Source organism: Hyla sarda, chromosome 2 (assembly GCF_029499605.1).
Source record: "Hyla sarda isolate aHylSar1 chromosome 2, aHylSar1.hap1, whole genome shotgun sequence".
Classification (NCBI taxonomy): Eukaryota; Metazoa; Chordata; class Amphibia; order Anura; family Hylidae; genus Hyla; species Hyla sarda.
In genome coordinates this window covers 451900472-452188829 of record NC_079190.1, presented here as the reverse complement: position 1 = coordinate 452188829, position 288358 = coordinate 451900472, and positions in this window count along the sequence as shown.

Sequence of the window (288358 nt, the reverse complement as noted above, 5' to 3'; positions counted from 1 at the left end):
AAAAATCACAAACTTTTTAACCAAATTAGTACGTTTATAATCCCTTTATTTTGATGACCTTTAACTTTTTTATTTTTCCGTATAAGCGGCGGTATGAGGGCTCATTTTTTGTGCCATGATCTTTAATTTTTTTTGATACCACATTTGCATATAAAAAATTTTTAATACATTTTTTATAATTTTTTTAAATAAAATGTATAAAAAAAGTAGCAATTTTGGACTTTTTTTTTTTCGTTCACGCCGTTCACCATACGGGATCATTAACATTTTATTTTAATAGTTCGGACATTTACGCATGCGACGATACCAAATATGTCTATTAAATTTATTTTTTACGCTTTTTGGGGGTAAAATAGGAAAAAACTCACGTTTTACTTTTTTATTGAGGGAGGGGATTTTTCACTTTTTTTTTACTTTTACTTTTACATTTTTTTACATTTTTTTTACACTTGAATAGTCTCCATAGGGGACTATTCATAGCAATACCATGATTGCTAATACTGATCTGTTCTATGTATAGGACAAAGAACAGATCAGTGTTATCGGTCATCTTCTGCTCTGGTCTGCTCGATCTCAGACCAGAGCAGAAGACGTCGGGAGCCGGAAGGAGAAAGGTGAGGGGACCTCTGTGCGGCGTTCTGAATGATCGGATCCCCACAGCAGTGCTGCGTGCGATCCGATCATTCATTGAAATCGCGTACTGCCACAGATGCCGGGATCTGTATTGATCCCGGCACCTGAGGGGTTAATGGCGGACGCCCGCGAGATTGTGGGCATCGGCCATTGCCGGCGGGTCCCTGGCAGCGATCAGCCGTGCATGACACGGGCATCGCTCCGCTTCCCACGGTTATGCACAGGACGTAAATGTACGTCCTGGTGCGTTAAGTACCACCGCACCAGGACGTACATTTACGTCCTGCGTCCTTAAGGGGTTAAAGCATTGAACAAATTCCGTCTACCTATGACTATGTCAACATCCATTTCCCGAACATATATTTTTTGTGCAAAACCGCTCATTTGATGTCTGTATAATGAAGGTATACTTTTTGGAACTGAACTGACAGTCACTAATAGTCTACAGTGAAGGCAACTATCACAAACTAAAAGGATAGGAAGATTAGTCATAGAGCACAAGAAAAGGACATCACAGAAGTATTGAGGAAATGGCTCTATTAAAATGTAGTGTTTAATTAGTATACATAGATCAGAATACGACAGCTGCTGTCTGATGGAGGGGAGACGACATATCAAAGGCTTCTTTCCTCTGTCTGGTGCATCAATGGCGACTGTTGCCTGGATCTGAGTGAGTGGTCCTCACTAGATCAGAATATCTTCACTATTGGAGTATTGCTATTACCTTGCATATCTATCCATCCTGCAATTGTAGGTCCCATGATGAAACCCAATATTATACACAATCATACAAGGGGTAAACTGGTTGGGACATATGGGACAAACTTAATTTGATCATTTGTGTTTTATAAGCAGGAATGGTGATTATACGTGGGCAATGTTGTATGGGCATATCTTCTTTGGCCCGTTTTTCTTGGCCTTGTACCCTGACCTCTACTGACATTTTAAACTGACCTAAGTATATTTTCTTCATTTTTGTTTTGTATTGACTCTATGTTTGCATATACTTCTGCAGGAGGATGACTTATTTTATTCTATGTATACTAATTAAATGCTATGTTTTATGCAGGCATTTCCTCAATGCTTCTCTGATGTCTATTTAGTGAAGGAGCCCTACATGAGTTTGTTATGGTATATGTTGGCATATGTTTCACTGGTATCCTTACTTATATTAGTGATGGATGGAAAAAACAAAATGTGACCTTCAATAAATGTAAAATTGGACTTTTAATAACAGTGATGGCCATAGACCCATGGCAACAGGGTACCCACAGACCTCCCCTACCCAAGCGTACATAATACCTTGAGTACATAGGAGTAACTCAGCTGAGTAAACTGAGCTGAATCTCATTTCCTTCCTGGGGTTTGGCATACTGGGTAACTACTTCTGTCATCCATGGCAAAGTCCGAAGAAATTAGAAACAACTTAAATCCTGCTACATTTTCGCATAGACTATAAAATCATATTAATGTGTATAATATACTGTATGTATGTATATATATATATATATATATATATATATATATATATATATATATATATATCACCAAGCTATCAGTTCATTAAAAAGGCTAAAAATTACTCCAAGCATGATCTCTTTAAATCATTTACTCTCTGGTGACCCCAAAAATTTCATGTCACCATCTGTAAGACCTTTTGTAACTGTCAACATTCCATGATGATTTGAAGGCTTTAAAAGATAGAAAAAAAATGTGGAATGTGCATCTTTAGCTCTTAGCAACTGAGGTAGCAACAGCTTTAGAAGCTGCATAGAATTGCTAAACGCTATGCTATTTGCACTTACACCTGGTATGTGAATTACCCAACATTTATCACGCCATATTCGCCGTAAAATTTTCAGGGACTTGTTCTTAATTAATCACAGATCCATTTCTATTGTTAGTTGTGTTACTTCCTTTCTTATCGAGTGTGTAGTGCCGGGAAAACCAAGCCAATGATGGAGGAACATACGTTGCTGTTGGTCGGATCTGAAACTAGGATCTTATTGATATATAAAAATATAAGTGTTAAATTGCTGAGCAACCATGCTGTCCCTGCCATCAAAACTGGTAATAATGTCATTAGAGATTAGAGAACATTTGAAAATGTTTGGTTCCTTGGGAACCGGCAATTAAATAATCTTCAAAACACACCTATGACACTGGCTAGACATTTTATCCCCTATACATAGAATAGGGGATAAGATGCCTGATCACGGGGGTCCTACCACCAGGAACCCTGTGATCTCTGCACAGCACCCGGTGTTCTAAACGAACGCTGGGTTCTAGCAGCAGTGGTTGTGATGTCATGCTACACCCCCTCGTGACATCACACCACATTCCCTCAATGCGTGTCCAGCAGTGGGACCCCCCAAGATCAGACATCTGATCCCCTATCCTTTAAATAACACTGCTATGGTCACATAGGCTAAGTGACATGTAGTAACCCATTGTCACTAACGGTTTTCTTTAGAAACACACAACACTAGCAGATACTTGTATACTTTAGCATGAAAATAAATCTGCATAATGTATCCTTTTTTGGGGGGCAGATGCCTGCATGTGTTAAAATGGACACAAAGGTATCAGAAGGCATAATGGCTTTTTTCAATGATTCCAAGAATTATCCATTTTTGGGAATAGCAACAGGTTTGGAATTTGACAAACAAAGATGTCATGGATTTTCCAAGCATTCCAAAAGGGTGGTGGACTGGGGTGGGATTAATAGTATTCAACAGACAGCAGGCAGTGGCAGACTGGTGGAAGGTGTAGTTGCCAGCATACAGCAGGAGGGGGCGGAATGGTGGGAGTTGTAGTTGGCAGTGGACAGGACAGCGTGCCGTGATTGTGCAAAGCAAACTAGTGGCACTAGCTGCATTCACTTTCAGTGCTTTAAATGCATTGTTATGTCAAAACTAGATAAGTATACAACACTTTTAATACATTTGGGTAAAATACAGGACAGCCCACTGCTCACTTTTCTAGGTATTTGTATAAATATGATAGCTTTTGTGGGTTTAATGCTAACTGGGATTTATAGTGCACTAACTGTATTGCTGGTGACAGGAGATCTCTGCTCACTGAACAATGCTTTGCTCTGTAATGGGATAACTTTAATGGGCTGGTTTTATGTTGTCTGGGATTTGTAGTGCACCAAATGTATACAGAACTGCATGTGACGGGAGGTCAGCCCACTGATAAATGCTTTGTTTATCTTGCTTTGGAATTGTTTAGGATTTATGAAGGCTTTCTGGAATTAGTAGTCCTTGCTATCTCTCCAAATTTCTTGCCATTATGCAAAGCATGGCACTTTATTAGCCTCTTAAACCCACCCCAGTGCTTTGCCCTATTGGCCTGGGAGCTGTATGACACATCAATAAAAGCAAATGAATAGATAGCCTTGGGTCATGTGATAGCTGCAGTGTATCCTGGGCACTGTTTCCAGTACTTCCTCTTTTCATTTAGGTGCCAAAATACTATGGGGGAAATGTATCAAAACCTGTCGAGAGGAAAAGTTACTGAGTTGCCCATAGCATCCAATCAGATAGCTTCTTTCATTTTTAAGAAGTCTTTTAAAAAATGAAAGAAGAGATCTGATTGTTTGCTATGGGCAACTCAGCAACTTTTCCTCTGGACAGGTTTTGATAAATCTCCCCTGTTGCGGTTCTAGAGTGATAATCCTGTCTGCAGTTCCACTTATTGTGGCAAATCCTGCCGACTACACCAATTGTGGTTTTTAGGATAAGAGTACAACAAAACATGCCCCTCACCCGACCATGTGCTTTCTTTGTTAGAGTCCCCAAAATGGCTACCAACTATATGAAACGGAAGCAGGAAGTACAGGCTAAGTTTATAGGGCCTAAATATGTTTGTAAACACCCAGAAACACTGATTAAGTTTTGTACAACTATGAAATAATTAAAGTATTTTGGCAGAAATGTCTTGTACCAGCAGTGTATCCCACCAAAACAACAATCACTCGGTAACCAGCAAAGTTGATAACATTTAATAAAACATTAATTAGCTAAACCAAATAATACATACATACAAGCATTAATACAATAGTGCATACTCTATGTTTAGCAAACTAGCATGAATCTACCCAAGTAATACATGAATATTTAGTGTAGAAATGATACAATCAATATACTTATCCATCCCAGGCTAAGGAGCAGAAGATGCTCCCCTCTTCAACGAAGACCCAAAGGAAAAGAGACAGAGGCCCATAGGTTTTCCAGTAAAATCCTCAACTGCCCCACCCCTTTGGCTTAGTGTCCGCCTGCTCTCTGCACATAACATGGAAATACAGGTTCTTTAGCCCCGCCTACTGTGGCTGTGTTAGACCGTGGGGGTAGGGAAATGTATATACTACATGGGATATAATGGATGTAAAAACACATAATTTCAATATCCATAACATCCCCTATGTGTTTATTATCCCTATTGCTATTATTGCAGACATTTCTAGGTTTGTGCAAAGTCACTAACTGTCATATAAAGTACTGCTAAACAGCCAATATTAGCCCAAAGGTTACCACTCCTACTGTACTCAAGTACAATATCACCTGTGTATACAATAAACAGAGGTCCAGAGACTTGAATCTGTTCAAATATTAATTTCTTTATGTAGGGATAACCAAACCAATGTGTCAATAACAGTGGGGTATAATGATGCCTATCCACTGAAGTCAAAGTTGTCAAAACCCACAAAATTAATTCAGAATTGCTAACTATCTTATATGTATTTGATTAGAAAAAATACATTACTTTTATTAAATTTAAACACCTTTTCATTTTTCTCTCATAGGAGATATGGAGAGGTTTCTTGCATTACCCTATCCCCATTAAAAAAAACAGATACACTGTCAACCAAATTGAGTGTGTACATAGAGATGATGAGGGGAATAGAGCTGAGCCAAGTGAGCATGTGTATAGGGAGGACAGGAGGAATAACTGTCTACCCAACTGAGTGTGCATTTGTATGGGGAGGATGGGAGGAATAACTGTCTACCCAACTGAATGTGCATGAGTATGGGGAGGATGGGAGGAATAACTGTCTACCCAACTGAATGTGCATGAGTATGGGGAGGATGGGAGGAATAACTGTCTACCAAGGTGAGAGTGCATGTATATGGGGAGGATGGGAGGACTAACTGTCTACCCAATGGAGTGTACACGTGTATGGAGAGGATGGGAGGATTAACTATCTACCTAACTGAGTGTGTATGAGGAGGACGGGAGGAATAACTGTCTACCCAGGTGAGTGTAATCGTGTACGGGGAGGACGGGAGGAATAACTGTCTACCCAACTGAGTGTGCATGTGTATGGGGAGGATGGAAGGAATAACTGTCTACCCAGGTGGGTGTGCATGTTTACGGGAAGAAAGGGAGCAATAACTGTCTACCCAACTGAGTGTGCATGTGTATGGGGATGATGAGAGGAATAACTCTCTACCTAACGGAGTGTGCATGTGTATGGGGAGGACAGAATAGCTGCCACACAAACCAAGAGGGACATTTACGAAGACTGGTGTGAGTTTTGAACTTGTTTAAAGTACAAATGTCGCAGAGGAAGGGGAAGACGTTTGCTAAATTTATCAAAAGTCGCACGGCCTGGCCCTGTGCAACTTTTTTGCAACATTTCACAAAAAGTTGCATGTGATAAATCAGTGACCACTGCACAAAGTGCTCTAAATAAGATCACTTCCTGGTCAGGAAATGTAATTGTTCTAGATTAAATGTTGCAGAAAAAGTCGCACGGGACCAGCCTGTGACTTTTCCTGCAACAAATTCAGCTGAAAAAAATAAGTCTAAACAGATTGTGTATGTGTATGAGGAGAGTGGAAGGAGTTGCTATCAGCCAACCATAGCATGTTTGTATATGGGAAGAATGGGAGGAATAGCTGTCGACCAATCGAATGTTGGGGGGAATGCTTTTGAAGGTACGGGACCACCTTAAATGGTTACTCCGCTGCGGGACCCCAGTCATCCGGTACACGGAGTGAACTCCGCTCCATGCCGAAAAACTGGTGATCACAGGTGCCATGCCCCCTCCATTCATGTCTATAGGAGGAGGCGTTGCGGTTGTATACTAGCCGTCACGCAATGGCAAGTACACATCCTCCCATGGACATGAATGCAGAGGGCGTGACGCAATGATCATGGAAGCCCCAGGCTTCCGTGACCATAATGCCGCAGCGCCAGCTCAGAGTTCCAAGTGGCCGGGCCCCCCCACGATCAGACATGTTATCCTTTGGATAGGGGATAAAATGTCTACGAGCAGAGTGCCCCTTTAAGACATTATTAAGAAATAATTTTACCAGCACAATATTCTGACTTTAGACAGACTTACCAGAATCATTTGTGTGGTGCCATTTTCCATAATAACACAAAGGTCTATTGAAAGTATTTCTGAGATGTTGAAGGATTTACTGAGGCAGTGTTGCCATTTATCATCAAATCTGCCTCAAGGCAAGAGAGACACAAGCAGGCAAAATGCATATGCCCAGAGGTGTAAAGTTAAAACAGGAGTTAATTTATGGTAGAACAGTCCCTAGAGGTCTTAGTAGACACACAAGTGAGTGTAAAGTCATATGAGCCATTATGTGGAAGCTGGCAAATTGATCTTACAAAGCCGAAAAATTTAAGGAGCGAGAGTGTAATTATAAGGCTTTCATGTCTTATTCCACAAATACATAAGACAGATTACTTTCATAAGCCATATTCATCAAATTATATTACCTTTCACTTCATAAACATCCTCTTATCTCTCTCTTCAAATATATATTATGATTTTGGACAAAATAATTGTACGCGTTTTACTAAAATCACTGCACTAATGGTCCTAATACTTAATAAGTGGATGTGGGTTATTAGCAACTTAGGATACGGCCGTCCTGTGTGCAGCTTCACAATTTCATCAAAGGAGTGATAGAAGAGATGAGGGATAAGATCAAGTTCTAGAAAACATCTCTTAGTCATATGAAATTAAGATAATTTTGTTTCAAGGCTTTAAAATCCTTTCTTGTAAAGTACACAATAAATATTGAGCGGATGTTTTCTAAATGATTTGTTCATAGTTTGTCTGTGAAGGTTATTGTTCCAGACAACGCCATATTATTATTTATTTTAAAGTATCATTAACCCCCTAAAGACCCCTTAAAGGATCTATTTTCGGCTTTCAAGGGAATGTATCACCTAGATAACATTTTTTTTTTTATGAATTAGGGTCATGTTGCATGAGCAGTGTTTTTTATTTTTTGTTTATTTTTTTTTTTAAATCTCATATTTTATCTCATTTAAAAATTTTAATCAACCAACACAAGTGATTTACATAAGTTGTGCAATGTCCAAATGCAATGTGTACAGAGACACATTTAACAAGACGGCACGTAGACTGAAATCATTGGACAACTCAGATACAAGTAGTTTAGACTAGTGATGAGCGGCATTGGCCATATTTGAATTTGAGATATTTTGCGAATATATAGACGAATATTCGTCCTATATTCGTGAATTTTGCGTATTCGTTATATTTGCACATTTGCATATTCAAGGAAGAAAACAGTGAGGGGGTGGGAAACTTTACTATTGGTTGCTAGGGATGTTGTTGATAAACTCTGACAAGTGTATTTGCCTCATTCTAATTGGCCCACAAAAGAAAAGAAGGAATATGGGAATATGCACATATGCGGAAAAAGTAAATATTCGTAATTTTGAATATATAGTGAATATATTTGCAATATTCGCAGATTTGAGAATTTGCGATATTCGCGATAAAAATTTGAAATGCAAATATTCGTGCCCAACACTAGTGGAGACCAATTACAGAGGTATAGGAAGGCTTAAAGTCTTGCACTCATATATAACAGAATGGGAAGGAGTGGGGAAGGAAATGTTTGATTTGGAAAGGGAGTGGGGGGCATCAGGGGTAAACGTAAGTAAACATGGATGTGAAAAGGGGGGTGATGAACCCACCTATATACAAACCACGTGTGGTCTTTTTTGCTTATCTATAAAGTAAGTGTGTGTGTGGGGGGGGGGGGGGTGTTTGCTGAACGCCAATTAGCTGGTATTAAAAGTTTGGCAGCTATCAATAATGCAGTGGCTAGATCTGCTTTTTGGCGTGGAAAATGGGAATATTTGCCCAGAGCAATATGAAGCAGAAAGGGGGGATCTTCACTTTGATGATAAGTTCAATGGTCGATAAGACCTCTTCCCAGAAAGGTTTCATATTAGTGCAGCACCAATAGAGGTTATTGCTTATTAAATGAAAGCCATTCAGGCATGCGGTACCACCGAGTAAGAAGCTTTAGGGAGTTTTAATGGATCCAAACACATCTGGAAGAACCATGTGTGCGAGTCAATATGTGCTTGAATTCTTCATTTGAGAAGGAAGTGTATAATTCAGAACCCCATGCAAGCAAGAAACTAGGCGTTTGAGGTGAAGAGTTAGAAAAATGTTCTTCATAGAGTTGTGAACTGATGCCATATGGGAGCTGAGGAAGCGTGGAATATTTATCGAGCCAAGAAAGAGGGGGGATGGAGGGCAAATTAACTTTCAGCTTCTGAACCACTTGTGTTGAGTGCAACTTGGCTAGAAAATGTAAAATGTAATGTAAAATAGGTGGTGAAGAGGGGGGGGGGGCAGTGTGTGTGAGTCATCAGTCCCATCTAAGAAGAGATCCTTTATAGTGAGACTACTGAACCCTGTCCATTCCTCCTGGAGTTGTTTCTCCAGGCCTAGGTATAGATGGAGATCTTCCAATGGGGCAATTGGAGATATCCAGTGGTCTCCACCTAGAGAGTCTAGGTGCTGTCTGTATACTTCACTGGCCCCACCACCCCACTAGACCACCAGGATCCATTCAGATGTCCCTTTAGAGGCTGTTGTCAGCTACAGGTATCAGCCGAGGTCCACCTGGTATGGTGCGGGCTCGAGTCAGGAGCCCATACAATACACTATTAACAACACATTGGCGTGTATACACATAAATGGTCATTAAGAAGTTACTCTAAAAATAGTCACCTATATTTGTAAAACAAATGTTATTTTCTATGGGACTATTTGACAGTGTAGGTCGCCAAGTACAATGACATGAATCATTATTTCAAGGTCAAAGTATTATCTTGTAATATTGCGTATATTTCGAGATTTTTTTTAATGAAATGTTTTCTTCATCAATAGATGAACATAGATAGATAGATGTATTACACAATTAATATGCTTTTTGTAAAATCCTAATGCAACAATTTTAATAAAATGCTCAAATATGTAGATCACTTCTTCTATAGGAAGTGAATGGCATAGGATCAAGCTATATCCTACCAAAACACAATTTCCAGTAATTATCTTTTATTACGAACATAGTTACTGCTGGTAAAAATTTCTGACCAGGGCATTATGCTCCCACGCAAGATTATTTACAGATGATTTGATGTATTCAGAATATTGCTGGAAGTGTAAAACAGCCCCAGGCTGTGAAATAAAAAACTTGCATTTATTACAGAAGTACAGGAGGTCACAACAATGCCGAGAAACCTTTACACATAGGAAAAATGATTATCTCAAAAATATCACTGGTGCATTCATAATTCAACACATCTTGTGGCCTTAAAAACAATCTGGCACAAATACACCTGTTATATACGAGAAGGAGACCAACTAGTGATAATTGAAGAAAGCACTAAGGCACTACCCTGTCTTTAACCAAGGCCATCAAGCACCCCTACGGCAATGTTATCTGCTTCATTGCTCAAGTTCTTCTGCTGCACTTCTTCCACTTTCTTTTATAACCACAATACATATACAGAATATGGTTAAGCTATTGATAAATCTAGTTAGCTCTATATTTATTTGTATCATTGTTAAAAGGCTTTAGTTATAATTGGAACCTAATTAAAGTTTTTGCTCACATGAAGCAACACCGATATCTATATATATAAAGCTCAATGTGTGTGTTTGTGTATGTGTGTGTGTGTATGTGTGTATGTTCCAGCATCACGTCCAAACGGCTAAAGATATTAACATGAAACTTGGCACACGTTACTTATATGTCAACAACAAACATAGGATAGGTGATTTAACCCTTACTCACCCCCATTTGCCAGGGTCGGGTTTTTTGTTTAAAGTCCCATTCAAGTCTATGGGAAATATATGTTACTGCATAACTTCCAAACGGCTGGAGATATTTCAATAATACTTGGTCACATGTTGCTTATATGTCCACTTAAAATATGGGATAGTTAATGTAACCCTTTACTACTTCCATATGGCTGGAGATATTTCAATAATACCTGGTACACAAATTACTTATATGTCAAATAAAAAGATATGATAGTTAAATTAACCCTTACCTACACCCTTATATAAAAGATGGGTTTTTGTTTCAAGTCCCATGCAAGTATATGGGACTTCCAGTACCTTACTCCACAAGCTCCGCTATGCATCTCCTGGTGAATGTGTCGGTCCAGCTTGCAAGCCACACCCCATCTCACAAAGACACACGCACATTTTAAGCCCCACCCCTTTTATTATCTACCTTTTTGTGCATCGGTCTGACTTACAAATCACGCCCAGTCCCACAGAGCCATGTCCCCTTCTATTTTCAGCTTACAATATCTTCATCACAAATCAGTCCCATCTGAGGACAGGATATGAGGATGGGACATAAGGACGGTATATGAGGTCGGGATTTGAGGACAGGATATGAGGACGGGATATGAGGATGGGATATGAGGGCGAGCTATGAGATTGAGATAGGATGGGATTGGAGGTCATGATATGTGGATGGGATAGGAGGTCAGGATATGAGGACGGGATATGAGGATGGCATATAAGGACTTTATATGAGGTCGGGATATGAAGACGGAATGTGAGGACGGGATATGAGGACAAGATATGAGGTCGGGAAAGGAGGATGGGAAATTAGGTTGAGATAGGAGGTCAGGATATGAGGACGGGATATGAGGACAGGATGTGAGGATGGGATATGAGGACGGAATATGATGACGAAATATGAGGTCGGGATAGGAGGTCGGAATAGGAGGTCGGAATAGGAGGTCGGGATATGAGGACGGGATATGAAGTCAGGATATGAGGACAGGATTAGTGTTGAGCAGCACAGGCCATATTCGAATTCGCGAATATTCGCGAATATATGGACGAATATTCGTCATATATTCGCGAATATTCGCATATTCATAATATTCTCGTTTTATTTTCGCATATGTGAAAATTCACGAATGCGAAAATTAACATATGCGAAAATGAGCATAAGGGAAAATTTGCACACCAGTCTCACACAGTAGTATTACAGCCTTCTTTACACCACACAAGCTGGAAGCAGAGAGGGATGATCACTGTGATGTGTACTGTGAAAAAAATAATAAAAAAAACGAATATTCGTAATTATGAATATATAGTGCTATATTCACGAATATTCGCGAATTCGCGAATATGCGATATTCGCGAATAAAATTCACATTGCGAATATTCGTGAGCAACACTAGACAGGATATGAGGTTGAGATAGGACAGGATAGGAGGTAAGGATATGAGGACGGGATATGAGGTCGGGATATGAGGTCAGGATATGAGGATGGGATATGAGGACAGGATATGAGGTTGAGATAGGAGGACCAGATAGGAGGTCGGGATATGAGGACGGGATAGGAGGATGGGATATGAGCTTGAGATATGAGGAAGGGATAGGAGGTCAGGATATGAGGTCGAGATATGATGACGGGATATGAGGTTGAGATATGAGGATAGGATATGGGGTTGGGATATGACAACATTACATGAGGACAGGACATGAAGTCAAAAGCTTCGTCCGTTGTTGACTTTCCTCCCCAACAAGGATTAGGAAGGAAAAACTGGGCAACGCCAAGTACTCAGCTAATATATATATATATATATATATATATATATATATATATATATATATATAACTCAATGGGGGAGATTTCTCAAAACCTGTGCAAAGGAAAAGTTGCCCATTTGCCCAAAGCAACCAATCAGATCCCTTGTTTCATTTAGCAAAGGCCTGGTAAAAAAAAATGAAAGCAGCAATCTGATTGGTTGCTATGGGCAACTGGGCAACTTATTCTCTCGACAGGTTTTGAGAAATCTCCCCCAATGTGTGTGTGTGTATGTATGTGTGTATGTTCCATCATCACTTCCAAATGGCTGAAAATATTAACATGAAACTTGGCACACATGTTACTTATATGTCAACAACAAAAATAGGATAGGAAATGTAACCCTTACTCACCCCTATTTGCAAGAGTCTGCATTTTTGTATAAATTCCCATGCAAGTCTATGGGTAATATATGTTACAGCACAACTTCCAAACACCAGGAGATATTTTCATAATACTTGGTCACATGTTACTTATATGTCCACTAAAAATATAGGATAAATAATTTAACTCTAACCTACCCCCCCATTTGCTAGGGTCAGGGTTTTTGTTTAAAGTCCAATGCCAATCTATGGAAAGTGTATGTTCCAGCATAACTTCCGTACAGCTGGATATATTTCTCTAATACTTGGTCACATGTTACTTATACGTCAAATAAAAATACATAATATTTAAATTAGCCCTAACCTACCCCCAGGGCCGGCATTAGTGGTAGGCAATCAGGGCAACTGCCCAGGGCCTCCATCCTCCAGGGGGCCCCCTGCGCCTGTTAAAATGTTTGTGGCTTGGAGAAAGGAGGATAGCACTGCAGCCAGCAGCATGTAGGATTGAGCCTTGTTGCAGAGTTCATTCATAGTGTGCTGGCCACGCTGGCTCCTTTAACACCCCACCACCACCACAACCACCTGTCTCCTCCATCCTCCTCCTGTTTCTGCTGTTAGATTTCGCACAATTTAGCTGCCTTGGGGACGTTAGTCGGCAGGGACCAGGAGGGATGAACATCTAGCAGTTGCTGAAGTTTTTACTGCACCCAGCCAGCTTCCAATAAGTATATGTGGTGTGTATTTGTAATGTATATACATATGTAATATAAAAAACTGGATGTCCAGCGCCAAGGTTCATGCAAAACAGGTACTTTAATGCTTAAAATGCCATAGCAGGGGTTATGTTGTAACGCGTTTCAGGTGCGTTAGCACCCTTAATCGTACATAAAATAAAACCACATTTGTCTGAGTATATATAGAGGAAATGACATGGTTCTCCCAGGTGGAAGGAAATAGTGATTAATCACATGATCAACCTCTTGGAGTCCAGGCATTACCCTTACAACCACAAACTAAAATATGCATAATATAAAATACAAAAGTTATGGTTAAGACAAAGGTACACAATTAAGGGCATACGTATGTTGCAGGGAGTAAAAAACTTGTTTAATGTAGAAAAATAGTTCAATTCCCAAATATGCATTCATATGTATGCAACCTAAAGGCCCTCATTTACTATTCTAAACCCGACTTCTTTTGTCAGGTTTTTTTGTCGCATCTTTGTCTGCGCCATGTCGCAGACATGGTGCGCCAGTCTGCGACATGATGCAACATTTTTTCCCGACGGACCCGATGTGGATTCTCCCAAACCCGAAAAAGGGGCGTAACCCGACATTTCTGAGCTTTCCCACGTATTTGTAAAGGTTTCCAACCCGAATTTGTTGAATTGTTTCGGATTTTTTCCCGACAGCTCAGAGGAGTTGGAAACCAAAACCAACAAAACGCACGTGCGACAAACAGGATGTGACATAATAATAAATAACAGGGGAAAAAAGCAGTCGGGTAAGAAAGCAAGATAGACTTACAACCCGATTTTCTAAGTAAATGAGGGCCAAAGTGTGTAAAAATGCACACATGTCAAGAAAAACTGTGTGAATGAAACACAATCACTTCAAGAAGGATTTTGAGGAAAGATATGCATGGTCTGTTATATAAAAGTATTAAATAGAATTTTTGATAAATTAACAAAATCTATATGTGGAAAAGATATTTATTACAATACAAAAATTACAAAAATTAACACATATGCATCTCCCACTGTTATTTGAGCCCGGTATTTGAACTCCAATATGCTGCTCTATTAAACATAGTGTGTCTAAAATATATGTAAGAAATTATTTTATAAATTTAGCAAAAATTAGCAACAATGGAGATTTTTCCTCTATCAGTTTATCTGCCATTGAAAAAGTTTTCTTGGCCAAACGCGGCGGTAAGCACAGACAAAAATTGCTGAACCGTGAGGTGTACTGGATCATCAAATTGGGGACCAGGGCGCCTCAGGGCTTAAACAAAAGACAAGATGTTATCTTATATTATTGAATATTTTTCAAAAAATTTTTTGGGAGTTTTCTCTAGTTTTTTGTATTTATGATCTTGCAAGTAGCATATATTATATCTGCACATATATATCTATATATAGTTTGGTTATCTACTTGCTAATTTTTGCTAAATTTATAAAATAATTTCTTACATATATTGTAGACACACTATGTTTAATATAGCAGCATATTGGAGTGCAAATACTGGGCTCAAATAACAGTGGGAGATGCATATGTGTTAATTTTTGTAATTTTTGTATTGTAATAAATATCTTTTCCACATATAGATTTTGTTAATTTATCAAAAATTCTATTTAATACATTTATATAACAGACCATGCATATATTTCCTCAAAATCCTTCTTGAAGTGATTGTGTTTCATTCACACAGTTTTTCTTGACATGTGTGCGTTTTTACACACTTTAGGTTGCATACATATGAATGCATATTTGGGAATTGAACTATTTTTCTACATTAAACAAGTTTTTTACTCCCTGCAACCTATGTATGCCCTTAATTGTGTACCTTTGTCTTAACCATAACTTTTGTATTTTATATTATGCATATTTTAGTTTGTGGTTGTAAGGGTTAATGCCTGGACTCCAGGAGGTTGGTCATGTGATTAATCACTATTTCCTTCCACCTGTGAGAACCATGTCATTTCCTGTATATATACTCAGACAAATGTGGTTTTATTTTATGTACGATTAAGGGTGCTAACGCACCTGAAACGCGTTACAACACAACCCCTTGTTACGCCGAGTGCCCCGGGTCCCTGCTCCTCCCCTGAGCGCTCGCGGCGTCTCTCTCTCTCTGCAGCGCCCCGGTCAGACCCGCTGACCGGGAGCGCTGCACTGACACTGCCGGCGGGGATGCGATTCGCATAGCGGGACGCGCCCGCTCGCGAATCGCATCCCAAGTCACTCACCTGTCCCGGCCCCCGGCTGTCATGTCCTGGCGCGCGCGGCTCCGCTCCTTAGGGTGCGCGCGCGACAGCTCTCTAAAATTTAAAGGGCCAGTGCACCAATGATTGGTGCCTGGCACAATTAGCCTAATTAGCTTCCACCTGCTCCCTGTCCATATTACCTCACTTCCCCTGCACTTCCTTGCCGGATCTTGTTGCCTTGTGCCAGTGAAAGCGTTTAGTGTTGTCCAAAGCCTGTGTTCCAGATCTCCTGCTATCCTCTTTGACTACGAACCTTGCCGCCTGCCCCGACCTTCTGCTACGTCTGATCTTGCCTCTGCCTAGTCCTTCTGTCCCACGCCTTCTCAGCAGTCAGCGAGGTTGAGCCGTTGCCGGTGGATACGACCTGGTTGCTACCGCCGCAGCAAGATCATCGCGCTTTGCGGCGGGCTCTGGTGAAAACCAGTAGCAACTTAAAACCGGTCCACCAACACGGTCCACACCAATCCCTCGCTGACACAGAGGATCCACATCCAGCTAGCCGAATCCTAACAGTAGATCCGGCCATGGATCCCGCTGAGGTGCCGCTGCCAAGTCTCGCTGACCTATCCACGGTGGTCGCCCAGCAATCGCAGCAAATTGCCCAACAAGGACAGCAGCTGTCATAGTTGACCGCCACGTTACAGCAACTTCTGCCACTGCTACAGCAGCAACCATCTCCTCCGCCAGCTCCTGCACCTCCTCCGCAGCGAGTGGCCGCTCCTAGCCTCCGCTTGTCCCTGCCGGACAAATTTGATGGGGACTCTCGACTCTGCCGTGGCTTCTTGTCTCAATGTTCCCTACATATGGAGATGTTGTCGGACAAATTTCCTACAGAACGGTCTAAGGTGGCTTTCGTAGTGAGTCTTCTATCTGGAAAGGCTTTGTCTTGGGCCACACCGCTCTGGGACCGCAATGATCCTGCCACAGCCACTGTCCAGTCCTTCTTCAGTGAAGTCCGTAGTGTCTTCAAGGAACCAGCCCGAGCTTCTTCTGCCGAGACTGCCCTGCTGAACCTGGTCCAGGGTAATTCTTCAGTAGGCAAGTACGCCATCCAATTTCGTACTCTCGCTTCCGAATTATCTTGGAATAACGAGGCTCTCTGCGCGACCTTTAAAAAAGGCCTATCCAGTAACATCAAGGATGTGCTGGCCGCACGAGAGATTCCTGCCAACCTGCAAGAACTTATCCATTTGGCCACCCGCATTGTCATGCGTTTTTCTGAGAGACACCAGGAGCTCCGCCAGGAAAAAGACCTTGATCTCTGGGCACCTCTCTCACAGTATCCTTTGCAATCTACCCCTGTGCCTCCCGCCGAGGAGGCTATGCAAGTGGATCGGTCTCGCCTGACCCATGAAGAGAGGACTCGCCGTAGGGATAACAATTTATGTCTGTACTGCGCCAGTACCGAACATTTCTTGATGGATTGTCCTATTCGTCCTCCTCGTCTGGGAAACGCACCAACGCACCCAGCTCACGTGGGTGTGGCGTCTCTTGGTACAAAGTCTGCTTCTCCACGTCTCACTGTGCCCGTGCGGATTTCTCCTTCTGCCAACTCCTCCTTCTCAGCCGTGGCCTGCTTGGACTCTGGTGCTTCTGGAAATTTTATTCTGGACTCTTTGGTGAACAAGTTCTGCATCACGGTGACCCGTCTCGTCAAGCCGCTCAACATTTCTTCGGTCAACGGAGTGAAGTTGGACTGTACTGTGCGTTACTGCATAGAACCCCTCTTAATGTGCATAGGACCCCATCACGAAAAGATTGAATTGTTCGTCCTTCCCAACTGCACCTCTGAAGTCCTCCTCGGTCTGCCATGGCTCCAGCATCATTCTCCCACCCTTGACTGGACCACCGGGGAGATCAAGAATTGGGGCCCTGCTTGCCGCAAGAAATGCCTTACGTCTGCTCCCAGTCCCGTCAGGCAAGCCTCAGTGCCTTCTCCTACACCTGGTCTCCCCAAGGCCTATCAGGACTATGCTTTGCCTCCTCATAGCCCCCGTCCTGGTAACACTCTGCCCCGTGCCAAGCTTCACCCTCTGCCCTCCCTCCCCATTCCCACTCCTTCTGAACTGCCTGCCTTTGATGAGGAAACCCTACAATCACTCCCAGTGTCCTCGTCCCACGTGAAGCAATTACTGGACAAAAAAAGGGGGAGACCTAAGGGGGGGGGGGTACTGTTACGCCGAGCGCTCCGGGTCCCTGCTCCTCCCCGGAGCGCTCGCGGCGTCTCTCTCTCTGCAGTGCCCCGGTCAGACCCGCTGACCAGGAGCGCTGCACTGACACTGCCGGCGGGGATGCGATTTGCATAGCGGGACGCGCCCGCTCGCGAATCGCATCCCAAGTCACTCACCTGTCCCGGCCCCCGGCTGTCATGTCCTGGCGCGCGCGGCTCCGCTCCTTAGGGCGCGCGCGCGACAGCTCTCTAAAATTTAAAGGGCCAGTGCACCAATGATTGGTGCCTGGCCCAATTAGCCTAATTAGCTTCCACCTGCTCCCTGTCCATATTATCTCACTTCCCCTGCACTTCCTTGCCAGATCTTGTTGCCTTGTGCCAGTGAAAGCGTTTAGTGTTGTCCAAAGCCTGTGTTCCAGATCTCCTGCTATCCTCTTTGACTACGAACCTTGCTGCCTGCCCCGACCTTCTGCTACGTCTGACCTTGCCTCTGCCTAGTCCTTCTGTCCCACGCCTTCTTAGCAGTCAGCGAGGTTGAGCCGTTGCCGGTGGATACGACCTGGTTGCTACCGCCGCAGCAAGACCATCCCGCTTTGCGGCGGGCTCTGGTGAAAACCAGTAGCAACTTAGAACCGGTCCACCGACACGGTCCACGCCAATCCCTCGCTGACACAGAGGATCCACATCCAGCTAGCCGAATCCTAACACCCCTGCTATGGCATTTTAAGCATTAAAGTATCTGTTTTGCAAGAACCTTGGCGCTGGACATCCAGTTTTTTATTTTGCAAAGTGGTGCTGCCTCACACAGTCTGTGCGCCTGGGGCCCTGGAGGGTGAGCTGAGAATTCCATTACATCTTCTATACATATGTAAAGAAATCAGTTTGTTGCAGGCATTTATATATAGTGTGTTGTATATGTGTGTGTGTGTGTATATGTGTGATTTTTGACACCGTGATCTGTATTTTTTATCTATACCACGTTGGCATATAATAAACTTTTGAACCACTTTTTAGGGGGAATAAAATGTTACTAAAAAGAAGCAATTTTGGACTTTTTTTTTTCACGTTCACTCTGTTAACCATATGGAATCATTAGCATTATATTTTGATAGTTCGAACATTTATGCACGCAACGATAGCAAATATGTTTATTAATTTGTTTTACACTTTTTGGGGGTAAAATTGGAAAAAGGGACAATTTACATTTTTATTGGGGGAGGGGATTTTTCTATTTTTTTTATTTTTTACTTTTTTACACTTTTTATGTCCCCATAGGGGACTACCTATAGCAATCATTTTATTGATAATACTACATAGTAACATAGTAACATAGTTGACAAGGTTAAAAAAAAGACCAGAGTCAATCAAGTTCACTCCAACTATGGCAGTCAGAATAAATCCCTGGATCACCTGTCCCTATAATTCTAGTGTACATAACCAGCAATGTTCTTACTCTATAAAAATGCATCCAGACCCTTTTTGAACTCTTCTACAGAGTTCCCCATGACCACCTCCTCTGGCAGACAGTTCTATAGTCTCACTGCTCTTACAGTAAAGAACCCCCGTCTGTGCAGGTGTGGAAACCTTCTTTCCTCAAGACGTAGAGGATGCCCCCTTGTTATAGATAAAGTCCTGGGTATAAATAGAGAAAAAATGAAAAAGGGGGGCTCAGCTAAAATGATGGTGAATGAGGGTGCTTAACCTGCATAAAACTAACCACAGGCAAAAAAGAAAAAGAACTGCATATGGAAGCACACCTGAAACAATCAATTATTCCAAAAATGACAATCTTTATTGGAGCACAAATAATACAAGGCAAATAAGGAAATATAAAGACACACACAGATTAAAAACACTTAAAAAGGCCCAACCTGGGCCACACCACACAGATGAGACATGGTGTACGTCTCATACAAAATCCGGGCTAATAAATGTAGCGTTCTACCCTCAAAGAAAATAACAATAAATATATGTGTGCGAGCACATGGAATCTCTGCCCGGTCAAAAAATCTGCAATATATCAATATGCTATAAAGAATCTCTAATAGTGAATGCAGACAATGGTCTCACAGTGGAAATCTCAGAAAAAGTCATACATAGTTCATATAATAAATAAATAGATAAAGAGTCAGCTGTGCAAATAATCCTGTAGAGATAACTGCCAAATATGGAGACCAGATGTAAGAGAGGCAAGGCTCGCAAGAGGGTTAGAGCAAAATATCACCCATCCGCCCGGATCCAAGAACCTCCACGTGTTCCGTCACTAAGTGACTTCCTCAGGAAGATGCATTTCTTTTTCTTTTTTGCCTGGGTATAAATAGGTCATGGGAGAGATCTCTGTACTGCCCCTGATATATTTATACATAGTTATTAGGTCGCCCTAAGCCTTCTATTTTCTAAACTAAATAACCCCAATTCTGATAATCTTTCTGGTTACTGTAGTCCTTCCATTCCCCATATTACCCTGGTTGCCCATCTTTGAACTCTCTCCAGCTCCACTATATCTTTCTTGTATACTGGTTCCCAGTACTGTACACAGTATTCTATATGTGGTCTGACTAGTGATTTGTACAGCGGTAGAATTATTTCCTTGTCGTGGGCATCTATGCCCCTATTGATGCACCCCATGATTTTATTTGCCTTAGCCGCAGCTGCCCGACACTGGTCGCTACAGCTAAATTTACTATTAACTAAGACTCCTAAGTCATTCTCCCCGTTGGTCGTCCCAAGTGTGCTCCCATTTAATACATAATCCCAGCCCGGATTATTCTTCCCCATGTGCATAACTTTACATTTATCTGTGTTGAACCTATTTTGCCACTTCTCAGCCCAAACCTCCAAACCATCCAGATCCATTTGTGACAGTGCACTGTCCTCTATTGTGTTTACCACTTTACAGAGTTTAGTATCATCTGCAAAGATTGCTACTTCCCTATTTAACCCCTCTACAAGGTCATTAATGAATATATTAAATAGAACAGGACCCAAGACTGACCCCCTGTGGTACCCCACTAGTAACAGTCACCCAATCAGAATAAGTACCATTAAAAACCACCCTCTATTTCCTATCACTGAGCCAGTTACTTACCCACTTACACACATTCTCCCACAGCCCCTTCTTCCTTCTCATTTTATGCACCAATCTTTTATGTGGCATTGTATTAAATGCTTTGGAAAAATCCAGATATACGACATCCATCGATCCATATGCATAGAACTGATCAGTTTTACTGGGGATCTTCTGCTCTGGTCTGCTCGATCTCAGACCAGAGCAGAAGACCCCTGGAGACGGCCAGACGCTGGTGAGGGGACCTCCGGCTGCCATTTTAGAAGATCGGATTCCTGCGGCACGGCTGCGGACAATCCGATCATGCATTTATACAGGCATATTGCCGCAGATGCCGTGATCTGTACTGACGACATCTGAGGGGTTAATGGCAGACATCAGCGCGATCGCTAATGTCCGCCATTACCGGCGGATCCCCAGCTGCTGATAGCAGCCAGGACCTGCGGTGCTCACAGTCATGTACATGACATAAATGTACATCCTGTTGCGCTAAGTACCTCCACACCAGGACGTACATTTACGTCCGTTGTCATTAAGGGGATAAAGCTCTGGATCACCTTTTAATACACAATTGTCTTCTTAAGATAGTTCTCACTTTATCTGCTTGGTTATCGAAGGTCTCTCTAATACAGTAATTTACCACTGTCAATAGACTTCTCCTATCAGATTTAGGGGCTCTTTTATAGCCCCCTTTGAGTACTTAAGTCTGGTAAATCATATAAAGGAATCTTTCTTTTAGGTCTCTTGCTTGTTGGTTGAAGGTCCACAGCAACAAACCGCTCTCGTGAACCCTTAGGTATTGATCTGTAGGTATACCTCTCTTAAAAGCTTGTGAAGTGAAAATGAACAAAAAGAGGTGCGCTCCTAGTGAAATATTGCGGGGTAATAGGTACGATGAATGTGAAATATTGCACCTTACCATATACATCACACACCTTGGGCCTACAATGTATAAGAAGTTATCTAGACAGTGATGCCAAAATCCCTGAGGTGCAAAAAAACTTTTTGATGAAAGGTTTGGAATTTATTTTATATAACAATTTTTTTATGTATGATACCAAAATATACCAACAATGTAGAGGGACTGCAATGGGATCTAAAGTCGCACCGGCGTATGCTAATTTATTTATGGGCGCCTTTGAATCTCAGTTCATCTTAAATAATAGAGATCTTACCCCTTATATTTTGATATACAAAAGACATATCGACGATCTATTCTTTATAGTTGATGGCCCAGAAGATGTAACTGATGCACTTCTAAATATTTTGAATGCCAATGATTGGGGCCTTCAATTTACCGTGGAAACCAGTGAAGAAAAAATTCACTTTCTAGATCTATGCATCTCCCATGACAACACCAACTTTATCACATCAACCTTCTTTAAAGCTGTTGATGTTAACAGTTATTTAGAATTTAATAGTGGACATTATAAACAGTGGCTTAGAAATTTTCCCGTCAGTCAATTCCAGAGGATCCGTAAAAATTGTACGGAAAATGCTATCTTTAACAAGGAGGCAAGGATTTTGGAGACCAGATTCAAAGAAAAAAAGTATCCGAAGGGGATCATTAAACATGCTCGCCAACAGGCACAGAGAAAAACGCAAAAGGAATGCCTGCACTCTACAACAACAGAGGATAAGGCTTTTGATGAGATAAAAATACAGAGGCAAAAAACTAATTTTATAACAACCTACAGTAGCTCTTCATTTAGAATACGGGAAGTCCTGAAGAAAAATTGGCATATTCTGTCCAATGATGTACACCTCAAAGGGAAGATACCAGATCGCCCGCAAATTACGTTTAGAAGAGCCCCGACCCTCAAAAACCTATTAGCTCCAAGCCAGGTTCGGCAACACAAGAAGAAATGTAATAGTTTAACAGAAGATTTACCTCCGGGCAGTTACAAATGTGGAGCAAGACGGTGTATGTGCTGTAAAGAAATCAGACATAGAACTAATTCCATTATATCCTACCACACAAAAGAGACATTTCAGATCAAGTACAGACTCACCTGCCAGTCCTCGTATGTTGTGTATCTCATTGATTGTGTATGTGGTCTCCAGTACGTAGGGAGAATGATCCAACCCTTACACAATAGGATTAATAAGCACCGTCAGAATATAAAAAAGCACTTTCTTCTGCATGGGCTATCGCGACACTGTACTATACGTCATCCTGATGAGAGTAACCCCATCAAAGTGACCCCTATTGATTTTATCAGTGAGCACAATTCAAATCGCTTTGAGCTACTTAAGAAACGCGAAGTGTATTGGATATTTAAACTCAACACCATCTCTCCTCGGGGTCTTAATCAGATTAAATAAACCATCATTTAATACCCCTGTTATTTAACAGTCTCTTTTTTCTTCCCTTCCCCCCCCTTTCTCCCCCCCTTCCCCCCCCCCTTTTTTTCCCATCCCCCCCTCTCCCTCTTTTTTATCCCCTTTCCCCCCCCCACTGTTTCAATCATTTTATATGTATATATAAAAAAAAAATTTATACAAAATACCCCTAACTATCATGATTTTTTGCATGGCCCGATCTATGAAGCAGATGGGCATCAAGTGATTTTTCTGAGCTTTTTTCCCCTTTTTAACATCAAATGTTCCAAATGAAATTCAGTCTATCTATGGAACCATCACTCCGGAGATGAGACATGATCCCGCATCAGAAACAATAGCAACGGAGACTGCTCCCTTTAAGTTGATAGATCAAACAAAATGGAATTCTCGCACCTGGGATTGGTGTTTCCGCAGCGCTGCAAAATAAGCAGGGACTACTGTGGATTAATTCATCTTACCTCCCCTCAGTCGGCAGAAACTGATATTATTATAAACTTAAACTAGGCACTCTCATGCCAGCTACATTGTAACAAACAAATCTCTCATCACACTGTAGCAAATCGTTGCAATTATTTGTACCTTGCGGGTCCCGCAGAGATACATATATATATAACATAAACCACTTGTATCCCGCTAGCTCAGCGTGGGATTCCAGCTGGTATAACCAGACATCCCTGTTATTACCCACACCTATATCCAATTTACCGCACTCAATGCGCATCAGCCTGCTAGGAAGGCTTTTTCCATTATGTCTAGGCTTAGCGGAGGGCTCCATTCTGAGTGTCTCCAGCGCTTCAAACAGGAGATTTTATGCATAGCCCCAAAACCTTGTCCAGTTCATGTTGCCATACCGGCCTTAACTCATGAGCAGGGATTTTATGCTGGTTGGCTTAAATTTTAGAATGTCAGTTTTCTTGGAAGTACGGATATTAGCATATTAGTTTTTTCTGTTCATAGATCACATGTTAGACATCCAATTCAATTCAATTTTGCTATATGGTCTGCATATTGTTTATTGTGTATTGTACGGTTCTTTTATCTTCCTTCCCCTTTTACCCTCTGACCCGGTGGCAGTTTCATCATCTGAACATTTAAAAACTGGCGCCTTTTTTCTTGTAACTCATACTGTCTGACGAAGAATCCGGTCCGGATTCGAAACTTTTAAGTTGCACCATTTTAAGAAATAAAAATTTGCCTTTTTAACGCTCTGGCAAGTTTTTTTCATTTTCCAAGGAAGGCGCCGTCCGGAGGTTCCATATCTTTTATCCTTTCCTCTCTTAAAAGCTTGGGGAGGATGACTATCCCAACTCAGAAAACTGTTTGTTGCTGTGGACTTTCTAAATGTATTTGTTTCCAGGTAACCTGATTCTCTCCTTATCGACACTTCCAGGAAAGATATTGCCTCTTGATGGAATTCGACTGTGAAGTGTATACCCAAATTATTCTGGTTCAGACCCCTAGTAAATTATTTGTTGGTTCTAGCTGCTCTCCTCTTCAAACACAATGGTATTCTCCCATTAGCACAGAAGCAAATTAGTGTATGAGGGAGCCACAGGGCTCCCCATCGCTGTGCACCTGAGCTGGTGGTAGTACTTGGAGTTAAAGATGATTATTATGAATTTGAGCAGTTGCAGGATATACTCGTTGTGAGTCTGGAACTGAGTACCTCTAGTTTTGAGGAAAAAATTTACAGATTTAAGACCATCCCTTTGTCTACTCGAACTATAGAGTGCCCTAACATCTATAGAGGCCACGGACATGGTGTCTTCAAGTTATATACTATCTATCTTTTGAAGAACATCACTGGTATCCCTGATATATGACAGGAGGGATGAAACATATGTCCTGAATTTTATATTAGTAGATTAGGGATGAGCGAATCGAATCTGCCGAATCTGAATTTGTTACGAATTTCAGGAAAAATTTGATTTGCAACGAATGTGAATATCACCGTGATTCGATTGCACAAACAGCTTCATTAAACTTCATTTAGTGCAGTCCAGGCTCCAGGGGCCAGGCATCTAAAATGGCGGATCCACATGTGAGGACATGGGACAAGGAATCCTAGGAAGGCAGGAACAAGAGTCAGCGGGATGACCTTGAATCACAGGCAACATGCAACATCAGCAGCAAGCCGCCCCGTGATGTCACAGCTCTATATAATTGGAAGCCATCTTGCGGCCAGTCACATCAGCATTCTATTACAGAGAGAGAGGGGCAGACAGCAGTGTGTGTTGCACAGAAAATAATTTTTATAGCAGCAATTCACCTCCCAGTCACATCAGTGTTCTATTGCAGAGAGAGAGGGACAGAGAGCAGTGTGTTGCACAGAAAAGCTTTTTTGACAAATCCAGCCTAGAAGCACTGATAGGGAAGGGAGTAAGATTGAGAGAGAAAGTGCAATTTTGGTTGTAGTACACAGCGACTGTGTGCTGCCGCCCTAATGTGTAAAATAACTGAAAAGCTAATGGTAGCCAGCCAGTTAGGGTGAGCAGAGCACTAAAAGCATATTGTCCTCTATTGAGTGTAACCTGTGCGTACATCTAGGTGGTTTATCATTTTGTTCCTGTTAAAGTCTTGTCTTAAGGGCCTAGATACTGTGAAAGGCAAGGCAAAAGTACATACCTGCTGGTGTTGTAGACAAATACTGTTTTTATGCGTACTGGAGCGCATTGTCCTCCCCTCGTAAGTGCATACCACATACGTACATCTAAGTGGTGTACCATTTTGTTCTTGTTACTGTCTTAAGGACCTAGATACTGTGAAAGGCCAGCCAAAAGTACACACCTGCTGGTGTTGTAGACAAGTACTGTTTAAGCGTAGTGGAGTGCATTGTCCTCCCCCTCATAAGTGCATACCACATTCGTACATCTAAGTGGTGTACCACTTTGTTCCTGTCAAAGTCTTAAAGGCCTAGTTACTGCGAAAGGCCAGCCAAAAGAACACACCTGCTGGTGTGGTAGACAAATACTGTTTTAAGCCTAGTGGAGCATATTGTACTCCCCTCATATACACAATAAGTATGTCATGCAGAAAGTGCCAGGATGTGCAAAGAGGAGCGGCAGAGGCTAAAATTAATCAGGCAGAGGTCTCAGCAGACTAGGGGCGAGTGGCAGCAGGAGTCCCAGCAAGAGAGCTGAGCTCCAGGTATTAGCTATCGGTCGTGTCTCGACCAGTAACCCATCTGCCATGATCGATTGGTTAACACGGTTATTGACTTCATCAAAAGTGATATCTGACACCCACAGTCAACAGTCGGTGGGTTCCTCAGATACAACCCTTAGTTGGCATGGACTGGGAGTAGTCCCTGTCCTCCCATTGCCTTTGTCCTACCCTGTTTCCTCCCCCACAGAAGTATCTTATGCTGTGGGCTCAGCTCCACTATTTAGTGAGGACAATCTACTAGAGGACAGTCAGCAGTTACTGCCCAGCCAAGAAGTGGAGGAGACATCGGACGGGGTGAGGCAAGCATTCATGCTCCTGAAGCTGACACTGTTGAGGAACCTGAGGAGGACATCAGTGACATGCAGACACAACTCGATGATGATTTAGCCGATTGCACTAGGGAGCCAGGTGCAGAAGGGGATATAGGTTGCCCATGAGGAAGCAGCTGAGCCAGCAAGGTAGCATGGTTGGCAGTCAGCATAGTAGCAGAAGTGGAAAGTCTGGAGCCAAATGTGCCCGGGGTAGATCACCTGCTTTCCAGCAGCCTACCTTCCTGGGAGAAAGTGGAACAGGGATTCCTGGAGTCGGCAGCAGTAGCAGTCAATCAGTGCGGACTGTTCGTGGGAAAATCAGCTACTCGTGGTGTGGTGGTTTTTCATCAAGCATCCGGAGGATATTAACCTGGCAACATGCAAGATGTGTCAGCAGAAGGTGAAGCGTGGCCAGGGTCCCAATGTTGGCACCACGGCCCTGTGTCAACATATGTAGCATCACCATAAAGCGGCCTGGGAGAACCTTGGCTCCGATGTGGTGGCACAGCCTCATGCATTACCCAGTGGCATGCCGCTCCCTCTTTCAGCCAGCCAAGGCTCCCCCACCTCAGCTGAAGGGAGCTGTGTGTCATACCCTCCTTCTGTGGGTATGCTCCTGCTCCTCCTACTTTGAGTCAGTCATTTGGCCAGCAATCCATCGGCAAAGCCATGTCCAAGAAACAACAGTATGCGCCCACCCATCCAAAGGCGCAGAAGCTGAATGTGCTCCTGTCCAAGTTGCTGGTTCTGCAGTCCCTCCCTTTTCAAGTGGTGGACTCTACACCTTTCAGAGAACTGATGGCTTGTGCCGAGCTGAAGTGGAGAGTCCAAAGTCGTCATTTATTTGCGAAGAAGGCTGTACCAGCCCTGCACAACTTTGCGGAACAGAAGGTGGGCCAGTCCTTGAGACTGTTGGTGTGTACCAAAGTGCAAGGCTGTGCCAACATGTGGAGCTGTAACTACGGTCAGGGACAATACATGTTCTTTACGGCCCACTGGGTGAATGTGGTTCCTGCTCAGTCACAACAGCAACTTGGACAGGTCACGCTGCTTCAACCTCCACACTCTCAGGCCGTTGATCATGTGACAGTGTGTGACTCCACCTCCTCATCCTCCACCGTGTCCTCAGCCTCCACTGCATGGACAGGTCTCAGTGCCCCTCCAGAATACCATGTGTTCTTTACATTGTTTGCCTTGGTGAATGTAGTCACATAGGGGAGGAACTTCTAAAAGTCATTCTTCAAGAAATCGAATCATGGCTTACTCCATGAAAACTGGAAATGCGAACCATGGTGACCGATAACGGGAAGAACATATTGTCTGTGCTGCGACAAGTAAGCCTGAGATATGCGTCCTGCATGGCACACATGTTCAATCTGGTTGTGAAGTGGTTCCTGAAGTTTTCCCACCATCTTCAAGACATCCTAACAATGGGAAGAAAACGTTGCATGCACTTCAGCCACTCGTACACCGCAAAGCACACCCTCCTTAAGCTGCAGCATCAGACCGTTATCCACCAACATAGTCTAATTTGTGACGTTTCCAGACATTGGAATTCCACCCTCCAAATGTTGGACTGGCTATATGAACAGAGAAAATCCATTACCGATTTCTTGATGATCCAAGCGGATAGGAGGACTCCCCTGTTTAACTTTAATGTGAACTAGTGGCGGCTTATGACATCTGCCATTTGCTCAGAAACTTTGAGGAAACCATCTGATTAGTCAGTAGCCAGGATTATGGGATGAACAACGTCATTTCCCTGTTTTATTTACTACAACACGTGTTGGAAACTATTGTTGGTCAGGGCACTGGAGACGTGGCACCTACATCTCACGGCCACATGAGCCCTGTGGGGGCTTAACTGGAGGAGGAGGAGGGGGAGGGGTACAGTACAGCACAGTTTAGATTTTGGGAGATGAACGTTTTTTCTAGTCATCTGACAGTAGAGGAGGAGCAGGTAGAGGAGCTAGAGGGTTATGAAGAAAGCACACTGTGGCACTATGCAGTGGAGATGCAGTGAAGATGGAGGCAGAGAGTCCCTCCAAGTCACTTGCACAAATGGCACAAGGCATGCTCAATTGATTGCGTAGTGACCAGCCGAATTGTGAACATTCGGCAGTGGGATGACTTCTGGCTCTTCCCCTTATTGGACCCTCGCTACAAAATGGGGGGCCTTTTTTGCACCCACTTAGAGGGAGGACAAACAAATCTACTACAGAGACGTCCTATGTAGTCAGTTGGCCGATGCCTATCTGCGCCATTGTCCATCCTCTCGCAGGTCTGACTCGGGGGGCCCTCTGCACTCACCTTCCAATGCTATGTCTGCTGGGGAGGGGTGAGAGAGCATGGAGGTGTTGGCAGCATGAAGAGACCATATAGTTGCAGAATGACACAGAATGGAGCTGGCAGCAGCATGAGTAGACACTAGGGCTTCACAATCCCTAAGATTAAAAGAAGAATTTAGAAATTTAAATTGAAGATTTATGATAGCTAGTGCAACCATAAAAACTTTTAGGCCCAGGCTCAGGAATATCACTAAACCATATATTGGTTGAATGAAACAGCCTGGAGGTGGCTGAATCATGATTAGACCCTATAGTGGCTGAATGGCACAGCCTAGAGGTGGTTGAAGCATGAGGGGACTATATAGTGGCTAAATGGCACAGCCTGGAGGTGGCTGAAGCATGAGGAGACCATATAGTATCTGAATGGCACAGCCTGGAGTTGGCAGAAGCATGAGGAGACCATTGAAATTTAAGATTTTGAAATTGAAATTGAGGATTTTGAAATTGAAATGTTAACTCCCAAGTTTTAGTGTACCGGCTCCGGCGTGTGGGTACAAAGGACAAAATCTAACAAGGAGTGGAGCCTGGAGGTGGCATCAGTATGAGGAGACCACATAGTGGTTGAATGACTGCCTGGAGTTTATGGCATCATGGGGAGACCATATAGTGTCTGAATGGCACAGCCTGGTGTTGGCTGAAGCATGAGGAGACCATATAGTGTTTGAACGGCATAGCCTGGAGTTGGCTGAAGCATGAAGAGACACCATATAGTGTCTGAATGGCACAGTCTGGAGTTGGCTGAAGCATGAAGAGAGACCATATAGTGGCTGAATGACACAGCTTGGAGTTGGCTGAAGCATGAGGAGACCATATAGTGTCTGAATGGCACAGCCTGTAGTTGGCTGAGGTATAAAGAGAGACCATATGGTGTGTGAATGGCACAGCCTGAAGTTGGCTGAAGCATGAGAAGACCACATAGTGTTTGAATGGCACAGCCTGGAGTTGGCTGAAGCATGAAGAGAGACCATATAGTGTCTGAATGGCACAGCCTGGAGTTGGCTGAAGCATGGAGAGAGACCATATAGTGTCTGAATGGCACAGCCTGTAGTTGGCTGAGGCATAAAGAGAGACAATATAGTGGCTGAATGGCACAGCCTGGAGTTGGCTGAAGCATGAGGATACCATATAGTGTCTGAATGGCACAGCTGGCAGGTGGCTGAGGCAAGAGGAGACCATATAGTGGCTGAATGAGACAGCCTGGAGGTTGCAGCAGCAGCATCAGGAGTCCTGAAAGTGACCCTGTGACAGAGTGGTGCGGTGGGTGGCAATACCAGTACCCGATGATGAAGGTGGGTGAAAAAAGGTCTGATGCGGAGGAATTTTTGTAACTGGGGAGCAGCGCCTTAAATCGGTTTGGCACTATCCATATTTGTGAAGTGTTGGTGTGGCACCATGGTCAATCTACTCTGATGCATCAGGCATTGGTGTCTGGAAATCCTGGCTGATCCATGCCTGATTCATCTTTACAAAGGTCAGTCTCTCCACATTTTTTGTGGACAGACAAGTTCTCCTTGGGGGGACTATGGCCCCCGCCGCACGAAACACCCGCTCTGATGGCACACTACTGGCCGGGCAGAACATCTTTTTTAGGGCAAACTCTGCTAGTTGCGCCACAAGTTTGGCTGCCCAGAAGACCAACGGATCTTCAAGGTGTGTTGGCATGAGCATGTCAAGGTATGCCAACACCTGCTGGTTAAGGTCCTGCTTCAGGTTTACCTGCTGCTGATGAGTTGCTTCACTATGCGGGTGAAGAAAGCTACTCATCAGCGACTGTAGACTCAGGCTGCTGCTGATGGAGCTGGTATGGCTCCTGCCACCCCTCCCCTCCCCAGCAACCATGGCAGTGAAAGGTGAGCGCAGGGGGCCCCCTGATTCAGACCTGCGAGAGGATGGACGATGATGCTGATAGGCATCGCGCAAACTGACTACATAGGATCTCTCTGTAGTAGGTCACTTTGTCCTCCCTCTCAGTGCGTGTAAAAAAGGACCCTATTTTGTAGCGGTAGCGAGGGTCCAATAAGGTTGAGATCCGGAAGTCACCCTGCTGCCCAATGGTGACAATTCAGCTGTCACTACGCAAGCATGTGAGCATGCATCGTGCAATTTGTGCAAGTGATTTGGAGGGACTTCCCTCCTCCATCTTCACTGCATACTGCCACGGTGTATCTGGGTCCTCAGTCTCGCCTTGCTCATAACCCTCTAGCTCCTCTGGCTGTTACTGCTCCTCCTCTGCTGTCAGATTACTAGAAAAAAACGCCCATTTGGTGAAACCTAAACTGTGCTCCACTGTACCCCTCCCTCTCCTCCTCCTCCTCCAGTTCAGCCCACACAGGGCTCATGTGGCCATGAGATGTCGTTGCCACGTCTCCAGTGCCCTGACCAGCCATTGTTTTCAACACGTGTTGTAAGAAATGAAGCCGTGAAATGACGTTGTTCATCCCGTAATCCTGGCGACTGACTAATAATGTGGCTTACTCAAAGGGCCTAAGCAAATGGCAGGTGTCACGTATGAGCTGCCACTGGTTCACATTGAAGTTACACAGGGGAGTACCCCTATCCATTTGGATCATCAAGAAATCAGTGATGGCTTTTCTCTGTTCATACAGTCGGTCCAACATATGAATGGTGGAATTCCAACGTGTGGCAACGTCACAAATTAGACAATGTTGGGGGATACAATTCTGAAACTGCAGCTCAAGGAGGGTGTGCTTTGCGGTGTACGTGTGGCTGAAGTCCATGCAAAGTTTCCTTCCCATTGTTATAATGTCTTGCAAATGGGAGGAACACTTCAGGAACCACTTCACAACCGGATTGAACACGTGTGCCATGCAGAGCGAGTAGCTCAGCCTTCCCAGTCACAGCGCATGCAAGATTTTCTTCCCGTTGTTAGTCACCATGGTTCCCATTTCCAGTTTTTGTGTAGTAAGCCATGATTACATTTTTTTTCACAAATGACTTTTAGCAGTTCCTCCCCTGTGTGATTCCATTCACCAAGGCAAACCATGGGAAAAACAGCGTGACACCGCCATGCCCTGCACCCATGGTATGCTGGTGGGGCACTGAGACTTGTCTGGGCAGTGGAGGCTGAGGACACAGTGGAGGATGAGGAGGCGCTGTCACACACTGTCACAGGACCAACGGCCTGAGAGCGTGGAGGAGGAAACGGCGTTACCTGTCCAAGTTGGTGTTGTGGCTGAGCAGGAACCATATTCCTCCACTGAGCCATGAAGGTAAATGTATTGTCCCTGACCATAGCTACAGCTCCAGACGTCGGCGCAGCCATGCACTTTGGTACACACCGACAGGCTCAAGGACTGGCCCACCTGATCTTCCACAAAATTGTTCAGGGCTGGTACTGCCTTCTTTGCAAAGAAATGACGGCTTGGCACTCTACACCTCGGCTCGGCATAAGCCATGAGTTTTCTGAAATGTGCAGAGTCCACCACTTGAAAAGTGAGGGACTGCAGCACCAGCAACTTAGACAGGAGCACATTCAGCTTCTGCGCCTATGAATGAGTTGGTGCATACTGTTGTCTCTTGGACATGGCTTCATGATGGATTGTTGGCGGAGGACCAGGAGCATCTGGAGCGACAGAAGGAGGGTATGACACACAGCTCTGTTCAGCAGGTGGTGGAGCCTTGGCTGGCTGAAAGATGCTGTGGCATGCCACTGGGTGATGCAGCAGGCTGAACCACTACATCGGAGCCATGGTTCTCCCTGGCCGCTTTATGGTGGCGAAGCATATGTTGATGAACGGCCGTGGGGCCAACATTGGTACCCTGGCCACGCTTCACCTTCTGCCGACATTTCTTGCATGTAGCTATGTGAACCTCCTCCAGATGCTTGATGAAAAACTGCCACACCACCGAGTAGCTGATTTTCCCACCAACAGTCCGCACTAATTGACAGCTACTGCTGTCTCCAGGCACACCTTTTCCACTACCTTCCGGGAAGATAGGCTGCCACAAAGCAGGTGGTCTCCACCGGGGATGTTTGGCTCCAGAATTTCTACTTCTGCCACCATGCTAACTGCCAAATATGCTATTACCTTGCTGGCTCAGCTGCTGCCTCACAGGCAGCCTGCAACTCTCTTCTCCTGATGATGATGATGAAGCCCCTTCTACATCCGGCTCCCAATTGTGATCGGCTTCATCATCATCAACAAGTTTCTGCACGTCACAGATGCCCTCCTCAGGTTCCTCAACAGTGTCTGCTTCAGGTCCCTGAACGCTGGCAACACCGCCTCCAACGTCACTCTCCTCATCACTACTTGCCCGCCTAGCGGGGGAAGCGGCAGATGTCTCCTCCACTTCTTGGCTGGGCAGTAGCTTCTGACTGTCCTCTATTAGATCATCCTTACTGAATAGTGGAGCTGAACCCACAGCATAAGATACTTTTTTCAGGGGAGGGAACAGCATAGGACAGAGACAATGGGAGGACAGGGACTGCTCCTGGGCCATGCCAACTGAGGGTTGTGTCTGAGGAACCCACCGAATGTTGACTGGGGGTATTAGATGTCACTTGTGATGAAGTGGATGACCATGTTAACCAAACGCAGATGGGTTGCTGGTGAAGACACAACTGTTGGCTGATACCTGAAGCTCAGTCCTCTCGCTGCGACTCCTGCTGCCATTTGCCCCTAGCCTGCTGCGACCTCTGCCTGATGAATTTAGGCCTCTGCCACTCCTCTGTGCACGTCCTTGAACTTCTCTGCCTGACATACTTGAGGTGTATATGAGGGGAGTACAATACACTTCACTACGCTTAAAACAGAATTTGTCTAGTACACCAGCTGGTGAGTACTTTTGCCTGGACTTTCACAGTATCTAGGCCTTCGACAGATTACCTGTACAAAATAGTACACTACTTAGATGTAAGTATGTGGTATGCACTTATGGGGGCCGAAAAATGCACTACAGTACACTCAAAAAAGTATCTGAGGAAAAACACCAGTCTGTGAGTACTTTTGGCTGTCCTTTCACAGTATGTAGGCCCTTGAAAGATTATTAGGTACAAAATAGTGCACCACTTAGTTGTAGGTATGTGGTATGCACTTATGAGGACAGAAAAATACGCATCAGTACACATAAAAAAGTATCTTAGTACAACACCAGCCAGTGAGTACTTTTACCTGGACTTTCACAGTATCTAGGCCTTTGACAGATTAACAGGTTTAAAATAGTGCACTACTTAGATGTAAGTATGTGGTATGAACTTATGATGGCAGAAAAATGCGCTACAGTACACATAAAAAAGTATCTTAGTACAACACCAGCCAGTGAGTATTTGCCTGGACTTTCACAGTATCTAGGCCCTTAACAGATTAACAGGTACAAAATAATACACTACTTAGATGTACGTATGTGGTATGCTCTTATGATGGTAGAAAAATGCTCTTACGGTTCAAAAATTATTTGAGTAAAACACCAGCCGTTGATTTCTTTTGGATGCCTTTCACAGTATGTAGGCCCTTGACAGATTAACAGGTACAAAATAGTAGACCACTTAGATGTAGGTATGTGGTATGCACTTATGAGGGCAAAAAAAAATGCGCTACTGTACGCTTCAAAAATTATTTAAGTAAAACACCAGCCGGTAGTTACTTTTGGCTGTCCTTTCAAAGTATGTAGGCCCTTGAGAGATTAACAGGAACAAAATAGTACACCACTTAGATGTAAGTAAGTGGTATGCACTTATAAGGGCAGAAAAATGCGCTACAGTACGCTAAAAAAAAAATTGCCCACAACACCAACAGTACACAACAATGCTGCAGCACACAGTCACTGTGTACTAAACCCAAAATTGCAAAAAGACTCTCTCTCAAATACTATTAGGAATGAACTGCTGGGTATGGATTATACCGTCTAAAGACTAGTATAACCCGCAGACCAGTTGTTGTGGAACAAAGACACAGATTTGCCCGAAAAAATGATTTCTCCCTCCTCTGAAAACGTTTCTGCAGCTGAGGCAACACACAGCTCTCTGCCCCTCTCTGTAACATAATGCTGTTCATAGTGACTGAGGGGTTAATCGCTGCAGTAAGAATTAATTTCTGTGCAAAAATGCTGTGCTCTGTGTCCTACAGAAGGCATAGGTGACTAAGAGGTTAAACACTGCTGCAAAAAGCTTTTCTGTGTAACACACACGCAGGGATGTCCGTCCTATCTCTCTTTAGTGTAATGAATGAAATGATGAGCAGGAAAATGGCTGCTGAATATATAGGGCTGTGACATCACAGGGGTGACTGGCTGCTGATATGCTTCATCCTGCATGTGATTCAGGGTCATCCCGCCTACCTTCCTTCCCGCCTTCCCAGCATTCCTTGCCCCATGTACTGACATGTGGATCCACAATTTCAGATGCCCTGGAGCCTGGACCGCAGTAAATGGAGTTTAATGAAGCAATTTGCGCGATTCAAATCTTTCATGAAATTCGTAAAGAATTTGGGTTTGTCAGCTTCGATTCGCTCATCTCTAGTGCTGCTCCCCAGTTACAGACGTTCCTCCGCATTAGACCACAAGTAAGTATTTAGGATATGCATTAGCTAAAACTTAACTTTTCTTAGGATAAAATATGTGTACCCAAATTTTTTTGGAAATCAAACAAAAGGAAAGGTGTGCAAAAAACACCATGTGCCACCTACACCACCAAGCATTCATGTGATGCAAAGATGTCTAAAAGATGGAAGGGAACAACATATGGTCCATTGTAACTGGTGGGGGTAAAAACCTCCCCTGTAAGGCCTTACTCTTGCATTATTAGTTCCCTTCTTGGCAAGTGTTACTCGCCCTAAAAAGGGCAGCCCCACACAGGAACTTCTCCCTATTTCCACCTACAAACACTGCCATTTCAAAGGGTTTTTAGGTGGAAATAGGGAGAGTTTCCTGTGTGGGGCCGCTTTTTTTTAGAGCGAGTAACTTTTGCCAAGAAGTGAATTAATGGGGTGAGAGTAGGGCCTTACAGGGGAGTTTTTTTTACCCCCACCTGCTACAATGGACAATATGTTGTTCCCTTCCCCCTTTTCAACGAAAGTGTTACTCATCTTAAAAAGGGTGGCCCCACAGAGGAATCTCTCCCTATTTCCACCTAAAAACCCTGGGAAAAGGCAGTGTTTGCAGGTGGAATTAGGGAGAGGTTCCTATGTGGGGCTGCCCTTGTTTAGGGCAAGTAACACTTGCCAAGAAGGGAATTAACAATGCAAGAGCAGGGCCTTACAGGGGTAGTTTGTACCCCTTACCGGTTACAATGAATGGTTGTTCCCTTCCACCTTTTAGAGGTCTTTGCATCACATCAATACTTGGGGGTGAAGGTGGCACATTGTGTTTTTTGCACACCTTTCCTTTTGTTTGATTTAAAAAAAATCTTGGGTACATATATTTTATCCTAAGAATATTATTAAAAGTTAAGTTTTACATAATGCATATCCTCAATACTTGTGCACACTAACACTTTTACAAAAGATACCGCTTTCTGCTGCCTACCTGCCTCAGCTACTATTATGATCCTGCCACCCGACTGATGCCCCACATCTGATGCCAAGTTCTCCTTTTTTCACCCACCTTTGTCACTGGGTACTGGTATTGCCATCCACCACCCCACTATGTCACTGGGTCATTTTCAAGACTCCTGATGCTGCTGATGCCACCTTCAGGCTGTCTGATTCTCCCACCATATGTTCTCTTCAAGCTCATGGCAGCTCCAGGCTGTCTCATATTGCCACAATATCTACTCCTCATGCTGATGCCAGCTCCAGGCTGTTTGATATTGCCACAATATGTACTCCTCATGCTGATTGCAGCTCCAGGCTGTCTCATATTGCCACAATATGTACTCCTCATGCTGCTGCAATCTCCAGGCTGTCTCATTCTGCAACTGTATGGTCTCCTCATGCTTTTACCACCTCCGGGCTGTGTCATTCAGCCACTATATGGTCTCCTCATGCTTCCGCCAACTCCCAACTGTGTTATTCAGCCATTATATGGTCTTCTCATGCTGCTGACAACTCCAGGCTGTGTCATTCAGCCACTATATGGTCTCCTCATACTGATGCCACCTCTAAGCTGTGTTGTTAGGCCACTATATGGTCTCCTCATACTGATGCCACCTCCAGGCTGTGTCATTCAGCCACTATATGGTCTGCTCTTGCTGCCGCCACCTCCACACTGTGTCATTCAGCCACTATATGTTCTCATCATGCTGCCGCCACCTCCACGCTGTGTCATTCGGCTACTATATGGTCTCCTCATACTGATGCCACCTCCAGGATCTGTCATTGTGCCACTCTGCAACATTGATTCTAATAGTGATGCCTGTAATCTGCATGTCATACTGAATAAGAGTATTTTATCACTAACCCAGCACACACCCTGTGCGTGTTACAGCAAGGTAAAGTTTTCTGCACCCCTATTGAGGCTCTCTGTAGGCCAGAAATTGCCGTTTTTAATACAGATTTGCCGCAAATAAATTCAGACCAAACCAAATTTTTCTACTCAAATTTCTTGAGTAGATTCACACATTCTGCGCAATTGAATCTTTCCTCCATACCATGGGGCATCCATTTAACAGGGGCAGCTCCTTGTGTATCTTAGGAAAAGCATAAATAGTGGGAACCTGGGGATTAAATGGACACATGAATTTTCATTCATGATAAGATACGCTTTCTAGTCTTGTTTTTAAAGGTATCTTTCCATTATTTTCTAAGATGCCCTAAGGATGACCAGAACCATTCTTTTGATGTTTTCTAGTGTCCAGGATCACCAGGTTCCCACCTTTTTAGAAGGTTTGATAGTAATCCCTTCCTCTTTCTAAATGGTCCTCAGGCCAGTCATTGCACTATCCCAGAGGTTGGTCTCAGACTGGTGTAATCTAGGTGACACCACAGTTTGTGTGTCACTACATCCAAAAATACGTCTATCTGTGGTGTCTCATTGTTGCACGTCACTTCGCAAATTGACAGTGTCTATACAGTGTGCTAGCACCAGATGTAGCTTCTTTAAGGCTGCCAGCACTGGAGCCGTTATGCGACAGAGATGTGTTTAAATTTTTTTATAAATACATAAATCATCTGAAAGCATGTGCAACAAAGTGAAGTATCTTCAAAAATGGAAAAAAAAACCTTCATTAATAATAACTTTGGTGCACAGCTAGTTCACACAAAGTAGGCACAAACACAATAAGAAATTTGCCCTTGTAAAAACATTTCTGGTTTTTACACTGATTTTACAGTCGGTGTTTTGCTTTAAATTTTACGTGTATTCCCAGAAATACACGTGAAGTTGCTTTATTCAGGTATAACTCATCTGTCAGACTTAAACATATAAGAATCAAGAGTGATTGCAACATCATCACTGTATGTGATAAAATGCTGCGTATGTTTCCACAAAACCCTCTTTACTTCCAGATGGATAATATGTGGTTTGACACAATGTACCAAATTAGCATTCTGTACTCTACATATGAAAGAGAGACATTCTAGGGGGGAGTGCATGCCAAACATTACAATTTTATCTGTTGTAGCATAAAGGAATGTGTAAAATGCTTTATCTATCAGCATTGCAGCTGGGAAAGCAAAAAAAAAAAAGAGGGATTAAAAGAAAAATAAATACAAAAAAAAACTTTTAGTCAATGATTACATTGTTTTAGCCAGAGAATTCTTATCCTTGGTGATAGCTTTTCTCTCAGCTGGCCCTAGTCATTCTGGTAACCCTTAATAACTTAGCAAAGATCACAGGCACCCCTTGGGTTTACAGATCCTATCCAGACGGCTCATTCCCATGTTATTAGGGAGTTAAAAAATAAAATAAATAAATGAACTCACAATTTAAAGGAAATACATGGCTTGTAACATGTTAAATAACATGGTGCCACAGTATATATTTGCAGAACAGATGCAGGATGGGATGTTTATGTCTGCCAGGCTGGGAATAGGCTCAAACGCATCAGGATCACTAACTACTGTTAAGATAGAATTGTTTCCGGCAAGCATCTGATTTGGCAGAACAGATGTGAGGAATGCAAACAAAAAATATATAAACCTTTTGTTTTCTGCAGAAAGATAATAAAGGGTGAATGCGCTCGGTGAGTCACATTTGAGAGCGCCTTTTATTGATCACATTAGACCAGTGTTTTCTGTCAGCGTGCCTTCCAATATCTTGACAGATAATATACATTGGAAACCTTAGCCCAGCAATCTAATAGTCATTTTTTCAATAAATACGGGCCACATTTATCATTGTAGTGTAAGTGAAGCAATTTTTAACACTTTTTTTTCTGTGTGCTGGTAATGTGTAGGAGCACCAAATGTATTAAATGGTCAAAGAGCATTTGATAAATTTTGTGCAGGTCACATTTTCTGAAATTTCACTCTTCACCAAAAAGCTAAGCTTAAGTCTGGGCTGGTGTAGTTCTAAAGACTTTTCAGTGGCTTTGCGCCTTTTTTGCTCCTTTTCACAAAAAGGCGCAGTTGATAAAACCCTTCCATATCATGTCTATTGCCAAAATCAGTGGATTGCACCTCAAAATCAGCAGAAATGTATAAACAAAAAGGGGCAAAAAAAGGCGGAAAAAAAACCCTGCTTGCTCCTTTTTTGCCCATTTTTTTAGACAAAAAAAAAACAGTCTAAAGACAATGGTAAATGTGGGCCTATGTGTTATGTGGGTTTGCAAGACGATTGCTGAAGAAAGGTTGTGTATGTGGTTAGTGTATGTACAGCGAAAGAAACAAGATTTGTAAATGTATATAAAAAATGCAAAAAAATTCCGAAGGAGGATTTGGTATAGAAGAATATAAACTATAACTACTCAACAAAGAATACCCAACCTAATCTCATCAAACATGCATCGGGGGCAAATATATAAATACTGGCCTATGTTTTTTAATAAATTTGGTATATTTTGGACTGTCTTTGAAGCAGGCCTGTGGCCTCTTTAACAATAACTCATACCTTCATAATCAATTTGGGGCACTGTTTCAACTCTTCCCTGGCTGTTGGTGCAGGTAGTTTTGGATTTTATATGCTATTTAGGGTCCAGATAGCCAAGGGGGCAGTTACCACTGCTCAGTTTTCAACAAGAAGGACAGTGAGGACCACCCTCTGTCTGGGCCCTAAATAGCATATTGTCCGCTGAAACTAACAGTCCTAATAGATAAGGAATGGGAGGGCCGAATAATCCAACTTTACACGACTCAAGATGTTTTTTGAAGAGGCTACCGATCCTCACTAAGCCAAAAAATGAAACCAATGCCGAAGATGTGAATTTGTGCTGCATTTTACATCATTTGTTTTACTTACAGCAGACCTGTCATCAAGTTCTTAGGGTATAAAGTACATACCTCTCATTAGTTAATTGATCCTGAAACAGCGGGATATAAAAGTGTAAAAAGATATGCAAAGTAGTGTTCAGAGCCCACTGGCCTTTCCCCTTGGTTGCTAGAGCCCAAAAAAATGTGGCCTTTTCATCAGTTAGTCACTTCCCTGTCAAGTGTGGTAGAGGAGGGTAGCAGTGCAAAGAGAGAAGTGACTAACTGGTGAAGGGGCTGAACTGTGCTGGACTCTAGAAACCGAGAGAAATGCTCAGTGGACTTCAAAGCCTAATCTACATATGTTTTTAAACTCTGATATCTCGTTGCTAGAGGGATTGAGGGAGATCTGCAGCCATAGACACATAGACCCCCGTGATCTCCTGTACAGGGCCTCAGCTCTGCCGTGGCTCTCCTGTTCAGGAGGCGAGTCAGCAGCAGCATGACGCTGTGGCCGACACACCCCCTTCATGTATCTCAGCGTTTGTTTCCTCTCCTATAGAGCTGTATGGAGGTGGCGTGTCGTCGACCTCAGTGATGTCAACCACGCAGAGCCGCGGCAATGCCGGGTCCCCTTACGGGAGATTGCAGGGGTCCCAGCAGACGAATCCCCCATGATCAGACACTTATCCCCTATCCTAAGAATAGGGGATAAGTGTCTAACACTGCAGTACGGGATCATTAACATTATATATTTATAGCTTGGACATTTACGCACACGGCAATACCAAATATGTTTATTATTTATAATTGTTCACGCTTTTTTGTATTAATATGGGGAAAAGGGGTGATTTAAAACTTTATTGGGGGAGGTTATTTTTCAAATTTTTTTCACTTTTTTTAAAAACTTTTTTTTACATTTATTTTACACTTTCTTTGTCCCATAGGGGACTATTTAAAGCAATCATTAGATTGCTAATACTGTTCAGTGCTATGCATAGGGCATAGCTCTGATCAGTATTATCGGCGATCTTCTATTCTGGTCTGCTGAAAAGATCAGTGCAGAAGACCTGGGAGACGGACGGAGGCAAGTTAGGGGACTTCCGTCCACCATTTTGGCTGATCTGATCCCCGCGGCCGTGTTGCGGGCGATCAGATCAGCTATTATAAATGCTGCACTGCTGCAGATGCCGTGATCTGTATTGATCTGACAGCCACCGGAAACCGCCATGAATGAAGAGAGCGCATCTCCTGTGCTCACATCATAGCCACGCCGTAATTGTACGGCGCTGAGCACTAAGTGGCACTATGCAGCGCAGTACATTTACGGCACGTGACATTAAGGAGTTAATACAATTTAAACAATACCCAATTTATAAAGCTTTTCTATTATTGTATTACTAAAAAAAATTTCAAACTTGCAGAAAGATTTGCACTACACTTTGGAAAATACTATGTGTGAACAGTTTATGAGGAAACGTGTCCCACTAGTTTCACAAAATTTCCCATTATATTTTATGTGGTGTTTTGAAAAGTTACAGCATTTGTTTGTTTTATAAGGGTGTTTAACCCCTTCAGGACGGAGCCCATTTTGGCCTTAAGGACCGTAGCGTTTTTTGCACATCTGACCACTGTCACTTTAAACATTAATAACTCTGGAATGCTTTTAGTTATCATTCTGATTCTGAGATTGTTTTTTCGTGACATATTCTACTTTAACATAGTGGTAAATTTTTGTCGATACTTGCATCCTTTCTTGGTGAAAAATCCGTAAATTTGATGAAAAATTTGAAAATTTTGCATTTTTCTAACTTTGAAGCTCTCTGCTTGTAAGGAAAATGGATATTACGAATACATTTTTGGTTCACATATACAATATGTCTACTTTATGTTTGCATCATAAAATTGACGTGTTTTTACTTTTGGAAGACACCAGAGGGCTTCAACGGTCAGCAGCAATTTTCCGATTTTTCACAAAATTTTCAAACTCAGTATTTTTCAGGGACCAGTTCAGGTTTGAAGTGGATTTGAAGGGTCTTCATATTAGAAATACCCCATAAATGACCCCATTATAAAAACTACACCCCCCAAAGTATTCAAAATTACATTCAGTCAGCGTTTTAACCCTTTAGGTGTTTCACACGAATAGCAGCAAAGTGAAGGAGAAAATTCACAATCGTCATTTTTTACACTCACATGTTCTTGTAGACCCAATTTTTTAATTTTTACAAGGGGTAAAAGGACAAAATGTTTACTTGTATTTGTAGCCCAATTTCTCTCGAGTAAGGACATACCTCATATGTCTATGTAAAGTGTTCGGCGGGCGCAGTAGAGGGCTCAGAAGGGAAGGAGCGACAAAGGGATTTTGGAGAGTACGTTTTTCTGAAATGGTTTTTGGGGGGCATGTTACCTTTAGGAAGCCCTTATGGTGCCAAAACAGCAAAAAAAAACCACATGGCATACCATTTTGGAAACTAGACCCCTCGGGGAATGTAACATGGGATAAAGTGAACCTTAATACCCCACAGGTGTTTCACGACTTTTGCAAATGTAAAAAAAAAAAAAAAAAAAAAAATTACCTAAAATGCTTGTTTTCCCAAATTTTTTTTTTATTTTTAAAAAGGGTAATAGCAGAAAATACCCCTAAAAATTTGAAGCCCAATTTCTCCCGATTCAGAAAACACCCCATATGGGGGTGAAAAGTGCTCTGCTGGCGCACTACAGGTCTCGGAAGAGAAGGAGTCACATTTGGCTTTTTGAACGCAAATTTTTCTCTGGGGGCATGCCGCATTTAGGAAGCCCCTATGGTGCCAGGATAGCAAAAAAAAACCCACATGGCATACCATTTTGGAAACTAGACCCCTCGTGGAACGTAACAAGGGGTTAAGTGAACCCTTATACCCCACAGGTGTTTCACGACTTTTGCATATGTAAAAAAAAAATTTTTTTTTTACCTAAAATGCTTGTTTTCCCAAAAATTTTACATTTTTAAAAAGGGTAAAAGCAGAAAATACCCCCCAAAATTTGTAACACAATTTCTCCCGAGTACGGCGATACCCCATATGTGGCCCTAAACTGTTGCCTTGAAATACGACAGGGCTCCAAAGTGAGAGCGCCATGCGCATTTGAGGCCTAAATTAGGGATTGCATAGGGGTGGACATGGGGGTATTCTACGCCAGTGATTCCCAAACAGGGTGCCTCCAGCTGTTGCAAAACTCCCAGCATGCCTGGACAGTCAACGGCTGTCCGTCAATACTGGGAGTTGTTTTGCTACAGCTGGAGGCTCCGTTCTGGAAACAGTGGCGTACCAGACGTTTTTCATTTTTATTGGGGAGGGGAGGGGGGCTGTGTAGGGGTATGTGTATATGTAGTGTTTTTTACTTTTTATTTTATTTTTTGTGGTAGTGTAGTGTAGTGTTTTTAGGGTACAGTCACACGGGCGGGGGGTTCACAGTAGTTTCTCGCTGGCAATTTGAGCTGCAACAGAAAGTTTGCAGCAGCTCAAATTTGCAGCCAGATACTTACTGTAATCCTCCGCCCATGTGAGTGTACCCTGTACGTTCACATTGGGGGGGACATCCAGCTGTTGCATAACTACAACTCCCAGCATGCCCGTTGGCTGTCGGTGACTGCTGAGAGTTGCAGTTTTGCAACAACTGTAGGCACACTGGTTATGTATCACTGAGTTTGTGACCTAACTCAGTGTTTCACAACCAGTGTGCCTTCAGCTGTTGCAAAACTACAACTCTCAGCAGTCACCGACAGCCAACGGGCATGCTGGGAGTTGTAGTTATGCAACCAGCAGATGCACCACTACAACTCCCAGCATGCACTTTAGCTGTTTGTGCAAGCTGGGAGTTGTAGTTAGACAACAGCTGAAGGTACACTTTTCCATAGAAAGAATGTGCCTCCAGCTGTTGCAAAACCATAAGTCCCAGCATGCCCATAAGGGAATGCTGGGAGTTGTGGTGGTCTGCCTCCTGCTGTTGCATAACTACAGCTCCCAGCATGCCCTTTTTGCATGCTGGGAGCTGTTGCTAAGCAACAGCAGGAGGATGTCACTCACCTCCAACGATCCAGACGCTGCAGGTCAGTCCCGCCGCCGCAGCTGCTCCTGGGGCCCCGATCCCAACAGGGGCGCCGGGGATTGGGGTCCCCAGCACCCGGGGTGCACGTCCCGCACCCGCTCACGTTCTCCAGAAGAGGGGCGGAGCGGGTGCGGGAGTGACACCCGCAGCAGGCGCCCTGATTGGTCGGCTGGTAATCCGGCCGACGAATCAGGGCGATCGTGAGGTGGCACCAGTGCCACCTCACCCCTGCAGGCTCTGGCTGTTCGGGGCCGTCAGAGACGGCCCCGAACAGCCAGTAATTCCGGGTCACCGGGTCACTGGAGACCCGATTGACCCGGAATCGCCGCAGATCGCTGGACTGAATTGTCCAGCGATCTGCGGCGATCGCTGACATGGGGGGGGCATAATGACCCCCCTGGGCGATATGCCGGGATGCCTGCTGAACGATTTCAGCATGCATCCGGCTCCGGTCCCCAACCGGCTAGCGGTGGGGGCCGGAATTCCCACGGGCGTATGGATACGCCCTCGGTCCTTAAGGACTCGGGATTCAGGGCGTATCCATACGCCCTATGTCCTGAAGAGGTTAAATGGGCACTGTCACTTTAAAAAAAAAATGTTTGGCATGGCCAAGAGACATGAGAAAAGTTTTGATTTGTTAGGGTTAGAGTATATTCAGGCCACGACCGATAAAAAAAAAAAAAATTCTATGGGGCTGTCGCAGTTGCACTTTTTTAATTGCTTGTTCTAACAATTGGTTGAGTTCTGAACACTCAGACCTCAACCCATCAGAATGTTTTGTCTCTTAAACACGCCAAAAGTTTTTTAAAGTGACAGGTACTCTTTAAAAAGCTTTTTCCTTATCCTATGTATGACCAATTCACAGAATAGGTGTTAAAACTTAGATTGCTGAGGGCTTCACTGCAGTGATCCCCACTAATCACTAGCATGCTGACCCCAAGTCACCCACTGCTCATTACTATCACGATCATGGTTAGGAGTTGGTGTTCACTCATGCCAATCATTACCACTTCTTGCCTTCCTCTCAGCACAAGAAAAGGTCTGTCCAGTTAGTGGGTTCTACCTTCTGTCAAAAGGTGAGCAGGAAATGGTAAACAGCAAGAAATTTGCACCATCTTTAACCCAGGCTGGCCACTTAAAAAAAAAAAAAAAAATGTCCCCTATAGTTGTTTTTTTTAAATATCCTGCATGTTAATATTATTGTAATATTTTACTGTAAAGTAAGGTATATCATGTTGTAAGTAGTTACATATATATATATATATATATATATATATATATATATATATATATATACTGGACCTCTAAATATGAATGCTAATACTCAACAATAAGCAACATCAAGTAGAAAATAAACATTGGTTATTTATAAAAAATAAGCAAATAATGCTCAAATATGGAGTTATTCAGTGAACTAGAACAACTACAATGGTGAAGGACATATTGGTGGAATACAAAAATATTTTGGTCCATGAAAGAATAAACATATATAAAAGACAATTCAGCAACACTTTTTTTTTCAGTGGAGCATTACTTGAAAGCTTTCTACTTTTCCGCTGATTCTTACTATAACGGATCAAAGACATAACAAAATGGCCAGTGCCACTTATTAATTTAGAATTCTCTGTTAAAGGGATTGTTTAGGTTTATGTAAATATATCTTATGTGAATATATCAATGAAAAGTTCTGCAACTTTCTAATATACTTTGTGTATCAATTCTTCACAATTATACTGCCGAATTTCTGCCTATGATAACCATAACCGGAGGGCTCACTCAAGATGCCGTCACATGTGGCACTTGTTACTTTCACTACAATTTATAAAAAATGATGTACACCATTTACTTTTAGAAATGGTACACAAGCCTGATACTTACCTGATACAGCTTTCTCTACTCTGTCCTGAGACTGGAGCTCACTAATTATTAGTGTTTCTCTGTTTTATTACTTCTTATTATTACATTAAATTGATAAGTGCCGTGTCAATCCCGCTAAGCCCCTATTTTCTTTAATTAAAATTGGTTCAGTCATAGAATAAATTATATCACATCAACTCGATTCTGGCTAATGTACAATATTCCAGGATTTCTCTTCTGTACTAGGAGAGGTTAATAAGGCCAAAGAAAGACCATTATGTTCATCAAGCTTCCTCTAACCTTAATACATGCTGCGGTCAAGAAGGGACTCGTGATCAGCAACGTCCGAAAGAAAAATAAAACCATATCATAATAAATCAGTGTAAAAAAACAGACCAGTGCAGTTAGTATGGAAGGTTTGTGTGATATATAGATTTACCATATATAGATTTACATTGCTTATACAGTAATTATAGACAGACTCTGCATTAAGAATTTTGTGTGCAGTGTATATGTAATTGTAACAATATAATTGTAGCTCCCTCTTTTCAAACAAAGCTGTGCGGCCACCAAAGGTAGGCGGGAAGCCAAAACCAGCCGGACAAGCAGTTTGCGTAACACCCATTGCCTATAATGGAAGTTCCTTAAACTGCATAGGACTGCAAGCTATGCTGTTTACTTCCAGACTTTAAAGATAAACTATTTTCCCATTTATCCTAAATTAATAATAATTATTTATATATATATATATATATATATATATATATATATATATGTATATATATATATATATATATATATATATATATATATATACATATATATATATATATATATATATATATATATATATATATATATATATATATATATGAAAGAAGGAGGCAGCACAACCAGGTAAGCAGTGTTAGGTGCAGGCAGGTCTATGGGGCTCCGGTCCCAGGGTCCAACAGCATATCCAAAAACAAAGATGACTGCAGCACACTGGCATATCCAATATCCAAATAAACGTTGTTTATTCCATGAACAAAGAGTGCAAGTGCAACGTTTTGGTATTCTCACAACACCATTCTCAAGCAAATTAATAGTGACCACAACAAGGTATTTTATAGGGAGTGCCATGTACAGTATCAATTCATCAAACAATCTCAAATTATCAAACAATTTAAATCAATTCATAATAGCTACAATAAAGTTCATGTACAAACATACAGTATAGTGCTGGATAAGGGACATTATAGAACGTCCAGAAGCAGTGTCCGTGAGGTTAAAAACATTTTACATATGTAAATATTATGAGAATGGATAGTAATACACATATATCAAATCAATCAACAAATTAACAAATATGTTTACAGTAAGTCATGGTTGGGAGGTGGCTAGACTCACCCTATACATGTGTAAGTAGTCATGGTGCCGGCTGGCGTGGGGGAAACTACACTGCGATTGCGCAGCAAGTGCAATGATGCAGTCAGGTGTGCTGGCCAATCACGCTTGTCCTGTTCCCGATCACGTGACCAGAAGAAGCTGGGTCACCTGTTTGGAGCAGGGCTCTCTGTCATGCGCATTGTCATACTTTTTGTAGGCCCCAAAAATGAATCACTATGTTTAATACCATTATGTCGGCCATTTTGTGCATAATCTAAGTAGGCCACAATTCTGAAGTTTAATCTCTAGAAAAAAAGTGCCAACCTGAGAGAGTGCTTTTTGTCTTCTTAGATATTTATGGCTATTTGGATAAGGGGGGGCAGTTACATTCTCTAGACATTCACACATCAGTGTTAGAGAATCATCTATTGTATTATTATCTTTCCAATAAATTTGGATGTCTAGTTGGTGACTCTATGTCTGAGAGAATCCAGTTTTTGATTACTTATATGTGTCACACCTATTAAATTATGGCTCCATTCATCCAAGTGTGGAATGTGGGTTTAAAACCAGTTATTGACAGTTAATCCTTAATGGTAATGATGCTAATTGCTTAGGCAATAGCACTCCCTAGTGTATGGGTAGTTGCCATTACACCGACAAGAAAGGCATTATGGGTCATATGCTCAATGCATTCTGGGTATTATAGTGATGTCATAGTCATTACCATATGTACACGCCCAACCTATATTCAGTGGGGAATTCCAAGTTAGGTGGGTGTGTCTAACTAATTAAAAAGTCTGGTAAACCAGATGTTAGGAACTGTAGTACAGAAAGCCATGTGAGATCCCAGCAAGACGGACTGATCAAACGGTACCAGACCAATGGCTATCCATGATGAGATGGACCATTCAGTGTTCCTAAGAGCCAAAGAGAGGTTCTTACATAGACTTGGTAAGAGACACAAAAATGGTATCCCATTTAGTTAAGACCAATTTGGATAATGAAGTTGGAGTTATACCATTTAGATTGGCAAATAAATAAATAAAATAATTAATTATCTCCATATTGAGATTATAGTTTTAGGATATTGTGAGACTTCATTTTACCTGCAGAAGAATCAAGACTCATAATCTATCAAAGCATGAAATAATTTTTTATACTTATTGAAAATATTCCTACTCGCCAAACTAAGTGTTATAGGTATATCTCCCACACAGGAAACTTGTTTCAAGTTTTTCCTCCTAAAATATAGTCTAGCAAGATCATAAAACTCTGCTATTTGTCTTAATGTCTTACCAAGATCATGTATAGAAAATAGTCCAGAATGGGGTGGAAGTATATCATAGTTCTTCCATGTTTATATATCCTTAGATGGATTTGCTTATTCTTGGAATCAAGTGATTTGTAGTGGTTAGAAGGGGTCGGGGAGTGTATTTAGCATTCCATATTGATATGTCTATGATTAGATATTGCCCATCTTGATATCATGAGGTTCCTCTGGTTAGAGTCATATGTAACCTTTTTCTTGTATGACATTCCTAACCTAGTAGCTTTTGTTTTATTGTAACAAGTTACTCCCTACTAACATGTATTGTCTACTATATGTAGTAAATTAATAAGCTTGTAATGTTTACTAATATATCTAATTGATATTCATTTGCATACATCGTGTTTATTACTCATTTATGTTTATAACCTTATAACCAATAAATCTGCATACTTTTATAATACCTGTGTATTATTGTATATTGCAAAACTAGATCCTTAAGTGTTAATGTCATCCCTTCATAAAAATAACTTGTTGATATCTGATATCATAGAAAGAACTTGTTGATATCTGAGTCGGACTCAGATGGGAATTGTATTGATTGGCTTTGTCTACAATTCACCAGGTCATAATTTTGATATTTTTCTTAAATTTCATAATTTTTCATAATTAACTCCTTCAGGACAAAAGGTGTACCTGTACGCCCCTTGCCCGGTCCCGGTGATTAAAATGGGGTTACACCATGACCCCGAATCACACCGGGTTGGTCCCGGCTGCTAACAATAGCCAGGACCCTGGGCTAATAGCCTGCAGCACCGATCGTTGTGCCGTGCGCTATTAACCCTTTAGACGCAGCCATCAAAGTTGATCATCGCGTCCAAAAAGGAAACTAAACGCTTCCCGGCAGCTCAGTAGGGCTGATCGGGACATCACGATAAAATTGCGATGTCACGATCAGCTAGGACGCGAGCGGAGACCCCCTTACCTTGCTCCGTCATGTCCGATCGGCGTTTGATTGCTCCAAGCCTGAGCTACAGGCTTGAGCAATCACGCCCCTATCTCGCTGATCCATGCAAAGCTATGGCTTTGCAGGGATCAGGGTAAGAGATTAGTGTGTGCAGTGTTATAGCCCCCTATGGGAGCTATAACACTGCAAAAAAAAGTGAAAAAAAAGTGAAAAAGGTAATTTAACTAATAAAATAATCACTAATAAAAGTTTGAATCACCCCCTTTTCCCATAAAAAAAACTGTGTAAATAAAAATACAAATAAACATATGTGGTATCGCCATGTGCGGAAATGTCCGAAGTATAAAAATATATGGTTAATTAAACCGCACGGTCAATGGCGTACGCGCAAAAAAATTCCAAAGTCCAAAATAGCGTATTTTTGGTCACTTTTTATATCACGAAAAAATGAATAAAAAGCGATCAAAAAATCCGATCAATACAAAAATGGTATCGATAAAAACTTCAGAATACGGCGCAAAAAATGAGCCCCCATACCGTCCCGTATGCAGAAAGATAAAAAAGTTATAGGGGTTAGTATATGAGAATTTTTAACGTATACATTTTCCTGCATGTAGTTATGATTTTTTTCCGAAGTACGACAATATCCAACCTATATAAATAGGGTATCATATTAACCGTATGGACCTACAGAATAAAGATTAGGTGTTATTTTTACCGAAAAATGCACTGCGTAGAAACGGAAACACCATTTTTTTGCTTCAATTTTGTCGCACAATAAAAATATTTCCGTTTTGCTGTGGATTTTTTTGTAAAATGACTAATGTCACTGCAAAGTAGAATTGGTGGCGCAAAAAATAAGCCATCATATGGAATTTTATGTGCAAAATTGAAAGCAAACAGATTAGATTGAAGTCAGCTCATTCCCTCATTCTGAACACACCTGTGCTGCGGACCCGCCGGCACCGCCCCGGCTTCACTGATACAATCCAGGTAAAAATGCAATGTCCGGCACCAGGAGTTCAGATGAAAAACTTGCATTTATTAAAGACAAGACATACAGTCGCAATAGTCACTCTGACGCGTTTCGCGCTGTGCAGCGCTTTGTCAAAGAGTGAAGACCAACACATGACAACTTGTTAAAATAGTGTCTAAGCACATCACATGATACATAAAAACAATGGGTAACAGGAAAACACAGTATGGATTCATATATACTAAATCCATTGTACTTCTATATCCCCTCTCCCGTCTGGATACTACAAGTCTCAGTTACAAACAGTGGTCATTAATTATGGAATAGACAAAGGGTATACAGACAAATATGCATATTGGTATTATTCATTATAGTAGCCCAAACAGTTGTTAATATTACAATAGCCCAAGGTGTAATACAATGCAAAAAATGTTTTTTATTTTAAAAGATAAAAAATATATGTATATATGTAAATACCTATAAACGCAGAGGAAACAGTACCAATGCAAAAGGACCATTGATAAACAGTTCCTTGGTTTTAACATACACTAATCAGATCTAATCTACGGTTCAAACCATTGGGGTATATTTTTTTCAAAGAAAACATCCAAAACGTCTCCCTATTCAGGAGATGCTTCCTCATATCACTCCCTCTAATTTTTTTCCTTATTTTTTCTATTTTTTCAGGTGTGCTCAGAAGGAGGGAGCGAGCTGACTTCAATCTAATCTGTTTGTTGTGCTTCACCGTGGTTCGTGCTCCTCCCTGGGATCCAAGCATGGAGACCTTAGCGGACAAAGACAGACAAGAACCGGACGCACAAGGAGCTACAGGCGGCACCCCTTCCACAACACCGCTGACAATGGAACCCGATCGGGACATGAAAGCAAGGTCAGTGTTTGTGAGACATGAGGGGAGTGATAACATGCCTGCTCCCACGGACTTGTTGATGTTAATGAGGAAACTGGAAAGGACTATGGTTAAAGAGCTTAATGTTTGGTGGTATCACAAAATTTTGACCACCTATCTCACAGAGGATATTGTCCCGAGAGTTTTACGTTTGAAAAAACGACATGTTAAAATGTACCCCCCGCAATTTCAAATGAAGTGGGATAATGCACTTTTGGAATGTTCTAAAAGTTAATCTCCTTTATTATAGAGGAGGAAGAACAAGAAATGTGTTCCTTGCAAAAGGAGGTGGAGGAGACAAAAAGCCTGATTGTTGCCTTCCAGCAGCATGAGGACTTTAAGGACTTGGAGGGAAAAATAATCAATAGGCTGGATTATATTGAAAAAGATATCATGAACATCAAGAGGAATACATTTGATAGAGACACTAAGGACTACAAGCATGATTTGATCTTTTCTTGGTTCATGGATAAAGGAAAGGACACTCAAACACCTCGCTCCATACTGCAAAATACATCTAAGAAGCAGAATAAGAACAAAAATAAAAAACGCAAGGGTAAAACGCAACACAATACTGCTAGACGGGTCAGCTTCTCGAATGCTGACACGTCGCAGGAGGACTTCTATCACAATATATCTAGCGCCTCCTCTGTTGAATCCTTGCAAATTACATCAGCAAGGACAGAGGAATTGGGGGCTAGACCCAAGGTTCACCCAAACGGAGGATCAGGAGGGGGGGGGGGCAAACATAAAGGGCGAAACAAGATACCCCCTGCGCTCCCTACTGATCCCCCATTAAACCCTGGCTCAATCTCTCAGCCTGTATTTTGACTGTCCCACAGTTATCCCTTTTGAGTAAGGGGCTTAATTTTGTTCCGTCCTGTAGATTTAATCTATTTTCTACTATACTTGATGTTAATAAATTTGCTCGAGACCTAACCTTACGCAGACATTTTTTTTAAATAGGAGAAAACAGAGGTATCAGCATAAAAGAGAATACTAATGGTCAAGAGACCTGTAATGATTTCTCAGATCAGATTAATTTGCTACATTTGAGAGGTTTGGAAAATGAATCGACAAGTTTCTCTAATAAGGTATTAGACAAACAATTCCACACCACCAACCCTGGTTTCTATCCTGTGGCCTCCCGCATGGAGGCCCTGGATAGATACCAGGAGTTGGTGGAAAAAGATCTTGTGGAATTACATAGATCCTGCTCCAGTAACAACACTTTGGGTAACTTGAATAGAGCAGAAAAGTCAGCTCTTAAACAGTTGAGTGAGAACACTAATATTATAGTACGTAACGCCGATAAAGGCGGCAATATTGTTGTAATGGATGCAGGACTATATGCCAAACAAAATTTGGCAATGTTGGAGAATGAAGATATCTACAGGAAATTAGTAGGGAACCCTACAGAGTGGGTGAAAAAGAAACTTAAAAAGGTACAGAGTGAAGGACGGAGCATGGGTATTTTGAATGAAAAAATGGAAAATTACTTGTTAGTGGAGAATCCCATAATGCCCGTCTTTAACTCCCTGCCTAAGATACACAAGGGGCTCTTTCCTCCACCTATGAGACCCATAGTGGCAGGAATAGGGTCCCTGGTGGAGAGACTAGGAGAGTGGGTAGATTTCTACCTGCAACCAATTACAAAAATCACCCCTACGTACATAAGGGATACGGGACATGCTATAGCCATTTTGGAAAATAAAAAGTGGAAAGATGATTTTGCTTTTGTTACATGTGACGTTGTTGCTCTGTACCCCTCCATACCCTGAGAAAGGGGTTTAGATGCACTCAGATTTTGTCTTGATCAGTATAGCGCATACTCCCCTGACCTGAAGGAATACCTCATCTTGGCAGTCGAATTTCTGCTAAATCATAACTTTTTCATGTTTGATGGGGTGTATTTCCTTCAGGCCAGGGGAGCACCAATGGGGGCTGAGTACTCGCCATCACTAGCTAATATATACATGATATTTTGGGAAACACAGTATATCTTTTCTGACAATAATCCTTTTTCTGAGTGCATCCAATGGGTGGGCCGTTTTATAGACGATCTCCTCATTATTTGGAGGGGTACAGAACAAAGATATTAGAATTTTTTAAATTTACATTAATGACAATAATTTAAATTTACAATTCACGTCACAGTATAGTTGTGAAAGGATGGACTTTCTCGATGTCACCTTATCTATTGCCGTAATGCGACATCGACTAACTTCATCCTATTGGCCACATCATGCCACCCTAGGCACGTAGTAGAAAATATTCCATATGGTGAGTTTTGCCGAACAAGAAGAAATTGTACATTGGAAAATGTGTACAATAGGGAGGCGGAACAGTTAAGTAAAAGGCTGGAAGAGCGAGGACATAGGAGAGAAAGCTTGGAGAGAGCAACACGAATGGTCAAATTTAAAGATAAGGTTAATACAGTGGGAGACAGAAATGAGAATAGAGTTAACAGACAAATACATTTTGATAATAAACCCACTTTTGTAACGGCTTATAGCACACAATTTGCCAGTATTAAACATATAGTAAAAAAGTACTTACCTGTATTAGAGGTGGATGGGATACTGGGGACGGTTATCTCAGGTGGTGTGAACATAACACCTAGAAGGGTGCGGTCCTCTCACCTAGTTTGTTCAATACTCGAATTCAACTGGAACAAAGGAAGGATGGATGGCTTAGATATGTGGGTAGTGTGGGATGTGGACACAGTAGATGCATTACCTGCAGATATATAGAAAAAACTAATAGCTTCATGTCCCACACTACCAATATATCATACCCCATACGTAGTTATATAAATTGCTGTACAGATTATGTGATTTATCTAGCAGAATGCACACTAGTGTAAACTACAGTATGTAGGGTCAACTAGTAATCAGCTGAAAGTACGGGTCAAAAGACACATTTCGGATATGACTGGCTTGAAAACAGGAGTATCATCACTAACAAAACACTTCTGTGATGTGCATGGTGGTAGTGCAGTAACTTTAAGTGTAAAAGGCATATAAAAAATAAAGAAAAAAATTAGAGGGGGTGATATGAGAAAGCATCTCCTGAATAGGGAGACATTTTGGATGTTTTCTTTGAAAACAATATACCCCAATGGTTTGAACCGTAGATTAGATCTGATTAGTGTATATTAAAACCAAGGATCTGTTTATCAATGGTTCTTTTGCAGTGGTACTGTTGCCTCTGTGTTTATAGGTATTTACATATATACATATATTTTTTATCTTTTAAAATAAAAAATAATTTATTTATTTTTGCATTGTATTACACCTTGGGCTATTGTAATATTAACAACTGTTTGGGCTACTATAATGAATAATACCAATATGCATATTTGTCTGTATACCATTTGTCTATTCCATAATTAATGACCACTGTTTGTAACTGGGACTTGTAGTATCCAGACGGGAGAGTGGATATAGAAGTACAATGGAATTAGTATATATGAATCCATACCGTGTTTTCCTGTTACCCATTGTTTTTATGTATCATGTGATGTGCTTAGACACTATTTTAACAAGTTGTCATGTGTTGGTCTTCACTCTTTGACAAAGTGCTGCACAGCGTGAAACGCGTCAGAGTGACTATTGCGACTGTATGTCTTGTCTCTAATAAAGTCTGAACTCCACACCTCCTGATGACGGCGATTTATCGCTGAAACATGTAGAGGTGGCATTGAATGTTTTTAAGCACATGTACATATGACCTTCTCGTGGGTTCTTATACATAGATCCCAATATTAGGATACATAGAGAGTGGTGTTCCACCGATTAATATGGAATCTATGGGCATATAGTACATGAATTTTTAAATTCACTTCGAGCACTAACCGTTCTGGTTACATACTAACGTATACCAATAAAAGTTATATTTTAAGGAATCCCCCTCTAATAGGGATATCTGTACCCCAGGCTATGCGCTCTGGGGTAATTGTGTAAAATTTCTTTCAGGCGTCCACGTAAATGATGGTCCAACTAAACGCAAACCGGATGGAATAGCATGCCGCTGCAAGATGCTGTTGTAGCCATGCTGGTTCAATATGCCTTCAATTTTGAATACCGTATTTATTTTGGTATAACATGTACTTTTTAGGCTAAAATTTCTAGCCTAAAGTCTACCTGCATGTTATACGCCGATAAGCCGCTGCAGTTCAATGATTTAAAGCGGTCGCTTTAAATCAATGAACAGCAGCGGCTTTGCAGGTGCAGAGACCGCCAACGCTGTCGACTTCTCTGCCCCTGCCTGTCCTGGGGTCTAGAGCCCTGTTGCCGGCCCTTCTCTCCCCTGGCTATCGGTGCCGCTGCCCATTCTCTCCCCCTGACTATCGGTACCGACGCCCCATTGCCGGCGCCGATAGCCAGGGGGAGAGAAGCGGCGCCGGCAATAGGGCAGCTGTGCCGACAGACAGGGGGAGAGAAGGGACAGCGGCACCCATTGCTGGCGCCGCTGCCCCGTTGCCTCCCCCATCCCCGGTTGTATAATTACCTGTTGCCGGGGTTGGGTCCGCGCTGCTTCAGGCCTCCGGTGTGCGTCCCCTGCGTCGTTGCTATGCGCTGCGAGACGCAATGAAGTCACTCGTCATTGCGCCGCGCCGTGCAGTGCATAGCAACGACGCATGGGATGCACACCGGAGGCCTGAAGCAGCGTGGACCCGACCCCGGCAACAGGTAATTATACAACCGGGGATGGGGGAGGCAATGGGGCAGCGGCGCCGGCAATGGGTGTCGCTGCCCCTTCTCTCCCCCTGGCTATCTGCGCCGCTGCCCCATTGCAGGTGCCGCTTCTCTCCCCCTGGTTATCGGCACCGGCAATGGGGCGCCGGCACCGATAGTCAGGGGGAGAGAATGGGCAGCGGCACCGATAGCCAGGGGGAGAGATAAGGGCCGGCAGCAGGGCTCTAGACCCCAGGAAAGGCAGGGGGAGAGAAGCGGGCAGCAATGGCCACTCTCCCCCTGCCTTTCCTGGGGGTGTATCGGGGTATACGCATGCACACACACGCACCCTCATTTTACCAAGGATATTTGGGTAAAAAACTTTTTTTACCCAAATATCATTGGTAAAATGAGGATGCGTGTTATAGGCCGGTGCATGGTATACCCCGATAAATACGGAAAATCCACAACAGTGTAACCAGCAAAGCCCCCCCACACCATCACACCTCCTCCTCCACACCAGCACACCTGTGAAGTGAAAACCATTTCAGGTGACTACCTCTTGAATCTCAACAAGAGAATGCCAAGAGTGTGCAAAGCTGTAATTAAAGCAAAAGGTGGCTACTTTGAAGAACCTAGAATATGACATATTTTCAGTTGTTTCATACTTTTTTGTTATGTATATAATACCACGTGTTAATTCATAGTTTTAATGCCTTCAATGTGAATCTACAATTTTCATAGTAATGAAAATAAAGAAACTATGAATGAGGTGTGTTCAAACTTTTGGTCTATATATATATATATATATATATATATATAGCAACAGAAGATCCTGCCATGCTTACTGAACTGTTCACACAGAGGCATATTCACAGTGTAGGGTCCGTCCCAGGAGGCTACCTTATCGCGGTGGGACGGTCCAAGCTATTTGACCGCCGGCGGAGACAAATTTGCGAGCTAAGTGCCTCATTATTTCATAGTTTCACATTTGCATCTATTACACCATAGCTGTATAGCTCTCCATGTTTTAACTGCATATTCATGTTGCACCTATATCCTTGTGCTGGCAGTGTGCTGCTGCATTCTTCTGTTGCTGTATATCTAGCCTAGTAGCGTGCACCTGTAGGCCAGGTCCATATAATAGTTTGGTATCAACTAAAGTGCTGGCTGACTTATTCTTTGTCTGTATTGCACATACGGGGGAGTGGCTACCTCCATGTTGGCCGTGCACCCCACCCACCTCTATCAGGTGTGTATATAAGGTGGCTTGGATGTTCCAGATCCTGCCATGCTTACTGAACTGTTCACACAGAGGCATATTCACAGTGTAGGGTCCGTCCCAGGAGGCTACCTTATCGCGGTGGGACGGTCCAAGCTATTTGACCGCCGGCGGAGACAAATTTGCGAGCTAAGTGCCTCATTATTTCATAGTTTCACATTTGCATCTATTACACCATAGCTGTATAGCTCTCCATGTTTTAACTGCATATTCATGTTGCACCTATATCCTTGTGCTGGCAGTGTGCTGCTGCATTCTTCTGTTGCTGTATATCTAGCCTAGTAGCGTGCACCTGTAGGCCAGGTCCATATAATAGTTTGGTATCAACTAAAGTGCTGGCTGACTTATTCTTTGTCTGTATTGCACATACGGGGGAGTGGCTACCTCCATGTTGGCCGTGCACCCCACCCACCTCTATCAGGTGTGTATATAAGGTGGCTTGGATGTTCCAGATCCTGCCATGCTTACTGAACTGTTCACACAGAGGCATATTCACAGTGTAGGGTCCGTCCCAGGAGGCTACCTTATCGCGGTGGGACGGTCCAAGCTATTTGACCGCCGGCGGAGACAAATTTGCGAGCTAAGTGCCTCATTATTTCATAGTTTCACATTTGCATCTATTACACCATAGCTGTATAGCTCTCCATGTTTTAACTGCATATTCATGTTGCACCTATATCCTTGTGCTGGCAGTGTGCTGCTGCATTCTTCTGTTGCTGTATATCTAGCCTAGTAGCGTGCACCTGTAGGCCAGGTCCATATAATAGTTTGGTATCAACTAAAGTGCTGGCTGACTTATTCTTTGTCTGTATTGCACATACGGGGGAGTGGCTACCTCCATGTTGGCCGTGCACCCCACCCACCTCTATCAGGTGTGTATATAAGGTGGCTTGGATGTTCCAGATCCTGCCATGCTTACTGAACTGTTCACACAGAGGCATATTCACAGTGTAGGGTCCGTCCCAGGAGGCTACCTTATCGCGGTGGGACGGTCCAAGCTATTTGACCGCCGGCGGAGACAAATTTGCGAGCTAAGTGCCTCATTATTTCATAGTTTCACATTTGCATCTATTACACCATAGCTGTATAGCTCTCCATGTTTTAACTGCATATTCATGTTGCACCTATATCCTTGTGCTGGCAGTGTGCTGCTGCATTCTTCTGTTGCTGTATATCTAGCCTAGTAGCGTGCACCTGTAGGCCAGGTCCATATAATAGTTTGGTATCAACTAAAGTGCTGGCTGACATATTCTTTGTCTGTATTGCACATACGGGGGAGTGGCTACCTCCATGTTGGCCGTGCACCCCACCCACCTCTATCAGGTGTGTATATAAGGTGGCTTGGATGTTCCAGATCCTGCCATGCTTACTGAACTGTTCACACAGAGGCATATTCACAGTGTAGGGTCCGTCCCAGGAGGCTACCTTATCGCGGTGGGACGGTCCAAGCTATTTGACCGCCGGCGGAGACAAATTTGCGAGCTAAGTGCCTCATTATTTCATAGTTTCACATTTGTATCTATTACACCATAGCTGTATAGCTCTCCATGTTTTAACTGCATATTCATGTTGCACCTATATCCTTGTGCTGGCAGTGTGCTGCTGCATTCTTCTGTTGCTGTATATCTAGCCTAGTAGCGTGCACCTGTAGGCCAGGTCCATATAATAGTTTGGTATCAACTAAAGTGCTGGCTGACTTATTCTTTGTCTGTATTGCACATACGGGGGAGTGGCTACCTCCATGTTGGCCGTGCACCCCACCCACCTCTATCAGGTGTGTATATAAGGTGGCTTGGATGTTCCAGATCCTGCCATGCTTACTGAACTGTTCACACAGAGGCATATTCACAGTGTAGGGTCCGTCCCAGGAGGCTACCTTATCGCGGTGGGACGGTCCAAGCTATTTGACCGCCGGCGGAGACAAATTTGCGAGCTAAGTGCCTCATTATTTCATAGTTTCACATTTGCATCTATTACACCATAGCTGTATAGCTCTCCATGTTTTAACTGCATATTCATGTTGCACCTATATCCTTGTGCTGGCAGTGTGCTGCTGCATTCTTCTGTTGCTGTATATCTAGCCTAGTAGCGTGCACCTGTAGGCCAGGTCCATATAATAGTTTGGTATCAACTAAAGTGCTGGCTGACTTATTCTTTGTCTGTATTGCACATACGGGGGAGTGGCTACCTCCATGTTGGCCGTGCACCCCACCCACCTCTATCAGGTGTGTATATAAGGTGGCTTGGATGTTCCAGATCCTGCCATGCTTACTGAACTGTTCACACAGAGGCATATTCACAGTGTAGGGTCCGTCCCAGGAGGCTACCTTATCGCGGTGGGACGGTCCAAGCTATTTGACCGCCGGCGGAGACAAATTTGCGAGCTAAGTGCCTCATTATTTCATAGTTTCACATTTGCATCTATTACACCATAGCTGTATAGCTCTCCATGTTTTAACTGCATATTCATGTTGCACCTATATCCTTGTGCTGGCAGTGTGCTGCTGCATTCTTCTGTTGCTGTATATCTAGCCTAGTAGCGTGCACCTGTAGGCCAGGTCCATATAATAGTTTGGTATCAACTAAAGTGCTGGCTGACTTATTCTTTGTCTGTATTGCACATACGGGGGAGTGGCTACCTCCATGTTGGCCGTGCACCCCACCCACCTCTATCAGGTGTGTATATAAGGTGGCTTGGATGTTCCAGATCCTGCCATGCTTACTGAACTGTTCACACAGAGGCATATTCACAGTGTAGGGTCCGTCCCAGGAGGCTACCTTATCGCGGTGGGACGGTCCAAGCTATTTGACCGCCGGCGGAGACAAATTTGCGAGCTAAGTGCCTCATTATTTCATAGTTTCACATTTGCATCTATTACACCATAGCTGTATAGCTCTCCATGTTTTAACTGCATATTCATGTTGCACCTATATCCTTGTGCTGGCAGTGTGCTGCTGCATTCTTCTGTTGCTGTATATCTAGCCTAGTAGCGTGCACCTGTAGGCCAGGTCCATATAATAGTTTGGTATCAACTAAAGTGCTGGCTGACTTATTCTTTGTCTGTATTGCACATACGGGGGAGTGGCTACCTCCATGTTGGCCGTGCACCCCACCCACCTCTATCAGGTGTGTATATAAGGTGGCTTGGATGTTCCAGATCCTGCCATGCTTACTGAACTGTTCACACAGAGGCATATTCACAGTGTAGGGTCCGTCCCAGGAGGCTACCTTATCGCGGTGGGACGGTCCAAGCTATTTGACCGCCGGCGGAGACAAATTTGCGAGCTAAGTGCCTCATTATTTCATAGTTTCACATTTGCATCTATTACACCATAGCTGTATAGCTCTCCATGTTTTAACTGCATATTCATGTTGCACCTATATCCTTGTGCTGGCAGTGTGCTGCTGCATTCTTCTGTTGCTGTATATCTAGCCTAGTAGCGTGCACCTGTAGGCCAGGTCCATATAATAGTTTGGTATCAACTAAAGTGCTGGCTGACTTATTCTTTGTCTATATATATATATATATATATACACATAAAGAAGATTGCAGCACTCAAGATTCAGGTGGAAAAGTTTAGAGTGGTTTTATTCCATCCAAAATGCGACGTTTCGGTCGCCACATGCGACCATTTTCAAGCATGACAACATAGTGAATGTGCAACATATATATAGGGGGGTGGTACACAAAAGTGCAATCAATGACAATTAATACAAAAAGCAACGTAATATGTATACAGTAAAAATCCCATATAACAAAAGGGAGGCAATGACATAGTCATAATAAAGTGCATCATATGGTACATGTGAATCTGTACAGTAAAGTGACAACAGTGCTATATGCGTGCAAAACATAATTGGTGTCAGGTGTATTAAAAACATAATTATGCCTAAGATGAAGTTCGCACTCACCAAAATGAAAAAACAGCGTCCCGGCACACTAACGAGGGCACTGCGTCCCACGTGGGCCGTCGCACAATACAGGACAATACACGTCAGGAGAGCCAATGAAACTGGTAGTGCTGCTCTAGAACCTCTTTGCTATCGTATTGGTCATCACTGGAGCAGGCACCCCTACACAAGGTTCTTTTCACCATGGATCAAGACACCACAGAAACTGTACGTCCATCCAATATTTTTTCATATACCAACCGTGATGTGGATCGCTTGCTGGGATCCCTAGAGGGAGATGCCACATTTCTACATTTGCCATCAGCTATTGACCTACAAAGACAGTTTGAGTCTGAGACCAAACGTATGCTTTCTCTGAATTTTCATCTCACTACTATGGGCGGATATCTCAGATCTCAACGTATACCTAGGGGCATGAGGGTACAACCCCAAGATAGCTCCTATATGGGTGACCTGGACTTTCGTGCCCGGTATGAACAGATCTCTAACAAATATTCACTCGATCTGATCACTTTGAACATGGAATTTTTACAGAGAGACATTACATTCATCAAACAAAAAGTCACTAGACTTCAGGAGTCTTTGAAAAATACATTATCTAGCGAGGACTTTGAGAAGTTTATTTCCAAACAAACTGCATTCCTTGTGAAACATCGTACCGAACAGGAATCTGTGAAACGCCATAAGTGGCATAGGGATGTATCAGATTATGAAAACAACCATGTATACAACTGGGGACGATACACCCCCAACCGCAGAAATAAAAAATCCAAGGGTCAGCAGGATGTGATTTGTGACCCCTCCCACCCCGCTGGCCATGACTCTACTACTATTATTAATGGAAATACTTTTTTAGGAATTACGGACGTTGCCCGCGACAACGAAACACGAGGAGAGGAGGCCGCAAACACCGCCGTAGCTACAAGATCAGGAGCACCGCGCTCAGTGAGGAACAAACAGTCCAAAATTAAATTCAAGAAAAACTGACTATGACTGCTGTGGTAAATATTTCTTCATTTACTTTATCTGCTTAACATCTTTCTGTATTATCTAAAGGACTGAATTTTTGTCCCACAGCGCATGTCAACTGGTTTGATAATGAATTGGACTTAACACAGTTTTTTCGCAAAATTAAACTAAAAGTATGGTTTTCTGACAGACAGGCTAATGTAATTCCTGAGACTGTGTCAACTAATTGCTTTGCATTTTCTGATTACAATTTAAAGTCACCCAGCTCGTTCCAGCCCGCTGTCAGTTCTGGTCCTGTGGACACCTACTGTCAGCTGGTGAGAAACGAGATTCAACAATTGAGATCTGCACCACGAACTTCAACGTTTTCAAATTTGGCGCGTCGTGAGAAGCAGGCATTGCTGGAGCTAGTCCATGACCACAACCTGGTCATCAAGCCCGCCGACAAAGGGGGTGCGGTTGTGGTCATGGACCGCTCCAAATATGTCTGTGAAGCGAAGCGCCAACTCAATGATACTAACACATACAAACTGCTATCCAGTGACCCTAGATTTGATATTGAACGTCGTATCACATCACTAGTGAATGGGGCATTTACTTCAGGGACAATAGATAAAGCATTGAAAAACTATTTGATAGTACAGCATCCAAAAACACCCAGTTTGTACCTACTTCCAAAAATCCATAAAGCACTACAGGACCCTCCCGGGAGACCAATTGTCTCGGGACGGGAATCCATTACTAGCCATTGTTCCATTTTTCTTGATGAAGTACTTCATCCTTTCACGACCCAGGCACGATCTTTTCTTTTGGATACATCTGATTTCCTTAAGAAAATTGACAAGCTATCCATCCCCTCTAATGTAATTTTGGCCTCGCTGGATGTTACAAGTTTGTACACGTCAATTCCCCATGACCGTGGTATACAGGCAGTTTTGAATCTCATCCAACAACACTTTTCTCCACCTCAGACTGACTTTATCTTGTCATTATTACAGATCGTGTTGACATGTAACTATTTTACTTTTAATGTTAAATTTTTTCTCCAATTGTCAGGTACCGCTATGGGGACCAATGTGGCCCCCACCTATGCCAACATCTTCATGGCCTCCCTCGAGGAGTCCCTCGTCTATGTGTCTCACCATGCCGACCATGTGCTGGCATGGAGGCAATACATAGATGATATTTTCCTTGTGTGGCAAGGGAGTGCCATGGAGCTGTTGGACTTCACAGATTTTCTGAACCATATTTATCCAAATATCAAGTTTACTCTAACTTACTCACCTGACTCGGTACAATTTCTAGACACTTTGATGACCATTGACAACGACCATCTTACCACTCAACTATATGTAAAACCTACTGACAGTAACTCAGTATTACATTTTACAAGCTGTCTTCCCAGACCAATGATTAGGTCTCTGCTTAAGAGCCAAATGCTGCGTGCTAAACGCATTATTGGTTCTGAAACTCTAGTAGAACCAACACTAGACCGTATGGTATCAAATTTCACTGAACGTGGTTATCCTCCTGATCTACTGCAGTCAACCAACTCAGAAATCATGACACTGAATAGACGGTCCCTCATTCAGCAACCTCCTAAAAAACGTAGCCAGATCTCACCCCGAATCGCTTTTGTATCCACATATAACACCTTGTCAAGTAAGATCTCGAGAGTCATTGGCAGACACTGGTCCATTCTCTCTAGAAGTTTTCCACATATACCGGAATTTGCCAACCCACCTCTCATATCATATAAACGTCCACGCAGTCTACGTGACCAATTGGTTAGATCTAATGTCTCTCACACCAGTTCAGATACACAACAATACCTTACCGTACAAAACAAGGGCAGTTTTCCATGCAGATTGTGTGTGAATTGCCCCCTGATGAACAAGGGGCCATCTTTTGTACACCCTACAACTGGTAGGGTTTACAATATTAGCCACTACTTGACTTGTACATCAAAATTTGTGATCTACATACTTTCTTGCCCATGTAATCTATTGTACGTTGGGGAAACGTCTCTAGAATTTAAAACACGGCTGAACAATCACAGGTATACCATCCGGAAAAAACGGATGGATTTATCTGTTGCAAAACATTTTACAGAACTTGGCCATCACGAACGAGATCTTCACTTTACCCTCATTGACCATGTGACCATGCCCAAAAGAGGTGGCAATCGTATTGCCCTTCTCAAAAAACGCGAGCTCCGGTGGATATTTGAGCTCCAAACGTTGCGCCCGAAGGGGCTCAACATGGAGTTCAATGTCACTCCAGACATTTTGACATGATTTAGCAAAATTTATCTATTCACTGTCCAGCTAGCCCTCTCACGGTTGCTATGTAATTTTCTAATTATGTGTAATGTGTTTTTACCTTCAAGATTTTATTCTCCACTATTATTGAAACTTTTCTCTTTTCTTTATAGATTTATGTACAGATGAAGAACGACACCACCAAACGTTTCAATTTATTTCTTCAGATTTTTATTCAGGACATCAACATGGAGAGACCAATGACATATGCTCATGTTCACACCTATGTGATTCCAGTGCGGTTCCAGTGCGGTTTCTTTGAATACAATTGAGCCCGGATACGGCCATTGTCCCAGAGTTGTGTGATGGCCCACCTCCTGACGAACGATCTATGGATCCACACTGCCCACGATCCGGATCGGAGTGATAGTTGCCTGGGACAACGCCGGTTCCCTGTGGTGCCCTGGGCTGACTTTGTGGTTGCCGTTCACACTAAGGGACTTGCTGCGGCCGGGGCCTCTATACGAATATTGCCTTGCCCTTTTTCTGCACTCGATACCAATGCACTTGCCCTATATCAAGATGGCGCCCGTGACGTTCTTCTTCCCAATGCGCATGCGCTTGGGTATGGATGCCCTGACATGACGCTACATGTATTCATTGGCTCTCCTGACGTGTATTGTCCTGTATTGTGCGACGGCCCACGTGGGACGCAGTGCCCTCGTTAGTGTGCCGGGGCGCTGTTTTTTCATTTTGGTGAGTGCGAACTTCATCTTAGGCATAATTATGTTTTTAATACACCTCAAACCAATTATGTTTTGCACGCATATAGCACTGTTGTCACTTTACTGTACAGATTCACATGTACCTTATATGATGCACTTTATTATGACTATGTCATTGCCTCCCTTTTGTTGTATGGGATTTTTACTGTATACATATTACGTTGCTTTTTGTATTAATTGTCATTGATTGCACTTTTGTGTACCATCCCCCTATATATATGTTGCACATTCACTATGTTGTCATGCTTGAAAATGGTCGCATGTGGCGACCAAAACGTCGCATTTTGGATGGAATAAAACCACTCTAAACTTTTCCACCTGAATCTTGAGTGCTGCAATCTTCTTTTTGTATACATCTCCAATTGTAGCAGTGACACGGCTCTCTTGGATTGCGTGCACCTGCATTCATTCATACTGGTAGTGCTGCTCTAGAACCTCTTTGATATATATATATATATATATATATATATATATATATATATATATATATCAAAGAGGTTCTAGAGCAGCACTACCAGTATTCAGGGAAAATGTTATATTGCTATTATGGAGGTAAATATTATTTTTTTATATAAACTTGTGATATAAAAAACAAATAGAGAAATACCCCCATGTCATCTTTATTTTTTAATGTCATGTCTATCTCCCCATTTCATGTCTATTCCATTACATATCCTCCCCATTTCACATCCCCTATTTCATGTCTATTCCCATTTCACATAGGCCCCATTTCACATCCCCCATTTCCCATCTGCCCCCATTTCACTTTCCTCATTTTATTTCCATGCCCCATTTCTCAATTATCCCCATTTCACACACACACACACACACACACACACACACACACACACACACACACACAGTTCATGCCCATCTCACATTGGCTATCCCCCTATTTCATGTCTAATATTCCCCATTTCATATCCCCCCTTTTCAAGTCTATCCTCCCTTTTCCATGTCTATTTACCTTTAATATAGCATCTGGATACTAGCCATGGTCTACCGTAGGTCTGCCGCAGATCCCATTCTCCTCCAAGTGGTCCCAGTCTCTTCTGTGTGTCCTTCTTCAGAGACAAGCAGCTAGTTGCCGGACCAATCACTGTCCGAGATAGGACACTGCTGTGGCAAGTGATTAGCTATGTGGGAAGGTCCTACAGCAAGCTGCTTGTCTCTGTAGCAGGAAGCACAGAGAAGACACCGCAGAGGAAAAGGGGATCTGAAGCAGATGTAAAGGGAACTGGGGCTAGGTAAGTATCAGGCACCATATTAAACCCACACATGGGGTCAATTCTGAGACCAAGCAGTCATTGAAATTCAAATGCAAGCAAGCTTATTATCATAAGATTTAGCAGGCACGTAATCTATGCAAACCCGCAAATAGCTAATATTGCAATTCTATTGTTTCTGTGATACATCATACAGCCTATATATATATATATATATATATATATATATATATATATATATATACACACACACACACAGTCATGGCCGTAAATGTTGGCAAATGTTGGCACCAAGAAATTAAGTATTTCTCCCAGAAAAGAATTGCAGTAACACATGTTTATTCCCTTTGTGTGTATTGGAACTAAACCAAAAAAAGGGAGGAAAAAAAGCAAATTGGACATATTGTCACACCAAACTCGCAAAATGGGTTTGACAAAATTATTGGCACCCTTAACTTAATATTTGGTTACACACCCTTTGGAAAAAAAATAACTGAAATCAGTGGCTTCCTATAACCATCAATAAGCTTCTTACACTTCTCAGCCGGAATGTTGGACCACTCTTCCTTTGCAAACTGCTCCAGGTCTCTCTTATTGGAAGGGCGCCTTTTCCCAACAGCAATTTGAAGATCTCTCCACAGGTGTTCAATGGGATTTAGATCTGGGCTCATTGCTGGCCACTTCAGAACTCTCCAGCACTTTGTTGCCATCCATTTCTGGGTGTTGTTTGACATATGTTTGGGGTCATTGTCCTGCTTGAAAACCCAAGATCTCGGATGCACACCCAGCTTTCTGACACTGGACTGTACGGTGTGACCCAAAATCCATTGGTAATCCTCAGATTTCATGATGCCTTGCACACATTCAAGGCACCCAGTGCCAGAGGCAGCAAAATAACCCCAAGACATCATTAAACCTCCACCATATTTCACTGTAGGTACTGTGTTCTTTTCTTTGTAGGCCTCATTCCATTTTCGGTAAACAGTAGAATGATGTGCTTTACCAAAAAGTTCTATCTTGGTCTCATCTGTCCACAAGACGTTTTCCCAAAAGGATTTTGGCTTACTCAAGTTCATTTTGGCAAAATGTAGTCTTGCTTTTTTATGTCTCTGTGTCAGCAGTGGTGTCCTCCTGGGTCTCCTGCCATAGTGTTTAATTTCATTTAAATGTTGTCGGATATTTCGCGCTGACACTGATGCTCCCTGAGCCTGCAGGACAGCTTTAAATCTTTGGAACTTGTTTGGGGCTGCTTATCCACCATCCGGACTATCCTGTGTTGTCACCTTTCATCAATTTTTATCTTCTGTCCACGCCCAGGGAGATTAGCTACAGTGCCATGGGTTGTAAACTTCTTGATAATGTTGTGCACTGTGGACAAAGGCAAATCTAGATCTCTGGAGACCTTTTTAACCTTGAAAGTGTTGATATCTTTCCACAATTTTGGTTCTCAAGTCCTCAGACAGTTCTCTTCTCCTCTGTCTGTTGCCCATGCTTAGTGTGGCACACCCAGACACACAATGCAAAGACTAAGTGAACTTCTCTCCTTTTTATCTGCTTTCAGATGTGTTTTTTATATTGTTCACACCTGTTACTTGCCCCAGGAGAGTTTAAAGGAGCATCTCATGCTTGAAACTATTTTGAAAGTGTGCCAATAATTTTTTCCAGATCATTTTTGAAGTTTGGTGTGACATTATGTCCAATTTGCTTTTTTTTCTCCCTTTTTTGGTTTAGTTCCAAAACCCACAAAGGGAACAAACATGTGAATAGCAAAACATGTGTTACTGCAATCCTTTTCTGTGAGAAAAAATTGCATGGCTGCCAACATTTACGGCCATGACTGATATATATATATATATATATATATATATATATATATATATATATATATATATAATTTGTATCACTGCATCTGTCAAAGGCTTAACTATTAAAATATGCAAAATGTCTAATATATATATATATATATATATATATATATATATATATATATATATAGTGAGAGAGTTGCTTTTTTTGTCACCTGACACCCACCTCTATTAATCTCATTGAAAGTACACCATCTATGTTGACCCAGTGCTGGTTTGCATGACCTCTTTTGTTCAAGAGATCTTGCAAACTGATGTTTTAGCACAATCCTTTCATTTAATGGCCTTAGAAGGAAAACTATTCTATTCAAGTAAATACACTATTTTACTACAATGTTAGCCGTCAGCAGTGATACCTCATGATAGCGAAAAGGTAGCTGAGCATTAGTGATGTCATAAAAGGCTTTAAGGGACTCTTTCTGGCCACAATGGTGATGGAAAAGTTGTTTCAAGGGGACTAACACCTGGACTGTGGCGTGCCGGAGGGGGATCCATGGCAAAACTCCCATGGAAAATGACATAGTTAATGCAGAGTCTGGTTTCAATCCATAAAGGGCATAAATCACCTAACATTCCTAAATTGCTTGGAATGAGGTGCTTAAGGTGTGTTAAGTAGTACTATTCCTATCAGTTTAAGCCCTGTTATGTGCCTTTTTGTTTTTGTTTTTGAATCCACAGTTCATTACCAGAGGCCAGAAAAATTAGGCATGTACACATGCCTGAAAAATTAGGTATTGTGGCAGCCACTGCTGTAGCAACGGCCAGAAAAAGTGATGTTTGTTTCCCAGGCAGAAAGTGCCCTTAAACATTGCGGCCTGAACCCTAGTTGGTGGCGGATAAGTCACAAAAGTCATCCGGCATTCAGAGGTAAAATACCGCAGAGTGTGGACCATTTTTAGCCCAAGGCAGCTCATCTGATCAGGCCTTGTTTAGTCGAATGTATCGCCCACTATCAGTCCCTTTGGGATCCATTCCTCATTCATCTTAATAAAGGTTAGGTATTCTAGACTTTTTTGACCTAGGCGACTTCTCTTCTCAGTGACAATACCTTTTGCTGCACTGAAGATCCTTTCTGACAGGACACTTGAAGCGGGGCAGGCCAGAAGTTCGAGCGCAAATTGGGATAGCTCAGACCACAGGTCAAGCCGGCACGCCCAATAGTCAAAAGGTTCATTGCTCCTCAGAGTGTCGATATCTGCTGTTAAGGAGAGGTAGTCTGCTACTTGTCGGTCAAGTCGTTCTCTGAGGGTGTACCCCGAAGGGCTGTGGTGATGCATACGACTTAAAAAGCTCTGCATGTCCTCCATCAACAACACGTCTGGAAAGTGTCCTGTCCTTGCCAACGTGGTCATGGGAGGAGGAGGATTACTTTCACCTCTTCCCCTGTTAGATTCCCATTGTGCTGTGACATGACACTTATACGCTGTGTAAAGCATACTTTTTAATTTATTTTGGACCTGCTGCATCCTTTCTGCCTTGCTGTACAGGTTATCCTTCAGCCTTTTTATCTGAGGGTCCCTCAACAGACGCGACAACATGAAAGACTCCATTTGCACAAGGTTGGATGCCGAGCTACACATGTCCTGTTCCTCGTCCTCAGTGATCTCACGGAACGTATGTTCTTCCCCCCAGCCACGTACAACTCCACGGGTACCAGATAGGTGACAACGTTCACCCTGGGATGCCTGTTGTGGTTGGTCTTCCTCCTCCTCCTCCTCAAAGTCACATTCCTCCTCTGACTCCTATTCCTCACAATCCTCTTCTAGCAGTGCGGCAGGTCCAGCAAGCGATGCTGATAAGGCTGTTTTTGGTGGTGATGGTGACCACAACTCTTTCTCTTCACGCTCATCTATGGCCTAATCCAGCACTCTTCCCAGGGCACACTCCAGGAAGAAAACAAATGGTATGATGTCGCTGATGGTGCCTTCGGTGCGACTGACTAGGTTTGTCACCTCCTCAAAAGGACGCATGAGCCTACAGGCATTGCGCATGAGCCTCCAGTAACGTGGCAAAAAAAATCCCAGCTCCGCTGAGGCTGTCATAGCACCACGGTCATACAAATACTCATTAACGGCTTTTTCTTGTTGGAGCAGGTGGTCGAACATTAGGAGTGTTGAAATCCAACGTGTCGGGCTGTCGCAAATCAAGTGCCTCACTGGCATGTTGTTTCGCCGCTGGATATCAGAAAAGTGTGTCAAGGCCATGTAGGAACGCCTGAAATGGCAACACAACTTACTGGCCTGCTTCAGGACGTCTTGTAAGCCTGGGTACTTATGCACAAAGCATTGTACAATCAGATTACACACATGTGCCATGCATGGCACATGTGTCAACTTGCCCAAATTCAATGCCGCCAACAAATTTGTTCCGTTGTCACAAACCATTTTGCCGATCTCCAGTTGGTGCGGAGTCAGTCAGTGATCCCCCTGTGCGTTCAGGGCGGACAGGAGTGCTGGTGCGGTGAGACTCTCTGCTTTCAGGCAAGTCAACCCCAAGACGGCGTGACACTGCCTTATCCGGGATGTGGAATAGCACCTGGGGAGGTGCCGTTGATGTGGAGCAAGATGCAGCAGTAGAAGAGGACTCAGCCGAGGAGGTTATGGAAGAGGATGGAATAGGAGGAGTAGAGGAGGTGGCAGCAGGCCTGCCTGCAAGTCGTGGCTGTGTCACCAACTCCTCTGCAGAGCCATGCATTCCATGCTTGGCAGCCGTCAGCAGGTTTACCCAATGCGCAGTGTAGGTGATATACCTGCTCTGACCATGCTTTGCAGACGAGGTATCAGTGGTCAGATGGACCCTTGCCCCAACACTGTGTGCCAGAGATGCCATTACTTCCTTTTGCACAATCGAGTACAGGTTGTGGATTGTCTTTTGTGCAAAGACATTTCTGCCGGGTACCTTCCACTGCGGTGTCCCAAAAGCTACAAATTTTTTGAACGCCTCAGACTCCATCAGCTTGTATAGTAAAAGCTGGCGGGCTAAGAGTTCAGACAAGCCAGCTGTCAGACGCCGTCCTTGACAGACACCAGACTGTGGGCAGATGAGCAGGAACTGCTCAAGGCGAGAGACGGAGAGGTGGATGGTTGAGAGGGGGCAAGGAGGACAGCAGTGGTTGACGTAGCTGAAGATGCTGGACCAGGAGGAGGATGGCAGAATTGAGTTTGTGTGCTGCTTGTACTCATGTGTCGATCCCAAAGGTGTTTGGGATGTGAGATCATGTGCCTTCGCAAAGCAGTTGTACCTAGGTGGGTGTTGGACTTCCCACGACTCAGTTTCTTTTGGCACAGTTTGCAAATGGCATCGCTGTTGTCAGAGGCAGACACAAAAAAAATGCCACACTGCTGAGCTCTGCAATGATGGCATTCTAGTGGTGGCAACAGCATGCGTTGATTGACGTGCTGTCTGGATGACCCCGGGTGCCGATGCATGCTGTCTGACTGTGCCACTAGCTCCTTGCGACGACCTCCCCCTGCTTCCAACTCGTCTCCTCCTCCTCTCTGTCTCCCCATCTGACCTTTCCCCCTGTTCTTCTTCTCTTCTAGCGGGCACCCACGTGACATCCACAGATGCATCGTCATCATCAACCGCTTCACTTGTATCTGACAACTCAAGAAAGGAAGCAGCAGCGGGTACAACATCATCATCATCACACCGTACGTCCATGTGTGTAATGCTGCCTGACTGAGACATACCACTGTTATCTACATCCTCCTACAATGTTTGCGCATCACTCATTTGTTCCAACTGATGTGTAAATAACTCCTCTGATGGATCAAGTAAAGCGGCTGTGGTGCTAGTGTTGGTGGTGGCGGCAGGCGGGTGAGTGGTAACTTAAGAGATGCCGAAAGCTAAGCTAGAGGAGGAGGATGGTGCGTCAAGGTTCCGAGCGGAAGCTGTAGAAGATTGGGTGCCCTGTGTTAGCCAGTCAACTATGTCCTCAGAACTTTGCGAGTTCAGGGTACGTGGCCTCTGAACACTGTCCATTATTCTAGGGCCAAAGGGAATCACAGCGCCACGACCACGACGACCCCTGCGGGGTGGCCTGCCTCTGCCTGTCAATTTTTTTTCAATTAGGGGTACTATGCGTTCAAGCTACTGTGACAACAGATATGAGTGGCAATGTGCACTGGCAGAGGTTGGCAGAGTAGATGCTGTAGGCCTGACACACACGCTTGCAGACAACTAACTGCTATTCAATCTTTTACAGTCAAATTTGTATATTTTTTTTAATTGTACACTACTGTTAAACCAGATATGAATTGCACTAGTGTGTGACTGAGCCCCACAGGCCCCAAAACTCCCAAGTGTGAAGTAAACTGACTGATATTATTTCACAGTCAAAAAAGTTTTGTTTTGGTTAAATGTACACTACTGTTACACAATATATGAGTAGCACTGGTGTAACACTGTGTCCTTGCAGGCCCTGAAATGCACTTGTGTGATGGAAACTGACTGTTATTATTTCACAGTCAAAAAAGTGTTTTTGGAAAAAAAAATGCAGACTGATGTTTGAGCCCTAAAAAGGGCTTTTTTTGGGTGCTGTCCTTACAGCAGAGATCAGATGAGTCCTTCAGGACTTTTGTGGACACTGAATACTGTAGTTGCTTGAAAGAAAAAAGTTTTCCACCGGAGTACCCCTTTTAACCAGTGGTTCCCAACCAGGGTGCTTCCAGCTGTTGCAAAACACATGGGTGAAAGAAACTGACTGCTATATTACTGCTATATAGCAAGCTATTGTGACAGCAGATATGAGTGGTGCCACTGGGCAAGTGGGCACAATATACCCTGTGAGCGAGCCTGCCACATGCTTCCAGGCAAGCAAATGCAATTAGAGTACACAGGGGGAAAACAAAAAAAATGCAGACTGATGTTTGAGCCCTAAAAAGGGCTTTTTTTGGGTGCTTTCCTTACAGCAGAGATTAGATTAGTGCTTCAGGAGTGTAGTGGACCCTGAATAAACCACCGAACTATCGCTTCCCCTATTAAATCAGGTGCTGGTTCACTAGCCCTCCTCTCTCTAACCATGCAGCTTCAGAATGAAGCTAAAATGGAGTCCATGAGAGAGGTTGGAGGGTCTGGAAGGGAGCATCTGCTGCTGATTGGCTATAATATGTCTGATTGGCTGTACAGGGTCAAAGTTTCTTGCAATGATGACGATTGGGGGTGGATCGAACATCGCATATGTTCGCACGGCAATTCGCGACATCTCTACTGAGCATTACTCCACTGATTCTCGCCCTCACCTTCAGCACAGATCAGAAGCCTTTGACCATGATAAATCCAAAGGAAGAAAAATACAATGCATTAGATTTCTCTTTTCTTGTACTTCCAATAAAATTATGCACTCAGGAACAAAAAAAAAAAAAACTCAGTTTCCCTAATATTCTGCTCATATTTGCATTGTGGTCTCTTAGGAGTCTCATAATATCATATTCTGTCCATTAATAATGGAATGTTTCATGACATTATGGATCAATTTCTATAAACTTGGACTTTTTCTTAAAACATTTCTATAGACTTGTACTCCTGACAGTGGTCTCCAACCAGTGGCTTGGAAGTCACATGTAGTTTGTGCCCAACCCCCTTCAATGTGTAGTTCACCATTGGATTTCTGACCCTATGTAATAGCGATTTACATTACTGCAGACACATTGTATCCACCAGTGCGAAATGAGATAGCAGAACACTAGTGTCGAATTTAACCTTAAAATAGGTTTAAACAAAGTTTACAAGGTCATGATTTCTTATCTGCCTGAATTCAATTTAAATTTTATACCATCACCTAGAGTTAAATATGGCTCACAGGGGTCAAAAAGTTGGGGACCTCAGCTCTAGGAAATATCCAGTCTTAAAAGTAATCTCAAGGATGCCTCATTATGTCATTCGTATGTCAGAATTCTCTCTGTTGCTGTGTACAAAACCTACTGATTTGTCATTCCTTTACTATTTTTGATTCTTAGAACCTGTGTATATAAATGTACATTGTACAAAGGGGTTGTTTAACAATAAAAACGGATTTTCAAATGTCTTATAGTTGAAATATATTGAGAAATAAAGTTATTTTACAGTTTTTTGAGCTTTCCGTCTGCTTTTATTGCAAATTGTCTGCTTTGTGGTCTTGATTAGTCCACCTTCCTGTCTGGTTTACATCCTGTAACAGGTTTCCTGTTCCTGTGTACAATCTAGCCAGAAATTCCGCCAGCTCTATCTTCCTTTCACTATACATTTTTTAACTTTCAACCCCTCCCACATAGTGAGAGGGAGTTGGAGTTGTCTAAATTCCTAGCTAGAGTGTACACAGGAACAAGAAGTCTGTAACAAGATGTACGCCAGAAAGGAAATTTGCCTAATGAAGACAACACATCAGACAGTTTGTATCAAAAGCAGAAGGAAATCATAAGAAAGAAAGTAAAAAAAAAGCTTTATTTATTATACACTGCTCAAAAAATAAATGGACAACTTAAGTCCCTCACACTTCTGTGAAATCACACTGTCGACTCAGGAAGCAACACTGATTGACAATCAATGTCACATGCTGTTGTGCAAATAGAACAACAGAGAAAATGTGGAAATTAAAGGCAATTAGCAAGACACCCCCAGAAAAGGAATGGTTCTGAAGGTGGTGACCATTGACCACTTTTCAGTTCCTATGCTTCCTGGATGATGTTTTGGTCACTTTTCCATGCTGGCAGTGCTTTCAATCTAGATGTAGCATGAGACGGAGTCTACAACCCACGCAAGTGGCTCAGGTAGTGCGGCTCATCCAGGATGGCACATCAATGCAAGCTGTGGCAGGAAGGTTTGCTGTGTCTGTCAGCGTAGTGTCCAGAGCATGGAGATGCAACCAGGAGAAAGGCCAGTACATCAGGAGACATGGAGGATGCCGTAGGAGGGAAACAACCCTGCAGCAGGACCGCTACTACTGCCTTTGTGCAAGGAGGAGCAGGAGGAGCACTGCCAGAGCCCTGTAAAGTTACCTCCAGCAGGCCACAAATGTGCATGTGTCCAATCAAACTGTCAGAAACAGACTCCATGAAGGTGGTATGAGGGCTCGACATCCACAGGTGGGGGTTGTGCTTACAGCCCAACACCGTGCAGGACATTTGGCATTTGCCAGAGAACACCAAGATTTGCAAATTTGTCACTGGCGCCCTGTGCTCTTTACAGATGAAAGCATGTTCACACTGAGCACATGTGACAGATGTGACAGAGTCTGGAGACACCGTGGAGAATGTTCTACTGCCTGCAACATCCTCCAGCATGACCGGTTTGGCGGTGGGTCAGTAATGGTGTGGGGTGGCATTTCTTTGGATGGCCACACAGCCCTCCATGTGCTTGCCAGAGGTAGCCTTATTACCATTAGGTACCAAAATTAGATCCTGCGACCCCTTGTGAGACCATATGCTGGGGAGGTTGGCCCTGGGTTCCTCCTTATGCAAGACAATGCTAGACCTCATGTAGCTGGAGTGTGTCAGCTGTTCCTGCAAGAGGAAGGCATTGATGCTATGGACTGACCCGCCCGTTCCCCAGACCTGAATCCGATTGAGCACATCTGGGACATCTTGTCTCGCTCCATCCACAAACACCACGTTGCACCACAGACTGTCCACGAGTTGACAGATTCTTTAGTCCAGGTCTGAGAGGACATCCCTCAGGAGACCATCCACCACCTCATCAGGAGCATGCCCAGGCATTGTAGGGAGGTCATACGGGCACGTAGAGGCCACACACACACACTACTGTGCCTCATTTTTACTTATTTTAAGGACATTACATCAAAGTTGGATCAGCCTGTAGTGTGGTTTTCCACTTTGATTTTGAGTGTGACTCCATATCCAGACCTCCATGGGTTTATAAATTTGATTTCCATTGATAATTTTTGTGTGATTTTGTTGTCAGCACATTCAACGATGTAAAGACGAAAGTATTTCATAGGATTAGTTCATTCATTCAGATCTAGGATGTGTTATCTTAGTGTTCCCTTTATTTTTTTGAGCAGTGTATGTTACTTTTTAGACAGTTGAGTATTTATTGGACAACCCATTTAAAGGGAATCTGTAAGATGCAATTAACTCTTCAATCTGCTAAAGATGACACATGGTGCCTTTTATATATCTTTCTTTTTATATATCTTTTTGTACTTTTTATATTGTAGAAAACAAATCTCTTTTTTTCTTGGTGCAAAGAGGTAAAGGAGTGTTTCCTAAGCCCCTGAAGTGCTGAGGGCTGAAACACCTCCATGCTCCCCCTTCCATCCCTGGTTGATTGACAGTCAGCTTCTAGCACCCAGATGTGTCCAAATCTCGTTCTTGTGCTGTGCATACAAATTGTGTGCTGGTGTGAGGTTTGGAATCAGGGTTCTGCTTCCAGATGTATGCCAACCAACCATGTATAGGAATGGAATGAGGAGCAAGGAGGCACTCCAGCAATTAGGGGTTTGGGAACACTTCGCTGACTTTTGCATCTGAGAATTAAAGGGGTTATCCACCATAAGGTGATTTTAGTATGTACCTGGCAGGCAGTAATTGACATGCTTAGGAAGCGTCTGCGCTTGTCTTGGGGCTAAATGGCTATGTTGTAAGATTACCATAATACTGTGGATAGCTTTTTGTTAACTTGTATTTCCTGTTTGACTTTTCTTTTTTTGGCTACAAATCCCACAATTAAATTTTCCTCCCTCCCATCAGCCAGCCCACCCACTGAAACAGAAATGAGCTGCTTCCATTCAAAGACCTGTGGTTTTCAAACAAGGTGTCTACAGCTGTTGCATTAGTTGCAGATTGATCTCTCTCCCACCGAGCGATCGCTCCACCCACTGAATCAGACAGGCTCCCTGTCATCAGCTGACTAGTGAGGTCAGGTCTTGGCCGGATTGCAACCTGGGAAAAATCTGAGACAACAGTAACTTTGTATGCTTGTAAAAAATAAATATTGGGGTGAAAATCACAGAAGAATAGTGAGAAAACCGTCACACACAGGTACAAACACTATATTATGAACTACACTAACTTTACAGCCCCTGTAGCATAGTCAAATAAAAAAAAAATCTGGAATACCCCTTTAACCCCTTAACCCCTTAACGACGCAGGACGTATATTTACGTCCTGCGCCGGCTCCCGCGATATGAAGCGGGATCGCGCCGCGATCCCGCATCATATCGCGTCGGTCCCGGCGGTAATCAACGGCCGGGACCCGCGGCTAATACCACACATCGCCGATCGCGGCGATGTGCGGTATTAACCCTTTAGAAGCGGCGGTCAAAGCTGACCGCCGCTTCTAAAGTGAAAGTGAAAGTGACCCGGCTGCTCAGTCGGGCTGTTCGGGACCGCCGCGGTGAAATCGCGGCGTCCCGAACAGCTGATCGGACACCGGGAGGGCTCTTACCTGCCTCCCCGGTGTCCGATCGACGAATGACTGCTCCGTGCCTGAGATCCAGGCAGGAGCAGTCAAGCGCCGATAATGCTGATCACAGGCGTGTTAATGCACGCCAGTGATCAGCATTAGAGATCTGTGTGTGCAGTGTTATAGGTCCCTATGGGACCTATAACACTGCAAAAAAAATGTAAAAAAAAAGTGTTAATAAAGGTCATTTAACCCCTTCCCTAATAAAAGTTTGAATCACCCCCCTTTTCCCATAAAAAAAATAAAACAGTGTAAAAAAAATAAAAAATAAACATATGTGGTATCGCCGCGTGCGTAAATGTCCGAACTATAAAAATATATCATTAATTAAGCCGTACGGTCAATGGCGTACGCGCAAAAAAATTCCAAAGTCCAAAAAAGCGTATTTTGGTCACTTTTTATATCATTAAAAAATGAATAAAAAGTGATCAAAAAGTCTGATCAAAACAAAAATCATACCAATAAAAACTTCAGATCACGGCGCAAAAAATGAGTCCTCATACCACCCCATACGTGGAAAAATAAAAAAGTTATAGGGGTCAGAAGATGACATTTTTAAACGTATAAATTTTCCTGCATGTAGTTATGATTTTTTCCAGAAGTGCGACAAAATCAAACCTATATAAGTAGGGTATCATTTTAACCGTATGGACCTACAGAATAATGATAAGGTGTAATTTTTACCGAAATATGCACTGCGTAGAAACGAAAGCCCCCAAAAGTTACAAAATTGCGTTTTTTTTTTGATTTTGTCGCACAATGATTTTTTTTTCCGTTTCGCCGTGCATTTTTGGGTAAAATGACTAATGTCACTGCAAAGAAGAATTGGCAACGCAAAAAATAAGCCATAATATGGATTTTTAGGTGGAAAATTGAAAGGGTTATGATTTTTAAAAGGTAAGGAGGAAAAAACGAAAGTGCAAAAACGGAAAAACCCTGAGTCCTTAAGGGGTTAAGGACTCAGCCCATTTTGGCCTTAAGGACTCAGACAATTTAATTTTTACGTTTTCATTTTTTCCTCCTCGCCTTCTAAAAATCATAACTCTTTTATATTTTCATCCACAGACTAGTATGAGGGCTTGTTTTTTGCGCGACCAGTTGTCCTTTGTAATGACATCACTCATTATATCATAAAATGTATGGCGCAACCAAAAAACACTATTTTTGTGGGGAAATTAAAACGAAAAACGCAATTTTGCTAATTTTGGAAGGTTTCGTTTTCACGCCGTACAATTTATGGTAAAAATGACGTGTGTTCTTTATTCTGAGGGTCAATACGATTAAAATGATACCCATTATTATATACTTTCATATTATTGTTGCGCTTAAAAAAAATCACAAACTTTTTAACCAAATTAGTACGTTTATAATCCCTTTATTTTGATGACCTATAACTTTTTTATTTTTCCGTATAAGCGGCGGTATGGGGGCTCATTTTTTGCGCCATGATCTGTACTTTTTTTTGATACCACATTTGCATATAAAAAACTTTTAATAAATTTTTTATAATTTTTTTTTTAATAAAATGTATTAAAAAAGTAGGAATTTTGGACTTTTTTAAAAAATTTTTCGTTCACGCCGTTCACCGTACGGGATCATTAACATTTTATTTTAATAGTTCGGACATTTACGCACGCGGCGATACCAAATATGTCTATAAAAAATGTTTTTTACGCTTTTTGGGGGTAAAATAGAAAAAACGGACGTTTTACTTTTTTATTGGGGGAGGGGATTTTTCACTTTTTTTTTACTTTTACTTTTACATTTTTTTACATTTTTTTTTACACTTGAATAGTCCCCATAGGGGACTATTCATAGCAATACCATGATTGCTAATACTGATCTGTTCTATGTATAGGACATAGAACAGATCAGTATTATGGGTCATCTCCTGCTCTGGTCTGCTCGATCACAGACCAGAGCAGGAGACGCCGGGAGCCGCACGGAGGAAGGTGAGGGGACCTCCGTGCGGCGTTATGAATGATCGGATCCCCGCAGCAGCGCTGCGGGCGATCCGATCGTTCATTTTAATCGCGAACTGCCGCAGATGCCGGGATCTGTATTGATCCCGGCACCTGAGGGGTTAATGGCGGACGCCCGCGAGATCGCGGGCGTCGGCCATTGCCGGCGGGTCCCTGGCTGCGATCAGCAGCCGGGATCAGCCGCGCATGACACGGGCATCGCTCCGATGCCCGCGGTTATGCTTAGGACGTAAATGTACGTCCTGGTGCGTTAAGTACCACCTCACCAGGACGTACATTTACGTCCTGCGTCCTTAAGGGGTTAAAGCCTTTTTATTTTTATGGAAGCCCATAAAAGTTACCATGTATCCTCTTGTACTAACAGCTAACAGTGTCATACGTTTTGAACATTAGTTTCAGCTGACATTCCCTCTAAACTTTAGACATCTAATCAATAAATGGTCAGAAAAAACCCCCACAAAAACAAAAGATATAACTCTTGTAAGGCAGAACTAATAAACATTTGTGTCAAAAATGGTCTTACATGCCTTGCACCATGCTGATCATGAGTTTCAGTAACTTTTTTTGTCTTGTCTGAAAACGAGGATTCATATACCTCATGTTCTGATGTAATGTAAGCCAACTACGGGCTAGTTCACAAGTCTAAAACCCTCATGGTTTTTGACACAAAAAAGCATACCAAATGCACAAAAAAATCTGGAGAATGTTTGGCACAATTGCCTCTGCTAAATTAAGGTTCCAGAGTGAAATGGTAGAGCGCGTGGTAATGTAGAGCACAATTGCCACAGTACTGTTGCAAAACTACAACTTCCATCCTGCCTGGATAACCTTTGGCTATCTGGGCATGCTGAGCATTGTAGTCCCCTTACTGTAAAACTAATCTGTAACTGTAGTTTCTGCTCTCTTCTGCTGTATGGAGCTGGGATTCTGTGCTCCCTTTTCTTGCTGTATGGAGCTTGGCATCTGTGCTTCCCTCCTCTCCTGCTGTATGGAGCAGGATGTCTATGCTCCCTTCTCCTCCTGTATGGAGCTGGACATCTGTGCTCCCCTCTTCTCCTGCTGTATGGAGCTGGATGTCTATGCTCCCTTCTCCTGCTGTATGGAGCTGGATGTCTATGCTCTCTTCTCCTGCTGTATGGAGCTGGATGTCTGTGCTCTCCTCTTCTCCTGCTGTATGGAACTGGATGTCTATGCTCCCTTCTCCTGCTGTATGGAGCTGGACGTCTGTGCTCCCCTCTTCTCCTGCTGTATGGAGCTGGGCGTCTGTGCTCCCCTCCTCTCCTCCTGTATGGAGCTGGGCGTCTGTGCTCCCTCCTCTTCTCTCCGCTGTATGGAGCTGGACGTCTGTGCTCCCCTTTTTTCCTGCTGTATGGAGCTGGACGTCTGTGCTCCCCTCCTCTCCTGCTGTATGGAGCTGGACGTCTGTGCTTCCCTCTTCTGCTGTATGGAACTGGACGTCTGTGCTCCCCTCTTCTCCTGCTGTATGGACCTGGACGTCTGTGCTCCCCTTTTCTCCTGCTGTATGGAGCTGGATGTCTATGCTCCCCTCCTCTCCTGCTGTATGGAGCTGGACGTCTTTGCTTCCCTCTTCTCTTGCTGTATGGAGATGGGCGTCTGTGCTCCCCTCTTCTCCTGCTGTATGGAGCTGGGCGTCTGTGCTCCCCTCCTCTCCTGCTGTATGGAGCTGGACGTCTGTGCTCCCCTCCTCTCCTGCTGTATGGAGCTGTATGTCTGTGCTCCCCTCTTCTTCTGCTGTACAAAGCTGGACGCCTGTACTCCCCTCTTCTCCTAATGTATAAAGCTGGATGTCTGTGCTCCCATCTTCTCCTGCTGTATGGAGCTAGACGTCTGTGCTCCCCTCCTCTCCTGCTGTATGGAGCTGTATGTCTGTGCTCCCCTCTTCTCCTGCTGTACAAAGCTGGACGTCTGTACTCCCCTCTTCTCCTAATGTATAAAGCTGGATGTCTGTGCTCCCCTCTTCTCCTGCTGTATAGAGCTGGACGTCTGTGCTCCCCTCTTGCTGTATGGTATGTATGCTGCTTTTTCTAGGGGCGAAGCTAAGCCCAGACTCATTTACTCCTTCCTCAGAGCTGCTCCCTCCTCCCTTCACTCCTTTCTCTCAGCCAATCCCAGCAGCTCTTACACTGCTCTGCCCTGCCCTGCCCTCGGCTGTGTGTTCGGAAATGTCCAGAGCTGAGGGGAGGAGCAGACCCACGGCTGCACAGGACGCGGACACTCGTAGCCACTACCATTGCCTGCCCACTACTCCTGACTGACACTACCATGAACCAATCAGAGGCCTCAACACTCTTTCCGCCTCCCACATTGACCGTCAGCTTCTGCAACCAATCAGCGGTGTGTATTATATGATAGCACATCTGATCGCATCATTTACCACCGAGGTATACTTAGCCTTCTATGACCCATAGGTGATATACAGTATTTACTAAATTCCTAATGTATGATAAGGGATGGCATCCATCATTTATATTTATATTGCCCGCCCCACCCATAATAAAGATTTTTGATGTGCGTCACAGCCAATGGGGAATAGAGTCCTCCTGAAAGAGGGGGTGGGGCTAGGCTGTATGCGGGCATATTTAGGAAGTTTTATAAAAGGAGACGGCGACCCATGTGCTGCTGCTGTCGGGCAGCGCTGGAGGCACATGCGGCTTCTGTAGATGTATATAAGGTGGGGCCCAGCGGTATATAGGCTTCTATAGATGTGTGTAATAAAGAGAGGCTGCTGTCTGTATACTGAGATCAGCCTCCCTGGGTTTAGCGGTGGTTTTGTTAATCCGGGGAAAGGGGAAGCAATGGTAACACCAGCAGTCTGTGTCAGATGACAGCTGCTGCCTGTGTGTCTCTATAACAGTGATCCTCAAACTGTGGACTTCCAGATGTTGCATAACTACAACTCCCAGCAAGCCTGGACAGCCACTGTCAGCATTCCTTTTATGTGTATCTATAACAGTAGTCTTCAAACTTTGAATCTTAGTGTGGTGAGGGTGTGATGAAGGGCAGATGTTACAACCCTTAGGGCAGATGTTATTAACCCTTAGTATTCGTGAAGCCAGGGCGTGGTTATCCTCTACACCACCCGAGGTATGGCCGCTGGTTCCTGGGCCAGGCACATAACAAATAATCACTCTGATGCAAGGTTATGGAACAACGGCTCAATTTACAGCTCAATTTAGGCCCAAGGAGATGACCAGGGACTTTAGGAGACTTGCGGGCTCGCAGGGACTTGTAGTAAACTTGGACCGAATAATGCAATCCCACGTTGACTTTAGACTTGATTATGACTGACTAGACTTCTCCCCCGTATTTGCTTACCAGGCTTTGACTTTCACCCGAAGAGGGTTCACTGTTGGTGGAAGCGTGGTTGCATTGTTAGGCCTTGGTTTTCCTCAGGACACCAGACACTCTCAGGTCTTGACTGTACTGCTCCACAGCATGGTCTAAAGTGAAACTAAACTTTCTCCTCCTCAGTATATGAGGGAGCAATTTGGAGGACTCCCTTAGGTCATCCACAAGTCACCTGGCCACTGACACCTTCCCTGGTTATGTAAGCCTTAGCAACCACATTTAAAGGCCCATTTACATCAGAAATATAAATTAATAAATAAAATAAGGCACTGTTGAAAATTTAGGGTCTGTAGAATGGAGGTGGACTGAGGGGGCACTGACAGAGATTCCACCACACAGGATGGAAAGGCATATAGGAGGGCAACTCCTGTACTGTGCAACCATATCAGATGTTGCAAAGCTATAACTCTCAGCATTCCTTTGGCTGAAGATGACAGGACCTGCCAGGACCTTTTGTGTGTATGTGTATCTATTACAGTCGTCTCCTAACTGTAAACCTCCAGCATTCCGGGATAACCGTTGGAAACACTGATCTATAGGGATCATTCACACAGCTGATTTTATGTTGTTAAAATCAATACAAAAAAATTGTTTAAACACATCATTACATCCACAGTGTTATGTGTGAATGTACATATAATTGCTATTTTGAGGACGATCTGATTAACATGATCAATAATACGGGGGCGGAGCCTGACCACTGAGCTTGATGGCCGCATAGTCGTGCTGTTCTCCCCAGCCACGGACCACATTGGCAGTTAGCAACCTTTCCCAACAAAAGAAATGGGAAAGAAAGACAAGATTTTATTGTGGGAAACCCCTGCCAACGAGAAGAGTCAAAAAATCAATCAGCTATGGCAAAATTTCTAAAGAAAAAGTCGTCTCAGAGTCCGGCACATCTCCCCAAGATGGTGCTGGCCCTCCACAGTGACGCAGAGAGAGAGGAGGACTCGGACATGGAGAGCCTGGCGAGAACCCAACGTGACTCGGGTGGAGAGCACACCCGCTTACCTCTTTCACATTCTTTTCTCTAGAAGACAGCACATCAAGCATACTCATTTTATTCCACTCGGCACAAATCTCATCATCGCCTAGACGACATTTTCTGTCATGAGAGTGTCTTTCCTACATTGATCAATGTGGACATTGCCCCACGAACACTTTCAGACCATGCTCCAGTTCATGCAACACTCTTCCTGTCCCACTTACCCATTAGAGATTGGACGTGGCGACTTAACGAGATATTACTGACTGACGACTTAGCGGTGTCCAAACTTACAGAACAGTTGCTTTCCTTCTTCACCCTTAATCTGACCCCTTATGTGTCTCTCCCTATAGTTTGGGTAACACATAATGCGTACATGAGGGGCTTGCTGATTGCTGAAAGACATTTAAAATAAGCATGCTGACACTGTCGTCAGGTTCAAACAAACTATTTTTGCATGGGAACAAGGGGGGACATCTCATGTCTTCCATGGTCAAGAAGAAGAGGAGAAAGGACTTTATTTCTAAAATAGTGGACAGTAAGGGGGCAACTCAGACTGACACAAAACAGCCACCGTCTTTCACGCATACTATGAGGTCCTTTATAATCTTCCAGTGACAGATTCAGGCACACACACCTGGCAACAAGCCATTAGATCCTTTCTGGATGCCATAAACTTACCTACAAGATCCACTGAAGAAGGTCAATCAATATTGGCACCTTGTACTGAGCATGAAGTCCTTTAGGTACTGCAATCCTTCCCTATTGGCAAGAATTCGGGCCCAGACGGCCTGAGCCTCTTGTATTACAAAAAAAAATCACTAAATCACTAAATGGTGCAATGCACTTCTCACTGGCACACCACTGCCAACACAATCACTAGAAGCACACATTACGATTCTGCCCAAGGAGGGAAAATATTTATCACTCTGTCCCAGCTAATGGCCCATATTGCTCCTGAACTTGGATGTAAAGATTTGGGCAAAGCTTCTCTCCATGTGGCTGAGCAAGTGTTTCCCGGATCGGGAAGGGAAACACAATTCCATCAGAGTCCTACACGCCATACACTATGCTAATACAACACAAAACCCTTTTAGTCCCTCTCGGCACATATGCAGAGAAGGCATTTGATAGAGTGGCTTGGGACTACATGCAGGGGGTCTTAGCCAAGTTTATTTCGGCTATTATGTCTCTTTATAGTGCCCCAAGTGTGAGAATCAGAGTTAATGGGACATTGTCCCCCTCTTTTTCCATTCAAAATGGAACGAGAAAGGGTTATCCCCTTTCCCCCTCCCTTTATATTCTAGTGATGGAGACTCAGCTCCAGACGGGTGGTGATTCGGGGGTCTTTATTATGGTGGAGTCTGATCCTCGGGTCTGTATTATGGAGGGATCTGATTTTGGGGTCTGTATTATGTTGGGTGGTGATTCTGGGGTCTGTATTATGGTGGGTGGTGATTCTGGGGTCTGTATTATGGAGGGGTCTGATTCTGGGGTCTGTATTATGGTGGGTGGTGATTCTGGGGTCTGCATTGTGGTGGGTGGTGATCCTGGAGTCTGTATTATGGTGGGGTCTGATTCTGGTGTGTGTATTAAGGTGGGTGGTGATTCTGGGGTCTGTATTATGGTGGGTGGTGATTCTGAGGTCTGTATTATGGTGAAGTCTGATTCTGGGGTCTGTAATATAGTGGGGTCTGATTCTGGGGTCTTTATTATGGTGGGGTCTGATTCAGGAGTCTGTATTATGGTGGGTGGTGATTCTGGGGTATGTATTATGGTGGGTGGTGATTCTGAGATCTATATTATGGTGGGTGGTGATTCTGGGGTCTGTATTATGGTGGGTGGTGATTCTGGGGTTTGCATTATGGCAGGTGGTGATCCTGTGGTCTGTATTATGGTGTGGAATGATTCTGGGGTCTGTATTATGGTGTGGAATGATTCTGGGGTCTGTATAATGATGGGTGGTGATTCTAGGGTCTGTATTATGGTGTGGACTGATTCTGGGGTTTGTATTATACAGTTCTGAGTTAAAATCGTTGTTCTCACTGTAAGGTCCTTACAGCGAGAACAATATATAGGGGCAATTCTGTAAAAAACCCACCCTGTGACAAGCCACACCCCCACAAAACACACCCACAGTAAGCCACACCCACAGCAACCCACACCCATGTTGCCGCCACAGCAAGCGTCTTCAAAAAAAATCTGGGCACAGAGTTATCAAAAGGTTGCCTACCCCTGACCTAGCTCATTGATCCCCAGTCCGCTTACACATCCACTACCCCAATAAGATGATATCTGGTCCTCTCAAGACTTTGTGCCCTGATGGTATACCACCCACAACTCAGACTATCATGGTCCTATTGCCTGATGGTACATCTCATTTCATTGTCATCAGCGGAGACCCCACCTGGCTATAAGTTGCCTTGCAACTGTCCATGCAATCCAAAGTTTGGCTTTCAGCCGTCCGCTCTCACATGCTTGATAATCAAGCCACACTGACTCCTATCTACCTGTTGTCTTGGGAACAAGAACTAAATTTGTCTCTATCGGATAAAGAACGTGCTGTAGTTCTTCATCACTCTCATGGTTTTTCTAGGTGTATGAATCTTTAAGAAAACCACTTTAAATAGATTTCTAGGTAGTATAGAACCCCTGAACTCTTATACCATTGGGGTCTGTCACCTACTAATGAATGTTGAAGGAATTGTAAACAAGTCGGCTCCTTGTCCCATATTTGGTGGTACTGCCCTGGGGTGGCCAACTATTGGACAGAAGTAGGGTAGGCACACTAACTGCATTCTGGATAATGCAGTAATTTTGACCCACAGCTAGTCCTACTGGGCTTGCCACAAGACAAAACTCCATTACATAAAAAATATTTGCTGGCTCACCTGCTAGTAGCCGCAAAAATGCTAATACCTTTACACTGGAGGAAACCGAACCCTCCATCGGCCCAAGAGTGGCTTGCCAAGGTGGCTCCCATCTGTAGGTTAGAAGAATTGTCTAATTGGGGTGACCGCTCTTATGACACTTATTTCAATATTTGGTATCCTTGGTTGCACTATAGGGACCAAGGCACCCTTTATGCCACTGTCCATTAGCACCACTGTCCATTTACATTGTGCTCAACTACCCCTGCAGAATCACCCATAACCTCCCCTTACCATCCCTTCTTTCCCTCCCCCCTCCCATTCCCATCTTCTCTTGTTCTACTCTGCTTCTTCTTCGTCTTATTAACCATCTGTTCTGCTATCTCTGTTCTTAGTCTTTTCTTCTGTTTTATATCTTCCACTGTTGATCAGTTGCCAAGTTTCCTAGGTGCTGCCTACATGCTGAAAGCTTACTGAGGCTAATGTTGTGCTTCATTGCCTACTGGATCTTTGCTTATACTCCTAGGCCTCCAATAGGCTGTGGATTGATACCTGTTTATACACAAAAAGTATTTTTGTCCTATGACCCGTTTATTATGTAGTATATGTTAGACCTATGTTGATCTGTCTTGTTGACTGTTGTTACTTTAAAACTTGAATCTAAAGAATTGATCAGTAGTACAAATCACGTGCACTCGACGACAAAATCTACAGATCCAAAGTCATAATGTAATGAGGAAAAATCTAATAGAAGTAGGAACATAGATACTAAGGACTTTTTGGGCATGGTAATGGGATACATAATAGGGCCAAAATATGCCCAAATTATTCCGCTGATTTTTCTTTTTATAAAAAGAGAAGAATATGCCTAGTTTTGTTTTTATACAGAATTTATCATTTATTTTTGCTAGCGTATGATTTTTTTTTTTTTGTGCAGAATTTATCATTCATTTTTGCTAGCATATGATTTTTTTTTTTACTCATTGTGTCAAGGCATGGTTTCGGTTTCAATATTTTTGAAAAAGAAAGAATAACAATAGTGCCATACCTACAAAAGATGCATAGATCAATCCAATTGGTACATCTAAAGGGAGCTCTCAGCTGCTATTTGGATATTACATCATTAAAAATATGAATACAAGATCAGAAAGTCAGAATAACAGTAAAACAATAAGCAGAGAATTAAGAAAAAGGGTACAAAATAGATGACCATGTGTGGTCACAGATGCTTGGTACATATATAGAACAATGATAAAAAAAAATGGTACAAACTACTTTCCCAATGTGTTCTGATGATAGAAGTGTTATTTGTAATTTGCTTGTGTTTTGGTGAGATTTATAATGTGGGCATTTTTCAGACAGTATCACATTAAGGCTCATTTGTGCTCTGGCTCTGACCAGGTGGGGACAGAGGATTCTTGAGCAAAATATATGAAAAAACTTTATGTTCATGTAGCTGAGGTGAGGGAGCTCTTCTCTGGTAATGTAGCAGAGGCAATTGTGCTCTGCTTAGCTAAAGTAGCAGAGGTTAATGCTAGGTTAATGTAGCAGAGGCAAGTACCGGTAGACGGCACACACTTCATTCGCTTCTTTAGGAGTGTGATGATGCCTGAGTGCTGTACTCTGGGCTTTTTGGCATTCCCATAAAAATGAATGGATCCCATGCATAGAAATGAACTGAGCGCCGGGGCCCATTCAGGAGATCGCAGGAGGTCCCAGCGGTCGGACCCCCACGTGTCCAGCTACTTATCCCCTAAACTGTGCACAGACAATTTTCAATGGATGTCTCCTTTAAAATGATAGAAGCTTTGTCCCCTTGTGTATGTTTCCATGGCTCCTCCCAGGCAGGAACATTTCTCCATGAGGTTTGGGGATGCCCAGGAGTGTTTCCTTTCTGGAGGGAGGTTGTTCAATTCTTGTATGAGCACCTGGATTTTCCATTTATCCTCAATCCACAAGTTTGTCCATAGAAGGATAAAGCACTCACCGCATACTCTGTAGGAAATGTGAAACTTTATTTAGCATATAGAAAATGCATCGATACAGGTACACAGGAAGCTGGCGGTGGAACAGGTGAGGTTGGGGGCGTTCACAGGGGCGGCAACAAGTTTCACGCACTACAGCGCTTCGTCTGGCCCATACGGTTTCACTAGCTGTTTATGGGGCTAAATCTGAGCCCCGGCCTAGTAATGGACTCCATCTATATGATGGCTTCCACTTCAAAGCCTGCAAAGTAATTTAAAATAAAATTAAAAAGAAAACAAGTTGAAAAGTTTTAATAGAAAAACAACCTCCCACACTACCACAGCCTTGGTAAAAAAAAAAAAAAAAGGCAGATCATTGTTGTAGTCTGGATTCATGTATCTGAAACAAGCTTTGTAATCGTCCTGTGTAGCTCCGCCTCTAGTGACGGAGTGGGAATGGAGGTGGGTAAGTGGCCTTCTGATCACAGTATACAGACATTTATATAGATAGCTGTACACCCCTAATGAAATAAGTAGCGCTACTCAGGGCACACTCACCTCTGCTACATCAATATAGCATAGTGCACTTGTCACTGCTACATTTGCACAGCAGATTGCATTTGCCTTTGCTACATTAACAAAACAGAGCATAATTTCCTCTGCTACATTAATAGAGCAGAGTGCACTCGCTTCTGCTACATTAACATAGCAGAGTACAAGTGCCAGAGTATTAACGTACCATATTGCACTCGCCTCTGCTACATCAACTTAGCAAAAGGCACTTGTCTCTGCTACATTAACATAGTAGAGCACAATTGCCTCTGCTACATTAACCTAGTAGGGGTGAACTCACCTCTGCTAGATTAATATAGAAGAGCGCACTTGCCTATGCTACATTACCATTGTAGAGTGCACTCACTTCTGAAACATTAACAGACCAGAGTGCACTAGCCTCTGCTACATTTACATAGAAGAGCATAATTACCTCTGCTACATTTACATAGCAGAGAGCACTCCCCTCTGCTTCATTAAGGTAGCAGAGTGCAGCTGCCACTGCCAGTGTTGCAAAACTACAACTTATAGCCTGCCTGGACAACCTTTGGCTGTATGGGCATGCTGGAAGTTGTAGTCCCCTCACTGTAAAACTAAGCTGTAACTGTAGTTTTCTGCTCCCTTCTCCTGCTGTATGGAGCTGGATTCTGTCCTCCCCTCTTCTCCTGCTGTATGGAGCTGGACGTCTGTGCTCCCCTCCTCTCCTGCTGTATGGAGCTGGATTCTGTGCTCCCCTCCTCTCCTGCTGTATGGAGCTGGACGTCTGTGCTCCCCTCCTCTCCTGCTGTATGGAGCTGGACGTCTGTGCTCCCCTCCTCTCCTGCTGTATGGAGCTGGACGTCTGTGCTCCCCTCTTCTCCTGCTGTATAGAGCTGGACGTCTGTGCTCCCCTCCTCTCCTGCTGTATGGAGCTGGACGTCTGTGCTCCCCTCCTCTCCTGCTGTATGGAGCTGGATTCTGTGCTCCCCTCTTCTCCTGCTGTATAGAGCTGGACGTCTGTGCTCCCCTCCTCTCCTGCTGTATGGAGCTGGACGTCTATGCTCCCCTCCCCTCCTCTCCTGCTGTATGGAGCTGGACGTCTGTGCTCCCCTCTTCTCCTGCTGTATAGAGCTGGACGTCTGTGCTCCCCTCCTCTCCTGCTTTATGGAGCTGGACGTCTGTGCTCCCCTCCTCTCCCACTGTATGGAGCTGGATGTCTATGCTCCCCTCCTCTCCTACTGTATGGAGCTGGACGTCTGTGCTCCCCTCCTCTCCCACTGTATGGAGCTGGACGTTTGTGCTCCCCTCTTCTTCTGCTGTATGGAGCTGGACGTCTGTGCTCCCCTCCTCTCCTGCTGTATGGAGCTGGACGTCTGTGCACCCCTCCTCTCCCACTGTATGGAGCTGGACGTCTGTGCTCCCCTCTGTATGGAGCTGGATGACTGTCCTCCCTTCTTCTCCTGCTGTATGGAGCTGGTCTGTCCTCCTCTCTTCTCCTGCTGTATGGAGCTGGACATCTGTCCTCCCCTCTTCTCCTGCTGTATGGAGCTGGGCGTCTGTCCTCCCCTCTTCTCCTGCTGTATGGAGCTTGCTGTCTGTCCTCCTCTCTTCTCCTGCTGTATGGAGCTTGTTGTCTGTCCCCTCTTCTCCTGCTGTATGGAGCTGGACATCTGTCCTCCCCTCTTCTCCTGCTGTATGGAGCTTGCTGTCTGTCCTCCCCTCTTCTCCTGTTGTATGGAGCTTGCTGTCTGTCCTCCCCTCTTCTCCTGTTGTATGGAGCTTGCTGTCTGTCCTCCCCTCTTCTCCTGCTGTATGGAGCTGGACGTCTGTCCTCCCCTCTTCTACTGCTGTATGGAGCTGGACGTCTGTCCTCCCCTCTTCTCCTGCTGTATGGAGCTGGACGTCTGTCCTCCCCTCTTCTCCTGCTGTATGGAGCTTGCTGTCTGTCCTCCCCTCTTCTCCTCCTGTATGGAGCTTGCTGTCTGTCCTCCCCTCTTCTCCTGCTATATGGAGCTGGACATCTGTCCTCCCCTCTTCTCCTGCTGTATGGAGCTTTCTGTCTGTCCTCCCCTCTTCTCCTGCTATATGGAGCTGGACATCTGTCCTCCCCTCGTCTCCTGCTGTATGGAGCTTGCTGTCTGTCCTCCCCTCTTCTCCTGCTGTATGGAGCTTGCTGTCTGTCCTCCCCTCTTCTCCTGCTGTATGGAGCTTGCTGTCTGTCCTCCCCTCTTCTCCTGCTGTATGGAGCTGGGTCTCTGTCCTCCCCTCTTCTCCTGCTGTATGGAGCTTGCTGTCTGTCCTCCCCTCTTCTCCTGCTGTATGGAGCTTGTTGTCTGTCCTCCCCTCTTCTCCTGCTGTATGGAGCTTGCTGTCTGTCCTCCCCTCTTCTCCTGCTGTATGGAGCTTGTTGTCTGTCCTCCCCTCTTCTCCTGCTGTATGGAGCTTGCTGTCTGTCCTCCCCTCTTCTCCTGCTGTATGGAGCTTGCTGTCTGTCCTCTCCTCTTCTCCTGCTGTATGGAGCTTGCTGTCTGTCCTCCCCTCTTCTCCTGCTGTATGGAGCTTGCTGTCTGTCTTCCCCTCTTCTCCTGCTGTATGGAGCTTGCTGTCTGTCCTCCCCTCTTCTCCTGCTGTATGGAGCTTGCTGTCTGTCCTCTCCTCTTCTCCTGCTGTATGGAGCTTGCTGTCTGTCCTCCCCTCTTCTCCTGCTGTATGGAGCTTGTTGTCTGTCCTCCCCTCTTCTCCTGCTGTATGGAGCTTGCTGTCTGTCCTCCCCTCTTCTCCTGCTGTATGGAGCTTGCTGTCTGTCCTCTCCTCTTCTCCTGCTGTATGGAGCTTGCTGTCTGTCCTCCCCTCTTCTCCTGCTGTATGGAGCTTGTTGTCTGTCCTCTCCTCTTCTCCTGCTGTATGGAGCTTGCTGTCTGTCCTCCCCTCTTCTCCTGCTATATGGAGCTTGCTGTCTGTCCTCCCCTCTTCTCCTGCTGTATGGAGCTGGGTGTCTGTCCTCTCCTCTTCTCCTGCTGTATGGAGCTGGGTGTCTGTCCTCCCCTCTTCTCCTGCTGTATGGAGCTTGCTGTCTGTCCTCTCCTCTTCTCCTGCTATATGGAGCTTGCTGTCTGTCCTCCCCTCTTCTCCTGCTGTATGGAGCTTGTTGTCTGTCCTCTCCTCTTCTCCTGCTGTATGGAGCTTGCTGTCTGTCCTCCCCTCTTCTCCTGCTATATGGAGCTTGCTGTCTGTCCTCCCCTCTTCTCCTGCTGTATGGAGCTTGTTGTCTGTCCTCCCCTCTTCTCCTGCTGTATGGAGCTTGCTGTCTGTCCTCTCCTCTTCTCCTGCTGTATGGAGCTTGCTGTCTGTCCTCCCCTCTTCTCCTGCTATATGGAGCTTGCTGTCTGTCCTCCCCTCTTCTCCTGCTGTATGGAGCTGGGTGTCTGTCCTCTCCTCTTCTCCTGCTGTATGGAGCTGGGTGTCTGTCCTCCCCTCTTCTCCTGCTGTATGGAGCTTGCTGTCTGTCCTCCCCTCTTCTCCTGCTGTATGGAGCTTGCTGTCTGTCCTCTCCTCTTCTCCTGCTGTATGGAGCTTGCTGTCTGTCCCCTCCTCTTCTCCTGCTGTATGGAGCTTGTTGTCTGTCCTCCCCTCTTCTCCTGCTGTATGGAGCTTGCTGTCTGTCCTCCCCTCTTCTCCTGCTGTATGGAGCTTGCTGTCTGTCCTCCCCTCTTCTCCTGCTGTATGGAGCTTGCTGTCTGTCCTCCCCTCTTCTCCTGCTGTATGGAGCTTGTTGTCTGTCCCCTCTTCTCCTGCTGTATGGAGCTTGCTGTCTGTCCTCTCCTCTTCTCCTGCTGTATGGAGCTTGCTGTCTGTCCTCCCCTCTTCTCCTGCTGTATGGAGCTTGCTGTCTGTCCTCCCCTCTTCTCCTGCTGTATGGAGTTGCTGTCTGTCCTCCCCTCTTCTCCTGCTGTATGGAGCTTGCTGTCTGTCCTCCCCTCTTCTCCTGCTGTATGGAGCTTGCTGTCTGTCCTCCCCTCTTCTCCTGCTGTATGGAGCTTGCTGTCTGTCCTCTCCTCTTCTCCTGCTGTATGGAGCTTGCTGTCTGTCCTCCCCTCTTCTCCTGCTGTATGGAGCTTGCTGTCTGTCCTCCCCTCTTCTCCTGCTGTATGGAGCTTGCTGTCTGTCCTCCCCTCTTCTCCTGCTGTATGGAGCTTGCTGTCTGTCCTCTCCTCTTCTCCTGCTGTATGGAGCTTGCTGTCTGTCCTCTCCTCTTCTCCTGCTGTATGGAGCTTGTTGTCTGTCCTCCCCTCTTCTCCTGCTGTATGGAGCTTGCTGTCTGTCCTCCCCTCTTCTCCTGCTGTATGGAGCTTGCTGTCTGTCCTCCCCTCTTCTCCTGCTGTATGGAGCTTGCTGTCTGTCCTCCCCTCTTCTCCTGCTGTATGGAGCTTGCTGTCTGTCCTCTCCTCTTCTCCTGCTGTATGGAGCTTGCTGTCTGTCCTCCGCTCTTCTCCTGCTGTATGGAGCTTGCTGTCTGTCCTCCCCTCTTCTCCTGCTGTATGGAGCTTGCTGTCTGTCCTCCCCTCTTCTCCTGCTGTATGGAGCTTGCTGTCTGTCCTCCCCTCTTCTCCTGCTGTATGGAGCTTGCTGTCTGTCCTCTCCTCTTCTCCTGCTGTATGGAGCTTTTTGTCTGTCCTCCCCTCTTCTCCTGCTGTATGGAGCTTGCTGTCTGTCCTCCCCTCTTCTCCTGCTGTATGGAGCTTGCTGTCTGTCCTCTCCTCTTCTCCTGCTGTATGGAGTTGCTGTCTGTCCTCCCCTCTTCTCCTGCTGTATGGAGCTTGTTGTCTGTCCTCTCCTCTTCTCCTGCTGTATGGAGTTGCTGTCTGTCCTCCCCTCTTCTCCTGCTGTATGGAGCTTGTTGTCTGTCCTCCCCTCTTCTCCTGCTGTATGGAGCTTGCTGTCTGTCCTCCCCTCTTCTCCTGCTGTATGGAGCTTGCTGTCTGTCCTCCCCTCTTCTCCTGCTGTATGGAGCTTGCTGTCTGTCCTCCCCTCTTCTCCTGCTGTATGGAGCTTGCTGTCTGTCCCCCCCTCTTCTCCTGCTGTATGGAGCTTGCTGTCTGTCCTCTCCTCTTCTCCTGCTGTATGGAGCTTGCTGTCTGTCCTCCCCTCTTCTCCTGCTGTATGGAGCTTGTTGTCTGTCCTCCCCTCTTCTCCTGCTGTATGGAGCTTGCTGTCTGTCCTCTCCTCTTCTCCTGCTGTATGGAGCTTGCTGTCTGTCCTCTCCTCTTCTCCTGCTGTATGGAGCTTGCTGTCTGTCCTCCCCTCTTCTCCTGCTGTATGGAGCTTGCTGTCTGTCCTCTCCTCTTCTCCTGCTGTATGGAGCTTGCTGTCTGTCCTCCCCTCTTCTCCTGCTGTATGGAGCTTGCTGTCTGTCCTCCCCTCTTCTCCTGTTGTATGGAGCTTACTGTCTGTCCTCCCCTCTTCTCCTGCTGTATGGAGCTTGCTGTCTGTCCTCCCCTCTTCTCCTGCTGTATGGAGCTTGCTGTCTGTTCTCCCCTCTTCTGCTGTATGGAGCTTGCTGTCTGTCCTCCCCTCTTCTCCTGCTGTATGGAGCTTGCTGTCTGTCCTCCCCTCTTCTCCTGCTGTATGGAGCTTGCTGTCTGTCCTCTCCTCTTCTCCTGCTGTATGGAGCTTGTTGCCTGTCCTCCCCTCTTCTCCTGCTGTATGGAGCTTGCTGTCTGTCCTCCCCTCTTCTCCTGCTGTATGGAGCTTGCTGTCTGTCCTCCCCTCTTCTCCTGCTGTATGGAGCTTGCTGTCTGTCCTCCCCTCTTCTCCTGCTGTATGGAGCTTGCTGTCTGTCCTCTCCTCTTCTCCTGCTGTATGGAGCTTGCTGTCTGTCCTCTCCTCTTCTCCTGCTGTATGGAGCTTGCTGTCTGTCCTCCCCTCTTCTCCTGCTGTATGGAGCTTGCTGTCTGTCCTCCCCTCTTCTCCTGCTGTATGGAGCTTGCTGTCTGTCCTCCCCTCTTCTCCTGCTGTATGGAGCTTGCTGTCTGTCCTCCCCTCTTCTCCTGCTGTATGGAGCTTGCTGTCTGTCCTCTCCTCTTCTCCTGCTGTATGGAGGTGCTGTCTGTCCTCCCCTCTTCTCCTGCTGTATGGAGCTTGTTGTCTGTCCTCCCCTCTTCTCCTGTTGTATGGAGCTTGCTGTCTGTCCTCCCCTCTTCTGCTGTATGGAGCTTGCTGTCTGTCCTCCCCTCTTCTCCTGCTGTATGGAGCTTGCTGTCTGTCCTCCTCTCTTCTCCTGCTGTATGGAGCTTGCTGTCTGTCCTCCCCTCTTCTCCTGCTGTATGGTGCTTGCTGTCTGTCCTCTCCTCTTCTCCTGCTGTATGGAGCTTGCTGTCTGTCCTCCCCTCTTCTCCTGCTGTATGGAGTTGTTGTCTGTCCTCCCCTCTTCTCCTGCTGTATGGAGCTTGCTGTCTGTCCTCTCCTCTTCTCCTGCTGTATGGAGCTTGCTGTCTGTCCTCCCCTCTTCTCCTGCTGTATGGAGCTTGCTGTCTGTCCTCTCCTCTTCTCCTGCTGTATGGAGCTTGCTGTCTATCCTCCCCTCTTCTCCTGTTGTATGGAGCTTGCTGTCTGTCCTCTCCTCTTCTCCTGCTGTATGGAGCTTGCTGTCTGTCCTCCCCTCTTCTCCTGCTGTATGGAGTTGCTGTCTGTCCTCCCCTCTTCTCCTGCTGTATGGAGCTTGCTGTCTGTTCTCCCCTCTTCTGCTGTATGGAGCTTGCTGTCTGTCCTCCCCTCTTCTCCTGCTGTATGGAGCTTGCTGTCTGTCCTCCCCTCTTCTCCTGCTGTATGGAGCTTGCTGTCTGTCCTCTCCTCTTCTCCTGCTGTATGGAGCTTGTTGCCTGTCCTCCCCTCTTCTCCTGCTGTATGGAGCTTGCTGTCTGTCCTCCCCTCTTCTCCTGCTGTATGGAGCTTGCTGTCTGTCCTCCCCTCTTCTCCTGCTGTATGGAGCTTGCTGTCTGTCCTCCCCTCTTCTCCTGCTGTATGGAGCTTGCTGTCTGTCCTCTCCTCTTCTCCTGCTGTATGGAGCTTGCTGTCTGTCCTCTCCTCTTCTCCTGCTGTATGGAGCTTGCTGTCTGTCCTCCCCTCTTCTCCTGCTGTATGGAGCTTGCTGTCTGTCCTCCCCTCTTCTCCTGCTGTATGGAGCTTGCTGTCTGTCCTCCCCTCTTCTCCTGCTGTATGGAGCTTGCTGTCTGTCCTCCCCTCTTCTCCTGCTGTATGGAGCTTGCTGTCTGTCCTCTCCTCTTCTCCTGCTGTATGGAGGTGCTGTCTGTCCTCCCCTCTTCTCCTGCTGTATGGAGCTTGTTGTCTGTCCTCCCCTCTTCTCCTGTTGTATGGAGCTTGCTGTCTGTCCTCCCCTCTTCTGCTGTATGGAGCTTGCTGTCTGTCCTCCCCTCTTCTCCTGCTGTATGGAGCTTGCTGTCTGTCCTCCTCTCTTCTCCTGCTGTATGGAGCTTGCTGTCTGTCCTCCCCTCTTCTCCTGCTGTATGGTGCTTGCTGTCTGTCCTCTCCTCTTCTCCTGCTGTATGGAGCTTGCTGTCTGTCCTCCCCTCTTCTCCTGCTGTATGGAGTTGTTGTCTGTCCTCCCCTCTTCTCCTGCTGTATGGAGCTTGCTGTCTGTCCTCTCCTCTTCTCCTGCTGTATGGAGCTTGCTGTCTGTCCTCCCCTCTTCTCCTGCTGTATGGAGCTTGCTGTCTGTCCTCTCCTCTTCTCCTGCTGTATGGAGCTTGCTGTCTATCCTCCCCTCTTCTCCTGTTGTATGGAGCTTGCTGTCTGTCCTCTCCTCTTCTCCTGCTGTATGGAGCTTGCTGTCTGTCCTCCCCTCTTCTCCTGCTGTATGGAGTTGCTGTCTGTCCTCCCCTCTTCTCCTGCTGTATGGAGCTTGCTGTCTGTCCTCCCCTCTTCTCCTGCTGTATGGAGCTGGGTGTCTGTCCTCTCCTCTTCTCCTGCTGTATGGAGCTTGCTGTCTGTCCTCTCCTCTTCTCCTGCTGTATGGAGCTTACTGTCTGTCCTCTCCTCTTCTCCTGCTGTATGGAGCTTGCTGTCTGTCCTCTCCTCTTCTCCTGCTGTATGGAGCTTACTGTCTGTCCTCTCCTCTTCTCCTGCTGTATGGAGTTTCTGTCTGTCCTCTCCTCTTCTCCTGCTGTATGGAGCTTGTTGTCTGTCCTCCCCTCTTCTCCTGCTGTATGGAGTTGCTGTCTGTCCTCCCCTCTTCTCCTGCTGTATGGAGCTGGGTGTCTGTCCTCCCCCTCTTCTCCTGCTGTATGGAGCTGGGTGTCTGTCCTCTCCTCTTCTCCTGCTGTATGGAGTTGCTGTCTGTCCTCCCCTCTTCTGCTGTATGGAGCTTGCTGTCTGTCCTCCCCTCTTCTCCTGCTGTATGGAGCTTGCTGTCTGTCCTCCCCCTCTTCTCCTGCTGTATGGAGCTGGGTGTCTGTCCTCTCCTCTTCTCCTGCTGTATGGAGCTTGCTGTCTGTCCTCCCCTCTTCTCCTGCTGTATGGAGCTTGTTGTCTGTCCTCCCCTCTTCTCCTGCTGTATGGAGCTTGTTGTCTGTCCTCCCCTCTTCTCCTGCTGTATGGAGCTGGGTGTCTGTCCTCCCCTCTTCTCCTGCTGTATGGAGCTTGTTGTCTGTCCTCCCCTCTTCTCCTGCTGTATGGAGCTTGTTGTCTGTCCTCCCCTCTTCTCCTGCTGTATGGAGTTGCTGTCTGTCCTCTCCTCTTCTCCTGCTGTATGGAGCTTGCTGTCTGTCCTCCCCTCTTCTCCTGCTGTATGGAGCTGGGTGTCTGTCCTCCCCTCTTCTCCTGCTGTATGGAGCTTGTTGTCTGTCCTCCCCTCTTCTCCTGCTGTATGGAGCTTGTTGTCTGTCCTCCCCTCTTCTCCTGCTGTATGGAGCTTGCTGTCTGTCCTCTCCTCTTCTCCTGCTGTATGGAGCTTGTTGTCTGTCCTCCCCTCTTCTCCTGCTGTATGGAGCTTGTTGTCTGTCCTCCCCTCTTCTCCTGCTGTATGGAGCTTGCTGTCTGTCCTCCCCTCTTCTCCTGCTGTATGGAGCTTGTTGTCTGTCCTCCCCTCTTCTCCTGCTGTATGGAGCTTGGCGTTTCTGATCTTCTGGGGGCGGAGCTAAGCACTGACTCAGTCACTCCTTCTCTCGGAGCTGCTCCCCCCTCCCTTCACTGAGCTCCGATCTTCTAGCTGTTCGGAGAGCTGGGGGAGGTGTGTGAGGGTGTGTGTGCGTCCTCTCAGCCAATCCCAGCAGCTCTTACACTGCTCTGCTGTGCCCTGCCCTCGGCTGTGTGTTCGGCAATCTCCGGAGAGCTGAGGGGAGGAGCGGACGCACGGCTGCACAGGACGCAGAAAAATCCCTTACACTGGAGCTGTCAGTCAGGAGCGGAGGCTGGTGAGAAAGTGGGTTGCAGTTGGTTGCCCTTGTGTCTCGCAGCCTTCTTGTATGAGGAGCGGCGCTGGCTTCCAGAGCATCCAGGGCTGGCAGCATCCAGAGCAGCAGGAGACCCCGAGCTGTCTACCATCCAGCTGCCCCAGCAGCACCTTAGGTTTGCCGTGTGCCTATGCTGAGCACTTCAAGGAAGACATCACTGGAGGAGCAATAGTGTTCTGCTGAGAACTTCCCCCCCTCCTAGCCTGGGATTAGAGGGGGCTTGTGTCCTGATCTACTACTACCTTCTCTCCTTATCTGCTCTATCCACCTGCAAAGGGGCTATCTACCTGCTCTCTACTCTTCTTCCTAAACATGATCTTCAAGCCAAGTGCACTTCTCTGCCTCTCCAGTATATGGGGTGTCCTTCTACAAGGTAAAGCATTCTATAGCCTTCATTGCTGAACTTGGTGTCTGTGTGCCCCCCTTGACTTGCACCCTCCCCCCCTCCCCTCCTTCTATATCTGGGCATCTTTATGGTTGTTGTTTTTGCACTAGCTGTGTGTCATCTTATAAATGCCCAGACCTCCTCCTTCTCCTGGGGAAGAACTCCAATGGAGAAGATGCTGGGATTGTAGGTGCATCTCACCTCCAGGAGAGGGATGTTTAACTCCAGTACCTGCAATGAGATGCTGGGAAGATTGTGCATGGTGTGCGTACATATATGAAATGCTTCTTGATGTTCTTCTGCACTGTCACTAGTAGATGGTGTGACTTCTCTGCAAGTCACCACCAAAGGCTACAGGAGATGAGTTGGAAGATGGGGTGGCAGGGGAAATGCTGGCATCATTCAGATTAGAAGTGGTGGTGGGGGTTAAGATGAGGAGTATCATGTTTTATTCTGTAGACCTCAGGCCTTCTTGTCATCTCAGGGTTGTCAGTGGTCTTATGGGGGGGTGTTTGTGATTGGTAGTCCGGGTACATGCCTGTCATGGTAAGTACCTCTGCAGCAGCCCTAGGATTGGTCCATGTTGGGCAAGTGACTTAAAAAAAAAAAACAGATGCCCAGGCCGGCACTCGGCTATGTGTCACGCAGTCACTTCCACCTCCGATAGACTTCTGCTGGAATTCTAGACATAGAAACGTGTAGACATGTGATGGGTGTCTTGGTCCAGTCAGAGCTGGCAGAGGATGCCCAGAGCCTTGTGTCTGGGAAAAGACAGGACGAAGTCTGAACACTATAGACTAGGAATGACCATCTCCCTTGCCAGGTCTGGTGCTGAGCTATTTTTCTTTACAATACCCAGATTACACTTCGTATCTAGACACCATGTAGACCAAGGAGAGCCAGTGAAGGAATGTAGACATCACATCCCAGTCTCATGTACTGTTTAACACCTTTATGTCTCGTCTTCTCTGCTCTTCTCTCGAGAGCGTCCGCGTATTTTGATTTTTTTTTTCCCCAAACAACTTGACATCAACTTCATGTGTCGGACAGCCATGCCCACATAGGAGGCTTCATCACTTTTACGAGCCTGGAGAGAAATCAGACCATTGCAGGCAGGAACCTTAACAGACTGCTGATAAGCAATGCCCATGATGCTTTAGAGCCGTCTAGGTTGGTTTCATACCTGGTGTTCTAGTATGTGCTGCGGAGATCAAAACCCTGATAAAAATGCAATGCTGGGAATCTCGGGAGTCTCATCCCACTGCTGTTCCATGGACGTGTCACGCGAAGCCCCTTCCGGCAACGACACAGTTAACATATCTACGGTTCACCATGCCTCGGCTTAAAAAGCAGGCTGGGTATGTTGCGTGCACACAGTGTATATCTCCCCCCCCCCCCCCCCCCCACTTCCCGTGCGAGGCGATGGATTGTAAAATCCGGGTGACCTTGTGATACCGACAGTGACCTGATTTTTTTTTTTTATCTCCTCTTCTTCTTCCTTCGCTTTTTTTTCCCTCTGAGCATTGCACCAGCACAGAGAGCGAAGTTCTCGCATCACGTCAGCGAGCATGCTTCCGAAGGATAATAGGGCAATGTCCGGGGGCGGGGGGGGGGGGGGTAAAAAAAAAAAAGTCATTTTTATAAGCTCACGTAGAAATGCATCGGGATAGACTGGGATGGAAAAGAAGAAATAATAATAAATAAATAAAAACACTATAATGCTGCAGTCTGTTTCAGCTTCCATCACAACGAGGCACTGCAGGACTTTGTATTAAACACATGTTAACAGTGAATTGCATAAGATTGCCTACACAGGTTTTCACAATAAAAGGAGCATGAATAATTTATCCGTGGAATCCCTGGGTTATTTCATTGTTTAGGCTTAGCTGGTTATTCCCACCTGTGGTGCAGGGGTGACCCCCCTCGAAAAACCCTTAGCTCCAGATCCAGATGGGCCTCCTCAGTCTCAGCCTTGTCAATCATTTTCTCTCTGGATACATTGTTTCTCCTCGGATGGCTACTTGTTAAACTTGCATGTTAGTTGAGCTGTTGCAGTGGTTCCCAACCAGCACAACTCCAGCTGTTGCAAAACTACAACTCCCAGCATGTCCAGAAAGCCAAAGTCAAAGGTTTTATTGAAATGTATGGGGTGGTTCTTGGATTATTTGAGGGAGCATATAAGTTTATTTGATGTCACTTAGTTATGTTGGCTAGACCTGGGTGCTTTATCAGCTGTGTAGGGCAGTGTTTCCTAACTAGGGTGCCTCCAGCTGTTGCAAAACTACAACTCCCAGCATGCCCGGACAGCCTTTGGCTGTCCGGGCATGCTGGGAGTTGTAGGTTTGCAACAGCTGGTGGCACACTGGTTGGGAAAACTTGGTCTAGATTTATGTACACTGGGAGTTGTAGTTTTGCAACAGCTGGAGGCACACTGGTTGGGAGACATTGGTCTACATTTATGCACACTGGGAGTTGTAGTTTTGCAACAGCTGGAGACACACTGGTTGGGAAACATTGGTCTACATTTATGTACACTGGGAGTTGTAGTTTTGCAACAGCTGGAGACACACTGGTTGGGAAACATTGGTCTACATTTATGTACACAGGGAGTTGTAGTTTTGCAACAGCTGGAGGCACACTGGTTGGGAGACATTGGTCTACATTTATGTACACTGGGAGTTGTAGTTTTGCAACAGCTGGAGACACACTGGTTGGGAAACATTGGTCTACATTTATGTACACAGGGAGTTGTAGTTTTGCAACAGCTGGAGGCACACTGGTTGGGAAACATTGGTCTACATTTATGTACACTGGGAGTTGTAGTTTTGCAACAGCTGGAGGCACTATCAATCATTTTCTATCTGGATACATTGTTTCTCCTCAGATGGCTACTTGTTAAACTTGCATGTTAGTTGAGCTGTTGCAGTGTTTCCCTACCAGTGGGCCTCCAGCTGTTGCTAAACTACAACTTCCAGCATGCCCGAACAGCCATTGGCTGTTCGGGCATGCTGGGAGTTGTAGTTTTGCAACAGCTGGAGGCACGCTGGTTGGGAAACACTGAGCTGTAGGTTGCAGTTTATTTGGTCTGCCTCCCTTCTGGCTTGGGTTGCAGCTGCTGCACGGTTAGCATTAACGCGCTTACATCAGGCAGCTCCTGGGGGTGGGGTGGGGGGGGGGTTGCATTAAGTACATTTCCGTGTCAATTTCTAGTTCAGATCAGCTCTGGGAAAAGCTCCATCTGAAAGTGGCAGGGTGTAAGAGCGCCTCCAGGTTGCAGGATGGAGGCAGACAGCGAGTCACATCTGCTCCTCTTACGTTTTTTAGTTTTTTTCACTCTTGGCACAGTTTTTGGAAAGTAGGCCAGTGGAAATTAAAAAAAAAAAAAACTCAATCGATACATGCTAATTCCTCCTTCCATGTTCAGGGTCACGTTCTTGTAGACGACGTGGACTGATATATGTGAGTATTATACATATCGCTTGGGACGTGTAGTAACGTTTCCTCCCAGTCACCTCTGTTTTGTTAGAAAGCGGTCCAATGGGTGCTATGGTATCCAATGGGAGTTTTAGTTATGTCACCCTGAGCCTTGATGGCTGAATAACCAACTTGTCTGAGGAGAATGCTCATTGATGCGAGACTAATGTACTGTTTCATCCGGTTCTCACTACTTTCCTTGCATATTTGTGCCACAGAAGAAATACATGAAGGATTGCACTCCAACTCTTCTATACTGTTCCATAAGAACTGGTGTACATGCAGTTACTTAGGCCCCGAGCAGGATTTTCATGTACTAGAAACTGTGATGTTTATAGGTTTCTATGATATTACATAATCGCCTCATGATATAGTAGAAAATCTCAGCTTTTTCCTTTTTGCCTTTTTTTCCTATTGGCTTTAGAAAAACTTAGCAAAAGGAAGTTGATAGATAGATAGATAGATAGATATGGGATGGATGGATAGATAGATAGATAGATATGTGATAGGTAGAGAGATAGATATGTGATAGGTAGATAGATAGATATGTGATAGGTAGATAGATAGATAGATAGATATGGGACAGATAGATAGATATGAGATAGATATGAGATAGATATGTGATAGATAGATATGTGATAGATAGATATGTGATAGATAGATATGTGATAGATAGATATGTGATAGATAGATAGATATGAGATAGATAGATAGATAGATAGATAGATAGATGGTGATAGATAGATATGAGATAGATAGATATGAGATAGATAGATAGATATGGGATAGATAGATAGATAGATAGATGGATAGAGGGATAGATAGATAGATAGATAGATAGATAGATAGATAGATAGATAGATAGAGGGATAGATAGATATATAGATAGATGTGGGATAGATAGATAAATGTGAGATAGATAGATAGATAGATATGGGATAGAGATAGAGGATGAAAAACATGATGGATAGAGAGAAAATTAAATGGATAGATACAGTCGTTGTATAGCTACAGCAGTTAAATTATAGATAAGTAGATAGACTGATGGACAGATACATGGGTAGAAAGAAAAATCTTAGATGGAAAATAATTAATACAGTGTGCCTCCAGCTGTTGCAGAACTTCAACTTCCTACATGCCCGGGCAGATGGATGGATATGGATAGAGGATGAAAAAAAGATGATGGATATATACAGGGGATGGATAGCTACAGCAGAGAAATGATAGATCACTGGTTGGATAGATAGATAGATAGATAGATAGATAGATATGAGATAGATAGATATGAGATAGATAGATAGGCAGACAGACAGACAGACAGACAGACAGATAGATAGATAGATAGATAGATAGATAGATAGAAATGAGATATGAGATAGATAGACAGGTAGATATGAGAGATAGATAGATATGAGATAGGTAGATAAAAGTGATGGACAGATACATAGCTACCGATACATGGATGGAAAGAAGATAGAAACGTTAGATAAAACAACCAGGGTGCCTCCAGCTGTTGCAAAAATGCAACTCCCAGCATGCCTGGACAGCCTTTGGCTGTCCATGCATACAGGAAATTATAGTTTTGCAACAGCTGCAGGCACCTTGGTTGGTCATAGATATGAGATAGGTAGATAGATATGAGATAGATAAATAGATAGATATGAGATAGATAGATAGATATGAGAGATAGATAGATAGATAGATAGATAGATAGATAGATAGATATGGACAGATACATTGATAGGGTATGAGAAAAAATATCCAGATCTTTTTCACTACATGGCCCTTCTGTTGCATCATTCACTCTTATGGAAGAGAATATGGATTGAAGCCAGTATTCATCATCAATTGTTAATGATAATATGTAACTGTGAGTTAATACACAACACCTTCCGTCGCACAATATGTCACACGTGCATTAACACATGCTGGTAATTTCACTGTATGGATCATTTTTAGCTGCATCAATTAACAAACTCGAACATGTCACCCAAAATAATATTTTATTATCAGCTGTTTATTAGGTCAGTTTCTGAGTTTACTGTGATGTTCCCACTGAATTGTGATACAGTGGACAGTGGGTTATTTCTTTTTATTGTATCTATAGGGGTCAAGTTTTCAGCATCTTGCTGGGAGTTGTAGTTTTGCAGCAGCTTTAGAGCCACAGAATGGAGATCACTAACATGAAGTTTGATTTCATAATATGAATGTTTTTAGTTTATTTTTTGTTGCTGTTATTGTTTGACTTGCAAATGTTTAATGTTATATGATTGACTACAATAAATATTACAAAAATCCTGCCTAGTATCTTGTCTGGCTGCCTATATGAACTTATTATTTTGTTTATTTATTTATTATATTTTTATCCTCCCTTTCTTTCTTTCATTCATGTTTTTGTGACTTTTAGTAAAATATTGTGCGTACAGTTTTGTTTGTAGACCAGGGTTTCCTAACCAGTGTGCCTCCAGCTGTTGCAAAGCTACAATCCCTAGTGTACATAAATGTAGACCAATGTTTCCCAACCATTGTGCCTCCAGCTGTTGCAAAACTACAACTCCCAATGTACATACATGTAGACCAGTGTTTCCTAACCAGTGTGCCTCCAGCTGTTGCAAAACTACATCTCCCAAGGTACATAAATGTAGACCAGGGTTTCCCAACAGTTTGCCACCAGCTGTTGCAAAACTACAACTCCCAGCCTGCCCAGACAGCCAAAGACTGTCCTGGTATGCTGGGAGTTGTAGTTTTGCAACAGCTGGAGGCACCCTACTTGAGAAACACTGCCCTACATAGCTGATAAAGCACCCAGTAGGTGACAGCAAATAAACTAATATACACCCTACAATAATCCAAGAACCACCCATACATTTCATTAAAACTTTTGGCTTTGGCTTTCTGGGCATGCTGGTAGTTGTAGTTTTGATACAGCTGGAGGCACACTTGTTGGAAAACACTGATGTAGACGTTCTTCCTACAGTAGAAAGGTGGAACTGTTGTGTTGCAGACTGACAGCGCTCCTTTTCCTATTTCCCATATAAAAAATGTTCTATAATCCCAGCTGTGTATACATAAGAAGCAGGGAAGGTCAGAGAGGTAGAAGCTGTAATATGTTGGTGCTATAAATGGCTTGTTATCAGTTCCAGGATCACAAATCCTGATGTGGTCCTGAACGCTTGACATAAATATTGCTTCGCCTCCAGAAAGCTTTGCTTGGAGGTATTGCAATACAGAATATATATGTTTTTCCACAATTATTTTTAACAACATAATTTTATTTCATGCCGTTTTAATTATCAACGCCAACAACTCGAGAAATACATTTCAGTTGTCTTCTTGCACTTGTTAATTGGATCTCCAGTTGGGGGGAAAAATATATATATATATTAGATTTGCTAACAACATTTTTTAATTAAAGCAGATTTTTTTGTCTTTAAAGGGGTATTCTGGGATCTTTTTTACCTGACTATGCTACAGGGGCTGTAAAGTTAGTGTAGTTCACAATATAGTGTCTGTACCCCTGTTTCATGGTGGTCTCCCAATTCTTCTGCAATGTTTGCCCCAAGGTTTATTTTTAACAGCATACAAAATGAGTGTTGTCTGAAGTTTTTCCCATGTTGCAGTGTGGCCCGAAACATTACATCACTAGTCAGGTGATCAGAGGGAGTCTGTCTTTGTTTCAATGGGTGGAGCCACCGCTGGGTGGGAGGAAGAGCATTCTGTTTTTGCAACAGCTGGAGGCACCCTGGTCAGAAATCACTGGTCTATCGCATTGAAGGGATTACATATGTGTTTCAATGTGTGGGGTGGCTGATGTGTGGGATAGAGAAAAGTGACCTCACACCTACAAACAAGGAATTATGGGATTTGTAGTTTAATGGAACAAACTCCAACAGGAAATAGCCATTTCACAAAAAGAGCAGCAGCGTCATGGCAATTTCCTAACATAGCCATTTAGTCCCAAGACAAGCACAGATCCTTCATAAGCATGCCCATTACTGTCTGGCAGGTACGTAATGAAATCACCTTTGGTGGATAACCCCTTTAACGTTCCAATATAAAGGAAAATAAAAATGAAGTAAATAAATAAAAATATCAATATAATTATTGCTGTTTATTAAATCTCATGATGAAATAAAATGGCGACCTGTGTACTGCAAACCATTATGTTAGTCTCATGTGTTCATTTCTAGGTCACATCTAGGAGTCGGTACATTGGTGTAACCCAGAGGTGAGGGTTATTGGCTGTCACTGCCACATGTCACATTTCTTCTCGTTTTGGGTACTGCAGTGTTGAAATCTTTTCTTTTGTGATCAATCACAATAAGAGACTTATGTGACAGCATATTATTTTTCCATTTAATGAGTCACTGGTTAGAAAAGAAAACGGAGTATATAGTAAATTAGTGGAGCGGTCATGCTCTCCCTTCATCGCCACTGGAGTCTGTTCATGTTCGTCAATATGACAGCCTTAGGATACCCAGTTATGGTCATATATATATATATATATATATATATATATATATATATACACACACACCGTATTTTTCGCCCTATAGGACGCACCGGCATATAAGACACACCCAATTTTAAAAGTGCAAAATCTAGAAAAAAAAGATTCTGAACCCAACAGTGATCTTCAACCAGCGGACCTCCAGATGTTGCAAAACTACAACTCCCAGCATGCCCGGACAGCCGTTGGCTGTCCGGGCATGCTGGGAGTTGTAGTTTTGCAACATCTGGAGGTCCGCACGTTGAAGACCACTGGATAGGAGATAATACTCACGTGTCCCCGCCGCTCCGGACCCGTCACCGCTGCCCTGGATGTCGCTCCATCACTGTCGCAGCGTCCCCGTGGTGTCCCCGACACTCCGGACGTCTTCTTCCCTGGGATCCACGCTCTCCGTCATCACGTCGCTGTCATCACGTCGCTACGCACACCGCTCCTATTGGATGACGGGACGGCGTGCGCGATGACGTGATGACGTCGAAGGAGAGCACCGGCCATGCAGGGGATCCTGGCACGAAGCAGACACCGATGAGGCAGGTAAGGTCCCTCCCGGTGTCCTGTAAGCTGTTCGGGACGCCGCGATTTCACCGTGGCGGTCCCGAACAGCTCGACTGAGCAGCCGGGTTAGTGTCACTTTCCCTTCAGATGCGGCGGTCATCTTTGATCGCCGCGTCTGAAGGGTTAATACAGGGCATCACCGCGATCGGTGATGTCCTGTATTAGCCGCGGGTCCCGGCCGTTGATGGCTGCAGGGACCGCCGCGATAGGTGTGTGTATTCGCCGTATAAGACACACCAACTTTTTCCCCCAGTTTTGGGGAAGAAAAAGTGTGTCTTCTATGGCGAAAAATACGGTGTGTGTGTGTGTGTGTGTGTATATATATATATATATATATATATATATTATGAGCAGTGTCCACACAATAACCTGACGTGGTATAGCTGGTCTCGAATTTGAACTTACTAGTTGTAACAAGGGCCAAACTTTTTACTCTTCTAGTTTTCCCCACTTGACTACTTCACATATGTCTTATGTGTAATAATATGTAGTAACACATTTGCTGTAGTGAAATGGTAACATCAGGCTTTTCATCACCCATGAAAATAAATATGCTGCAAGATATAGATGTAATAAATAAATTGTGCAATAAAAATAATATTTAATATATTTTTTCCAAAGTCAGAGATGGAGTTAGTGTATTTCTACCCACTCCGTTTCCACCCAAGACTGACTCCAACTCCACAGCTCAGACTACAATGTAGTCGTACATTGTGTTTGCTCTTTTCTCATGGGTGAATACTTTCATTGCACTTTCCATATAGGTTTATGAAGTAGTTCAGATAACATGAGGTAAGAGATGCCCATTTGCTATCACTTTTTTAGCAGTGCCAGTCTTCACCCTCCCTTTCTTGTCCAGAAGGAAAAGAACTTGTTCAACAATGGCTTATTTTCTCATCAATGTTTGACTCTTAAGCTATGTTCACATGGTGGAATATTTTCATGGAACATTTCTGTGCATTGCATGGTTTAAGGTTAAAAATAACTCATACACCCACGGTATATCCACTGGTAATTAAAAAAAATAAATAAATATATATATATATATATATATATATATATATATATATATATATATAAAATATATATATATGTGTGTGTGTGTGTGCGTGTGTATATTTCTCACAGTATCCTTTTGTATTGTATACTGTCCAATAGTTTTTTTTTGTTTTTTTTTGGAGTACAGTCATATACTGGCTCAATGAATGCCACAAGAATACCCATCATTGCCCAAACTGTGCCAGTCATGTCCATTGTATTTATCTGGCATTGCAGTTCAGCTCCATTCAATGTAATAGATAAATAGCCGATCCTTCTTTTCTAATCTCATGCAAACCTTTTAAATGTGTTTCCTCTCTTAGACCCTACCCCCTCCCCAGAATCTATTCTTCTCATACAACGTCTAGATCCTTTTATTAGCATCACTATTGTCAATGTCATTGATTCTTGCTGCATGTATGAGATAATACATTCTAAAAATAAAGTTCTCATATTGAGTATGATAATGTAGAAGGCAGGTACGTGGAGACAGTATTCATGGCGCATCACAGTGCCAGTCCATCATGAGGTGCTGCCACATCAGCTTCATAGCCTTCTGTTCTAGATGAGAAATAGTAGATTTTTTTCTTCATAGCCATTAAAAGGCCAGTACTTCCAGCGTACTGATGTACCTGCTGCGGTCTGGAGACGAGTTTAGCTTGCCTTAGCGATCTTTCCTAATTATACCGAGCGCTACAGAGCTACAAACACTTCCAGAGATAGCTATCTGAGTTGTCCCAATGGGTTATCCCTTGGTTATCTGTAGAACCATTTCCTAAGCTGCAATTTGCTGTGTAATGAAAGAACGATGACTTCTAAAAGCAGGTTGTCTTGTGGGATAGCTTTAGCAACATCTGTCTCCCATGATTAATAAAACATACAATAGTATCCTTACATTAATAAGTGATGTAGCTAATACATCTGATTGGACTTGTACTTAATTGCTAGGCATTATAGAGTGGAATGTCTTTTATGTCTTTTCGATTCATTCGTACTTTGACTATTGTAACTCCTTACTAATAGGCCTTACCTTGTCTAAACTCTCCCCTTTCCAGTCCATCCTCAATGCAGCAGCCAGATTCCTCTTTCTCTCCAGTCATTACACCGATCCCCCCTCCCCCGTGCCAGTCACTAAACTGGTTACCTATTCAGTACAAAATCCTCAGTCTCACCCACAAAGCTCTCCCCAGTGCTGCACCTCCCTACATCTCCTCCCCCACTCCCCCATCCCTGTCTGCCATCTACACGTGCTCTCTGTTCTGCTAATGATCATCTAACACTAACATCTCCTATAATCCGAACCTCTCACTCTCATCTCCAAGACTTTGCTTGTGCTGCACCAGTTCTCTGGAATACGATACCCCAAACCCTCAGACTTATACCCAACATCCTCAGTTTTAAACATGCTCTAAAGATAAATTTCTTTAAGCAGGCTTAAATGGGTACTCTGCACTTCGACATCTTATCCCCTATCCAAAGGATAGGGGGATAACATTTCTGATCACAGGGGTCTCACAGCTGCGCCCCCGCGATCTCTGTGCAGCACCCAACATTCATTTAGAATGCTGGGTGCAGGTGGTGGGGGTCGTGATGTCATAGCTATGCCCCTAGTGATGTCACACCACTCCCCTTAAATGCAAGTCTATGGGAGGAAGCGTGGCACATGCCACGCCCCCTCCTGTAGACTTGCATTGAGGGGCCATGGCGTGATGTCACAAGGGGTGGGGCCATGACATCATGATCCCCACTGCCCACTCCAAGCATTCGGGAAACAAAATGATCTGAATGCTGGGGCAGCGAAGTACCACTTAAAACCTTCCATATTAGTTCCCCTACTATTGCTTTGCCCTTTTTTGAGACCTCTGGCTCTTGGAGACATCAACGTGTCATATTCGGCAGTCTTCGCCTAAGCTCTATGCACTTTAGACATTCAGCATTTAGTTGGTGACTAGTTCACCCGCCGTTATGTCACTGCCCAATTTATAAAACATGGTTAGGCCAGTGCATCAATAAAGCACTTTCTTCTCCCTTCTCAACAAATAGGAAATGCCTGCTCATCCAATCGCTGGAGAAGACGGGCCACTTCCTTCTTTTAACATAAAACATGTCAGATGAATAAACATTCAATTCATTGTCTTGTTTGTTAAAATGCAATTGTAATCTGTAAGTAGCAAAAAAGACTCAGAAAAAGACTCACTAGTACTGCTTTCTATCTAGTCTTATACTTGTGGCCTATACAATTAGTAATGCTATTGCAGGTAATCTCAAAAACACTTTCTTATGTCCAAAATATGACCACATCTTATTCCGAATGGCTCTGCTCATGCAGTCAGCAGCAACTTTTTTCAGCATAGTCATCGTAATATTGATGTCAAGTCCCTTTTGTCCAGATAAAAGCTGGGTTACCCGGGCACTGCGATCACTATTGGACCTGGTGAGCTATTTGTGATAACATTTCAGAATTCCTTTAGATTCCTTATACTATTGCTGAAAAGGGTGTGCAGTCATGCAGTGTTTCTAAGAGAAAGCCATAGGCATTGAGTTCAATGGCTGAATTTCTCCACTGAACATTAGAGCAGTATTGGTATTAGGCTTTAGGTCTTGTTCACGGATGGTTGGAGTTTACAGTTATGCCAAAACCCCACCAAAATGATTTTTGTTTAAAGATACACTTAGAGGAAGATGTGCATCCATTTTGACAAACACACACACACACATAATATATATATATATATATATATTCCCTTTTTGTTTCATTTTTTTTGGTCCATTGAGTCAGTAGAGAAAACAAGATTTAACAGCCACCCTTAAAGCAACTGCACTGTTTTGCTTAATGCACAACCTAGGTTAGGTACATTGCATGACTTGAGAATCCCTGTCCCATACACTGACCCCAACCCTACAATAGGGCACAACACAGTAGATAAAATCTCATAACTGCTTCTGTAATGGTGATTTCACACACAGTGTTTTTTGGGTGAGAAGCAATTGCAGGTTTGGATGCAGTTTTTTTGAGCCAAATCCAGAAGTGAACACAAGAGGAATGGAAAATATGAAGGTAGTGCAAAACTACCTTAAAAAACATCGATGTTATGTGGATTTGAATTCTCTCCCACACCATAGACTGATGTATTGACTTAAGGTTGCTGATCATTTATAGTAAGTGCAAATTGTTTATAAAATTGTCTGGCCTGTTTTCGGGTGTTTTACTTCTATGAAAGAGGTTAATGCGTTCATCCAGTTGTGGTTTGGGCAAGGGCTATATGTTTACATTTTCGCATTGCTGTCCGTGCCCCACACTTGTGTCAGACTACAAGCATTCTATCTACGTATTTGGCAGAAGTCCCATAGTCTCCCATAAGTCTCAGACTTTCAAGTAGTCTCCCAAAAGTCTCAGCAATCATTGGATGTATGCTTAAAAAATAAAATCCTCTGGCAAAAATCATGCTCAAGAATATGAGGGAAAACACACTAGAAATGTAATATGGAAATGAAAACAAAACACATATTAGTGATAAATGAGAGCCAGAGTGTTTGATTGAAATCCTCATCCAAATATCTTGACCAAGACCAGATTTTGGCCAGTTCATCCAACACACTTGTCTGTAAACAGGTACAATGTTATGTGAATGTAACCTAATGACAGCTGGGCCAGCTTTAACATTACACAATGCTTTGATTGGGCTTCAAGGACCAATTGGCATGGTTCCCACACCTGAGGTAACAATTACTTGTTGTATTTGATGAAGATGTCAAATGCAAGGAAGGACTGCAACATACTGAGGCATCAAGAGGTAATGCAAATTCAGGAATGAGCCCCATCCCAGTTGGTTCTGAATGCCCACCAGAAGCATTGCGGGATGTTGTAGTTTGCTCAGTAGCAACCAAGATACAGTCATATTACATCATGTCTATTGATGGATAGGAACATTGCAATGCAACATTCTTGTCCTCAAGAAACATAAAACAATGTAATGTGATGCCTACTGCAACAACAGAACCAACTGGATAGGCAACCAAATACAAACTGCACAGTGTCCCATCCCTGAACCGGCATTCTCTGTAGCTATTACCTTATTGTGTTTCATATTTTACTGTCCAGACTTTTATTAAGTAGACACAAAGCATTCCAGCCTATGCTATTAGGACCAAACTTTATACCTCTGAGCACCATTGTACGAGTAGAAAAGTGTATTCTTTCAGTCATATTTTGAGAAAACATTAAATACACCTCTTATGTGTTTGAAGAGGTAAAATTGGGCCGTACACAAGTTTGGAGTGGCTCTAGCCTCCTGCTGTATTATAATGTAAATGCCCTTTGAATTGCTTAATATGCTCTGTAAAAACCTCAGCATTGTGCTGTATGTCATAATGCTTTGAAATAATAAGCCCTTGAAAATGTATTCTGAGCTTAAACCTCAGAAACAAAGAAGAACACTGAGCTATTATTAATAAAATGAACATACAATAGTCAGGTAAATTAATCCATGAGCCCATGATAAGCTCGCTGTCTCTTTGCTGTATTTTTTGTATTTTTTTTAAGCATTAGCACTTGTCTTTCCAAAAATGTAAGCCTTCACTGTGCTGACACGCTTGTCATACCTTCGTATTTTTGAAACTGTTTCCAATTTTGTTTTTCTAAATTATGCAATTACGGGAACTGTCAAAATCACCCCGTATTGTTTGCAGCAAGAATCTATACAAAAGGCTATATCTTTAAAAAAAATAAAAAAAAATAAAATAAAGCTGCAAAAATCATGCCACCGCTCAGACGTAATAAGGCAGCTTTGTATATTGAATTAAGCAAACATTGTAGTTTTCAAAGAAAATGGAAATGGCACATAGCATGGTTCCACATCATTTTGTTTTGCAAAATCAAATTAGGGGATCTGATGCATAGTAAGTGTTTCTATTAAACAAGTGAATCTATAAAATGCTGAAACGCATGCATTGTTTAATCCTCTGTTTTGTAATTCTCTGCGGCAGGAGTCTAATGGGACTCGGGCACAAGCTATAGTGCACTTCATTTGGCCGGCGGCTTTATACGGACCCGAGCAAAAGGCTAACATTTTTTATTGTTTTGTAGAATTAGTTTCTTCTTGCTGATTTGAGATAAAACAAAATAGAGAGACTTGTCGCTTGACATTTCGTGCAGCCGTAGACTGAGGGGACAGTGCGTCTGTCACAGGCTGCCGCTTAATTGGAATTTTATTTAGAGTTTTTGCTTAGAAGTGATTACTGTGAAATTGCAGAGATTGTATAACTGGCACTGGCCTCTACCAGCCTTAACTCATAGGACGATAGGCATAGAGAAATGCTTTATTTGCTGACAGTATGGTGTATTGAAAAAAATAAAAAAGTATATATATATATATATATATATATATATATATATATATATATACTTTTTAACCCCCTGAAAGAGCGGAGGTGTATGATATTTATTGTTTTTAATTTATTAAATTTATATATGGCACAGATGCCGCAGCATTCTACAAAGATTTCTAAATGTTCCAAAGAAAGATGGGCGGCACTCACCAGATCCTCTGTGCAAGATTATTTATAATATCCTTACATCAAGCAAGACTTTGTGGAACACGGCCATTCAAGGCAAGAGGTGTGGACGCCAGGAACACTGGAGGGGTGTGACAGCTGTTTCGTAGGGCACTCCAATGAAACAGCTGTCACTAGACAACTGGTTTGATGAAGTAGGCATGCCCTACCAAAGAGCTGTCATACATAGCTTTCCCGGCATCTTTCATTCCTGCATCCCATGGCCGTGTTCCACGATGTCTTGCTTGATGGAAGGATATAATACATAATCTTTCACGGAAGATCTGGTGAGTGCTGCCCATCTTTCTTCACATTTGGATGTTGTTTGGTGATGTGTACATTAAGGGATTAGCACCTGGGATCCTTGTGACACAATATCTTAATTTGGCTTACAGCTGAGTTCTGCTTGTTATACTAGACTGGATTTATTAGTGCCACGGAATTAAGGCACTGTGCCAAGCTATACTGTTTCACTATCAGCCCCTGTCCTCATTGGGGCTGCCAATCTAAGGGTAGGTTCAGACTTGTGTGAAAGCTCTGTTGTTTTTCTTTGAGCAGAAGAACCAAAAAAAAATTGGATCTGGAAGAGCTTTCCAGTAATTTGAACTGAGCCTCTCAGCTATTTTAAGGGAATTATGCTGCAGTTCTAGGCCTCTGGTCACCCCCCCCCCTTGTCTTGTGGATCACTGGGAGTTCTTAACCAAACATCAAACTACGACACATTCTTTATAGAACCCTTGGCGATCGGCTATTATCAAAGTTACACGCAGCTGTTCCAGGGTAAATGAGTTATTACCTGGCATCCATTTAAATGAATGGGCAACCATGTTATACATGGTCACAGCAAGGTCACCTGAGCTGAATCTGCTCTTTGCATTGGCTGTCACTAATAGAAGGAGATTCCTTAGTGGGTGCACCCCATGACATCTTTATGCTCTAATAGACCAAATGGGCAAAAGTTTTCCAGTAGGAACAAGCCTTTTAATCATTAACTTGTGATTTATTTCTAAAATATTGCAGTTTAGACCTCCTGCAGCTTATGCTGCATGCTGGGCCTAAAGTACCATAATCCAGAAATGGAGGAATTCCATACAAAATGCCTTGCTAAATACAGAATCCTTAGTATGTAATTTGGGCACCTTATACACAGCATGGTGGATAGATCAAACTACAGAAGCAAGAAGTATAAAGAATAAATAGTATTTTTTATGTTTTTACATTTTTATATACTAAATGGCAGGCAAAGTTTATTATGACGAAAATGATTTGGTATTAAATGCATTGGCCGCAGTTAAGTTGTAATTGACCTTTCATGTGTTTATTAATAGCAGTAGTAAATTTACCTGATATTGCATCGGAGAGGTCATTGGCAGTCAGCAGAGAGCTAATATTAACTGCAAAGTAATGGTATAAGGTTTTGCCTTGTCATTTTATCTCAGTCTCAGTTCTTTACGGTGTAATTTGCCCTGTACACAACCGCAGGTCAGCTCCACTATTACTCCTCATTAATTTGTTTAATAGATTGTGATATAATTTGGCAATTGAGTCCCTGCAGATGTCTACACAGGTGAGAAATTACCATTTCCATCATCCACATAGGAGTTTTGAAACGGTAATGGAACAAATTGTTTTGGGTGAGTTAATACATAATTTATAGGGGGTTGAAAAGGATTAAAAAACCTGGCTGCTTTCTTCTTGATACAGTGCCACACCTGCCTTTGGACAGTATCTGGTATTGCAGCTTAGCTCCATTGTAAATAATGAATGAGTGTTTTAGAGCCTTTATTATTGAGGAATAAGTCTCACCAAGAATCCCAATAGCTTTGTCCGCTTTTCCAACCAATTTTGTTTTCTAAAAAAAATCTATAAATGTCTATTTGGATATAAACAAAAAATAAAGCTATGTGCCTGATCCTCGGAATTCCTAGAAAAGCTTGTTCCCAATGATGGATCGTGTAAAAGGGCCATGGATCACCCGAAAAACAACCAAAGGCTTGTTTATTGGGTTAACAAATCCATGGGCGGTCCTGTAAATTATCGTTATAGCCCGCACAACATCCTGTGTAAACAGGTGATATATGGCTAATATTGATAAATTTAAAGGCCCGAAAAAATAATCCAGGCCCAACTGTGGCAGCGTCAATCAAGGAGGTTGGCACTTACTATCTGGAGCCCATCAGCCTTTCTAAAAAGGCCTTCATCATCTTCCCTCTACCCCTCTTCTACTGTCTGTGGGTAAGATGAAGAACGTAGAGATAAAAGGAAGTGAAACTGGTTATACACATTAGTTATCTATCTCCCCAGCCCCCCTCATGGACACCACCCCTGTACAAAAATATCACACATGTTGAAATCCAACTTTTCACCCTTAACATATTCTGTCTGGTAGAAAATTAGATGTTTGTCTAGTCCCCCCCCCCCCCCCATAGAAACTGTTAAATTTGGCTAACAATGAACTAAGACACAAGATCAGATTACTAAGGATTTGCATTAGTCGATAACTGTAGACACATATCAAGTATCTACCTGGAAGCCTTAAAGGAAAGATGGTAAAATATGTAAGACTTATTCCAAACTTGATTTTATTTTATTTATTTAAGAATCTTGGAACATTAAAAATAAGTTGCAAAAACATGTTAGGCTAACTTGGATGGACTAATGCCATTTTTTTTTATGCCTTACAAAGTACGTCACATTGTACATTTCAAACATCCAATAATACTCTCTGTCTATTCTGATGTTCTTAAGGGTCACATTTCTATCTTATATAGAGAAACCACTTAAGAATATGAGATGATGTTCATATAACCCATTTATATTGTTGCTCTTGTTGACCTCCAATAAGTCTATTATGTTAAAGTAGTAAAGACCAATAAGTGGCAATAAGCACAGCACACCAATAAGTGGTTTCCTGAATGGCCATTGGGGATGAGTAAAAATTCTATTATCGACAATTTTCCTTTTACTCTTGCATAGTTTGGTAAATGCAAATTGATGTGGTTTGAATTTTATCTGTTTTTCCTATATAGACCCAAGCTATAAATATCAAACAGTTAACCTACTTGCGAGTGAAATTCTAGGGTACCTAAAAACAAATAATACATAAAAAGAACACTTCATGCAAAAGCTAGTAGCGGGCCTGAGGGAACTGTGTATGACACAAGGACTCTAGGATCAGGAACACTATGTTTGTGCCCAAACAAGCAGGGCCATAATAATTTGTTTAATGATCTCTTATGTTAAATGGTCATAATTCTACACAACCATCTTGTACACTAGATACTTAATTTCCATTCTTCCATGCAAAACACGTTTCAGGGCATCAAGGCAAAACGCATACAAAATATGAGCCAATTTTAATTATGTGTATCACCGTCTTGTATAGGCAGAACCGTCTGGATTCTACACCTAACGTGCATTATTTCCATGCAGAACCTAGTCTTTGTGTTTGACTTGACAGGACCGTGATATTACCTGCAACTCATTATTTTTGCAGCCACAGCACCCATCCGCCTAGATAAAGCCAATTATGTTCATCTTGACACCGAGATGCATATAATATGCACAATCACTAACCTCCCCGATCAGTCTATCTCTCTGCTTTCTATTAGTAAGACGAAGGGCAAGTTATAGAACAGATGCTTTTTTTGTGCATTCAAAATTCATTGAATCAAAATAAATGATACCCCTTATCCTGCTCCCTCATCATAATGCTGGTTTTTATCCTCCTCAAAACAAATCTAATCTACCTTTGAGTATTGTTACCCATTTTAATAACCACCCTATTGCTTGCAGAAGCCAACAGCTGGTTTGCATCATTAATGAGCACCTAACCACAACTATTAGTTATCTACAGTGGACAGAAATGCATACAGAATCTCTTTTAGTGATCATGCACTTGAAGGGGTTGTCAGGGCAAATGAAATGTTTAATATTTTGCTTAGTTCGCAATGTAAAAAAGTCCACAAAGTGACTCCCCTTCAGCTCCCTTTGTGCTGTCATCTAGTCCCTCCTTTAATCATTCTTCATTCTACACCCAAGGTGGACGTGTCTCTGCAGTGATTTCCTGACCGCAGCAGTGTCTTGCCACAGTCAGTAATTGTCTGAGTTGGCTATCTCTACTGATCTAAGTCCGTTTATTTGACCATCTCTAAACATTTGTAATGAAGACATTCTCCAACCAGTAGAGTAGACATGATCTAAGAACCTTAATGGGAACCTGTCTGATGCCTTTAAAGGGGTACTCCACTGCTCAGCGTTTGGAACAAACTGTTCTGAACGCTGGTGCCCGGAGCGCGTGACATCACACCCCACCCCCTCAATGCAAGTCTATGGGATGGGGCGTGGCAGCTGTTACTTCCCTTCCCATAGACTTGCATTGAGGGTGCAGGGCATGACATCATGAGGGGGTGTGGCTATGACATCACGAGCTCCTGAGGCCAGATTCAGCATTCAGAACAGTTTGTTCCAAATACTGAACAGCAGAGTACCCCTTTAAGCAGTATAACCAATCCCCAGCACCCTGTAGCAGTGGGGCACAATGTTTGGACACTGTGCCTATAAGTTACCTCTGATGCTACAATTTTATAAAATCCAACTTTATTCAGTGCACCCTTCCACCTGCTAGATAGGTATGAGTGTGGAGGCACAGTGCATCTAGTTCAATTATTTTTATTGGGTTTAAAACATATTAACATTAAGTACAATGAGTTCAAATAAAAGCTCAGAAAGCTTGTGAGGATTCCGCTAATTGCATCAAATCGCATTAAAAATTATTGTTTCTAGTCAGACTGCCCACTGAATGCTAGGTTTGCATGAAGCTCCCAACACTCAAGCGCTCAGTGGAGGTAAAGCAGGGGCAGCATGACTACATGTGCTGTAGTGTGCCCCAATGTCTACTTAGCCAACTACAGGGAAGAAGTGGTAATCAAAGTTGGATTTTACAATAGTGCGGCATCCGAACACTGTACCCTACTGCTACAAGGTACTGGGGGGGGGGGGGGGGGGGGGGTACTGCCTCAAAGGTTCACTTTAGGAAAAAACAGCTTCCCTTTGGTTTTTAGATAAAAATCTCAATAACTTTTCATGATCCACTGACATTAGGGACAGAAAAAAGGGTGAATGATCCAAACTTGCTTCACCAGTTGCGCATGGGAGATCTTCACCAATAACATCTGAAGTGCTGAATGCCTCCGCTGCCCAGATTAGAAACCATTGTTCACTTTTTTATGCTTCTATACTAAGGGTCGGTAATATCAGATGGAAAACCACTTTGTTAATGACTGAAACCATGTTGCTATGCTGACAGACATTAACCCCTTTCTTATTGCTGGCACCGCAGTCACCTTGATTTATAAAGTAATCAGATAAGCTTAAGTTATTCCGCTCTTCCCAGGAAGAACACTGCGCTTCACTTCTAATTATTGTGTTTTGCACATTACGCATGATAATGTTTGAAATTGCTGGCGAATTAGAATTGCCATCACTTTTTAACATACGGGAATGTATTATACAATAAAACTGAACGCTATAACTAATTGGCATGAATATGCAGATTGGCAATCTGTTGTTCAGCTTGAAGTGTTTAAAAAAAAACTTGCTCCCTTTACTCCGCCCTGACAATGAATAGTTATTGGATACTCTAAAAGAGGAGCGATAAAAGTTTTTGACGTCTTGTCATTGGTAAAACGAAAAAAATAATGGAAGCTGTCTTTGGTTTTGCTTGCCATGATTCCGCTAGGTCAGTGCGGTTAATAAAATTATTAGCATGTGTGATAATTATATTAATATATTGGCTGGTAATATCTGATTTCTAAGATAATAAAAACACATGTCCCAGTAGTGAAGATGGGATCATTAACACAACAGATGTTACCGGTGGCTTGTTACCTACAGATACATAATTATCATGGTTCAGTGATGTAGACATTTGTGTCACTGCTGCCAAAATACAGTAAAAAATGTGTAATTCTGCTAGAATATGTTAGAAAGGATCATGGCGACGCCATTGAAGTACATGTTTTAACAGCTACAAACATTTCCGAGAGCTGACTGTATCCTACAGTCCTAAAAAAATTAAATAAGAACATTTCTGTGTATTCTGTATTAAAATAAACAAAGAATCTGACCACAACAATGTTTCTTTGTGATTATTTGCCATTATTTATAAAGAAGTCCAATACAAATTTCTAAAAGCGTATATATATATACTCCAAGCGAAAAAGAACTTGCTGAACCAAAAAGTAATGCATAATGGACTGTGTAGTAGTTGTAAAATTAGTAAAATCACTTTTATTAATTTATGCATGAAAAAGAGGGCAAACAAACTGGAAGATGCACACACACACATATGTATATACCGTATATATATATATATATATATATATATATATATATATATATATATTTGTATATCAACTTTAAATAAGTGCTAGATAAGTATACAGGTATGAACACCCAAATACGGGGTCAAACAAAGATACTGGGGTTATCATAAAGGACACAGTACGCTGGGTCTCTACAAAAAATATGCAAAGCAGATCTCCTACATACAAAACACAGGCAAACACTTTCAAACACAGTTTATACAAAATAAATGAATAAATAAAATAATAATATCAGACTCACCTATCCTGATGCACATTTCTCTGGGAAAATCAGCAGTGTTCCCCGAAGCTTTCTTAGTGAAATGTGTGGTGGATCTCCTGCTCATACTATATCTTTACCTGAGATTTTACCCAAATGTCCCCCATGAGTATTTAAAGGGGTATTCTAGGATTTTTATTTGACTATGCTACAGGGACTGTAAAGTTAGTGTAGTTCATAATATACTGTCTGTACCTGTGTGTGATGGTTTTCTCACAATTCTTATGTGATTTTCACCCCAATATTTATTTTTAACAGCATATAAAATTACAGATTTTTCCCAGGTTGCAATGAGGCCGAGACCTGACTCACTAGTCAGCTGATGACAAGGAGCCTGTCTGCTTCAATGGGTGGAGTGGTCGCTGTGTGGGAGAGAGATGAATCTGTACCTAATGTAAAAGCTGTAGGCACCCTGATTGAAAACCACAGGTCTTTTGAATGGATGCAGCTCATTTATGTTTCAATGGGTGGGGTGGTTGATGTGTGGGAGGGAGGAAAATGGAATTATGGGATTTGTAGGCAAAAGAAGAAAACTCAAACAGGAGATACCAGTTCACAAAAAGCTAGCCACAGTGTTATGGTAATCTCACAACATAGCCATTTAGCCCCAAGGCAAGTGAAGATCCTTCCTAAGCATGTCCATTACTATCTGCCAGGTACGTACTAAAATCACCTTATGGTGGATAACCCCTTTAAGCCACTACTAATTAATTAATTTATCTATTTGTACAACTACATGGTCCTACAGTGGTTATGTAGCCAAATTATATAGTACACCTTTATACCCAGAATGTAGTATACCTGTTAGGCAGACAGCTATTTTTTGAACCCTCCCCCATACACTTATATGCTCAAATATGTGTTCTGAATGAGGAAACCCAAGCAAGCCATCTTCAAACTCTTCTGGCAGCGGCTTATCTTTCTTCAAATGAGAAGGATGGATTGGGCATGTTGAATTCATCTACTTGATCGTTCTTGCCGTTGACATCTGTCAACAGGTAAGAATCAAGACATCCTTATACACATGATGGGTAAGGTTTGCAAGTCCTTCAAAATTGGTGGAATTGACCAATGTTATTCTTATGTGTATGACCACCTAAACTGTCCCCAGTTCTGCTCACAAGCTACATCATGCATGCACACCATCTGATCAACCTATTTACCATTAAAACAAATTAATTTTTGAACTGTGGGGAATATAAAAGTTCCCAAAGGAAAACCATAAAAGCACAGCAAAGGCATACAAACTACCCAATGATGAGGCCACATTGCCAATGACTGCTGCTAGAATTAGTTTTTAAGTGGGGGAATAACAATAAAATGGCAGGGTCTCAAATTGAAAGTTCTAATGGCATTGTATGTTCTGTTTTGTATACATAGTTTACTAGTTGTGCTAGTCACTAATTCTAGGTCTTGTACAATATAAATGACTCAAATAGTTGTCTAGGATTAGAAAAAGTCTTCCATTGCAGCTGAGCCCCATAGAAATAAGCTAAGATTTTTTTTTCCTATCCAAGACAACCTCCTTAAAGGAGTACTTCGTCCCTAGACATCTTATCCCCTATTCAAAGCATAGGGGGTAAGATGTCTGATCATTGGGGCTCCTGCCGCTGGGGCCCCGCAATCTCCCTGCTGCACCAGGCGTTTGTTTAGAGGGTCGGGTGAAGCTCTGGAGGCTCATGACTTCACGGCCACGCCCCGCTTGTGATGTCACGGCCACACCCTCTCAATGCAAGTCTATGGGAGGCAGTGTGATGGATGTGACACCCCCTCCCATAGACTTGCATTGAGGAGGCATGGCCGCGACATCATGACGTTTCGAGCCTCTGCCCGGCATCACCAGTCATCCAGCACGGAGCAAAGTTCGCTCAGTGCAACGGATGTCTGGGGTGCTGCAGATAGGGGATAAGATGTCTAGGGGCGAAGTACCCCTTTAAACTCTATGCAGGTGCAAAAAGTTTACTACAGTCTACCAATGAATATGATATAGCTATGCACTCCAGTATAAGGAAACAATCTAAAAAAAATATGGAACCTCATTTAGTTACAATATTTGAACAATTATTATGATAATTTTGAGAGTAGGATGTACTTCTGATATAAACATAAACTTCTCCAGATTATCGGTATTTTTCTTATTTTTATTGCTGCATAAAGAAGAGACCCTAACTATATTTTGGCTCACTGACAGAATGATGTATGACAGAAAGGATTGATAGCTATTAAATTTCCTTATCCCACATCTCACCAAAACCATTCAACTTGTGCAAATACTAGTTAGTGACCCGCTGACCCACGCCGCCTTATCCGGCTCAAAATTCCATTAAGATAGTTAAACAAAATTACAAGAAATCCAGACGAACAGGAAGCAAAATATTTAGTTATAAGGAAAACATTCTTAACACAAAGTTACACAGTTTAATGTTACACAAACGGCCCTGCATGATTTTTTTTTTTTTATTATAAAAGTTTGCAGGTTTTACTGTAAAATTATTTTTGGGCCCTGACTGTACTAGATCAAGGAGAATGGAAAGTCATTTTCCGAAAACAGCAGTCAGCAGCCATTCATCATGAAATAACATTTCATTATATGGGTGCTACCGTATTTTCTAGATTTTTCTAAGGTATGTACAAATCAGGATTGGACTAAGGCATGGGTCACACCACATTTGGGCTCCATGTTGCTGTTGTACATTAGGGTACAGGCCCATTGATCTTGAAGTGTATCACCAGGGAGGCTCTCCCTCCAAAGTTTTATGTGAAAAGAGGCGGCCCACATTGGGTGGTTGGATTACCGAGACAACCATATGACATCCAGTGAGTGCCATGCATGAATCTTATTAACTAAAAAGGGCTTGTGGATGAAAATCACTGGGCACTGTATGGTTGCCCCAGGAACCCACCCTCTAAGTGTGTGCTAACTATCTCCATGCAGAACAGGAGGAGTAGCATCTTTGGGGGTACACTTTAAAAGACTGAACAATCTGTTTGGTGTGTTTCTCAGGTACTTCATGATGATGAGAGGCCCCTGATGTCAATATTGTCTTTAATATGATTTTTGAGAGCTAATGCAATAACACGATGGCGGCAGTGTATCTATATAAATCTCCTGCAACTTTGGAGCCTGAGGCTACAGAGACCAGAATATTAATTTGTCTGAAATCCAATGCAAGTCTATGGAACTTCAAATCTGTTTCCTGATCGCTTTAGTAATGGGCAAGTGTTGGGCTATCCTACCGCTTGATATCCTACCGCTTGAGAGTGGTTGCAGTTACGCTTAGTTTTTTCATACCTACATCTTTCATACATTAATCCAAATGTAGCTAGAGGTCCTACCACACTAGGTGAGACTAACAAAATTACACATCTACCTTAAAGGGGTACTCTGCCCATAGACATCTTATCCCCTATCCAAAGGATAGGGGATACGATGTCTGATTGCGGGGGTCCTGCTCCTGGAGACCCCTGCGATCTCGGCAGCGGCACACCAGACATCCGGTGCACGGAGCTAACATTGCTTCGTGCCGGATTACTGCCGATGTGGGGCAGAGGCTTGTGATGTTACGGCCACGTCCCCTCAATGCAAGTCTATGGGAGGGGGCGTGATGGCTCTAAATGAATGGAGGGTGCAGTAGGGACCTAGCATCGGGACCCCAGCGACCAGACATCCTATCCCCTATCCTTAACCCCTATCTTTTTAAAGCAAACATATAAGCGGAAGCATAAATGTTTAAATCTTCACTTTACTGCCCAAACTTGCACTAGACTATGGGCATTCAATCTACAGATTTTGCAGGAGTCCCATCAAAGTCTATGGGACTTCTAGCAAATCCGTAGATTGAACTCCTATTGTCTTGGGCTTGCATGGCTGTGATGGTAATGTAAAAATATAAACATATTCTGCTGCCCCCACCATGACTGGAGAAATGTTTTAATACTAAAAGCAATACATAAAGTCAATCCTACTCTTCCATATCAACCTTTAATACAATAACTTTGTCTTTCACTCAGCATCAGCTTCTCTTTCCTTGTAGAAGCCGCTGTAAAGGTTTATTGTAACAGGTAGGAGAAGGGAAGAATCATCTTACATCATTTTAGATTTTCATGTAATTTTTTTTGCTATAAAAACTATTGTTAACTGTACAACACAATAGGCTTTATTAGAATACCCACATAGAACGGTCTCCCTACACAGTAATGCCCCCCACGGTGCCCACACAGCCACGCAAATGCATTGTGAGAAAACTGATGTTGTCCTTGAAAGTGGCGATAGATACACATCATGCATTTACAAAGACAGTGGAGAACATGTGCTCTATGGAATGCAGAAAGTCTATTTCTCTACCTGTCATTCTGCTTCTGCACGGTTTGCCTAGGCCATCAACGTTTTTTAATTTTTTTATTGAAAATTATTTTATTAGTAATCAATGTACTGTGACACAGCACAGGCTAGGAAGCAATACATTTATACAAATATACATAGTGCAACAATACAACATACAGTATGGGTTTCCTCGTTTATACATCATACCACATGCTACACTAATATACCTGCACACATTATAAGACGACAAAGTCAAACAACTTGTCAAAGTACGTGCTTGCTCTCTGTTGACACGTATTGGAATCTTCGAGAGAATGCAGCTCTGCATATTGTTTTACTACAGGGCAGAGAATGAGACATATTAATTCCATTAAACACTTTGTATACTGCTGGGCATATCTCTGTACACATCTAGTTTTTGTTCACATTGAAGTTATACTTAATGTGCATAATATATACAGTACCTCTGATGTGTCCAGAGCCACCCATGCATTAACTGTATATCAAAAGAGTTTTCATTGGGCAAAGGCTAGAATAGTATACAGGAGTATAGTGGGATGAATTCAAAAACTGTTTGGCATGCCAGAGATTGCCGAAGGCAGCTCTCCGACTCTGCCATAGAGTTGTATTGAGGGGGTATGTCAGCTGCAGCTTCGTGCGGTTTTCAACACGCCCCCTTCAAGCGCCGGGGCTTGCCGGGGCCCCGTACGGGAGATCGCGGTCGGACCCCCCGTGATCTGAAACTTATCCCCTATCCTTAGGATAGGGGATTAGATTTTCAGCACTGAACTACAAGTTTAAAGGGGTACTCCACCCCTAAACATCTTACCCCCTATCCCTTGGATAGATAAGATGTCCGATTGCAGGGATCCAGCTGCTGGGGACCCCCTGCGATCTCCAGTGGGGCACCCCAGTCATCCGGTGTATGGAGCAAACTCTGCTTCGTGTTGGATGACTGGCGACCACAGCCACCACACCCCCTCCATTCATGTCTATGGCAGGATCATGGGTGACAGCTATGTGATAACTATCACGCCCCCTCCCATAGACATGAATGGGGGGGCGTGGCATGACATCGCGAACACGATAGCCCCAGGATTCCATATTTAGAATGCTGCCACTCTGGCCCAGAGATTGCTGGGGGTCCATCCGCTGGATAGGGGATAAGATGTCTAGGGGCTGGGTACACCTTTAAGAACAAAAATTGAGAATGACCCTGTATAAGAGTTCATTATCCATCTATTATCCTATTGTCTTTCTATCCTTTTGAATGTACTAACCATCTATTTTTCACTTTTTTTCCTCGCCTGTGCCAATTAACTAAATTAATCCACATTGATTTTTCTAGTGCTGCCACGTGGCTCGCAGAAGTAAGTGCTGAATGGCTTTTATGAACTTAGAATCATGTCAGGGGGACGTGTTGAATCTCTGCTTAACAGTGCCCTTTACTTATTGTACAGTATATTTCCCTTAGTGAAAGCTCTACATGGTCTACAAATTTTACAGATTTAATGAGGGCGTTGAAGCAGAAATACAAATTAAATAAAGCAAGCAGCTCGCCAGCATTCAGTATGCGTTGCAGGTCTTATTTATAGTTTTTGCTTGGCGTTAAGCTGGATGTTGAGCTCTCCGGGGAACACAAGTGACATTTCTCATTTGTTTATTTACTTTTTTTGTATTTGTTGATGATCACTATCTTGTGTACATTTGTGCGTTACTGTTATGGCCTCACCGCAAATTGCACGGTATATGCTAATACGAAGACAAGGGAAGTGCATAATAAACCAAGTTCACACCATGCAGAATTATATTGACTCATATCCTGCAGCCAAACATCTGTTAAATATTTTTATAAACACCTTTGGCCAGGTGTCGTGGCTTCTGCAACATTCATAGCGCATAGTGCAACTTTTACAAGATTCGTGTCATTCATGCAACTTTTACTATTTCAGTTGTCTTGTAAAAGTTGCAATTAAAGTGGTACTCCACCCCTAGACATCTTATCCCCTATCCCCTATCCGGTGCGATTGCTACCTCTGCTACCTCTATAGCTTTACCCCTGCTTACAGCCAATATGAGGGCACTATATTAGTAACACGTAGTCCATAAGAGCGTGTGACAGCCTATGCACATCAATACCACCTACGTGAAATTAATAGCGATGATGCCGCCTTCTCCAGCCTGTGAAATCCTGATCCTGTAGCTTTGTTTGCAGTTCTTCTCCGATGCGGTTATTTCTCTGAATGTCTCCACGCTTATTAGTTCTGCAGCTATGTGCCTTACAGCTCAGTCAACTTGTGTGTGACAGCTAAAAAAAAAAGAGAAAAAAAAACAAAACATTCTTAAGGCCAAATTTACCCCATATCCATGTTTCTTATTTAGACACTTATCCTAAGTACTGCAATGCAGGATATAGCACAGTGACCTAGTTTTCACTCTACTACCGGCATAGTATCTTTTTTTATTTCGGAGAGAACATGAAGTCTGATGTAAAAGATAAACATGAATAATGTCCTTGATAAAATATCATTAGAGATCAGAGACTAAGGCCGTGTTCACATTACGATTAGTGCCTCTGTGGCAAACGTAAGCTCAATTTGGCTTCGATCTTGTCTGCGCATGGGCAGGCATGGACACATTGACTCCGATGGCCTGCACGGACCCGATTGTAGTCGGCTAGTGACTTTGTTCAGGTTACTTTCCGAGTGCCTCCCACTTTGGAATCGCACTGAAAAATGTTGTAGAAAGTGATGCTGCATTCTGATAGACACTCACTATACATTTACTTCCTTCCTGAGTATGTGGTGCTGTGATTGGTCTCTGCATCCAATCACTGCAGGCTGCTCTGTAACCCCTCCTCTCTGTTTTCATGCTGCAGTCTGATAGGACATGAGTGAGCACAGAGGAGTGCTAGTCCCGCCCTCACTATGCATTCACTTCCTCCCTGAGTCTGTGGTGCTGTGATGGGTCTCTTTATCCAATCACTGCAGGCTGCTCTGTAACCCCTCCTCTCTGTTTTCATGCTGAAGTCTGATAGGACAGGAGTGAGCACAGAGGAGTGCTAGTCCCGCCCTCACTTACTAGACTTTCTCCCAGCCTGTGCTTCAGCTAGGACAAAGATGCTGCTGCTGCTGAACAGGATTGTGTTCTGGATGGTATGGGGACCCCTGGTTGCCATTTTTTTTTTTTTAAGCCATGATTTCAATAAAAAGAATATTCATTTTTTCATGAAGTACATTAGAAAGGTTAATGTTTTTGATTCCGACAGCGCCTATTGAAATAACTCCTGTCCACACGCGGGCACGCTGGAGTTATGTAGAGACGCACACCTCTACAAAAATCCTGGCACATCTGAGGCCTACGTGCGCTCACTGAAATCTACACCAGACAAGAAAGGGTGTATATTTAAGCAACAATTAACACCTGTTTGTAGGCATACATAGTAAAAAAAATTGGTGTTTGTGCAATACCACACCCTCTTCATGGGATGCATTCAATGCCCATTAAATGACAAGGTGCACAGTGTCCACAAATGTACACATGTGACAAATACACCAAACACATGGATGATAAATCCGCCCCCTCCCCCCAAAAGTAATTTGCCATTATTTTCCTTCCCCTCCTGCAAAATAAAGGATGAGTTCACATCTGTATTTGTGTTCTCCGCTTCATTTTTATTTGTCTGACCTGTTCAGGCATCAGAAAATGGAAATGAATTGATCCTATTGGTTTTAATGGGTCAGTTTCTTTATTAGCTCATTTTTTTTTATGGATAAGAATTTTTTTTAGGAAGAATAGAGTCCTGACAATATCTAATACAGTGCTCTCCTGGATGTCTGGGCATGCTGGGAGTTGTAATTTTGCAACATCTGGAGGTCCACAGTTTGGAGACCACTGATCTGATATGACATATGAAAAGTGGATGTCCAATGTAGACTTCTCCATCTCACTGATGACCAGATGACACTTAAAGGACACATACAGCACAAAGCTTACATAATGCCAAGCAGTGTTGGTGAGATATTGAACAGTATCTGGAGTTAATAAAATCCAACGCTGTCATCAATAATGGAAAAAAAGCTGCAATGGTTTTTGTTGTGCTCCCTGTCTGTTATATAGCAGCTGACATTACCGGCGAGGATTGCAGTAATCTGATTTTTTTTTTCCTGCTGCCGTTTCAGCTTTTTGCTTTAATGGTAAATTGGTATTATATTTTTATTGTTGTTATAAACTTCTATTAGAGGTTGTGACTCAATACAAAACAGAAAAAATGAGCCTGTATAAAGTGACATTTGAAACAAAGGATGAATTAGCTTCAGGAGGCTGATAGAAGAGATCTTTATACCGCAAACATTGGGAAATGTTTCTGCCTTCTGCTGCAGACAGATGAAATCTCCCATTTTGGTAATGTTTCTCGCTTATCTCTCAGCGGATCTCACATTCATAGATATTTAAACAACAATATATCATCTATCTATCTCATCTATCTATCTATCTATCTATCTCATATCTATTTATCTATCTATCTCATATAGATTTTTTTTTTTCATCCACTGGAGTGCTGCTGTCTTTTGGATTGCTACTATTGGGGGTCCTGACCCGGACCGAACACAGTAGGCACCCGGACATCACTTAATTGGGAGTGCAGCCTTTTCTTTGGTTTATGTCATATCTAGCTATCTATATATCTATCTATCTCATATCTATCTATCTATCTATCTATCTATCTATCTATCTATCCATCATCTATCTATCTCAAATCTATCTATCTCATATCTATCTATCTATCCATCCATCTATCTATTTCATATCAATCTATCTCATATCTATCTATCTCATATCTATCTATCTATCTCATTTCTATCTGTCTCATATCTATCTATCTATCTATCTATCTCATCTATCCATCTATCTATCTTTTTCAAATCTATCTATATATCTATCTATTTATCCCATATCTATATCTATCTATCTCATTTCTATCTATCTCGTATCTATCTATCTATCCATGTATCTCATATCTATCTATCTCATATCTATCTATCTATCTTTCTCATATCTATCTATTTATCGTTCTATCTATCTGTCCATCTATTCCAGTGTTTCCCAACCAGGGTGCCTCCAGCTGTTGCAAAACTACAACTCCCAGCATGCCCAGACAGTCTTCGGCAATCCAGGCATGCTGGGAGTTGTAGTTTTGCAACAACTGGAGGAACCCTGGTTGGGAAACACTGATCTAATATAGCATCTACTCTGTATATTGGCTTTAGAAAGATAGAGAAGAATATTTTCCTGAATTAATGAACAGGAGATAAAATTGCTGTATGGATAAAGGAATGTAAATGTCATCCCGGTGACATTCATTTAAGGACATTTTCAGCTTAACTCCGGTTAATAGCAGTGTTTTATGGACAAATACACAGACTCATACTTCTAAAATCATAATCTTTTTTTTTCTGGAGATATTTGTATTGATCAAAATTTTGAAGAAAAATATCTTGAAGATAGATATTCTCATGGCAGTATATACTTATTGAGATTGTAAGTCATTGTTATTGGAGCATAGTTAGCAATAACGCACAGGACTGATAAATTCAAGGATTTTTTTTTTTTATATTTGCGGGGTGTGGTCGCAGGGTGCCAAAATTGGGGTAAATTGGATCTCTCCTTATTCTTAGTGTACAATGTGTGGATCTTCCTAAGGGCAATATACTTTTGTCTACCAAAAAAATATAGGCACAAGCAGTGCTGCCTACCTGTTTCGTCGTGTAAATGATGTAGATGCCAATCTAGGCCAGTGGTCTCAAACTGTAGCCCCCCTGATGTTGCAAAACTTCAACTCCCAGCATGCCCGGACAGCCAACGGCCGTTACTCCCCTTCCATAGACATGAATGGAGGGGGCATGGCGTGACATCACTAGAGGACATGGCTATGATGTCTTGTCCCCGTCTTGGAGGCAGTGTCCCACACAGAATGCCAGGGGCTGCACCGAGATTGTGGGGGTCCCCAGCAGGAGCCCTGCGATCATCCAAAGGATAAGGAATAAGATGTGTAAAGCCAGAATACCCCTTTAACTCAACTCCTGCCAAACTAAACTCAGCCACCCTAGGCACAGGCCCACAGATGCCTAATGGCAAATACAGCTCTGCATACAGGCCTCCAAAGCTATGATCTCACCGGTGAAAACAGAATAAAAAGAAGGTCCTGATTCCGTAATCTATTTAGCATAGAGAGATCCCCACCGTCTTGTCGTGTAGGAGTTTTAAAGTCTTTGCCGGCGCATTGTTACGTCTCTGTAGAAGAATCAGCTCTTTTAGTCACACAGCGCTGCTTTTGTCTTTGCTTGTTTACAGGTGAACCATTTGTATAAAACAAGTCAAGTAAAGGTAAGGAAGAAAAAGGACATACTGTAGAAAGAAAAGAGAAAAAAAACAAGAAATTGTTGTTTTCAAGTGAGACAAAGGATCACTGAAGAAGAGACCGCTGTTCAGCTCTCTAGTGCAGAGCCCCTTGAATACAATATATCATTGTGCTAGCTTAGTACCAGTGGGTTTCTGCTTAGCACAACATTTACCATCGCCTTTACAATTCAAAAACTCAAAGTATGGATGACAGATTACAATGTAAAGTATGAGGGTACAATTCAATTCTGGGCCAAATATAAAAATGAATAAATTGCAGGTTAGCAATGGCTTTGGGTCATGAGTAGAGATGAGCGAATCGAATCTGGCGAATCTGAATTTGTTACGAATTTCAGGTAAAATTTGATTCGTAACGAATGCAAATATCGCCGCAATTCGATCACGCAAATCACTTCATTGAACTCCATTTTGTGTGGTCCAGGCTCCAGGGACCAGGCATCTAAAATGGGAGATCCACATGTGAAGACATGGAGCAAGGAATCCTGGAAAGGCAGGAATAAGGGTCGGCGGGATGACCCTGAATCACATGTAGTATGCAGCCTATCAGCAGCCAGCCATCCTTGTGATGTCACAGCCCTATATAATCAGCAGACATCTTGAGGCCAGTCACATCAGAGTTCTATTCCAGAGAGAGAGAGGGACAGAGAGCAGTGTGTGTTGCACAAAAAAGCATTTTTACAGCAGCAATTCACCTCAAGCCCAAATTCATCCTAGAAGCACTGATAGGGAAGGGAGTAAGATTGAGAGAGTAAGTGCAATTTTGGGTGTAGTACACAGTGACTGTGTGCTTCAGCACTGGTGTGTACAACAACTGAAAAGCTAATAGTAGCCAGCCAGTTAGGGTGAGAAGAGCACTAAAAGCGTATTGTCCTCTATTAAGTGTAACCTGTGCGTACATCTTAGTGTACCATTTTGCTCCTGTTCAAGTCTTAAGGGACTAGATACTGTGAAAGGCAGGGCAAAAGTACACACCTGCTTGTGTTGTACACAAATACTGTTTTAAGCGTAGTGGAGCGCATTGTACTCCCCTCATCAGTGCATACCATATAGGTACCTCTAAGTGGTGTCACATTTTGGGCCTGTTAAAGTCTTAAGGGCCTAGATACTGTGAAAGGCTAGGAAAAAGTACACACCTGCTGGTGTTGTAGATAAATACTGTTTTAAGCGTACTGGAGCATTGTACTCCCCTCATATATGCACTAAGTACGTCAGGCAGAGAAGTGCCAGGACGTGCACAGAGGAGTGGCAGAGGCCTAAATTCATCAGGCAGAGGTCGCAGCAGACTAGGGGCGAGTAGCAGCAGGAGTTGCAGTGAGAGGCCTGAGTTCCCGGTATAAGCTAACCAGCATCCCATCTGCCATCATCGATTGGTTACCACGGTCATCCACTTCATCACAAGTGACATCTGACACCCCCAGTCAACAGTTGGTGGGTTCCTCAGACACAACTCTGAGTTGGCATGGCCCGGGAGCAGTCCCTGTCCTCCCATTGCCTCTGTCCTATGCTGTTCCCTCCCCCACAAAAGTATCTTGTGGGTTCAGCTCCACTATTTAGTGAGGACAATCTACTAGAGAACAGTCAGCAGCTGCTGCCCAGCAAAGAAGTGGAGGAGATATCCACCGCTTCCTCCGCTTGGCGGCCAAGTAGTGATGAGGAGAGTGACGTGGCAGGTGGTGTTGCGAGCATTCAGGCTCCTGAAGCAGACACTGTTGAGGAACCTGAGGAGGACATGAGCGACGTGCAGACACAATTCAATGATGATGAAGCCGATCGCACTTGGGAGCCGGGTGCAGAAGGGGCTTCATCATCATTAGGAGAAGAGGGATGTAGGTTGCCCCTGAGACAGTAGCTGAGACAGCAAGGTGGTAGCATGGTTTGCAGTCAGCATGGTGGCAGAAGTGGAAAGCCTGGAGCCAAACGTGCCTGGGGTAGACCAACTGCCTGGGGTATACCTGGGGTATACCACCAGGGAGGTAGTGGAACAGGGGTTCCTGGAGTCAGCAGCAGTAGCAGTCAATCAGTGCGGACTGTTGGTGGAAAAATCAACTACTCAGCGGTGTGGCAGTTTTTCATCAAGCATCCAAAGGAGGTTAACATGGCCACATGCAAGATGTGTCAGCAGAAAGGGGAAGCGTTGCCAGGGTCCCAATGTTGGTACCACGGCCCTGCATCAAAATATGCAGCGTCACCATAAAGCAGCCTAGGAGAACCGTGGCTCTGATGTGGTGGTTCAGCCTGCTGCATCACCCAGTGGAACATCGCTCCCTCTTTCAGCCAACCAAGGCTCCACCACCTCAGCCAAGGGGAGCTGTGTGTCATACCCATCTTCTGTCACTCCAGATGCCCCTGCTCCACCTACTTCAAGTCATTCCACCAGCAATCCATCGGTGAAGCCATGTCCAAGAGACAACAGCATGCACCCACTCATCCAACAGTGCAGAAGCTGAATGTGCCCCTTTCCAAGTTGCTGGGCGCTGCAGTCCCTCCCTTTTCAAGTGGTGGACTCTGCACCTTTCAGAGAACGGGTTTATGACGAGCCGAGGTGGAGAGTCCCAAGGCGTCATTTCTTTGCGAAGAAGGCAGTACCAGCCCTGCACAATTTTTTTGAAACAGAAGGTGGGCCAGTCCTTGAGCCTGTGGGTGTGTACCAAAGTACACGATCAGGGACAATACATGTCCTTTAAGGCTCACTGGGGGAATGTGGTTCCTGCACAGCCACAACAGCGACTTGGACAGGTCATGCCGCTTCCGCCTCCAAGCTCTCAGGCCGTTGGTCTTGTGACATTGTCCGCCTCCGCCTCCTCTTCCTTCACCATGTCCTCAGCCTCCACTGCACGGACAAGTCTCAAAGCCCCTTCAGCATACCATGTGTGCAGGACACGGCGGTGTCACACTGTTCTTCACATGGTTTGCCTTGGTGAATGGAGTCACACAGGGGAGGGACTTCTAAAAGTCATTCATCAAGAATTCTAATCATATCTTACTCTACAAAAAATGGAAATGGGAACCATGGTGACCGACAACGGGAAGAACATCTTGTCTGCGCTGCGACAAGGAAGCTTGAGACATGCGCAGTGAATGGCACACGTGTTCAATCTCGTTGTCAAGTGGTTCCTGAAGTGTTCTCCCATCTGCAAGACATCCTAACAATGGGAAGGAAACCTTGCATGCACTTCAGCCACTCATACACCGCAAAGCACACCCTCCTTGAGCTGCAGCATTAGAAAGGTATCCCCCAACATTGTCTGATTTGCGACATTTCCACACCTTGGAATTCCACCCTCCATATGTTGGACTGACTATACGAACAGAGAAAAGCCATCACCGATTTCTTGATGATCCAAGTGGATAGGGGGTCTGCTCTTGCTGCCGCCACCTCAATGCTGTGTCATTCAGGCACTATATGGTGTCCTCATCCTGCTGCCACCTCTACACTGTGTCATTTAGCCACTATATGGTCTCCTCATACGGTTGCCACCTCCATTCTCTGTCATTGTGCTGCTCTGCGCTATGCGATAGTGATTCTAATAGCAATGCCTCTAATCTGCATGTCATACTGAATAACAGTATTATTTCACCAACCCAACACACACCCTATGCATGTTACAGCAAGGCAAAGATTTCTACACCCCTTTTGAGGCTCTCTGTAGGCCAGAAATAGCTGTTTTTAATACAGATTTGCCGCAAATAAAATTCGGACCTAACCCAATTTTTCACAAATTTTACAAAAATGTGCTCATCTCTAGTCATGAGTCTGTCATTTTATATATGTCATGGCTTGATCATAAACAAGTCTTAATGGTAGTGTAAACACAGTCTGGCAAATCCTATTGTAAGTCAGTAAAGAAAGCTAAGCTCTGTCACCATGTGTCCGAAAAACAGTTCTGGAATGACTGTTATAGCTCCATTATAAACAGATGCTAGTGTGAGCAGGATATTAAAGAGAAGGTAAAAAGTTTTTGGAACTTGTCCCCATGACAGATCACTTAAAAGTGTACTCTTCTGCTAGACATTTTATCCCTTATCTGAAGGATAGGGGATAAGATGTCTGATCGTGGGAGTCACATTGCTGGGGCCCCCCGTGATCTCCCGTAGCACCTGGTGTTTTAAACAAATGCCAGGTTTCGAGTGGCAGTGATTCTGAGGTCATGGCTATGCTCCTCTTGATGTAATGCAGTGGGAGGAGGCGTGACATGAATGGGGGGCATGGCTTGACATCATGAGGGGTGTGACCGTGATGTCACGATCACTGCCTCCAGCTCCAAGCATTCTGAACAAAATGTTCAGAACTCTGGAGCACCAGAGTACCCCTTTAAGGTGAATGTATGCATGTTAACATACCAAGTTTGTCGGCGCTCCATGGATGACCCTCAACATTGGCCATAATAATACTTTACTTAATTCTTTAGTTGTATAATGCACACAGATTCTGTGCACAATAAAATTGGTTCCCTGTCCCCATAGAGGCTCTCAATCTGAATTCCCCTATCAGTATGTTTTTGGAGTGCGGGAGGACAACCTTGCAAACATATTGAGAACATACAAATTCGTTGAAGATGTGGGATTTGAATTTAGGACCCCAGCACCAAAAGACAACAGTGCTAACCACTGACGACGCCACGCTACCCCATTGGATACTGGTATACTTTTAGGGATTCAAGAAGACAGTGGGATTTTTTCTGTCCTGGGAAGAGAGTCCAAAACATGACCTTGACAACAAATTGACAAGACAAATTCTCATTGCAGAGTAGGAGGCCCCTTTCTACATACTTTGCCGGAAAAAGAGGTAATGTTGTAGTGTTTATACTTCAGTGGCCTCCAAACTGTGGACCTTTATATGTTGCAAAACTACAACTCCCAGCATGTCGGGAGTTGTAGTTTTGCAACAATTAAAGGTCCCAAGTTTAGAGACCACTGAAGTATAAGCACTACAACCACAGTTTTACTTTCTTATCCTGACATCTTCCAGGGTAAATGGTGTAGGACCATCCGGTCTTCAAGTTTTTGAAGTGTTAAGACTTTTGCTCCATTCCAGTAGCCTTGGTACCTCTCTACTTCAAGAAGTATTAGTGCATACCATGTGGTCTCTTCTGAAACTGCATTCCTAAACGTCATTCTTCTCCCCCCCCCCCTCCAAATGACAATCTAGGGAGCATGTACACTCTTTTGGCATTGTTAGAGTCCCTATCCTATTGACAGATTACCTTTATTTCCTTTCTGATTCTTTACAACGGTCTCTGGCTTAACCTCATTTTCTCATTCAGGTCTCTGAACCATCCATTGTGACAAATAACCTAACCAGGAACACTGCGTCTTAACCACAGACAGAGTAGCTCAGCCTTGCCTTCACTGATCAGCCAAGTTAAAGTACGCAACCGACTTCCTCATCTGAACGTTCCCACTGAGAATAACTATTAGAAAGCCTGAGAGCCAGACCCCACAATCCATCATACCGACTACCAAGAGGCAAAAAGTATTTTAGTCTCAATAATTCTGTTGCTCAAACAAAATTGGAATTAATAAAATGACAGGCCAAGATGTATGGTCTTTTTTTTCCCAGACTAAAGACACACTGAGGGCTCAGAAGAAAAAAAAATAAAAATAAAATAAATATATAAATATATATATATATATATATATATATATATATATATATTCGGTCATTTTAATCCACATTATAGCCTCATGTTATGGACATGTCAAATCAAGAGCCATCTTTAAAAAAAAAAAAGACATAAAAATATACGGGGCATATTACATCCTCTTCACCTCCAGTACTTGGCTTGAACCGCTGTACACTTTCCATAAATGCCTTTGGTGTCACATAGGCTGCCAATGTCAGATAAAATTAAGTTATGTCCATAGGGAGGATTGGTATGGTGGGAGTCAGCGATTTGGCAGAGTTTCTCGTTTGTCACGGAAAGAAGTGTAAGTGCATTAACATGAGCAGACACAACATGGAATTCATTACTGTCAACTTAACCTCATAATTTGCTGCAATTGATGGATGTAATATATGTGACTGGAGTGCTAACTGCACATTGGCTATGGACAGTCTCTGCTTTTAGTGTTAGAACTGATTATATTGAATTATGAAATGTGTTTAAATGTCAGGGTTGGGTGCAAGAAAACTATTTTTATATATATATATATATATATATATATATATATATATATATATATATATATACTATCATACACATTAGTATTGGGACATCTACATATTACATCTACAGGACATTCCACTAGGTGATAAGATGTCTGATTGCGGGAGTCCCACCACTGGGTACCCCCATGATCTCCCTGCTGCACCTGGCATTCATTTAGAGTGTCGGGTGCAGCGTCGGAGGCTTGTGACATCATGGCCACGCCCCCTCAATGCAAGTCATGCCCACTCCCCTAGACTTGCATCGAGGGGGCATGGCCGTGATGTCACAAGTGGAACATGGCCGTGATGTCATGAGCCTCCGCCCCGCATTGCCAGTCATCTGGCATGGAGCAAAGCTCACTCCGCGCACATTTGTTCGCTTTTGTTTGACATTTCACAAAAAGTCGCACATGATAAATCAGTGACCACTGCACAAAGTGCTCTAAATAAAATCACTCCTTGTTAATGAAATTTAAATGTTCTAAATGAAATTTACAGGGCCAGCCTATGGCTCTTCATGCAACAAATTTAGACAAAAAAAGCAATCTAAATGGTTTGATAAATTCCCCTCATAGTTTGTAAGGTTGAAAAAAAGACAAGAGCCCATCAAATTCAACCTATATTGCTGTTGTGTCCCTATTGCTGGTCTCTACTTTGCAGTTATAACAGCTTCCGCTCTTCTAGACCTTTCTACAAGACTTTGGAGGTATTTGAGGAAAGTTTTGTCCAAAAAATAAAAATAAAAAAGGCTCTGATATTAGATGAGAGGGCCTGGCTCACAATCTTCATTCTAGTTCATTACAAAGGTACTGGATGAGGTTGAGGTCTCCGTCTTGTTCTTCAACACCAGATGCCCCCATCCATGCATTTATGGACCTCACTTTGTTGGGCACAGTCATTCTGGAACAGAAAAGGAGCAAACCCAAACTGTAACCACAATGTTACAAGCACAAAATTGTCACAAATGTCTTGCTATGCTGAAGCACTAAAGTTTGCTTTATTGAAGTAAGGGTACCTAGGCTGACCGATTAAAAAAAATCATATAGCACTATCCCTACCCTACCAAACTTTACTGCTGGCACAATGGCATTTGCCAGACCCAGACTTGTTTATTGGACTGCCCGACAGAGAAGCACAATTCTCCACTTCGTAGAACACATTTCCACTGCTCCTGAGTCTAGTGGGGGCTTTCTGTACACTCAATTCGATGCTTGTCATTGTGCTTGGTGTTATTTGGTTTGCACACAGTTGATTGGCCATAGAAACCCATACCAGGAAGCTCCCGATGCACACATTTTTTGTTGATTGAAATGCAAGATGAGGTTGGAAACGGGACATTTATCAAGGTATCAAGGAGATTTTTTTTTTTCACGTGAGACAATATTTCACGTGAGACTAAGCACTTTTTTGTCAGACTTTTGTGGGTTGCAAAGTTACAAATAGCCTTTTCTAAGCAATTTTCAGTTTTCACTTCACAGTGGTCACATATTTATGATGTGCAAATGTTACATTTATGGTTAAAAAAAAGTCGAAAACCCCTCGAAAAAAGTAAACTACAGGTCTGGCCTGGAGTAGAAAACTCCCTTACGTGAGCAAATTCAAAAATTCTCATATAAGTCTCAATTGAGACTTTTGTGTTTTCCTTATTTGCTCCAAATTTATCAATCCCCTGTGTTAGTATGATAAATATGTTGCACAAAAGCAAAACTAAAGCAAAAATAAATAAATAAAATGCCTTCAGAACTTGCTTACCAAAGCAAATAATGATAAATTTCCCCCAAATGAGTCAACATTTCATTGCACTATATACTCTAGAACTGAGAACCCCAGTTGTATTTCCTAAATGCTTCCACTTTTCAGTAGTACCATTGACAGCTGATGGTGAAAAGATCTAGTAAGACATTAAATGAACTGACTTATGGCAGCAGTGGGATCCTATTACAGTATCACACAGGAGTTTACAACAACCCATCCTTTCACAGATGCTTATAAAGGTGACTGCATTGGTAGGGGCTGGATTGTTATACCGTCGTTGCAAAGGGAGTGAATGAAATGCCTAAGTTCAATGAATAAGAGGTTAGTTAGTTACAATACCTATGTCTAGATCTTACATTATCCTGTAATGTTAATCCAGAGGATGGTCAAAGCATTAAAAAACAAAAATAAAACCCTAATTCTAAGACGAAAACTTATTTCTCACCCCAGATATGGCAATACATCCCTGAATTAAAAACCAATCTCCATTAATCTTATAACCATAACTTATGTTATTGTTATACTAAAAAATATATCTAATTTGCACTTGACTTAATAATTTCAAGTGTACCTCCAGTAAAAAAAATAACTTCACAACGCTCTTAGATCTACCCACTTCAGATATATATCTCTACAAGCCTGCTAGCTCCCATTACTCCTGCCACCCTCATCTCTTTGGACACTTCTATGGCCGTAACCCTGCTGCACCGCAAAGAGGAATGGCTTACTTGAATCGGTCCCAAAGCAGCTGTGAGCACAGGACTTGTAGCTAGTAAGTTCCTTCTACCTACAGACAAATGATTTGTAATTCCATTTTTGGAGGAAAGACACCAAGTTAGTTTAGCTATATATCTAACCAACATTATCTATCTATCTATCTATCTCCTATCTATCTATCTATCTATCTATCTATCTATCTATCTATCTATCGCATATCAATCTATCTATTATCTATGCATCTATCTATCTATCTCATATCTATCTAATGCAATACATAAATTTATCCTATCTATTTCTATCTATCTATCTATGGATAAGTGCAGCACACCAAACGGTTGAATCCAATATAAAGTGGTTTATTCCATGGTGCAGAAAAACAGTTACAATGTTTGAGTAGCCTCACGCCACCATGGTGGCGTGAGGCTACTCAAACATTGTAACTGTTTTTCTGCGCCATGGAATAAACTACTTTATATTGGATTCAACCGTTTGGTGTGCTGCACTTATTCTTTGCTATCTTGCTGGAATCCATTCACCAGGATCCTACAACTGCGTGCACCCACCTCATCTATCTAAGTTTTTTTATTTTTTTTTATCTGCTGCTCCTATCCTTCTTTTATCTATCTATCTATCTAATCTAACACATATCTATCTATCTATCTATCGATCTAATCTAACACATATCTATCTAGTGCAAGGAGGTGGAGCAGCACTCAAAGAACATAGATGAATGGGTGCACACTGAAGTCCGACCCCGGTCCTCGGTTCCCACTTGATATGACAAATAGATGCACAGCAAAACGCCGGAATAAGGGATCAAATGGTGGCTTTTATTCAATCACCAAAGTGTAGCAACGTTTCGGTCACCACTCGTGACCTTTGTCAAGACAAAGGTCACGAGAGGTGACCGAAACATCGCTACATTTTGGTGATTAATTAAAATTAAGTCACCATTTCATCACTTATTCCAGAGAGCTGCTGTGCATCTATTCTATCTATCTATCTATCTATCTATAATCTCCTATCTATATATTTATCTGTCTTCTCCTGCAGCTGACACTAGCAGGGAGAAAGCAAAGGCTGCAGTAATTTCTGTAATCAATGGATGTGCAGATTGCAGGCTATGAAACTATAACCCTTAATCCTACACATGGTTCGGGTAAGTTATTTGTGGGGACCCTCCTCTATAATGTTCATTTGTCATAATAGGGTATGTGATAAAAGGATTGTCAGGAACAAAATCACCCTTTTACTTGTCTTACAGTCTGTATGGTCTTTTGTTGAGTTATGGGTTTTTATCAGATTGTTTTTGGCCATTTCCCAACAATAAATGTGTTCACAGTGTTTTCTACTTCTACTAGTTTATAGTATTAGGATTTTCACTCTGCCGAGACGACTGCAATATTTCTTTTTCCCTAAAGCTATAATTGAACCACTACTGCCAGCAGTTACACAGTTAATATCTTGAAAAAGAATCATTGTTCACACCTGAGAAGACAGTCATTTCTAAAATACATGTTTAATAATATATATATATATATATATATATATATATATATATTGTCTTTGTACTAATAAGCTAATAAGCACCATTATGTTGTTCACAACCTTTGCTTTTGACATAATATTTTGGTCAATATTTTGTTCGGTATTATTACCCATAACCAAGAGAGGAACTGACACAGAGAAAAACTATAATGGAGAGGTTCGTACCTTTCTCTCTTTCACTCACTCCGTACCTTTCACTCACTCCATTTAAAATAAAAATACTAACAAAAAAAACTATGTGTGAACATAGCCCAAAGTAATTTTCATTGGTTATACCTTTAGTAAAGCTAAAATCTACTATATGTAACTTTAGATTAATTATCTTTTTAAGGGGTACTCTGCTGCTAGACAGCGTATCCCCTATCCTAAGGATAGGGAGTAAGATGTCTGATCACATGGGGACCACTGGCCCGGCACCTCAGTAATCTGCATGCACGGATGTTTAGGACGCCTGGGTGCTGGCCTGGAATTCCTAGTTGCCGTCTGCCCAGTGTTCGGACATCTTATACCCCATACTTTAGATAGAGGATAAGATGTCTAGAAGCAGAGTGCCCCTTTAACGTTGTCCTTTACTGTGAAGTGTTAAAAAATGTCTACTGTCCTTAGAAAGTGGTTAACAAGGTGCTGTTGATGGATGTATCTGTGTTTTTGCTGTGCACAATGTTGATTTCGCTTTTCGAGTATTAGAATGTTACAATATGCCCTACATCTTCACACAAATCATTAAAGGGAATCTGTCACAACACGTTATCTGATCTGCCAGCAGCATGTTTAAAAGAAAAAGAAGTTGAACAGATTGATACACAGTTTTGTAGGAAAAGGCTTGTGATTTTAATTCCTGCCCCCTTTTGTGCTGAGGTGTCCAGTGGGTGGTCTTAATCAGTGATTAACAGCCATTCCTGTATGCTTGTTCAACCAGGAAAGGTTGTCTATCATTGATTGAGACTGCCCACTAGTCTTTAGCATAGTATAAGCCAAGACTTTATCAGTAAGTTACAATTTATATTGAATCTTTTCTCATAAAACAATATATTAATTGAGGCTATGTTCACATTTCAAAATGTCTGCCTCAAAAATCTTCAAACTGCGGGTGCTGGCATAACATGCCAATGCTAAGACTGCTCGGGAATACAGTGCAGCAGAATCACCTTGAATACAATGTACCTCTGCTGCTGCGGAATATCAATGCAGAATTCTAATGCAGATTCCACACAGAAATTCTGACATGTGAACATAGCCTAAATGTATTCCACCTGCACTATAATTTGATACTGCAAGGCTTAAAATGTTCATACCGACATTACTTGATAACAAGTACTTAATGGTAACAAGATGTCCAAATTGGGCTAAATAAATGTGCCCGCACAAATATATTACCAGTCTAAACTGCTGATACAAGACAGGATGGGGCCATGTGTTAATGCTGTTTACTCCAAATTATGACCCTGCCATCTGGTTTTCTCATCAGGCAATCAGGCAATCTTTTTCAAATCTTCCATTGTCCAATTTTGGTAGGCCTGTGTGAACTGTAGCCTCAGTTTCCTGTTCTAAGCTGACAGGAATGTTATCTAATGTGTGCTTCTACTGCTGTAGCCCATCTGCTTTAAGAATCAAGTGTTGTGTGTTCAGAGATGGTGTTCTGCATAACTTGGCAATAACTAGAGGTTATTTAAGTTACTGTTGCCTTTCTGTCATCTTGAACCAGTCTGCCTATTTTCCTCTGATCTCTCATATTATAAGGCCTTTTTGTGCACAAAAATGCCTCTCACTGGAAAATTTCCCTTTTTGTACCATTCTCTGTAAATGGTCCAAAAAAGATGGTTGTGCATGAAAATACCAGTAGATCAGCAGTTTCTGAAATACTCAGACCAGTTCGTCTGGCAAAAACAAATATGTCACATTAAAAAACCCTCTCTCCTCCTTTCTGATGCTCTGATACTACATGCCTAAATGCATTGTGTTGGGCGATGTGATTGGCTGATTAGCTATTTGTGTAAAACAAGTAATTGAACAGGTGTATTTAATAAAGTGGTTAGTGTGTGTGTTTGTGTATATCTACATATATATATATATATATATATATATATATATATATATATATATTTGTGTAAATATATATTTATCTATTTACATTTCAGATATTTCACATTTTATAGGTGGTTTAAGCTACAATGTGACGGGGAATGGTAAGGACTGCCGTTGGGTTGGTGACTGCTTCCATACCCTACAGGTGCTTCACACAATATTAAGGTCAATGTCTCTTTAAATCCGGACAAACCACCCAATCAAATGCGTTGCCGTTTAAATAGTTATTGTTACACTTGAGATCCTTCTTCGTGATTTAAGTAGAACCACTAGATTTTGACATAAATTATTTCTAAATGTTGACAGAAAATTGAATCTTGGAAGATGTCCGTGCAAGCTTCTCTCACGAGAGCACAGAGCCAGGTTGGCAATAATTAATTTATAATGCAAAGATGTTGTTAAGTTGTGACCGGAGTCTGGATTTACCAGTCTCTTGGTATTTCTAAATAATCACCTATGAAGATGCGCATACGAGTCTGGTAATGATCAGCCAAATTGACAATGTTACTGTATTGACCGCACATTATTCTTTGTAAATTAGGTTTTCCGTGGAAGAACAGCTTTGCTTTCATGTGGTTGCTATTAGTAAGTAGAGAAAACATATACCCTTAATAAAATGATCATCCAGATTTTTTTTGTAATGACAATATTCTCTAATCTGACATAAATCTGCCTTATACTTTATTAAAGGAGTACTCCAGGTTAGGGACATTTATCCCCTATCATATGGATAGACAAGATTGCCGACGTGTCAGATTGCAGGGTCTTCCAACGGCTGGGACCCCCGCCATTTCTCGCCCAGCACCTCTGCTCTACTTATGAATGGAGGCATGTCAACCAGAGGCGTAGCTTGTAGCTTCTGGGACCCAATGCAAAATCTGCAACAGAGCCCTATATGACAATTATAATAATGGTCTCTTATTGGGCATATGTGCCCCCTTAGGCACCAGGGCCCTGGTGCGACTGCTACCTCTATAGCTGCCTCTATAGCTATGCCTCTGATGTCGACCACCGCACGAAGGTGACATACCCCCTCCATGCATCTCTATGGCTTTCCAATAGAGATACATGGAGCGGGCGTGTCAGCCACAGCTTCATGCGGGGGTTGACACAGCTCTTTTTATGCAGAGAGCCAGGGCGCCGTGCAGGAGATGTCCATCCCACTGTGATCTTTCACTTATCCCCTATCCTTAGGATAGGTGATACATTTTCCTAACTCAGAGTACTCCTTTAAAATAATTTTATTTATCGGGACTACAATGTTTAATTAGCTGGATCCAACTACTAACTTCAGCTGATGGTCTGGACCAGGGTCTCCAAACTGTGGCTGTCACGATTCGGCTTACGGGTTGTGGATCCGCTGTGTCAGCGAGGGATTGGCGTGGACCGTGCTAGTGGACCGGTTCTAAGAGGCTACTGGTTTTCACCAGAGCCCGCCGCAAAGCGGGATGGTCTTGCTGCGGCAGTAGCAACCAGGTCGTATCCACTAGCAACGGCTCAACCTCGCTGACTGCTGAGAAGGCGTGGGACAGAAGGACTAGGCAGAGGCAAGGTCAGACGTAGCAGAAGGTCGGGGGCAGGCGGCAAGGTTCGTAGTCAGGATGGATAGCAGAAGTTCAGGTACACAGGCTTTGGACACACTAAACGCTTTCACTGGCACAAGGCAACAAGATCCGGCAAGGGAGTGCAAGGGAGGAGATCAGATATAGCCAGGGAGCAGGTGGAAGCCAATTAAGCTAATTGGGCCAGGCACCAATCATTGGTGCACTGGCCCTTTAAGTCTCAGAGAGCTGGCGCGCGCGCGCGCCCTAGAGAGCGGAGCCGCGCGCGCCAGCACATGACAGCAGGGGACCGGGACGGGTAAGTGACCTGGGATGCGATTCGCGAGCGGGCGCGTCCCGCTGTGCGAATCGCATCCCCGATGGCCACGACAGTGCATCGCTCCCGGTCAGCGGGACTGACCGGGGCGCTGCAGGGAGAGAGACGCCGTGAGCGCTCCGGGGAGGAGCGGGGACCCGGAGCGCTAGGCGTAACAGTACCCCCCCCCTTAGGTCTCCCCTTTTTTTTGTCCGGTAACTGCCTCCCCTGGGATGAGGACACCGGGAAAGAATGGAGGGTTTCCTCAACGGCAGGCAGTACAGCAGGAGTTGGAATGGGGAGGGAGGGCAGAGGGTGAAGCCTGGCACGGGGCAGTGTGACACCAGGACGGGGGCCATGAGGAGGCACTGAGGTTTGCCTGACGGGACTGGGAGGGGGGGAGAGGCACTTCCTATGGCAGGCAGAGTCCCAGTTCTTGATCTCCCCGGTGGTCCAATCAAGGGTGGGGGAATGAAGCCGGAGCCATGGCAGACCGAGGAGGACCTCAGAGGTACAGTTGGGTAGGACAAAGAGCTCAATCACTTCGCGATGGGGTCCGATACACATGAGGAGGGGTTCTGTGCGGTAACGCACAGTGCAATCCAGTCTGACTCCATTGACCGCGGAGATGTAGAGCGGCTTGACGAGACGGGTCACCGGAATGCGGAATTTATTCACAAAAGACTCCAAAATAAAATTCCCGGAGGCACCAGAGTCCAAGCAGGCCACGGCTGAGAGGGAGGAGTTGGCTGAAGGCGAAATCCGCACGGGCACCGTGAGACGTGAAGAAGCAGACTTAGAACCAAGAGACGCCACACCCACGTGAGCTGGGTGCGTGCGTGCGTTTCCCAGACGTGGAGGACGGATAGGGCAATCCACCAAGAAATGCTCGGTACTGGCACAGTAAAGACAGAGATTTTCTTCCCTACGGCGATTCCTCTCTTCCTGGGTCAGGCGAGACCGATCCACTTGCATGGCCTCCTCGGCGGGAGGCCCAGGCGTAGATTGCAACGGATGCTGTGGGAGAGGTGCCCAGAGATCTAAGTCTTTTTCCTGGCAGAGCTCTTGGTGTCGCTCAGAAAAACGCATGTCAATGTGGGTAGCCAAATGGATGAGTTCTTGCAGGTTGGCAGGAACCTCTCGTGCGGCCAGCACATCCTTGATGCGACTGGATAGGCCTTTTTTAAAGGTCGCGCAGAGAGCCTCGTTATTCCATGATAACTCGGAAGCAAGAGTACGAAATTGGATGGCGTACTCGCCCACTGAAGAATTACCCTGGACCAGGTTCAGCAGGGCAGTCTCGGCAGAAGAAGCTCGGGCTGGCTCCTCGAAGACACTACGGACTTCAGCGAAGAAGGACTGGACTGTGGCTGTGGCAGGATCATTGCGGTCCCAGAGCGGTGTGGCCCAAGACAAGGCCTTTCCTGAAAGAAGGCTTACTACGAACGCCACCTTAGACCGTTCTGTAGGAAACAAGTCCGACGACATCTCCATATGCAGGGAACACTGAGACAAAAATCCACGGCAGAGTTTAGAGTCCCCATCAAATTTGTCCGGCAGGGACAGGCGGAGGCTAGGAGCGGCCACTCGCTGCGGAGGAGGTGCAGGAGCTGGCGGAGGAGATGGTTGCTGCTGTAGCAGAGGCAGAAGTTGCTGTAACATGGCGGTCAACTGCGACAGCTGCTGTCCTTGTTGGGCAATCTGCTGCGATTGCTGAGCGACCACCGTGGGAAGGTCAGCGAGACTTGGCAGCGGCACCTCAGCGGGATCCATGGCCGGATCTACTGTCACGATTCGGCTTACGGGTTGTGGATCCGCTGTGTCAGCGAGGGATTGGCGTGGACCGTGCTAGTGGACCGGTTCTAAGAGGCTACTGGTTTTCACCAGAGCCCGCCGCAAAGCGGGATGGTCTTGCTGCGGCAGTTGCAACCAGGTCGTATCCACTAGCAACGGCTCAACCTCGCTGACTGCTGAGAAGGCGTGGGACAGAAGTACTAGGCAGAGGCAAGGTCAGACGTAGCAGAAGGTCGGGGGCAGGCGGCAAGGTTCGTAGTCAGGATGGATAGCAGAAGTTCAGGTACACAGGCTTTGGACACACTAAACGCTTTCACTGGCACAAGGCAACAAGATCCGGCAAGGGAGTGCAAGGGAGGAGATCAGATATAGCCAGGGAGCAGGTGGAAGCCAATTAAGCTAATTGGGCCAGGCACCAATCATTGGTGCACTGGCCCTTTAAGTCTCAGAGAGCTGGCGCGCGCGCGCCCTAGAGAGCGGAGCCGCGCGCGCCAGCACATGACAGCAGGGGACCGGGAAGGGTAAGTGACCTGGGATGCGATTCGCGAGCGGGCGCGTCCCGCTGTGCGAATCGCATCCCCGACGGCCACGACAGTGCAGCGCTCCCGGTCAGCGGGACTGACCGGGGCGCTGCAGGGAGAGAGACGCCGTGAGTGTTGTCAGATTGGATTGTTGGATTGGTGCTTCCCTCATGTCATAAGGGCCCATTCACACTGCTGAATCTCCTCCTTGAGATATTTCAAGCAGAAACTCTGCCTGGAATGGGTGTCGCCAAAATCAACGGTGGTAGGATTCCATATACAGCAATAAAGTCAAGAAAATTTCTCCCAAAAAATAAAAATAAAAAATATGCTTGAATTTCCTCTTCAGAATTTTTCGCCATAGAAATTCTGCAGTGTGCACAGTGAAGAGGAATCCCATTAAAGGAGTACTTCGGCATAGAAAAATGTTTCGCTGTCCTAAGGATAGGGGATAAGTGTCAGATCAAGGGGGTCTGACTGATGGGATCCCCATCCCCCTGCAATCTCCCCCAATTGCGCCCCCGACTCTTCTTCTAAATGAAGCTTGTCAACTCAATGGGAGAGCAGGAGATTCCCGAGTGCAGTGCTCTGGCTTTTTCCATAGAGATGCAAGGAGAGGGTGTATCGGCCACAGCTCTTTGCGGTGGTCGACACACCCCATTCAGGAGGAGAGCCAGGGCACCTAGCAGGAGATCCTGGGGATAGGGGGTCCCAATGGTGGGACTCCCGCGATCTGACACTCATCCCCTATCCTTAGGATAGGGGGATACGTTTTTCTATCCTAAAGATCTCCTTTAAAAAAAACAATGAGGCTTAAGAGAAATTCTGCGGTATCATTTTGCCAGTGGAAGTTTAGCAGTGTGGATGGACCCTAATGGTTCAAGTTACAAAAAACAAAGGTTAACAGGGTCAGAACTCAAAGGAATTTTTCTAAATGGAAGAAAGTCTATAAGAAAGATCATTGCAAAACTTTTGTGCTAGACTTTCTGAAAAACAATTGCTGGTGTGGGAAACATTGCAATAGTAGAGCGGATAGAGGATGAAGAAAATAACATGATCAGGGACCTGTGAGTTGTAAGAGAGTGGGCAAAGCATAATACAGTTATACAATGTACAAAAAAAGGCATCCTGTAACCATGACAATCACCAGCCTAATATGATACTTTGTACAGAATTCATGGGATGTATTTCTCTGTAGCTTTTGGTACATTGTATAACTGTATTATGCTTTGCCCACTCAGATACAAGAGGTCCCTGATCATTTCATTTTGTTCATTCCCCATTGACAATGCCACCCGCTCCTATGAGGGCACGCTCATAAGGAATTGTTTTTCAGATGGTTTAACACTCCTGCAGAAGGAACATTCCTGGCTATTTGGTGCCAACTTTCGGAGGTAGCTGCCCTGTACCTGTAAGTCATTGTCTGATCTATAAAAGAGCCCTAAACATGACTAGGGATTATCAGCTAAATCAAACACTCATCTAAAAGCTAAGAATGTACATCTGTAGACAGCTGTATATTTTTTTTTTAATAACATTATTAAAAACATACATAAAATATACTGTGTCAAAGTGCAGGCATGGAAGTGACACACTATAATACAATTACTATTAAAAAAATGACCATGCATAGCACGACAGTACAACATACATCTCCCTACATGATACATCATACCACATGCTACACTAACTTTGTCACAAAGTCAAACAATGAAGCATTAAGGACATTGGTAGAGAGAGGAGATTACAAGCCTGAAGCTTTATTGAGAGGCAAAACACACAAGGCGAGAGGGGGACAACCTCTTCTTCCTCAAAGACCAATCTGTCGATGATGGAATAGTCTCTGAATAGTCTCTAAGCAACCTGCTGATGCCCTGGGCAGACATCCTCTCCCAGATTATAATAAGGTATTTCATGGTAAACCGTAAAGCCCCTACGGGGCATGACCAAGCGGGCAATCCTGCGAAACTGTTGCACCACAAGCTCTCTTGAGCTCTTTCTTCTCTTCCCTCCCCGGCTGTGGCTACATTAAAGGTGAGCGTGTTACTTTCAGATTTTCTTCTCTGCATTTTTATACCAAATTTAAGACACTTGCTTCCCATTTACATCTGAAACCTTGCAATGCCAACAAGTCACATGACATTGGGGAGAAAAAAATTGGTAATTGGGCCCAATTTGGAATTTTCCACTTGGGAGTGTACTCACTTTTGTTGCCAAGGTTAAGACATTAATGGCTGTGTGTTGAGTTGTTTTGAGGGGACACAACATTAAACATTGTTATGCAGACAGTGCACTCACTACTTTACATTGTGGTAGAGGGAAATTTCTTCAGTGTTTTCACATGAAAAGATAAAATAAAATATTTACAAAAATGTAAGGGTTCATACTCACTTATAGGAGATACTGTGAATGTTAGCCGGTATGCTATTGCTTTTTACAGATGTTACGTAGTGTAGACAGTCTGCCTTGCCTTTGTTTTGCTTTCTATGAGCATGCAAGAAACTTAAAAAAAACAGTATACATATAATTATTTAGGTGTTTATACCACATTCCCCAGATTCTAATTCTATTTATTAAGTGGATAACTGCAAATGAATGTATAAAAAATGCAACATGCTGTGTCTTGACCGTGTGGGAATAGTGCCATATAAATGAATTGAATTTTTCATGAAGTTTAACATGTCTAAAACAGTAAAACTGTGAACAGAGCAATTTAACATGCTCTCTGCATTTTATTCCTATCATGCATAACACTACATGACATCTGAGCAATTCAGAAAGTAGATCATTAAGAAGTTTACAGTCGATGGCAGGTTTTTAGTTTTTTTTACGTCTCATTTTCAGGAAAATTTCCATTTTACATGCAAAATAGTTGGATGTTTTTTTGTTTGCCATTTGGAATGGTTTTACAGCCATTTGATGCTTCTTTCTGACCCTTTACTGAGTCCCTTTTTTACTTTTTAAGGGATTACTAATGATGAGCAGCATAGGCCATATTCGAATTTACAATATTTCGCAAATATAGGGACAAATATTCGTCCTATATATGCGAATTTTGGATACTCGTTAACTTTTTTTCATGCAAAATTCGTAATGAAATCAGCTAAATGCGCATGCACGATTACATCTTTCAACTAACTACTATCCTATTGGTTACTAGGGATGTTGCTAACCTCTGACAACTGTATTTGCATCATTCTCATTGGCCCACAAGCTAAAAGAAGGGAGAGATCAGTGTCCTCTCGAAGTGCAAATATTCGCGCATTTTCGCATATTCGCATATTCGCCTTCTTTGGACCACAAGCTGGAAGAAGGGAGGGATGATCACTTTTTATTTACACAGTACACATCATTGTGATGTATATTGTGAAAAAAAAAAACTAATATTCTTCATAACGAATATATTCCGCTATATTCTAAATATTTGCAAAATCGCGAAGTGCCAATATTTGCGATAAAAATTCACTATTTGAATATTCGAGCTCAACACTATGGATTACTAAAAAAACAGCTTGAGGCTACTCGCATTGTCTGCAGAATGCCTAATTGTATTTTTATATGGACTCTGCTCATACATTACAGCAAGTAATCTCTGTACATTTGTTTCAGTTTATCAATTTCATCTCTATATCTATACTTACCTTTTGCTCTAGTTGAATCCTCTTTAAATGGATGTTGGTAAGGGATATTACAGCATGCTGGTCTCACCTGCGGCTTGGATATCCAGACCATGTTTTCCTATGTGCGAGCCGAGATCCTACGGGATCTGTCGTCACTAGAGTTGGGCGAGAATATTCGCATTTCAAATTTTTATCGCGAATATTGCAAAATTTTGAATATTCACTTTTTTCTGCATATGCGCATATTCGCATATGCAAATATTCACATATGTGAATATTTGCATATTCCTTCTTTTCACTTGTGGGACAATTAGAATGATGCAAATACACTTGTCAGAGGTTATCAACAACATCCCTAGCAACCAATAGTAAAGTTGCCCACCCCCTCACTGTTTTCTTCCTCGAATACGCGAATATGCAAATATTCGCATATGCGAATATAACGAATACAAAAATTTTGCGTATATAAGACGAATATTCATCTATATATTTGCGAAATATTGCGAATTCGAATATGGGCAATGCCGCTCATCACTAGTCGTGACACGCCGAATCTGCTGCCCGACACCTCGCGGGCTAACATGTGAGAAGCTATTCTATCTTTCATTTACTAGTGTTTATAAACCACTATTGTACAGCATTATGTTGCCATGATTAAGAGCTCTGCTGTAGCTCGAAATGAGTCAGTTTGATGTTTTTAACTCACTTTAATATGAGTCAGTAAAAGCTACATTTTATTACTATTTTCTGGGAGCGGGATCCCCTCTCTCCTTGTGGTTTCTACATAGCAGAGGTCACTAACAGTCTCCTTAAAGGGGTATTCCGGGCAAAAATATTTTATCCCCTATCCAAAGGATAGGGGATAAGATGTCTGATCGCGGGGGGCCCCGCTGCTGAGACCCCCCGCGATCTCCCTGCAGCATCTGCATTCTATGCGGGTGCTGAATCTCCAGTTTTGGAAACCTCCGGGTTTCCGGGACTGGGGACGTGACGTCACGCCACACCCCCTCCATTTATGTCTATGGGAGGGGGCGTGGACAGACAGAAAATAAATTTAAAAAGAAAATAACTTTCTCTGTAGTATACAGCAGCTGATCAGTACTGGAAGGATTAAGATTTTTTAATAGAAGTCATTTACAAATCTGTTTAACTTTCTGGTACCAGTTGATTTAAAATAAATTGTTTTCCACCGGGGTAGCCCTTTAAAAGGGAACTCCGGTGAAAAACTATTTTTTTAAATCAACTGGTGCCAGAAAGTTAAACAGATTTGTAAATTACTTTGATTAAAAAATCTTAATCCTTCCAGTACTTATTAGCTGCTGAATACCACAGAGAAAATTCATTTATTTTTGGAACAGAGAGCTTTTTGCTGACATCACGAGCACAGTGCTCTCTGCTGACATCTCTGTCCATTTTAGGAACTGTCCAGAGCAGCTTATGTTTGCTTTGGGCATTTTCTCCTACTTTGGACAGTTCTTAAAATGGACAGATATGTCAGCAGAGAGCACTGTGCTTGTGATGTCAGCAGAGAGCTCTGTGTTCCAAAAATAAATGAACTTCCTCTGTAGTATTCAGTAGCTAATAAATACTGGAAGGATTAAGATTTTTTAATAGAAGTAATTTACAAATCTGTATAACTTTTCTGGCACCAGCTGATTTAAGAAGAAGGGAAAAAAAAGTACTCCTTTAAGCCTATGAAAGCTGAAGTAACAAGGCCTCTCCACTGGTTTATATGTGCAAACCTGACCCCACTAAGACCCATTTACACATAGATCAGAAAGACCAAACCATTGTTGTAGCTCATTTTCGAATGATATACTTTCAATATACGGCGTACACATCCCTGAGACAAGTGTCTCCGGTGGAGCCAGAACTGTAGAGACAATTTATCAACGGCAGGTGTTGGGGATTAATTCTCCTGAATCAGGGCTGAAGCGGAGAGGTCAGGCAGACTGCAGGAGAAAGGTGTGGTTAGACAAGCCATGATTATGCTAAAATGGCCTGCTAATGTCCTTTGTGCCCAGGGGCTTTACTTCATTTATAATGTGCTCTGCTCTCCATGTCTCTGCGAGAACTACAGTTAACATTACAGAGATGGAGCTTGTGCTACGAGCATGCTGTTTTCCTGTCATATCCAATTCTAAATGAATTTTCTCTTCAAGAGCGTTCAGTACACCAGAGCTGAGCTGAGGTTTTCTTTTTCTTTTGCTTCTTTTTATAATTGATGCTGTCATATATTTATATAGTGACTCTAATTTAGCATCTTATAATCCAAAAAATTCTGATAAGACTGTAAACCAACAACAGTAGAAGCAAATATGCACTCACCGCTCAGCGGGCATCTAAACGTTCAGGAGTTCTGGATCATGGGTTCATCCATACAGACGCTTCTGTGGAGCACTCAGAGGCAACACCGGCGTTGCCTCTGAGTGCTCCACAGAAGCGTCTGTATGGATGAACCCATGATCCAGAACTCCTGAACGTTTAGATGCCCGCTGAGCGGTGAGTGCATATTTGCTTCTACTTTTGTTGGTTTATGGATACTTAACCTTAGTATATGCACCCCACAGGTATCATTTTTGGTTGGACCATAAGGAATTCTGCTGCTCCATGAGAAACTATGTACCCATGTGGAAATTGGTATATCACTATATAGAGTGTGCTCTACCTTTCTTTTTGTATTTGTTAAAGTGAGCCTGTCGTCAACAAAAACTTTTTATATAATGTAGATAATAACATTATATCTATATTTGTAATATACATTGGTTAAAAAATTTGAATATTTTTGGGTGAAAAAAATGCTGTCTCTGCAGCTATTGCATGTGTGTCTCTATAAGGAGTCCGAATACAGGAAGTAAGGGCAGGACAAACAGGGCTTTGTGCAGGCTCCTATGCATGTCATTCATCCTCATGTGTGAGCCCATAGCATGTCTCACTGTACAGAACCCTGCTTGTCCTTAGTGTACAGAGCCCTGTTTGTCTACACTCACTTCCTGTATTTGGACTCCTCATAGAGACAGACATGCAATAGCTGCAGCAACAGCATTTTTCACCCAAAAATGTACACATAGCTGCAGGGACAAAAATATACATATTTTTTTTAACCAATGTATATTACAAATATACATACTGTATAATGGTATTATCTACATTACATAAAAAGTTTTTGTTGTCAACAGGTAAACTTCAAGCAATTCTCTGATAAGACTGGGTTTACTTTTACATCAGACTTTCCATTATTAGCCTCCATTGCAAACTTCGTAAAAATAAAGGCATTAGTAGCATTCAGCATAATGGTGTCTTGGCACTACAATGGAAACAAGCCTCATTAACTTCAGAAAATGTGAACAGGGCCTAATCTGGTTTGCCCATAGCAATGTAGGGTGCACCTCTTGGCCCTTCGTGTGTCATCATAAGGCTAGATTTGTATGGCTTAAGGCATCATTACATGGCCCAACGCACACTTTAAACAGTCCCCAATCTCATAAATGGGTGCTCATTTAGTGAGCCTATTATATGGCACCACCATCGTGTGAGCAGGGCCACATGGATTTTCTCTAGATTGTTTGCGTGGCCCTTTGCTTCCATCATTCAGCAGCCACCCATCAACTATTACACAGGGCGATGTGCAGAGACCAATGAGGATTTTTTTTTGGCTAATCAAAATAACTTGATCAGGTGATCATTCATTGGTTGATCAGTGTGCATATTCCACAGGGCCATATTGACCTGTTTAACTAATTAATCGCCCCTGAATTTGCTACCACAGGCAACTTTATAATAAACTAAATTGTATAGTGGAAAAGTAACTTGATCCCTAGTTTTATTGACTGATCTGGGACAGTTAGGGCATGCTCACGCTACCGAATTTAGTAAGGAATTCCCTTGGATATGTGAATGATGCTGAATCAGTGCTTATTTTGCATTGGATTTGCCAGCTGAAATAATTGGCAAAAAAAAGTGTTTTACTAGCGGATTCTGACGGACTCTTGAAGAAGTTTAATCCCCTGCCGAAATTTGAATCCTAGTCAGATGTAAAATTGCAGAACTTTTGTTGTGTGAATACAGCAGAGAAATGCCCATTGAAGTCAAAGGGATTGTGATGCAAGGCAGAATCCACAAACTATTTCTTTCGGATTCTGCCTTGAATTTCCGAAGGGTGAAACATAAGCAAAACAACATGTGATTGCTTCATCTTAGTTCTTCAAAAGATATACAAGTAATCAACAATTGTTGCATTTTCTTTAAAAAAAAAATATGGCCAACCAGTTCATCAACTATATTCTGGGGGGAGTTGTATCAATTTGTGTTTCCAAGAGACCTAACACTGTGATCATCTGTGTCATGAGCCAATGAAAAGAGTGAAGGTTTTGCTTGTTGGTTGTGTGAGATTAGAATAAAGGGCCAGCTTTTGTTCCAGAAACCGTGCCATTTTTGTCCTTGGGCTATGTTTGGAATTGCATCTTAGTAATATTTATTTAAATGAGGAAGATGTGCAATACCAGACACGTCCCTTAGGAAAGTTTTTATTTTTTTTTCAATCTTGATTGAGATTTTTTGGGTGCATTTGATTCTACAAATGTTTGGAAGACTGTGGGGAATTGAATAACTGGATGCTGTGTGTGGAATCAACATCTATATCATGACTGAGATCAACATCCATATCATTTTCAGGTTTTATTTTCTTCTGAATCAAGGCAGTGATTATTATTATTATTATTATTATTCTTGTTATGGGTCCTGTAGGACTCATGGAACCAATGCATATTTTTGTTTTATGCATAATTTTCACATTATTTTAAAGTAAAACAGATTTAAAAAAAAAACTAAAAAGTTGTTTCCGTGGAAACAGATCAACAACACATAACTATACTCCTCACATCTGAAATAGAATGACACATCAGTGCCAATCATATTCATGAAATCCATTGATACGCAGGTGAGTGACAGCAAAACCTCATTCCTAGGCCAATTTCTGTGACAGTCCCAGATGCAGGTTTGTTTGCCAAGATACTGTTCATGACACTTGGCAGGTTAACAGACGCAAATTGAAAACATATTTTTCATAATTCAGTAGCATCATTTTGCTGTATGTTTGAAAAAAAGATGGAGGAAAAGCATAATAGAAGTATAACCTCTTAACTGCTGGGTGTGCTGGTAACATGCAGAACCCGTGAATTGTGAACCAGACTTCCATATTAATGCCAGGTTTCCTCTGCGCATAATAGATGCTTTATTTTCAACACTTCATTGACCAAATTGCCAAGGCTGCAGCCGTCTCCCTCATGGTCTTCATTTATATACAGAATGTAGGCATTACTGGAGAGTAAGGTCCGAAAGAGCCGAAACGTCTATATAATAAATAGTCTCACCAGCTTATATTTCCAGTCTTTGAACTTTGAAATACAAACCCATGTAGACTTACTTTGTGCTGTTGATGTCATTGAAATCTTATTTTTACTATACTTTTTATAATGTCATTCATGCACCATGGGCTTAGATTGTTCTTTTTGATGATTAGATGAAGGTACAGTTTGCACTCCTAGTGTAGTAAGGTTTGGATATACATAATTTTTACCAATTTGTTTAGTTTTACCTTACTATAAAGTGTCATTGTCAGGACCTACACCACATTATCAGTGTGAAATATCTTAGCAAAATATCTAAAATTGTTCTTTCATACTAAGGTGGCCATAGATACCAATATTCAAAACTACTCAATCAGGACATTATAGCCCTGCCTCCGAGGACCCCTCAAAACTGCACTTTTGGGTGGTGTTTACAGCCACGCCCCCTTTGATGGCAGGATTGTCCCTCCAAAATCCTGACTTTTAACAAGTATACTTATGTCCATTTCCACTGCCATTAACATCTATATCTATCATATTAGAGGAAAAACAGTTTATTAAAGAATTACCCACAATTCAGTTTACTAATATCATTTTTAAACTACCACCCTAGGCGTCCCCACACAATAGCTGAATTCTATACTCTGTAAATATAATATATAAGATTTTACTTTATTTAAATTAAAGAATAATGTTTTCAGGATATAGTTTCAGGAATTTTAATATTTGTTTTGCCTTTACTTTTTGGCGTAGAAGTTGTATTGGAAACTTCCTATAATTGCTTCACTTTCTCATCCCATTAGGAAACCTCAGCACTTACCGGCACTGATTACCCTCTGACTTTAGCCAATGAGTCTTACCAGCATAGTCAGCACTGCTACCATTGGTGTCTTAATAAATTATGCTGCATGACATTATACAAAAAGCTTTTACTCAAATGGAAGTCCTACCAGACAATTATCATATCTCCACATTTGTCAAACATGGACTTAGAATTGCATTTTAAGATTATTACCCTCCCTATTTTTTCAATTGCATTTATTGAAGCTATAATGGATTTATAAACTGCATATTAACCTTATGGTGCCTAACAACAGATAGACTGGAGTTATTTCCCAGAACCTCTTGCTTGCTCTGCATTTCCAGCCTTGATTAAGCAGTTTATCAGTTATTGCAGCACTGAACATATGATTTCTCCTACTGCGCCAAAATCATTGGCTGAAGTGTATGAAAATAGTTTTGCTATTCTTTATTATGGAAGAACGTGATTATGTGAAATAATATAACATTTTAGCACCCAATGGTGACAATCACCTCTAAAGTACATTTAGAACCAAGTTAATATTATACTGCAGATTTTCTCCACGACTACATTTTTCCCCTTTGTCTTGTTAAAAGAAACTTTTATATGAATTGGGTTTTTTCTGTTCTTTTTTTTTATGTATAGAAGCAAAATGCATTGAAAGGAGCTTTTGTTTCACTATGCAATAATTAAAAAAGTAACTTTTCAATGTAACTTAAAAAAGTTTAATTATTTTTTATTTGTTCGGTATTTTTTGTATTTTTATGTCATTGAGAGGCTTCAGAAATTTTGACAAATTGTACAATGGGAAGAATCATCTCACCTGACTTCAATGCATTTCTCTGTTTGGCACAGTGACAGCTGCAAAATGTAAATCCTTTATCCTTCATCTTATTTATCTAAAAGATATTACAAAAAAAGTTTAGAACTGTTGTGTATATTGAGCACTTTTAAATGAGTATTCCAATCTTAAAAAGTTATCTCCTATACCACAACCACTGGCACCCCCATTGGTCATGAGAAAGCCCCTTTGAGAAAATGTGGCATGCATTAGAAGTGCATTACAAGTCAGTTCTTCCAAGTGGATTTTTCTAAAAGGGACAAGTGTAAGGATTTGAGCAACATGGATAAATTGTGATGGCTAGACAACTGGTGTAACTTGTAGTTTCTGGGTCCCGATGCTAAATCTGCAACAGGGCCCCATGTGGATATTACAATACTGGTCTTGTTATGACCAACTCAAAGGTAGAGTGAGCCCTAAACTGACCCTAAAACATCTCTCCCTGCCTACTTGCCCATCCATCCTAAACGATGGGTTGACAACTTGGCGCCGGTCCCTTCCTACGCTAAAGCGCAGTGAAGTAAAAACACATAATATGCAGGGCAGAACAGAAAACTACTAGACAACCAGATATACCAAACAGGATACAAATACTAACAGAGCAGAATATAAACAGGAAAACTGATAAGGAAACATAGGGAACTGTTCTCAAACAGGTACAAATAAAAAAGGACAAAAGATCAGGTCAACCAAACAGGATATAAATATATGACACTGTTCATACTGGGACACAGAACAAACAAACTGGACACCCCACTCCACAAAAGGAGTAGCCATTAATAATAAAGCCAAATAGGCTACTGGCCAGCGGACACACTCCACCGTGTGGAAAAGATGCTGACCCAGTAGGAAACAGAAATATAATACATGAAACACTAGACTAGAACTGGAATATAACATACAGGGCACAGGTAACAAGCAAGACTCAGACATAATGTGAACAGATACATAACAGAAAGGATATACAAATCCTAAAATCTACAAATGTAACACAGACTAAAATCTACAAAGATCAAGACTATTTACCATAACTAAAACCCAGATAAATACAAGGTAAATGCTCAAGCAGACTTGAAAGTGTATTGCACAAGAACCAGCACCAGAATGCAGGAGAACTCTTGTTAAATAATCGCACCCGAGTACTAATTCGTTCAGAGCATTAACTATTTCCTATCCAGGTAGAATAGCAAACTGCTCTGAACAAACTAGTGTGTGAATACACACCTTAAACAGAAAAATACAAAAACAAATAAACGGACATTACATGTCTCTTATGGGGAAGTTGTGCTATAGGGCCCTTTTAGGCACTAGGACCCTGGTGACACTACTACCTCTGCACCCATATAGCTACTCCCATGGAAATAGTTAATACTTACCAAAATTGGTCCAAGCTGTGCACCTAAAAAAGTACCTTTTGTGCACAAAATAGCGACTTTTGACAAAAGTCGAAAATGATACATACGTAACCACTGCATGGTCAAAAAGAAAAAGTTCTACGGGTAGGCAAAAAGAGTGAAACTGTCTATATCAAAGGACGCATAAAAGTACTAAATATGCTGCTTGCGTCTGAACTGCGGCAAAACATGCTCAAAAAGCAATGATAAATCTCCCCCTATGACTTAAATGTTAATAATGTGTCTTTTCTGGTCCTTTATGACATCATGTTTTAGGAAAGAATACAATACTGCATATTCAGCGTCTCAGAGATGATACAATATCATATTCTATTCTGAGTGAAGCTGTCAGTCTTCAAGACATGTGAAGTTAAGCCATCATTTAGTTAAAGTGTCACTGGTTCTTCCTGCTAATATGTAGCTGAGAACAGCATGGAAATGTAAGCCTGGAGACTGGCCTGCAAACTTGTATCTAAAGACATCAGTTAACTAATCATCATAATCCCTTGTGCCCGGCAACTTGTGGATTTCCACTTGACAATCCGTTTAACATCTCCTGAAAGATGTATGACAGAAAATATATGTAGGCAGGAAGTAGAAAAAATATCTGCCAGACAGATAGTGAGCTATTAAAATGAAGTAAAAAAAAATGTGAAGGTAAAGGGGCTTAGTGGAAAAAGGTAATGGTAGGAAGAAAATCCCTACCGTTTTATCACTAGTCATTGTATAGAAATGATGACTGACATCTATATTTTATAATGTATGAGTAGATATTCTGTAACCTGTATACCTATTAAATATAATGTAAAATATAACCAACCTACAGGGGATGCTACTTTAGAAAAACACAAACTTTTAAAGGGGTACCCTATCCAAAAGATAAAGGATAAGATATCTGATCACGGGGATCTGGCTGCTGGGACCCTGCCGGATCTCCATTACCCCCTCCCATAGACATGAATGGAGGGGATGTTGTGTAATGTCACGAGGGGGCGTGCCGTGACAATCACAGCCGTCTGAACCCAGCATTCTGAACATATTGTCTTATCCCATATCCTTTGGGGAGGGGGGGGGGGGAGTTCTAGCAGAGAATAGCTCTTTAATATGATGTTGGATAGAAGTGGTTCCAAAGCCTTGCTGCAAAAATATTAGAAGAGGATAGCTTCTCAATATGGAGTCTGTTGGACAAAAAACTGATGGGTTCCAAAGCCTTGCTAAAAAAAAATGGTGGACTTCTAGCAGAAGATAGTCTTTTAATATGGCATTGGATAGTTAAAAAGAATGGTTCCAAATTATTGCTGCAAAAATACTAAGCTTACAGAGTAAGATAGCTCCTTAATATATCTAATAGAAAAATAGAGTAATTCCAAAGCCTTACGTTAAAAATAGTGGCCATCTACAGGAGGATAGCTCTTTAAGAGGACGTCTGAAACAGAGTGATTCCATGGCCTTGCTGCTCAAATGGTGGACTTTTAGAGGAGGATAGCTTCTGAAATAGAATAGCCATACTACAAAAATAACATCCTTATGAACTTACTGTGTATTAGAGGAACTAAGTCAATTGCTCAGATGTATCGATTAGAAAAAGTTTTATCAGGAAAAGTGTGTGCTTTGCCAACAGCGACCAATCACAGCTCATCTTTTATATGTTTTTGAGCTCTGGTAAAATAAACCCTAACCTGTAATTGGTTGCTATGGGCAAATTACACAGTTTTTCTCCTTAAATGATCACTCTCAGTGAAACTATTTTTTGCTATTTCACTCCTTATGGTAAATAAAAAATATTTCTTTGTTTAAAAAAAAAATTAAGTTTTCTATGTTTTATTTGTCTTTTAAAAAGCTGCCAATAGGTGTCTCCCTTCTCTCCAGAGCACATTTTTCCAAACTTTGGACTCCTGCTGGCCTGGCAGATGTCCAAAATCAGGAAATGCTGAGGAGTGTGTGTGCAGCCTTATCCAATCATAGCTCATCATACACACTGAACTGATCTGAGCTGTGTGTAGCAGAGTGAGGGAGGAAGTTCTCCCCTGTATGGCTTCAGATGATGTCACGCCTGCTGGGTAATGCCCCTCCCAGTATGTGAATCGGACTGAGACTGAGCTGAAAATACAGAGCAATATCAAGGTAGAAAACTAAAAAATAATACAAATATAGGCAGGGGGTGGTTTATCATGATGGGGGCAGTGAACTGGAAGGATTATAAAAATTTACAAGATCATGAGAGGTACACTTTAACCCCTTAAGGACTCAGCCCATTTTGGCCTTAAGGACTCCTCCTCGCCTTCTAAAAATCATAACTCTTTTATATTTTCATCCACAGACTAGTATGAGGGCTTGTTTTTTGCGCGACCAGTTGTCCTTTGTAAAGACATCACTCATTATATCATAAAATGTATGGCGCAACCAAAAAACACTATTTTTGTGGGGAAATTAAAAAGAAAAACGCAATTTTGCTAATTTTGGAAAGTTTAGTTTTCACGCCGTACAATTTATGGTAAAAATGACGTGTGTTCTTTATTCTGAGGGTCAATACAATTAAAATGATACCCATGATTATATACTTTTCTATTATTGTTGTGCTTAAAAAAATCACAAACTTTTTAACCAAATTAGTAAGTTTATAATCCCTTTATTTTGATGACCTCTAACTTTTTTATTTTTCCCTATAAGCGGCGGTATGGGGGCTCATTTTTTGCGCCATGATCTGTACTTTTTTTTGATACCACATTTGCATATAAAAAACTTTTAATACATTTGTTATAATTTTTTTTAATAAAATGTATTAAAAAGTAGCAATTTTGGACTTTTTTTTTTGTTCACGCCATTCACCGTACGGGATCATTAACATTTTATTTTAATAGTTCGGACATTTATGCACGCGGCGATACCAAATGTGTCTATACAATTTATTTTTTACGCTTTTTGGGGGTAAAATAGGAAAAACGGACGTTTTACTTTTTAATTGGGGGAGGGGATTTTTCACTTTTTTTTTACTTTTACATTTTTTTTCATTTTTTTTACACTTGAATAGTCCCCATAGGGGACTATTCATAGCAATACCATGATTGCTAATACTGATCTGTTCTATGTATAGGACATAGAACAGATCAGTGTTATCGGTCATCTCCTGCTCTGGTCTGCTCGATCTCAGACCAGAGCAGGAGACGCCGGGAGCCGGACGGAGGAAGTTGAGGGGACCTCCGTGCGGCGTTCTGAATGATCGGATCCCCGCAGCAGTGCTGCGGGCGATCCGATCATTCATTCAAATCGCGCACTGCCGCAGATGCCGGGATCTGTATTGATCCCGGCACCTGAGGGGTTAATGGCGGACGCCGCGAGATCGCGGGCGTCGGCCATTGCCGGCGGGTCCCTGGCTGCGATCAGCAGCCGAGATCAGCCGCGCATGACACGGGCATCGCTCCGATGCCCCCCGGTTATGCACAGGACGTAAATGTACGTCCTGGTGCGTTAAGTACCACCGCACCAGGACGTACATTTACGTCCTGCGTCCTTAAGGGGTTAAAGAGATTGTGAAATCTGGGCCTGTGGTTGTCATGTTATGGCTCTGTACAACTCACATAAAGGTTTTATGCAGCCAAAATACAGCCATGTACATGAGGCCAAAAGTATCATTGTTTTCAAACTTCATACATAACAATTGGGTCAATATGATTTGTACCTTCGAAATAATGCAGTCTTTGTATACCTTTGTAAACCTTTGTTAAAAACGTTGTGTTGTTTTGATGAACAAAGGACATTTAAAAAGGTAAAATAGTTGACGTTCTGTCTCCCTCAAAATACATAATGAAATATTGTTCAAACATTAATGAAAAAGCCTTTGCCGGATTAACATTTGAACATGTACTTTGCGTTGTTTCTCTGTCTTGTAAAAGATAATGGCCTTTTTTGCCTGTGAATAGGATTCTGAAGCACAAAAACAGCTTTGTTGTACAATGAATAAGCCTCACACAACTACATAACCAAGGTCATAAATTATCAGTTATGCTTGTAAGTGATAGTTCTATAATAATTAGAAAACCTTGGTAGGTATTCTCTTGTATCAATACGGCACAATAATTACACAAATGGACACTTTATAGCAGCAGCAGGTGTCTCCAGTTTAGTAGGGGGTGGGAAGAGGTCTATGGAGATTCGCGTTTGAAGTAGTTTCTTTTGTAAATGCTTTTATTTTAAAGTAAATGCAATATCGACATATTTTCTCTGTACACCTGCTGTAGATAAGGAACTTTTCTTTATATTTTTGCATTTATCAAACCTTAAAGTGGTACTCCAGTGATTTTTTTTAATCAACTGATGCCAAAAAGTTAAACAGATTTATAAATGACTTCTATTTAAAAATCTTAATCCTTCCAGTACTTATCGGCTGCTGTATGCTCCAGAGGAAGTCCTTTTCCTTTTGAATTTTTTTCTTTCTGACCACAATGCTCTCTGCTGACACTTCTGTCCATGTCAGAAACTGTCCAGATTAGCAGCAAATCCCCATAGCAAACCTTTCCTGCTCTGTACAGTTCCTGACATGGACAGAGGTGTCAGCAGAGAGCACTGTGGTCAGACAGAAAAAAAATAAAAAAAAATAAAAGAACTTCCTCTGCAGCATACAACAGCTGTTAAGTACTGAAAGATTTTTAAATAGAAGTCATTTACAAAACTGTTTGACTTTCTGGCACATGGGGATTTGCTTCTACCCTGGTCAGTTCCTGACACAGACATAGGCCTCAGCAGAGAGCACTGTTGTCAGACTGGAAAGAACTACACAACTTCCTCCGGAGCATACAGCAACTGATAAGTACTGGAAGGCTTCAGCTGTGTAAATAGAAGTAGATTACAAATATGGATAACTTTCTGGCAAAGCATTTGTTTTCCTAAAAGTGATTGGAAAGCAAAATATATCACATCAAGTCTCCTTACAAAAATATTTTGACCTTTTTAAAACAAATATTTAAGCAAAATTACGTATACACTGGAAGCACAAAGAAAACGGCGGCACCACTGGGACAAACAGAAGACCACGGTCTGCTAGGATAACTGCACACTGACTGAGTCCCGATGTAAGGGGTGCGTAAAACAAAGTCACTAAGGCAAAACTGTGTGCAAGAAGAATAAAGAAAACGCACTCACCCTCCCAGGGACATCAGATGGCAGCTTTATTGGAAGAAACTGAAGACATCAGAGTATGATGAGCATACAGCGTTCCTGAGCAGCAAAAAAAGTCAGGTGTGCGGCGAGTGGAGCACAGCTCCACTCGCCCGCACACCTGACTTTTTGCTGCTCAGGAACGCTGTATGCTCATCATACTCTGATGTCTTCAGTTTCTTCCAATAAAGCTGCCATCTGATGTCCCTGGGAGGGTGAGTGCATTTTCTTTATTCTTCTTGCACACATTTAAGTGTGCAGGCAAAGACCCCTAGCCATTGCTGTTCTGCAGATTTCATAAATAGCTAATAATATAATAATAGTTCATAATAGTTGTATTGGTGGGAAGTAAATTCTCTTTTGCTTTCCAAGGTGCCCACATATAATGAACATTGTAACATTTTAATTAACCTTTCCTTCTATTTATGCACAATGCAGAGCAATAGTGAACAGATGGAGAGTGTAGCCTTCACCCTGAAGAGCAGTCACAGCCGAGGAGTCTCCGCTCTGTTCTTCCCCCTAATTGATCCCGGTTGTATTCCTTCACTCACTAGTTCACTGGTAGCAGAATCTTTGAGGTTGGAAGAAGAATCCTCTGTTGAAATCCATTCAAACTATTTTACTTATCCCTCTATTTAATTGAGATTAATCTGGTGAGGCGTGTCAAGTACTAGTGTTTGTATACTTATCCTCCTGGCTGTGTTTAGCCCCTAATCTGTGTGTACAACTCATTCAAGGAATTGCTGGAATCACACATGTCATGTATCATTTATGGAAACCAGTATCTTAAGGGCAGTCCGGGGGAGATTTACTAAAACTTGTGCAGAGAAAAATTGGAGCAGTTGCCCATAGCAACCAATCAGAGTGCTTATTTTATTTTAGAGGCCTTGCTGAAGATAAAAGAAACAATCTGATTGGTAGCTGAGGGCAACTGCACCACTTTTCCTCTGTCCCTGTATCGTTTGGACACAAGTTTTAGGTAGATAAGGTTTTAACACGTTCGATCTACTGTAGGAAACAGCTAAGATAGAAATGGTTTTGTAAAATCTGGATAACACATCAGTAAAAAAAATATATTAATGTATTATTGTTATTATTATTATTATTACGGTAACAATAATAATCATACTACTACTACTACTAATAATAATAATACTTATAATAATAATTATAATAATAATACTAGGGGGAGATTTATCAAAACCTGTCCAGAGGAAAAGTTGCTGAGTTGCCCATAGCAACCAATCAGATCGCTTCTTTCCTTTTTCATAAGCATTTTAAAAAATGAAAGAAGCGATCTGATTGGTTGTTATGGGAAACTCAACTACTTTTCCTCTGGACAGGTTTTGATAAATCTCCACCAATAATAATAGTTGTTGTTATTATTAGTAGTAGTGGAAGTAGTAGTAGTTATATTACTATTATTAATAATAATAATAATAATAATAATAATCATCATCTTATAAAATGAGAAATGGTAATGATTATAACACTATGTATGTTACTATGTATTTTAGTGCATAATAGTACTGTCTGATGAAAACACCTGTATCTGTAGGTACATACAATTTGATTGGAAATTCCATTGGACACTATTTAGGGACAACTTGTGCCCATAAGGAAAATTTCTGAGGACTTTTTATGTCATCCAGAGTAAATTGTAGATACAATATAGTAGGTCTCTCATTTTGGTGAACCTGGATCCATGCATTGGGTGATTGTTTATTTAAATGGCTTCCATGTAATAGTAGGTATGAAATACTATATAAGTAGACTTCTATACTTGTCCCTATTATTATTATTATTATTATTTATTTATTTTACTTGTTGTACCATGTTGTGGGGGCTTCAGATTCTGGATTTTGAATCAACAATATACAGTAACACTTTAACCACTACAAAGTAGCAACATTTTTCTAAAACAGCACCACCCCTGTCCTCAAGTGATTTGTGGTATTACAGCTCTGTACTGTTTAAGATGTGCACTTTGCAATGATGTAAATATTGGGAATTTTATACAGTACATTCACACAGTGTATCAAAATAGCAAAAAATAAGAACAAGGGTGTACAGAATATATATATATATATATATATATATATATATATATATATATATATGTGAGCATATATATATGTATATATATATATATATATATATATATATATACATATATACACAGCTGTAGGGTTTATTACATAAGTGGTTCTGTACCTTCCCTGTCCATGGTGCTGATTAGAGATGCTGTACTCAATGGATTGTAGCTTAGTGCTGAATCAAGTGATAAAGAATAGAGCAGTGCTTACCAAACAGTGAGCTTCCAGTTGTTGCAAAACTACAACTCCCAGCATGCTAGTCCAGTTTTGCAACAGCTGGAGACAAACTGTTTGGACAACACTGGAACAGGGAATGCAAGAGTCATTTCGGTCTATAAATGTAAAGGAAAAAGGTTATGTAAATTGACTAAGTATTCTGTAGTAAAGAATTAGATTGGCTAATGGGGACAAACTCCTGCCCATCACCAACATTGGTTCATATTAATGTAGTTAAAATCTATCAATATTGATATGTTATTCAGCACCATGCCACACTCCCCACCATATACACAGACAGCTGCCGATGGGCAGAGGGGGAGGTTGCTCATGAAAATCAATGCAGACCCATGACATCAATGGTAATATTGGTGGAACATAAGGAAAAATAGAGTTCCCAGAATAAACAAATTCTGCTATAAGAATTGTTTATTGGGGTATAATAAGTAGGAAGATGTACAGTACGTGTTTCAGAAAACACCTTGCCTTCCTCAGCTGCCTTCTTCATCTCTTGGTGCATCACCACCTACGGAGTGCTGACAACCCTAAGTACCAGCACTCACCAAACTCTGCTATAAGCATTGTTTATTGGGGTTTAACATATAGGAGGATACCTGCAGTACATGTTTCGGAAATCAGCTGCCTTCCTCATCTCCTTGTACACAAAAACCTACAGAGTGCTGACAATGTTAATATATTATACATAGCGGTAGAAGGGCTGCATTATTAGATGTAAGTGATAAATCTCTCTGGCTCCGACATCTTATCTGTGTATATTGTTGTGTTGCAGAAGCTAGGGCACAGAACTGTTTAATGCACACAACAGATGCTGCAGAACTTCTTTTGTTAAAAAAAAATAATAATAATATATATATATATATATATATATATATATATATATATATACATATATATAAAAGAGTGAGAACACGTCATTTAATAAGTGCTTTGCGGAGGGGAAGTAAAAAGTGATCTCCAAAAGACCATTTCTGCCGCAGTAAAAATGTAGCACCACTTATCTCTGTATAATCGCCAGCTTCTGACATCCAAATGCCATGTATACACAACTATCATTTACAGTTACGTCAATGCAAAAATCCCCAGTGATGTGTTTTGTAATAATTTTATTGCTACAAAATATTAGGCCATGTTTTCCCACTGATAAATGTCTAGGCGTGTCTTGTGTTTAGAGCTATTTTCTATAAAAACACCAGCTCCTTAGATTCCCCTCATTTTTATTGCCTTGTTAACTTGCAAGCTGCATCGGGGATGTAGATATTCTGCTTCCCTAACAAATGGCCAAAGTATGGAGATGTAATGGAGATAATGTAAACGTATGCATCCTATTAAAGCAGGAGCAATATAAGTGACACGTTGGTGATAAATGTTGGGGACGTGTAAGCCAGTCTGAGGTTGTGTTAGTGGAGGGTTAGAGATGGGTGATGGGGCTGCTGCAGGCAAAAAAGTACACTGCCAGATTCTCTAAACACTACCGTTATTTCCATCTGTTTCTTGCTACTTTTGTTTATGTTGGCTATTAATCTTTAATGGGAGTGAATGGCCAGCACTGTCACTTTCCAGGAGGCTCTGATACATTGTAACCAGCTTTTCACTCTTTTGTGCGCATGCAATTTATGAGGGATTATACCGTGAAGTAGACTTCTGTGTTTGTCTTTTCTTAATGGAGTACTTCATCTATTTCTTTCATGTGTGCACTTTGCACCTGTGTTATTTTTGCATAGATAACACTTGAGATATCCCACAAGATTTCATTGCATTTTGTTTCCTAATCCTACATTTAATTAACACCTAGAAATAGACATTATGCATTATTAATGCACTACACAACATCAACAAATGGTCCTGAAGATCGCATGCTGGAGATAGAAATGTATGTAGTTTTTTTTATGTTCTCATTGCTGGGTCTTGTTTATACTAGAGTTATTATAATTCAAGCTATTTTGGTGGAAGTACAACTGACGTACCTTTGCAGTCATAGTGCTATAAGTTCAATATACAGATTAATGGTGGAAGACCGTAAAGAAATATATGTATTTATGGTTAAAAAGGGTATTCTGGAGAAAAAAAAAAAACGTTTTTATATCACCTGGTGTCAGAAAATTGTGCAGATTTTACAAATTACTTTTATTTAAAAAAAATCAGCTGCTGTATGTCCTGAAGAAAGTTTTGTAGTCTCTCTGCTGTCACCTTTGTCTGTCTAAAGCAGGAAAGTTTTGCAATGGGGATCTTCTTCTGCTTTGGACAGTTCCTGACATGGACAGAAGTGGCAGCAGGGAGCACTTTGTCTGACTGGAAAGACTGTACGAATGTCTCGAGGGAATATAGCAGCTGATAAGTACTTGAAGGCTTGATAGTTTTAAGGCTAAGTTTCCACTTGGTTTTTTTTCTGCCAGTTTTTGGAATACTGCCACTGCAGTTTTGAGCCAAAGTCAGAAATGGACCCATAAAGGAGGAGAGGTGTAAGTACTTCCATGATATTTCCCATTCCTTTTGAATATACTTTTGGCTTTGGCTCAAAATCTGCCGGAAAAAAAAAAAAAAACTGGTGGAAACTTAGCCTAAAGGGGTTATCCAGCAATAGAAAAACAGAGCTGTTATCTTCAATAAACTGGCCTACATTTATCTGAAGGTTGGGTGGGGTTTTTCAGCTCAGTTCCATTCAAGTGAATGGAGTCAAGTTGTAATACTATACCCAACCTGCATACAGATGTGGTGCTGTTTTTGAAAGACATAAGCTCTGTTTTTCCATTGCTGGATAACCCCTTTAGATAGAAGTAATTTACAAATGTATATAATGTTCTGAAACTAGTTGATTTGAAAAAAAAAAAAAAAAATAGCCAGAATACCCTTTTAAGACTCCAGGATATTGGTGCCACATCTATATATATAATACTCAATGGCCCTCATTTACTATTGCAAACCTGACATGTTTTGTCGGGTTGTGCACCAGATTCTGGCACATTGCATCAGAAATTCTGTCTGCCAGAATTTGCGCCAGAAATTGCGCCAGAATTGAAAAAAACCCGACTATCTCTCCATTTTCCTAAGAAAACCCGAAAAAGGGGTGTTGCCATTGGGTAAATGGGGCGTGGTCACAGAAAAGGGGAGTGCCCCCAACATTTTCACAAAAACCTAACATATATACTAAGGTTTCCACACAAAGTGTGGTGGATTTGAGATGAGGAAAACTAGACAGATCAGAGCATGTGTAAAAAAAGCAAAGTGTAGGGAAAGTGGAAAATGTAGGGAAACCTTAGTAAATACTGTGGAAAATAAATTGCACAAAGAAACATACACTCCACTCTTAGTAAATGAGGGCCAATGTGTGTGTGTGTATGTATGTATGTATGTTCCAGCATCACGTCCAAATGGCTAAATATATTAACATGAAACTTGGCACACATGTTACTTATATGTCTACAACAAACATATGATAGGTGATTTAACCCTTACTTACCCCCATTTGCCAGGGTTGGAGTTTTTGTTAAAGTCCCATACAAGTCTATGGGAAATATATGTTACTGCATAACTTCGATGTTTCGATAATACTGGGTCACATGTTACTTACATGTCCACTTAAAATATAGGATAGTTAATTTAACACTTAACTAACCCCATTTGTGAGGGTTGGGGTTTTGGTTTCAAGTCCAGTGCAAATCAATGGGAAATATATGTTCCCACATAACTTCCGTACGGCTGGAGATATTTCAATAATACCTGGTACACATATTACTTATATGTCAAATAAAAAGATGTGATAGTTAAATAAACCCTTACCATATAAAAGATGGGTTTGTATTTCAAGCCCCTTGCAAGTATATGGGACTTCCAGTACCTTACTCCACAAGCTCCGCTCTGCATCTCCTGGTGAATGTGTCAATCCGCCTTGCAAGCCACACCCCATTTCACAAAGACACGCCCACATTTTAATCCCCACCCCTTTTATTTTCTACCCTTTTAGCGCATCAGTCTGGCTTGCAAATCACTCCCAGTCCCACAAAGCCACGTCCCCTTCTATTTCAGCTTACAATGTCTTCATCACAAATCAGTCCCACCTGAAGACAGGATATGAGAATGGGACATAAGGACGGGATATGAGGACGGGATTTAAGGACGGTATATGAGGTTGGGATGTGAGGATGGGATATGAGGTCGGGATATGAGGACAGGATATGAGGTTGAGATAGGAGGACAGGAAATTAGGTCAAGATAGAAAGATGGGATATGAGGACGGGATGTGAGGACGGGATATGAGGATGTAATATGAGGTCATGATAGGAGGTTGGGATAGGATATTGAATTGGAGGTCGGGATTTGAGGAAAGGATAGGAGAATAGGATATGAGGTCGAGATTTGAGGACGGGATAGGAGGTCAGGATAGGAGGTTGAGATATGATGACGGGATATGAGGTCGGGATATGAGGACAGGATATGAGGATGTGATATGAGGATGGGATATGGGGTTGGGAAATGACAACAATATATAAAGATGGTATTTGAAGTCAAAAGCTTTCTCCTTCGTTGATTTTCCTCCCCAACAAGGATTAGGAAGGAAAAACTGGGCAACGCCAGGTAATAAATGTAATAAATTAATACAAATAAAAAAAAATCCAAGAGGGCTATATTAATAGTATGTAGATTATAGTCTCTTACCCTTCTCCCTCCATGTTCACTAGAAGCATCAGTTCGTTAATTTGTTACATGATTGGACTGGCCCATCAGAGTACTTGACCATTCTCAGATAGGCCCAGATTTTGACACAATAATGGGCCCAAAAGTTCCTCGTAAGAACTGATTTCTAATAAACCCTCATTGTTTATAAGTGTGAATATATACATGCTCTGAAGACTGGACCATCAAAATAAATTCCTCTGATGGACCAAACTATTTCCAGTCCGTATGTGGGTCTATCTGTGCTTTCAGGGCTGACCTGATGCCAACAAAGCTGTTAAGTATATACGCGGTGCTGGTGTAGCAAAGAGGACATGTTTTGGCTTTTCAGTCCTACATATGCAGAACTGATGCAAACAAATTAATTCTGTACTGCTAAAATATAAGATGTTAAAAATGTAGCATGGCTCCTTAGTATCTGCTTTCCTTTTTTTTTTTTTTTCTTTAACCTAACAGACTGATCCATTAACCCTTTAAGGAACCAGGCTTTTTCCGTTTTTTCATTTTCAATTTTTCCTTCTTAACTTTAAAAAAACACAACTCTTTAAATTTTTCACCTAAAATTCTATATGATGGCTTATTTTTTGCGGCACTAATTCTACTTTGTAATGACATTAGTCATTTTACCCAAAAAGCTACGGTGAAACAGGAAAAAAATCAATGTGCGACAAAATTGATGAAAAAACACTATTTTATAAGTTTTGGGGGTTTCCGTTTTTACGCAGTACATTTTTCGTCAAAAATGATACCTTATCTTTATTCTGTAGGTCCATACGGTTAAAATGATTCCCTACTTTTATAGGTTTGATTTTGTATCACTTCAGAAAAAAATCATGAATACATGCAGGAAAATTTATATGTTTAAAATTGTCATTTTCTGAGCCCTATAACTTTTTATTTTTCTGTGTTCAGGGCACTATGAGGGCTAATTTTTAGCACTGTGATCTGAAGTTTTTAGCGGTACTATTTTTGTTCTGATCAGACTTTTTGATCACTTTTTATTCACTTTTTTGTTGTATAAAAAGTGATCAAAATGCGCTATTTTTTTGCGCGTACGCCATTGAACGTGCGGTTTAAAAAGCGGTATATTTTTATAATTCCGACATTTCCACACGCGGCGATACCACATATGTTTATTTTTATTTTTATTAACACAGTTTTTTTTTATTCTTGGAAATGCCAGGTGATTCAAACTTTTATTAGGGTAAGGGATAATTGAAAGGGTTAATTTAAATTGAAAGGGATAATTGAAAGGGATTTTTTTTACACATTTCTTATGCAATAGTATAGCTCCCATAAGGGGCTATAACATTGCATTTACTTAACATTAACACTGATTGATGCATCCCCATAGGAATGGATCAATCAGTGTTTTTGGCGATTGAATGCTCAAGCCTGGATCTCAGGCTTGAAGCATTCATTCGGCGATCGGACTGCAGGAAGGAAGGTAAGAGACCTTTCTCCTGTGCTACAGCTGTTCAGGATGCCGCGTTTATACCGGGGCGATCCCGAACAGCTCCCTGAACTAGCCGGGCACTTTTAATTTAGTTTTTAGCTGCGCGGCTCACCTTTGAGTGCGCAGCTAAAGGGTTAATAGCGCGCGGCACCGCGATCAGTGCCCCGCTATTAGCGGCGGGTCCCGGCTTCACTATGACGCGGGATCACCGTGCGACCCCACGTTATATCGCAGGACCGGGACTCAGGGCGTAAGTTTACGCCCTGGGTCCTTAACAGGTTAAAGGGGAACTCTGGTGGAAACAACTAGAAAACAAATGTCTTCATATCAACTGGTGCCTGAAAGTTAAACAGATTTGTAAATGACTTCTATTAAAATGTTTTAATCCTTCCAGTACTTATCAGCTGCTGTATAAAACTGAGAAATTTGTGAATTTATTTTCTGTCTGACACAAGTGCTCTCTGCTGACACCTCTGTCCATGTCAGGAACTGTCCAGATTAGAAGCATGTCCCCATAGTAAACTTCTCCAGCTCTGGACAGTTCCTGACACAGACAGAGGTGTCAGCAGAGAGCACTTGTGTCAGACAGAAAATAACTTCACAAATATCTCTGTAGTATATGTGTAGTATACAGCAGCTGATAAGTAAAAGAAGGGTTAAGATATTTTAATAGAAGTAATTTACAAATCTGTTTAACTTTCTTGCACCAGTTGATTTCAAAACATTTTTTTCCCCACTGGAGTTCCCCGTTAGAATAGAAAAAACAAGTACTAAAACATACAATAGGCAGCAAAATAATCCTACCAGGTTATTATTATTAGCCATTCATAGCCCTGTACTTTACACTAGATGCAGGTTTTAATAGATGTTAATATTTAAAGCTGTCCTTTGCAGGAAACTTGATTCGCTATAGTGCATTATTAAGAACTTCTAAGCGTTAGGCCTGAGGAAAAAAAATGACAATAATAACCAATCCATCATTCTTTTCTTTTCCTAGAGCTGCTCCTTGACATTTTAATGTTCTCCACTTTATTTCCTCGTTGTAAAAAAATGTTTTGTATTTTCCAATGTTCAGCTATTACTTGGGTCACAAAATCTCTGGGCTGTTGAGGCCTAGGCTATAGAAACGTCTGCAACATTTATGGGCCTGGCAGTTATGCATGATCTCTTTTGGATTAATAATAAATTAAAAGTAAGGAGTTTCAATAGGTGAGAAAGAAAGGGAAACAAAAGCCTTCTTCTTGGGGTTTGGAAATAGTTTTAGTAACTAAAGAGGTTATATTGTTAAAGAAGCACTCCGTGCACACATTATGTGTTTAATTCATAAAACCTGGTGAAGTGATCACCAATCTGACAATTGAAACCTTCCAGCGCTTAATGAGTCAGAGCAGGAGGTCAGTTTTGGTTTCTGACTTCCGATAAACTAGGAGATGACATAATCATCTACAAATTCCCTCTTTCCCAGCTCCATCTGCTATCTCTATGGCACTGTTTTCCAAACAGTGTGCCACCAGCTTCAACTCCTAGCATGCCCGAAAAATACGTGGAAACCTCCTGATATAGTGCTTAAGTTAACGCCAAAATGACAAATGGGACATTTATCATTGTTTGCTTTGGTAAGTGAGTTCTGAAGTCATTTTATTGCTCTAGTTTTGCTTATATGCTACCTATTTACTATACTAACACAGGGGGTTGATAAATTTGGAGCACACAAGCAAAACAGAAAAGTCGAGACTTTTTTGAGACTTTTTAAAAGTGCTAACAAAAATGCAGTTTTGTGAGCCAGGTCAGACTTGAAGTTGACTTGCGTCATTTTGAAGGGGTTTGCGACTCATGTTTTGCCTATGTGCGACATTCGCACATCAGAAATTTGCGACCACTGCAAAGGGAAATCTAAAGTAACTTAGGTAAGGCTGTTTTCTACTTTATGAGTACCCACAAAAGTCACAAGAAATAGTGCTTAGGTGCACATGCAACTTTTTGTGTGCCCAGAAAAAAAAAAAAAGGCTCTGAATACCATCATAAATGTCCCAAAATACCTTTTTGGCCTCTTTTGGATAATTGGAGAAAAGTTATTTTATGACAGACTCTAGGGGGCTTTTCCAGTACATACAGTACATGTAAAACTGTTAGCACACTGTTCTCCTAGGACTATACATCCATGCCTTGGACCGAAGCCGTCTATCACACTCTATCACTCTCACCCATACATAGGTACAGAGGGTTCTTACATTTTAAACATCATAAACAACAGATCAGGAAGTATTTTATATCTTCAGGTATACAGTTGTTTGTAATACATATTCTTATATACCATGATAATGCTATAATACAATGGACAACCCCTTTGAGTATGAAACCCTTTGAGTATCACATTTTGTATCAAATGTTTAAACTAGTCTTGTAGTCAGACTCAGGGGTGGTCAGTGGTGCTCAGAATAACACCACACCACTAATAAGAACTCAGAAACAAGGGGAAAGTCTGCATTCTCATTTAAAATGAAGTCTGTAAATTAAAGGGAAACTGATAACAAGTTCAGCTACACTTAAATGGGCACTGTCAGATACAAAAACTTTTGATATGTTGTAAAGCATGCAATAGGTTTTGCAATTGCTTTCATTAGAAAATTTTTGGTATTTCATACTGAAAAAGCCAGTCAAACTGCCCCCCCCCCCCCTGCCTGCTTGGACACATACTAGTCCTGCTGTGTCCATGCGTCATCACCTATGTCATGGACACACTTCCTTGATTGACAGCTGTGAGTGCAGGGCTCACAGCTGGAGGAAAAATCCTCCCACTGTCAGCTTGTGCCCTCTATCGGTACGCTCACAGTGGGAGGAAGCACACTGTCTTCCTGCTCTGAGAGCGTTTGCTCGGGCACTCAAGTTGCTTCTGTGGGGAACATTTCTCTGCTTCTGTAGCCCTGATCTCAACACTCAGGGATCGTGGGACAGAACCGCTGTGCTGCGGGGGAGATAACCGACATGTATCCCTAGAGGGGATACATCGCGCTGCGGACGGGTGAGATTAGGTACTGAGTGATATATAAAAAATAATTTTGGTTGGATCTGACGGGTACGCTTTAAAGGGGTACTTGGGTGGAAAACATTTTATATATATTTTATTTTTATTTTTTTCAAATTAACTGGTGCCAGAAAGATAAACAGATTTGTAAATGACTTCGATAAAAAAAATCTTAATCCTACCAGTCGTTATCAATTGCGGTATTCTACAGATATACTTCAGAGAAGTTGTGTAGTTCTTTCCAGTCTGACAACAGGGCTCTGTCCAGAGCAGGAGAGGTTTTCTATGGGGATTTGCTCCTAATCTGGACAGTTCCTGACATGGACAGAGGTGTCAGCTGAGAGCACTGTGGTCAGACAGAAAAGAACAACTCAACTTCCTCTGGAGCATACAGCAGCTGATAAGTACTGGAAGGATTAAGTTTTTTTAATAGAAGTAATTAACAAATCTGTTTTACTTTCTGGAGCCAGTTGAACTGTGTCCCTGTAGCGGAATGTGATCCTCCACACAGGCACACACTTTTCTGCTTTACAGCTGGCTCCTTCTCACTCCCTAAACCATAATCCTAATCCTAACATCTAATCCTAACCCCTAACTCTAATCCTAACCCCTAACAGAGATCAGCACTCAGAAGGGCTGAGAATGCTGAGCTCCGGAGCTCAGGTCACATTCGGCTATGGGTCACAGTTTTTTTTTTTCAATACATGGGATTATAGAGATAGTGAACAGTGACATATCACTTACCCAGATTCATATTAGAACCCGGCTGAGGTGAGCAGACATATGGGAGCAAAGGGAAGGAGGCAGGAATGCTAAGTATGGCAAGTCCCACTTTCATTGAGCAAAACTGGCCATTTCCATATTAGCAATTATTGCTAATAGAACGGGTGTTTCCAGAACAGGTTTGTAGATTTGTGTAAGTGATACCTCATTGTAATCTGGATCACTCGCACTATAACCCTGTGTATTGGGTTTAGTGCAGGTAAACCCACTGTCAGTTTACCTGTAAACAAATCCATCTTTTACCAATCCAAGAATTGGTGAACTCCTAGTTCAGGTTCTCCTGCCGCTGCTGCATGTGGGCAAAAGCCCCACTACATGCTCACGATTTGACTGATATTACTGCAGTTTTACTGACAACATTGTGTGGCTTTTGACATCAGCATATAAAGGCGTTTTTTTCTGTATGCAACAACACAACCTGATGACCAGGCTTTACTAAGTAGTGAACTAAAAACATCCAGTGTACAGGAGTACCATAGTAAAACATTTTTTTTATTGCATCTTCATAAAATCACAGTGCACACATGGCTTAATAGTGTTGCTCGCGAATATTCGCAATGCAAATTTTATTCGCGAATATCGCATATTCGCGAATTCGCAAATATTCGCAAATATAGCACTATATATTTGTAATTACGAATCTTCTTTTTTTTTTTTTATTGTTTTTTTTTTCACAGTACACATCACAGTGATCATCCCTCTCTGCTTCCAGCTTGTGTGGTGTAAAGAAGGCTCTAATACTACTGTGTGAGACTGGTGTGCGAATTTTCGCATATGCGAACATTTGCATATGCTAATTTTCGCATATGCAATTTTCCCTTATGCTAATTTTCGCATATGCTAATTTTCGCATATGCGAAAATAAAACAAGAATATTACGAATATGTGAATATTCGCGAATATATGACGAATATTCGTCCATATATTCGCGAATATTCGCAAATTCGAATATGGCCTATGCCGCTCAACACTATTCCTTAATCATAGACAATGGGCACCGCCCGAAACAAGTCAGACATGTTCTGTTTAGGCCATGTATGCACTGTGATCTTACGAAGATGGGAAGAAGTTTTACCACACTTCTCCTGAGTGCTGTATGTCCTTTGCTCATGATGTTTATCTTTGGAGCTTCCACAGCTGATCCAGGCAACAGAAGGATGGTGTGCCACATAGGCGGTGATCTGGCCTTAGCAACTAGGTCTTGGACAAGGGAATTAGCGACACCTGTATCCAGACAAATCTTGATTTTCTCCATATGTTTCTTTAGTCAGCAGAATTGACTCCCCAATTTTGTGTTAAGAGCGTGCACTCCTTATAATTGTTTTGCTAATTCAGTAAACCTGCACCCCGCTGGAAGTACAGCATCAACATTTCTGTAATAATTGTGACCATTGTTAGGCTGCGAGAATATTATATGAATAAATCCATTTTCAATTCCTTGCTTGTTATTCCTATATTATTCTCCTATAATTGCTTTAGTGGGACGTTGTTATGTTTTTGATAGGCTCATTTCTGCTTTGGGCTTCCGCAGGTTATTTGTGCTAGGAACAGTACATTGTATAAATACTGGGCATTACCGCATTCCCTGAGCCTGATAACAGCACTGGAGAAAACCGCCAGACCTTGAGGATAGTGTAAGATAGATAGTATATGACAAGCCTGCACCGAGTAATATATATTCTGCCTTTGTAGCCGTTTTCCAGTGTCTTATGCATTCTATGTAGGTGGCAAAGAAAAATGTTCTGAAGGCAGCTCTACAAATACATGCAGGCAGAATCATAGAATACAGGAAGATTAAACTACAGGAGGCAAGAGCAATGTTTTTTCTTTTCACAGGCTATTGCTGTTGTGTGGGTTAGATCCACAGATTGTCATCCCAGCTCATTTCATCAGCATTCGCTTTCCCTGATGAGACTTGCTTAACCTCGCCAGCTAGTTTAATAGGAGGGCTCTGTTTCGGGTAGCACAATGTCAGGGTTTTAGGATCATTCGAGTGTATGCAAGTCCACTGTGTCTTTGGCCAAGCAGATGACACTTATACCGCTTGCGTGTCTTTTAAGTGCACTGTACTGGGCTTAATTTAACTCCTATCCTAATGCCGGGCTGCTTGTAAGCTCTCGCTCTGAATTGGAAATTGTGTTACTGACCAGATGGCGTAGTAACAGTGAGCACTGAAGATAACCGAGAGGCTTCACAACAGATGTGATGTTTCAAGCCATTGGCCAGCAGAGGCTGAAAGGTTAAAAAATAAATAAATAAAAAAAAATCGAAAGGGGGGTGGTGGACAAGGGCTTTACTTGCATGTGCCCCTGTTACTCAGTGATCCTGAAACATGACTTTGGCTTTGGATATACAGGATAGTGATCATGGACAAGGCTATTTGCCTGCAGATAGAAGAATACTTTCCATGTCCCCTGAATGAACGATAAACTCCGACACTACAAATCATTTGTTAATTACAGCACATTCAGCCTGCTTATAACTCCTTATACCTCGCCTGGAATATTAATGTTGTGTCATGCCATAATGTTCCTCTCCGAAAATCTACATCCATTATACTCCTTTATGTTTTTTCAGTCAGTATCACGTCTTTATAAGGATTGGCCTTTTTTTTTCCTCTTCTCCCTCCCCTGCCAGACATTTTTTCAGATGACATCTCCTTAAAGCGCTCATCGCTCGGCACTTGGAGAATTTCTATAATATTCCGACATGACCTTGTGGTTTTGACATTCAGCCAGATCTAAATGAATCCTAGCTGTGATATATATTCTACAAGATTCTCTATGACACCTCTTTTAGTGGAGGTAAGAATCGCATAATCGGCATTCTCCAGACAGATTAGGTAGAAACGGTAAGCATTTAGATAGATATTTGCTACTTCCTTGCTATTTTATGGTAAGCTACGCTGCTAAGACCATTCTGTTTGAACATGGGAAACATTTTGCAGCCATGCATAACTAACCGCTTCCATCATTTTTTATTTTTTTTTCATCCTGAAGCTTAATAATTAACAATGATCTTATCCGAGATATAATTTTAGAGTGCGGAGTCAAAGGGTTACTCATAATGCCGAGAGAGAATGCTGTGCCTGGATGCTTCGGATAAGCACTTTTAAAGGGTTATTTAAAGATCACAACTCAGTCACTGCACTAAGAAGCTTATACACTAGAAATTTCACTTTGTTGACCACTCAGCATGCAAGTCGAGAATATATCATTTTTTTTTCCTCCGGTGTTGCTAAGAGCCCCGAAACAAGGTTCTGGATATTCCATTGCCTTTGAAAACACCTTTCATATAATTTAACTTGTCAGTTGCAGCTAATACTAACGATAATTTCAATCTGATTATTACAACACCAGTCGAATTGCAGAATAGAGTAGAAAAGCTGAGTGTGCAGTATACAAATAGTGAAATCTAAACCTACTAATCCAGTTTTTTTTTGCCTATACTGTCAATTTTGTGATGTGAATTTATTATTCAAAAAATAAATAAAAAAAAGCTTTTTCTAGCAGTTTGCACACCTGACTGGAGATCCGTTTGCATCATTTACAGTGAACTGATATAAGCCTTCGGAAAAGAAAGGCGGCTGTACTGTTCATAGGGAGTATTGTTATAAATGAGTGAAGTTGGTCGATCTTGTTGCGATGAATTATTTATTTTGTCTTGCTGTTAAAAGGGCAAGTCATTCAAAATGTTGAAATATTTTAACCTAATGTTTACTCTTTTGCATTAGCCTATACGAATTACTGCTGGTGCCACCGTCAGTGATAGTGATATTGATTTTTTTTTTTTTTTATGCTTTATTTAACATGGCTTTTTTAAACTTAGGCCTGCCAATATTTCCAATTACAAAAGTTGGACAAACTCCTGTGGTTGTATTGTTCCTGAGTGAGACCGTTTCCCAACATCCTCTGAAGAGAATACATTTATCTTGTGATCTGTCCTATAGACATTTTAGGGGGTAACATTGATTTTATTTCCAAAATAAAGGCGCTAAGGTGTCCTGTAGAGTAACCTGTCCCTTCTTCTTCTAGATTTCCAACACTAGGAGTCTCTGACAAACAGAGACATCAGTTGTACTTTTTGGGTTACAGAATCAGAAATCAGTGCAATAAATGATGGACATAGTGCTTATGTCCATCATTTATTGCACTGATATATATATATATATATATATATATATATATATATACATATATATATATATATATATATATATATATATATATATATATAGGAATATGCAAAGCATCTCATTACATCACCTTTTCAGGTAATGTTCCCTGGTATCAGCTTAGCTCCTGTTAAGGAATATAAAAAGCTGATCGGGATTTTATGCCAAGCCAGGGTACTCCCCAAAAGGGAAGTTTCTACCCATCTGCATACAGCTGTTTCGTGGTTTTTGCCACTCGTCAGTACAGAGCAGGGTGATCTGGCTTGGCTTGGAAAGTAGCTAAAAAAATAACTAAAAATAAGTGCTGTGATCTCTCTTTTAACCACTTAGTTTTGGTATGTGAGAGATGACTTTCCACAAACTGCTGTCTGTCATTGTGGACCATTTTTATTTCTTCATTCTTGACCACTGTCTGGTCAGTTTAGTATACAGTGAAAAAAATATGATAATATGGAAAGTATTTAAATAAATAGTTTCAAACAGTGTTCAGACAAATAGTACATAAAGCCCAGATATATAATGTATGTGCTGTCCAGATATGTAATACGGGACGCAGATAAATAATGAGATTAATGTAAATTGTGTACACAGTGACCAGATAAATAGCACAAATAGGTTCTAGATAAATGCTTTATACAGTGCGCAGAAAACAATGAATGCAATAAATAGTTGTGACACATGCAGTGTCCAGATACACAATACACATTTTGCCTAAATAGTGTAAAAAGCAGTAAATATTTAAAAGTACCAGTACTTATGACCTGCTATATGCCCTGGAGGAAGTTATGTAGTCTTGTCAGTCAGACATGGTCCTCTCTGCTGGCACCTCTGTCCATGTCAGGAACTGTTCAGAAGAGGAGAAAATCTCAATAGCAAATCTCTCCTTCCTGACATGGACAAATCTGATATCATAAAGCACTGTGGAGACCTTACACAGTCATCCTGGACTTTTCCAGGTAATCGGAGCACTTTAAAAGCAACATCGTAATTCGGTTATCATTACACAACATACAATAAATTACAATCAAACAAACCATGGAAATACAATACATACTAAAGGTTCCCAAAGCTATACATCGCACCACATGCTACACTAACACTTTGCTCCATCTTGAAGGAGAAAAACCAAAGTCGAATAACAAAACATTACAACCTGTTACTATAGGGGGTAGGCAGGGGTTTATTACAGGGCAAAACATCAGGAGGACATGGGGAAGTATAAGGGTTTCAGTCCTTTTCTTCATCAACATCCAGACCCCACTTCAAAAGCGACACCAATTATACAGACCTATGCAGTAACGGGCCGAGCTGTCAAGTTCGGGTTTGGTCACATTTACTGTATTTTCGCTCAGCACTACTCATTTTCTCTAGATAGTGTTCACATCATCCAGATAACTTTGCATACAGTAGTAGGAAAAAAAACTATATGTGCTCTTTATTTCTCTGTGATATAATAACCTAAGCTAAATATTAGGCTTTCAAACTGTTCGAGCCACAGTAACAGCCAAAGAGATCTAAAACTTCCAAAAGAGATCAGGTCACCATAACAAATTACGATATTCAAATTGTTCACATAATACATTGTAATTTATTCAGATGACCCACTTTATATAGATCCGTGCTCAATCTCTTCCTTGATATGTATGGAATAACATTTGAATGTATACAAGTTAATCAGACCCTTTTGTCGACCTTGTTCCTATTCCCTTTATGTCACCCGGGGAAAAAAATCGACATTGTCTTCTGCGCAGTGTAATAAGATGTGAGCGCAAGTTTGTGATTTCCGAGTGCACAGAATAATGTATTTCATCCTGAGTACGCTGATCAGAAAGGCTCTACATAAAGTATTTCTCCCTAAGGTACCAGGTGTGGAATGATTTGCAGCCTTGAAATGACTCTGTATCCTGTTAGTCTATATGGCGCAGCCTCTAGCATTATCATTGTTATATACTTTGAAGTCAAGGTGAATGAATAACTAGTTTTAAGGAATAATATGTAGGAGAGCTATCATGTCTATCAGAGGGGGGTATTTTTAATATTGTATACTTTTACATATATTCTGCACATTTAAAGGGGTACTCCACTGGAAAACATTTTTTTAATCAACTGGTGCCAGAAAGTCAAACAGATTTGTAAATTACTTCTATTTAACTCTTAATCCTTCCATTACTTATCAGCTGATGTATGCTCCACAGGAAGTTCTTTTCTTTTTTAATTTATTTTCTGTCTGACCACAGTGCTCTCTGCTGACATACCTGTCCATTTTAGGAACTGTCCAGAGCAGGATAGGTTTGCTATGGGGATTTGAATGGTGTCAGCAGAGAGCACTGTGGTCAGACAGAAAGGAAATTCAAAAAGAAAAGAACTTTATGTTGAGCATATAGCAGCTGATGAGCACTGGAAGGGTTAAGATTTTTAAATAGAAGTAATTTACAAATCTGTGTAACTTTCTGCCACTAGTTGAGCACCCCTTTAAAGTCCTTTTCTGGTACATGAAGGAACCCAGCCCCTATACATTCGTCTTCTCATCAGCTATTATGTTTCATACGTACATCATAGAAAAGAATAGGAGCCAGAATAGAGAAAAGCTCTTTCTCTTAGTCCTAATATTGTTTGTAATTGACATATAATTGATATTATTTCACTTACCCCAGCTAGTGAGTTATATAGGATGCTCTACTGGTTTTCTATCCTGCTGCTTACAGGGGACTCAAGGATTGCGAAGATAAATAGGTTGACACAGTTACTAAGTGATTACTTAACTATATATGTTAGGAAGACACGTAGATACATGATATGAAGATACAAAGTAAACATAGAGAACATACAATAGTAGCTGAGAAATTACTTAATCATCACAACCCTGGGGGCCCTGTTGTGTTTACGATCCACTGCAATGGTCTAAAACTGTGGCCCTCCAGATGTTGCCAAACTTCAACTCCCAGTATGTTGGCTGTCCGGGCATGCTGAGAGTTAAAGTTTAGCCACATCTGGAGGGCCACAGTTTAAGACCACTGATCTACTGTCACATGTGAGTCAACACCCAGTGAATGAAAGCAGTGTAGGTCGTCCCACCTCATCCTACTGTTGATTCTTGATGTTTTTTTCCTCAATCTTTTAATCCCCAGTGACTCTAGGTTTCACTAGGCACTACAGTGGAAAATCTCCAGTTATTTTAGAAGATTTCACATTACCTGATCTAATATTCTAAACAGGAACATTATCATATTACATGGAGTGTCAGAACCATAAAACTCAACCCTCACTTACACTAGTGCATTATACTGGGTGTGGAGTTAACTTAAAGGGGTACTCTGGTGGATAACATTTTTTTTAAATCAACTGGTGCTAGAAAGTTAAACAGATTTGTAAATTAACTCTATTTAAAAATCTTAATCCTTCCAGTATTTATCAACTGCTGTATGCTTAAGAGGAAGTTGCTTTCTTGTTGAATTTATTTACAGTTTGACTCTGACCACAGTGCTTTCTGCTGACACCTCTGTCTGTGTCAGGAACTACTGTCCAGAGCAGGAGAGGTTTGCTATGGGGATTTTCTCTCGCTCTGGACAGTTCCTGACATGGACAGAGGTGTCAAGAGAGCACTGTGGTCACACAGAAAATAACTATACAACTTCCTCTGGAGCATACAGCAGCTGAATTTTTTTTCCCACCAGAGAACCCCTTCAAATAGGGGGTATAGATCCGAAAGCTTTGTGTGTAGGATAAAAAAAAGTGTTGGAGTCTACATTTTTTTTTATCCCACAGATGAAGCCTATACCTGCATTAATCAGATCAATCATAATCACATATATTTACATTGTGCAGTGCTTTCATACGCTATTTTCAGTTTACTGGATTTAGAGGAGCACGCCTCTAAGAAAATCCATCAGCTCCACGGCTGCCTTTGCACCCTGCTCAAAAATATATACCAGCTCTGAGCTGGTTGGATTTCTGCGACTTTTGGTGTCACAAATTGTCCCTAAAGTCACTTTTGATGAGGGTGGACCCCCTGAATGCCCCCTCCATGCAATTCCATACCCCCTTTCTGCCTCCTTTCCTTCCTCTTGGCGCAAGTGGTATATATCCTCAAAAGTTGCAAATTTTTGTGCAGAAACTGTGATTTTTTTTAAGGATGTACGTCACTAGTGTATACATCCTTAAAAGTAAATGTCCCCACATAGGTTTAGTCTACTAAAGCCTTTGGCTATGCCACCAGTGAATTGTTGTAAAATGTTTAAATCTGTATTTGTGGTGGTGTACAACAAAAATGTGATGTTATTGGGGTCCACTAATTCCTCGTTCCTTTGACCCCTCAGTCATGCAGGCTGGCTGAAGCGAGTCACCGCTATGCCTGAGAATTGGCCGAACGGGCAGTTTCTGTGGGATTGATGTGTCACAAAAACCAAAAAGTAGCAGTGAGAGGCATGGACTGTAAGGCATTAGAATAGCAGATACAACAGTTGCAGGAATAACATTTGCAGACATTCCAGGCACTGAGACCCTCAAACTTCCCCGATGAATGGGCTTTTAGCTCTGAAAGCTTGAACACATGATTTTTCTGGTTAGTCAATAAAGATGTCACTCCTATAATATTGTTGTCTTTTTTGACACAAAAGCATCATCTCTTTGAACACGCAGTCATCTCTGCTTAGTAAAATCCAGGACAATCACGTTCCAGGTATTTAGCAATTGACTCTTTCTTCCACCATTGATGAACTGTCGGCCTGACACATCCATGAATCATGGTTTAGTTGAGCTCCTTCACACTTATTCATTCACATGAGTTTTCCATCAACCTTATTTTAATTTGTGATTCGCTACAGGTTAAGTTGGTCACAATGGGGGGGGGGGGGTTGTTGGTGGTTGGGTCCCACTGCTGAGAGTAGGAAATGTTTTCTTTGTGAACCTACTAAAGGGGAAAGATGAAGGGAATAGAGAGCATTGCAGATTTTACAGCAAATTGAAACCACTAAAATGAATGAAGCCCTACAGTCTCTAAAGCCTAGGACTATGCTTAAAGGGGTACCATTTTTTTTTTTTTTTATCAACTGGTGCCAAAAAGTTAAACAGACTTGAAAATTACTTCTATTTAAAAATCTTAATCCTTCCAGTATTTATCAGCTGCTGGATGCTCCACAGTTCTCTATGCTGCCACCATTGTTCATGTCAGGAACTGTCCAGAGCAGGAACAAATCTTTATAGCAAACCTCTCCTGCTCTGGACAGAGGTGTCAGCTGAGAGCACTGTGGTCAGACAGAAAAGAACTACAGAACGTCCTTTTGTAAGTACTGGAAAGATTAAGATTTTTTAATAAAAGTAATTTACAAATCTGTTTTCTGGCACTGTTTGATTAGAAACACAATTGTTTTTCTACCGGAGTAAGTTGTTTTTACTCAGCATGTCCTCATAGCGTAATCAGTAACTTTCCAGAACTTTCTTCTAAGAACTTTATTTTGACCAAATTGTTCTGTAATTTCATCTAAGGACATTTTACGTATCTAACTATTACTATATCTAACAATACTAGCTATTGTATACTTAAAATGTACATTTTCTTTATTGAGCATAAACCCTTGATAGTTAATATGATGTATGTAGGCCTCTATAATTAAAACTTAAAAGCATTTAAAAAAAAAATTTGACATGTTGCACAGATACCCCCTGCAATCTCCCATACGGTGCCTTGGCTCAGCCCGGGCTCTGCTGAAGGAAATGACGTTTTGCACTCAGCACATCAGCTGGTGGAAACAAGCCCCCTCCATTAATCTCTAATTGAGAGGCGGAAACACAGCGTTCACCTGTCTCCACCTCTCCCATAGAAATAAATGACGGGTGTATTTCGACCAGCTGATGTGCTGGGACTAAAACTCATGCGGATAGAGGATACATTTCTTACCGCTGGACATCTTCTTTAAAGGGGTACTCCGCCCATAGACATCTTATCCCCTATCCAAAGGATAGGGGATAAGATGTCAGATCACCGGGGTCCCGCTGCTGGGGCCCCCGGGATCTTTGCTGCGGCACCCCGCTATCATTGCTGCACAGAGCACGCTCGCTCTGTGCGTAATGACCGGCGATACAGGGGTGGGAGCATCGTGACGTAACGGCTCCGCCCCCTTGTGACATCACAGCCCGCCCCTTTAATGCAAGTCTATGGGAGGGGGCATGATGGCCGTCATGCCCCCTCCCATAGACTTGTATTGAGGGGACGGAGCCCTGACGTCACAAAGGGCGGAGCCGTGACGTAACTAAGCTCCGGCCCCTGTATTGCCCATCATTACGCACAGCGCAAGCGTGCTCTGTGCAGTAATGATATCGGGGTGCCGCAGTAAAGATCCCGGGGGTCCCCAGCAGCAGGACCCCGGCGATCTGACATCTTATCCCCTATCCTTTGGATAGGGGATAAGATGCTAGGGGCGGAGTACCCCTTTAAGTCTAGTAAAGATTTACTTATTACCACCTCGACTGTGCAAAGCTCTTAACATATTAAGTTCTCAGAAACATAACATAATAAAGTAAATCATCTTCCATATTCATAATGAATCTATTAAATGTTATAACTGTGTCTGCAAAATCCATTGTGTCTTGAGGATAGTTGCCAAGAGCATTGTGTGTGTGTGTGTTTTTTTTTGTCTGCTAAACTTAATTTATGTGCAACCACAAGTTTGTCAATTTACTCTGCAGACCCTTCTCCTGTCACCATCTACTTCAGTCACACATCACATTGGTCGATATGTTTTATATAATGAGTGGGAGTTTTTGTTGTCCCTTTGGCAGACTCCCATGTCTGATGGTATTAATTCTGATTTGAATACTTTAGTTCTTGTGTACATGCTTGTCCTCTTGACCTCCATATCGTGTCGAGATAAATCACCAAGTTACTTAACCATATATACTGTTGGTCTCCTTTTTTTCCCCATCAAGCTCAAATGCTCTTTGCGTGTTGGCAGCCTTCCAATCTGCTCAGTGTTACTGCTGCCATTCTATGCTGCCACCAGCTCAGTGTTTTAAAACCTGCTCTCCGGGGTGTCCATCTCTTTATTGACTGACTTGTATAATTTTTATGAACCAATTTTAGAAATACTTAGCCTCTTGTTGTAAATACTAAAATGTTGCTCAAAGATTCAAAAATATTCAAAATAGTCTCTTTTGTAAAGTGCGCTGATTACGACTCTGCCGGTTTTGCATTATGTATGAAGTAATCCTCTTTTCGAATGAAATGATACTTATTTAGATTGTTCTCCCCAAGGCAGTTACTTGATTTCTGCACAATTGCCAGGAGGAGCCGGGTACACTATAGCAGTTATGAAACAGACTATTGTGCTTTCATAAACACATTTATTCTAATTTGCTCTTCCCCTTTGTACTTTTGGATTCATTTGACTTTAATTTATTTTATTTGCCAGCACTGAGCTGGAGTGAATGACGACTAGACATTATTTAACCATGAAATTCTAATGATGCTGGAGAAGCATCCCAAAAAGAAATGACTGTCAAATTTAAGCTCTTACTTTTTTTTTTTCTGGAAACCTTAACTGGGATTTGTTTATATATCATTTATGATTAGAAAAGCTGGATACTCAATGTTTTATACCTTGCACTCACAGATTACCTAAATAGACATGGACTTTGGTAATTTAACTGAACAGTGTCTCTCTGGGAAATGACACAAACTTTTCCTTATAACTTGAAAGAATAGGAAATGTAACAGTGATCATTTCTCTCTCTTATCTCTAAACCCAATATATCCTAAACATCTATGGTATGAGATGACTACAGTATTTGTTCACAACAACATGATTTGGTGACACTCTCTCACAAAAGACTTATGTATCTTAGGGAAAAGTCTGCCAACTCTGTTGATTTCGGCAGGACTGTCCGCAGACAGATGACGTTGAAGAAGAGAAGGGTTAAGCATGTTGAATTTCAACTACCCAACCCTTTTCATTTTAAAAATATATCATAAAGAGATCAGGAGATAAATAAATGTTAATCTGACAGCTAGTGAAGGTTTATGGACACCTATACATTGTTTGTCTGTGTATTTGGTCACCCAGTGATCATGTGACCAACAAGGCTCTCCCACTTCACAGGTGTGACAACATTAGGAGCAGAGGAGAAGAAAATTGGAAAATAGCCTGAGAATGAGGGATGAGAAGTAGTATTGGGGTTCATATGAACCCCCTTTTCTTTTGTGTGCCATTTTGTAACAATTAAGTTTATATATATATATAGATAGATAGATAGATAGATAGATAGATAGATAGATAGATAGATATAGATAGATATATAGATAGATAGATATATACATCTGTACCCTAATTTTATGGTGAAGATTTCTATTATTTTATTTTATTTTTTTAATTTATTTATTTTGCAGTTTAGTTGTTGTACATTGTACATTTGTCCATTGTCCATTGAAGCCTTTTTATACAGACGTTGAGATTGGTATCTTTTATCTTTTTATACAATAAAAAATAATATACGGATAACTAACAAGAATAACCATAGATTGGAGGTTATAGGAACTAAATACAGTGTCATAAAACATGCTATTAAATGCCTTTTATTCCACTAATGTACTGAACACGCAACTCTTGAAATATAATTCTAATTCTGATGAAGGCTCAGTGAGGGCATCTTAACACATTGGGGTCTTTTAGAGCAGAGAAAATGTGGTTACAATGCTTATGACTTTTACTTATCATGTTTAAATGGAAACTCGTGTACTGTTCATTCAGTAGACCTGTATGGGGTCTAATGCAATTTGCAAAGATTATACATAGGTTATGCTACATTCCCACTGTGTTTGCAGTGACATTTGGCTCATGTGCCGAGAAAGACTTCAGCACATATCTGAAATGTATCTATAGGTCCCTGTTCACCTGAGGGAGGCAAAAAGAGTATCCTTCTTTCAGCCATATGGAACTGCCCATTTATATTTGGAGACACCTGAAAAAAAGTTTTTTTTAATGTTTTTTAAATTAATACCTGCTTATAAACCAAGCATCTTATTTGGTACATAGGAAATAGTAGTAAATAAAAATTGAATAAAGAGCCCTGTCTGTATAAGTTGCCCATTGCAGGCTTCTGCCAATATTACAAGGGCATTTTAAGGGTACGTTCACACATACAGGATCCTGTGCAGTTTTGATGTGCAGGATTTGTAACTGCAGATTAGAAGCTGTGTTCAGTCATTTATTTTACATTGAAATCTACAGCAGAAAATCCAGCACATCAAATATGTTTTTTTTTTGTGTGTTTTTTTTTGTTTCATTACATGATATATACTGTATGTAGATATAAATATTCATATATACGGTATGTAAAGAATATTACATGGCATATGTAACACAAAATTTAGAAAAAAAGGCATGGCCGCACATTCACTTGTTGCACTTTGATATACTATTTCTCAGCACATTACATTTTGGTCATAGTGTACAAGTCCACTCGCCATGCCACATTTAGGCCACTGGATTCAAGTGGGTCTATAACTTAAAATTGTGTGAAGCTAGGAGGTGACCAGCACTGCTGCAACAACAGTGCCTATAGGGGGAATAACCAGGTGGTCTTAAAGCCCCACTACTGTCAAACCTATGCCCTGGCTCTGGGCCATGTCACCCCACAGACTCAATGCCACAGCCACAATGGCTGCCACACATCCCCATACCATCATATGGCTTATGTTTTTATAGCTGTTAGGTTTGTCAAGTAAAATAAAATGTTTGTGGCTGAGCTTTGGCTGAGCTAAAAATGACAAATAAACCTTGTACTCACCTACCCCTTGCTTTTGTTTAAACCTCAGTCTATCACAGGATAAGGCGAGTTTCAGGTTGTGATTGGCAGAGCAAGAGAAGCAGGGAGAACTTCTCAGCCATGTCTTGGCACCAGAAGGACAGACATAGAGGGGCATCAGGACAGGTTTTTTAGCTCAGCCTGAGTTTAGACACACACCTTTTATTTTGCTGGACAACCCTTTAAACCTCTGTAGAGCATTTTTACGCAGCCTTCCAGGGTTGATAGTTAAAGTGTACCTGTCATTTGAGAAAACTTTTGACATGTCCATTAACAAATTAAAAGTTTGAATCAGTTGAGACCTCAGTACTGAGACCTCAACCGATCAGAGAGATTTGGACAGTTTGCTTTGTTTGATGTAGATGGGACATTGTTACATGTATTATCTACGTCAAACAAAGCAAACTGTCCAAATCTTTCAGAAAATGCTTAAGATTAAAAAATAAAAAATATAATATAGAAAAAACATTAAAAACCCAATGATATGCATAATGAGGATTCTTCCCCAAATAGCTTACAGTCGAATTCGGTTAATTATATAGTGATACTTTACTTAACTCTGCTCAGCCATAATATATCTCCGGTAAATGTTAATAGATACAATCACGCAGGAAAGTGAAGTTATAAATACAGAATTATACCTGATTGACATGTGCCTATGGTTTTCAATGAATATGAACCACAGAATTGAGAGAAAAATTTGCTTATGTATCTACATATCTATCTACAGTATCTCTCTATGTATCTTTTTATAGAATCCCAGGGGCATTGCTGGGGTCCAAGAAGATCCAGGTCACAAGCCCCAAGGCAAATGTTCTTAAACCCCCTAAAAAAAAATTGTAACAATGCCATCCTGTGCTCATTTCTGTGCCTTTCTGTGCCCTCATCTAGTAATAATGCCCTTTTGTTCCACCATATAGTAGTAACACACTTCTCCACCCCCAAATATTAATATTCCCCCTGTGCCCATATAATAATAATTCCTCTTTTACCCTCTGTAGTAATATTGCGCTCCTGTGCCCCCATATAGTAAAAATGTCCCACTTCATCTTTACCTATTTCCGTTTCTATGATGAATCTAGTGTATCTCTCTTCTGGCCTATGATCCATAAGGAGGGGATAAAAGACAGGTGTGATGACACCATATCACTGCAGCAGCCAGTGTGGGGACCACATCCCAGCAGGTCATAGGCTGTTGGCCTGGAATGCCTGCAGCCTATGAGAAAATGGCAGAGCAGAAATCTAAAAGCACCGCCATCCTACCTCACTGTCAAATTTATAGTCATCTTTCTTTCTATAGTTCTACATGAATGGGGTTATGGTGGCAGTAATATTAAGGTCTGGGGCCTGTTTTGCTGCATTTAGGCAAGTATGGCTTTTATCATTGATGGAAGAATTAATTCTAATTGATACCAATAAAACTGAAAGGAAAATATCAGGACATCTGTCCATTATCTATCTATTTATCTATCTAGCTATAATTTTTTTAATCTTCTTTCTGTTTACCAATAAATACATCAAGTATTAATCTAATGTCTAAAATATGTCTCTTTATCTTTGTTGTATTTATCTGTTATCTATGTTTTCATTGTTTATCTACTTGTCCATCTCTTTCCTATCCTTTTCATAGCAATCATATTGATCTATCAGTGTATCTTATATCCCTTATTTTTTATCTCTCATTTCCTATCTATTTACCAATCTGTATATTATGGATCATGTGTCTATCTCATACCTATCTCCCGTCCGACGTAATAGAGCACATCTGCGATTTGATACTTTCGCAAGCCAATCTTCTGGACTAATCTTGTTCCATGCAAATCACTTCTTGGGCCGAGAATGTAGAATTAATAAAATACGCCGGCAGTGTACACAACCCGACGTAATATTATCTTGTATTAGATTCATTTTTGCTCAGGATGAATCAGCCAGATCATGAACTACAATGCTTTCGGTTCTTTTATATCACGTATGAATGCACCAGAACAGACATGTAGAGTTCTGCTCCATCAGAATTGATATTCAAACAAAGATTTTGCTTTTAAATGAGTGAGCTAATGGATTTTGAACAGAAAGAGAAGCGGAGTGCACATTATAATTACAAGAATGTGTCATAGATTGATCATTCAAGCTAATTGTGGAGCGTTGGGCAGAACGGAGTATTTATTGTCCCTGCTTGGTCAATTCATTGTAAAACTTTTTTTTTTTTTCCACTATCTTCCTTCAGCCCAGTAATGGATTCTGTATATAATGTATCTGCATTTTGAATGTTAACTTAGAACTGTGGATGTTGAGGCAACACAAATAACACTGTGGCTGTCTCTGCTGATATCCTTTACAATCAGCTATCGGGTTTTGCTCTCTGACTCTTTGTCAGATTTAGCTGAAGTTGGCCCTCTCGAAAGAAGAAAAAAACACTGTAATCCACCAAGATGAAAATCAAACAGGACAACAACCTTTTTTTTCTATATAGGCAAGTTATTTCCCGACCAAGTTTGTACCTTTTTTTTCTCCTCTCCATTCTTTCTTTTTTCTTTCCTTTTTCCTTTTTCCACTTGGTGGCTAAATGTCGAAAAGTCATTTTAAAGCCCAGCGCAGAGCTTCACATTGGTTAAAAGTGCGATGTTTGCAAGATGTGGGAGAAGAAAGTAAACTAATTAAAGCAATTAAGATAACTCGTGAGATATAGATATAAATTAATTGACTAGAATGCTAAATCTACACTATGTTTGCTGGTGAATAGGCCGGGCGAGATGGCTAATTATCTCTACTGGAATTTTCAAAATCTTTTATTTTCCCCCCTGCAGGAAGCCGTTTCTTGAACAAAAAGAGAAATGGACTTTACACATTAAACTTTGTCCTGCTGATGTATCACATTTATACTAATGATTTATTTTTCTCTCATCTCAAGAAGCGCCATAATATGAGGGGCCATAACCTAACAGTGTGCACTGCAGATACACGAAGACAGAATTAAAACAATTCAAATTGAACTCCGAGGGGTTTGTTGTATACACTGGAATATATAATTCTTCACCTGATATAACTTCTTCTTGTCTCTTCTTCATTTTAGTCTTTTGATAAATGTTTTTTTCCCCCTTTAACTATTGTTGGTTAAAGGGTTGGTGATACTTGCATTAAAAGTATTGATGTTGTGTTGGTAAATCTTTATGTGAAGTTGAAGCCTGTCAAGGCATTTGGTAGCATGTTGTCATATTGCATTGAATTAGAATTCTTAGAAACTAAAAACCTAAAGGGGTACCTTAGATAAACTTATCTATCTTGTCTGATTGCAGGGGGATGATGTGGGTGTCAACCTCTGTTATCCCCTGCAATCTCACAAACAGAGCTCCTTATCTCACCTTTGGACAATGCTTCTCCTCGCTGAGCATTCCACAACAATGGCCGCCAACTTCTGAGATAGCCTTCTCCATGGAACCCCTGATCAAGCACCTATCCCGTATTCTGTGGAAAGAGATAGGTTTATCTAGAGGGGAGTATGCCCTTAGTAAAAAATTTTTTACATTTAAAAGGTGGATTTATTAAAAAGGAGCCTATCGCATTTTCAAAATGTGCCATCATCATCCATGTAGAGCCAGTGCTTCACAGATAATGTTGCATTTTATTTTTCTAGACATCCGTTCACTAACTTTTGGTATCCATAAGGATATGCTAAGAATGTCCTAGACTGTCAACTGAGAAAAATGAAATATTTTCCATGCAAAGAAAAGAGATTTAAACATGTTTCAAGCAAATAGAATGACTAAGGGGCTCATGTAAAGCCTGAAACGTGTTAGACTCTTTTTAATCTGTGTGTGAAAAGAATTTTAATATGTCAAATACATTTCTGTTTTCATTGGGATTTTCTGCAATGGATTATTCCCTTTCTATTGAGCAGCAATATCATACATAAACCAACTACAAGATTGGTGCTGTTTTTAGAATGACTCTCTTTTCTACTTTCAGTCAAAGCTAACAGGCTTTCAAAGCTAATAGGCTCCCTAATAAATATTTACTATCTTTTAATTCAAAATTTTTACATAAGTTTTCCTTTATCGTTTTATTAAAAAAATATTGGGACATTTATCTGATCTTTAAAGTTAGTTCAGTAGGAATTAACTTTGATGCTTCGAGATTTGCACATGTGACATTCTGTGGCCATTATGAGAGGTTATCTTCATAGACGGGATGACAAGCTGCCGTCATAAATAAATGCATCTTATGGAAACTGTTTCATTTTAGATTAATGAACATGACATTTTTAAATAGATCAATGTATCAGCCTTATAAATGAATAGCAGAGCACAAAGATTCAAGAGTATCTTCATCTATCTGACCTGAGCAGAGATAGTTTGTGGATAATTAATTCCCGAAGGACAACATATTTTACCCCTTAAGGACCCGGGCTTTTTCCGTTTTTTCATTTTCAATTTTTCCTCCTTTACTTTAAAAAAGCATAACTCTAAAATTTTCACCTAAAATTCTATATAATGGCTTATTTTTTGCATCACTTATTCTACTTTGTAATGACATTAGTCATTTTACCCAAAAATCTACGGTGAAACGGGAAAAAAAATCAATGTGCGACAAAATTGATGAAAAAACACTATTTTGTAAGTTTTGGGGGCTTCCGTTTTTATGCAGTACATTTTTGGGCAAAAATGATACCTTATCTTTATTCTGTAAGTCCATACGGTTAAAATGATACCCTACTTATATAGGTTTGATTTTGTATCACTTCAGAAAAAAATCATGAATACATGCAGGAAAATGTATACGTTTAAAATGGTCATCTTCTGACCCCTATAACTTTTTTATTTTTCTGTGTTCAGGGCGCTATGAGGGTTCATTTTTTGTGCCCTGATCTGAAGTTTTTAGCAGTACCATTTTTGTTCTGATCAGTTTTTTTTATTCTTGGAAATGCCAGGTGATTCAAACTTTTATTAGGGGAAGGGATAATTGAAAGGGTTAATGATTTTTTTACACTTTTCTTATGCAGTATTATAGCTCCTATAGGGGGCTATAACATTGCATTAACTGATCTTTTACACTGATTGATCCATCTCCATAGGAATGGATCAGTGTTTTCGGCGATTGAATGCTCAAGCCTGGATCTCAGGCTTGAAGCATTCATTTGGCGATCGGACAGCGCAGGAGAAGGTAAGAAGACCTCCTCCTGTGCTACAGCTGTTCAGGATGCCGCGATTATACCGCAGCAATCCCGAACAGCTCCCTGAGCTAGCCGGGCACTTTTACTTTCATTTTTAGCCGCGCGGCTCAGCTTTGAGCACGCGGCTAAAAAGTTAATAGCGCACGGCACCGCGATCAGTGCCACGCGCTATTAGAGGCAGGTCCCTGCCGCGATATTATGCCCAGTACCTCCTGGGTCCTTAAGAGGTTAATAATCATTCCAACTTACCCTTGTCTGTTATTTCTTATCAAGTCATGTTATAGGGTTATTTTTAAAATATATTTTTTGTTACTTCTATGGCACCATCATATTCTGCATTGCTGTACAGATGTTGCCATCACTCACATTGACATGTGCCTCCAGTGGTAGACCAACAACAAAAAGGCATAAACACCAAAAAAGTATCTAAACAACTTTTAGTATTATTTAAAAAAAATTACATTATGTCCATTCTAATCTTAGACAGTATGTAAGGTTAATGTTTTAATTTATCTACAGGTATAACAATTAAACTCATAAGAAACCCTTCCAGCATACTGAGAAACAAGGAGCATAAATAAGGTATAAACCCAACCTTAAAGGGAATCTGTCATCAGTGTAACCTATTGGTACAGCAGATTGTGCGGATAACACTGATTGTAATGATAGTCACCTACTGCTGATCCATGGTCCTGCTCGTCAGTTATCTTCTTTAATCCGGTGTCAGGCTTGGTGCACGGCAGGAGCAAGCTGATGTCACCGCTGCTGCTTCTTTGATTGGTCCTGCTTAGAGCAGGCTTGAAAAAGCAACAGCATTGATGCCAGTGTGTTTCTGGACCGCCACCCACGCACCAAGCCTGCCGATGGATTAAAGAAGATAACGGACGAATAGTACCACTAATCATGGGCAGGTAAGTATTGTAATCATCAGTTTTACCCGTTCTACCTGCCTGTACCTAGAGGTTAGAGTGGGGGACACATGACAGTTTCCCTTTAAGATGGGAAAACGTGCCCAAAAATGTATGCATAGATAACAGTTTAGTACCAATTATAATATATCCTACTATGTTGACCTCAGTAAAATAAAACTTGTAGCTCACTATCGCATGTAAAACAACTCTACACAAGGAATTTCAAAGTTTTGTTGAGAGGATCTGACCGCAGAAGGGGTCACAATGTAAATTGCCAAACACAGGGAGGACATACAAACTCCATTATGTCCTTATGGTCAGATTTAAATCAAATGGTGGGGGTGAGGGGAGGACCCCTTTGTAAATTTGTTTAGCCCAATCTGTCCCCATTTTACTAATTTAATCAGGGCAACACCTTTGACAAATTTGCTTCTTCCTACTGTACTTCTTCAAAATAAAGATTTTATTATTTTATAGATTTAACAAACCATGGTTTGTTAAATCCTTCTAATGTTAAAAAAAACTAAAATAAATGTATTGTCAACGAACGGCATGGTTGAAGATTTCAAAATATTTCAAACGTATTTATTATATCTAAAGAGATAAAAATTCAGAAATCCATCAATGTGGCTTGTTCTAGCCATAAGACCGATTTTTCCCTTTTGACTAGAGAAAGGATTCTGTTTCTGGAAAATGACAGACCATTTTTAAGGTCAGTTTCTATGAATTCAGTTACATGGGGCCTCTCCATTAATAAAGCCAGGAGGTTCCCCTTTAATAAAATTATTTGTCTTTATGTTCATATTGTCATTTCATAATATTTTCTGTATATAGTTTCCAGTCATGTACTTGTTTCTTCTCTTCTTCGTTGAGTTTTGCTTTCTCTGGAGTTTTAAAATATTGAGCTAACATACGCTGTTGCGGATCTGATTGATGGTATAAGTATATAACAACATCTGCTGTAGGGAAAGGATTCACTTGAGAAATAATCCTAAATTATAAAACATGGGCATAGCCTTGGTTTAGAAATATATCTCTTTTTCTATATAGGTACACTAGTTTAAAAAAAAAAAAAAAAAGATTATTACCTGAAGGGCCACACTGCTTAGGCCCGGTTCATACCATGTTTGTGATGTATGGTTAGTGTGTAAACTGGGTGTATTCATAGGACTCAGTTCAAAGGACAAAGGCCCAAAAAGTGAGTTAAACTAGTTACCGTGTTTTTCGCTGTATAAGACGCACTTTTTCTTCCCCAAAACTGGGGGGGGGGGAGTCGGTGTATCTTATACGGCGAATACACCCCTATTGTGGCAGTCCCTGCGGCCATCGACGGCCGGTACCCGCGGCTAATACAGGACATCACCGATCGTGGTGATGCCCTGTATTAACCCTTCAGACGCAGCGATCAAAGCTGACCGCCGCGTCTGAAGGGAAAGTGACACTAATCCGGCTGTTCAGTCGGGCTGTTCGGGACCGCCGCAATTTCACCACGGCGGTCCTGAACAGCCCGACTGAATAGCCGGGTTAGTGCTTACAGGACACCGGGAGGGACCTTACCTGCCTCCTCGGTGTCTTCTCTGTTCAGGGATCCCCTGTATGGCCGGCGCTCTCCTTCCTCGCCATCACGTCATCGCGTACGTGCGTCGGCGTGCGTCGGCCAATGGCTGTCCGGGCATGCTGGGAGTTTTAGCTTTGCAACATCTAGAGGTCCGCAGGTTGAAGACCACTATTGGGTACAAAATCTTAATTTTTTTAGATTTTGCACCTATAAATTGGGTGCATCTTATACTCCGGTGCGTCCTATAGGGCGAAAAATATGATAAGATTTGTTGTCATGGCCTCGGCTGCCCAAAAGTGCCAAGGCCATTTTACTTCTCAACATCAAAGATGATAATGACAATGGGGGAGATTTATCAAAACCTGTGCAGAGGAAAAGTTGACCAGTTGTCCATAGCAACCAATCAGATCTCTTCTTTAATTTTTCACAGGCCTCTTTAAAAATTGATTGGTTGCTATGGGCAACTGAGCAATTTTTTCCTCTACACAGGTTTTAATTTATCTCCGCCAATGAGCCTATATCAGAAAGTTTGATATTATTCCAGTAAAGGAATGGCAAGATCAACTTCCTGCCATGTGTACATCCTGTGAAAGACTTCCTGTTCCTTTTAAACTATGTGGGAGGGGTTATAGTCAAAACGTTGTGTTGGGAATTAGATTTGGCTGAATTCCCAGCAAGGCTGTCCTGACCAGACAGAAAGCTGGGCTGATGAAGGCAACAGAGCTGACAGTTTGCATCAAAAGCAGAGGGAGAGCATGAAAGATCACAGAAAGGTAGTAAAATAACTTTACTTACATATGTACATATATTAGACAATTTAAGATAGGTTTCATCATTGGGAAATCCATTTAAGCCAGTCAGTGTTAGTCAGAATTGACCAGAACATGAAAAAGCACAGTCTGAACATACTGCTTAGTAAGGAAACAACTTTCAATGGGGCAAGAAATGATGTCTAGTGGAATCACATGTAGTAGTGATGATAGTGGTCCTATGACAGAAATAAACTCTATGGGGGGGCACAGCTGGAACCAATCTCCTGAGCTGGGTGAATTGTATAACTTAGCGTTATGGCTGCTCCCATGAGGTCCCTGTACTACATGTCAAAGTTTCTGAAAACAATGCTATGCACTCCTACCAGTATTAAGAGATTGGCTGCAACATTGGCTGCTGAGTAGTGATGAGCGGAATTGCCCATATTCGAATTCGAGATATTTTGTGAATATATAGATGAATATTCGTCCTATATTCATGAATTTTGCATATTCGTTATATTCACAAATGCGAATATTCGCATATTCGCATATGTGAATATTCGCATATTTGCATATTCGAGGAAGAAAACAGTTAGGAGGGGGGCAACTTTATAATTGGTTGCTAGGGATGTTGTTGACAACTTCTGAAGGTGTATTTGCATCATTCTAATTGGCCCACAAGTGAAAAGAAGGAATATGCAAATATTCACATATGCAAATATGCGCATATGTCAATATTCACATATGCAGAAAAAAGTGAATATTCATAATTTTGAATATATAGCGAATATATTCGCAATATTCGCGAACTCGCGAATTTGAGATATTAGCGGTAAAAATTTGAAATGCGAATATTAATGCCCAACACCAGTGCTGAGTAGGTCCCAGCAACTTCTTCTCTGTCAAAAATGGAAGTCACAGTGAGGAGCTCACATTGGGCTGACTGCTAGCTTACAGAGCGGTTCAGGCTGCTTTGCTGTAAGGTTATGTTCACACTATGGAATGTCTGCACGATATATCTCCATGCGGACATTCTGGAGACTCATAGACTCGGCTATGCATTACATGCGGAGTCCGCAGAAAGAATGAACAGGTTGATTCTTTCTGTGCCATGTGGCACGGAAATTCACAGCACAGCAGAATCCCATTCAATTCAATGGGAATTTGCTGCTGCAGAATTTCCATTCAAGATTCCAAGCAGAATTATGCCCAGAAATTATGAGCTGCAAACATACAGTAGCCTTAGGTGTAATGCTGCTCACTTGCTCTAAGTGCACTACAATGGCCAGTACGGTACTGGCATACTGGTGTACATTTATATACAATGTAAGCCTATGGTGGAGTACATCGCTATCTTCCATCAGTATGTATACCCTGGGAATCCTCCGACTTTATATGCACAGAGCCTAAGTATAGTAGTCTGAACGAGCTCCATCTTTCATTCTTGTCAGTACATTTTGGTGCAGCAAAAATCTCATGGTATGACCTAAAAACTGTTCCTATACGGGCTCTGCTGACTGAACTAAACTGTAACAAAGCATTCATCCTACTCACGATGGCAACTGATGTGGAGCAGAGCTGTCACGAACTGTAGGAGAGAAAAGCAGAAAGCTATTATCTAGAGAACAAAGTTATGTGGTTGAAAAAAAAATATTTCTCAACATCAAATGGGTCACGGAACATGTTAGATTGAATATTTATGGTGTTGGTAATTCACTTCCAGAATAAATTTGCCCACTTGGGTACCCTAATAGGAAATGGGTATTCTTAAACTTTATCTAGAGCAGTGGTATTAAACTGTGGCCCTTCAGATGTTGAAAAATTTTCAACTCCCAGCATGCCCGGACAGCCAAAACATTTTTTCCTTTTTCAATAACTTTAAAAAAAAAATTTCTATAGAAGTATTAAAGAAAACTTACATACAGAAAAGAAAAGATACATAAACAGCTTTTTCTTGTGTTATAATGCTGATAATAAGTATGAGTAATGTTGGAATCAACTCAATGATAATATTGTCATAACCAATATTAAATACAATAAGAATTCTTCAAAATAGAACAATGGGAGACATGGTAGATAAAAGTTGACTAAGATCTATAAAATATTGTTATAATATAGAATGTCTGTAAATATATTCATCCAATAAGGATGATAAGGTTAGTTGTCAATTATTTTTTCCTATGGTTGTTTTTCCCTTGTTTAACCCCTTAAGGACTGAGCGTTTTTCCGTTTCTGCATTTTCATTTTTTCATCATCACCTTCTAAAAATCATAACGCTTTAAATTTTGCACCTTAAAATCCATATGATGGCTTATTTTTTGTGCCACCAATTCTACTTTGCATTGACATTAGTCATTTTACCCAAAAATCCATGTCAAAACGGGAAAAAAATCATTGTGCGACAAAATTGAAGAAAAAATTTCATTTTGTAACTTTTGGGGGTTTCCGTTTCTACGCAGTGCATTTTTCGTTAAGAATAACACCTTATCTTTATTCTGTAGGTCCATACGGTTAAAATGATACCCTACTTATATAGGTTGGATATTGTTGTACTTCGGAAAAAAATCATAACTACATGCAGGAAAATTTATATGTTAAAAATTATCATCTTCTAACCCCTATAACTTTTTTATTTTTCCATCTACAGGCCGGTATGAGGACACATTTTTTGCGCCGTGTTCTGAAGTTTTTATAGGTACCATTTTTGTAGTGATCAGACTATTTGATCGCTTTTTATTCATTTTTTCATAATTTAAAAAGTGACCAAAAATACCCTATTTTGGACTTTGGAATTTGTTTGTGCGCACGCCATTGACCGTGCAATTTAATTAACAATATATTTTTATAGTTCAGACATTTTCGCACGCGGCAATACCACATATGTTTATTTTTATTTACACAGTTTTTTTTTTTAATGAGAAAAGGGGGGTGATTCAAACTTTTAATAGGGAAGGGGTTAAATGACCTTTGTTAACTTTTTTTTTTTCACTTTTTTTTGCAGTTATAGCTCCCACAGGGAGCTATAGCACTGCACACACTGATTTCCTATGCTGATCCCTGCAAAGCCATAGCTTTGCAGGAATCAGTCAGATAGGGACTAGATTGCTCAAGCCTGTAGCTCAGGCTTGGAGCAATCAATCCCCGATCGGATGCCGCGGAGAGAGGTAAGGGGACCTCTGCCTGCGTCCCAGCTGATCAGAACATCGCGATTTTATCGCGATGTCCCGATCAGCCCGACTGAGCTGCATGGAACCGTTTACTTTCATTTTCAAATGCGGCGGTCAACTTTGATCGCTGCGTCTGAAGGGTTAACAGCGCGCGGCACAACAATTGATGCCGTGTGCTGTTAGCCCAGTGTCCCAGCTATTGTTAGCAGCTGGGAACGACCCGGTGTGATGCGGCGTCATGGCATGACCCCGTTTTTCACACCGGGACCGGGCTTAGGGCATACAGGTTCGCCCTAAGTCCTTAAGAGGTTAAGGGCACTCTCATTAAAACTTATTTTTGCTATTGCACCCTTATGGTGAATAAAAAAAATCTGTCTAATGTACTTTGTTTTAAAACAAATAGTTTTTATGTTTTATTTGTGTTTTAAAAAGCTGCTACTAGGTGTCTTCCAACTTGTCCAGAGCAAATTTCCCCTCATCTATTGCACAAACTTTGGACTCATGCTGGCCTGGCAGATGTCCAAAATCAGGAAGTGCAGTCTGAAGTGCTGAGGGGGGTTGCAGCCTTTGCCAATAATAGCTCATCTCACACACTGAACTGCTCTAGGTTGTGTGAAACAGAGTGAGGGAGGAAGTTCTCCCTGTATGACTTTAGATGATGTCACGCCTGCTGGGTAACGCCCCTTCCCACTCTGTGAATCTGACTGAGCAGAAAATACAGAGTAATATCAAGGTAGAACACTAGAAAATAATAAAAACAAAGGAAGCAGAGGGGATATCATGATTGGGGGCAGTGAACAGGGAGGATTATCAAACTTAAAGGGGTACTCCTATGGGAAACATTTGTTTTTAAATCAACTGTTGCCAGAAAATTAAACTGATTTGTAAATTACTTCTGTTTAAAAATCTTTATCCTTCCAGCACTTATCATCTGCTAAATGTTCCAGAGGAAGTTATTTTCTTTTTGAATTTCCTTTCTATCTGACCACAGTGCTCTCTGCTGACACCTCTGTCATTTTTAGGAACTTTACAGAGCAGGAACAAATCCCCATGGCAAACCTATCCTGCTCCAGACAGTTCCTAAATGGACAGAGTGTCAGCAGAGAGCACTGTGGTCAGACAGAAAAGGAAATTCAAAAAGAAAGGAACTTCCTGTGGAGCATATAGCAGCTGGAAGGATTAAGATTTTTAAATAGAAGTAGTTTTCAAATCTGTTTAACTTTCTGGCTGCAGTTGATTTAAATACAAATATTTTCCAGGGGAGAACCCCTTTAACAAAATCAGGAAAAAGGCTCTTTAACCCCTTAAGGACCAGGCCATTTTATACCTTAAGGACCGGAGCGTTTTTTGCAATTCTGACCACTGTCACTTTAAACATTAATAACTCTGGAATACTTTTAGTTATCATTCTGATTCCGAGATTGTTTTTTCGTGACATATTCTACTTTAACTTAGTGGTAACATTTTATGGTAACTTGCATCCTTTCTTGGTGAAAAATCCCAAAATTTGATGAAAAAAATGAAAATTTTGCATTTTTCTAACTTTGAAGCTCTCTGCTTGTAAGGAAAATGGATATTCAAAATATATTTTTTTGGGGTTCACATATACAATATGTCTACTTTATGTTTGCATCATAAAATTTATGAGTTTTTACTTTTGGAAGACACCATAGGGCTTCAAAGTTCAGTAGCAATTTTAAAATTTTTCACAAAATTTTCAAACTCACTATTTTTCAGGGACCAGTTCAGTTTTGAAGTGGATTTGAAGGGTCTTCATATTAGAAATACCCCATAAATGACCCCATTATAAAAACTACACCCCCTAAAGTATTCAAAATGATATTCAGTAAGTGTATTAACCCTTTAGGTGTTTCACATGAATAGCAGCAAAGTGAAGGAGAAAATTCAAAATCTTCATTTTTTACACTCGCATGTTCTTGTAGACCCAATTTTTGAATTTTTGCAAGGGGTAAAAAGGAGAAAATTTTTACTTGTATTTGAAACCCAATTTCTCTCGAGTAAGCACATACCTCATATGTCTATGTTAATTGTTCGGCGGGCGCAGTAGAGGGCTCAGAAGGGAAGGAGCGACAAATGGTTTTTGGGGGGCATGCCGCATTTAGGAAGCCCCTATGGTGCCAGGACAGCAAAACAAAACACATGGCATACCATTTTGGAAACTAGACCCCTCAGGGAACGTAACAAGGGGTAATGTGAACCTTAATACCCTACAGGTGATTCACGACTTTTGCATATGTAAAAAAAATATATATTTTTTTTACCTAAAATGCTTGGTTTCCCAAAAATTTTACATTTTTAAAAAGGGTAATAGCAGAAAATACCCCCCAAAATTTGAAGCCCAATTTCTCCCGATACAGAAAACACCTCGCATGGGGGTGAAAAGTGCTCTGCTGGTGCACTACAGGTCTCAGAAGAGAAGGAGTCACATTTGGCTTTTTGAAAGCAAATTTTGCTCTGGGGGCATGCCGCATTTAGGAAGCCCCTATGGTGCCAGAACAGCAAAAAAAAAACCACATGGCATACCATTTTGGAAACTAGACCCCTCGGGGAACGTAACAAGGGGTAACGTGAACCTTAATGCCCTACAGGTGTTTCACGACTTTTGCATATGTAAAAAAAAAAAATTTTTTTTTACCTAAAATGCTTGTTTTCCCAAAATGTTTACATTTTTAAAAAGGGTAATAGCGGAAAATACCCCCCAAAATTTAAAGCCCAATTTCTCCCGATTCAGAAAACACCCCATATGGGGGTGAAAAGTGCTCTGCTGGCGCACTACAGGTCTCAGAAGAGAAGGAGTAACATATGGCTTTTTAAAAGCAAATTTTGCTCTGGGGGCATGCCGCATTTAGGAAGCCCCTATGGTGCCAGAACAGCAAAAATAAAACACATGGCATACCATTTTGGAAACTAGACCCCTCGGGGAACGTAACAAGGGGTAATGTGAACCTTAATACCCTACAGGTGTTTCACGACTTTTGCATATGTAAAAAAATATATATTTTTTTTACCTAAAATGCTTGGTTTCCCAAAATTTTTACAATTTTAAAAAGGGTAATAGCAGAAAATACCCCCCAAAATTTAAAGCCCAATTTCTCCCGATTCAGAAAACACCCCACATGGGTGTAAAAAGTGCTCTGCTGGCGCACTACAGGTCTCAGAAGAGAAGGAGTCACATTTGGCTTTTTGAAAGCGAATTTTGCTCTGGGGCATGCCGCATTTAGGAAGCCCCTATGGTGCCAGGACAGCAAAAAAAAAACACATGGCATACTATTTTGGAAACTAGACCCCTCGGGGAACGTAACAAGGGGTAATTTGAACCTTAATACCCTACAGGTGTTTCACGACTTTTGCATATGTAAAAAAATATATATTTTTTTTACCTAAAATGCTTGTTTTCCCAAAAATTTTACATTTTTTAAAAGGGTAATAGCAGAAAATACCCCCCAAAATTTGAATCCCAATTTCTCCCGAGTACGGCGATACCCCATATGTGGCCCTAAACTGTTGACTTGAAATACGACAGGGCTCCAAAGTGAGAGCGCCATGCGCATTTGAGGCCTAAATTAGGGACTTGCATAGGGGTGGACATAGGGGTATTCTACGCCAGTGATTCCCAAACAGGGTGCCTCCAGCTGTTGTAAAACTCCCAGCATGCCTGGACAGTCAACGGCTATCTGGCAATACTGGGAGTAGTTGTTTTGCAACAGCTGGAGGCTCCGTTTTGGAAACAGTGGCGTACCAGACATTTTTCATTTTTATTGGGGAGGGGGGCTGTGTAGGGGTATGTGTATATGTAGTGTTTTTTACTTTTTATTTTATTTTGTGTTAGTGTAGTGTAGTGTTTTTAGGGTACAGTCGCACGGGCGGGGGGTTCACAGTAGTTTCTCGCTGGCAGTTTGAGCTACGGCAGAAAATTTGACGCAGCTCAAACTTGCAGCCGGATACTTACAGTAATCCTCCGCCCATGTGAGTGTACCCTGTACGTTCACATTGGGGGGGGGGGGGACATCCAGCTGTTGCAAAACTACAACTCCCAGCATGTACGGTCTATCAGTGCATGCTGGGAGTTGTAGTTTTGCAACCGCTGGAGGCTCCGTTTTGGAAACAGTGGCGTACCAGACGTTTTTCATTTTTATTGGGGAGGGGAGGGGGCTGTGTAGGGGTATGTGTATATGTAGTGTTTTTTACTTTTTATTTTATTGTGTGTTAGTGTAGTGTAGTGTTTTTAGGGTACAGTCACACGGGCGGGGGGTTCACAGTAGTTTCTCGCTGGCAGTTTGAGCTGCGGCAGAAATTTTGCCGCACCTCAAACTTGCAGCCGGATACTTACTGTAATCCTCCGCCCATGTGAGTGTACCTTGTACGTTCACATTGGGGGGGGGGGGGGGAACATCCAGCTGTTGCAAAACTACAACTCCCAGCATGTACGGTCTATCAGTGCATGCTGGGAGTTGTAGTTTTGCAACAGCTGGAGTCACACTGGTTGTGAAACACCGAGTTTGGTAACAAACTCAGTGTTTTGCAACCAGTGTGCCTTCAGCTGTTGCAAAAGCTACAACCCCCAGCATGTACGGACAGCGGAAGGGCATGCTGGGTGTTGTAGTTATGCAACAGCTGGAGGCATACTACTTTGGCTGGGGATGCTGGGGATTGTAGTTATGCAACAGCTGGAGACACACTGGTTTGCTACATAACTCAGTGTGCCTTCAGCTGTTGCAAAACTACAACTCTCAGCAGTCACCGACAGCCAACGGGCATGCTGGGAGTTGTAGTTATGCAACCAGCAGATGCACCACTACAACTCCCAGCATGCACTTTAGCTGATTGTGCAAGCTGGGAGTTGTAGTTACACAACAGCTGAAGGTACACTTTTCCATAGAAAGAATGTGCCTCCAGCTGTTGCAAAACTACAAGTCCCAGCATGCCCATAAGGGCATGCTGGGAGTTGTGGTGGTCTGCCTCCTGCTGTTGCATAACTACAGCTCCCAGCATGCCCTTGTTGCATGCTGGGAGCTGTTGCTAAGCAACAGCAGGAGGCTGTCACTCACCTACAAAGATCCAGCCGCACAGGTCAGTCCCTCGTCGTCTCCGTCGCCGCCGCTGCTTCTGGGGCCCCGATCCCAACAGGGGCGCCGGGGATCGGGGTCCCCAGCACCCGGGGTGCACGTCCCGCACCCGCTCACGTCCTCCGGAAGAGGGGCGGAGCGGGTTGCGGGAGTGACACCCGCAGCAGGCGCCCTGATTGGTCGGCCGGTAATCCGGCCAACGAATCAGGGCGATCGTGAGGTGGCACCAGTGCCACCTCACCCCTGCTGGCTCTGGCTGATCGGGGCTGTCTCTGACGGCCCCGATCAGCCAATAATTCCGGGTCACCGGGTCACTGGAGACCCGATTGACCCGGAATCCGCCGCAGATCGCTGGACTGAATTGTCCAGCGATCTGCGGCCATCGCCGACATAGGGGGTCATAATGACCCCCCTGGGCGATATGCCCCGATGCCTGCTGAACGATTTCAGCAGGCATCGGGGACCGGCTCCGCTCCAGATGGTTGCGGGGGGCCGGTAAAACACATGACGTTCTCATACGTCATGTGTCCTTAAGGACTCGGAAATGGAGACGTATGAGAACGTCATGTGTCCTTAAGGGGTTAATTTAAATACCCCAAATTACTATACCTTTATTTGTTGAATCATAGATCTTCATTTCAGTTCCAGGAAGTCTATTTTGATCGTATAATGAAAACATGCACATTTTTCTAAAAAATGTTTTCTTTTTTTTTTTTTTTTCTTTAAATTTTTTTTTTTTTATTTTTTTTTTTATTTCAAATTACAAAATTACAATAATGCATTTCAAAATTCACTATATATGTACGGGCACTGATTCTCAATGAAAAGACCCAGAGCTGTATTATTTTTATGAAATTCTTCATGATGAAAATTATGCAAATGTCCTCTCACACAAGCCAAATCAGAGTTTCCTCAAGAATGAAGAGTCAACCATCATTCTAGCCAATAAGTACCATGCTCTGCACTGCCAAATGGCATGAAGCCCCTCCCCCCCCAAAAAAAAAAAATCTACACATTGGGGATTCTGGACCTGATATGGACCTGAAATGGTGGTGAAATTAAAAGCGCCAATAGTAACTGAATGGGATAGCCAAGGAAAATAAATAAATAAATAAATAGATTAAAGGCCTACAGTACATGGCTTTACATGGATAATGATGACACAATAGGCCACACATTTTAAATTTCTCCAGCATGAAAGCCCTGAAGCCTAATCAGAGTCTTCTCAAGAAGGAAGATTTACCCTTCTAAATATATATTTTTTGGGGGGGATTCTTGCTCTTTCTCAATATGGAACAGAGTACTGACTGGCTAGAGAGATACTTTAGACATAACTCAAGGGGTGCTGATATGAATAGTTGACTCTTCCTTCTGGAGGAGACTCTCATTAGGCTTGTTAAAAAGCTCATTTGTAATTTGTTGCTTCTTCAAAAACTTGTGCCATCATAATCCATGTAGAGCTCCACAGATTTAGGCTTTCCATTTATTTAGTTATTTTTCTAGGTTCTCAGGTTCCCTAGCTTTTGGTGCTGTTAGTTTCATTACCATATGCTAATGGTTCTACCATATATACTGGTATGCCAGTTAGGAACTGAGCAGTGTTGACCACTTGTTTGGCTGTCTAAGCCGGCGTTAGCCTCTTCGGGTTGAGAAAAAAAGCTTCATTTGGTCGGGAATGTGCGGGTCCCAAAAAAAAAAAATCTGGGGAGCACTGAATCCACATGTATCATGATGACGCATATGTTACATTTTTGCTTACATAGAATCTTTGGTAGTTCCCACCACAAACAAGTGGTGAATATGTTTTAAGAGGTGCACAGTTTGGCTGATGATAATGTATGGGCACCTCAGACTTTGTCAGGACATGCTCCAGTTGTATATGGTGATAGTCATTGACATGGTGTTTGCTACTTCTGGTTTATTTAAGATATCTTCAGCAAAGGGAAAAGTTTGACTCTTTTGTGATCTATCATGTTTTATTCAGAAGAGTTTGTGATCCCGCAGATCTTCCCTACATATAGTTTTGGTCCTGAACAGTGATGAATATGCAGGTCTAGCTCTTTATTGCTTTGTCATTATACCATTCGATACAACATAACCTCCCCAATCCTCACAAAACTCCATAATTCTATCACTAAGACCTATCCGTATAAAATAAATCAATGTATCTTGTCAGAATGTAAAACCTGATTTTGGATGCTGGAAGATGTGCTGGTTCCAATAGGCCATTACCATTCTGTTCAATGCGTACCACATACTGTTTGGAGATAATCTTTGAAATGTTGATTAAATGTGGCATGTTCTGTCTGTCATTGTATTAGACAAATGTTTTTCCTACTCAAACGAGGCAAAAAAAATATGCATTGCAGTAAAGAAAGCCCAGATGAAACTTGATATATATTCAAAGACTTTTTTTTCTCAGTCTTGTAAAAAATATATCTGGCAGGGTCCTTCAAGGTTTCAAATAAAATTCCTAAATATATTGAAAAATGCAATATAAAATCAACATAAATTCAATGCATAGTTCAAGTCAGAGAAATTCAAGATTCACTTTCTATATACAGAAATATCTTGTTCAAGCCTAACTGCAGAAAGTTATGTTAAGGCAATAGTCCAATTCTTATACACGTAAAGAAAATCTTTATTAATTGCAATTTTTCTACCTCCCGAACACATTTTCTTATCAGTGAATCTAAAGTATGGACACTAATGGTATATTCTGTGCGACATGGATTTTAACATATTTTTGGTACTGTATTATCTCCAATTTTGAGCTTTTTACTTTTACATAATCTGAATAATTTCTCTTTTTCCGACAGCTAAGGTGATGATACTTGATTTGAAGTTTTTTTTTTTTTTCTGAAAAGTTAAATTGTACAATACTCACAGGATATTGTACTTTTACTTGGACTTAAAGAATGGTAAACTTCAGTCACTGAGTTAAAGGGATATTTGAAAGAAAAAATTTCTTTTCAAATCTACTGGTGCCAGAAAGGTTTTCTGGTTTGTAAATGCAGAGGTAAAAATAAAGAAAACTCACAAGTCTCACTGTACCAACTGCTATATACCCCAACAGTTCAATCCAACTCTGTGCTCTCTATTGTCACCATTGGCCATGTCGGAAACTGTACAGTGCAGGAAAACAAAAACAAAAAATAGTTTTGGGGCTTTTCTTCTTCTCTGAACAGTTCCTTACATAGACAGACGTGGCAGCAGGGAGGATTGGATTGGAAAGAACTGCATTATGTCCGGGCCAGACAGCAGTTTAAGAAAGGTTTTGACTTTTTAATTAGACTACTCCAGAGAACAAAAGGATAAGCGGCACCAGCGACTTATATCTAAATCCACCAATGGACCAAGGGCAGCTATGGGAGTCTGAGTTCAACAACCCGCGGCGGTGTTAGGACAGAGGGTCAGTTTCAGTAAATAGTACAATCGAAAAGAAAAGATATCCTGCACTCACCGCACAGTACGGGTATCGCAGCCTCGGATTCCGGACCTCCTCGAATGGCGTGGGAGTAGCAGCCGCCGCTGACAACAGCCGGCGGTTTCGCGTTACAATCAACGCTTCTACCGGCCCTCGGGTAATATACAAATATATATTGTTTTTTGGTAAACATTTTTTTCTTCAAGAATGCCACTTTAATAAATTGAGAATGCCTGCAACAGAGGCTGTATAATCCAAGTGTGGACTTAAGTCTATTGTAATACAAATTCAAATGCAACTAAACCAATGGTAAAATGGTTTTCAGTTTTTTTTTTTTTTTTTTACTAATTATTTGTATAAGGTCCCACCCTTCCCCCAGTGATCAGATATATGCTGTGCAGGAATCCACATGCAGTACATGAAAATAAATTAGGCACTGCGTTCCGAATATAATTAATGGGTCGTACTGGGGCCTACAGGGGGAAACATTTTTGGCTGCCCTATGCACTGACTAATAGATGAGATTCCTAAATAAACCCCCATTTATTCAGAATTCTGTCTCCATAATTCTTTAACTTGACACATTCTCCAATTTAAACAATTTTGTCAAACCTAACAGAACCAAAGCAACCTTCCTGCCCAAAACTAGGCCCTCAATCTGATAAGCTATTAACTAGAATCAAAACTAACTCCCACCCAAACCACATTTTTTTTAGTTTTTTGTTATCATGAATTGTGTTCATTATCATATGTGCCAAGAACTTCACAATCACTTTTGTGAGTGGGAAAGTAAATACTTGAATGCCAAATTGAATACTTTTCATGTGCTGGCCACAATGTTTTGTATGAGAACTTAAAAGAAAAGAAATCGGTAATGCATTAGGGTGCCATTGTTTCTAGAATTTGGTATCCTTTTATGTGCAGAAGATACTGTTGCTCTTTAAATTTACAAATATAGCAAACTTGACACCAAATATTTTATGATGTTACCAATTAGTTACAAGCACACTCCCTCTGTTAGCCCATTATTGTCTCTGTTACGGGTCTGCACTTGACCATATGACTGGACTCACTGAAACTAGGGGTGTGAATCGCCAAGAATTTGGCGATTCGAATCGCGATACCAGTGTGGCGATTCGATATATCCCGATATATCGCGATACCATCTAGGTGACGATACATCGCGATATATCCCGATTCTGTCTAAAAAACAATGTCTTTTACGCTTTTATTAAAACTTTATTTTTTTTTGTACACTTTATTAGTCTTTTAGGAATCATTAGATTCCTCAGACAGATGAATAGAGTTCTATTGAACTCCATTCATCTGCGATCCATTGATAGAGCTTGGTCCAGCCAGGATCTATCAATGACAGAACCACAAAGAGCATACACATCTCCCTTTAGACGCCGCTGTCAGCTTTGACAGCGGCGATCTAAAGGGTTAATAGCCAGCCGCGGCGATCGCTGGCTATTAGCGGCGGCAGAGTATGGAGCGGGCACGAGTCGGGAGCCCGCTCCATACACACTGCAGAGCACCGCATGCTGGATACTAGCGGCGGTGATGCATCAGCGGCCCCCGGATACTGAAATCCGCCGGGGGCCGCAGAATATGGAGCGGGCACGAGTCGGAGCCCGCTCCATACATCCAGAGCGCCGCCGTGTCAGATCCGGCTGACAAAATGTGGAACTTGTATCTCCTGATGCCCGGGACATGCTTTCTGTGCATCAGGAGATACAAATTCCACATCACTAAAAGAATCGATTCAAAAATATTTTGAATCGATTCAGTATCGGCAAGTGAAAAATCGCGATAATCGCGGGAATCGATTTTTTCTTACATCCCTAACTGAAACTAATCCTAGGTTACGTATGAAGTGTAGACCACATTATACATTCCAATAATTTATGTTTATTTTTTATTTTTTTATGATTAGAGTAGAGATGATGTAGCAAACTTTAACTTGTCACTTTCAATAGTATATGGTGCGTTAAACACCTAGTTAAAGTTTTCTATATCTGTAAGTGATTTCACTCTCACTTGACTTAAAACTTGAGCAGGAACCAGAACTCAAATATTCTTTTACCAAAAAAAGAGAAAAAAAAACAAAACAAAACTTGACAGATGCTCTGTGTAAATAAAAGTGTATTGATGCACAGCCATACTTTGTAAATTTAACCTATAAGAGGAGGAATTAATACAGTCAATGCTTTTATGATGTCTTTACAGTACATTTTTCATCAGCTTCAAACGCTACATTTCACTAGGTAGAATGCCGCTGCAAGAAAGCTAATCTTACTGCCAAAAGGTGCATTCAAAGGGTGTGTGATATTTGCCAAAACCCCTTTAATGATTACTTTACATGGCATTTCAAAGAGAATGGAGTATTTGTTGATACATTTCATAAAGAACAGTGGAAGCAACAATTCTTTAAAATAAATAAATAAAATTACCAAGATAATTGCTTTTCAAAAATAATTCAACTCTGTGGTTAAAGATCCCAATTAAACATAAGTGGTGCTGACCTCTGTTTCTTCAAGAGTGTTGTGTTATTAAGTTAGAGAACACATGGCGTAAGAGCACAACTCTTTCTCCATTCTTTCCTGCTTAGATTTTATAGTTCAGATGCAAATCACGTCTATTGGTTATTTTTTAATTGATGCCAAAGTTGATATTTAAAAGCCATTGATCAAATATATTTGAGATAGTTCTTCCACCCCCAAAAAATCTATTGTTTTTTATTTTTCATAATTAAGAAATTACATGGATGAGGGGAAATGATGACACTTGATCAAAGTTCAGAGAACAAACCGCTAATTAGGCATTATTTTGAAAATCATAAGTAAGGGCTTATCACTTGTAAGGAGAAAAAAATTACACCTTTATAATTTAGTCCAATGAATGTGCCAGCTTTAACCCTTAAATGGATTACTGCTTACTTATAAACTCAATTTTCTTTATTTTTATTAACAAAAAGTAGTTAACTAAAATCATTAAAAAACTTTCCCCACTGTTAATTGCTTGAAACATTAAAAATAACTTTGCAAATTGCACATCTCAATGTCTATTCTATCACATAGCTGCATAATTAATTGCAGTTTATTAACATGAAAAATAAATTAGCACATTGGAACACGAAAAGATAAAGATCTTATTGGATTTCTGCAGGCACGAAAGCATGGAAATTAAACCTCCAAATTCCTAAAAACTTATGTCACTTTCTGGATTTATGTCAAATCCATTAAGCTATTTTAGAAAAAAAAAATCAGTTAGTTTAGAAAAGGAAAGGGCTGACATGTAGTTTCATCAATAGATAGCATTCTATCTTTAGGTTTTGGCTAATGAAAGTATCCATTAATTATTTTAACTCTAACCCTCTCTAATGGTTCCTCCCCCTCCCCCCCAAAAAAAACAAAACAAAAAAAAAACACTTATCACTAGAGAAGAAATAGCTGTCAGGAAGATTCACTGCAGATTGAGTATCATCTCAATTCTAATTCAAAGGCCAATTCGAATTTGGCTGTATATTCGATGTGCTGGATGGGATGAATAAAGCAACATAAACAAAACTTACCTCTAGCTGGTGTATAGGAGCAGGGACTCCTGTCAAAGACAGGTGTCTCTGTTCCCGTATATATTGAGTGGAGTGGTATATATTCAGGGGTCAAGTCCTGGGGGAAAAAAGTGTAGGGACTCACCCAAGATTTCTACTGAAGGGCTGGTCCTGCAGAACTCCTGCTAATGGAAATAGTTTTCCTGCTGTTGAAAAAGTGCAGGAACTCAGTCCCCATGCATTCCTGTGGGATGTGAGCCCTGTATATATTGTATTTGCTAAGCTGGGTACAGAGCCAACCATTTTAGATGGACACATTACCATTCACTGCTCAGTGTACAGGTGCAGAAACTCCTGTCAAAGACATAGCATGTAGTTATACTGTGAGTGTATGGCATAACTCCTGTAGTTACTGAGCAGCAAGGCTTACACTAAAGGCCTCACTGCTCAGCAAATGTAAGTTAGTGGCAATGCATATGTAAGTTAGGGCAGCCCCACACATTTACAGGGCTAGGTTTTAACCCAAAACATAATTTTTAGTGTCATGATCTTATTTCCTATCATAAGTCCATGGCTATCTACATTTTTCAGGTCTGTTTTTAAGACCGGATGTCCAACTTTAAAGATGTTAGCCAGAGTTAGAGAATGATGCTTCTTTTTTGCAAAAAACAACACCACTTTTGTCCACAGGTTGTGTGTAGTGCTGTAGCTCATTCCTATTCACTTCAATGGTCCCATGCTGCAATACCAGACACAACTTGTTTACAAGAGTGGAGCTATTTTTGTAAGAAATTAAACAACATTTTTCTAATACAGTGGTCCCTCAACATAGGATGGCAATCTTTTCCAAATGAACCATCGTTTTTGAAACCATCGTATGTTGAGGGATCCGTGCAATGTAAAGTATAAGACAGTGGTCTACAACCTGCGGACCTACAGGGCATGCTGGGAGTTGTAGTTTTGCAACATCTGGAGGTCCGCAGGTTGAAGACCACTGGTATTGGAGGTTATACTCACGTGTCCCCGCCGCTCCGGGCCCTCATCGCTCATCACTGCTGCCCTGGATGTCGCCTTCCATCCCTGTCGCTGTGTCCTCGACGCTCCGGCGAGGCCTCTGCTTCCCCAGCATCCTCGCTCTCTGTCGCCGCCATCATGTCGCTACGCATGCCGTTCCTATTGGATGACGGGACGGCGTGCGCAGCGACGTGATGACGACTATGGAGAGTGCCGACAATGCAGGGGATCCCGAAGAGGACGCGCTGGAGCCTCGAGGACAGGTAAGTGATCGTCAGTGGACCACACGGGGCACCATAAACGGCTATTCGGTGGCAGCAGAAGCAGTCTGCGCTGCCGGATAGCCGTTAATGCGATGGCACCAACATACAAAAGCATCGTATGTTGATGCTGCCTTCAACATGTGATGGCCTCTGGGAGGCCATCATATGTTGAAATGATCGTATGTCGGGGCCATCGTAGGTCGGGGGGTCACTGTACTAAACTTCCCCTTCAAGTCAAGTCGGTCTCACAATATGGTATGTAAAACTGATACATTTGGGTTTCAAAGTGTTTATCAGCCGCAATCTTCTGAGTATATATTAAAGAAGTTGTTAAGATTTAGAAAGGCGGAGGTGCTTTTTTCCCAGAGACAGTGCCATACCTTTTCATGGATCGTGCGTGGTATTTGCAGCTCAGCTTTATTGAATTTAACTATTGAACTAGAACTGAGTTGCAATACCATGTACCATGAACCTGTGGACAGGTGTGATGCTGTTTCTGGAGAAAAACAACCATGTTTTTAAAACCCTGGACAACCCCTTTAAGGATGGCTGATTTGTCATTTTTAGTATTCTATACACAGTAGTCACACAGGGGATTTTTACTGTATCAAAACGTTTGCTCTCTCACATCACCTAGAGCTGAGGGTCTACTAGATTCCTTTACAAAGAGATCATGTTAAAAATATTCATGGGAGTATAACAGCCTTGATTACTCAGTGTATGAACATATGCATGGATTATTATTGGCATTCACTGCAGGTTCTGTCTGAGTGAACAGATGGTGAGTGATGCCTGTTTTGTATGTAGCTCGCCTTGTTTAGTGTTGTTGTGTTTTACTTCGAAGATCTTGGCTGAGTGAATGAGATGACTTCCAATAAGATTGCTCTCATATTATCTTTAGTCATTTAACCAATGCATTAGGATTATCTAAGTTGCATTAAGTATCTCTTTTATGCCGCCTGGAGCCCTGTGCGTGTGTCATGCAAACAGGAAAGATCCTCCGTTATTGCTGTTTATGTGTTTGTAAATAGTTGGATCATTTCTATTAGGAGACTTCAGTACAATTTAATATGCTACTCGATAGACAAGTCAATGTACTAATGTCCTGTGACATGAAGGTAAAGACTTTATTAAATTCTTGGCAGTCCATCATTTGAAAGGTCAAGCGGACCATAGGGAGCAGTCTACGGCATCGGAACACAAGTGAGACCTATGTTGTTGACATTCATTTTAACAGACAACACCCTTAAAACTCTATCTTTTAATTAATGTTACTTTACGAATCTAATAAAATGGCCTTTAAATCTTATTAATCAAATATCACATTTTAATTGTGCTGACAATGATCAAACTATTGACTAAAAGGAACTAAGCAATTTCCTAGAGGTGGAAAATATTGCTTTCTCCCTCCTTAGTCCTTTGCAACAATGTAATAGTTATTTCTTATAAAACATTGTATGTTATCGGGTAAACTTAAAGAGACTATCCTAGAAGAACATGGACTGTTAAGTTGGGAAACATTTTTTTTTTTTCAGTTTTAGCCCTCTGAAAGGGCAGGTCTTTTAGGCTTGCATTACGATCCATTAAAAGCCGATCTGCAATAGATGTGTTGGAAATGAAAGCTGTGACATAAGTCTGATATTCATAGACGCTTGGTTATCCAATATGTACAGTATGGCTTAAAGTAAATGACCTACTAAATTCTGTACAAAGAAGGCATCTCTAAAGATTTTTCTAACCAGTGTTTCCAAATAATAGTTTTTTTATCCACATAGTCTGGATAGGGAAGAAATACAAATTGCTCCAGGCCCTATTACTGTACCTGTTTAATATCACCTTTTTCATGTTGGACAGTTTTCACAGGACACAGATGAAAGACAACATGTAAGACAATAGGGGCTCAAATGCTTTATTTCTATCCCCACCAACCTATAATCCTTGTGATAGGAAATTCACCCATCCGAGAAGCGAAGGTAAAGTAAACAATTAAGGCTAGCCATACACACTTGACAGCTGTTGACTATCTCTCTCCATGCATAGTTACATAGCTACATAGCCCATCAAGTTCAACCTAAAACCTACTGTGTTGATGCAGAGAAGAAAAAAAAAACATGAGGCTGATGCCAGTTGCCCTATAACAGAGGAAAAATGAATCGGCAACTCCAATATGACACCAGAATAAATCCCTGGATCAACATTCTATTCTTATCATTCTAGTATCTATAACCTGTAATATTATATGTTTCCAGAAAAACATCCAGGCACCGCTTGCCTTGTTTAATGAGTTATCCATCACAGCATTGTGTAGCAGAATGTTTCATAGTCTCATAGCTCTTACAGTAAAGAATCAATGTCTGTACTGATGGTGAAAACTTTTTCCCCATAATCACAGATGGGGATTCTCTTCTGTAAGGGCTGTGAGACTGTACATCAAAATTGCGGCCTTTCCTCTTCTCTTACAACACCGAGCCCCCCTTCTGCAGTAGCCTTGTAGAGTTGCAAGAAGTGCGGGCAGGTGGCCATATAGGAACACTGAGGAGTAATAGAACACCCCCCAGTGTGCCAAACAGCCTAATTTGCATATCAATAAAACTGATATTAAAGATAAAAGGCACATCAAAGTGCCATATGAAAGGTACTAGGAAAGTACTATGGAAGGTACTATGATGCCCAGCCTGCTGACAGATTTTCTTTAAAAAAAAAAAAACTATACTCCAGTATGACCATGACCATATTTATTGTATAATGTCCAATCTCTTTATAATATTATACTATGCTCCTTATCATTCACATTATGTGCCATTAACTTGGAATATATACAGTGACCCCCCGACCTACGATGGCCCGGACTTACGATCATTTCAACATACGATGGCCTCTCAGAGGCCATCGCATTTTGAAGGCAGCATCAACATACAATGGTTTTGTATGTCGGGGCCATCGCATAAATGGCTATCCGGCAGCACAGACTGCTTCAGCTGCCATCGGATAGCCATTTACGGTGCCACGTGTGGTCCGCTGACGATCACTTACCTGTCCTCGGTGCTCCGGCACGTCCTTTTCGGGATCCCCTGCATCGTCGGCGCTCTCCATCGTCATCATCACATCGCTGCACACGCCGTCCTGTCATCCAATGGGGTGGAATGTGTAGCGACGTGATGGCCACGACGGAGAGCGAGGATGCTGGGGAAACAGAGGCCTTGCCGGAGCGTCGGGGACACCCTGGGGACGCGGCAACAGCAATGGAAGGCGACATCCAGGGCAGCGGTGACGGTTCGGAGCAGTGGGGACACGTGAGTATAACCTCCAATATCAGTGCTCTTCAACCTGCGGACCCCCAGATGTTGCAAAACTACAACTCCCAGCATGCCCGGACAGCCGCTGGCTGTCCGGGCATGCTGGGTGTTGTAGTTTTGCAACATCTGGAGGTCCGCAGGTTGTAGACCCCCTGTCCTATACTTTACATTGCACGGATCCCTCAACGAACAATGGTCCATTTAGAACGGATTACCATCGTATGTTGAGGGACCACTGTATTAAAAATAAGTCCTATTTTTGAAGACTACAAAGCAGAAGCGTAATACTGTCATGTGTGTGAAGTGACTAGGGTTGGCAGGTATGCAATACTCTTACACTGAGAGCCCAAGTTGGAAGGTATTTCCTAGGACTTCATGAATATGCATCTACATTCCAATCATTCAAGCCAGGGCCTTCAATTCTCAACTTCCTTGTCATATTTCTAGAGTAAAAAAAAGTGATATTTCAGGAGTCCGCTGCAACCAAACAGGGATTGATATGTTAACTTGCACAGTTGAATGTGAGGATCTTCTTTATAAACCCGGAATACATAAATAAAACATGTTAGAGGAGCACAGCGGATTCATGCATCACTGCCTGGATTGCAGACAATAAGAATAAAATTCACTCATACTGTGACTGTGAGCTGTGTCATTTTGAAAACACAATAGCTACTTTAGTTTAAAGTGGACCTGTCAGCCTGGCATAAAACCATGCCGGGGTCTTTAAAACTCAAAAAAGGATTTTGTCTAATTCATTGTGAGCACAGAAGCAGAAGGGAACTTGTGTGATTACTTTCTTTTTTTTTTTAGTTCCAGTCTCACAACCAGAATCAGTAATTTTCTAAAAATGCGCTTTAGAGGAGATGTGTTTTGAAGCTCATCTCTTACCATGTCAGACCGGTAATAAGGAGGTCTACTGAGGAGTGGAGCCAGATCCACCAAAGACTTGGCACTTTTGACTGCTGTCACTGTTTGACTATAAGCCTGGAAGATGGAAAATGTGAATATGGAACACACTTTAGGAAGCATTGTTGCTAATTCCAATAGGTCTGCGGTTTGTATGATAATGTCCATTGCCTTATAAATAAAACAGTGCCTGCACTCTTCTTTTGTATGAATATATATGAGCATTCTGGGTACATTTTTTGATTCCCATTGTCTATGAATCCAAAATTGTTCCAATAGAACTATGTTGCACTTAAAGTGGTATTTCAGATCCTTTTTTTTTATTTATTATTATATTTTTTTTTTACTGAGGCTGAAATACTTGCTCTCCTCACACTCACACACTTGGGTGTAAGGTCTTCCAGTTAGTTTCTCCTGCCCAGTCAATGACCCTTGTGTCACATTTGTCCCATCTTAGTCAGTGGTCGGCTGAGCAGACCATTGCTGTCCGAATAATCTTGTAAGTTCAACAAGCAGGGAGCCAGAAGACATCACATAAATGAGTGTCCATTGTCTTTCACCTCTTAAAGGGGTACTACATCATGAGGGGGCGGGGCTATGATGTCACGAGCTCCTGGCGTCGACTTCAGCGTTTGGAACAGTTTGCTCAAAACGCTGAGCAGTGGAGTAGCCATTTAAAGGGGTTGCTTGGAAATCAAATTTTTAAGTATTAATAATTTTTTATAAAGGCTAGGTAGGTAGAGAAAACACTGTCCCCTACTGATGCCATACACTGACATGTCTCAATAGGGCCAGGAACTATAAGTTAGGGCCAGGAACTATTGATAGTATTCAGATTATTGGGCAGACTAGATGGGCCAAATGGTTGTTATCTGCCGACACATTCTATGTTTTAATTACCTGTCAAATCATGTTGTATGTTTTCCACCCACCAGACCCCCACAAAGGGGTAATTTCAAGTGGTTGTCCATCAGGAAAAAATAAAAGAAAAATCTTAAAATAAAAAAATAATACTCTGTTTAAGAGATATTCCAGTATAATAAATATAAATTTGATAGGGGTGATATACAAATAAATAACATACCTTAGTCCTCTGCATCATGCATTACAATGAATTCCATTCCCCAGCCACTCACTTCTTTTAATTTTTATACCACTCTAAGCAAAATATAAAAATAAATTATATATAAACCAGTAATGTTGCAGCACCAAAAAAGTAATGTGCCAGCGCCCAAAAACCTGATCGCAATCTATCCAGAAAGTCCAACAAACAGTGTCACAGCACTCCAAGAAGTTCATGCAAATAATATGCTTTTATTTACTACATGTAGTGAATAAAAGCACATCATTTGCATGAACTTCTTGGAGTGCTGTGACACTGTTTGTAGGACTATATATATATATATATATATATATATATATATATATATATATATATATATATATATATATATTTATATATAGTCATGGCCGTGAATGTTAGCACCCCTGAAATGTTTAAAAAATAATGAAATATTTCTGACAGAAAAGGATTGCAGTAACAAATGTTTTGCTATACACACACGTTTATTCCCTTTGTGTGCAATGGAACTAAACCAAAAAAGGAAATAAAAAAAAGCTAATTGGGCATAATGTCCAAAAATTATTGGCACCCTTTTAAAATTGTTAATAAATAAGATTGTTGCAAGCATGTGATGCTCCTTTAAACTCACCTGGGGCGAGGTGTGGGCAATATAAAAATCACACCTGGAAGCAGATAAAAAGTCTTTGCGAGAAGAATAAAGAAATACACTCACCAATCCAGGGACATCAAATTGCAGCTTTATTTGGAGGAACTCAAGACATCAAGAGACGATGAACATTCAGCGTTTCTAAGCAGCAGGAAGTCAGGTGAGTGGGCGAGTGGAACACATGTGAGGGGCGTGGGCGCTGGGGCGACAAAATCGTTTCACGTCTTCCGGCCTGAGCCAGAATGCGATACCCTGGATTTATATACACGTGCACTAGTGCGGTAACTAGTGTAGGGGGATATGAGGTCCAATTTAATCAATGTATTACTTGCAGAAGTACCCACATTGTTTACTGTATGGTCTGTCCATGTGGTATATTTTATGTAGGAAAAATAAGAGACCCCTGTTCCATTGGATACAGGAGCATTTTCACTCCTGTAAAACGGAAAAAGGAGCCACCAAGTTCATTTCCCATATGAAAGAATGTCATGGCAATATTCCTGCCGACCTGAAATTTATGGAACTTGTTTTTTCTAGAGTTGGAATAGATCGTAATGTCTATCTCTTACAACAAGAGGCCAAGTGGATCATCCGGCTGGATGCCACAGGAGCTCTTGGATAAAATGAGTGTAGTGATCTTTCTCAATTTTTGTAAAGCAAGGATCTCTTTTTTTCATTTTAAAATGTTGCATGTCTTGAATCAGGTTTATTTCCCTGAAGTTGTATTTGTTTTTAATCACACAATGAAGTGTTATGCTTTGTTTTGTATAATACACATTCTGATTTATGTCTGTTGCTAATGGTTACCGCACTAGTACACATGTATATAAATCCGGGGTTTCTCGTTCTGGCTTAGGCCGGATGAAGCGTCAGTGATGATGTGAAACGATTTCGTAGCCCCAGCGCCCACGCCCCTCACCTGTGCTCCACTCACCCGCTCATCTGACTTCCTGCTGCTTAGGAACGCTGCATGCTCGTCGTCTCTTGATGTCTTGAGTTCTTCCAAATAAAGCTGCAATTTGATGTCCCTGGATTGGTGAGTGCGTTTCTTTATTCTTCTCGTATACAGTCTTCCTAAGTGACTTTATTCCACGCGCCCCATACATCGGGACCAAGTCAGTTACCAGTTATCCTACCAGACTGTGATCATTTACATTTCCCAGTAGTGCCGCCGCTTACTCTGCCTTCCGTATATATGTCACTTAGTCTTTGCCTTGTGTGTCCGTGTGTGCCACCCTAACCATGACTCCTGAACAAAGCCCCGCTTGGGCGAAACACGTCGGAGGTGTGGTGGGTGACTGGGGAAACTACAGGGGGGGGGGGGGGGTCTCATCTCTTACTCTTACCTTACCAGCAAGTCCTTTTCACGGTCCCCGGGCCGGTTTTGACTTTGTGCTATAAATGCACATCGCTTGCATTTGCAATACATTATCCATACTGCTGTTTAATATTGCATATTTGCACACTTGTGCTGGGTTATTTTCCCTCTTTGAAGGTTGCTGCTAGACACATCTTGCACTTTACATTAGACACATTAGTGTCCATTGAATCATCTACATATTTTTACATTGCTTGTGTGTATATATTTATATACTCTTTTTGTGTCTGCACTTTATTGCGGGATTTGCACTGGACTTTTGCTGCTTATACCCAATTAATTTTGAAGTGGCCAGCAATGAGTCCAGATCTAAATTCCATTGAACACCTGTGGGAGAGATTAGATATTGCTGTTGGGAAAAGGTGCTCATTCAATAAAGGAGACCCAGAGCAGTTGGCAATTAAGAGTGGTCCAACATTCCGGCTGAGAGGTATAAGAAGCTTATTGATGGTTATAGGAAGCAACTGATTTTTTTCCAAGGGTGTGCAACCAAGTTAAAGGTGCCAATAATTTTGTCCAGCCCATTTTTGGAGTTTGGTGTTTATCTTCCCTTTTTTGGTTTAGTTCCAATGCACACAAAGCGAATAAATGTGTGTATAGCAAAACATGTGTTACTGCAATCCTTTTCTGTGAGAAATACTTCATTTTCTTGAAAAATTTCAATGCCATTATTTACGGCCATGACTATATATATATATATATATATATATATATATATATATATAAAGAGGAGAATACAGCAGAACACTGCTAGCACAAAGATACAGATAAAACATGAAATGCTATATTGCTATAATGCAAAAAATGCTAAAATGTTGTACTTAGCTGACAATGTGGCAGTCAAATAGTTTGGACCATCACACCACGATAAAGTGACCTCATTGGGACGGACCTTACACTGTGAATATGCCTCTGTGCAATCAGTTTAACAGGCTTGCAAGGTCTGAAACATCCATCACCTTATACAGCACCTAATAGAGATTGGTGGGGTGCAGGAGCAAACATGGAGGTAGCCACTCCCCCATATGTATAACACAAATATATATATATATATATATATATATATATATATATAAAGTGAGGTACCTCTTTGAACCCCCATTTCTGCAGTTCCAAAACTTCTTGAATCTCCCACCAGCTTGGTTTTTGCTTACTCGCAACATACATATAGGATATTAGGATGGCAAGGGTTTTTTAGATCGTACTACAATGTATACAGTGCTGCTCGACTGGCTCTTCAGAGCCCCCCAATCATCCATTCGTTCAGTGGGTCCAATCAATAATTATTATTTAAGCATCCATTATCCCGTGCTTTAGTGTATGTGTGAAATTCAATAAACTTTTGATGGATGTTCTCTTAGCAGACAAGGTTAACATAGTTCAAGCTGCGGTTTAAATTTTGCTCAGAAGCCCAGTAAATCACACATGCCAATTACGCGTATTACCCAGTATGTGTGTCAGTTGTCCTCTTATATGTTCCATTATTAGTTTGTGCAGTTAACAGTTTAGCACAATATACACATCTAAACCAGTGGCACTGTATCATTAGATCAAAGAGAAATATATCATTACACTCTGTTTGATAGAGTAGTTAGGGCATATAAAGGAACATACTGAGGGCTCTTTGTAGTTACCATAGCAAGCAAGTTTTCTATTCATATTTTGCCTTCAAAGAGTAACCCTTGGGTCACATAATCCTTGTTAGTTTACACACTGATCTACAGTAAGCAGTCCTGACTGTTCCAAAGCAGGGAGCATCCAAGAGTAAATGTGGAGGAAATTATTTTTGACTCTTTTAGCCTGAAACATTTAAAGTTCTATTCGTATTTAGCTTCCTTGCCCACTCTGGACTCCTCGTGACTGCTGAGGGTGGCCAGAAACCCAACTGTTCCAGCTGGTTTACAAATTTGCATAACTCCCATTGCGTGTGATCTATGCACTTTATGTAACTGAGTTTTTTGTGTTTTTTTTTAAACATTATTCCTTTTTTTCTGTCCGTTCATAGTTCTTTTTAGTAAACACATACTGTAAGTGTTATTAAACAAGCATTTCATTAACCCCCTCGAGGCCTTAAGGATGCAGCTAAATTACATTTTTGTGGTTTTGTTGTTTTTCCATTTCACCTTTTAAGAGACATTACATCCACAGATCCATATGAGGGCTTGTTTTTTGCAGGATTAATGGTACTTCCCATTGACACCATAATATGAAGAGCAAAACTAAAGAAATATTTGTAAGGTAGACATTGGAAAAGACAACATGCAACTTTTAGGAGGGGCTTAGTTTTTGTGTAGTCCATTCTCCTATAAAACTGACACGTTATCTTCATTCTGTGGGTCAGTCAAATATAATGATACATGTTTACATAGCATTTGTATTATTGTACTACTAAATAGGGAATACGTGTCAGATGGTGGAAAGGTTTAACCCTTGGGAACCAATGTGATCTTGAAAACAGGGACACAAGTCTCTGCTTGAGGTAGCTGGATGTCACAAAATCTGACACCTATCCCTATTTCCCCAAACCCCCATCCCCCTCCATGGATAGGGAAGAAGTGTTTAAATTGGAATACGCTTTAATAAAAGGTGAGTCTCTCTTCTATTAAAAGCAATGGCAAAGCAGGAAGTGTGACAAATACATTATATATTACCTTACTGGAGTAACATTTTTCCCCTACATTTAGAAAACAGACAGGGTAGAAAGTCAATGAATCATAGCATAGGAGTATTAGTCACAGCACCCCAGAACAGTACCCACTAAAGCACCTTATAACAGTGCAAGGCACCATTTATTTATAATATAATTCCAAACTACTTAAATGTTCTCTTTGAGAGCTAGAAGCCATGTAACTCCCCGTTTCTGTGTTGCACAACTGAAATATTTCTGGAAGAAATTATCAATAACTTTTGGAGGGACAGTCATGTGAAGTCCTGAAATATCGAGACAAACACTGAACTGGACTGAACAGCTGAATTGAGGACACTTAGGAGTCACTAAATAGAACATAAAGGGTTAAAGGAAAATACTAAATATTTGAATGCATAGCTATCATACCATATAAGTTTCAAATCGATCACATTGTATCAACCCTCGAATGCAATAGGATTTCGTATATACTGTAATTTCAAATATTGACCTAAGTTTTTCTGAGCATATATATTGCTTCAAGGCAGCGTATGATCATGAGCCCGGAGCGGATGACTTTAGATTACCTCTTTTGCTCATTTCTTTAGCAATTGGGTAGTGAATGCAAAGAGCAGCTTTTTAGATAGATAAATGGGAGACTCACGCTGTAGCATCATGCTTTACTGATGAGGAGCTCATTATTGCCTTTCTTTTTATTTATTGAACTCATAAGCAAAAGCTGAACTGAAATGTGAAATGATCTTCAAGTCATTAGTTAGATCAATGCTTTCTCAGATTGGGATTGATATAAATATGTGATTCATTCTGGTCAGAATTACTTAATCCATAGCAGTTAAAAAATCAGTTTTCTCTTCCAAACTGGAAATCGTTTTTTACCATAGATGGCAAATCCAAAGATATACAAACAAAATGCAAATAATTCATAACAGGCTTCACTCAAATATATCTGTTGGGCTCATATATGCCTTGCGATATTCATTTATAATAATCAGTATCTGATCACGGGTGGTCCAAACACTGGGACCCACAGAGATCTCCAGAATTGAGCTAATCTCTTACCTCAGAGGGCTCCGGCCCCCACTTTCTGAGATCAACTGGCCTGGAGAGTGATGGTCCGCTCCGTCAATCATTGGCCTCAGCAATGTCCCAATTGTGAAAGGTCCCCCCTCATTTACAGAACAGGGCCCTTTTTCTACCTCAGGGTGCTCTGGTTGTGAGATGAACGGGTCTCGACAGTGAAGGCCCACTCTGCAAATTACCACCGGAGGTGGGATATCACTGCAGGTGGTTATAGGTGGAGCTGGCCGTCACTCCCGAGACCAGTTTTTCTCTGAAAGTGGTGGATGGAGTGGTGGATTCCGAGGTAAGAGACTGGTCCCATTCGGTGGATCTATGTAGAAAATTTTAAAAAACTCCAAAGAATGGTGCTATCCCATATAATGTAGAAGTGACTAGTTTGATTAGCAAGAAGGTACTTTATTGGAAAGATAGTCTGCATGTACATCCATAAGAAAGACGCGTTTCGTGTACTATCCTACCCTTTATCAATTGCAGATATAAGGTATGTCAAGTGCATAACTTGTATATATATTCAAAAAAGATTCTGTGGATATTAGCTTTAACCCCATTGAACCACTTTGAATGCAAGTTTGTAGAAGAGAAATAATTAAGATATTTAGGAAGATTTATCAAAACCTGTGCAGAGGAAAAGTTGACCAGTTGCCCACAGAAACCAATCAAATTGCTTCTTTCATTTTTCACAGGCCTCTTTTACTCCTTAAGGACTTAGGACGTATGAGTACATCCTAAGTCCGGTCCCTGTCTATAACACGGGGTCCCGGCGGGACCCCACGTCATAGCGGGATGGTCCCAGCGCCTATTCACAGCCGGGACCCGCGGCTAATAGCGCGCGGCCACGATCGTTCGGCCAATGCCGGCTGCTCAGTCGGGCTGATCGGGGTCATCGCGATAAAATCGCGATGCCCCGATCAGCTACCCGGAGAGAAGAATGTCCCTACCTAAAATGACTAATGTCACTGTAAAGTAGAATTGGTGCCGCAAAAAATAAGCCATAATACAGATTTTTAGGTGAAAAATTTTAAGGGTTATGATTTTTTAAAGGCAAGGAGGAAAAAACGAAAATGCAAAAACGTGAAATCGCTCAGTCCTTAAGGGGTTAAAAATGAAAGAAGCAATCTGATTGGTTGCTAGGGAAACTGCACCACTCTTCCTCTGCATAGGTTTTGATAAATCTCCCCCCATCGTGTCCAAAAAATGTGTAGCTTCTTCTTTTTTTATTTTATTTATTTGTTGAATTCCCAAGAGGTAGCCATATTGTAGACACACATTTTCTTTTTGTATTATCTGTATAAATAAAGTTTGAACCAATATTTAAATAGTTGCTGTCATTTCGACAAAGTTTGCATAGATCAATAGTACAAGTAAATATAAGAAACATTGCATATTTCTTATTAGACAAAAATACATTTTTATCCTGTTATCACATCCATCCCTCTGCCAAACTCTTACACTCAAAAAATCAGCTTTGTTCTGTTTATGCTCTGTTTTATTCTCCAGCTCCCACAGGAGTGAAATTACATGCAATGCAAGTCTACGGAGGGGGGGAGGGGGGGGGGCGAGAGGGTTAAAAATACATGCTGCAGAGACACCAGGAAAAACTACGATCTAACCCCAAAGCTGTACCCAGCTCAAAATGCATCGGTTATATAGCATTTTTATCTTTATTTTTGTGTTGACATCCATGGAATTTTAATGATCACAGTAAAAGTTAAGTTTTACCCGTGTTGTTACCCATACCATTTGGAGGAGCTGAAAGTCCATCGTCCAGAAATGATTAGTACTTTACTAGTAGTATGGGAAATCCTCCGATTAATAATATTACCACTCTAGAACTAAAAATTTGGCTAAAATATTGGCAAAAATTTTTGTGACCATTCTAGGTACATAAAGAGGCAGGCGAGTCTTAAATTACAACACAACTTGATGGGATGAATTGCAGGTACTCATTTTAGCCAATATTAATTTTTAACCATGAGCAAGGAAAAGCTTTTAAGTCTGTGATCTAATGTGCCATTCACCTCAATCGTACAATTTATCTTTGCATATGTTCTCTACTTGTCAGCAAATGTACAGTATTAAGCACAACCACTAAGTAGCTAAGTGAATGAATCTCTGTCACATATAGAAGATGGAAGACACTTTTCCGGTTGAATAGATATATAAATATTGCATATAATAATGTACATTCACTTTTAATTGCTAGCAAATGGAACAGAACAAAATACTTATGTAGTAAGAATGAGTCATTTCATTATTTTTGCCTAAAGGCAAACACAGCAAAACCTCAGGAGATGACTACCTTGAGTATAGTGGTCTTCTAGGGGGTTGGATTTCTTAAAGAAGAGATGAAAATAGAAAAACTGTCATTACACAGTAGGTCATTACTTCTCTTTTGGAGAAGTTTCATTACAGTAGATTATGAGACCATCTTCTTCACATGACATCTGAAGACAGTGTGCTCAGCTCGCATTTCCCCCATCTCTTTCTACTGAACACTCAGAACCCAACCGTTCAAGACTTTTAATATGTCTTTTGATATGTCTCTCAATAAAGTGCTGATCTACTAGATTGGGACTTGTATAGTGCACGGGTGTGCCCATGTAATACCTCTCTAAACCTTATGAATCATGATCTGGTGACATATTGGGTGTTTCTTAACCTCATTAGATAGCTACCACATTTCTTCATATTTATAATGACCTGACCAATCCCTTTCCCGTCCATTGTATTTGTTTATTATTTTATCCTGTGCACTTAGCGCTAAGGAGGGAACATCCCCATGGTTGCAGCCATCCTGTTAAGGAGATGGGTCCCTCAAAAGGCAGGAACAGATAAAAAAAAAATGGGGCTTAGTATATAGGGTGAACACATCTTTCCCTTCTTTTGGGTCACACGCTACCTTATTTGTGACTATTTGACTTCCGATTCCTTTACCCACATCTATCACTGTGTGCTTTTTTTGGTTACATATCTTTTTTATTTTTTTGTAATTCCAGGGCCCCAACTCTATGTTGTCACCATATCAGTGTATATCTAATAAAAGGTATTTTTTATGGTATGTATTTGTACCTTTAGGGTAGATTTCTTCTGTGACATTTCTGTTGAGGCTTACTCCGCCACCCTAGGTGTTTCAGATTTGTTTGTCTACTCGGAGACAGTATATCTATCAGAATCCGTGATTTGGTTTTCGTACTAATAAGAACAGGTTTTGTGTGTTCTGGTGTTAATATATTGAAATATATAGGGGGACAGGGGGACATTTATCATTGTTTGCTTTGGAAAGCAAGATCTGAAGTCATTTTTTTTTTTGCTTTACTTTTTCTTATGTGCTACATATTTATCATCATCATCACAGGGGGGTTGATAAATTTGGAGCACATAAGCAAAACAAAGACATTTGCAGCTGAGACTTTTGTGAGACTTTTTTTGTGACTTTTTAAATTTTCTCACATACGTGAGTTTTTTACACCAGGTCAGACCTGGAGTAGACTTGCAACATTTTGTAAGGGGTTTGCAACTTTTTTTTTGCCTACATGCGACTTAACACACACATAATAATATCTGACCACTTCAAAGTGAAAACTGAAAATTGCTTAGGTAAAGCTGTTTGTAACTTTTTGCTTACTCACAAAAGTTGCACAAAAAAGTGCTTAGATGCATGTGCGACTTTTTGTGTGACTTTTGTACGCAACAAAAAAATAAGCTCTGAATACCTTGATAAATGTCCCCCATAGTGTTTTGGGCAAATGCCATATTTATGAAGCCTCTTTGCCACGGTTCAGGCTTATTTATCAAATATTTTACTGGTGTCCCGCCTGTTGATGAAAATAGCCTGTTGCCTACACTATGTCTAAAGGTCCCTATATACTTTAGCAAAAAGTCAGCCGACCCCAGCAATTGTGGTGGGACAGGCTGAGTCCCTAATATGTATGGAGGCCTCCCAGCTCTTCTCTAACAGATTTCAACTGCTTGATAGTGTTGAGCGGCATAGGCCATATTTGAATTCACGAATATTCGCGAATATATGGACGAATATTCGTCATATATTCGCGAATATTCGCATATTCGTAATATTCTCGATTTATTGTTGCATATGCGAAAATTCACGTATGCGAAAATTTACATATGCGAAAATAAGCATATACAAAATAAGTATAAGCGAAAATTTGCATATCCGAAAATTAGCATATGCAAATTTTCGCATATGCGAAACTTCGCACACCAGTCTCACACAGTAGTATTAGAGCCTTCTTTACACCACACAAGCTGGAAGCAGAGAGGGATGAACACTGTGATGTGTACTGTTAAAAAAAAAAAAACGAATATTCGTAATTACGAATATATAGTGCTATATTCGCGAATATTCACGAATTCGCGAATATGCAATATTCGCGAATAAAATTTGCATTGCGAATATTCGCGAGCAACACTACTGCTTGACCCTTTTGTTTTCCAGAAGATAAACCACCAATAGAGCTCTATGACAGAGACTAACTTGCCTTCTTCCCATTTACAACAACCAAACATTCATGTGTATTGAGTAAATGTAAATGGGAGTGGGGTTAAAGTTGTATGGCCACTTCAAGGTATTAAATAAAATATAAAACAGTATATAAAATATTCATGCATTTCTAGTCTGCCTACTAGTGAGATGATAACATTTAGTTTTACTGTAGGCTGTAAAATGAGATGCTTCGGTGGTGCACAGCTTGGATTGTATTCTGTTTAGCTACAGGATGTCAGCAATATTGAAAATGTTGCAGTATTTCATAATTTCTGTTTCCATGACTAGACTGTTGTTATATAAAAACAATCACTTTTTCACTTGTTTAATTTTTAGAAACTTAAAGTGATAACAAATGAGAATAGTATACCTTGTATATAATAGATCTAAACATTTTTATAGACAGATTTATTTGGTTAGACTAAGGTTTTTTTTTGTAAAAGTTAAGAGTAAATTCCTGTTTTTCATGCACGCAGCGTGCGGATGGCTTTAGTTTGGAAAGACTGTCATGTTCTTTAGAATGACTGGCATTGACTGACAAGATGTGAAGGACGCCTGTTCAGGGCAGTTTGACCTTCAAGTAAAGGCTGTGACAGATGACCTTCTGAGTATACAACAAAAGGAAACACAAAGGCGATTCCATCAAATATTAATATCGCACTGGAACCCATTGTATGACTTTACACATGCAACTTTTCTTTTTAACATAATGCATTCAAAATGAAGCGGTCCTTTCTGCTGCTCTCTTTAACTTGAATATAAATTGCAGAGTTTTGTCATTCATTGGCCTGCAGAATCCCGAGGTTTGTTTGACTTGTTTCAGTTTTAGAATTGCTAAATAAAGCTAGCACGTACGAACATAACAATGAAACCTACTTTGGATGTGAGAAAAGCCCAATTTGTCATCTTTAGGGCTGTTAAGTGTAGGTGAAAAGCCTCTAAAGACATTTTTCTGAAAATCTATAAAATTTTAAAATAAATTGCATTTAATTACATGGCTGCAATTGTGCGTATAACTGGAGTGAAATAGCTATTGAGGCGAAGATACTTTACTAGGCGTTTGCAATTTAATCCAACATATCCATTTATGTAACTGTAACTTTCATCTGAGCAAAATGATAAATGATTAGGCCACTGTACTTTAAAGTATCATCAAATATGGTAAGCCATATGGAAGGCTTTTATTGTAATTGTCATTTTTTTTGTCAACTTTTAAACAAAAATTTTATGTTTACACTTGCCAGTGAAACACACTAAATGACATTGAACATTGGAGCTGAATATTGCAAATTTTTGGCAACTCTATGGGGGACATTTATCAAAACTTGTGCAGAGGAAAAGTTGTCAAGTTGCCCATAGCAACCAACCAGAGTGCTTGATTATTTTTTCACCGGCCTTCTTAAAAATGAAAGAAGCAAGCTAATTGGTTGTTATAGGCAACTGGGCAAGTTTTCCTCTGCACTGGTTTTGAAAAATCTCCCTCAATGTTTTGTGTAGACTGGGACATGATCGGCAGAGCCATCTCATTATCATTAGAGAGTGGGCAATTTAATGACAGACAAAGACTCTATTGTACTAATTCCTGAAGAAGTCAGGATAAGAATATAGATATAGAAGAAATTTTGTATGACACTTCTTTGTCACTTCATTGCATATGTTAAGATCTGAGGAGATGAAGTCAAACCAAAGACTGGACCAGAGAGTGACACACGAGTAGGCATTACATCAAGCATGAAGACCAGTGAGAAAACCATCTCACTACTCTCAAACATACAGGAACAAATCATGATGTTTAGCCAGAACCAATATCACCTTCTATCAATTTTTCTATGTCTATACCTAGGAAATGTTTGTAAAATTTTGTGTTTTTTTTTTTTATGGAATAACTTTCTTTTACCACTTAGTGATACCTTCTTAAATAATGTCCATAGAAGGCCATCTGTTTAGCATCATTGCTAACTTTTTTACACAAGGTTCTTAAATCACTATTGACTAAATGGACCTGGATAGAGACCTGACCAGTATTGTTCAACAAAAATTGGAAATTTGACTTATTGGGTTGTACGTTTATAATGTTATATTATTTAATAAATACTACATTTTATGGTTTACTTTATTGTGGAAAAAATATTAATTCAAAAACAAGAGCCTACCAAAATCCAGCAAGAGTCTTGAACTTGACTAAAATGCATGTTCTTAGAAACGTAACAGATATACTGGATCAATTTCAAATTCTCGTGTGCTCTTTTATTTTTATCATTTAGTACAAGTTGCTATCATTTCTACGTCTTCAACTGTTGTATCTTATGCTGTACTCGACCTTGGTTCAAACACACTCTGTCTTTTCTAAAATGTTGGGATGGAATGTTGCCAGGATTAAGTAGGACAATGCTATTTCTAGGTTTATAAACTTGCTGCTGGTTTGGAATATACTTGATATAGTGTATGAGAACTTTGCTGAAGAGGTTCCCTAGGTGATAACATTAATGTGGGCTCATTAGAATCATAATGAGTATAGCCTATGCCGACATTTTATAATGGGGTAAAAATGAGGCGTCAGGGACAAGAAATGATACAATAGACTGAAATTTTGCATGCATGCAAAATAGCCCAAGTCATCAATGAATTATACGAATTTAACCAGGAGTAATTTCAATATCTCCATTGTGTATAATTTTACAGATGAATTCCATCATCGGTTCACAGGTTGATATAATAATACTTTTTTCATGGTTTTACTCCTTACTGTATTCTATATACACATATTTTATAGAAAAGATATGCTACAAAGGATGACAAAGTCTAGAAAATTCTTTAATTTGAAATCTTGGTCAATGATTGATAAACAGATAATTTTTACACTTGGGGACCCTAAAAATGTTGATTTTATTTCTTTTCATTTAGTCTTAGTTCACATTGAATTTGAGGCCTGCAATTTTTGTATATGTAAAAAAAGCTTCTGTCTTATATGTCAAATGGATCTACAGAGCTTCATATACATTGTACTGCCCCCCTCACCTTGCCCCTACTAGCTATGATAATAATACAATTAGATTGTGGGCTCAGCTGTATATTATAGCCATTGTCCCATTCTTATTTGTAAGTAATGCTCTAATGCTTGTCATGTATTACGTAACATGCTAAACAGAGGGCAGAATGATTTTCATCCAACTGTGCAAACCCTAAGAAGGTAATTGTCATAACTGCTGCCCTGACTTTACAATTTTTTTTCATGAATATATTTGTGATACTAATGATAATAATAACAACAACAATAATTTTATTATTATTATTATTATTATTATTATTATTATTGTTGTTATATTTGGGTTTTCTGCATACACTGAATGATAGAATATTCATTTGAAGCATTATTTCTGAGAATATATTGGATATTACATAGATCCTTATGTTGTCTTTGCTTTAAAAAATAATAGATCTGAATAGCTTGTGTATGAGAATAGAAGAAGGTAAAAGTGAAAAGGAAAGAGAAGAGAGCGGAAGGAATGAAAGTAGGAGGGAAGTAAGGGAGGAAGGATAAAAGTAAGTAGAGATGGGAAAGAGAGTAAGGAAAAAAAGGAGGCAGAAAAGAAGGAAGAAAAAAAAGGAAGAGAGAGGAAGACAGATGAAATGAAGGAAGGAAAGAAGGGCCGATGAATAGCAGAAAGGAAAAGAGGCAGGGAGAAACTAAGGAAGAAAATAATGAGAGAAGGAAGGAAGGAAAGAAGGAAGGAAGGAAGGAAAAGAGGTAAAAAGTTTGGACAAGAGAAAAGGAGGAAAGAAGGGAGGAAGAAAGAGATAAAGAGAGAAAGAAAAAAAAAGGGAAGAAAAGAGGAAAGAAGGAAGAAAGGGGGAGATAGGATTCTCCAGGTCTAGATCACATCATAAGGGAGATGTGATTCCTTTTTCTTTTGTCTCTGCTCTTGATTTTCATACTAATAGCCTAGAACACAGAAGGAGCTGAATTAGGTTGGGTTCACATATGTCGGGCATACAGCATAGGGGAACTCAGCCTAAATCTCTACGCAACTGATGCCACAACTGATGACAAGTTGTGTCCATTTTTTTCTGGCACGCTGTGTTCCCCTGTCCGGTACCCTCCGGAGTGTCCAACCATCTGGCAACAAAATTGAGAGGTGGATGATTGTGAACTGTCCCATTCAAATGAATGGGATCAGTTCTAGCATCAGTTTCCCTCCGGTGCACGCCGGAGGTAAATTATGCTGAACGCATGATATATGTGAACCCAGCCTTACAGGGCATAAGACACAATCAGCGCCATGATGTCATAGAAGAGGAATTGTGATGTCATTCCAATGCTGCTTCTGGTTTCAGGAATGATCACGCTTTAGTAAACGTTACTGAGAATGTATAACCTTTCTTTGTTGACTAACATATACTATATACTAAAACACATTGTTAATCTGTTTTTGTTACTTGCTTTAATGGGTAGCTGCATTGCCTGAGCTGTTCTAACATCAGTTCAAGAGATTTGTCAAATAACACTAAGAAATAGACCTGCTGTTTTCTGTGGGAAAGTGTTGTAAACATAGAAGTCACTGTGCAAGGAAGGGAAAGGAGGAGGGGATCTGTTCTCTTATTTCCAATGGGGGCAATCCTACTTTTTATTTTTTGTTGCAATAACAATAGTTTCCTTTTATGGGTACAGTCACACATAGTACATATGTACCGTATTTCATGCTTCGTGAAATTCTGTGCACACCAAGAAATCCACTGCTAATTCTCCTATGAACAGACACAGTGGGTTACCCACGGCATCCCTGTCTGTGAAGTAAGGTTGGGAGGCGGGGTCAGTGCTCAGACATGACTGTGACACACGGGCCTGTCTTCAAACCTCACTGCGCACACAGGAATGTAGTGGATAGCCCTGTGTGTATGCTCATAGGGCAACATGCAGTGGATTGCGCAAAGCGTAAAATACGCTGCATGTACGCTATGTGTGACCTTACCTTATACTGGTGTTTCAAGTTACAACATATTAGGGAATAGTTATCCAATCACAGAGGGTCTGATGAGTGGGACATTCCCCCCCTCTTCAATGTTCAGTTTGGGGGCCCTAGAGCAGCAAGTTGTGCATTCACTATACATAGCCAAGTGCGTTACTCTTTGGCATCTTCGGCATTTCTATAGACAATGAATGGAATGAGTGATTCACTGCTTCATACAAAACAAACACTCAATACCCCATTCTTACAACTGGGGGGAAGCAGTTGAAGCCTTGCTCAATTTAACACTACCCACTATCTTGTATAGGTAATAAGTATTGTAAACTCAGAATGCCCCTTAAACTTACCAGTAAGTTTGCCGCATCGGACATCACCCATAGAGATGATGTTTAAGTTATTTATGGTTAGACATGAAACATTGTCTTCAAACAGAATACACAAACAGATGTTCTAATATATTGGAAAGTCTACTTAGAAACTCTATCTGCCTGCGTATTGGGTCTTAGTACATGCCCCCAGCTCTTTTGTGAATTTCATAGAACTTTTATTGTGTATTTTCCTATTTTTTTCCCTTTTTTGTCAGTCTTCAAACAACTTGCTCCCATTGAAATTTTGAACTAGCAGCATTATGATTCAAGCTTTTGTTTGCACAAGATTAGATTACTGCAATTCTTTGTTTACAATCTTTCTCAATCTCGCATAAAGCGGCATACAGCTCTGGCTTTAACCCTAATTCAGTTAAGCTTTTAGAAGGATACATGTTTGTTTTTTTGTGGGAATTCACTTTTCATTGACAATACTTTACTGGCTTTAAGGTAAAATATTGGACTTCCGCGATCACTTCTGATTATTTACCTTATTCTGCTTTTACTATTTTATTTAACTGAATGTATTTAGCTGTTATTTTGCCGATCAATTATTTATTTATTTTTTTTGTCGTAAGATGGTTACAAAAAGATTTGTTTGTTAGTTTACAAGCCAACAACATTGTCATCCATATTATAATAGCAGAAAGATTAGGCTGAGTGTACATATGTCCAGCAATCATAGGAACTATAGTAACTACTGTAGATAAAGGTAATTGCCCAAAACTATTTAACGCCTACCAGGTGGTTGTGCAGACCAAGCATGACATTGGACCTTCCCATCCGATTCAAGCAATACAATCCAAACAGTTCCTCCAAGTAGTGCTGGGATTATCGAGGGCACTGAGCGCCCTCGATAGTCCCATCACTACTTAAATGGGCACTGTCACCAACTTTATTTTATGATTTGTTGTAGTACTTATGTACTACAACATATCTCTAATATACTTTTATTTATTTTTTTTTTTCATTAAAAAGGTTTAATTTACATTTAAAAACCGGCCACTGAAAAAGGACTGATTTTGGAGTGGCAATCAGTCCTTTTTCAGTTAGGCTGCACTCGCTCCCTGCCTGTCAATCAGACAGGCGGGAGCGAGTGCATTGGCTCCCTGGCCACTGGCTGGGAGGCCACTCCTCCCGCACATCGCCGCCGCCGCCTTGTTGCCGCCGCTGTCCCTGCACGCCCGCTGCCGGACTCTGCAGTAACTGCAAGTGTAATGAGGGAACAGGGTATGCCCGGTGGGGGTGGGGTGGAGGTAACGGGCCAGAGCCGTAGCAGGGGGGGGGGGGGGACGGGCTAGCAAAAAAAAAAAAAATAGGATGGTGGGAGCTACCCTTTAAGGGAACCGTTTGGATCGAATTGAAGCAATCATAGGGACGGGGTTGTTCAATGTTAAAGAATGTTGCATGCAGCTATTTTTTATCCAGTAAGTCAATACCCTTTGTCCGTAGCAGTGTCCCATTTTAGATTATAGAGCACCAGAGGGGTCATTAGCTATAACTTGTTGCATCTACTACCATGTGGGGTCATCAAACATACAGATGTGTCCTTCTTTAGCTTTTCTTGTGCCTAGCATTAAACAAAATGAGTGTCAGTAAGTTAGTGAAAGAGCATGACTAATGTAGTATCAAGAAAGTACTTGAAAAGTCCTATATCGAAAAATGTTGTATGAATAAAGGATTGTGGATTGTCTTTATCTACTGCATCACTACTACATTATTTGACACCTCATATCAGCATATGGAAAACATAAAAAAAGCAAATACTTACCTTCCTTTCTCCCTCCTAATCCAGGTGTACGGCACTTGCTGTGTTCAGGGTCAGTGCATGCACTGCCTGCTTAGCCAATCACTCTGTGGCTGCTGATTGGCTGAGCAGTGCACATGCTAACCTCAAACATCACAAGTGCTGTGCACGTGGACCGCTCTGGGAGATTAGTAGCTGTGGGAGCAAGGAAGGTAAGTATATGTTTTTGTTTTTTTTGTGTTGCCAACCCAAATAAATTGTGAGTTTACTGTCTTTTTCTTATTTGGTTATCTTTTATTTAGGGTGTTCTGATTATACATCTTTCAGGGAATCAGACAGAAGGGTGGGAATTAATTTTAGTAATCGGAGTGAACATTAGGTGATGGTGGGATTATACAGTCATGGGGTGTAAATGTACATTTAGGGGGCTTGTCTGCCTAATACAAACCTCAAATTTTATAATCCCCCATCTGATCCTGAATTATCAGACACATTATAAACTCTCATATGTCAGGAAAAGGAATGAATATAAAGAAACTGCAAAAAGCTCTGTGGGCACCATAAACTAATTTATGACAGTTATGTCAAATTTTTTTTTTTTTTGGGGGGGGGGGGGGGTTAGCCACAGGTCCTCTTTAAGCTTAGTTCTAACATGCCTAATGCATATTGTCATGCTTATTAGATGTTCATAATGTTGGGGCAATTTGCACAGCCATCTATATACCTGCATTCTATAATACTGTTAATAAGTCTCCCACAATTCACTATTAAAGGGGTACTCGGCTCCTAGACATCTTATCACTTATCCAAAGGATAGGGGATAAGATGTCAGATCACCTGGGTCCCGCCACTGGGGACCCCCGCATTATAACAAGCAGCACCCACCTGTAACTGCTTCCGGAAGTGCTGGAGGTTCTCTGGCTAATTCCTCCCAACCACGGGGACGGAAGATCTTGACGTCATGCCTCTGCCCCTCCCTCTCAATGCAAGTCTATGGGAGGGGGTGGGGCGTGATATCACACGGGGGCAGAGTCATGATGTCACGATCTTCCGTCACTGTGGTCAGGAGGAATTAGCTAGAGAACCTCCAGCGCTTCCGGAAGCAGTTACAGGTGGGTGCTGCTTGCTATATTGCGGGGGTCCCCAGCGGTGGGACCCCGGCGATCTGACATCTTATCCCCTATCCAAAGATGTCTAGGGGCGGAGTACCCCTTTAAATAGCTTACTCAAAGACTATTGTAATATCTGTCAGCACATAATAACACAACCCACAAGGTCCATTTGATCTGTTTTTGCTGCTGTAAACAGCTTCTGTATTATTTTTTTTACCATTATGAGAATAAAAAAGAAAATAAACTACTAATAATAGTATATTTATTTTTTCTACTATTTTTCTGTGTGAGGGCACTTTATACCAAAGCACCATTATTATTAATTTGTTTTGTTTTATTTCTTATCATAGTGATATTTTTTAGTGTCTGTGTTGTCAGGGGCATAGCTAGAAACCCCAGGGCCCCGATGCAAAAAAAATTCTGTGCCAGTGCCACCTTACTGTGCCCCCACATATACTGTACCGCCATATTCTGTGCCACACCATGCACCAAGAACCATGATGCACCGACCCACACTGAAACACACCTCTGCCCTCTCTCCTCTCATTCCTGACTAGCATCCTTCACCATGCTCCGTTGCACTTTGGTTACGCAAGGAACGTTGCTCTCTGCTGCTCTTTGGGTCACATGACAGCTTTATCATAGAATTTTCAGCAGCGGCGTCCCTAGGGTGACATGCTGCATTAGTCAGGACCAGCAGCAGGTAATTTAACCCGCCCCACCCTGGATGTTTACTCTGTGTCATCCCGACTCATGAATCATGAGTCATGATGTGCAGAGCCCTGCTGCCTGTCGATGCCAGTCCACCACAGCTACACACAACTGTGATGCCCCCCCCCCCCCCTCCAGCTGCCCCTTCCTGGCTCAGCAGCGTTGGCACCTAAGGGACCGGTCCTGTCTATCATACACACACTCATTATACATGCACACACATACATACACATCATACATATACATACACACACATCATACATGCATACACACATCATACACCATGTATGCACACATCATACATGCATACACATACATCATACATGCACACACACACATCATACATGCATACACACATCATACACCATGCATGCACACATCATGCATGCATACACACACATCATACATGCACACACACACACACCCAACATACACACACATCATACATGCATACACACATCATACATGTATGTGCACATCATGCATGCATACACACACATCATCATCATACATGCATACACACATCATCATACATGCATACACACATCATCATACATGTATACACACATCATACATGCATACACACACATCATACATGCATACACACATCATCATATATGCATGCACACACACATCATCCCCGACACCCCAACCACTGCCCACCTGCAGAGCCCTGCTGCTTATCGCTGCCAGTCCACCACAGCCACACACAGCTGCAACGCCCCCCCCTCTAACCACCCCTTCCTGGCCCAGCAGCGTTGCCGCATAAGGGACCAGTCCTGCCTATCATACACACATCATGATATATACACACACATCAAAGATGCATACACACATCATACACCATGCATGCACACATCATACATGCACACACACCCAACATACACAAACATCATACATGCATACACACACATCATACATGCATACACACATCATCATACATGTATACACACATCATGCACACATACACACATCATACATGCATACACACTTTATCATACATGCATACACACATCCTCATGCATGTATACACACATCATCATACATGTATACACACACCATACATACATACATACATACACACATCATCATCATACATGCATACACACATCATCATAAATGCATACACACACCATCATACACGTACACACATCATATATGCATACACACATTATCATACATGCATACACATATCATCACAGATGCAGACACACATCATACATATACATACACACATCATAAATACATACAAACATCATACACCATGCATGCACACATCATACATGCATACACACACATCATACATGCACACACACACACACACCTAACATACACAAACATCATACATGCATACACACATCATCATACATGTACATACACATCATACATGCATACACACATCATTATACATGCATACACACATCATCATACATGCATGCACACACACATCATCCCCGACACCCCAACCATCCCCCCCCTCCCCACTCGAGCCCGGTCACGGTTGCAATCTTTGCGACCTCTATAGCTACGCCACTGTGTGTAGTCAATCACTTCCAAAGGTATGTTACTAAATAACCCACTGTATTCAGCTCTGCCCATGAGAAAAAAAACTGCTGTAAACTCAATTAACTATCTAATTATTTGCAATTTAATTACATTGTTAGCACTAAGTATGTTCCTGGAGAAAAAAGGCAAAAAAAATAAATAAAAAAATGAAACAAAAAAAAACAAACTATAGGTCTTTATTTTATTATTATTTTTATTATTTACAATCATAAATTAGAAGGTGATCTGTTTTGTCTTGGCTTTTGGTTAGTAAACATTGATGTAACATACTGCATTTAATTATTAGGATAATCCCTTAAAACACTGTGGAGAAATCACAGATGGATTGCAGGACACTCGGTTCCACAATCGATAACAACACATTAAGAGTGAAAATTGATGTCTGCAGTGGCTGCAAAGGCTGAAATACCGCAAAAGCATTGAAGAAGATTGCTCTATGTAATAAGCTCATACCCCGGACTTTCCTGTATCCAGTCATTCATTTGATTGTGTTCATTTGCATTAAGATAATCTATTTGCTTCAAAGACATAACATTGGAGCCCAGTGCAAAGTCTTTAGCATGGCTTTCAGCTACCATATATCATTTATAATAGTTGCATTTTCTTATTTGGCAGCACTTGTGTCACCTCAGTGCTCAGGTGTGACTGCTACTTTGCGAAACCTAAAGTTAAAGAATAAATTAATAATGTGTTGGAGCTCAATTTATTTAATATGTATAAAATAACATGCATAAATAGGTAGTTCACAGGGCCCTTGTGAAACCAACCCTTAAAATAGCACCAAATAAAATCCCATGAATATTGCACTGTGTAGATATTAAATATAGCCAAAAGGTAGAATACCACCAATTATAGTCACTAGTTAGTGGTCTTATATGGAATGACTGGAGTAGCTTTTATGATTCCACAATAAAGGGCATAACTCCAGATAATTGTATTATATCCAAGTAAATGTCTGTAACAGTTCCAGACTTGGAAATAAGGTCTTACCCTTATATCGCACATTCTGGCACAGATAAATATCCAAACAGACAAGGTGTTGTACAGGGTGATATCTGCCCGATATCTCCTAATAGTGATAATAGTGTCCGACACAGCGATACCTAGATTGTATTTAACTCACCCTCTGGAGGATCAATAGATCTGGTGCTGTGCGCCTCTCACCTCATGGGGGCTCCAGGTGTCTGTGAGTAGATAATTGTGCTGTATATCTGTAGATGTTGGTAGCGTGGACGGCTGGATTAGCAATCCCACTATGCTCGCGCTCTCAGTGTTTGTCAGCTATAGACAATGTGTAGACTTCGCTAGCAGCACTGGGCTAACGTCCTCATGGATGCCGAAGATGCTGAAGATGCTCAATGATGCGCTTGGATCACTCTGATGACAGAGGATGGTTCCAGGTGATTGACAACAGCTCAGTAGAAGTGGATATTTGTGGTAGCGAGAAAATATCAAAAAAAAATTCAAAAGTCCAAAATAGCATATTTTTGGTCACTTTATATATCATGAAAAAATGAATAAAAAGCGATCAAAAAGTCCAATCAATACAAAAATGGTACCGATAAAAACCAGATCACGGTGCAAAAAATTAGCCCTCAAACTGCCCCGTACGCGGAAAAATAAAAACGTCATAGGGGTCAAAAGATGACAATTTTAAACGCATACATTTTCATGCATGTAGTTATGATTATTTACAGAAGTAATGCAAAATCAAACCTGTTTAAGTAGGGTATCATTTTAATCGTATGGACCTACAGAATAAAGAAAATGTGTTATTTTTACCAAAAAATTCACTGCGTAGAAACGAAAGCCCCCAAAATTTACAAAATGGCATTTTTTCTTAAATTTTGTTACACAATGAATTTTTTTTCCGTTGCTGTGGATTTTTGGGGGGTAAAATGACTAATGTCACTGCAAAGTAGAATTGGTGGCGCAAAAAATAAGCCATAACATGGAACTTTAGCTGCAAAATTGAAAGGGTTATGATTTTTAAAAGGTAAGGAGGAAAAAACGAAAGTGGAAAAACGGAAAAATCCTGAGTCCTTAAGGGGTTAAAGTAAAAGAGTACCTGTCATATCACAGAAAAAAAGGCCAATTTATGTTAATCACTAGGTCATGCAGATGCTTTACAAGTCTTTTTTATGTGTATTGCTTCTGTATTTGGCTCACAAATCCCTCTGTTCTGCTGCTCACTTATTCTGACATCCACTGCTCAGGAAGGGGCATGTCCAAGACAAGTAATGAACCTCCCCTCATTCACCATGCATTCACTTCCTCCCTGAGTCTCCTGTGCTGGGCCTCATCCAAAAACTGCAGGCTGCACTGTAACCCCTTACTCACTTTTATGCTGCAGTTTGTTAGGACAATAGTGAGCACAGAGTGTTAGCCCCAGCCTCACTTACTTGTCTTTGTCCAAGCTGAAGTATAAGCTGGGACAAAGATGATGCTGCAGCCGGACATGATTATGTTCTGAATGGTTACCCCTAGTGGTCTTTTTCATAAGCCATCATATCTATAAAAAGTATATTAGGTATAAAAAAATAAAAAAAAACATGCTAAGATGTACAACATATGAAGAGTTTTTGATTCTGATGCACATTTAAGCCACTGATTGACTCATTTTACATAGAAAATTCAAGATCATACATTACATTTCTATATTTTATTTGTTCCCTAAAATAACTTAAATAAGGTTTGTGAAGTCATTAAATAGAATCATGTTAAATATTCAGTCCAATTCCTATTAAAGAGAAGGAGGAACTGAGCAGATTCATACATATACAGAATTACTTAATTTAAATTTTGGGCATTAGTTTAATTGAGATTTAGGCTGAGTTCACCTATGCCATATGCTGTATATATGTGAACCCAGCCTTACATGGTGTCCGCAGATTGTACTACATTTTAAATTTAGTTCACTTTAAATCGAAACTCTACTGTTGAAATGACATTCATTATGATTCGGGGGCTTAATCTTAAAATATTTTTTTTAATTTTATTTCCACTTTTTTTGTCATGTCTACCCATGTAAATATTTTTTTTACACAATTAAGCAGTTCGCGCATAAGCCTGTAAATACCAGCACAGTAGACTATAGTCTAGATTGGAAGAAGCAAAAAAACACATCTCATATTGCAGCCTAAAGTGCAACTTTATAACTTAATTATTGTGCTGCCTGAGCCAAGATAAGCATCTTTCATACCGGCAATACTGAAACGGAAGATTGTAGAAAACTTACACAGAGCCAATGACCATTATATGGGCAGAATTGGTGATGTTACTTTTTATCTTTAGTTGGGATATGTTCTCACATTGCATCACTGTCTCTGTAAATCATATATACTATTGGCATACTGTCATATAAAGAGCTTAAAAAAGATCTCTTCCTCTTTAGTGCTCTGGCAAGGCACCAAGTTGCCATATTGCTTTTTTTGGGGGGGTGGGGGTGGGGGGTCAAACTTTCTGTATACTGTGTAAGTATACTGTTTCTGAATACTGACATCTTGCTCCCTGGCTTCACCTCAGCGTTGTCCTAATAGACCCATCATCAGTACTACTTCCTGTCTGACTTTTACTCTTTGCTTACCAGAAGTTTCAGAAGTTTTAAGTAGAAAGGAGCCAACCTCTAAAAGTTTGGTTGTGCCGGTTGCCGAACTCTGGCAAAACATTCTGGTTCTGTCTGAACCTGTACTTTACCTTTAGCCCCAAAATGTGTGTATAACACTGTCTAAGAGCCCTACAATGCTCTGTATAACACTGCTAGGTCACTAAAGTTTGTATATATGTTTGTATTTTATGCCTGGAAAAGCTCTGAAAGGTTTTCCCCATTTTGGGCAATGGCATCCTATAAAGTGCACAAAAGTTACACAAAACCCTCTATGCAGCAATATCACCATTTAGTATAAAAAACTAAATAAAAAAAAACTATCATACTTAACCTTCCATCAAAACATATTTTGCACAGAACAGATGCAGAACACTCTTTGCTGCTTCAATACAATTATGTATGAGTGATCCTACTTTTATCTGTTTTTTTACTTTTAAATGTCCCTCACAGAAATCTTCACCTAACACCTGCTATGTCAAAAATGGTTGCTTAAGCTCTGTGTGTAGGCTTTTATAGTGGCTTTAACATTACCCCTATACTGCCTTCTGATTGGATGGAAAAGCTGTTAAAAAAGAAATTGTGTGGTACCCTGAGGTCATGTAATCTTTCCTCCTTCTCCTTTCTGCCATTTGACAAATGTTATTTTAACAGGTTCTGCCAATCCAAACTGCCCAAAGTTTGAGTTCTATCCAAACAAAATTTTTAGCAAAGCTCTGACCGAACTCAGGTTCTACAAGTTTGGTTCCCTAATCTTAAGTTTTAAGGTGCTAATACACAGAGGAGGGATCTCAGGCCCACCTAAAAGTTCAACTGGACTTGCCAAATATCTAATGTAAATTGGGTTGTGTCAACTTTACCCCAACAGATGATGTTAAGGGAAAAGAAGGATCAGGCTTATTGAATGTTAATTTCTGATCCTTTTGATCTTAAGGGAGATCACCTCTGGTGTTCTCAAGAGCTCACCAGAGGTGTCTGACTATTGCTTATTTTCCAATAACAACACTGGGTTCTCTATGAGGAAAGGGGAAATAGCTGCTGGCTGAACAGTTGTTCAGTCAAGAGCTAATAAAAGTGTAATTTAAATGAAACACTGGGATAGATGACATTTCCAAAGTCAGATCCCATTCCTAAGGGCCCTATTATGAAGCCAATATCACCCTTTGTAAAAGGGCAAGTGATCAGCTGAAGAATTAAAAAGGGATTGTTTGCTGATTGGTTTGTTTTGACCCATCAAAAAGTAATTGTCCCCTCAAATCTTATTATAAAGGGGATGTGTGGCCAAACGCTGATCGCAGCAAAAGGTTACATGAACTATCCATTTGTGCAGCCCTTCCTGGCCAACACCTGAACATTGTGATCTAGGGGTTGTTTACAAAGACATTGGACTATGTAATAGAACCCCAAAAGATATAAAAGACAATACTTGGCACTCAATTTTATCTTGCTAAATTGTGTCTTTTTTTTGCAATCTATCAATGGATTGCAAACAAAAGGCATAATTTAGCAAGATAAAATTGAAAGCAGAGTATTGAGCTACTGAACATCCATGGCCACTTTTACATTGTTAATTTGCTTATTTAGGAAACCCACCACAAAATACCCAAGAAGTGTGCTCATAGAATACAAAAAAAAAAAAATTACAATGAATAGAACATTCTTAACCATCAAATGAGCATGACCATGAAAAAAACAAAGTGGTGCAAAATTAATTCAAAACAACAACAAAAAGCTAAATAAAAACCTGCAGTGGGTGAACTTGAAGAAATACAATAAGAAAAGGATTGATCTAGCCTGTATAATTGGTAAATGCATAGTGCGCCTCTTAGTAATGCCCATGAAACTTCTCACAATGAACAAACTATCTTGATGTGTCAAATGAAACAATGGATGGAGCTGTATCTGTGTAATGCAATCATCCCTGGTTCACAGGTTCAATTCTCCACTTCTCTCATATAAATACAAATTGGCACAAAGGGCAAACTACAGACGAGATATTCATGAGCTTACGTAAAGGATAACATTTACATCAGTATCGGTTTTTATTCTGCTTGTAGTTTCAGTTTTTTTTTTTTAGTTAAAAGCATTGTTATTGACTATTGTGTGACTTTAACCTTTTATTACCGTATATACGCGAGTATAAGCCGAGTTTTTCAGCGCGATTTTTCGTGCTGAAAACACCCCCCTCTGCTTATACTCGAGTGAACTCCCCACCCGCAGTGGTCTTCAACCTGCGGACTTCCAGAGGTTTCAAAACTACAACTCCCAGCAAGCCAGGGCAGCCATCGGCTGTCCGGGCTTGCTGGGAGTTGTAGTTTTGAAACCTCCGGAGGTCCGCAGGTTGAAGACCACTGCGGCCTTCAACATCATCCAGCCCCCTCTCACCCCCTTTAGTTCTGAGTACTCACCTCCGCTCGGCGCTGGTCCGGTCCTGCAGGGCTGTCCGGTAAGGAGGTGGTCCGGTGAGGAGGTGGTCCGGGCTGCTATCTTCACCGGGGAGGCCTCTTCTAAGTGCTTCGGGCCCGGCCTCAGAATAGTCACGTTGCCTTGACAACGACGCAGATACGTCGTTGTCAAGGCAACGGCTCTATTCCGGGCCGGAAGCGCGGAGAAGAGGCGCCCCCGGTGAAGATAGCAGCCCGGACCACCTCCTCACCGGACCACCTCCTTACCGGACAGCCCTGCAGGACCGGACCAGCGCCGAGCGGAGGTGAGTACTCAGAACTAAAGGGGGTGAGAGGGGGCTGGATGATGTTGAAGGCCGCAGTGGTCTTCAACCTGCGGACCTCCGGAGGTTTCAAAACTACAACTCCCAGCAAGCCCGGACAGCCGATGGCTGCCCGGGCTTGCTGGGAGTTGTAGTTTTGAAACCTCTGGAGGTCCGCATGTTGAAGGCCGCAGTGGTCTTCAACCTGCGGACCTCCGGAGGTTTCAAAACTACAACTCCCAGCAAGCCCGGACAGCCGATGGCTGCCCGGGCTTGCTGGGAGTTGTAGTTTTGAAACCTCTGGAGGTCCGCATGTTGAAGGCCGCAGTGGTCTTCAACCTGCGGACCTCCGGAGGTTTCAAAACTACAACTCCCAGCAAGCCCGGACAGCCGATGGCTGCCCGGGCTTGCTGGGAGTTGTAGTTTTGAAACCTCTGGAGGTCCGCAGGTTGAAGACCACTGAGGGCGAATGATGAGAAGAGGATGATGAAGGGGAGGGGGGGGTGTGGGGATGATGAAGGGGGGTGGGGATGATGAAGGGGGGGGGGTGTGGGATGATTACAAGGGGATGATGAAGGGGGGATGTGTGGGATGATAAGGGGATGTGTGGGATGATGACAAGGGGATGATGAAGGGGGGATGTGTGGGATGATGACAAGGGGATGATGAAGGGGGGATGTGTGGGATAAGGGGATGTGTGGGATGATGACAAGGGGATGATGAAGGGGGGATGTGTGGGATGATGACAAGGGGATGATGAAGGGGGGATGTGTGGGATGATAAGGGGATGTGTGGGATGATGACAAGGGGATGATGAAGGGGGGATGTGTGGGATGATAAGGGGATGTGTGGGATGATGACAAGGGGATGATGAAGGGGGGATGTGTGGGATGATGACAAGGGGATGATGAAGGGGGGATGTGTGGGATGATAAGGGGATGATGAAGGGGGGATGTGTGGGATGATGACAAGGGGATGATGAGGATGTTAATGACGGGTCTGGATGATGACAGGGGGGGATGAGGTATTTCCCACCCTAGGCTTATACTCGAGTCAATAACTTTTCCTGGGATTTTGGGTTGAAATTAGGGGTCTCGGCTTATACTCGGGTCGGCTTATACTCGAGTATATACGGTATGTGGTTGTACTATTCACACAGTTGCTTATACCACTGCTGCTAGGCATGAAATATCATCCTTATTGTCTTGAGTGAAATCGTTAATAGGTGCAAACAGAGAACTATAAATAAGAGGTTTTTGCAAAGATTTTCTGAAGCTGTATTCACAATATTGTAGTAAAATGGGGCAGGTAATCAAGGACTCTTCCAAGCTAATGTAGATATCAGCTACAATATACACTGGGATGGAGCTATATATTGTCATAAATTAGACATGGGGTAAGGACACCCAAAAATATGCACATTTTCAAGGCAAAAAAAAAAAAAAAACAAACAGTTGTAGCAGCCTAATAAATTCCCCCCATTAAAAATATGGTGAAAGCCAAATGGTTGGTTTGGTGTAAATTGCACCAGATTTTGGTGGTGTTTTGACTTTAGCCAAGTAGCCCCTACTCACATTAATTATGTTAAAATACACACAAGACTATGCCAAATAAATCATATATTTTGCTGTATCCTAAATACTGCATTGGGTCAGCTAAATATATGTTTTTTTATTTTATTTTTACATGGCGCATATGCTAAACTTACATTGCAAATTATGTATGAACATAGCCTAATAGGGATATTTGGGAGAGCTGGTAGCAGATATTTAGCATGGACAGTCAGAGAGACAGCTGAGGACAAATGACTCCTGGAGCATTATTGTGACTTCTGGGATACTTAAGTGCAGTTGAAGTAGAGCAGAGACTGTGCAGTGTTAGCTTTAAGCAGGGTTACGAGCAAAGACTGAGTACACCATGCCCTTGGCTCAGGGGATAGAGAGTGAGTTATTCAGGTTTATGCCTCCAAGCGAGAACCATCAAAAAAAAATTAACTTGTATCAATAATAAAGTCTAATGGACTTCATCTGAGATAAGTGTTCTAGAGTTTAAAAACAAGGAACTGTGTCTGTAGAATTATTGCTGCTTCGTCTCTTGATCATATCAGTCACCATCAGGCCCATTACAACACAGCCTTCAGCCCGAAAAGGTCATCACAATGTACATTTTGATAGTTGACCAAAAGACCACCCTCATGCCCAATCTGTCTTAAAGAATCTTTCCATGACAGTATTTTCAATTCCTTTGAAGAGAACAGTGATGGTTCCCATTCAAAGACTACTTGCAAACATCATAAAAAACAGGAAACTGGTCAGAAAAGTATATTTTCTAAGATATGTTTGCACAATTTATGTTGTGCTTATGTAGGAAGCCCAGCTCACCTCCTGTGAGCTCATAGGCTGACAAAGAACATCACCATAACCTGGTATGTACAACTAAACATGTTCCTGCATCATAATTGGACCTCTTTATGTCCAACTCATAAAAACCCTCCATCAACACGAAAGGGAAAATTGCCAACACGTTTCAAACAGAGTAAGCCCAAAATGTGTTGGCAATGTTTCCTTTCCTGTTGATGGAGTATTTTATAAGTTAGAAATAAAAATCAACCACTTCTGCTATTACGCCAAACCATGTTTCATTGTATATTTTTCCTTTTCCAATGGATAATCTTTACTTTCTGAAATGTGAATATCTTGATTGTATGCTGATTCCATCGTATTAAGAAAAATACCATTTCCAATCTCATTCATTGACTACATTTCCCAAATCATAAAACCAATCTGGTGAAAATATCTGCAGTAAAATATTCATAATATTCCAATATTGTTTACTGTGACAGATTCCAGCCATCCCTTTAAAGTAACCTACTTGAGGGCTTTACCCAGAGGATTATAACCAAGATTTATTAAAACGAGAATGATAATTTTCCTATTTATAATGCATTGATTTTGAATTCCATTTAAATATTTTACAAACTATTTATCATAAATCTAAAAGAATTACATTTCAAAGTGCATTTTGCATGAATCTACTGGAGCTGAATTCGCTGGGGTCGATCACTTGAATCACTGTTTTGGAGATCCAAATACGGAGAGAAAAAAAGTATACAGTAGGTTGCACTCACCCAAAAGAAGTTTATAATGTTCAACTTTTATTCAACCCATTAACAGCAATGTGCCCATGGAGACAAAGAGCCTCAATCAGCACAAGGCTGAAAGAAACGGTTGGAGGCTAAGCCTTCAGCCAGTTCCTTCAACCCTGTGCTGACTACAGACTCTCTGCCTCCAAGGGTGCCTCTTAATACATTCTAAAAAAAAGTCTATGCATCCAGCCGATTCTTTTTTAGCCTTGTCCTGCCTACGGACTCTCTGCATCCACGGATGCCACTTTATAAATTCTAATAAAGAGGCTAAGCGTACAGCCTGTTCTTTCAGCCTTGTGCTGATTACTAACTCTCTGCCTCCAGGGGTGCCTCTTTATACATTCTTTTTAAGAGGCTAAACCTCCAGCCTCTGCTTCCAACCTTGTGCTGACTATGGACTCTCTGCCTCTACGGGTGCCTCTTTATACATTCTACTAAAGAGGCTAAACCTCCAGCCTCTTCTTTCAGCCTTGAGCTTACTATGGACTCTCTGCCTCCACAGGCACATCACTTTTAATGGGTTGAATAAAAGTTCAATGTTTTAACTTTTTTTGGGTGAGTGCAACCTTTACCTTTTTCTTTCTGTATTTGTGCTTCCACATGCTGTATTGCTACAGGTTTTGCACCCCCAATTGGTTCCTCTCTGCTAATCTCACAATGTTAAGGGGATTATCAGAATTTTTTTTTTGCAATAATGCCTGCCCTAACTTTTCTCTTAGCCTAGACTGTTTCGGAGATCTTATTGCCATCATGAAATGAACCTTCCTGTTGAGCGTGTGGAAGGAAAGGCACTACAATATAATTAAGGCAAAACAATCTGCCATTGCCTTTTTGTCCTTCGACTCTAGACATCATGCACGTCAATCTCTCCTCCTTGAATGAGCAAGTTTCCTGTTTCATTACTTTGAATGTCTAGAAGTCATTACCATTAACACGTTTCACTATGTGTAGTAATGAACAAATGAAACATAAAAATAGAATATTGAATGCTGCATTCCTCGGATAGCATGAGGCTTAATAATGTTTTACTGTGATTTGTATGAATGGCCTTTTTTATGCTTGTCCTAGCTTTTTTAAAGCATTAGTACTATTGAAAGAAAATGCAGCTTCGACATGATCTTTTAGTGAAATCCCAATGCTTCTTTATAGTGACTGGCATTCGAGAGACTGTAGGAAAAAAATAAAAATAAAAAAGTACTCTAGGCTTGCAGTTAATTAACAGGGGTGGATGCTATTATGTTGCTTGCATACGTTATCTTTGGCGGTATAATACATTCTAATAAAGAGATTATTTGTCACTTCAGTGAACCATGGAAAATACTAGGGAAATGGTTTTGTAAGGCATACAGGGCATACTGTGTTGTATAATAATAGCCTCAGTCTGATAATGTCATGGGACATTATCATTTTATAGTGTCAGGAAGACTGCAGTTTACCAGAAGGGTCTCTATAACAGAATGACTTGAATTACAATGATATGCCAGTAATGGTTAGAAAGAATCTTTATGTAATGTTACGTTATTTACCACACTTTAATACACTGGTATCTTTGTGTGCTCTGTCTTAAATTTTTAAATTTTTTTATTTTTAGTTTGGGTCATCTTTACCCCATTTTAGAATGGTGGGTTTCCAAAGACACCACAGTGAATCCAGGTGCTTTGCAAAGTTTTATACAGAGGTCATTAAACTCAATGAACATTGGTGGCCATCCAGATCTGAGAACAATGTTGCTCAAATCTTTCTCCTTTAGCTAATATACATAGAAGACTTCCTTTGTATTTCCCAATAGGGAATTTTGCATGTGGTTATCTAAACCAGATAACTAATTCTTGGGTAATGTATCACATATTTATTTATTTTTATTTATTTATGTATTGCTACTTAAAATCAGATACTGATAACATATTCTATTGTACTTATCTGTTTTATTTCCTGCCTGTAGAGTTTAATTTTAGTTTCTATGCATGATTATGGAGTCAGCAATTGTGCCTGAGCAGCTATCAACAGTAATGAAACAGCCACGTGGACCCTAGGTACTCTGGAGATGACTCATTGACATCTATGAGAGAATATTCTAGGCATGTTCTGTGACCTGTGCAGAAGTCACTGTGCAGGGATGAGGAGACAGGTAGTTGTTAGCTTCACTGGTTGTCAGTGGTGGATCTTTTGTTATTTCTATATGGTTATTACTTTTATTGTAATCCTGCCTGAGGTCTATGGTGCACTGGAAGCATGACTGTGTCTCTAGGAGCAATGATACAAGATAGAAGGTGACTGGGCGGGCGTAGCGGTGCTCCTAAAGATACAGTCATACCCCCAGTGCACTAAAGAACTTTTTTATTTATTGAAAAAATATTTGAGCTATATACTAAAGGTAGTGTTTATTATATATTAACATCCTCTTATCAGCAATAACAGCAGTTTAATTTTGCCAAAACTGATGATAGACTCCCTTTAAACACAATGGGGGGGGCTTTTATCATTAGCACATATTTTTGCATAATGTGAAACCTGCCATGAAAGAGTGTGTTTTTCCAGTTACTGCGCAAAATGTATTATGTTTCTCACATCACCTCATACATTTGCACAAGTGACAGGAAGCCATTGAATAGGGTAAAAATGATAGAAAAACTCACACACATACCTATGCCAGCTGGTCCCTGGAGTATATTTATGATAAATTCAGTGCACCAACCAGTGGATGCAATAATAGACAAAATTAGATGATAATTTTGGCACAAGTCAAACCATAAGCTTAAAAACACATAGCACATGCCAATTTGCAGTTGATAAATTCCCCCAGGTTGTATCAGAACAACCCAAATAAGCAAAAGTAAGAAAGGAGTCAGGAGGCAAGAGATGATATAAGGGGCTACTTCCGTATGGCAACATATTGCAATGATATTCTTATCTACAAGCCTTATTCTGTAGTTTCACTATAATATGATGTCCTGTGAATCTCCATATATCCCCCTTATAAAATAATACTGATATGCAGTAGGGCCCCATACACTTTTACTGGGATTATATAACAACTTAGAAAAATCCTTAGTTTATATGGAGCCTTACTACAACCATATGAGTCCTTGGAGTTTAAACTTAGTTCACTTCTACTGTCATGTAGCCAGAGGCATACTGGATGTCACTTCAAAGGTCACCCTACATAGATTTCTAAGCATTAAATGTCTCCAGCAAATGTAGAGTGTATAGATAATTCAGTCAATGTGGAATTTAAAGTATTTGTAGATAGACATAGACACTGAGAATCCAGCATATTTCTTTTTATAAGATAGAGTGACAGAAAAATAAAGTTTTGGTTTAATGCTGAAGGTTATGAAGACAGAGGAAGTCATTACCAATACCACAATCAATAAAAAAGCCTTGCAGAAAATATGGTAGAGCCGAGAACACTTATTGATTTGGAAGCTGTTTCAAATAGGCTCCAGGGTATTCTAAATGCTGAACTAAGGCTCAAAGCTGGAAGGGTCAGAGGCGTTTCTGGAAATAGCAAAAACATGACTGCAGGTCACTTTCTGTTGCTCTGAAATACTTGCAAAAAAAGTTTACACTTGCCACAATACAAAGACACAATATCAGCCAAGCTACAGCAAGAAAAATAATTTCTTCGAGAACGTCAATGTAAACTTAGGTCACCCCTTGTGGGGATATGGGTAAAAAAAATTGGTGGGCACTATAGCATGTTCTATGACTTGTGGAGCCAATTGGGAAAAAAGGAAGCCAAGTTGATTTTTTTTTTCGTGCAAATCTATTTTTGTTGAGAAAGTTTAAAGTTACAATAGGAAAAAGTCAGAGCGCTATATCAAGTGACACAGTGAGAAATGTATATTCTGGGTATGGCTAAAGCATGTTATAAAGTTTGAAACTTATACGAAATCAACTCTGTTTAACACACAAAAAAAAAAAATCTAAACAAAACACTTTAGCTCTACCAACATGTTGGTTGGGTTTTTATATAACACCTCAGTACAGCAAGTGGTCAGCCTGATGAGTATAGAAAATAGAAAACAATGTATACAGTAGAGGGGATAAATAAGGTTTTGGTGTAGTTTTTGCACAAAAACTTTCTATTTGAAAGATTTTGTTACTAAATTAAACAAAAGAGTATGTAGATGTGCACCACACTCGACAACGGGGCTTGACTTGGTTGAAAGCAAAAATTATTTAAATTGCTTAACTGCAATTATGTGTGCCATAAAAATGTACCACATTTCGGAACACATTTTTTACTTAAAAGTGTGGCAACTTAAAAATGGCCAGAATTCAAACAGTCAAAGCCACCATTAGTCAATGTTCACAGGGCAAAAACTTTGCAGAAAACATGGGTGGACATTCCACAAATAGCAGGAATTGCAGCATAAACTGCAATTCTGAAATGCACTGTTTCCAGCAGAATCCCAATTAACCCCTTAAGGACCGGGGTTTTTCCCGTTTTTGCACTTTCGCTTTTTGGGGGCTTCCGTTTCTACATTGTAAAATTTTCGGTACAAATGACACCTTATCTTTATTCTGTAGGTCCATACGATTAAAATGATACCCTACTTATATAGGTTTGATTTTGTCGTACTTCTGGAAAAAAATCATAACTTCATGCAGGAAAATTAATACGTTTAAAATTGTCATCTCCTGACCCCTATAACTTTTTTATTTTTCTGCCTATGGAGTGGTATGAGGGCAAATTTTTTGCGATGTGATCTGAAGTTTTTAACGGTACCATTTTTGCATTGATTGGACTTATTGATCGCACTATTTTGGACTTTGGAATTTTTTTGCGCGTACGCCATTGACCGCACGGTTTAATTAACGATATATTTTTATAATTTCCACACGTGGTGATACCATATATGTTTATTTTTATTTTTATTTACACTGTGTTTTTTTTTTTTGGGGGGGGAAGGGGGGTGATTCAAACTTTTAATAGGGGAGGGGTTAAATGATCTTTATTCACTTTTTTTTCCTTTTTTTTTTTTGCAGTGTTATAGCTCCCATAGGGACCTATAACACTGCACACACTGATCTATCACATTGATCACTGGTTTCTCATAGGAAACCAGTGATTGATGATTCTGCTGCTTGACTGCTCATGCCTAGATCTCAGGCACTGAGCAGTCATTCGGCGATCGGACAGCGAGGAGGCAGGTAGGGACCCTCCGGCTGTCCTGTAAGCTGTTCGGGATGCCACGATTTCGCCGCGGCTATCCCGAACAGCCCACTGAGCTAGCCGGCAGTTTTACTTTCACTTTTAGCTGCGTGGCTCAGCTTTGAGCGCGCGGCAAAAGGGTTAATAGCGCGCGGCACTGCCGCGGGCCCGCCGTGATATGATGCGGGGTCACCATGGGACCCCGCGTTATATCACGGGAGCGCGACCAAGGACGTACTCATACGTCCTTGGTCCTTAAGGGGTTAAAGCAAATGGATTTAGCTGCAATGGAATTTCTGAGCTGAATTATTTTTCCTAATTTCACTCAGAAATTTGGATGTGAGAACATGGCCTTAAAGGGGTTCTCCTGTGGAATTTTTTTTTTCAAATCAACTGGTGCGAGAAAGTTAAACAGATTTGTAAATTACTTATAGTAAAAATCTTAACCCTTCCAGTATGTATGAGCTGCTGTATGCTGTGTGACCAGAGTGCTCTCTGCTGACACATCTGTCCGTGTCAGGAATTGTCCAGAGCAGGAGAGATTTGCTATGAACAGTTCCTGACATGGACAGAGGTGGCAGCAGAGAGCACTGTGGTCAGACAGAAAATAACAATTCAACTTCCTCTGTAGTATACAGCAGCTGATCAGTACTGGAAGGATTTGGATTTTTTAATAGCCGTAATTTAGTAAAAATTTCTGTTGTCAGTTGAAATTAATTTTTTTTCCGGCTGGAGTACTCCTTTAAACTGTTCACTTTAAGTTCACGCCATCACAGCGCTAGATATTTTTAATTTATCTTCTCCAGAGGGTCTCACTATGTGGGCATCCATAGACCTGAGATTCTAGCTCCAAGACCATATTGCGTAAAAATCTAAAAGTTTCACAATGTAATAATCAATGAGAGCACTGCAAAGATAAAATAAAGTATATAATTCTGTTAAAAAAAGGGTAAAAATTATCAAGATCCTGCATGACTTTATTTATACTCATATGTTTTATTATTATTATTATTATTATTATTAATGCAATACCTTTGTATTATTCTTGTATTCCCTGAGGGGGGATGCACAGTAGAATATTCACCAATGAATGAAAACAACTGTATTTTCTGCATGTGCTTTAAAAAATAAGTAAATAAATAAATTATTGCATAAACAAATAAGTAGAGGAGAAGATGCAATGAACAAGTGCCTGCTCAATAGCTCATCTGCTTTGGGATAAGCAGAATCATTTTTCAAGGATAGACTCTTTATAAGTAGATAACAATAAGTATCTTAAAGGATGTACTTTTAATCCCTGAATTGAAGTGGAGCTTTAATGCATGCAATGAGAACTATTATTCAGAAATTGTCTCTTTTTACCTCTTTTCAGTTATTAAAAACCAGATCCGAGGCGGCTGCATGTAGCTTAAATCGTGACCGACTGAGCAACCTCACAGTTACTAAATGTTTACTCCTACCTGAGTCATGCATTAGTTATTATAAGATATCCTCCAGTTTAAATAATAAGAATAAACATAAAAATACAAGATTTGATAAGGGCACAGTACACTAGCCAATTGCCTTAAAGAGATTCTCTGCTTTGGACAATCACTACTTGTTACAAAGTTTTTGGCAATAAGCTGATCCTTTATCATGCCTCTGGTGGGATATCCGGGGATCATTCAAGTGTTCAGTTCATCTATAGCGATGTCACAGGGAGAATAAAGCATTACACGGTGTGTATTTAAGCAATGAGTTTTGTGTGTAGTAAAAGACAGGACAGATCCTCTGGAGGTGCTATTTGTAGCCGCTGTCTTCTCTGCCCATGAAACATGGGTTCAAAACAGACAACAACCTTGTACTAATGCTAAATTCTCCAATTTAGACAAAACCATGCTCACTGACCTAAGTCTGCCCACTCGGCCAGCACAGTACAGGTTGATAGAAATTCAAAAACCGTTGTGCAAACCATGTGGTGTATGGAAAAATGTGCAACTTTTTACCGACCTGTGTAAGGCGCAGACTATAGTGCATTCCCCCCATGGGAATTATTGTAGGCTTGTTAATGTAGGGAAATGATTGACTCATCTGTTTTATTGCAGTAAAAATTCACTGAAAAACAAGCTGACAAGCCTCAAGATTGTTAAATCTTAACTTATACTGACATATTGACTTAGTAGCTTTGCAAACCTTAATGCCCTAAGAGGCATAGATCCAGGTGGGCTAACCTCCTAGCTTTATGACAGTAGATGTTTTCCACAATACCTAGAAAGGTACTTCCCATCTGGGCTGCTGGCCTTTGACAAGATGACATCAGATCACCACCCAGTTACCAGTATGTAGACAGTGTTGCAGGATTATTGGTAAAAGCTATATTGATTATTTTTCTTTATCATTCTCTTTCCTCCTTTTCTTTCTTTACACCTGTGCTCTGCCCCTGGATCTTGATTTCCTCCCTTACTTCTCCTTCATTCAGTGATTTTGCTTTTGTTTTAGACCCCTCATATATACCTCATACTACTTAATTGCAAATCAAAGACTATGACTTCATATATCACAGTTTACCAAAAATATATTTTCTGACTCATTAGGTCTTTAAATGGCCACTGTCATTTGGAAAGACTTTTGACATGTCCTAGCGACATGTCAAAAGTTTGGATCGACAATTGTCTCCACTGATCGGGAGAACATTCTCCCCTGGCTCCTTGTCACGCGATTGAGACACTATATAAGTCTATGGAGTGAGTCTCGATCATATGACACAGAACAGGGGGACCCCTGCCGATTAAAAATTTGCTAGGAAATGTCTTAAGTTCTTTTTAAATAACAAATACTCTAAGTTTTTGTCATTACTGAGTTTTATCTCCCATTTGCTAAAAACCCATTAATGAGAGATAGCTTTGTAGCAAAAAAAACCTTTCATTTTGATAGCAGTGCATTTTTCAGAGATATACCTTAAAATGTTAGCAAATACAGTACATACAGTACTGTAATACAAATTTAATTTAAAATTTTAAAAAAGTATAACGTAACAGAAAATACCTTCTTTTTGTTTGTCAGGTTCCATATGACTCAAACTGAAAAAAAATCTATGCATCGCTCAGAGACAAACATTGGTACAGTATGGCCCCAAAGACTGTAAATCAGAGCTTGTGTAGAGTTGTGGTCGACCCATGTGCATGAGCCCTAAGGGACATTTCCTAGCATGTTCAGCCTTTGACATGTTTACTTTCAGATACGCGACCTGGTGGGAATATCCTCTCTATTTATTTTATCCCTCATCTAAAAAAATAAAAATAAATGGAATGGAAAGACACCAGTGAAGAACAATTTGTTCGACCATAAATAGCGTGCAATGTAATACCCGATCAGTGATTAGTTTACCCAACGTGATGAAGTTGATTAACTATCCATTGAAAATGAAATATTATATCTTTTATCCACTTACTTTTCAAATTGCATCTTGTTAAATAAAATTACATGGTTCATTTCAAAGCTATTTCTGTTTTGCTAGATAATTTGGGTTGCTTTGTTTAATTTGCACAGTCTTTCTGTGTACTGAAAGGTAGAATGAATTACGCTAATAGAACATTTAGTAAAAACATAACAGATCACTGAGCTGTTTATTTTCTGCTTAATCCACATTAGGAAGTCATGGAACAGTCAATGGCCACATACCATTATGTCATTCTAAGCTATATAGTCTAATCGGTTATTCAATATCAGCAACATTATACACCAGGAAACCTCAAATTGACTTAATTGAAAAATACATCCCCAATATTCTACTCTATTCTGTCTTTATACCAGACCTATCTATACAGCTTTTTTAAATATAGAGTGTCCATCATTGAATCCATGAATATGAGTATTGCACTGAATAAACAGATATTTTGCATGTTAACAGCAATGCGGGAAAAAGGGCGAGAAGATATCACCGTCCTTTCGTATGACCTTTCTTATCACACATGGCGATTAGTTGTAGAAATCATTCTATACATCTTAATGGGTTCGTTTCCACACCACATACAAGGATTTTTTCAAGAACTATTCATATTAATGAGACAGTCACAAAAATATCTTTAGCAAATCTGTCGAGTGTGAACACTTCCACAAAGGGGTATACCCGACAGGACATTTATGGTGCTTATCGGCAAGATAGATGTTGGTTCTCTCCAGAAACAGCAATGCTCACGGTGCTATGGTATTTATACAACTCCCATTAACCTCTATGGGAGTCCACGGCCCCCCTCCAGTTTATCCTTCACATTTCATTTCAGTTTCTTCTGTTTTCTTCATGTTGTTTCCCTCCCCATCAGGATCTATTTATATAATGTGTTGGCGATTACAAAGGAATGTAGGCGGACAGATGGAAAACAAATTTTGAACAATCTTTTATTAATAGAAAAGTACATTTATTGTTTGTTAGACTTTTTTGGTTGGGGAAAGATTTCAGACTCTGGAGTATGGTAATGCTATGTCTTGCCATGACCAATATGGACAAGATGGTGTACTTGTTTAAATAATTTTCTGAAAAAAACAATAATGAATAATACAAAAACATTACATATTTAATCATTCTTTTTCTTTGAGTGGGTAAGGGGTACATTCCTACATATGTAGCCATGGCTATCTTGATAGCGTTAACACAACATGTTAACCTTATGTTATAGGATATTAGGATATACCAATGCACCAGAGATTATTATTATTTTTTTTTTATAGCACCTTTGGTACCAGTAATTGAGAAGTAATGTATAAATTAGGTTTGTGCAATGACTTAGGATCATTTATCTCTATCTCAAGAAAGCAATAAATGTATCCTAATGTATCAGGGTTCAAGATAATGCTACCTACATCTGTTTGTACTCTTTTTGTTGTGTTACAGCTATGTTGCCCTATATAAACCATTGTGTCTATCATAGGGGGAGATTTATTAGGAAAAGTTGCCCAGTTACCCATAGCAACCAATCCGATCGCTTATTTCATTTTGCAAAGGCCTTATTAAAAATGAAAGATGCGAGCTGATTGGTTCCTATGGGCAACTGGGCAACTTTTCATCTGAACAGGTTTTTTGATAAGTCTCCCTATGTCTTTATAAGTAGTCTGCTGAAAGCCTTGTACAGATGTCAAGGAGAGGAGTCCGATCATTTCTGAGGTCTCATTCATGCAGCATGCATGGCTGATAAAACACAGTTTAATGCCCCGGCCAATTCCTCAGGAAGTGTCAAGGAGGTGGGTTCTACTAAGAGTTTTGCTCATGAGAAGAAAGCTAGATTGGACTAAGGGAAAAAAGCTGGACAAAATCTCAATACAGAGAACTCTGTGCACTGTACAAGAAGTGCCTTTTTACTGGACGATTCCTAAGGGGTTGGCTTGAATATAAAACATTTTTTTTAACCGTTCATGTGACACAGTGAACTTTTTATGTTTACATTCTCTTATTGCTATACTAAGTTACCACCCCAAATATTAAGTCACTGCTCTTGTTTTTTGACCAGTGGTTTAAAGGTGGACAAGAAGAAATAAATGCAGCTTAACATTATCAGTAATACTCAATAATGAGTCAACAACTGTTTTCGAATAAGGTATAGACCGATCACATGGCAACTACTTACAGGTCTTTAAAAACACTTTTAGGGAAGGATCGCAGGCACGGGGATCAGTCTAGGGTCGGTCATCAGCGAATTCGCACCATTAAATTGTTATAAACACACTGGGGCCAAAGAATTATTAGAAATATGCATGTGGGGCATACATTTGGGGGTCAAATTAGTAGTTTAAAAACCCCACCTGTAGCCCTGAATGGCTCCTCGGTGGGGTGTAAATGCTCACTGCACCACTTATTCCATTCCATGAGGGGTGTAGTTTCCAAAATGGGGTCACATGTGGGCGGGATTCCGCTGTTCTGGCCCCATGGGGGCTTTGTAAACACACACATGGCATACAATTCCAGCCAAATTCTCTCTAAAAAAAAACAATGGCGCTCCTTCTCTTCTGAGCCCTGTAGTGCACCCGCAGAGCACTTTACATCCACATCCATACTCAGAAAAAATGGTGTTACAAATTTAAGGGGGCTTTTTCTCCTATTACCCCTTGTGAAAATAAAAACTTTGGGGCAACACCAGCATTTTAGTGAAAAAAAAATCTGATTTTTCATTTTCACGTCCAACTATAACGAAAATTTGTCAAACACATGTGGGGTGTTAAGGCTCACTATATCCCTTGTTACGTTCCGTGAGGGGTGAAGTTTCCAAAATGGGGTCACATGTGGGTGATTTTTTTTTTGCGTTCATGTCAGAACCGCTATAACTATCAGCCACCACTGTGCAAATCACTAATTTAGACCTCAAATGTACATAGTGTGCTCTCACTTCTGAGGCATCCTGTGCACGTGCACGTGCAGAACACTTTACACCCACATATGGGGTATTTCCATTTACAAATTCACAAATTTCGGGGGTCTTTTTTTCCTTTTACCTCTTGTAAAAATTAAAAGTATGGGGCAACACCAGCATGGTGGTGTAGACCCCAATTTTACCTTTTCATATGGGGTAAAAGGAGTAAAAGCCCCCCAAAATTATTTAATCAATTTTTCCTGAGTACGCGAAATACCCCATATTTGGCCCTAAACTGTTGCCTTGAAATACGACAGGGCTTCGAAGTGAGAGAGCGCCATTTTCATTTGAGGCCTAAATTAGGGATTTGTATAGTGACAGACACGGCAGTGTTCCCAAAACAGGGTGCCTACAGCTGTTGCAAAACTCCCAGCATGTCTGAACAGTCAATGGCTGTCTGGCAATACTGGGAGTTATTTTGCAACAGCTGGAGTCTCCGTTTTGGAAACACTGCCGTATGAGAGGTTTTCAATTTTCATTGGGGTGGAGCAGTGTAGGGGGGTGTATATATAGTGTTTTACCCTTTATTTTGTGTTAGTGTAGTGAAGTGTAGTGTTTTTAGGGTACATTCACACGGGCGGGGGTTCACAGAGAGTTTCCCGCTGGGAGGGGGGGGGGACAAACCTCCAACATGCACTGACAGACCGTGCATGCTGATGGTTGTAGTTATGCAACAGCTGGAGGCACACTGGTTGGGAAACACTTAGTTAGGTAACAGACTACCGCAGTGTTTCCGCACCAGTGTACCTCCAGCTTTTACAAAACTACAACTCCCAGCATGCATGGTCTGTCAATGCATGCTGGGAGTTTTAGTTTTGCAACAGCTGGAGGCACACAGGTTGGGAAACACTGAGTTAGAAAACAGACAGTGTTTCCCAACCAGCGTGCCTCCAGTTGTTGCAAAACTACAACTCCCAGCATGCCCGGAGAGCCGAAGGGTATGCTGGGAGTTGTAGTTTTGCAACATCTGGAAGAGCACATTTTTGAGACCACTATACACTGGTCTCCAAACTGTAGCCCTCCAGATGTTGCAAAACTACAACTCCCAGCATGCCCAGACAGCCTTTGTGGTTGTGAAGCTACAATGCAGCAGTGAAGATCACTTACAAGATTTTCACTGCTGCATTCTGCTGCCACCGGTCCTCCCTGCTGCTGGTCCCCAGCTGTCCCCGGCTGTCTGCCGCCATCCCCCGCCGGTAACCGCCACCATCTTTAAGATCATCCCTATTTTACGGGCTATCGGGTCACCAAAGACCCGATCAGACCGGAAAAGCCGTGATTCGCTGGTCAGAATTGACTGGGAGTTTTTGTTTAAAAAAAAAAAAAAATTACAATAACATGCTGGTGTTGCCCCATACTTTTAATTTTCACAAGAGGTAAAAAGAAAAAAGTTCATAGCGCAATTTATCCTGAGTACGAAAATGCCCCATATGCGGGAGTAAAACGGTCTGCGGATGCACAACAAGTGAGAGCACACTATGTACATTTGAGGCCTAAATTGGTGATTTGCACAGGGGTGGCTGATTTTACAGCAGTTCTGACATAAATGCTAAAAAAATAAATATCCACTTGTGACCCAATTTTGGAAACTACACACCTCACGGAATGTAATAAGGGGTATAGTGAGTCTTAACACCCCACAGGTGTTTGAAAGTTGGTTTGAAAAATGCTGGTGTTACCCAAAGTTTTTCTTTTTCAGAAGGGGAAATAGGAAAAAAGCCACTTAAAATGTGTAACCCCATTTCGACTGAGTAAGAACATACCCCATATGTGGATGTAGAGTGCTCTGCAGACGAACTACAATGCTCAGAAGAGAAGGAGCGCCATTGGGCTTTTGGAGAGAAAATTTATTTGGAAGGGAAGTCGGGGGCCATGTGTGTTTACAAAGCCCACATGGTGCCAGAACAGTGTCCCTCCCCCACATGTGGCCCCATTTTGGAAACTACACCCCTCACATAATGTAATAAGGGGTGCAGTGAGCATTTACGCCCCATAGGTGTCTGAAAGATTTTTGGAACAGTGGTCCTTGTACATGAAAAATGTAATTGTTCATTTGTACAGCCTAATGTTCCAAAGATCTGTCGAACGCCAGTGGATTGTAAATACTCACTGCACCCCTTATTAAATTCGGTGAGGGATGTAGTTTTCAAAATGGGATCACATGTGGGGGGGGGGTCCATTGTTCTCGCACCATGGGGGCTTTGTAAAAGCACATGACCCCCAAATTCCCTTCATAAATGTTCTCTCCAAAAGCTCAATGTCGCTCCTTCTCTTCTGAGCAGTGTAGTTCACCTGCAGAGCACTTCACATCCACATATGGGGTATTTCCATACTCAAAAGAAATGGTGTTACACATTTTGGGGGGCATTTTCTTCTATAATCCCCATGTAAAAATGTAAAATTTGGGGAAAACCCAGCATTTTTGTGAAAAAAAAAATCCATCTATATATATCCGACTTTATTGAAAAGTTGTCAAACACCTGTTAAGGCTCAATGTGCCCCTTGTTATGTTCCTTGAGGTGTGCAGTTTCCAAAATAGTATGCCATGTTTTTTTTTGCTGTTCTGGCACCATAGGTAGGGGCTTCCTAAATGCAACATGCTCCCCAAAAACCATGTCAGTTAAATTTGCTTTCCAAAAGCCAAATGCGACTCCTTCTTTTCTGAGCATTGTAGTGCGCCCGCAGAGCACTTTACATCCACATATGGGGTATTTCCATACTCAGAAGAAATGGTGTTACAATATATGGGAGCATTTTCTCCTATTATCCCTTGTAAAAATGTAAAATTTGGGGAAAAACCTGCATTTTAGTGAAAAAAAAATTTTATTTTTCATTTACACATCTGACTAAAAGTTGCCAAACACCTGTGGGGTGTTAAGGCTCACTGTACCCCTTCTTACTTTCCTTGAGGGGTGTAGTGTCCAAAATAGTATGCCATGTGTTTCTTTTTTTGCTGTTCTGGCACCATAGCAACATGACCCCAAAAACCATTTCAGAAAAATTCACTCTTCAAAATCCTATTGTTGCTCCTTCCCTTCTGAGCCCTCTAGTGCACCCACAGAGCACTTTACATCTACATATGAGGTATTTCCTTAATCAAGAGAAATTGGTTTAAAAATGTTGGTGGGATTCTCTAATTTTACCCCTTGTAAAAATTCAAAAAATGGCTCTACAAGAACATGTGAGTGTAAAAAATTAAGATATTGAATTTTCTCCTTCACTTTGCTGCTATTTCTGTGAAACACCTAAAGGGTTAACAAACTTTTTGAATGTAATTTTTAATACATTGAGGGGTTCAATTTCTATAATGGGGTCATTTATGGGGTATTTCGCACAGAAAAGCCCCTCAAATCCACTTCAAACTTGTCCCAGAAAATTTAGATTTCGCATTTTTCGTGAAAATTTTGAAAAATTGCTGCTATACTTTGAAGCCCTCTAATGTCTTCAAAAAATAAAAACATGTCAACTTTATGATGCCCACATCAAGTAGACATATTTCATTTGTGAATCAATATATCATTTATTGTGATTGTCCATTTTCCTTACAAGCAGAAAGTTTCAAAGTTAGAAAAATGCAAAATTTTCAAAATTTTCATGAAATTTGGGGATTTTTCACCAAGAAAGGATATAAGTAACGATGAAAAAAATAAAAGCATGTCAACTTTATGATGCCCACATCAAGTAGACATATTTCATTTGTGAATCAATATATCATTTATTTTCATTGTCCATTTTCCTTACAAGCAGAAAGTTTCAAAGTTAGAAAAATGCAAAATTTTCAAAATTTTCATGAAATTTGGGGATTTTTCACCAAGAAAGGATATAAGTAACGATGAAAAAAATAAAAGCATGTCAACTTTATGATGCCCACATCAAGTAGACATATTTCATTTGTGAATCAATATATCATTTATTTTGATTGTCAATTTTCCTTACAAGCAGAAAGTTTCAAAGTTAGAAAAATGAAAAATTTTCTAAATTTTCATGAAATTTGGGGATTTTTCACCAAGAAAGGATATAAGTAACGATGAAAATTTACCAGTATGTTAAAGTAGAATATGTCATGAAAAAACTATCCCAGAATCAGAATAAAAGGTTAAAGCGGCTGAGAGTTGTTAATGCATAAAGTGAGAGTGGTCAGAATTGCAAAAAGGGCTGAGTCCTTAAGGTGAAAATGGGCTAAGTCCCTAATAGGTTAAAAAGGGGTCAAAAGGTGACCCCGGGAATTATAGGCCTGTTAGTTTAACCTTCGTTGTATTCAAATTGTTTGAGGGCTTTCTAAGAGATGCTATTTTGGAGTATCTTGATAAAAATAAATGTATGACACCATATCAGCATGGATTTATGAGGGATTGGTTCTGTCAAACTAACCTGATCAGCTTTAATGAGGAGGTGAGCTCCAGACTGGACCAGAGGGAATAACTGGATGTTGTATATCTGGATTTTTCCAAAGCATTTGATACAGTGCCACATAATAGATTGGTGCATAAAATGAGAAGGATTAAGCTGTTGGAGAATGTGTGTAAGTGGGTAAGTAACTGGCTCAGTGATAGGATACAGAGGGTGGTTATTAATGGTATTTATTCTGATTGGGTAACTGTTACTAGTAGGGTACCACAGGGGTCAGTCTTGGGTCCTGTTCTATTTAATATATTCATTAATGACCTTGTAGAGGGGTTGAATAGTAAAGTAGCAATCTTTGCAGATGATACTAAACTCTGTAAAGTGGTAAACACTATAAAAGACAGTGCACTGTTACAAATGGATCTGGATAGGTTGGAGGTTTGGACTGGGAAGTGGCAGATGAGGTTCAACACTGATAAATGTAAGGTTATGCATATGGGGAAGAAAAATCCGGGCTGGGATTATGTATTAAATGGGAGTACACTTGGAATGACTGACGTGGAATAGGACTTAGGAATCTTAGTTAATAGTAAGTTTAGCTGCAGTGACCAGTTTCGGGCAGCTGCTGCCAAGGCAAATAAAATCATGGGGTGCATCAATAGGGGCATAGATGCCCATGAAAAGAAAATAATTCTACCGCTGTACAAATCAGCAGTCAGACCACACATAGAATAATGTGTACAGTACTGGTCACCAGTATACAAGAAAGATATAGTGGAGCTGGAGAGGGTTCAAAGACGGGCAACCAGGGTAATACAGGGAATGGGAGGACTACAGTACCCAGAAAGATTATCAGAATCGGGATCATTTAGTTTAGAAAAAAGAAGGCTTAGGGGAGACCTGATAACTATATATAAATATATCAGGGGACAGCACAGAGATCTCTCCATTATCTACTTGTACCCAGGACTGTATCTATAACAAGGGGTCATCATCCACATTTTGAGGAAAGAAGGTTTCTACACCAGCACAGACAGACGTTCTTTATTGTAAGAGCAGCGAGACTGTGGAATTCTCTGCCTCAGGAGGTGGTCATGGTGAACTCTGTAAAAGAGTTCAAAAAGGGTCTGGATGCATTTTTGGAGAATAATGACATGGCTGGTTATGTATACTAGTTTTATAGGGACAGAACGTTGATCCAGGGATTTATTCTGACTGCCATATTGGAGTCGGGAAGGACATTTTACCTCTAGTATGAGGGTTTTTTGCCTTTCTCTGGATCAACTCAGTAAGGACTCATTAGTGTTATAGATTGAACTTGTTGGACTGCTACACACTGTGCCCCTAAATTTAATGCTGCCACATACTGTGCACCTGAATATAATACTACCACACACTGTGCCCCTTAATATAAAACTGCCCCACACCTTGCCCCTGGTATATTACTTCAACACACTGTACTCCTTGAATATAATACTGCCACACACTGGGCCGCTGGTATATTACTGCCACATACTATGCCCCTGGTTTATTACTGCCACGCGATACTCTCCTACAATATTACTGCCACATGCTATTCCCCTGCAACATTACTGCCACACGCTATTCCCCTGAAATATTACTGCCACACGCTATACCACTAAATACATTTTCGACAAACACTGTGCCCTGTACCAACTAATTGTATGTCTGTCCCCCAAAGAATTATTGATGCCACTGTGCCCCCAGAATGGATAATGCTGCTGTGCCCCCAGAACTAATGATGCCACTGTGCCCCCAGAATGAATGATGCCACTGTGTCCCCAGAATTAATGATGCCGCTGTGTCCCCAGAATTAATTATGCCACTATTCCCCCAAAATTAATGCCACTGTACTACCCCAGAATTAATGATGCCACTGTCCCCCAGAATTAATTATGTCCCTGTGCCCCCACATATACATTGCCACTGTGACTCCAGCTGTTGCAAACTTCAACTCCTATCATGCACAGACAGAAGGTCATGATGGGAGTTGTAGTAATACAACAACTGGAGAGTCACAGGTGGGGGGAATACAATTACTCACTGGCTCCTGTCTGAGTTCCCGTGCTGCTCCACTGCTCTGGCCTCTTCTAATCAGGTCTGGCCAGAGCAGATGATGCAGGCAGTGCTAATCGCACCGCCTGCATCACAGGAGAAGCGTCAGATGGCTGGGTAGGGAGCACAGTGTTCCCTTGTTCTGGGCCGCAGCTATTTATTTGTATTGGTGTCTTAGAGACACCTATACAAATTAATGAAGGGAGAGCCGGCGTGTGGGCCAGATGACTGGCAGCCACGGTCCGAATCTGGACCGCTGTCTGTCAGTTGAGTACCGCTGCCCTAAAGTATAGGATAAAAAATGTCTGATTGCTGGTGTCTCGCTGCTGGGGCACTCCACAATCTCCCACAGCACCTGGCGTGCTAAACAAATGCTGTGGTCCTGAGGCAGTGGTCATGATGGTATGACCACGCCCCCTCACGATGACATGCCAAACCCCCTCCATTCATGTCTATGGGAGGCTGACACGCCCACTCTTATAGACATGAATGGAGGGGGTATGACATGACATCACAAGGGAGCGTTGTGAACAAATGTTCAGAATGCTGGAGCACCGGAGTACCCCTTTAAGCGGAGCACAGAGGTGATGTGAACAAGACCTTAGACTTGCCCGAAATTAAAACAATCAGGATATGGATTTGCCTCAAGTCCCATGCAAGTCTCTGGTAAATCCATATCCTGATCGGTGTAGTTTCAGGGTACAAAGTTTCCGGGAAGTTAAACAGATATCCTGCAGCCGGAGAGTTTTTAGAGCTAAACATGATCCCTTGGTAAAGTAGTTAATACTGAAGTACAACAACACGGACGATTTAGGTACCGTATCTAAATGAATATGATAAAATAGACACTTTTGTGGTTTGATAAATTGTTCATTTTGTGAGCCATTCATTAATAGCCAGTTTTTTTTATGAATGCAGCTAAATATGACAAACTTTGATCTTTCGTGCGCTGAATGTGTAACATCCCCAAAAAATCATTTTCATGCAAATTTCTAAGAGGGTGAAAATAAGTGAAGAAAATATAAATTGGAAGGATGCATAAAGCATTAGAGGTTCACTAGAAATAATTAGATTCCTTTGTGAACCATTAAAATCAGGCATTGTAACCTAATTGAGAAACACGCTCATGTGATTAGTAGGCAGTATAGCACTGTGGAAATGAACTTAAGACAATTTCTGGAAACTGAGATCATGGCAAGTCTGAACTGGCAAATTAGTAATATGCCGCTATGTATCCAGCATTTAAACCCCCCATTATTTTACAAGATCTCTTCTTCCCATAGAGAATTTGCCTGTCTATGATTTCGCAGCGCGGGAACCTTTTCCATGTTCACTATGTCTCTTTCTTTGGAGTACTTGAATTACTGATGTGATTAAAAAATGTGGACACCAGAGATAGCAATAGCCAGTTCTGATTTTGGCCTAAATCCATATGGGTATATATTAGCTGGAGCACATAATACATAATTGAGAGGGATCAAGTCAAATTGGCAAGAATGACGGTTCTCTGGAGAACTGTAATATATGCCAGTCTATTGACAGCAATTCAACAATGGCGAGATGATTTGTGTACAGGGACTTGCAGTGTTAGACTGGACTTTATGGAGCAGGAATAGTTATTACATAATAAGTCTTAAGTGCTCATTGGTTATAATACAACTCAATAGCTTGAATAAAAATGGTCAAAACGCTGATTTATTTGTTGCAATTTCAATAGATGGACTTTTGATTTTTTCCCCATAGATAAAGCTGTGTTCCACTTCAGCCAAAAGGCATTGATATTTGCTTCTTACACAACAGCTATTCTATAATTTATCATTTTTTGTTTACATTTTTATCTGCTCTCTCATAATGCCAAGGACTGCAGCATCAAATAGTCAATAATCTGGAAAGAACCTATTGTATTGCAGATATTGTAATATGTGCTAAGTCTTTTTTACTTGATCTCATTATCATTTTATCTATATTAGCTATAACTATAATATAAACTGTAGTTAAAATGTTATGAAAAAGGTTGTGACATTGAAAGCAGTGATATTCTGGGGTTAACTGTGAAAGGATGAACAATCCCAAGCAAAAGAGGACAGATGGCTAGTAGGTGACAGTGGCATTTCTATCCTAGTCCCATCTTGCAAACAAATCAATGGGTCTTGATAGGACAACGTATATCTGTGTGTGCTTCAGGTCACTTTGTTTTTTTGTTAATTTAGTAGATTTTCTTTGCCATAGAATGAAACAAAATTTGTAAAAAAATAATCTATCTATCTATTAATTATATTACTTAATATCTTCCTTTTCTTTTTACCTATTCATCCTATCTATCTTCATTGAAAACATCTTTGAAAGTTAAAGTCCAGGATTAATCCACATGAGTAAATAAAGTCTAAATGGTATTACCCGAATTAGAAATTCGTCCAGGATTTAATAGAGTTATTGTTGAGATGCAACCGAGACGTCTATGAATATGCAATCATTGCCAACACCATTCAGAATTAATTCAAGTGACAGCCATGACTGATCAATTGTTGTTTATGAAGATGCTAATAGGAATAATTTAAATTTGTCAAGTGAGCATGCACCGTCAAGCGTGCATGGAGTTGGCAAAAGATGGGCACCTTACATCATCGCAGACTGAAAAATAAAATTTACGCTGGAAATAGTCATCTTTATGATCCAGTTTGATAAAAATGCCCAGAGCTGAAAATCACTTAGAAAAATGTCTTGTGCCCTATGTTATTGACCCCCAAGTAGTCATGGTGCATCTTCAGGTAGTCACTGCTGTTCTGGGCTGTACACATGCCAACTGGAGCGTGAATGACAGCCTAGGCAGCTCCGACGTCACAGCTCTGCTCCCTCTGCACACTGAATTTCCTCGCCTGCCCAGAAGTTGTGCTATCTCCGGCCATTAAGTTGCTTCTGGGCAAGATTTGAATAGACAGTGTGCAAGGCAATGATGTCATATCAACCTGGGCTGTCAATCACAGTCGAGTAGGCATGAATACAGCCTAGAACAGTGGTGACTACCTAAAGATGCACCAAGGGGACTGCTTTGATCAAAATGTGTCCCTCATCCACTATGCCAAAGTGGCCTTATTTTGGATGGAACCTTACTTTCTATATGCTGGGTTTATGCAATAAACAAGAATCTGATGACCACCATGTGGATGGGGATTTGCTGATGGCTAAGCAGGTCACCAGTGAAGCCAATAACTGATAAAGAGGGTTTTTCTTGCATGTCAAAATGGAGAGCAAAAAGCCCTGATTAGCTGGCACCATCAGAGGGGCAGCTTCCTTCATTAGGGGCGGCTAGAATTCCATATATATACTGTATTGTTTTATACTGTTAGACATTTTAAAAAGTTTTTCCTGTGTTGGACAATCCCTATTAATGGAAATATTTTATTGATTCTTGAGTGGTTGCAACCAATCGATTATGACATGCTGCCTGTACAGCACCAATATATTCCATAGAACTGTATTGAGACTGTTATCAACTCCTAATAGGACTTGCAATCTAATTTGTTATTTTTTTTATCTTAAACACATTTACTACTAAATAGTAGAGACAATTTTGTAGGAAACCAAATGCCCAAATTGTTTTTAGAGGAGACAAGAGTTACCTGGGGGAAACCCACACAAACAAATGGAGAATATATTAACTCCATGTAGATGAGCTTTGTCTGAGCTGAACCCAGGGCCAAGGATACAAGGAGATACTGCTGATCCATGAGACAATTTTCTCAAGTTTTTGTGCAAGAGTATATACTATCTAAGGTATCTAAAGATCAGTGGTCTCCAAACTGTGGCCCTCTAGATGTTGCAAAACTTCAACTCCCAGCATGCCCGGATTGCCAATGGCTGTCCGGGCATGCTGGGAGTTTTAGTTTTGCAACATCTAGAAGGCCACAGTTTGGAGACACTAATCCAGATAAATCATATGTTGACTTTAGGTGATTTTTGGCTATTTTAGTCCATTACAGTATATTGTAGTAAAATGTTGTGGAGGATGTTTCCATTCTTGGGGTTTTTAACTCGCTAAGTGCTATAAAATTTGAAGATGACAATAAGACCATATTAGGTGGTCCAAGCTGTCTTCTGCATGCAATCAGAAATTGGTAAGAAGCCTGTAGACTTGAGCTTAAATGATCTGAATGGTCAGTTTAGTGGGGGGTTTGATGTAGCATGTACAGAGAAGTTTAAAAGGGGTACTCCACCCCTAGACATCTTATCCCCTATCCAAAGGATAGGGGATAAGATGTCAGATCGCCGCGGTCCCGCTACTAAGGAGCCCTGGGATCCCCGCTGCGGCACCGCGCTATCATTACAGCACAGAGCGAGTTCGCTCTGTGCGTAATGACGGGCGATACAGGGGACGGAGCAGCGTGACATCATGGCTCCGCCCCTCGTGACATCACGGCCCGTCCCCTTAATGCAAGTCTATGGCAAGTATATGGTACGACCGCCACGCCCCCTCCCATAGACTTGTATTGAAAGGGCTGGCTGTGACGTCACGAGGGGAGGAGCCGTGACATAACGATGCTCCGGCCCCTGTATTGCCCGTCATTACGTGCAGAGCGAACTCCCGGGGCTCCCCAGCAGCGGGACCGTGGCTATCTGACAGCTTATCCCCTATCCTTTTGATAGGGGATAAGATGTCTAGGGGCGGAGTACCCCTTTAAGTCCCCTGTTAATAATTTGTTTTAGTCAGAACAGTCTTTTCAATCGATAGTACAAACTATTGATTATCTCATAGGTTAACAATACTCGTAATTTCTGGCTTCCTTGTTACACCAATAGACATAATTATCCGTCCTAACTAGTAAGACTCTATCCCGGTGTGGTAACAGATTTTTAAGGGTGAGTGTGAACCTATGACCCGCTTAATTCCTCACTTATCTCAACTGCATTGGCTGGCAGGTTATGAATGAGAGTGTCTTTCGTCTACAATGCACAATTTAATCAATGATGTCTTGCTGTGGCCTCATTATATACATTATTTATATATGAGAATAATCCCTGGGATTATAGATTGGAATTACTTTCTTAATTAGGCTCACTTCCTACTTACAGGAAGAGTAAATCAAACAGGTAAATAATCTGAATTATTGTTAAGAGGAGGCTTAAATACAAAATTAATTTATGCTAATGCTAAAATCTATTACAACTGTAAAGTGTTGCGGAAGCTGTTGGAATAATATTAATAATAATAATAATATTAATAATGAACAATAATACTAATAAGAATAATGAAAAATAATAATACTACTACTAATAATAATAATAATTATTAATAAAATAGTATATTGCTGCAGAAGTTGGCACTGTTGGCACTATATTAATACTGAGACAAGTTATTATTATTATTGTGCCAACAGCTTCGCAGCACTTTACTACTTTAATAATAATAATATTTGTATTATTATTAATAATAATAATAATATAGTGCCAACTAGTGTTGCTCACGAGTATTCGCAATGCAAATTTTATTCACGAATATCGCATATTCGCAAATTCGCGAATATTCGCGAATATAGCACTATATATTCGCAATTATGAATATTCATTTTTTTTTTCACAGTACACATCACAGTGATCATCCCTTCTCTGCTTCCAGCTTGTGTGGTGTAAAGAAGGCTAAGTATATGCTGATTTTCGCATACGCAAATTTTTGCATATGCGAAAATAAAACGCAAATATTACGAATATGCGAATTTAGCGAATATATGATGAATATTCGTCCATATATACGCGAAATAGTGCAAATTCTAATATGGCCTATGCTGCTCAACATTAGTGCCAACCACTTCTGCAAAACTTTGCTATAATAATAATTATAATGATAATGATTAGAGATGAGCGAATTTACAGTGATTCGATTCGCCACGAACTTCTCAGCTCGGCGGTTGATGGCTTTAGCCTGCACATATTAGTTCATCTTTCAGGTGCTCCAGTGGGCTGGAAAAGGTGGATTCAGTCCTAGGAGACTCTTCTAGGACTGTATCCACCTTTTCCAGCCCACTGGAGCACGTAAAAGCTGAACTAATTTATGCAGTTATCAACTGCCGAGCCAAGAAGTTTGTGACAAATCAAATTACTGTAAATTCGCTCATCTCTAATAATGATAGCAATAATAATAATAATAATAATAATAATAATAATAATAATAATTAATAATGCAATGTTTAATATTTAAAAAAAAAATTTCATGAAAAGTTTTTAGTGACTATATATGCAAGCTGGCAGGAAATTATTGTGGACATAGCCAATGAAGGTGGAAGAAGCCACCATGTGATTGCTTTTAATTCACAAAAAAATAAAAAATAAAATATGGGCTACTCTATTTGCATATAATACACCAGAACTTTGTCCCCCAAAAAAGAACATGCTAGAGGGATCCTTAGTGGATGCAAATATTCTTACTCCTATTATATAGGAGATGCCTTAATATGAGACTGTCTGTTTGCTCACAGTCACCCTTTCACATTTTTGGATACCTATTGTTTGGGTTTTTCTTTCAGAATTTAATATTTTGAGGGTTTAGGCTCAGTTGCGAGACCTCTAAGTCATCTGCTAGGATGGGTGAGATGGGTGACACAAAATTACTAGCTTTGAAAGCAAACATGATTTTATGATAGTCTGTCAGGTAGGGAAATGTTTTACTATATATGTCTATGTTTGGTTATCCAATAGTTGTAAATTGAACTGGACAATCACTAGTAATAGGAGTTGTCTCGGAAGATTGGAGATTAGCAAATGTTGTGCCCATTCACAAGAAAGGTAGTAGGGAAGAATCAAGCAACTATAGGCCTGTAAGTCTGACATCAATAGTGGGGAAATAAATGTTGATGGAGGGATATGCTAAATGGAATAGGATTTTGGCAAACTAGAAGAATGGTCAGAACTCTGGCAACTGAAATTTAATGTGGATTAGTGCAAGATAATGATAAGGGCAGAATATAGAATATTTGACACAGTCCTGACCTTAGTATCTGAGGAATGGGATTTAGGAGTAATTTTTTCATAAGACTTAAGGTAGGAAGATAATGTAATAGAGCAGCAAAAAAATGCTAGCAGCATGCTTGGATGTATAGGGAGAGGTAAAAGCAGTAGACAGAGGTGCTCATGCCGGTGTACAGAACACTGGTGAGGCCTCACTTGGATTATTGTGCGCAGTACTGGAGGCCGTATCTCCAGAAGGATATAGATACTCTAGAGAGAGTTCAGAGAAGAGCGACTAAACTAGTACATGGATTGCATGATACAACTTACCAGGATAGGTTAAAGGACCTTAACATGTATTGCTTAGAAGAAAGAAGAGACAGAGGGCATATGATAGAGACTTTTAAATACATAAAAGGAATCAACATGGTAAGGGAGGAGATCATATTTAAAAGAAGAAAACCTACCACAAGAGGACATAGATTTAAATTAGAGGGCAAAGGTTTAAAAAGTGTTATCAGGAAGTATTACTTTACTGAGAGAATAGTGGATGCATGAAATAGCCTTCATGCAGAAGCGGTAGCTGCAAATACAGTGAAGGAGTTTAAGCATGCATGGGATAAGCATAAGGCTAGCCTTCATACAAGATAGGGTCTAGGACTATTAATGGGATTAAGATAATTAGGCAGACTAGATGGGCCAAATGGTTCTTATCTGCCGACACATTCTATTGGGGAGATTTATCAAAACCTGTCTAGAGGAAAAGTTGCTGATTTGTCCGTAGCAACCAATCAGATCACTTCTTTCATTTTTTAAAAGACCTCTGAAAAATTTAAGAAGTGATCTGAAAGAAGCATTAACCCTGGACCCTGGCTGCTGATAGAAGTCGGGACCCACTTGGTTTGAAGCGTGCTCAGCTCGTGAGCACACTTCAAATGCTGGTAACAGGACCAGGGCATACAAGTACGCCCTGCATCTTGAATGGATTAAAGGGGTATTCAAGGAAAAAAAAAAAAAAAAAATATATATATATATATATATATATATATATATATATATATCAACTGGCTCCAGAAAGTTAAACAGATTTGTAAATTGCTTCTATTAATAAATCTTAATCCTTCCAATAATTATCAGCTGTTGAAGTTGACATGTTCTTTTCTGTCTGGCAACAGTGCTCTCTGCAGACATCTCTGCTTGTCTCGGGAACTGCACAGAGTAGAATAGGTTTGCTATGGGAATTTGCTTCTACTCCGGACAGTTCCCGAGACACGTGTCATCAGAGAGCACTCAGACAGAAAAGAATAACTCAACTTCAGCAGCTAAAAAGTGCTGAAAGGATTAAGATTTTTTTATAGAAGTAATTTACAAATCTGTCTTTCTGGAGCCAGTTGAAATGTTGTAATAATAATAATAATAATATATATATATATATATATATATATATATATATATATATATATATATATATATATGTAGTTTTCAACTAATTGATAACTATTTTGCATTATTTCTTGTTTAGTTTATAAATTATAAGGCATTCGTCCTGAATCAGGAAGTTGTTTATCAACAGGTCAAAAATTATGACAAAGTTATAAAAATGCTAAAATACCTAATCCTGGTTTTGAAATATAAATAAGACCTGGTTGGATTACATTCATTGCTGTTCCCTCTGCTAGTTTTTATGAATTCTCGTAAAATGCTGAATTTTTTATAGTGCATTTTGGTGAAAGGCAGCTGTGAGCAAAGCAGAGTGGTTGACCAAAAGTTCACACTATTTATTATTTAGTAGCATGCTCCTCTTAAATTTTAATACAGCTGCACTAAAGGGATATTACTTTTTCCCAGTTATACTGTTGTTTCTCATTAATGGATGATACACAGTAATGGTGGAGAACACAGGCACGCTGTAAATTGTAAAAAGTCACCTAGAAACCTATGTTCAAAGGGACTCCTTTAGGAGATGTACATATAGTGTGCCCATTGAAATGTGTAGAACCAAATATTACAGAACCATTTTGGGATTGGAAATATAGGCCCAGATATACTAATTATATCCTGACAGTTTTGTGCTGGCCTTTCTACACACTTGTTACTTACAGTTTTGCATTTCAAAATGGCAGGCAATTATGACATTTGCAAGAATAAACCTGAACAACCCAACAAATTGAATTTTAAGATGAATAAAGTAGGTGTGTTTATTGTTTTTTCTCATACTACTATCCTCTATTATTGAAAACTATACAAAAAAGATGGTCAGGAAAATCAGAATTGTTTAGATGGCGAGATTTACTGTAGGATATTTACTATTCAATTTTTTTTTATTATTATTTTCTTCTATTTCTTGTTTATAGGTCCATTTAATTCCAAAAGGACATTTTAATATTTAAAGGGGTACTCCGGAGGAAAACAAATGTTTTCAAATCAATTGGTGCCAAAAAGTTAAACAGATTTGTAATTTATTTCTATTTAAAAAGCTTAAACCTTTCAGTACTCATCAGTTGCTGTATACTACAGAGGAAGTTGTGTAGTTCTTTCCAGTCTGATCACAGTGCTCTCTGTTGACACCTCTGTCCATGTCAGGAACTGTCTAGAGTAGGAGAGGTTTGCTACAAGGATTTGCTTCTATTCCGGACAGTACCTGACATGACAGAAAAGAACTATGCAACTTCCTCTGTAGTATACAGCAGATTATAAGTAGTGGAAGAATTAAGATTTTTAAATAGAAGTAATTTACAAATCTGTATAACTTTTGGCACCAGTTGATTTGAAGACATTTGTTTTCTTCTGGGATACCCCTTTCAAATCTACCAAAAATGTAAATATTGATTAATTAATGGTTTGTGTAAATCCTTTTGGATTGCACCCTAATGTGTCACTTTTTTTCATGAGACATGCGCCAAATTAGTAAATCTGGCGAACATACTGTAGAAAAGGTGCCTTTGCACCTCCTTTGTAGCAGAGCCGAGTGAGAACACAACCACAACGACTGTGCTGTGCCAATGAATGATAAAGAATACAGTTTTTAACCTATACCGTGAGCAGCTGTAGGCATTCTAACAATTTAGAACAATAATAGGAAATGTATACTGCTCAGGCAGCCATTTTTGTTTCTGCATAATATCCACTGATAGGTAATAACACTTTATGCATTAGTCTACAATGTAAAGTAAAGTAAAAAGTAAAGAAATAATTACAAGAAAACAATGCTTCAAAACTACATAGTAACAGTTTTGTAGCTTTTACAATTTTTAATTTTCAGTTTTTATTGCCGGACTGAAAACTACCATGGATTTTAGTCCGACAATAAAACTGATCCGCTTAAAAAAATGAGCCGACAGGAATTACTATCTGACTCCGTCCACCTCATCCAAATGAATAGGATGTGGTGCAGGTCTGGCGGGGATACGGCAGCAGGCGGTTTTGAATTACTCCCATCTCCCCAGTAACTGGTAGCCATTTTGCATAATCTCAGTGTGGATGCACCCTTACTGTGTTTACAGCCTGACCACCATGACTCTTCAACCGAGTAGTTTTAACTTCATGATTTTAAACTCTTTCTGTCACCTTTAGAAAGCTAGAAGTTGCCTTGAATAAGTATACAGTACATGCAAACCAAGTGCAATTTTCCAATTCTATATTTTTATATATTTGGTTATTTTGCATATTCTTGTAAATAAATCCCACTATTGGCAAACAGTATAGAATGTCTAGGAAGTGCAATGTTTTATAATCATCTCATAATCATCATATTATACAGTATATTATAATCATTTTTTGTATTTTGATTTGGCTTCCATGTATGCAGAGATGCTTAATAATTACCTAATAAAACAGTCTTATTTATATTCAGCAATAGACCACAGAGTAATTCTGCCTAATCATCCACCAGCTGCTAGAGTTTCTTCTAAAGGCTCTAGAGGGGTAATTTAGACAGCCCAGACTTGCAGTGCTGACTTCAGGGGAAAGTATTGTTGTAGACTACGGGAGGGGTTACGGGATCCAAAACCTGACTTTAATCTACAAATATAAATCATCACTGTCATCATTAAATAATATATAGTTTCTCAGGTTTTTACAGATTCATTTAGGAAACACAGACAGAGAAACCTTTGTTCTGGCTTGAAGAAATTCATTATACAAATATTAAAAGAGACAAAATAGTATTTTACATTGCAAATGAACTCTGTTTAATCCCAGTGCATTTTGTATCATCTGTGAGTCTTATTTATAACATATACAATATAAATAAGCAATATGACTTATCCAGCTAGCATCCCGCTTATCCTCTAGTACAGAGGGTTCACACCTGTACTGCTGCTCCATACAATCTTAAATTTGTAGGAATCTGTAGTGGTACAACCCTATGTCGGACGCTATATTACTTCGGCTTTACTCAGAGCCAGAAGGGGGTCCAGCAGAACGGAGAAGTATAAGTCCTTCCTTTATATTTCCTTTACACTTCTGGCTCCGGCTCAAAAACTGCAGTGGCAGTTTTCTTAGAAAACTGCGAAGTGAGAACCCAGCCTAATAGAGTACTAAATGAAGCCACTAAAATGGTGATTCTATAATGCCATTATGTAGCAATATAAGAAAGGACATATATTGGTGTTTCCTTCTTAGCCAACAAGCTAGCAATCTTCTCATTCTTTTCTTATTATGCAAATCGTCAGCTGGTTCCTGTTTTTTTTTTATTTTATTTTATTTTTTTTACCTGGGGCAATTTTGGCATGTTAATCTGATAATCCCCACATGCAAAAGTCCAAAGTTTCAGACCTGCATGATCTTCAGCTCCAGCATAAGAAGACACTGGCCACACTGGGCAGTACAGTACTCAAGGCAACTGTACCACATTTAGCAGAGTTCCATGCATGATCCCTTTTCTGATGAACATGACTTGTTCATGGACTGGTTCAGTTGCCTTAGCATCCTGCATTTTCCTGCGTTGGTGCAAAAGATTTGTCTCACACTTTAAAACCAAATATTTCTTTATTCATGTGCCAGACTAAAATTTAACTACTGTTAAAGAGACATGAATTGGTATAAACTTTATTCACCCCTCCACCTTCTTGGTTACATGACACCATGTGGCCATCTTCTTTTACATGATTGTCACTCTGTCTTTGGAGACTATAATCTTCATCTAAAGTAGGTATGGCCTAAGACAGAATGTTTTGAGCAAACTCTGGCTTAATTTATGTAAAAATGCCGTAGGCTCAGAACATATATCCGTAACTACATAGTAGTTTATCTGAGAGAATGTACACCATCTGGGAATTCATCAGACTTCACAGTTAAACAACTGTTAGCAGATGGAAGTAAGAATCTAACCAATTCTCTAAAACTTTACTTTGGTTGATAAGATTCCAATAATGAGCACTTAGCTTTACTAGCTTTTCATTTGCCATACCTCAACAAATACCAAATTCCCAATAAAAAGAGATAAAGCAGTTTCCATGAGATGCCCTGTTATAAAAAAGTACATGTGCATTGTTAGTAAATGGAACTCTCTGAAACTCCCATTCACACGTTGCATTTTACCACTGCGGTAGTTCTTGGTTTTTACATGTCCTTGAATTGTTTTTTTTAACATTTTTGTAGCAAAACTGAATGCACTTCTCAACATGGGTGTAAGGCTGAGTACACATATGTTCGGCATCCAGTATCTTTTCCCTCTGGTGCTGTAGAAAATGTGCCAGAGGTAAACTGATGCTAGAACTAATCCAATTCACTTCACAATTCACATTTATCCAGCATCACAGTTTGGATGCTGGATGGTTGGGGATGCTGGACTACACTGGACAGGGGAACGCAGCTTGCTGCATTTCCCCATCCGGCATTCACAGGCAATGGGCACTAGATGCAAAACAACTGATGTCAACTGATGCAAGTTGCCATCAGTTGTGGCAACAGTTGTGTCAATATTTAGGCAGATATAATGTATGCCAGATGCCGGACATATGTATTACCAGACTAACAAGTTACCATGGGGCGCCATAGTAAAATCTGGAAAGAAGACCCACATTTCCTCTAAGACCAGCTAAGAACATAAAAAGCTTATGATTATTTTAGTTTTTCTAATGCACAAGGAAAATGCACACAGTGGTGTTACTATAGTGGGATAATAGGCATGATAAAGTTACACATAGTGTAGATGCCCCCCCCCCATCTGCTCACCTGATAGTTATACCTAAATAATAGGGGAGATGTATTAAAACAAATTCATAAAAAGTGGAGTAAATGCCCACAATAACAAATATAATGGAGCAATTGCAACAAAATAAATAAAAAAATAAATATCATTGTTTCTTAGTAAAACCTCAGACTTGAGGCAGATGTGAGAATATGAAAACCCATTTTTCTAGTAGACAAAACCACTCAGAAAAGCAGAGTAAATAGTTTTTTTTTTTTCATGTAATTAATGTTAATTTAAAAAAAAAAAAGAGAGAGAAAAAGAACAGTTATAGAGTATGTGTATAGTAAAAATCCATTATGTAAGCTACAGGTAGTTAACATTAAAACATTTTCAGTATAAATATTTGACATTTATTTTGTGTCTATTATTATTCACATTTTTTGTCATTTCTGCTAAGAAGAAGGAGAAAAAAAAGAATGAATAATTTTTCTCTGATATTAAAAACACATTATAGTCTACTTTGAATCTTTTACTATTGAGACTATTAATATGCAAAAGGTTATCCAATTATTATTTGCCCCGCTGTTTCCTGGCAGATTGTTAATGCTGGGATGTGAAACGACTCTCGTAATGTGAAAGGTCGGCATCTTTGTGGCTAGCTGTTGTGAGGTGACCCACCTGTCATCCTTTTGCAGTTATTGTGGCCTGAGCCTTAGATACACAGTGTCTTTTTGGCACAAGCACAAGAATATGGGGAGTAGATGGCTGCGGAGGTAGAAGACAAATTCAAGCTTTTTCTTCTTTGGCTTGGTAATTGGCTATTTATTTTTACTTAATATTACTAAATATTTTTGGATCATAGGTTTCATAACCTTTAATTAAAATATATATTTACCATTATTTCATATGCAAAACAAATGGATATTGTTCATATTTACAAAATTATTCCACAGAAATGGGTTATCTAGGGACAAACCTATCAATGGCATATCGCTACATGCCATCAGTGCAGCTATGCGCCATCAACACCTGATCTGCCAGATTACAAACACTGTGATCTTCGCTAGTCACTGATGAACTGTGTTACTTTGCCTCCTGTTATCTCTGGTCAGTTTTGTTGGGAGGCCATATGGTCAGCCCCTCATAATGTGCACACAAAGAAAGGTATGCCATCAGTAGACCCAGTGGTTAATGCTCTTGTAGACAGCAATTTAAAATATTTTTGGGCTTTCCTTATAGTTTGCTGCCTCTTCTAAACTATAACCACTCAATCATTTACTGGCATCCCGTACCACTCAATACTTAACTATATGGGCACCATATTTGGCTGCATTCATCACATTTTGCCCCTATGGCTGCCCAGTCCGGCTGGGAAATTTCAAAACCACTCCCGAATCTCATTCACTAGTATTACTAGTATTACCCTTGTTGTCTGTCTTTGAATCCTCTCCAGCTCCACTATATCTTTCTTGTACACTGGGCACCAGTGTACAAGAAAGATGTAGTGGAGCTGGAAAGGGTTCAAAGATCGGCAACCAGATTAATCAGGGGAATGGAAGGTCTACAGTACCCAGAAAGGTTATCAGAATTAGGGTTGTTTAACCCCTTAAGGACTGAGGGTTTTTCTGTTTTTACATTTTCGTTTTTCCCTCTTTCATAGCTTTCATAAATCATAACGCTTTCAATTTTGCACCTAAAAATCCATATGATGGCTTATTTTTTGCGGCACCAATTCTACTTTGTAATCAGTCATTTTGCCCAAAAATCTACGGCGAAACAGAAAAAAAAAATCATTGTGAGACAAAATTGAAAAAAAAAAAACGCTGTTTTGTAACTTTTGGTGGCTTCCATTTCTACGTTGTACATTTTTCGGTAAAAATTACACATTATCTTTATTCTGTAGGTCCATACGATTAAAATGATATCCTACTTATATAGGTTTGATTTTGTCGGACTTCTGGAAAAAATCATAACTACATGCAGGAAAATTTATACGTTTAATATTGTCATCTTCTGACCCCTATAACTTTTTTATTTTTCCGCATATGGGGCGGTATTAGGGCTCATTTTTTGCGCCGTGATCTGAAGTTTTTAGTGGTACCATTTTAGGACTTATTGATCGCTTTTTATTCATTTTTTCAAGATATAAAAAGGGATCAAAAATGCACTATTTTGAACTTTGGAATTTTTTTGCGCGTACGCCATTGACCGTGCGGTTCAATTAATTATATTTTTTTATAATTCGGACATTTCTGCATGCGGCGATACCATATATGTTTATTTTTATTTACACTGTGTTTTTTTTTTTTATGGGAAAAGGGGGGTGATTCAAACTTTTACTAGGGAAGGGGTTAAATGATCTTTATTCACTTTTTTTTCACTTTTTTTTTTGCAGTGTTATAGCTCCCATAGGGACCTATAACACTGCACACACTGATATATTACATTGATCACTGGTTCCTCATAGGAAACCAGTGATCGATGATTTTACCGCTTGACTGCTCATGCCTGGATCACAGGCACTGAGCAGTCATTCAGCGATCGGACAGCGAGGAGGCAGGTAGGGATCCTCCAGCTGTCCTGTAAGCTGTTCAGAATGCCGCAATTTCGCCGCGGCTATCCCGAACAGCTCCCTGAGCTAACCGGCATGCTTTCACTTTCACTTTAGACGCGGCGTTCAACTTTTAATGCCGCGTCTAAAGGGTTAATTGCGCGCGATCAATGCTGCACGCTATTAGCCACGGGTCCCGGCCTGTAACAACACACCGTGGCCCTGCGTTATAGATCGGGAGCGGACTCATGATGTACCGGTACGTCATGGGTCCTTAAGGAGTTAATATAGAAAAAAGAAGGCTTAGGGGCGACCTAATAACTATGTATAAATATATCAGGGTACAGTACAGAGATCTCTCCCATGATCTATTTATACCCAGGACTGTATCTATAACAAGGGGGCATCCTCTATGTTTAGAGGAAAGAAGGTTTCTACACCAGCACAGACGGGGGTTCTTTATTGTAAGAGCAGTGAGACTGTGGAACTCTCTTCCGGAGGAGGTGGTCATGGTTAACTCAGTAAGAGAGTTCAAAAGGGGCCTGGATGCATTTTTGGAGAGTAATAACATTACAGGTTATGGATACTAGATATATCCGGACAGAAGGTTGATCCAGGGATTTATTCTGACTGCCATATTTGAAGTTGGTAAGGAATTTTTACCTCTAATATGAGGGTTTTTTGCCTTCTTCTAGATCAACTAAGTAGGGACTCATTAGGGATATGATGGACTCTGGTATTTTTTCAACCTTATGAACTATGTTACTATGTATGTTACTATGTTACTAAAATGGGCCAACCAGAGTCAGATAGTGACTCTGGTAAGCTCATTTTTTCCCTGTATCCGGTTTTGTGACCAAATTTAAAACCATAGTATACCATGGTTTTAAGTCTACCACTCATTTTAGTAAATGAGATTCGGCACCAGTGCCTGGTTTTGAAATTTCCCATCCGGACCCAGCAGCCGTAGGGGCAAAACGTGATGTAAATTCAGCCTTACTGAAGTCCTATATTAGAATGTTGATCCTCTATTGCTTTATTGGTCCTTTCCTTAAAGAGTACCTGTCACCAAAACAAACTTTAATATATTGTTTGATTTGTTCCTTATGTAACTATAAGACACTTTGCTATTTGCTTGCTGTTAAAATTCCCAACCTATATATATTTTTATTGTGATTGAAAAAAAAATGCCACTAGGTGGCTCTGTTCTGTTCCCTGTCACAAGTCAAATAGTTAGTTTGGTCTCCTCCCGGCCTGGCAGGAGACCAAACTCAGGAAGTTGGTGCAGAGCATGGCAAGGCACAGCTCTGGCAGGCTTCAGTGATGTTGTGCCTGTTGGGGAACATCCACTTTCTCCTGCCTCGGGCTCACACAATGTGAGCAAGTGAAAGGTATGATACAGAGGTATGAAAAAGGGTAGGAGGGGTGTTAGGAGTAATAAGGGAATATAATCTGAGTTAGTTTAGAAAATATGGTTTGATGACAGGTACTCTTTAACCCCTTAACAACCATGGACATAAATGTACTTCCTAGTGTGGAGGTACTTAGCGCACCAAGACATACATTAACGTCCTGTTTATGACCACGAGCATCGGAGCAATGTTCACGTTATACACTATACACTATCATCCATGATCACGCGGATGTCCGCCATTAACCCCTTAGAGGCCATGATCAATACAGATCACAGCATCTGCGGCAATGCACATGTTAAAATAGATGATCGGATCGCTTGCAGCGCTGCCGTGGGGATCCGATCATCTGTAATGGTGGTCGTAGGTCCCCTTACCTGTCTACCACCATCTCCTCGGGTCTTCTGCTCTGGTCTGGGATCGAGCAGACCAGAGCAGAAGACAGCCGATAATACTGATCAGTGCAATGCCCTATGCATCAACTTGCTGTTGCTATTGGTAGTCCCCTATGGGGACATAAAAGGTGTAACAAAAAAAGATGAAAATGTAAAAATAAAAAGTAAATAAAAGTGAAAAAACACCTCCCCCAATAAAAACGAATATTGTCCCTTTTTCCCATTTTACCCCCAAAAAGCATAACTTTTTTTTATAAACATATTTGGTATTGTCACGTGTGTAAATGTCCAAACTATCAAAATAAAATGTTAATGATCCCGTATGGTGAACGGTGTAAACGTAAAAAATTTAAAAATGTCAAAAAATGCAGC